This window comes from Desmodus rotundus, chromosome 3, assembly GCF_022682495.2.
Source record: "Desmodus rotundus isolate HL8 chromosome 3, HLdesRot8A.1, whole genome shotgun sequence".
In the NCBI taxonomy this organism is placed as follows: domain Eukaryota; kingdom Metazoa; phylum Chordata; class Mammalia; order Chiroptera; family Phyllostomidae; genus Desmodus; species Desmodus rotundus.
The window spans coordinates 180,603,146-180,878,281 of NC_071389.1; the positions used below are offsets into that span (position 1 = coordinate 180,603,146).

Genomic DNA, 275,136 nt, shown 5'->3' on the forward strand with positions numbered 1-275,136 from the left:
GCAGGAGGGGAAGTCAGGGCCCAGGCAGGCACAGGGTGGGGCCCGGAGAGGGGCCCAGGGCAGGAGGGCGGGAGAGAGCCCGGGAGGCTGAGCGCCGAAGAGGGCGGAGGGAGGGACAGGGAGGCAGACTGGCGGCGCTGACACAGCCTCGATATGTGGAACGGGCTGGGGTTTGGCCCACAGGTCAGGCGTCTGGCAATATTATGGGATGGAGAGGCCTTAGGAGACAGGGAGAGTATTATGGGCTGGAACAGCCTTAGGAGACTGGGGAGTATTATGGGCTGGTGAGGCCCGGCTCCAACTGGAGGCGGGAGGAAGGGGTGCGGGGCGGGAAGGGGGTGGTGGTGGTGGTGGAAGGGAATATTATGGGCTGGAGGCCTCCTGCGACCAGAGGCAAGAGTATTATGGGCTGGCAGGGCCTTCGGTGGCCAGAGGGGGGAGCTGCGGGGGATGGCACCGGCTGCATGTGACTGAGGGGGGGCCAAGTTGGGGGGGGTGGCGAGTGGGGGTGGGGAAGCATATTATGGGATAGCTCTTTGTACCTACTGCGGGGACTGCTTCTCCAGAAGATATTATGGGATGTTGTGTGTGGGAGGGGGAGTGGGCCTGGGGGGATTATTATGGGATGGTGGTGCAGAATGGGGAGGGCCTGAGAAGCTCTTCTCCACCGCCCCCCCCCCAACCCCTTACTCTCTTGCCATCTTCTCTAAGGTCTGCCTTCTCTCTCAAACGACCCAAGAAGAACACCTGAAATCCAACCCCCCCCATACACACACTTTAGGCACCTCAACCCATCCTAGACGTCTCCCCTAACTAGCAACCACCTCCCCGGACCTGAGGGGAAAAGGCAGCCCCTAGGGATGGGGAGAAAGCCCCAAAGCAGGGTTGTGGTGGTCAGTGGACCACACCTTCCACCTCCGCGGGGTCCCTGTGTCTTCCTATTCTCTTGGACCACTCTCCTTCCCCATCTCCCCCCCCTTCCCCAAAATGGGGGCCCTAGGTCCCCCTCCCCCCTCCCCTCTATTTCCTCTTCTGCTCCCTCCACAGCCTTAACCAGTAAAACAGGCGGCCAGCTATTATGGGATGGCTGCTCCCAGCAGCTCTGCAGGGAGGGGGCGGTCACCGCGGAATGTCTTTTGTGGGTGGCTATTATGGGATGGCCACCTCTCTTTTTTGGGGGGGGGCTAGCAAGGAGAAGGATTATTATGGGATGTGTCCTGCACAGCTGGGTGGGGCTGTCCTGGGTAGGTGAAGCTCTGGAGAAGGGGGGAGGGGGAAGGAAAGGAAGGAAGAGGGCAGGAGCTGGGGAGGGTGGATGAGCCTTGGAGCCAGACCTAAGGCCTGGCAAGAGTAACTGGCTGGAGAGGTTCTTTGGTGACAGCTGTTTGAAGGGGCCCCTGGGGCAGACTAGAGCTAACCAACTCTGAACCCTGGACACCTGGGTCCTTGTAGCTCACACAGCTTGTGAGGTGCAAGGTTGCTGAGTCCGTGGCTTGCAAGTGCTGCCCTGACAGTGAGAACGCCTGGGCTCCAGCTGTATGGCACACCAAAGGGAGCAGTGTTCCCGTACCTCTCCCTCTTTGCCTTCCTGGATTTGACCCTTGGGACCATAGCTGAGGTAGGGGGGGTGATGCCACCTTGCAGTCACATCCAAGGAATAGACACTGGGTTGGGTCCTGAAGGACAAATGCCTAGCCCAACACTCCCCCAACTCCCAACTCCTGAACCTGCAGAACCGGCATCCTGTCTAGCCATCAGAATGCACTGTCACTGTGGCTTTTCTTCCCTACGTTGTCTTCCCAAATCCCTTTTTCTGACAGAGGAGGAGAGCAGTGGTCCCTTAGATCTCTTATAAGCAGAGTTTCTAGGGCTCTCCCAGAGCAGAGATGTAGAAGGAGGAACTACATACACAGCATATGCCCAAAACTCCATGGACAACCACTCTTGAGTGTTATTCGAGGTTCTTCTGTACCACGGATGGAAACAGAACTCTAAGGTAACTGGCTAGAGAGGCTGTCCCCCCGGATGCATTAATCAGGAGATTATCCCATCCCTTAGTCCCTGTGGGCCAATCATGCTAGTGGTTTATTTATAATTTATCTGGGAGGGTAGCTTGGAGCCAGGGTAGGGAGGGGGAGCATAGATGCATAAAGACCACAAAAGCAACATAGAACAACACACATCCTAGCCCTCCCTGGAACTTTCACCTAGAGGTGTGGAGTCAGAGGAACTAGAGGGTACATGGGTAGAACCTGCAGAGATGGGAACCTGCACAAAAGGTACCAGTGTTTGTCATCACAAGCAGTAAGCTGTGACCACCCAGTTATAAAACTCTCTTCTTGGTTTATATTAGCAATCACTGTACTAATGTGGTATGTATAGTAGAAGAAAAGGGGCAGATGGAGATTTACAGAAGGGAATTTAAGGCCCAGAGGCAGACTAGATCCCCTGGAGAAATGGGAAGAGAGGAGGACATAACAGGTGTCTGGCAGTTCTATATAGGAAGGAGAAACTTCTTGAAAGGAGGTATGACCACACTATGGTATCTTAAAAAGCTGCCTCCTTTCCCCCAGGTGAGGAGCACAAGGCTCCTTCTTAGTACTCAAAATAAGCATGGGGGAAGGTTTGCACAAATGAATGGGGCCCAATCTTGAAGTTAAGAGGATTTAATGAGGAAGACCATGGCAGCCTTGTGGAATGGGGGAAACAGCCTGCATGTCACAATGGATGTGGCAAAAAGGTGGACCAGGGAGTTAAGTCAGGTAGGAGCTGGAGGAAAGACTTATCAGCGTCACTGATACTCTGCTTAGAAGCAAAGGAATAGTGATTTCCAGAAGCAAGTCTTGCGTCTTCTGAACTCTTCTCCTTGCTAGTTCTCCAGTCCTACGGCTCCCAGAGGAGAGGCGAATCATTGGGCCAGGCCCTTTTTCTAGGGAAGTGAGATCAGAAGGGCAATGCAGAGATGGTAAGAGGTTCATCCCACTCACTTCTGGTTAGGAAGGGCCCCTCCTAGGGGAAAGTTCCGGTTTTTCTTCAACCTGTCCTACTGCCATAGGTCTTGGACTTGTGTGAAAAAGAAACAAGAGAACAGATGAAGACATTACCTCTGGCCTGGGGTCGGAGTTGGGGGGCAGCAAGGTGACAGTGCTGGGACATAGGTCTTCACTCAGGCCCTGGTTCTCTAGGGGTCAGGAAAAGGGAAAAGTGACAGGTTTATGGGCTCAAGTTCTCTGAGGGCCAAAGGATTTTAAGGTTGGGCTCTCCAGCTTTCTCAGCCCGGGTCCCCAAGGTGGCTGCAGGGTAAGGCACAATTAGGGGAAGGTATGGATATGTTGGGAGACTATCTTGTGACGTAATGGAGTGAAGAAGGCATCCCGGAACGTTGACGTGTACGTGTGGAGGGGAAGATGGTGAATATTATACAACAAAGGTTTTTTTGGTTGGTGGAAAATGGGGCCTCAATGAGGTGAGCATGGGGCACTTGGAAGTATTATAAAACTTCAGGATACAAAATGAGAAAGAGGCTGAAAAATAGGAGACACTGAGGATAAGCAGAACTTAGTGTTTAAGAATGAGGATAACAATTCTGGCATGTTGACGAGTCACTCAAAGAGGAAGCGTACGATGATATTATAGAATTTTAGTATTAGAAATGCTGGATGGGTGAACATTGCTTTTCAATCAAAATCCCTTAGTATGTATGGAACAGATAAGATTACCTTAACATCCATCCATTTTGGACTACCTTCTAGATTCTAGGAGGACCACCGAGGACCTCTACGGTGACGTGATCTCGCCTGAGGCCAGTTGGGATTTGTTTTATTCTCTGTAACAGGAAATTGGGAACTAGCACTCAATTGTTCTCCCTTGATATTCGATATTCTATCTAGTTTCATAGTTTATTTGGTGGTTTATGCTTCTTGGAAGGAGGTACCTATGGTCCTTGCATTTCCCATGGTTCCCAGCTCTCTGCCTTGCTAGGTACTCTGTTAACATCTGTTAAATGAACTGGTAGCAATGAGTAGAGGAAGAGTTAGGTCTTGGCTCTTGGTGTATATGTAGCAGGATCCCCGGTTCACCTCATGATGGGATGTTCATCCATGGGAGTGGCCCAGGGGTGTTGATGAATAGAACACCTGGCCTGGGAAGGTGGGGTAGGGTGGGGAGAGTACTGCTGGAATGTTGAGAAATAGTCTTTAGGTGGGAGTTTGTACTTATTGTGGGATGCTGGCTGGGGGCAGGAGGGGGGGATTAGACTTTATGTAAATAGTTTATCTGGCCGGCATGGTATTTGGCTGGTCTTACTCAAAATTTAAGACTTAGAGGTAAGTGTCTAGAGATAATATGGATTTTGGTGGCCTTGGGTGGGGCCCTAGGTTGACTCTCAGTTTCTGAGTGTCTGGAAATGATGGGATGAGGGAAGCTAGGTTCTGTCCTAGACATCAAGAGGCTTTATTTATGCCAGGGTATTGCTTTGGCCCAGAAAGGGATGAAGGTGTGTACAAGTTGGGGTGGGGACAGGGCAATGTGGGTAGCCTACTTTACCCTGGCTGCTGTAAGTGTTAGAATACACTGACAGCATCTGGAGATGGGGGAGGTATGAATATGAATATTATGGGATACTGGATGGAAAAGTATAGGGGTGGTGGAGTGGAGATGAAGCATTGCAGGATGTGACGCATCATGGGTTGTGCTGGGAATATTATGGTATATTCGATTGACCGTGGTCTCCTTGCAGTTATTATGGGTTCGGGTGGGGGAGTAAAAATTATGGCATATATCTCCAGTGTTAAAGGAGATTTGATGTCCATCTGCAGGGTGTCAGTAGGGCTGCCGATTATTATGGGATATCTGTTTGACAGGATAGGGGTGATTATTATGGGCTATGGAGCTGGAGTGAGTGTGTAAGGTTGAGGGTGGTGGTGTGAGGATCTAGACCCTGGCCTGCAGCTCCAGGGGTTCTGTTATTATGGGATGTTGGTATAGAAAGTGGGAGAGTGATTATTACGGGATTTGTGTGGGAGGAGGCCGAAGTGTCCGTTGTTGTAGTGTGTGGGGGGGGTAAGTTTCTGACTATTATGGGATATCAAACTGGGGGTGGATGAAGTGTGGTTATTATGGGATGTCTGTGGGGGCTGGGGATGAGTATTATGGGATGTGAGGCTGAAGTGCTGGGCGGGGTGCTTATTATGGGATGGCCATGGGGAGGGAAAGGTGACGAATTATTATGGGATGTTAGCATTAAGGCCAACAGTGAAGAAGTTGGCAAAGAATGGCTATTATGGGATGTCTGGGGGGGAAGGGTTAGTTGCAAAAGGTCTGCAACATTAGATGTCAAAAGCCCTGGATATGTGTATATGGAGCGTGTGTGTATATGTGCGTGTTGTGGTGGTGGTGGTGGTGGTGGTAGGGGTGTCCGAGTGTATTATGGGATGGCTAGGAGGTGGGTGGTTGCCCGGGTGACAAGCGCGCGCGCTCGAAGGGGGCGTGGCCAATGGTTGCCTGAGCGACGAGGGGGCGGGGGTTGCCCGGGAGACCTAGGGAGGAGGGTGGCGGTAGTGGAGGGGGGTTGGAGTTGGTTGAGGTTATTATGGGCTGTCCGTGGGGGGGCGGGGCCTGTGCGGTGGGATTTCCCGGCCGGTGTTTCGGGCCCTTTAAGAGGCGACGCCGGAGCAGGAGCCATTTTCCCCCCTTCGGCCGCGGCGAGGAGGAGCCGGAGCGGGAGTGACACCGGGCCAGACCCTGCGAGACCTGCGGCGGCTCCGGGGTGAGGAGAGCGTGGGGTTCCCAAAGAGACGCCCCTTTCAGCCAAGCCAGCCCCAAGGGTCATCCCACCACCCGCCGGTTCTTCAGGTTTCCCCCGACCCGCGGACCGCCCCCTACCCTGAGGAGCCGACCCTTCCCGTTCCTCCCGTGCAGGGCGCCACCCTCCTCCCCCCGCCCTAACCCGGCCGGAGTCTTGTTCCCCTGAGACTCCCACCTCGGGCTTGGTCTCCCACAATGCCCAGCGCCTGCCCGGTGGCCCTCTGCTCACTTGCCCCCCGGGACACGTGGCCCGACCCCCTGCCCAGTGAGAGCCCTCTGGCCCCCAAGTTTCTGCGTGCAGCCCCCCAGAGCGCCCGAGCCTCCACGCCCCCTTGTCCCCCGCTGCTCCTCAGGAGAACCTGAGTTGTCCCAGAGGACAGCCTTTGGAGAGCTGCCCTGACTAGGGACTGGCCCCTCCCCAGGCGCAGGGAGGCGCCCCCCCCACCCCCAAGTGACCTTGTGTCCCCGAGCGCTTCGCCGCCAGCCGCCTCCCTCGTCCCCCCCCCCCCCCCCCCCCCCCGCGCCGCGGCCATTCGGACCCTCCTTCCCCCGTCACACCCCACTCGGTGCAGCCCAGCTTCCCCCCTCTCCACGCCTGCATCGGTCCACCCTCGGGGGCGTCGCTGCCTCTCATCTGGGGCGCTCCAGTGGGGGAGCGGGCTTCCGGGCTGCCCCCGAGGAGTGTGGAACTAAGTTCAGCCTGAGTGGTTCGGGTGCCCCGCTAGGGTGGCTGGGGTGGGGGGGGGCCGGTGGTGGTGGTGGTGGGGGAGGGGGACAGTGCACGTCACTGACTGTTCTCTCTCTTTTCCCCCTCCCCCGCACAGTGACTCGGGCCAGTGTAGAGGGCCCCAGGCCGCAGGCAGGAGCAGCTGGGCCAATTCCCTGGCCGGGAGCGGAAGGGGATGGCGTCGGGCCTGGGCTCCCCGTCCCTCTGCTCAGCGGGCAGCGAGGAGGAGGATATGGATGCACTTTTGAACAACAGCCTGCCCCCACCCCACCCAGGTAACATCTTCCCCAAGGGCCCAGGGCAGGAAGGAGACATTTGGGCCCTCCCTAGTGATTCCGGTGAGACGGGGCTTAGTTTCTCTCTCTCTCTGTGCAGAGTCGGAGGTAGAGGGCATCCGAAGGGAGTGGTTCCCTTTTGCGGAGCTCACTCTTGTGGGAGTGGGGTGGAAGCCTTGTGCCTCCTGGGCTCCTGGACGGAGATGGCAAGCTTGCTGCACTGTCTTCAGGAATGCTATGCAGTTCCCAGTTGAGGGAGCTCTCTGGGCTGGCAGGCATTACCTTGTGGGGGTCTTTGGAGGAATGCAGGTAGCTGGGACCCCTGGAGGCCCTGTGGTGGTGGTGGTGGGAGGAGGGGGTTGAGGATTGCCTTTTGATGAGACCAGCTGGGCATCTATGGTAGTTAGGATCCTGTGGTTGCTGCTCTGTGGAAAGGAAAGAGGGAGTGCTGGTTACTCTCTATCTAATTATTTTTTAGCTTTTGATCAGTAACTGGTTTTCTGTGCTGTTGCAAACTGTGTGAAGTTTGAATTGCGCTCCTTACTTAGCTGGAATCTAGAGTGCTTTTAGCCAGGCAGATGGCTGGACCGTTTTGAGCTGGGGAAGAATGGTGGAGGTTAGGGGTAGAATATTATAGCCTGCATGATTTACTAAGAGGTGTGAGAGAAGGGAGATGACGCCCTGGCCACCCCTCCTTCCCAGGCAAATGGACGTAATCCTAGCTTCTCCCCCCCCCCCCCCCGCTCCCCCAAGGTTTCTGCCCCTGTGCAGGTAGCCTTGGGTTTGGGCTGATGGTGTGAAGTATTTGTGTAGGTGTGTTGGGGGTTGCACTGTGTTTTGGGGTGGCTCCTTGAACTGGCCAAACCTGTATGGTTATAATTACCCTGCTTTATTGGAGTAAACCTTGTCTACCCCAAAGTGATTGATGTCATGCTGCTAAGCAGATGTCTCTCCTGCCTGCCTCGCCTTCAGAGCCCCCATCTAAGTCATGTTGTTTCCTTGACCTTTGTTTTACTTATATTTCTTTCTGCATGCCATTTTCTTCATCCTTTTCACTTATATTTTACTTTTCATATTGGAGCCTGCTGGTTCTGTTTCTGTTGCCCACGGAACATCTTTCAGTTCTGCCTTCTTTCTCCTCAGCTCTAGCGGCAAGTTGAGGTGGTATGGGAGAGAGTTGTTTCCACATTTGGCATTTTCTAAGTTGGAAGTCTTCACTTCAACCTGAGGCCAGTTAGGTCAATCTTGTTACTGAGTCTTCAGCTGTTGGGTTAAGAAACTTAGGCTTGAGTCTCTTCGCTGTTGCCCAGGGTGGTAGTGGTGATAATATTATCCCATCCTTTCTCTGAGGGGCATGAGAAGTGGTAGCGCCATCCAGCTAATGTTGGTTGCACATCTTAGCTTCCCTTAAGCCCCTCCCTCAGCGTGAGACTGCCCCCATGTCTGTTGGAAGCTGTGCAGGCTCCCCAGGTGAGCTCTGCCCCAAGCTGTAGCATGACCCAGTTTTCCCACTTGCCATATCCTATTCCTGCCCCGTTCCCAAATCCCTGTTCCTCTATGTCTCAGCCAGTTTGCTGCTTGCCATGTCAGTACCTTATCTGCCTGAGAGGTTTGGGGGGTTCTTAGGTGGATGAGAGGGTGTCTTCTCTGCCTTCGTGGGTTTGTCCTTGTCTCCAGTTCCAGCACTTACGGAGGTGGTGAAGAAGATGACCCCAGAGATTGACATGGGGGAGGTGGAGTATAAGGGGCTGGGGAGCTGGGGACATAGGGACCTAGGGATTGCTGGGAAGAAGCCCTTAAAGAAAATGATTTTTTTCTGGTGAGATCCAGACTGGTGTTCCATTCCCAAGGGAATGGGAGGGGCTTTCTTGTGCCTGGCCTGATCTGGGCTGAGTGGGGGGGAGGCTGATAGTGCTTTGTCCAGCCTAATGTCTCATGTTCCCTAGTATCTGCCTTTCTCAGGAAGGGCGGAACCAGAGGCATTTTAGTGCTAGTTCTGGGGGTCAGGAGCTAAGAGCCTGTGTAGGATTGAAGGAAACATTATTGTCTACCACTATCGAGGCGCTGCTCCTTTTTCTTGGTGTGGACCTGACTCCTAAATGTTGGATAGGTGGCAGGAGGTGGTTTACGATCTGTGGCCTGGACTTTGGGTAGGGGTGATGAGGAAACGGAGTTTCAGAGACATTTTGTGGGCTCCCATTCCTCATGGTAAATTATTTGGGTATCAAATTTGAGAAGGTTGTATTCTCTGACCACAGGTCCACTGAGCCTTTGTTAAATGTTAGGTCTGGTGATTGGAAAAACAATTATGATTGAAGGAGTAAGGCAGTTCCCTCTCATAGTATTGCCTTCATGTTTGTCTTGGGTTTCCTTGCCTTGGATGTCAGGGTGCCCTCTTGAGAACTGTGTCATACCGGAGGAGGTATTAGGAGAGGTGACATTTGGACCTGGGACCAGGTAATAATTTGGGAAGTCTTCTGTGAAGGTAGTCTTTCCCCAGCTACCTCTCTCAACCCCCACCCCCTCCCCTGCCACTTCCTGTCTGTCCTATGTTGGCAGCTGGGTGCCCTGGGCTGGCTTCTGCGGTCAGGAGCCATTTTCCCTCTCCTCAGCGGGTGAGGCACTCCCTCCTCTCCACTCCCTTCTCCACTACCCCCCTCCTTGGGCGGGGGTGGCTTGGGAAGAAGGAGAAAGAGGAGGGAGGAGGGAGCTGGTGTGCTGGTGTGAATGTCTGTTACAAAGGAAGCTGCCTCCTGGCCTTCTCCTCCCCCTCTGTGCCCCTTCCCACCTATCCCTGCCCAGGAGCGCTCAGCATTACCCCAGGCTTTGTGTGTGCTCCCAGCCAGGGGAGGAGGTGGAGCCAGATGGGAGGAGGATGGGGGGGGGGGTGGAGGAGATGTGACAGCTGGGCTGATTTGGGCCCCTGGGGAGAAGAGGCTACTGACCCAGGAGAAGCTGGGGAGGAACAGTAGGCTGGAGATGGGAAAAGGAAATTATGTTTGGGATTGGGCTAGCAACAGAACCTGGGACGTGGATTTTCTGGTGGTTTGGAGCTGGGATGATCCAAGAGGGTGGGTGAAAGGTGTGGGTTCTGGGACCCCTGAACTGATATTCTTTGGGAAATACGGTGAGGTATATACTGTAGTTTTTGCCATCTGGATAGGAGCTTTCATTCTCATTCTCTGATTTATAGTCTACTTGGTGGCCAGTTCTAGGAAGACTAGATTTATTTCTATTACTTTGTTAACTAAAAGCGGCTTGATTTAGCTGCATTGGAGATGAGCATGTAGAAGACTCCTGTTAGGAGTTAGGGAGAGGAGGCAGGGGTCTGGACAGCTGCCCGCAATGGGTCTGGGCTAGCCTGGCAGTCCTAATTCAGGTCTATACAGCTCTCTCGTCTGATTTTGTCCAGAGTCTCAGCTTCCTTCTGTGGAGAGTATAACAGTCTCTTAAGTGGAATCTGGGACAAGAAGTGGGGGAATAACGTCTAAAGCTCTAGATTAGGCTCTAACCTTTTGCTATTGATCTTTTCCCTGCTTTCCTGTCTTTGTCAAATATATGTAGAAAACGAAGATGACCCAGAAGAGGATTTGTCAGAAGCAGAGACTCCAAAGCTCAAGAAAAAGAAAAAACCTAAGAAACCTCGGGACCCTAAAATTCCTAAGAGCAAGCGCCAAAAAAAGGAGGTGAGCCGGTGACTGGATGCTGTGAGGTGTAAGAAGAAGCAGGGAGGAGCTCTAAAAAGGGTGGAAGGGCTGGGGGCATCTGTTTCTTCCTCTGGAGTGGCGGGCCAGGTCCTGGGGACAAGCCTTAGGGCTGTCCTGAGGTCAGCATGTGTGTAGCATGTGTGTGTGTCTCCCTCTCCCCCCCTTCCCTGCTCCAGCGTGTGCTCTTATGCCGGCAGCTGGGGGACAGCTCTGGGGAGGGGCCAGAGTTTGTGGAAGAAGAGGAAGAGGTGGCTCTGCGCTCAGACAGTGAGGGCAGCGACTATACCCCTGGCAAGAAGAAGAAAAAGAAGCTTGGACCTAAGAAAGAAAAGAAGAGCAAATCCAAGCGGAAGGAGGAAGAGGAGGAGGAGGATGAGGATGATGATTCAAAGGTACCTAGATCTCCATTCTCTATTCATTAGTGCTTGTTAACATCTGTTCTTTGTTTCCTGGACACTCTGTTGCTCATTAGAACATTTTCTCCCCACCTATTTCTAATGATTTCCTTTTAGCTCTCTTCCTTGGGTCTTGTAAGCCTTAGTTACAACTCAGTTCCTTTAGCATGTATAGGCATTAGGAGTCAGGTCTTTGACCTTGCTCTCTCTGCAGGAGCCTAAATCATCTGCTCAGCTTCTGGAAGACTGGGGCATGGAAGATATTGACCATGTGTTCTCAGAGGAGGATTATCGCACCCTCACCAACTACAAGGCCTTCAGCCAGTTTGTTCGGTAACTAGGCGGGTCTTGGGGGCAAGGGGAGGAGAGGGCATCTATAATCTCTTCTCACTTATTTTCCCGCTTTTTCCCTCTCTTATTTTTAAACTTCCTCCTTTTTTCTGTTCTCATCCATTTCTCCACCAGACCCCTCATTGCTGCCAAAAACCCCAAGATTGCTGTCTCCAAGATGATGATGGTTTTGGGCGCAAAGTGGCGGGAGTTCAGCACCAACAACCCCTTCAAAGGCAGTTCTGGGGCTTCAGTGGCGGCAGCAGCAGCAGCAGCAGTGGCTGTGGTAGAGAGCATGGTGACAGCCACTGAAGTTGTACCACCTCCTCCCCCTGTGGAGGTTCCTATCCGCAAGGCCAAGACAAAGGAGGGCAAAGGTAAAATGGGCCTTGATGAGAGGGGTGACTAGTGTGGGCTTAGGATGGTGAAGACAGACAAAGTGTGGAAATGCTACTCTGTCAGCCTGAAGATAGAAGGTAGGGAGGAATGAGTATTAGATTTAGGAAGGAAATTTGGGAAGTTGATCATGGGGAAGCCAGCTTTGGTGGAGAAAATTTTCATTATTGAGTTGGCCAAAAAGTTCGTTTGGTTTCCCTGTAAGGTGGCTCTAGTAACACTTAGTTGTCTTTAACTTCATTTGAAACAATTTTGTTAGATTGTATTGTGACAGCTGTCACATCAGCCCACATTTAAAAAAATCTTATCAAAATTGGTGAATTTTTGTGCAGCCATTATAATATTGAAGATGGAAGAAAATAAGCAACATTTTCGGGATATTATGCTTTGTTATTTAAAAAAAGGTAAAAACACAACTGAAACGCAAAATGATTTGTGCAGTGTATGGAGAAGGTGCTGTGACTGATCGAACGTGTCAGAAGTGGTTTGTGAAGTTCCGTGCTGGAGATTTCTCGCTGGACGATGCTCCACGAAATGGTAGACCAGTCGATGTTAATAGTGATCAAATCGAGACATTAATTGAGAACAATCAACCTTATACCACGTGGGAGATAGCCGACATACTCAGAATATCCAAATCAAGCGTCGAAATCATTTGCACCAGCTTGGTTATGTTAAACGCTTTGTTATTTGGGTTACACATAAATTGAGCAAGAAAACCTTCTTGACCATATTTCCACATGTGATTCTCTACTTAAACATAACAAAAATGTTCCATTTTTAGAACAAATTGTGACGGGCAGTGAAAAATGGATACTTTACAATAATGTGGAACAGAAGAGATCGTGGGGCAAGCGAAATGAACCACCACCAACCACACCAAAGACCGGTCTTCACCCAAAGAAGGTGATGTGTATATGGTGGGCTTGGAAGGGAGTCCTCTATTATGAACTCCTTCCGGAAAACCAAATGATTAATTCCAACAAGTACTGCTCCCAAATAGACCAGCTGAAAGCAGCACCCAACAAAAAGTGTCCGGAATTAGTCAACAGAAAACACGTAATTTTCCATCAGGATAACGCAAGACTGCATGTTTCTTTGATGGCCGGACAAGAACTGGTTGCAGCTTGGCTGGGAAGTTCTGATTCCTCCACCATATTCATCAGACATTGCACCTTCGGGTTTCCATTTGTTTTGGTCTTTATAAAATTCTCTTAATGGAAAAAATTTAAATTCCCTGGAAGACTGCGAAAGGCACCTGGAACAGTTATTTGCTCAAAAAGATAAAAAGTTTTGGGAAGATGGAATTATGAAGTTGCCTGAAAGATGGCAGAAGGTAGTGGAACAAAATGGTGAATATGTTGTTCAATAAAATTATCAGTGAAAATGAAAAACGTGTGTTTTATTTATACCTTAAAACCAAATGAACTTTTTGGCCATCTATGTGGTTTAAAGTTTTTCCCCATTTTCTGTCCAGTGATACGTATTTGGGTTATATGATCTAACTTGCTTGCTCTGTCCTGAATTTAGGTCCCAACGCTCGGAGGAAGCCCAAGGGCAGCCCTCGTATACCTGATGCTAAGAAGCCTAAACCCAAGAAAGTGGCTCCCCTGAAAATCAAGCTGGGAGGTTTTGGTTCTAAGCGTAAGAGATCCTCGGTGAGAGCCCAGCCCATCCTTTTGGTGAGAGTGTGATATCTGATAGAGAGGATGTTACATCATTTCAGGATCGATCTATCCTTTGCAGTAGATGCATCGAATGTGGGGGGATTGGCCACAGAACACATGACTAGGCTCCATGTATAACAGCCCTTTCTGGAATACTAGTACCCCCAGTAAGAGAGGGATTCCTTCTCTACCACTTTCTTTTCCCTTGGCTTGAACCTCTAACCTTATTCCTTTTCATTCTTCCAGAGTGAGGATGACGACTTAGATGTAGAATCTGACTTCGATGATGCCAGTATCAATAGCTATTCTGTTTCTGATGGTTCCACCAGCCGTAGCAGTCGCAGCCGCAAGAAGCTTCGAACCACTAAAAAGAAAAAGAAAGGTGTGTTTCTTTTCTGAATCTATGTAATTGGGTGGGATGGGAATGACTGGGGAATAATCTCCCTAAGGAGGTAGGGGCTAGGTTATTTTAGGGGCGGGGTGGGGGGAGGTAGTTTTTTTCTAATAATTGGGCTTTCCCTCTTCCTTGCCCAGGCGAGGAGGAGGTGACTGCTATGGATGGTTATGAGACAGACCACCAGGACTATTGCGAGGTGTGCCAGCAAGGCGGTGAGATCATCCTGTGTGATACCTGTCCCCGAGCTTACCACATGGTCTGCCTGGATCCAGATATGGAGAAGGCTCCCGAGGGCAAGTGGAGCTGCCCACACTGTGTGAGTACCTGGCTACTGTGGCCCTTTGGGACCCTCAAGAGGAAGGGTGGGATGATAAAGCTCTTTTGGGCCTGGGTGAGAGTAATGGTGGTGTTGCTGGTGTGGGCTTTGGGAAGCCTTCAATGGAAAGATGAGTGTGGTTAAGCCTTGGGGTGGGGGGGTGGTAATAATCTGACTGTTTCTTTACTGCAGGAGAAGGAAGGCATTCAGTGGGAGGCCAAAGAAGACAATTCCGAGGGTGAGGAGATCCTGGAAGAGGTTGGGGGAGACCCCGAAGAGGAAGATGACCACCATATGGAATTCTGTCGGGTCTGCAAGGATGGGGGGGAGCTGCTCTGCTGTGACACTTGTCCTTCTTCTTACCATATCCACTGCCTGAACCCCCCACTTCCAGAGATCCCCAATGGCGAGTGGCTCTGTCCCCGTTGTACGGTGAGTGACCCCAGCCAGGGTGAGGGACGTTGGAAGGGTTTGGAGAACTGTACACCTTTTAGCCCTGAGACAGGCATTTTCCTTTTTCATGGGATCTTTGGGATATGTTTGATATGGGTTCTTTGGGATATCCCAAAGAAATCTTGGGATATCTTTGTTCTGAGAAAATGTATGACTGACTTTGAACAGAGGAGTTGATGCTTCACCAGCTCTCTTGAGGGCGATGCAGCAGTATTCTAGTCCACAATATCCATCCCTGTCTTGCCACCCAGACTTGGGGTCTAGCTAGTTTAGAATGGTTTAAAAGGGTCACTTACTGCTTTGTATTGCATAAGAGAGGAATTCTGGACTTTAGATCTGGAAATTTTCTCTAATTTCTTGTTGTGGGTTATTTTTTTTAAATTGGTAAGTTTGGGGAGAGACAGACACACAGACAGACATCGATTTGTTGTTATGCTTACTATTATGCATTCATAGGTTGCTTTTTGTGTATGCCCTGACCTGGGATTGAACTCACAACCTTGGGTATTGAGATGATGCTCTAACCAACTGAAATATGCAGCCAAGGCTGTTATGGGTTATTGTTGAAGTCCAGCTGTTAGCTCTGTTAAGCAGATAGGAGTGATCGTGTCACACAAGTCCTGGATGAAGTCTTAAAATGGAGAGGGAATTCTATTGTTCTCTCCCTGGAAGGGTCATGGGATTAGCTCTTACTTGCAGTGAGATTTTAATAATTCTTGGGTGAGGTTGAGGCTGTGGGGGCTATACTGTTTCCACCTCATGGTAATATTTGGTGTTGGATCATTTCTTTTTCTCTTAGTGTCCAGCTCTTAAGGGCAAGGTCCAGAAGATCCTAATCTGGAAGTGGGGTCAGCCACCATCTCCCACACCGGTGCCCCGACCTCCAGATGCTGATCCCAACACTCCCTCCCCCAAACCCTTGGAGGGGCGTCCAGAGCGGCAGTTCTTTGTGAAATGGCAAGGCATGTCTTATTGGCACTGCTCCTGGGTGTCTGAATTGCAGGTAAACCTGGATTGGCTAGAGATGTGGGGGTTACAACAACGAGGGTAGTGAGAACACAGTCTCATGGGTAGGGGGAGTGACTATAGCTTCTTAATGGCTTATTTCTCTTTCTGTTTGCAGCTGGAACTGCACTGTCAGGTGATGTTCCGAAACTATCAGCGAAAGAATGATATGGATGAGCCGCCTTCTGGGGACTTTGGTGGTGATGAAGAGAAGAGCCGAAAACGGAAAAACAAGGACCCTAAATTTGCAGAGATGGAAGAACGCTTCTATCGTTATGGGATAAAGCCTGAGTGGATGATGATCCACCGAATTCTCAACCACAGGTACCAGTGGAGATGGGCCAGACTGCGGTTATCTTGGGCATATGGAGGGAGACCATTGCCAAAGGTATTATGAAAATGGACGTCACCAGTAACTTACACTTGGAAGAGACTCACACTCTGTTGTTAACTGACCGAATCCTGGTACTTGAGCCATAGGAGACTGTAGATTAGAGATAATTTTTGGTCCAAAGACGGGTATAGTAGAGTTTCTAACTACATGTCTGGCCTACCTAGAGGTCCAGTTTGGAACAAATGTTATCAGCAGTTTTTGAAAGCAAGGCTGACTTGGGAGGACATGAGGTGGCCTTCTGGCTCTGAGGATTTTCTCTTAACCTTGTAGCGTGGACAAGAAGGGCCATGTCCACTACTTGATCAAGTGGCGGGACTTGCCCTATGATCAGGCATCCTGGGAGAGTGAGGATGTGGAGATACAGGACTATGACCTGTTCAAGCAGAGCTATTGGAATCATAGGTGAGTGACTTTGGTGAGGAGTAGAGTTGCTTCTTATTGAAAGGACCATAGGCAGTAATGTGATGTCTGTCTTTTTCAGGGAGTTAATGAGGGGTGAAGAAGGACGACCAGGCAAGAAGCTCAAGAAGGTGAAGTTGAGGAAGTTGGAGAGGCCTCCTGAAACTCCAACAGTTGATGTGAGTTGGGCAGAAGAGGGAGAACACAAGTTACTGGGTAGGACAGTGTCTTGTGTGCTGCAATCTAATGACAGTGCGAGTAATAACTTTATAGCTGAGGCTGCCTCATGACGTCTGCTCTCCACATCTCCGTAAATCAGAGAAAACACTAGGATTACTTTCTCTTTCCATTATCAAAAACAAAAGCACAGGACGTGGTGTTTTATATGACGGAGGAAGTGTTAACTATGGAGGGGGGAATCATACAACCAAACTTTTACGAAATATTGGAACCTGGGTCTTCTGATCCTTAATTCATATAATTTATGGCTCAGTTCCTCTGTGTTTTTTTTTTGTCTGTATGTGTAATGTGAGAATGGTTAATGTTAAAAAGATGAGTCTTGAGGGCCACAGTGGGGATGAAGGACATAGGATTATCTACCTGCTGGATCCTGACTAGAAGAGCTAATGTATTGCTGGTGAGGCTGTGATGTGTCTTTCCTCAGAACTGTGAGACCACAAGACCTCCGTTTGCCTGATAGGCTGTTTGTTGCCCTGCTTCCTGGAGGATCCTAAATCAAACACAAAGTTACAATAACCAGTGAGGACCTTTTCCCCCATAATTTCTTGTGGCTCTCCCAAGGAGGATCTAGTGAAAATGTGTGAGGAAGAGGCCACCGCTCAGTTATGAAAGGAAGGGAATTCCTTGCCAGCTCTCTAATTCTTATTTTATCCTTCAGCCAACAGTGAAGTATGAGCGACAGCCGGAATACCTAGATGCCACTGGTGGAACCCTGCACCCGTATCAAATGGAGGGCCTGAATTGGTTGCGCTTCTCTTGGGCTCAGGGCACAGACACCATCCTGGCTGATGAGATGGGCCTTGGGAAGACTGTCCAGACAGCAGTCTTCCTCTATTCCCTCTACAAGGAGGTAGGGAAGCTGGGGCTGTTAGTTTTTTGTGGGCATATTTTGTGTTCATGGTCTTCTCTTACACTCTGAGGAGAGAGAGAGGGGGAGAAGAAATTGTTCGTTAACCTTGAATGACACTAATTGACACACGTATACAGAGGAAGATTTGGGGGAATGGAGCCAGGGGTAGGATTAGTGGTGGGTGCATAGAGCCTTAGTGCTGTGGGATGGATTTGTGTTGAGATCAGTGAACTCTGGGTGGAATTGGTATGGGAAGACTTAATGGAAGAGGTAAGGTTTTGAGTTCCCTGCAGTGGCGGGTATGGCTTTGTGGAAAGGAGTGGGCAGGGTGGGAACACCAGTGCACGTGCCAGTCCTCAAATAGCTGTTGGCAGCAGGCAGAGGTAGGACCTGGGGTTGTAGCAGATTGGGCCCTTTGTCCTTACTCTGCTGCTTCTTATCTTCCTCAAAGGGTCATTCCAAAGGCCCCTTCCTAGTGAGTGCCCCTCTGTCTACCATCATCAACTGGGAGCGGGAATTTGAAATGTGGGCTCCAGACATGTATGTGGTAACTTATGTGGGTGACAAAGACAGCCGGGCCATCATCCGAGAGAATGAGTTCTCCTTTGAAGACAATGCCATTCGTGGTGGCAAGAAGGCCTCTCGCATGAAGGTATCTCAGTGGAAGGGAAACTGCTCTTGAGGGGAGTTGTTGCTGTGGGCTTAGTTTGCTTCCTTGTGACTGGGTCCCTGGGGTGAGGCAAAACGATGACAGCTGGAAGGAGGGAAAAGCCCCATAAGTCCCTTGGGTTTACTGATGCTGGAGAAGTTGAACATTAGTGACCAGGTTGCTGTCTTGTGCAGAAAGAGGCATCTGTGAAGTTCCATGTGCTGCTGACATCCTATGAGTTGATCACCATTGACATGGCTATCTTGGGCTCTATCGACTGGGCCTGCCTCATCGTGGATGAAGCCCATCGGCTCAAGAACAATCAGTCTAAGGTGAGGGGAAAGAGGGAAATTGTGGCCTCCAGTGTTAGCTCTTAGTATCATCCACTCATTAAGGGGAGACTTAGGAGGAGACAAAAGGGGATGGTCTTTGCTTTTGGTGGCCAGGCTTTAAAAGAGAGATGGAGTTGGGGGTGGGGGACCTAAGTGTTGGGCAATGAAACAGCTTGGAGTTCTGCAGAGGCATACTGGAGCCCTGTTTTCATTGAATTTTACCTCTTCTCCATCTGTTCACCAGTTCTTCCGGGTCTTAAATGGTTACTCACTCCAGCATAAGCTGTTGCTGACTGGGACTCCATTACAAAACAATCTAGAAGAGCTGTTTCATCTGCTCAACTTTCTCACCCCTGAGAGGTTCCAGTAAGTATGTTTATATATAGTCTGATCATAATTCTGCTTCTGATTTTCCTGTTGTTCATTTCTTATATCACTTTCCTTTCTTCCTTTCTCTGTCTCCTACAATGTTTCCCTTTCTCTTTCTGAAGCAATTTAGAAGGCTTCTTGGAGGAGTTTGCTGACATTGCCAAGGAGGACCAGATTAAAAAACTGCATGACATGCTGGGCCCTCACATGTTGCGGCGTCTCAAAGCCGATGTGTTCAAGAACATGCCATCCAAGACAGAATTGATTGTGCGTGTGGAGCTGAGCCCTATGCAGAAGTACGTTGGGAGGGACAGAATATTGACTTCATTTTGCAAATATTGTTAGATATCTCAGTGGAAGGGAGCCAGTCTGCAAACTGTTTCTTAACTCCTCCCCACACTCCGCCTTAAGGCATCTCGTGACAGGACCAAGCAAGGCCTAGAGACATCTGATGCCAGGGAGCTGGAGCACTTGGTTGTTACATAGTTAGTCATACCGTACCTTATTTAAAATAGTGGTGGTGGTAGTTGTTCGCCTTCCGTAGTCCCAAAGAGAGATATGTTGGAAGGAAGATCTCAGATCTTAGGACTGTATTTTGAGTCAACGTGAAGACTGTTGAGTCTGACTTAACCTTCCTCCCTTGCCCATGCAGGAAATACTACAAGTATATCCTCACTCGAAATTTTGAAGCACTTAATGCTCGAGGTGGTGGCAACCAGGTCTCTCTGCTGAATGTGGTGATGGATCTTAAGAAGTGCTGCAACCACCCATATCTCTTTCCCGTGGCTGCAATGGTATGCTGTGCCACCTCTTGTTCTTCCTTGAGTTAGAACTGCTCTATTAGGCTTGCTTTCAATGTTCTTTTGCTTCTTTCCTCAGGAAGCCCCTAAGATGCCTAATGGCATGTATGATGGCAGTGCCCTAATCAGAGCATCTGGGAAATTATTGCTGCTACAGAAGATGCTCAAGAATCTTAAGGAGGGTGGGCACCGTGTACTCATCTTCTCCCAGGTATTATGTGGGCTGGGGGCTTTAGGTGATAGCAGCAGATAACCCTCAGTGACATGAGGGAAGGGAATATCACCTGACTTCCCCATAATTAAACTTGCTCCTTTTTCAGATGACCAAGATGCTGGATCTGCTAGAGGATTTCTTGGAACATGAAGGTTATAAATATGAGCGTATTGATGGTGGAATCACTGGGAACATGCGTCAAGAGGCCATTGACCGCTTCAATGGTATGTGGGAAGGAGTGGCTTACATCCAGCCATCTTTGGATCAGTCGTTTGTTCTTCTTGTGCATCTGCTTTTCTGCACAGTTCTTGTGGGTCTTTGTCAATTGATAATGGAAGAGTAAATCTTCAGAATGTCTCAATTGGAAGAATGTATTGGACTGTTCGTAGGAGATTTTTTTCTTTGAAGTCTTCATTCTTTTGGTAGAAAGAACATTTTCTTTACCACCAACCCCGCCACCCCACTTTGTATCTTGAGGGCCAGGAGGGACCAGGACTTACTCAAATGCATATAACAAGTTAGTGGCAGACTTGTCTCAGTAGCCATTACCTCTTTTTTTTAAGAAAAAAAAAATAATTTTGGCCCTGGCTGGTGTAGCTCAGTGGACTGAGCGCTGGCCTGTGAAGCAAAAGGTCTCATCAGTTCAATTCCCAGTCAGGGCACATGCCTGGATTGCGGGCCAGGTCCCTAGCTGGGGGTGTACAAGAGGCAACCAGTCAGTGTTTCTCTCACATAGATACTACTCTCCCTCTCTTTCTGCCCCCTCTCTAAAAATATATATCTTTAAAAAAATAATTTTGGATTGAAAGAAAAGTTGCAAAAATAGTGTAGGGAGTTCATGTATTGTATTCTTCACCCAGCTTCTCAACAGTTTTTATAACCGTCGTACAATTATCCTAACCAGGAAATCTGCACTGGTATCGTACTGTTAACTAAACTAGGCCTTAATTGAGATGTCACCAGTTTTACCCCTAAAGTCCTTTTACTACTTCACGATCCAAGCCCAGATCCCACATTGATTAGGTTGTTGAGTCTCTTCCTATTGTGACAGTTCTTCATTCTTCCCCTTTTTTCATGACACTGATAATTTTGGTGATTATTGGTCAGCTACTTGTGGACTATCTCTAAGTTTGTCAGTTTTCTCATGATCAGATAGAGAGTAGGCATTTGGGGCAAGAATACTAGAAAGCGATGCTGTGTCCTCAGTGCATTGTATTGCGGTGGCGGGGGAGGACATGGTGTGAATGCCTCATTGTTCTTGATGTTAACCTTGACTACTTGTACAGGTGCTGTCTGTTGAGTTTCTCCACTGAATGGGAAGAAAGTTATTTTTCTGCTGTAATAGATAAGTATCTTAAGAGATATCGGAGACTGTGGTGATACCTTCTTTCTCCTTAAACTTTCACATTAATTTCAGTATCCACAGGTGGACCTTTCTTAACACCGATTATTACTGTGACATTAGCTCATGAGGTTTTATATTTCTGACATTCCTTCTACATTTATTAATTAGAATTCAGAAGACACTTCTAATGGTGTTTTTGGTTCCTTTCCTAGCACCGGGTGCTCAACAGTTCTGCTTCTTGCTTTCCACTCGAGCTGGGGGCCTTGGAATCAATCTGGCCACTGCTGACACAGTTATTATCTATGACTCTGACTGGAACCCCCATAATGACATTCAGGTGAGCAGAGGTAGCAGCCTGTTACTGAACTTAATAGAAGTGAGAGCTCCACCATCTGGAATTAGTTTTTTTCAGGGGAAAACAATCGATTCTTTTTATGTCTTTCACTATATTGTAAACCAGAGAGTTTGGGTTATCTGTGGTTCTATTTTGGGTAACATGATAGAGGGTGGTGTCTGTGGGCAGGGGTGCAAAAGGAAGTTTTGTATAAAGCTAAGCTGCAGCTCCTGCCTAGTGCTGGATATTTGCTTCTAATGTGGAAGTCTAGGCAAGAGTGAAAGCAGGAAAATATGGTTACTTCAGTTTCTGGCTTCGTTTTGTGCCTATCTCCAGGCCTTTAGCAGAGCTCACCGTATTGGGCAAAATAAGAAGGTCATGATCTATCGGTTTGTGACCCGTGCATCAGTGGAGGAGCGTATCACACAGGTGGCAAAAAAGAAGATGATGCTGACGCATCTAGTGGTTCGGCCTGGGCTGGGCTCCAAGACTGGATCCATGTCTAAACAGGAGCTTGATGACATCCTCAAGTTTGGCACTGAGGAACTATTCAAGGATGAAGCCACAGATGGAGGTGAGCTGGTCTAGGGCTTGTTTTGGTGTACAGCTTGGCCTCTCTAAAGGGAATTTTTGGTTCCTAGGGTCCTGTAGAACTTGCTTTTTCTGCTGCAGCTGCCGAAGCTGACTTTGGGGTTTTGGACCCTTGATTATAGGAGGAGACAACAAAGAGGGAGAGGATAGCAGTGTTATCCACTATGATGATAAGGCCATTGAACGACTGCTGGACCGTAACCAGGATGAGACTGAAGACACAGAATTGCAGGGCATGAATGAATATCTGAGCTCATTCAAAGTAGCCCAGTATGTGGTGCGGGAAGAAGAAATGGGGGTGAGTATGAGTCCAAGGCATTGCTTTGCTTGGTGATTGGTTCAAAAATTGGAACTGAGACTAAGATTATTTAAGACAGGAAGAAAATATTTGTAGGCAAGTAAGTACATTGATGAGTTAATGTGCGTTGTCTTGAAAATAAATACTGTAACATACGACTCATCACATTTTCATCTTTGCCATGGCTGCCAGGAAACCCACAGTGAAATTTCACACTCAAAACAGTTATATTAGCTCTTTATCAGAATCTCATTTTCTCTTACGTACTTTATTAACCCTACGAGTAAACTTTGCTAGTTCAGGTCTCGTTTGGAGAAAAGACAGGAAATAAGAATATACCTAGAGAGCCTGTCTCCCTATACTTTTTAAAACAGAATGGTTGTTTTTCCTTTTTTCCTCTTCCCTTCCTTTTCTTGGTCTTTTTTTAGTAAAGAAAGAGAAAAAACACTGAAGCAGTGATAAAATATGTGGCTTCTGTAATGACTTTTTCTCCAAATGATAAAGTTGGGTATCACATGAAAAAAGTTTTGCTTTTTATGTTTGTTTTTTAAAGATTTTATTTATTTACTTTTTAGAGAGGGGAAGGGAGGGAGAAAGAGGGAGAGAAACATCAGTGTGTGGTTGCCTCTCGCACACCACCTATTGGAGACCTGGCTCACAACCCAGGTATGTGCTTTGACTGGGAATCAAACCAGCAACACTTTGGTTTGTAGACCGGCACTCGGTCCACTGAGCCACACAAGCCAGGGCTAAAATTTGTTTTTTCCTTTGGTCTTCTTTAGATTACTCAGCTAAGAGTTCTTTGAATTGACTTAAGTTACTAGTGGTCTTTACCATCTTTTCTCATCCTTCCAACTTAGAACTATCTATCTTGCTGTGTTTTTCTGATATGTATCTATTACCTGTGTTCTTGAAGGTGATCTATTAACCTCAGTGATGTGTAACTGCTTGGAAAGTCTGACATAGGTCTTTAGAGTAGATTCAATCAAAACTGCCCTTTTGAAGGTGCTCCCTATTCCTGTCAAGGCAGTTACTATATGTGGAAGGATTGGCAGCATATGCTTAGAGTTTGGGAAGGGAGGGGTGGTACTCCCCCTTGAGTTGATAACCACTGCTAAGGATTACACAGGTATACAGATGGCCCTCTTACTAGTGGCTGCAGCTGCTGTTTATAATATTTTAAAGTTTTGTTTTTTTTGAGTAGATAATTCATATGGTTCAAGATTCAAAAGATAAAAAGGTAATCTCTTCCGCCTCTGTCTGCCTACCTAGTTCCCTCCCTGTGGATGACCAGTGTGTTCAGTTTCTTGTATATCTTTCTAAAAATATTTTATATACATACAAATTACTATATATCCATATATAGACACATATGAATATACTCACAAATATGTTTTTTTTTCTTTTTAAGCCCAAAAGTAGTTTCTTATACATACTGTTCTCTACCTTGCTTTTGTCTACCTAATAAATCTTGGAGATACAGTCTAAATCAGCACATAAAGAGCTCCCCAATTTTTTTTCTGCATAGTATGTCCTTGTTTGGAAGTACCATAATTTATTTATTTTTAAAAATTGAGGTATAATTGACATATATCATAATGTTAGTTTCAGATGTACAACATCATGATTTGGTAATTGGTGTTTATACTGTGAAATGATCACAGTAAATCTAGTTAACATCTATCACCATATAGTTACAATTTTTTTTTCTTGATCTACTCTCTAAGCAACTTCCCATATATGTAATACAGTATCAGTAACTGTAGTATCAGTAACTGTAGTCACTGTGCTGTACATTACATTCCCATGACTTATTTATTTCATAATTGGGAGCTTGTACCTTTTAAGCCCCTTCATCCATTTTGCCTACCCCTAATCCCCAACATTTATTTAATTAGTTTAATAATGATGGATACTTAGGTTGTTTTTAATATTGGCTGTTAGCAGCAGTTTAATTCTAATATAAGGGAGTTAGAATCAGTTAGTGGTCCTGAAATGTCTGGAAACAATGTAAGAAGACTTTCAGAAGAGCATAAAAATTATAAGAACATAAGATGATATATTTGCACAGTTGATAAACTTAGGAAGTTTAGAAGAACAGGAGGGCTTATGGCCCTTCTATTTCATCTGTTTTGTAGGGTTTCAGAAGTGGCTACATTCTGCCTTGCTAAGGCTCTAACCTCTCTCTTGTACGTTTGCTGTCTTCCAACTGTGTATGCATCAGTACAAGGGTTTAGAAGAAAGCACACTATCTCTTCCTCCGCCTCTTGTGATAATGGCTCTCTCCCATGTTTTTCTTTAGTTATGTTGACTGCTGATCCATATAGAATTATGAAGAGCCATGTTAATGTTGATTCAGTTTTTTTCAAGTTCTTAGGTCCAAGCAGGCACACCAAGTATTTGAGTCCAGTCATGAAAAGGAGCTAGTAGAATGGGAACTGTGAGGACCAGGGGTAGCTGGTGGTGCTGACTTCAGCACCCCTGAGTCCTGGCCCTCCCTCTGTCCCAGGAGGAAGAGGAGGTAGAACGGGAAATCATAAAACAGGAAGAAAGTGTGGATCCTGACTACTGGGAGAAATTGCTGCGGCACCATTATGAGCAGCAGCAAGAAGATTTGGCCCGAAATCTGGGCAAAGGAAAAAGAATCCGTAAACAGGTCAACTACAATGATGGCTCCCAGGAGGACCGAGGTGTGTGTGGCCGGCCCCGCCCCCCACCCATGGGCCGTTCCACTAGAGCAGTGGGCCCCGCTCATCTGCCCTCTCTCCCTCCAGATTGGCAGGACGACCAGTCCGACAACCAGTCCGATTATTCGGTGGCCTCAGAGGAAGGTGATGAAGACTTTGATGAACGTTCAGAAGGTGAGGGCTATGCCTTTCTGCTGATTGTTTAAGTATTTCTTCATCTAGTATCTTTACTGGTGTCACTCATGCATTCTTTTCTTTTTGCAGCTCCCCGCAGGCCCAGTCGCAAGGGCCTGCGGAATGATAAAGATAAGCCATTGCCTCCTCTGTTGGCTCGTGTTGGGGGGAATATTGAAGTAAGTGCCGTATGATTCTTAAGAGACGTGGGTGAGTGCCAGTATTGGGTCTTTGGTAAAGTAAGACCTACTCCTTCTCACCTAGTTCCTTCTCCCCCTAGGTACTTGGTTTTAATGCTCGGCAGCGAAAAGCTTTTCTTAATGCAATCATGCGATATGGGATGCCACCTCAGGATGCTTTTACCACCCAGTGGCTTGTGAGAGATCTGCGAGGCAAATCAGAGAAAGAGTTCAAGTAAGTTGAGAGATGGAATAGGGCTGATGTGTAGAGCAAGGTTTGCTTCTCATCTCTGGGCATTTCATTGCACTAGTCCAAGCTGAGCTGGGAAATGGGTTCTTTTCTCTGATGAAATTGGCAGACGAAGCTCTTAGTAATAGGGTTCTTTGTGTTCCTAGCTCCTCTGGAAGAGAACCTTGGGCATGGGGTGGGGTCTGGAGACCAGCCTTCACTGTATTGGTGGGCTTTAACCTCAGGATGGGGCCAGAGTAGTCTGGGATATACTTGACTGGGAGTAAGAATGAATCTGATCTAGGAGTTGGCATGGCTGCTATTTAACTCATTTCTCTACTTCTTCACTTACAGGGCTTACGTCTCTCTTTTTATGCGGCACTTATGTGAGCCAGGAGCAGATGGGGCTGAGACCTTTGCTGATGGTGTCCCCCGAGAAGGCCTGTCTCGCCAGCATGTTCTTACTAGGATTGGTGTCATGTCCTTAATTCGCAAGAAGGTGAGCCCTGAGCCTCTCTCCGTTGTTCAGGTTCTGGGGAAAACTGGAGAGCCATTGGAAAGGAGCCTAGAGCTGGAATTGGGTCTTCAACATCTTGTCCTGTTGCGACAGGTTCAGGAGTTTGAGCATGTTAATGGACGCTGGAGTATGCCTGAACTTGCTGAAGTAGAGGAAAACAAGAAAATGTCCCAGCCAGGGTCACCTTCCCCAAAGACACCTACTCCCTCTACTCCAGGGGACACACAACCCAATACTCCTGCACCTGCCCCACCTGCTGGTAAGTCTGCCTGGTACTATCATTTCTGCCCCTTTTATTGTCCTGGCCTGTGCTTTCTCTGCGCCCCTTTGCTCAGTTGTAACAGGGGAGTCCGGCAGGACACACAGCAATCTCCCTCTCAGTTTAGGAGGGCCGTCCTGAGTGTAGGGCTGGCTCTTAAAGGCACGAGAGGACAATAAGATGAGACAGACTGAGGAGACATGACCTCTCTGATCTAGGATCTTCTTCCTAATTATTTGTGTTCTCTTGTTTGCAGAGGATGGGATAAAAATAGAGGAAAACAGCCTCAAAGAAGAGGAGAATGCAGAAGCAGAAAAGGAGGTTAAATCTGCAGCCCCTGAGGCCACCGTTGAGGTAAGTGGTGGAGGTGACTGGATGTCATACCAAAGGCAGGTGGATAAACCTGTTCTTCCTTTTTGATGCCAGTCTATCTGCTTCAACTTCTGCCTTTTTTTTTCCCCCCCTTTGAAGTGTCCACAGCCCCCTGCCCCTGCCTCAGAGGATGAAAAGGTGGTTGTTGAACCTCCTGAGGGAGAGGAGAAAGTAGAAAAGGCAGAGGTGAAGGAGAGGACAGAAGAACCTATGGAGACAGAGTCCAAAGGTATCCACATTTCGAGCACTACAGATCCCTGTGTAAACCAGTCACTTTTGGACTATCAGCCAGGCTGTAGAGATGATCAAGAGGAAGTAACACACTAAAGAATCCTATACCCTTGTTTTAAATTGTGGGTGTGCCACCCTTCCGCTCCACTTAAGACATCTTTTAAGACTTGAATCATAAAGATTTCAGTTTAGGATTGTTCCAGTTAGATACAGTGTGGAACAGAGGAGGCCATTCTTTAGATACACTCTCAGTGTGATCTGTTCCCTCCAGGTGTTGCTGATGTGGAGAAGGTAGAGGAGAAGTCAGCAATAGACCTGACTCCCATTGTGGTGGAGGATAAAGGTGGGTGTTTGGAGAAGCTGCTCGTGGTTTAGAAAGACTCTAAAACTAGAAGCAAGGACTTCATCTCTGGGACACCCCCTCTTCCAATCCCCAACCTTCGTATTCACACTCATGTAGCCATTATAGCAAGTTAAGACTTCCATTTGTCCCCACATTTAGTTGTCACTGGGCCAGTGGCACCTTTTCTGGGTTTGAGAAACACCTGTATGGAGAAAGGGTGGAGGTGGATATCTTACAGCACGTAGTGCTGTGGATAAGGGCCACAGTGTCTGGAGCTAACGTTTTTCTTCTGCATATCCTGTAGAAGAGAAGAAAGAAGAAGAAGAAAAAAAAGAGGTGATGCTTCAGAATGGAGAAACCCCCAAGGAGCTGAATGATGAGAAGCAGAAAAAAAATATTAAACAGCGTTTCATGTTCAACATTGCAGATGGTGGTTTTACTGGTATGAAAATGAGGGGCCCGCTGGGGTTAGAAGGACCTGAGGTGAAGTTAGAGGAGTTGTTAGAAACCAGAGTGCAAGGGCTTCCCCTCAGCTAGATGAGGGAATGCCAGGCTGATTGCATACTCCTCTGGGCTCCATGTTAGAAAGCCACAGGTGTACTGTTAAAGTGGTATTGTGGGGGGCAGGAATAAATAGCATGTTAAATTCTCACAGATGTTTGCCCTTTTTTTTCCTCTTCAATCTTCCCAAAATTCTTCTTTAGAGTTGCACTCCCTTTGGCAGAATGAGGAGCGGGCAGCCACAGTCACCAAGAAGACTTACGAGATCTGGCATCGACGACACGACTATTGGCTGCTGGCTGGCATCATAAAGTATCCTTTGCCTCAGTCTGGGTTGTGATTCTTGGTGAAGATTTCTGAAGGTTCCACAGATTGAGGCTCTTACTTTCCTTGTTTTGTTTTTCCTGAACAATTTTCCAATAGCCATGGCTATGCCCGGTGGCAGGACATCCAGAATGACCCACGCTATGCCATCCTCAATGAGCCTTTCAAAGGTGAAATGAACCGTGGAAATTTCTTAGAGATCAAGAATAAGTTTCTAGCACGGAGGTTCAAGGTGAGCAGGGTGGGGAGGGATACCATGTTGAAGTGACAGCTCTTAGAGTACAGAAGGTACTGCAAAGGAGGGAGTCTGTGCATTCAGCCATACTATTTATTGTGTTCTTCTGTGTACTTAACTTTTTGTATTCCATGAAATGCTTTGTTCCCAAGTATCTTCATTATTAAAGGTCAGGACATACAGACTTGGAAATTAACCAGATGTTCAAGGGCTGAAGATGACTGACTGATGAATGACACAGGCTCTAGTTCACTGGGTGTGTTGGGAGAACACTGTAGGTTAGACTTAATAAAGATACAGAGGTGGACTGAATTGGATCTCTGAGATGGTTGGGCTGTCAGTGGGCTAGTGATACTTTTTTTGTGTCTGAGAGTCTGTGTGGATAAGGGGTGGAGTGGATGCAAAAGGACCTGCGAAGGCAGAGTTTCATTTTTAGAATAACGGGCTAAGAAGCCCAGAGCTGAAGGGACTCTTACTCAGAAGTTCAGCAGGTATGTATTGAGGGCACTTTGTGTGCAGACCATCAAAATAGGAAAATGGGATGCCGTGAAGACGAGACATGTGGCTCTAAAGCCAGGTGCAATTGGGGGAGTAAGGAGTGTACACTAATAAACCTTCAAACATTATGTGCCAAGCATTGAGTGGCACAGAGATAACAAAGACAAATAAGGCATAGTGCCTGTTCTCAAGGAGCTTTCAGTTTAAAGGAGAGGCAAATGTGTGATGAAATGAATGCCATTCTAGATGTTGGGGGGGAGACTGCTGAATCCATAAGAAAGTTCTCCAAAGGGAATCTTAGGAGCTGGGAGAGAGTTCACAAATGGCTGCCTGGGGAAGGTGGCATTGGAATTAAGGTTTGGTGAATGTAATGGAGATTGTTGAATAGAAACAGGAGGCTCTTTGAACTAAAAGGCATTAAATTGGGCAAAGGCATAGAGGCAGCAGAGCTTAGGGGATTTGGAAACAGCAAGTTAGCCCAGTTGGGTTATAGAAAACACTTAGGAGAGATAGGTTGGAGAGAGAGTTAAGAGCTAGAGGGCAGTAATTGGTTTCTTGGCACCAGATGAGAGAGTATGGACTTCACCTTACAGTTAATGGGTAGCTATTGAAGGTCTGTGAAGAGTTTTGATATGATCAAGGGAAACAGAAACAACACTTGTGAAATCACAGAACTATCAAGTAGGCAGTCATGAGGTAGTAAGGGTTGGGCTATGACTCTGGTTGGGGGAAAGGGAAAGGATAAAGGAAAGGAAATAAAACACCAAAGAATTTACAGAATTTACTTAATTATTGTAGGGGTCAGCAAACCTTTTAAAGGCCCAGATAGTAACTATTTCAGGCTTTGTGGGACATACAGTCTCTGTTACATACAGTCAACTCTGTCATGTGAAAGCAGCCACAGGTGATAAATGAATAAGCATGAATGTGTTCCAATAAAAATTGATTTATCAACACTAAAATTCGAACTTCATAATTTTTTTTAATCCTCACCTGAGGACATTTTTTTTCATTGCTTTTAGAGAGAGGAGGGGAGGGAGAGAATGTGAGAGAGAAACATAGATGGTTGCCTCCCATATGCACCTGGACCGTGGACCAAATCCACAACATAGGCATTGTGCCCTGACTGGGTATTGAACACATAACCCTTTGGTTATGGGACAAGACTCCAACCAACTGAGCCATACTGGCCAGGGCCATATAACTTTTGTTAAGTGTCACAAACTATTCTTATTTTGACTTCTTTTCAACCATTCTAAAAACCATTCTTAGCTCTTTGGCCATACAAAAACAGCCAGCAGGCCAGATCTGGCCCCCAGGTCATAGTTTGCCGACCCATTGTGGATCGGCAAACCCATCTCTGGATTTGAGATGCAAAGGAGTAAGACTCCATTGAAGCTTTGAGCCTGAATCACTGAGAAAATTTAATTGTCATTGGCAGATCAGGGAAGCGAGGAGAGGGAACAGTTTGTAGATGAGAATAAGTTAAGTCATTTGGTACTTCTCACAAGTAAATAAATTTCCCAGTACCTCTACCACCATAAACAAGTGGGATCAAAGAAATGATCATCCATACATGAGTGGAATCAGAACAATAACCAGAATAATCAGTGCTTGAGCTGCAGGTTTGAGAAGCATCAAATCATTTGTGTATAGGTTCTGGCTGACCTAGAAGAGGAAAGATCTCTTGGGAGAATGCTTTAAAAGAATAGCAGCAGGCCAAGGGCTGGTCCTGGAGAAGGCTCATAGTTTGGGGCAGGAGGGAGTTGGTAAAGGAGATGGGGTATATGGATTGAAAGTAATTTTTGGTCTGTTTGGGAGTAAAGTAGTAGGCCATGATGGAGCCAGATCTTGTGAAAGAAGCAACAGCCCATTGTCCTCATACTGTCCTTTTTCCTGACCCCCTTCATGGATTCTCTTTAAGAACCAGTGGATACTTGAGCAAAGTAAGTCTCATAACTTGTGAATGAGCATTCTCTCTTTTGAAATGTATTTCAAAGAACCTTTTGCATAGTTCTATCAGACAACAGGTACAGGAGTTTGTTGTAATATAATTTTTGGTGTTGGGGCCTAGAGGCAACCAAGACGTTTGGCATTGGAAGTGTAGATAGATAAAATGTGATTCACATCGTGGAGCACTGAGCAACCACTGAAGAAACAAAATACATGTGATATAACAACATAAATGGGCCTTTAAGAAGATAGGTAGTGGGGAAAGGAAGAAAACATTTTATATAAAGACTCAGTAAGTACATTAGAAGGGTCACTTATTGGTGAAGGAAAGGAATGGGAGTGAGATATGGAGACAAAGGAAACAACAAAAATAATTTTAAAGAGTAAAACAATTTAAATGATAATCACATGGTAGGTATATCCATAGGATGGACTACTGTGCAACCATTAAGAATGTGTATGCTCTGGCTGGCGTGGCTCAGTGGTTGAGTGCTAGCCTGTGAACCAAAGGGCTACCCACTGGGTCCATTCCCAGTCAGGGCACATGCCTGGGTTGTGGGCCAGGTCTCCAATAGGGGGCGCGCGAGAGGCAACCATACATTGACGTTTCCCTCTCTCCCTCGCTTCCCCTCTCTAAAAAAATAAGTAAAATTTTAAAAAACTATAAAAAGAATTTGTAATAGCCCTGGCTGAGTGGCTAAATTGGAGCACTGTGCCATACACCAGACTGGGTTCGATTCCTGGTCAGGGCACATACCTAGGTTAAGGGTTCAGTCCCTGGTTGTGGTGTGTAGGGAGGCAGCCAGTGGAAGTCTCTCTCACATTTAGTATTTCTGTCTCTGTCTCCCTTCCGCCCACGTTCGTCCCACCCTCCCTCCCTCCATCCTTTCAAAATCAATAAAGATATCCTCAGGTGAAGGTTACAAAAATTTTTTAAAAGTGCAGTTAATAAGGTGCTTACTACCTAGCTTTGAGTAAAAACATCTGTATATGTAATTTCAATTATATAAAAAGTATCTATGGAAAGAAAAGCCTCAGAACGTTAACAGTATCTTTAGGAGGTAGATTTATTTGTAATTTTAATTCTTTATACATTGTGTATTTTCTGAATTGAGTTTTTATCACTTTTGTATAAAGGAATCAATAAAGGGTAGAGTTTTAAAAACATGGACTTGTGAAAGAGTAAAAAAAAAGGAATTTATTGGTGAACTGCTTGGGTGTGGGGGAGGTTCTGAGAGGCCCATCAGAAATAAGCAAAGTGAGTATTAGTCCAACTCCTGTCTCCTCCTTATCCCTTGTCCAGCTCTTAGAACAAGCCCTGGTGATTGAGGAGCAGCTGCGGCGAGCAGCTTACCTGAACATGTCAGAGGACCCCTCTCACCCTTCCATGGCCCTAAACACCCGCTTTGCTGAGGTGGAGTGTTTGGCAGAGAGTCATCAGCACCTGTCCAAGGAGTCAATGGCAGGAAACAAGCCTGCCAATGCGGTCCTGCACAAAGGTAGCCAGTGGCTCCCCTGCCTCCTGCTGACTCGGAGTCCTTTCTCCTTTGCCTCTCCCCAACACACATTCCTTGTTTCCAAAACCTTTTTCAGAATTGTTTGGGAGCATAGGATATCCTGGGGATCTGTACCTTCCTCCTTAGAGGCAGTCAAGGACAGTAGTTTCCTTGCTTCTTTTAACTCTTAATATATTCAAGTTCTTGGAGGTGGAAAGCAAACCAGAATAATAATAGTGTCATCTGGGATACTTTAGAGGTGATTTAAGATCCAGTCAAATTCTAGACCCCTTTCAGCATTTTGTTTCTAATTAAAGTTGAAACATTGTGAGGGAGGTGGAGGGTGAAATGAGGAAAGGAAGCCTGTTATAAAGGAAGGGAGGTAGGTCCAAAAGGTGGAGAGGAAAGAATGAGAAAGGAAACAAAAGGAATGGGCTTCTTTCAAGAAAGTAGAGACAGAGACAAAAGAACATTGAGAGTAGGTGACTTTAAAAAGCATAGGTAAAACACGGTCATGGGGAGGTAAAGTACAACACAGGGAATAGAGTCAATAATACTATAATATGTATGGTGTTAGTTGGGTACTATACTTAACAAGGGGTTAACTTTGTAAAGTATTGTTTAACTACTATGCTCTATACCTGAAACTAACAGTATCGAATGTCAACTGTAATTGAAAAATTAAATTAAAAATAAGGTATAGAATCATGGGCAGTTGCAACTGGAATGTGAGGAACAGAAATTTCAGGAATAGGAATTTGAGCATGGTAGAGGCCAGGTCAGTTGACTCTGATAAAGGACCATATACTCTAGCACTAAAGTACATCAGTTAGCTTGGTCACTGAGAAGTCATGGTCAGGGCACGTGTCCACTGTGGTAAAGAGGAGCTTGGTCTTGACCACTACACTCACCATGTTTTTGTTTTTCCCTATGCAGTTCTGAAACAGCTAGAAGAACTGCTGAGTGACATGAAAGCTGATGTGACTCGACTTCCGGCTACTATTGCCCGAATTCCCCCAGTTGCTGTGAGGCTACAGATGTCAGAGCGTAACATTCTCAGCCGCCTGGCAAACCGAGCACCTGAACCTACTCCACAGCAGGTGGGATCATTGTCTTCTGGCCCCCTGTTCCAGCAAAGCCATTCTGGAACTTGTAACTCTTTCTTTCTCTAACTGGGCATGGGCAGGTGGGGCTGAGTTAACAGGGAGTTCTCTTGGGATCTGGTGAATACTTGTGGTCTGAAATTCTGACTCTCATGGCTCTCTTTTGCCATAGGTAGCCCAGCAGCAGTGAAGATCCAGATTGAGGATAACCATGTCCAACGCTCCACCGCTGAGCAGTGACCTTCCTCACTTTCCCTTGCCCAGCTTCTCCCCTGGGGGCCTAAGAGACCCTTTTCTTCCTTCTGCCCATCTTCCACGTTGTAAAGGAACAGCCCCCAGTGTACTGGGGGAGGGGGGTAGTGAGGGGCAGTGGTGCCCTTCCTGCTGGAGAGACATGCAGCAGTAGCGCCGGCGCCATCTGCAGGGAGCTGGCGGGCTGGCTGGCCTTCTGGGCCCTGGCTTTCCCCACTGTAACATCTGTTACACAAAAACTGTTGTGGGTTCCTGCCGGGCTTGAAGAAAACGATCTGAATTTCTTTGTTCTTTTGGTTTTATTTTGTTGATTTATTTTGTGTTTTCTTTTCTCCTTTTTTGGGGTATTCAGAGTGGGCTGGGCCCCTGGGTGAGACACAGCTACCTCTGTTGGCATCTTTTTAATACCAGGAACCCAGCGGCTCCAGCCACGGCTAGAATGAAATAAAGTGGAAAGAAAAAAAAAAAAAAAAAAGAACCAAAAGCATAAAAATAAATCCACAGCAAAATTTCTTGATGAAAATTGAAAATAAAAGTTTCCTTGTATTTTAGTACTCTGGTTCAGTGTGGGTATAGGTGCAGGTGAATGAATGTATGACTATAGAGTTCTGGGAAATGTGTAATTGAAAACTAAAGGTTTCCTTATGTTCTGATAATCAACAAAAGAGCCATATCCAGTCTATGCACATGCCCTACATGCTCCCGGCCAAGGAAGACTGCTCATTTAACTCCTATGGAAAATGAGGTTCAAAAATTACTTGGCTTCATACTCTATACTGCCATTTAATGGCTGAAGAAGTGGACTTTTCTGGGCTGTAGATTTCTCATAAAATAAAAATAGCTGCCTTCTAGAGTGAGTCAGAAAGGTAAATCCAGTAAAGGACTTGGAACAAGTTTTTTAACAGCTACTAGGCACTACCTTAGTATTTACTTGAAGGCCGAAATTGTTTTTTCTTGTTCACTTGGGTGAAGTCAGGATGTAAGATTTCCCCCCCCCCACCCCACACCGTCCAAATCTAAACCTAGGCAGAGAAACCTTACTTGACATGTTGAGCAGGGGGGGTTTGGTGTCAAGAAAGGGTTCCCTAATCAAAGAGTTGGGAGTTGTGGGTAAGGGGCCCGGGATGACACGGTCTTGAGACGGGAGGAAGGGGGGAGGGTGCCTGGAGGAGGGCCCTGCCAATACGCCTTGTTTTGAGGTGAGGGGGTGACTTCAAGTACAGCTTCCCTACTGAAATCGGCAGTGAGGCCAAACGTCAAGACCATGAAGAAAGCGGGGAAGCTGAAAACGGTTCCCCCATTGCCTTCGCCCTCTCTGACTACGAGTAGAGCGGTCCGCACCGTAATTTTCCCCGGCCGCACCGCGGGCAGCTCCACTTACGTTCCCAAATCGTCTTACGTTCCAGGGCCGCTGACCGGAAGAGGCGGGGCTACAAGGATAACACTTTCCTTGCGCCTGCGTAAAGTAAAGCGTTTCCTGTAGGAGGGTGGTAGCCGAACACTAGCGTAGGACTGCACGTGGAGTGGTGCCCCAGGTACGGAGGGAGCGTCTTGGTCCTGGGCCTGTTTTTAGGTGAGCCGAGGCTTTGGGGGTTTCTGGAGGAAGTTTGGGAGGGGAGCCCTAACTTGGGTCGGGGCCTGAGGAGGCGGACGTTGTACAAATGGCGTGGGGTCCGGGTCTCTTTGTGGAATGGAGTTTGGTCAGGCCTGAAGGGCATATTGGGGTTGCTGAGTTGAGGTTCTGGTCCAGGTGATACCCTTTTCCACTCTAATAAGCTAAGACTGCGGCCTGCCTTTCCCTTTCCAACACGCGCGGCTCACCTTATTCCTTTTTTCTTTTCCCCAGTACCATGGGGCGCAAGTTGGATCCTACAAAGAAGGAGAAGCGCGGGCCGGGTCGAAAAGCCCGGAAACAGAAGGGTGCGGAGACCGAACTCACCAGATTCTTGCCTGCAGGTAAGGGTCAGGCATGCTCTCTGATTCTCCAGTGTTTATGCCGCTTTTTAAATTTGTATTCATAACCCCCTCAGTTTTTTAGTCTCTGTTCACTTCCTGTTGTGTGGAATTTTCTCTCTATAAGGTATTACTAGTAAGTATGAATGAAACACTGTCATCAGCGTTTAGAACTTAGGGAAGATGCGACAGGGACACAAGTACCCATACAAGAAGAGGTGTGCTTTAGCATTGAGTGAGTTTAAAGAACTGGAAGAATCCCACGCAGCTAGGTTCTCTAGTACTTAGATTAAATTTTAAGAAACTGGGTTTTGAAAAACGGGTGGTACTTTAGCAAGTGGAAGTTGGGAAGGAGACGGTTCAGTCACTGAACTGCATTGTGGAGGAGATGGAGCTGAGAATGCACAAATCTTGTTCCCACATGGCGAGTCGACCGTCTCTTGCATGGAAGACTGGGTGGGAGAGAAGAGTGGACAGGTAGCTTGCAGTGCATATTGGATAAAAGATGCAGTTCATTGAGGTACACATTATGTTCAACCTTTTGGACACATTGTACAACTTTATGCTCTTAATGCTCTCCGAGAAAAGCACTGTTAAGGAAATAGATGCTGAGAGGTTAAGTTGCAGATAGTTACTAAATGATGGGGCTACGATTTAAACGTTTTATTTTTTGGAGAACATATGAAAAATAGCAGTTGTAGAGGTAAAATCTGCACTGGTTGGTAACCAATTAAATTGAGAGTAAAGGAAAGGGCAGATGAAAAGGGAACTTTTGCATATGTATTACCGGAATGGTGATGATGGTGTTTATTGAAATCAGAAGTCTTGCCCTGACCAGGTAGTTCAGTTGGTTAGAGCTTTGTCCTGATATGCCAAGGTTGCAGGTTCCATCCCGGGTCAGGGCACTTATAAGAATCAACCAATGAATGTATAAATAAGTGGAACAACAAATGTTTTTCTATTACCTTATGTTCTTATGTTTCCTCTCCTCTCTCTCTTTCTCTCTAAATCAATTAAAAAAAGAAAGCAAGAAAAAAAAGAAATCAGAACTCTGGAGGGAGGTCTATTTTGGATTTGGTTGCTGAACAACCAGGTGGACATCATCTCCTGTACATTTCTTATCCATCTCCTGGCAAAGCACGGTGCAGTGAACTAGAATCAACTCCCTTTCATTAGTGTACTAACTTCTTCCCACCCTTTTTTTTTTTTTTTTTAAGATTTTATTTATTCATTTATTTTAGAGAGAAGGGAAGGGAGGGAGGGAGGGAAACATCACTGTGAGAAAGAAATATCGGTCCGTTGCCTCTTGTATGCACCCCAACCAGGGATTGAACCCACAACCCAGATATGTGTCCTGAACTGGGAATCGAACTTTCGCTTTGTGGAATGATGCCCAACCAACTGAGCCACACAGGTCAGGGCTCTACTTTGTCTTTTTCAATCCTCACCCGAGGATACATTATTATTGATTTTGGAGAGAGAGGATGGAAGGGATAGAGAGGGAAAGACACATTACATTGATCAGTTTTCTCTTGTAAGCCCCCCAGACCCAGGATCCAAACCTGCATCCTAGGTTATGTGCCCTGACTGGGGATTGAACCCACAGTCTTTTGGTGTATGGGACAACGCTCTAACCAACTGAGCCACCCAGCTAGGTCTCTTTCCCCATTTTTATTTCCTCATCCCTTGCTTTTTTTTTCATTTCCCCTATAACCTCCTGGTTTTGTCTTTTTTTTTTTTTAATAGCTGATAATGAAAATTCCAAAAGGCTGTCTAGTCGTGCTCGAAAGAGGTGAGTGTGACTGTCCAGACTTACGTAGATTAAATTAGTACTGTTCGTCTTCAGCCACATGATGCTGTGTGATCATGCTGATGAAAAGGGCTCTTTGGGGACTGTCAGATTTCCTTGTGATGGGAAGTGGCAGAACCTGGGATTATGTTCCATTTCTTCACTCCTTCTGTCTTTTCAGGGCAGCCAAGAGGAGGTTGAGCTCTGCTGAAGCCCTTGAGATGAATAAGCGTCCCGGGGCCAAACCGTTGGCTGGAGAGCTACCAAAAGGTCAGTGAAAATAGGAGCTGAATGCTACCTGAAGAGTCTTGTGGGTTCTGGGTAGGGAAGGGTTTGTTGAACATGTCTGGAGTGGAAAGAACAACCAAAGGACGTATTAGGGGGTAGAAAGTACTGGCTCCATCAGTGTGTGGCTGCCATCAGTCCAGGATTCTTCAAATCCTTAGGGATCTCTGCAGGAGCTGTCCAGGCACCTGGTAAGAAGGAAGCCCAGTCCTTATTTAACAGTGCTCAAGGCAAGAAGCGCCCAGCACCAGCCCATAACAGTGAGGAGGAAGAGGAGGAGGAAGACTCTGAAGAAGATGGCGTGGGAAACCAGGTGGACTTCTGGGCCTCTGAGGACAGTGATGCTGATATGGTTGATGACTATGGAGCAGGCTCCAACTCAGAGGATGAAGGCGAAGAGGTGAGTTTATCTTTGTGGGTATTCAGGAAGGGATCCTTGCCTTATAGAGTCTTTCCAGATCCCCGAGACAGGGATAACTCTGAGTAGAGAGGAGGGATTTTAGTGTTCCATCACTGTTACTTTGTGTCCTTCCAGGGTACAGGTAAGTTTAAAAGAGCTGTAGGATAAGACACGAGAATACTCAGTGCTGATAAGGACGTGGTAAGGTGGACACCTTTTTGCCCACTGGTGGAAATAGAAATACACACATGCTTTTTATAAAGCATTTGGTATCTGAGAACCTTAGAAACGTTTCCTTAAAAAAAAAAAAAAAAGATTGTATTGATTTATTTTTAGAGAGAGGGGAAGGGAAGGAGAAAGAGAGGGAGAGAAACATCATTGTGTGGTTGCCTCTTGCATACTCCCTACTAGGGACCTAGTCTGGAATCCAGGCCAGTGCCCTGACTGGGAACCAGCAACCCTTTGGTTCACAGGCCTGTGCTCAATCCACTGAGCTACACCAGCCAGTGTGAAGCTTTTTCTTTATCTAGTAATTTCATTTAGAATGATGATCCAAAATGTGGGCAGATTTGTTTATGGAGGTGTAAGAAGTTACTTACATATTCCACAATTTGTATATGGGTACGTTACTAGAAAAGTCTAAGGCTTGCTCCCGGGAGCATGCTCACGGGCCTTTCCCTTCCCCCTCTTCCCTGCCAGGAGCATTATTTTTGCCTTTCTTCTTAGTTCCAAGGGCCGGCCCTTCTTCTGCCTCTGTAATTTGTTTACTGAGCCTATGCAGGCTAGCTGGCTCAATTCTGTTATCTCTGTAACTTTGTAAATGAACTTTCTTTTATAATTTGAAAAAAAAATTTTAAGTAATATAGAGCTGTGTAGAATAGAAAGGAAGTTCCCATTTGCACCCCTCTCCCACAACCCCCCTTCTCTCTTCAGAGCTCCTGTTAGGAGATTTTTCAGCCACTGTGTGGACTTTCGGAATGCTAAAAACTCTGGAAAATTCCAAAACACCCAATAGGCATAAGTAAATTATGATTTATTCATATGTTAACATTTGGCCATTATGTCTGAATATGCTTGTGGTCTGTGAATGAGAAAAGGCAAGAAACAAATTTGGAAATGCATCATGATTTTAACTGTGAAAAATAGAGTTAAGTCTGGAATATGGCAGAAAAGATGTCCGAGGGCAGTTTTTGTCCTCTGTGAATACATATGGGTGTGTATTCATGTTTTAAACATCTTTGTTTATTTTTAGGTTTTACTTATTTTAAAGAGAGGGGAAGGGAGAGAGAAAGAAAAACATTGGTCGGTTGCTTCTCATACTCACCCTGACCTGGGACTGAACCTGCAAGCCAGGCATGTGCCCTGACCGGGAATATGAACTGACGACCCTTGGCTTTGCAGGAGGATTCCCCACCAACTGAGCCACACCAGTCAGGGCTGTTTTAAGCTCTCTGATAGAAAGGGGAATACAAAAATAAATAGAACACTATAATAAACATTTAAACTCATTACGTCGTTTCAACAGTGGTTAATATTGTGCCAGTTTTATATTCACTTCAGGGTCTGTGTCACCTTCTGAGAGCAAGTGGTACATTTTATTTGGGGGAAAAAATACAGATAGAAAGTGCTAGTGGGTTGGTGGGAGGACAAGCTTTGCATCACCAGCTCCTTGTACCTTTTTTCAGTTGCTGCCCATTGAAAGGGCTGCTCGGAAGCAGAAGGTCCAGGAAGCTGTTGCCAGGTGAGTTTTGGATGTTTCAGAATGGGGAATAGTTAGCGGCTAAAGTGGTGAGGGAGGAAGGAGGTGTCTGTTTTGTTCTTTGAATCACTCTGTTTTTGTATCTGTTTCTAGGGGCCAGTGGAGTGAGGAGGAGACTGATGAAGAGGGGGAAGAGGAGAAAATGTCCCCTGAGTCAGGCCGCCAAAAGGACAAGATAGATGAGGACCTGCAGATCAATGTGGATGAAGAGGAGCTTTTTGTGCTGCCGCCTGCTGGAGAGATGGAGCAGGATATCCTTCCAGTGTAGCAGGGTAAGGGGTGGGGGAAGGTGCTTGCTAGTGGAGATTACCAGGCCCTGGGACATCCTGAGGCAGATCCTTGACAGGTTCACATGCCCAGACTCCAGATTTGCAACGAGTTCACAAGCGCATCCAAGATATAGTGGGAGTGCTGCGTGATTTTAAGACTCAGCGGGAGGAAGGTCGGTCTCGAGCTGAATATGTGCACCGGCTTCAGAGGGATCTGGCCACTTATTATTCCTATGGAGACTTTCTGCTTGGCAAGCTCATGGACCTCTTCCCTCTGTCTGAGGTACTGAATTGCTAATTTAACGCCCCTTCTGCTTTCCTTTCATCACCTTCTCTTTTGCATTGTGTAGGGGAGGCAGTCAGCTCCCTTGTGCTTTTCTGGCTGAGCTCCTTGGCCAGCCTGACTTGCTTCCTGCAATTTTGCTTTCCCAGCTGGTGGAGTTCCTAGAAGCTAATGAGGTGCCTCGGCCCATCACCCTCAGGACCAACACCTTGAAAACCCGGCGCCGAGACCTTGCTCAGGTGAGGGGTGGGTTTTGAGGTTTGCTTGTCTCTGGGGGGTACTGACTTCTGTCAACCACAGAGACTCCCCTATCCCACCATGACTGGATGGGGTCTTAGTACCTTGTTGGTATAAGTGTGATCCCAGGAGGCAAACGGATATAGGCCTAGCATCATGCTGAGTGTCAGACTGGCTCAGGCCCGAGGATTTCTGTGAAGTGGGAAACTAGTTGAGACATCTGAACCAGGATAAAAGTGCTATCTCAGAAATCGGAGGGAGTTGTTTGCCTTTTAGATCATTGAGAGGCTGGTGAAAGTGTGATTCCTGCTTCCAGAAAAAGACATAGCAAGGTCCTGACCGGGTAGCTAAGTTGGTTGGAGTGTCCTCCCAATGCAGCGAGGTTACGGGTTTGATCCCCAGTCAGGGCACATACAAGAATCAACCAGTGAAGCCCTAACTGGTGTGGCTCAGTTGGTCAGGAGTTGTCCCACAAAGCAAAAGGTTGCTGGTTTGATTCCTGGTCAGGGCACCTGCCTGAGTTGCAGATTTGGTCCTTGGTTGGAATGCGTACCAGAGGCAAAAGATCGATTTTTCTCTCTCACATCACTGTTCTCTTCCTCTCTTTATCCCTCCCTCCCTCTCTCTATAAAAATAAATTAAATCTTTTTTTTTTAATTTTTATTGTTATTCAATTACAGTTGTATGCCTTTTCTCCCTATCCCTCCACCCCACCCCAGCTGAACCCACCTCCCTCCCCCACCTCCACCCTCCCCCTTGGTTTTGTCCATGTGTCCTTTATAGTAGTTCCTGTAAGCCCCTCTTCCCACTGTCCCTGCCCCCCCCATTAAATCTTTAAAAAAAAAAACTAATGAATACATAAGTGGAACAACAAATTGATGCACCTGTCTCTCTCTCCCCTCCTCCCTGCCCCCTCCTTCTCGATCCTTTCTTTCCCCAAAATCAATAAATAAATTTTTTTCTAAAAAAACAGCATACATGCACAAACTGTTTTAAGCTCACTGTTTCCAAGGGTTCAGGGCCCCTAGGTTAAAGACCCCCGTTTCTAAAGTTCAGTTCATCTGTGTGTTTTGTATCTCCTGGTGCAAAGATAAGCTGATAACTATCTTTATTATTATTATTTTTAATCCTCACCCAAGGATACATTTTTATTGTTTTTTATTGATTTTAGAGAGGGTGGAAGCTGGGGGAGAGAAACATTGATGTGAAAGAGAAACATTGATTGGTTGCCTCCTTCCTGTATGCACCACTAGGGTTCGAACCTGCAACCTCTTTTGGAGTATGGGGCAATGCTCCAATCAGTTGAACCACCTGGCCAGGGCTTGATAATTATCTTTAATGTGTTCTAACCAATAGGATTAAGTTTTGGTATTGTAAGGGGACTAAGCCTCTTGGAATATCAGAATCCACTTCTAGGAAATAACAGAACAGGTGCTGGCAGTCTGCGTCATTGGGATGGACTTCAGACCTTGAGTTAGAGCCTAAGGCTAAAGAAAAGGACTCCAGGGGATGGGGTGGGAGAGGAGAAATTGCGTTCAGTGCGTCTGTGATGACTGTTCTAAGAGCTCTGGAGTTGTTCCATAGACTTCCTGATAGGACGGGTTTTCATATTCCCATCTGTTTTCTGGGTATAGTAACCTACAAGGTTTTTAAAATCTTCATTCTTATCTTAAGGCACTAATCAATCGTGGGGTTAACCTGGATCCCCTGGGCAAGTGGTCAAAGACTGGATTAGTGGTATATGATTCCTCGGTGCCCATTGGTGAGTGTTCCCTGCCCAGTAGTCCTTGTGCCCCTGCCCTTGTCCCAGCTTGTCACAGATGGGCCCTCTTCTACAGGTGCTACTCCCGAGTACCTGGCTGGGCACTATATGCTGCAAGGAGCCTCCAGCATGTTACCTGTCATGGCCTTGGCACCCCAGGAACATGAGCGGATCCTGGACATGTGTTGTGCCCCTGGAGGAAAGACCAGCTATATAGGTACAAGGAGGGCAGTCAGGGGTAGGGTTCATTCGGGTCTCTGCTTTTGAAAGTAGGTGGGGTTGGTGACGGGCTAGCGCTCAGGAGACAGTGCACAGACAGCTAGCAGAGTGGTGAGGAGCACAGGCTCTGGAGTTGGCTGAGGTCCAGCCCTGTGGGTACTACTTAGGACTTTGGGCAAGCCTTTGATTTTCTTTTGTCACCTGTAAAATGGCATAGTGATTGTGGTTGGGTTGCCCTTATATTATGTTAGGGTTGTGGGGGTTGAGATGTGTATATGAAGGTCCTTGGCATAGTAATCAGTCATAAACCATTTTTGATTTGGCTGTTATCACTTAAAAAGAATAGTCTGTAGGACCAGAGAGGTGTTCAGTAACAATGGGAAAACATGTGTTCAGAGCTTGCTCATTAGTGCAGACTGGGGAGACCCATGAAGTAGGCAGTGGGGAGCAGAGCTTATTAGGAGTGAAGTTTTCCTTGAGGTGCTGAGACTTTACCTGTGGATTCCTGGGCAAGTGGGTGGCTAGTGAGTGTAGGGGCAGAGGAGCTGGCTGCTGAGCACTGTACCCTCCCCTCAGCCCAGCTGATGAAGAACACGGGTGTGATCCTTGCCAATGATGCCAGTGCTGAGCGCCTCAAGAGTGTTGTGGGAAACCTGCATCGGTTGGGAGTCACCAACACCATTATCAGCCACTATGATGGGCGTCAGTTCCCCAAGGTGAGACTCCCCTCTGTGCATCTCTCCTGAGGTGTCTTCCAGTTCACCTGCCCTCTACCGGACATCAGCATGTTTAGACTTGATGCAATATAAGTGACCAAAAAAGGTGATTAACCTATCCTTTTCCCCCAGGTGATAGGGGGTTTTGACAGAGTACTGCTGGACGCTCCCTGCAGTGGTACTGGCATCATCTCCAAGGACCCAGCTGTGAAGACAAACAAGGTGAGGAGCTGGGGCTGGGGTGGGGTAGCTGTGAGGTCTTGGCTGGGCCTTGTGGACCTGGAGGGGTGGTGGAGGGGCACTCTGGGCAACCAGTAGCTCACTTGTCTTTCTGAGGCTACTTTCTGAAATTCCGACACCCCTGGGTCTCCTACCTGGAACAGGATGAGAAGGATGTCCTGCGCTGTGCTCACCTTCAGAAGGAGTTGCTCTTGAGTGCTATTGATTCTGTCAATGCCACTTCCAAGACAGGAGGCTACCTCGTCTACTGCACCTGTTCCATCATGGTGAGGCCTCTGCCGTGGCAGAGCAGGAGGGCAGGGCTGGGAGACTGCCCCTTGGAGCTCCCTTCAGCTGCAGCTCTGCTTTTCCTTCTGTCTCTGTTCCCCTACATATCCAGGTGGAAGAGAACGAATGGGTGGTAGACTATGCTCTGAAAAAGAGGAATGTGCGGCTGGTGCCCACAGGTCTAGACTTTGGCCAGGAAGGTTTTACGCGCTTTCGAGAAAGGCGCTTCCACCCCACTCTGCGTTCTACCCGTCGCTTCTACCCTCACACCCACAATATGGATGGTTTCTTTATTGCCAAGTTCAAGAAATTCTCTAATTCTATTCCCCAGTCTCAAGCAGGTAAGTAATCTGCTGTCCACCCATCATCACTGCCTTTGCTCTTTCTGCCTTTCAAGAGGCTTTATAGTGTAACTGCGGGGAAGGGAAAAATGTCTGCCTTCCTCGTTGCTACCTTTGTCTGCTTGGGTAAGAGAAGAGACTCCTCACATCCCAACTAGACTTGTTCTTGAGCTTGGACCCCATTTGAATATGATAGAGCATTCCATGTGGATGGGGGACTTTCCCTTCATTCTCCCAAATGTTTGTGCTTGTTTGGCACTGAATGTGTGCCCAGTGTGGGTTGTGGTTTCTCTTTCTTCTTGGCCCAGGGTTGTCTCACTGTTAATGCATCTCTGCTGTTCCAGCATTGTCAGCACAGGGTTGGCTTAAGACTCCTCAGAACAATCAGCAGTTCTCTGAACCCATCACACTAATTACAGATGGTTTTCTCAGCTATCTTGAGGAGTCTGTCCTTGGGTCTCAAGGGGAAGGGTGCGGTTTTCTGAAACAGGCTTAGAGCTCTGCATGCTGGGAATGTAACCTGGGTTTAGTTGGGAAAGGGAGAGGTGAGTTTGGTTGCAAACTGCATGATTTATTGAGTTTACTTTTTTCTTTATAAGTAATGCTCCTTATAAAAGTCTGAATGTTAACAGGAACCTGAATAGTTAAAATTTGTTGTGACTTTATATTTTTAAAGATTAACTTTTTGATTTTAGAGACAGAGAGGAAGTGGGGGAGAGAGAGACATCGATTTATTGTTCCACTTATGTATGCATCCATTGGTTGCTTCTTGTATGTGCCCTGACCAGGGATCGAACCCACAATCTTTGTATTTCAGGACAGTTTAGACCAACTTAGCTACCCGGCCAGGGCTGTTGTAACTTTAAAAGTACATTTAATATGTCAGTACTCATTAATGTGTTACTGGCTTGTTTCTAGTTATATGTGCTTTCTTATTTTCCTGCATCTCATCAAAATCTACCAGGAAAAAAGTCCTTGACTTAAAAAAAAAAAAAAAAAGTCGAGTGCTTCAGATTTATTCAGGATTTACCTCCTCAGAGTGTCTTGCTACCTGCTGTCCTCAAGGGGGCACAGCTTCCTCTAAAACTTTTTGGTTCAACCATGGGTAGTAAACCCTTCTCTTTACTGCAAGGTTCAAACAGGACTTAAGCGTAGGCCTGGCGATGTTGGGCGATGTGAACCCAGGTAGTCTGCTCTGAGGCACTGTTGCAGTTGTATGGAGCGCTGGCAATGCCTAGTGTTCCAAGGCAGTTTCCTTATTTTAGTGCCTCTGCTTGTCTCTACCACTAATGATCAAAATCCAGTGATGAGTCCCTTTTTATCAAAACAATCTTTAATTTTAGCCCCAGGAAATTCTGCAGCATCCACCCCTACAAACCCAGATTTGTCTGACCTGAAAGGTCAGGTGACTCCTGACCCTGAGAGCAGCAGCCAGCCTGCCAAGAAGGCCAAAGTGACTGTGAAAGCAGAGCGGCACTTGCAGAAACGGCAACACCCCAAGAAGGCCTCTTTCCAGAAGCAGAATGGCATCCCCAAAGGGGCAGACTCTGAATTGTCCACTGTACCTTCTAGCACAAAGGCCCCAACTTCCTCCAAGCTCCAGGGTAGTAGTCAGCCAGCTGAAAAGGCCGAAGTGACAGTAGTGGCCAGGAGACCAAAGGTGACTGGGATAAAAAAGAAAGAGTCACCTAAACTGCAGGCTTCCAAGAAAGTTGCCTCCCTGAAGCAGAATGCTTCTCCCAAGGGCATGAATGCAGAGATACCCGCTGGATTGCCTCTCTCCCAGACTCAAGCCACTCAGAAGGCTGAGAACTGTGTTCACCCCTTTGGGAAGACCCAAGGGGCTAAGGAGGTAAAGCAGCAGTTGCCACAGAAGACTTCCAAGAAAGCTGCCTTCCAAAACCAGAATGGCACCCCCAAGGGACTGAAGACTCCTTCCATGTCCTCCCTTGGTTCCAGCCAGCCCCCACCGGCAAAGAGGAGAAAATCTTAGTCCAGGCGGATGGTTAAAGCTAGACTGGGCTCCTTGCTGTTGTCACTGGGTTGGAAACCCTACCTTTGTGAGGATGGCTTTCCCACTATGAATATGAAATTTAATACACATTTTGCAATCTCTGGTCACTTGTGGTTTTTTGAGGGGACTGGTATTGGCTTTGCTGCTTTAAGGGTAGAGCTGGGACGGTGGGACAGGGATCCTCTTAAGAGACGGAACCGTGTGGTATACTGAGAAATCAGGTTGGTTTTAGATTCCTGGGATCTCTGGGACTCCCCAGGGACCGAGGGAAGGAGAGTCGGTGAGTTGGAGTTAGGGAGTTTGGGGAGCGAAGGGCAATAAGTGTGTGTAGGGAAGATGGGCTACGCACCACCGGAACTCGTGGTGTACTGGAGAACCTGAGCTTTCTGCCACCCTGACTGGATTCTGGGCACAGGCTGGGGTCCGACCTACTCAGAAGAGCTGACTGAGGCTCCACTCAGCTCGGGGTTCTGCCCCAGACCCGGAAAAGTCCAGTTGGCAGCCTCAAATTGAGCCATTCATTGGCTTTCTCTCTGCCCTCCTCCGCCCCCCTGACCTCTGCCCGTTTTGTCGAGCTGTTTGATTGGTTCTCCCGCGTCCCCCGAGCGCTTCATTGGTTCTTCTCGTCCGCCCTGCATCCATGCTCCTGCATCGGTCTCCATCTCCCAGCAGAAGGCGCAGCCATGAATCCGTTATTCGGCCCCAACCTCTTCCTCTTACAGCAGGAGCAGCAGGGCCTTGCTGGGCCGCTGGGGGACCCTCTGGGAGGTGACCACTTCGCTGGGGCAGGGGACGTGGTGTCGTCTCCGCTCACCCCTTCCGGTCCCGCTTGCTCGCCACCTGGGCCGGCCCCGGCGCCCCCGGCCGCCATGGCCCTCCGCAATGACTTGGGCTCCAACATCAACGTGCTCAAGACCCTAAACCTCCGCTTCCGCTGCTTCCTGGCCAAGGTGCACGAGCTGGAGCGCCGTAACAGGCTGCTGGAGAAGCAGCTACAGCAGGCGCTGGAGGAGGGTAAGCAGGGCCGGCGGGGCCTGGCTCGCCGCGACCAGGCTGTGCAGACCGGCTTCATCAGCCCAATCCGGCCCCTGGGGCTGCCGCTGGGCGCCCGGCCGGCCGCCGTCTGCACCCCATCGGCACGCGTGCTGGGCTCGCCCGCGCGCTCGCCGGCCGGCCCCCTCGCGCCCTCCGCTGCTTGCCACTCCTCGCCCTCTACCTCCACATCCGCCGCCTTCTCCTCCACCTCCGCCGCCTTCTCCTCGTCGCCCCGCTTCATGCCCGGCACCATCTGGTCCTTCTCTCACGCCCGCCGGCTCGGGCCGGGACTGGAGCCCATGCTGGTGCAGGGGCCTGGCCTGTCGTGGGTACACCCTGACGGGGTGGGCGTCCAGATCGACACCATCACCCCCGAGATCCGGGCTCTCTACAATGTGCTGGCCAAGGTGAAGCGTGAGCGGGACGAATACAAGAGGAGGTAGGGATAGGGACCGGGCAGGTGGGAACATGGCTCAGTGACCCGCCACACTCAGGGCCATGATGAGGTGTGGAGAGGAGGGCAGCTGGGGCCCAAGAATCAGGGAGAAATAAAGTTCTCGCTGTGTAAGAAGGAGCTCGAAAGTGCAATAATGGAATTGGATCCTGCAAGACGGAATCTACAGAAAATGCAGAAGTCAGACCCGTGACGGGAAGGAGACTGGCAGTGGAATACTGTGGGCAATTCATAGCTTTCCTCTGGCTTGTCTTTCTGTCTCATGTAGGCTCAGTGTTTGGATAAAAGTGTAGCTGGGTTTTGTGAGGTGTGAAAGGGGCAAGGGTCTGAGCAATCTGGACTGCCGCTTATCTCCACCTGTCTCAGCCCTCGGGCAGTTTTTGTATTGTAAGCTCCACCTGCTGATCAGAAGTAAAAGGCAGACGTGCAGCTTTAACTGGGGAATCTTAAGTGAAATTAGAAGGGAGTGGTGAGAGAGGGAGGCACTGTGGGGTGTTGATTCTGCCACTGCTTAGAGCTTTCCAAAGCAATGTGGATGGAAGCTGTGTATCCACTCTAGTTTCCAATGAGGGGCTCTTGGGACCGCAGGGTGTTGCTTGGAGTAGGTCGAAACCATGGGAAAAGAAAGAGTAAAGGGAATTCCCTAGGGAATGGGGAAGGGCCTGGCATTTATTGTAGGGCCAGTGAGAGGGGGAATATATGAAGGTGCAAAGAGCCAAGGGCAGAGGCCTTGTGATGGGAGCCAACAGGGGAGCCCAGTAGGAGAAAGCTGGGAATGTGGACACACCCTGGGAGTAGGAGGCAGCTGGGGGACAGGCTCAGTGCATGCTGAGGATGCAGATTTGGATTTTTGTGGGGCACCTGGCAGGGCAGCACAGAAGGGCCAGTGAAGGGACGCAGTGCTGGTGCGCTGGCTGCAGACCAAGCGGATGTCTTATAGGGTTGGTCAGCAGGCTGTTAGGACACGAGCAGGGCGCAGCCAGCACCCTGTAGGCTCTGTGCGGGATGTCATGGTCCAAAAGGAAGATGGCAGGTCAGCGGAAGGCTTTGGCTTAGGGGCCCTCAGGTTTAACCTCTTAATTAGCTACTCTGACCCCTTGTGGGCAGGCCTGGGAATTACCCTTGCAGCTCAGTGTAGCTGAGATTTGTCTGGTGGGGATTGGCTGAATGTTTTGGGAAGTTACTGCGGCATCTGGGGTGACCTTCAGGTATCTGTAACCTGCCAGAGTCTAACAGATCACGGATCAGCAGGTTTTCTGAGGTTACGTTCTGTCGTCATGTCGGCTTCCTTAGGCGTAGTCCATGTTATGAGTGTCTTTGGGAATCTTGGTTATCCTGAAATCATCATTCAGATGCCACCTAGCCCCACCCCCAGTCAGAGTTAATTTGCACAGTTAGCAGTGGAACATGGACAGTTCTGGAATACATCCATAACCACAGGAACAACTGCTGTTTTGGGGGCCTTTTTTTTTTTAACTGAAAGAGTGTTTGTCCTTGGCTCAGCTGTCCAGGGCAGCAAAGAGTTATTCCTTGGGGACTGATGAGCTCATCCCGCTGCAGCACACTGCCGTGCAGAGGGCCCCGTAGCTAGGGTTGGATAGTACGTGACACTGGCAGTCACTCATCCTTCCACCCCAGATCGCCTGCCCTCATTCTGTTCCCTTTATAGCAGCACTCCAGCTCCTGTCTGCAGCCTGGAAGGCCTAGGCCCAGCCTGAGCACTGAACTGGGAAGGAGCTGAGGCCTCCTGGGTTCTGCTTTCTGTTCCCCTTCCTTGTGTGACCTTGGGTGTTTCTCTTTCCTGGTGGCCTCAGTTTTTCCCACATAGGAAGGGCTTCTGCTTCCTCACTTCACTCAAGGATACAGTTTATTTGGAAGAGAGGTAGGTGTGTGGTAAATGTAGAATACAGAGAAATTGCTAAAACCCTACATGTTCAGAGAAACTCCTAAATGAGACCAGATTTGAACGGAGGTCAAAATGAACCTATTTGTGGAAAAGTCTGACTAGAGTACAAACAGAATTCTAGTGAGCTTCCAGATGATTTCTTTTTGTATTTTTTTTACCCTGTAAGATTTTATTAGTCTTAATCCTGATGTAACTTTCTTCCTTAAGTTTCTACCTGAATTTGTTGGGTGTATTGTCAAACAATGCTTCCTACCCTTCCTGATACATTGTGTCCAGGGTTATTGTCCCCTTTCAGTCTTGCCTTCTTCCTCTAGGGACCCATGGGCTCCAGGGACATGAAGGTACCACATCTCAAGCCTTCACATTGTAGATGAAGAAAACAAGGCCTGGAAAGATAATGATCTTGCATAAGAAAATATATAACTTGATGCCACTAGGGCCTGTCACTGGCCCTGATTGTCTGAATGGGAAGGCCAGAGAAAAGGAGAAGGACATGGGGCAGCAGGGAGGGGTGGGCAGGGAGCCAGGAAGGCTTGCCACTGGGCTGCATGATGAGCCGTCGGGGTGGTGGCTGGGCTGGCTGCCTCCTCGCTGCCCAGCTGGGAGGGGCAGCCTTGGTGATGTAGTAGAGTTATTCTTAGGACTACTGCAGTGCGGATGTGAGTGAGGAACAGGAGAGCCAGGAGAGAGGAGACTGGAGGGATAGCCAGGGAAAGGTGCGGGGGCGAGATGGAAAAAAAGGTGATGGAAAGGGAAGGAAGGATTGAATCCTGAGTCTACAGAATCTGTTCCCTTGGGTTTTCATTTTCTTGCTGTCCTCTTTGCTACTTCCTAACCACCTTTCTGATACTGAAGTTTCTTTCTTGGTGCAGTTCCCCTCCTTTCTCAGACTGGAAGAAGCCTTTCCAGAATGTAGCAAAAAGTGATAGGCTGTATGAGTGGGATTTGAGAAGTTTCGCTGTTCCAGCCAGCCTGGTAGTAGGGTGCGGTATTGCACACCCCTGCCCCACTAGCCTTCCATCTCCATGATGTACCACACCATGCCCTGGCATGCCATGGAGTACCCTGTGAGAAGCTGAGCCCTGGGTCAGAGACCCCGCCTGTGGCCCAGAGTGTTTGTTAGCCTATTTGTGGTCTTGGTCTCTGAATTCTACATCCCAGGAGATGCCACCTGCGGTTCTCATCCCCCAATTCGCGAGATACTTTTTCATACTCTGGTTTCCCTTTCCTCCTGGGTTTGGGTGCTTAGTAGTCCCAGGATCCTGCTTTCCACTGTCACCCTCACCTCTCTCTGGCTCACTTTGTGGGGGCTCTGGGTAGGCAGTTTCTGGAGCTTGTGAGGGTTGACTTTGAGTGTCTCCTCCCAGCTCTTGAGCAACTCTTTTGATGCAGTATGTGTCTTGCAGCTGCTTTTACAGGGTTAAATGGCACCACACGAGGCAGGGTGGCAGGCTAGAGGAGCTCTGCTCTGGTGCAGGCAGCAGGCGGGAGACCGGATCTATGCCACTGAAGGTGGGGGACTGGGCCGGGTGGTCTGGTGTGGGCAGGACATGGGGGACGAGGCCAGCCAGGCAGCTGCTGGGGCCGGGGCCTGAACTGGATGGGCACTGTAAAGGACCGGAGCAGCTGCAGTCCTCTTAAATATAATTGCTGGTTGAGGCCTGGAGGTTCCGGGAAGGCAGCTGGTGAGCTCAGCACTGGCCAGGAAGCATGGAGCCACCCGACAGCTGCAGCTGGCCAGACATTCCTATCCTCAGCTCCTCCCTGTGCAGGGAGCCAGACCCAGGAGCTGAGGCCTGAGCCAGACAGGTGGGGAACAGGGAGCATTAGAGGCAGGGAAGGACTCTGCACCTATGCTCTTTCCATTCTTCCGTGTCTGCCAGGTGGGAAGAGGAGTACACGGTACGGGTGCAGCTGCAAGAGCGAGTGAATGAGCTCCAGGAGGTGAGGGCGCCCCACTGCCTGGGCTTCCCTCAGTTCTCCCTGTCACCTTTCAGCCCTGGAGCCAGCTCCTTGTCCCTCCTTGTCTTGTCTTCCTCTCACACTGGCAGAGCCACTAATATCAGGGTTTTCTGCTTGGCTGTAGGAAGCCCAGGAGGCTGATGCCTGCCAAGAGGAGCTGGCGATGAAGGTGGAGCAGTTGAAAGCTGAGCTAGTGGTCTTCAAAGGGCTAATGAGCAACGTGAGTGCAGCCAATGCACCCCTCACACTCTTCTCCCGCGGGCTTACACGCAGGCACTGCCCAAGACCAGGCAGAGCAGGCCTTGCTAGGTGTGGCCTGTTGATTTCCTGTCTACCACCCCTCCCCCTCTTTGGCTCTGCTTCCGTTTTTTTTTTTTTCCTTTGCCACCCCCTAGTTCAGGAGAAAAAGAAGGAAGACAGGTCCCTTGCATGGGAGAGGCAGCATACCTCCATCCTCACTAGGCCTTGTTCAGCAGTCAGTGAAGAACACAGGTCCCAGCCCTGCCCCTCCCAGCGGTGTGGCCTTGGGTGGATTCCTTAACCACTCTGCCCCCATGTGCTCCTGGGAAATGAAATAGTGAAGCCGTGTACTTTGCAGGATGATTATGAAGATCGTAACGTACTGAGGATGTGCTGGCACATACTTAGTGCTAAATAAGTGTTAGCTATTGTCCTTGCTGCATGACGCTCTCCATTCTTGTAACTCCCAGTAGTCTCTCTCTCTCTCCGGGAACGTAAGTTCCAAGAGGCACCCTGCATGTCAGAAGCACTGGGCCACGCCCTGCAGGGGCTCCCCACCTGGCCAGGGAGCCGGTTGCGTGAGCAGCCCGGAGTATGAGCGGGGTGCTGTGGGGCGGGCACCCGGGAGGGACACATCTGCTTGGAGGAGTTGGCGACAGCTTCATGGGGGAAGCAACGGTGACCAGAAGGGTGAGGAGGACCTTGTCAGGGCCTGTGGACCCTTGTGTGGAGTGCGGGGTGCCTCCTCACTGCTCCCCATGTTCCCTGGACAGAACCTGACAGAGCTAGACACGAAGATCCAGGAGAAAGCCATGAAGGTAGACATGGACATCTGCCGCCGCATCGACATCACCGCCAAACTCTGCGATGTGGCTCAGCAGCGCAACTGCGAGGACATGATCCAGATGTTCCAGGTGAGGGGAGAGGGCGGGCCTTGGCCTGGCCCCCAGCCCACATCTCCCGCTGCCCAAGTGCCTCAGGAGGGTTGGGGCAGGCGCAGAACCTTCTGTCATCACTGGCCTGGAGCCAGACCCCATCCTTCTTCTCGGGGGACTCATTTGGCACCCAGGGGCCCTCAGTGGGACTAGCTGGGGGGCCAGGAGGAGCCTCTGAAGAGAAGTTTTGGAAGCTGTCTCTAACCCATCTCTCCCCTCCCTCTCTCCTCTGTCTGCTTCCTCTCCTCTCTCTTCCTCTCAACTTCTCTGGCTTTCTCCACAGAAGAAACTGGTTAGTTTGCTCTCACGCACGCTTATTAATGTCCCAGTGCCCGTTTCTAAACTACCCAGGCCTTGGCCATCGGTTCTGACCTGCTGGGCTTTTCAGTGCAGATTTCTCCCCCTTTCTAGTTTCCTTGCTGTTTCCCCCTATTTTCCTCTCTTTTCCTTTCTGCTTCACTTCTTCCTGTCCCTTCTCCTTCTGGCTTCCCAGACCTGGGTGTGTGACTCAGGCTCTCCTTTGTGAACACCGTGCCCTCCTTGCAACCTGAAACTTTCTTTTTTGTTCAGTCATTTCACTAGAAAGACCTTCTTTAGAAAAAAAAATCTTCGTTAGCCATTGTGTACATCTTCACGTGGTGGTCGCAGCAGGCCATTGCTCCCCTCCTCTCAAGGCTTTGTTTTCTGTGTTTCTTCCTGTTTTCCCTCTCAGTCTGCAGCCTCTCCCCATCTGAGTCTGTCTGCCTGTTCCTTGGTAACTCCAGTATTCTGTTCCTGTCATTGTAACCGTGTCTTCTCTCTCTGCCCGCTCCACCCTTCTGCTGGTTCCTGCTTCTCCTCCCTCCCGGCCCACTGCCCGCCGCCCTTTCTCCTCATGCACCCGGCCTCGTCTCTGTAGTCTCTGCACTTGTCTCCCATTAAGGTCCCATCCATGGGGGGGCGGAAGCGGGAGCGCAAGGCTGCCATCGAGGAGGACACCTCCCTGTCGGAGAGTGACGGGCCCCGCCAGCCCGATGGGGATGAGGAGGAGAGCACAGCCCTCAGCATCAACGAGGAGATGCAGCGTATGCTCAACCAGCTGTGAGTCCCGCAGGCCCATGCCTAGCAGCCCCCCAGAGGCCGGAGCTCCCACCTCCCACCAGTCCCTCCGTCAGGAGGTAGGCCCCACCCTCCTTGACACCCGGGCTCCCTGTCTCTAGGAGGGAATATGATTTTGAGGACGACTGTGACAGCCTGACTTGGGAGGAGACTGAGGAGACCCTGCTGCTTTGGGAGGATTTCTCAGGCTATGCCATGGCAGCTGCAGAGGCCCAGGGAGAGGTAACTGCCCCTCCCGGCCTCAGGGCCCCAGTTCTACCTCTCCAGCTCACTGCCCTTCCCCTCCTCTTCCTCGCTGCCTCCTTCCCCTCCCTGCTATGTTTTCCCTCTGTGGCCATCATCCTTTACCTGCTTCTCCCCTTCTTCTTTGTCCCTTTTCTTTTCTTTCTTTGATTTCCTTTAATACAACTTTCTGTCTCTCTCTCCCCCTCCTTGGCCCTGTGGAATGTCCCCATCCCATTCCTTCCTTGGCCCCCTCCCCCAATCCTTGTTTCTCTTTCTACTCCAGCAGCAGGAAGACAGTTTGGAGAAGGTGATTAAAGATACCGAGTCCCTGTTCAAAACCCGGGAGAAAGAATATCAGGAAACCATCGACCAGATAGAGGTAAGCATGAGTGGAAACTGAGGAGCATGGTTCCCAGTGGGGGCCGTAGGTGGAGTAGTCCCATCCTGCAGATGGACCCTAGACACCAGAGCCCCCCTTCCCTTGATGGGGAGGAGTGGTCGCCCAGCAGTTGTACCTCTGGTGGGTTCTTAAGATCTCAGGCTCTGGAGGGAGGCAGACAGATGTGGGTCTACTTCTCAGCTCCGTCACTTCATTACTACTCTGACTTGTAACATGCTTCTTATTCTTTCTGAGCCTGGAAATGGGAGTCTTAATACCTCCCTCACAGAGTTGTTTGAAGATGAAATGAAATAGCGCCCATGGAGCTCAGGGCAGTGTCTGTCTCATAGTGAGCATAAGCGTACCATCTGAGAGGAGTAGTTGTTGTTATCCTCACTATTGTCGGTGCTACAGCAAGGCCACTCAGAGGTGGACTTGAACTTTATTGCTTCTTCAGCTCAGCCTTTGAACATTGATGTGCGAGTGAAACACCTGTTGGTTGACTCTTACGTGCCCCCAACTGGGGACCTGGCCCAAAACCCAGGCATGTGCCCTGACTGGAATCGAACCAGTGACCTTTCGGTTTGCAGGACAATGCCCAACCCACTGAGCCACACCACTCAGGGCAGAATTTCTATTCTTAGCCCTTAGTCTTGAGGAACATTCTAGAGATGGCAAGTGGTGCTGGTGCTTCGACTTCAACTGTAGGCTGTTAGGGCCTTCAGGAAGGATTCGTGGCACCCTGGTTGGAGGGAACTGCGGAGGCGGGGAGTGGGAGGGGTTGGAGGTGGTCCCTGTGAGCCCTCCTGCCCTGTGTGTGGGGGGCCCTTTCCTGAGCACCCTGACTTGGGGATGAGAGGCAGAGTTCCGACATTCTCAGCCGCTCTCCAAGTCCTCGTGGCATGTTGATGCTCTTGCTGCTCCCCCATGTCAAACGCTTCTGCTCATCTAAGCAAAACCTGCTTTTGGTTTTTGCCCAGGCAGACAAATGCCAAGTTTTACAGGCACAGGCAGATTTATGCTACTAGCTGAGGAGCTGGGAAGGGAGAACTAGAACTGATCTCTTTCCCATGTACACCTGTCTCACTGCTTTCTCTCTCCTCTCCCTCCTTCCCTCCTGACCTGACTCCCCTCCCTCTTTCGAATGGTGAATTTAAGGTTTGATGTTTTCACTGTACCTTCAACCAAGGAGGGGCCTCGGAGAAGTGATCTGGGGCTGCATCTCTGCCTGGTTCTTCCCTGGGACAAGAGGGGCTTAGTTTAAAACATGATGTGAGCCCTGGCTGGGCAGCTCAGTTGGGTAGAGCATCGTCCCCATAGGCCAAGGTTGTGGGTTTGATCCCCAGTAGAGGCACATAAAAGAAATCACCAGGGAAGGGGGGCTAAATGGTAATGGGTAAAATATAATAAAGATTATATATTAAAAAAAGAAACAACCAATGAATGTGTAAATAAGTAAGACAACAAATTGGTGTTTCTCCCTTTCTCTGTTTCTAAAAATCAATACAAATTTACAAAATGATACAATTATAAAAAAGTAAATAAAACATGATGTGAAAATAAAGTCCTAAATGGAAACATGCTTTTTAAGATGTTTGTAAGTCATCCGATCCCTCGTCTGTCCCAGTAGAATGACACTGAGAGGATGTTAGGAGAGCTGACGCGGTGGCTTTGGTAGCTCTGTTGCTCCTGGTGATCCATCTGGGCCACCCGAGGTCCTTTTATCTTTGTGCCTTTTGGTCTCTCAAGGTCACTGAGATGGAGGCAAGGACCATGTCCTATTACTGGATGGTCAAGCCAAGGCCCAGGGTGGAGGGTGGGAAAGAATTCTTGCTCCCCACCTCTTTTCCTCTCTCTCTACATTCCCAGCCTCAACCCCCACCCCAACCCCGCTCACCCAGTGAGTCTGGGGCTTCAGTGCAGGCGGCTGTGGCCGTGTCCATTATAATGTGTGCTCGTCTCTGCTCGAATTGTGTGGAGTCGGGGGGACATGCACACATGTAGAGACCACTGGTGACCATCCTAGCCCTCCACTGGGATAGAACGTATACTGGCGATGGAATGTATGGGGGTGGACAAAAGTAGGTTTATAGCCGTGAGAACATGGAGCAGGGTTTATTCTTGTATTATTACTTACTAGTTGTTTTATTATAACACACTGTAAACCTACTTTTGCCTACCCCTGTATTTATTTATTTTTTTATTTGAGATATTAGGCAACGGGAAGCAGAGGAGCTTGCTTCCATTTTTTAAAAAGTATATTTTATTGATTATGCTATTACAGTTGTCCCAATATTTTTCTCCCCTTTATCCTCCTTTGCCCTGCACCCCTGCCCCCGACCCAACCCTCCTCCATTCCACCCTCCCCTTAGTTCATGTCCATGGGTCGTACATGTAAATTCTTTGGCTTCTCCATTTCTTACACTATTCTTAACCTCTCCCTGTCTATTTTGTACCTACCATTTATGCTTCTTGTTCCCTGCGCCTTTTTCACCCATTCTCCTCCTCCTCTCCCCTCCATGTGATCTCCATTTCTGTGATTCTCTTCCTGTTACAGTTGTTAGCTTAGTTTTTGTTTTTTAGGTTTAGTTGTTGATAGTTGTGAGTTTGTCATTTTACTGTTCATATTTTTTATCTTCTTCTTTTTCTTAGATAAGTCCCTTTAACGTTTCATATAATAAGGGCTTAGTGATGATGAACTCCTTTAACTTGACCTTATCTGGGAAGCACTTTATCTGCCTTCCATTCTAAATGAAAGCTTTGCTGGATAGAGCAATCTTGGATGTAGGTCCTTGCCTTTCATGACTTCAAATACTTCTTTCCAGCCCCTTCTTGCCTGCAAGGTGTCTTTTGAGAAATCACCTGACAGTCTTGTGGGAACTCCTTTGTAGGTAACTGTCTCCTTTTCTCTTGCTGCTTTTAAGATTCTCTCCTTATCTTTAATCTTGGGTAACTTAATTAGGATGTGTCTTGGTGTGTTTCTTCTTGGATCCAGTTTCTTTGGGACTTTCTGAGCTTCCTGGAAGTCTATTTCCTTCACCAGATTGGGGAAGTTTTCCTTTATCTGTTCAAATAAGTTTTCAATTTCTTGCTCTTCTTCTTCTCCTTCTGGCACCCCTATGATTCAGAGGTTGGAGTGTTTAAAGTTGTCCTGGAGGTTCCTCAGCCTCTCCTCATTTTTTTGAATTCTTGTTTCTTCATTCTTTTCTGGGTGAATGTTTATTTCTTCTTTCTGCTCCAAACTGTTGATTTGAGACCTGGTTTCCTTCCTGTCATTGTTGGTTCCCTGTGTATTTTCCTTCATTTCACTTTGTATAGCCTTCATTTCTTCCTTCATTTTGTAACTGTACTCTATCAGTTCTGTGAGCATCCTGATTACTGGTGTTTTGAACTCTGCATCGGATAGGTTGTCTATCTCCTTGTCACTTAGCTCTTTTTCTGGAGTTTTTTATATTTTTTAAAAATATTATTATTTTATTTTTTAAAGATTTTATTTATTTATTTTTAGAGGGAGGAAGAGAGGGAGAGAAACATCAATGTGTGGTTGCCTCTCGCATGCCCCCTATTGGGGACCTGGCCGCCACCCAGGCATGTGCCCTAGACTGGGAATCGAATCAGTGACCCTTTGGTTCTCAGGCTGGTGCTCAATCCACTGAGCCACACCAGCCAGGGTTTTCTTCTGGAGCGTTGATCTGTTCTTTCCTTTGGGCCATATTTCTTGGTCTCAGTGCCTCACCCCTGTATTTTGTGCTAGGGTATGTTCTTCCTTGTCCTGCAGAGTGATAGGCTCCAGAACCAGCCCCCTCCACCCTGACTCTCCCGAGGTAGAGAAATTGGGGCACAGGGGGCGTCACGTTCCCTTCCTAGACTGAACAGGCAGCACGTCTTGCTCCTCTGGCTCTCTGCCGTGGGACCGCAGCGGGAATCCCAGCTCTGGAACCAAGGCTGCTGCTCCAGCTGCTCTCACCCAGGCTACCCTCTCTCCCACATGTCACTGTCCTGACTATATTTCTTTTGCCTGCCCTGTGACCCACTTCTTTCTCCAAGTTCCCATCTTCTGTCTGTCCAGTTCAGATTAGTTACGGGTGGTTTCCTCTGCCCAGTTCAGAAAGGCCTCGTTTCCTGCCCTTTCTCTTTGCTCTCAGGCATTCAAGCACATCACTTCCAAGCGGGTTTCATTCTGCCTTCACTTCTGGCCCCTGTCCTTTGTACCCAAAACAAAGGGAGGCAGCAGATTGTCTCTGGCCCAGATTTTTACCGCCTCTGCACCACCTCTGAGCTCTGCCTCAAAGCCTTTCCCACAGAAGTGGGCTCTGGGAGGGAGACCCTATTTCCCTGACTCTGAGGCCCGCATTTTTTCACATGTAACAGTGCCAAATTGGGACACATCTTATAACCAGTAGGACATTCAGTATGGCAAGAGGTCTTTCCGTTAGTCTCTGAAATGGCTTCCAAGGGAGAAAGTGAAGTAAAAAGGGTAAAATGGATGGTAAGAGAATTGAGCCCCTTTCAACAGTGCAGACAGGTGTCCTGCTTTATGCCGAGAGTCTTGTAGATACCTCACAAAGTTAACAATCCATTTCCCATCCAGGTGCCTGGCATGCTCACGTGCCTGTGAACAAGGCCTGTGGCCAGCATCTGCAGGAGTTTCTGCTCTTGGGAGGGACGCAGACTGGGTGCCGTGTTGTTGGGGGTGTGGGGAATGAGCCAGCTGAGCAGGAACCCTGGGCGGTACCTGCGCAGACAGTGCCTCTGCTCCGGGACGCTGTCCTCTCCCTCCTGCCCCCCTGAGTATTTCTCTCCTGGATGCTCTCCCAGTCTGTTGAAAGAATGCACGCCTGTGGCAGATACATTTGCATTCCTCTGTGATACCGTTCCAGGCAAAGATTGCCAGGAAAGCCAGAAGGAATGCTAGGATATCAAGTGCCTTCTGCCTTATTCTGATTTATTTTTAAATCTGAGCTGTTAGCCATGCTGCCTGGGCCCCCTGCCCAGTGGTGCTCTAGGGGTGTTTTCCTCCTGGGAGTTGGGAGCAGGGTCCCTGCTGAGTTGACCGCCCAGCCCTGTTCTTGCCACAGTTGGAGCTGGCCACGGCCAAGAACGACATGAACCGGCACCTGCACGAATACATGGAGATGTGCAGCATGAAGCGGGGGCTGGACGTGCAGATGGAGACCTGCCGCCGGCTCATCACCCAGTCTGGGGACCGGTAAGCACCTCCCCGGAGTGTAGGGCACTACACACCTTCCTCCCTGTTTCCTCCAAGAGCGCATGTGGTGGACCAGAGCCCCTTGGCCAGCAAGCCCTGGAGACGCCCTGCAGTGACTTAGTCACATCTGCATGTGGGGCTCTCATTGGACATCACCTGGTATGTGTGGCCTAGCTGGATGTGCATTAGTGGCTGGGCAGCTTGTACCCCCCAATGCCACCAACCCTGGTGGTTCCTCTGGTTAGAGGCAGCTAAAAACTGACAAGAAACAGAAGGGGTGTGGGGGCAGATTTTTATCTAAAGTCAGAGCCACCATTTGTGCATTTGACCAGGAAAGCAACACTGCAACAAAAAGTAAATTTAAAAAAAAGTCACAGAAGTACTTCAAATGTACGTAAAGCTGGGCCCTCCAGTCAGTGCGCTTGGGCTCAGCTGGCGTCTTCAGAGACTTCAGATGTTTCTGAACTTTGAGCTTCCCAAAGGCCTTGAGATAAAGGTGGGGTCGTCTCCCCATTGGTGTGGGGAGGGGGAGGTTTCCTTCTCCCCTCCCCACTCCTTCAGCCAGCACTGCCCTCACCCCATGGTCCTCCTGCCCTTGCCTGAGAAGTCATGCACCTGCCCACCAGAGAGCAAGGCCAAGGAAGAGGAATGCCCGCCTCATCAGGACTCCTGTCTTTCCCAAGGTGACAACTGGTGTTTTTTTCTAGAAAGTCTCCTGCTTTCACTGCGGTCCCGCTTAGCGACCCGCCGCCGCCACCGCCACCGAGCGAGACTGAAGACTCCGATCGCGATCGCGATGTCTCCTCTGATAGCTCCATGAGATAGGGCCCCCGCTCTGGTCCCACCCTGGTGGGAACCGTACCTCTCACCTCGGCAGAGCGGGAGTTTGCAGAAGGGGAGCTTCATTTGTCCTGCTGTACCAAACCTGGCCACTGGGGACAGGGCTGCTCCTCCCTCGGGCTTCCTCCCTTGGCCTCTCCAGAGTTCTAGGGTGTCTGGAGCGAGGCTTGGCCTGCTCTTCCCAGCTGGGGCTCTCCTGCCTTCATGCGTGGGTGTCTGCTACTCCCCGTCTTTAAAGTGCTGCCAGTGAGCTCGTGGCCCCGTAACCTCTCCATTGAATGAGGGATGTGATTGTCACATTATCCTTGCCCCTCTGTGGCCTAGAGCCAGCTCCTGTCTGATTCTGAACTGGTGCTAACTGGCTTGTGCAGCACGGGCAGCCGGAGAGCGGGAGAGGCCCCTCCGTGCTGCAGGTGGAGGAGGCAGGACCGGGCAGGGTGCTGTGTCCTCCCTCCGTTGTCTAAGTGCTTTGGTCACCTGCCTGTGGACAGTAAGGATTGGCTGTGACCCCCTCCCTCGGGGAAATGCCATGCACCAAAGGGGCCTCAATGCCTTGGTCTAGGTGGCTTCTGGCTCTGACTGGGTGCAGCATCATGGAGGGAAATCAGAAGCTTGTCTCCCAGTCACCGCTGAGGAACACAGAAAAAGGCGAAGCTACTTGGGTGTGTGTGCTCAGGGTCTCCGTTTCTTCAAGTGTCAGCTGAAGATGTGCCTCCTCCGTGTCTGTCGTACACTGAGACCAGCAGGCTGAAAAAGATGTCTGAACTTGCGAACCTTGGAGAGACTGGGGAGATCTGATGGAGACCTCAGCTTAACTGCCTGGGCGTGGCTGTGCAGGCAGTGAATGGAATCTTTAGAGAATGAAACTGGAGAGTATTTATTGAATACTTTGTGTCAGTTTGAAGCACTTTGTGGTGGCAGCTACACAATCCTGAGGTGTACACCATTTCCTCTCCATTTCAGTCATCAGGTACAAGGCAAGGCCTAGGAAGTTAGAACCTGCCCTAAGTCTTGAGTGGCAGAACCAGGGTCTCAACCCAGGTGGTGGGCACTGAGCCTGTGCCACCGAGCCTGTGTCACCTGCTCTCCCCCTCAAGTCCCAGATTAAATGGTGTGCACTGGGTGAGGTACGAAGCCCGTGTGCAGCCCACCTAATGGCTGGACTGTGGTGAGAAAGGCCTGGTTCTCTTACTGTGTCCTTGCTGGACACATAGCATCTGGAGACTTCGGCAGGGAATAGCCAAGTGAGAATAGACATTCTTCACACCAGTGGTGTGTGGGTACACATACTTCGGTCTGTTTTTTAAGCTCATGGGAGTTGGAGGTTTTTTAAGATTTTACTTTTTGAGAGAGGGAAGAAAACATTGACTGGCTGCCTCCTGCAACCCCCAGTCAGGGACCTGGGGCTTGGGGGCACACTTTGTAAGGGATGCTTCAGGTTATGCCTGCTCTAAATCAATCACTAAGGTTATGCCTGGCTGGGGCTGGCAAGGCCCTTTGCAGAACTCAACAAGAACAGTTTCACCTTAGGACCAGCCCAGCTTCTTTCCCCTTTGTCCTTGACCCCGAAATAAGATAAAAGCAAAGAGTTGGCTGGGTGCAGTGAACTTTATTGATGGTGCATGACAAGGCAGGGCTCCCGAAGCCCCTCCCCTCTTCAGGGGGTCTAAGATGGAAACTGGAGGTTAGGAGATTCTCAGTGTGTTGGGGGATCGGTTTGGGGTAAGGACTCCCCAGCAGCTGAGGGTCTCTCTTCCTGTCGCTGGGGCTGGTGGTCCATGGGGCTCTTACTCCTTGGAGGCCATGTGGACCACAAGGTCCACCACCCTGTTGCTGTAGCCAAATTCATTGTCATACCTGGAAGGGGATGCATAGTTAAGGTTTATATCTGATCTAGCCACCAGGTGGTGCCAGACTCCCAAATCAGTTTAAACATTGTTCCTCAGGGCAGCCACATACCAGGAAATGAGCTTGACAAAGTGGTCATTGAGGGCAATGCCAGCTCCAGCATCGAAAGTGGAGGAGTGGGTGTCACTGTTAAAGTCGCAGGAGACAACCTGAGGAAAGGAGAAGGGCAAGTGTGGGAATCCAGTCCTGTTCAGTGGGGCTGTGTGGACACCAAGCTCCCTGTCCTATTAGTACCTGGTCCTCAGTATAGCCCAGGATGCCCTTGAGGGGGCCCTCTGATGCCTGCTTCACTACCTTCTTGATGTCATCGTATTTGGCCTAACAAGGTAAAATCCACATGGTTAATGAAGTCCCAGTATTGTCACCATCCTACCCGAGACAAGGCCCCCAGCCACCAAAGCTGTTCCAACCCACACTTACAGCTTTCTCCAGGCGGCAGGTCAGATCCACAACTGACACGTTGGGGGTGGGGACACGGAAGGCCATGCCAGTGAGCTTCCTGCAGATAGAGAAATGGGGTCAGCACCAGCTCCTGGCTCCCCTGGTTGTGTCTGGAAATGCAGCAAAAAGCCTCACCCGTTCAGCTCAGGAATGACCTTGCCCACAGCCTTGGCAGCGCCAGTGGAAGCAGGGATGATGTTCTGGGCAGCCCCTCGGCCATCACGCCACAGCTTGCCAGAGGGCCCATCCACGGTCTTCTGGGTGGCAGTGATGGCGTGGACTGTGGTCTGGGGACATGGAGGATGGAGTGAAGGCCCTGCACAGCGCTCATTGCCTGTCCTTCAACCTCCCTCCCCACCTTCAGAAGAAATAAAGGGGATGCTGTGGCCTGAGCCAATCCTCAGGGACCCCCATTTTCCATAGCCACCCCTGCCACTGCCCAGGGCTGTGTTGTAACGGGGGGTGAGAAATGAATGTGCTCTGGTCACTTTCCCCACCGTACCATGAGTCCCTCTACGATGCCAAAGTTGTCATGGATGACCTTGGCCAGGGGGGCCAAGCAGTTGGTGGTGCAGGAGGCATTGCTGAAAAGGGAGAGGCAGGTCAGGGGCAAACAGACCCTCTACAGGAGGCACCAGCCAACCTCACCTCACTCCCTCTGCCAAGCTCACCTGACAATCTTCATGGAGTTGTCATACTTGTCATGGTTCACACCCATCACAAACATTGGGGCATCCGCAGAAGGGGCAGAGATGATGACCCTCTTGGCTCCACCCTTCAAGTGAGCCTGCAGCAGAGAAAGAGTTAGAGACCCCAGGGTCCATCTTTCCTGCCAGTCTTCTTTCTATACTAATTCCTTTAACCTGCAGCCTCCTTGCCACTCACCCCAGCCTTCTCCATGGTGGTGAAGACACCAGTGGACTCCACAACATATTCAGCACCAGCATCACCCCATTTGATGTTGGCGGGATCTCGCCTACAAGGGAAGATAGGACAAAGTTCAAGGACATGAGTACCATGTACCCTAGGTGGTCACCCCATCCTAGCACCTCCCCCAAAACAAATTTCTTCCTCTCCTTCCACTTACTCCTGGAAGATGGAGATGGACTTCCCATTGATGACAAGCTTCCCGTTCTCAGCCTTGACTGTGCCTTTGAACTTGCCGTGAGTAGAATCATACTGGAACATGTAGACCTGGAGGAACAAGTGAGGGCATCAAAGGACTGCTCATCAGCCAGCCTCTGCCTCCCACACCTGCTGTGAAGGTGACACACACTCACCATGTAGTTGAGGTCAATGAAAGGGTCATTGATGGCGACAACGTCCACTTTGCCGGAGTAAAAGGCAGCCCTGGTCACCAGGCGCCCAATACGGCCAAATCTGAGGGATAGAGAGGCAAGAAGGAGGGCGCTGAGAATTCTCCTGGGTGTGTAAGTAGCCTGCGGTCCACTCACCCTCTTTCGGGTGGAAGATGGCACGTCCCTGCCACCAGAAAGTCCCATAAGGTCTACTTTATCTTCCTCCAGCAGTCCTTTCAGGCCACCCTGAGTTTACAGGATGGCCACAAAACAAAGGCTTCTATTCTGTCCGAATAATGATTAGGCCCAAAGACTTGCCTGGCCCCCTAGTCCTCTGAAATCTTTCAAGTGACAGTGCAGGGCACTGCTACTGCCACCCACAGTCTAGGCACATGGCATTCATCACCCCCACTCCCTGTGTCCCAGGAACACTTGCTCCTATTTTGCCCAGCTTTAGGCCACACCCCTATGGAGCAAAGGCTTGTACACTCAGCAACACCGAGCTCAAAGGGCAAGAGTAAAGGTCAGAAGGTAACTGGATGGGGAAAGCCCACCCCTTCTCTAAGTCCCTCCTACAAAAGGGAAGGTGATGGGGGAAAACGAGCTGTTTTCAGCCTCCAATCTCCAGGGTGGGTGGGGGAGGGGTTCTAATTAGAAGCCATCTGTCCTTCCTAGTTTTCTTCCAGAAATCAGGTGTAGGAGCAACACTTGTGTGTGTACAGGAAAGGAAGTGGGAGCATAGAAGCCAGGCCCCCAGCTGCAGAAAGGTCAGGTGCTATATTTAACCCCAGATTAGGGTAGAGTCAGGATCTGGTTTCTGGAAGATGGAATGGGGAGAAGGGCAGGGATCCCAAGGCTCCCCGGGGCATCTAATCCTCCCAGTGACCTTTACAACCTGGTCTTTAGGGTTGGGTGGGCTCTAGGCATCGATGGAAGGCGTTTCAAGGTGTCGGTGTGGAAGGGCTGCTGCTACAGGAGCCATTTTATGGTGAAAATTTCTAACCACCATGACTCAGCTCCCCTAGCATGGCACTAAGTCACAGCTACCACACCACCCCAGGAAAAAAATAACCCCCACAAAGCCACGTTTTTGATTCATTAGAGAACCACCCACAAAAAACTTCCACTCCGAGGGAGAATCTGGACGGCCTGTGAAGGATGGTCTAGTCTGGAGTGAATGCGGCCCCGTTCTGAGGTCCAGCTCTTGGGAGAGCAGCACCGAGAAAGCCTTGCCTCACCAGGTTTACCGGATAAAGGCGACTCCACCCCACTGAGGCAGCAGGAGCAGGAGGAGGAGGAGGAGGATTAGTCATAGCTAAGGAGAGGGGAAGGCTGGAGAGCGAAGTAAGAGAGGTTTCCTAACGGTGGTTCATTCATTTCCTTCCCGGTTGCAACATGGCGGCTAGGTTACCGCAAAGGAGCCCTCCCGGCAGCGTGTGCCTGTGTGCGCGCAGCTGTGCCTCCTTGCCTCCCCCCCACGCTTTGCGGCCAGGTGGGGGCAAAAGGGGCTGGGGGAGGGGCTCCTCCCCAGCACGTGACCCCGCGGGGCGCGAAAGGAAAGAAAGAGGCCCCAGCTAGGGGATTAAAGGGATGGATCCAAAGCCAGAATTGAGGACTCTTCTGCGTATCTGGGGCGGGTGGAGAAGGCCTCGGGTGACTTGTCCCCGCAGGGGCGGAGTTACAGGAGGCGCAACAGCTAGGGGTGGGGGACAAGAGGCCCTCTGAGAGCCTCCGCCGGTCAGAACCCTGACCTTGAATTCTCCTTGGGTGAAGGGTACGACCATCCCCCCACGTCCCTCCAGCGCTGAGGCCCTGTCAGGGCGAGACCTGCAGACCCGTAACTCACCCGTTCACTCCGATCTTCACCATCGTGTCTCAGGATTGAGGCTGCTGGGAAAGGAGGGTGAGCATCAGGGCGCCGGGCTCGAATGCGGTCCTCTCCTCCCCTCTCCCCACCTTCCCCCGCGCTTCTCCTCACCCCCCTCACATGCTGGCCACCATCCCTTCCCGCGGTCTCTGCACGTCTCCCTCCGCCGTTGCAATGCGGCGCCCACCCAGCGCACCGTACCCCACGGCTGCGCCCCCCGGCCCGCACGCGCCCGCAGCTCCTTTGTAATGTCCCTGAGGCCCTCGTGACGCCTGCCTGTTTTTACTTTTACCTGGCACTGCGCAGGAAGACGCGGCTATCTGTTGAACTGGAGGAGCAGAGAGCGCTAGGGGGAGGCTGCAGGCGCAATTTATGGAAACCGGGCGTGGCCGGGGCGTGGTGTGGCCCGGGCACCTCCTTCCCGCTTGCCCAGTCCCAGCCCAAGGGCGCGGAGGCCTGAGCTACGTGCGCCCGTAAAATCTCGAGTAGCCGTGTCTCTCTCTTTTTTTTTTTTTTTTGGACCCGCCTGGTTCTTCGACTGGGCACGCCCCACGCGTGCGGACTAGGGACGGAGCGGGAGGGGACTGAGTGACCAGGTTGGTGCGGGGGACGTGCCTGTAGGCTTGCCGCAGACGGTGGGCTCAGGGACGGGGAGCCCTTGTGAGAATCGAGGACATGCGAGAGCTAGGAGCATTAGCTTCGCAGCACGGTTGACTCGGGAGGACTGGGAGCAGGTGGGATGCAGAATTGGAGCTGGAGCCCGGGGCGGCGGACGGCTACTCGCGGCCACCCGCAGCCACCCCTTCCCTTTTTCTTTCACAAGCTGAGAGGCAGGAAGGCTGAGGAACTTCTCGAGGCTCTTTGGTAATGACACAGGAAGAGCGGTGGAAAAGGCCCGGGGAGGGGCCAGTGCGCCTCCGGCGGGGCCCTTCTCAGCCCCCCTTCCTCCGCCGCCTCTCCTGGCTCCTGGCCTCTCTGGGCAGGGGGCCTGTGCTGGGCACTGAGAAGTGGGGCCTGGAAAGAAAGGAGGTTAAGGCGGAGGTGTCTGCTCTGAAGGTCAGTGACGCTGTTCTGCAGCTTGGGACACGGGGAGACCCGATCACTGGGGCAGACAGGCCGGGCCCTGTATACCCCGACAGCTCTCCCCCAGGCCTGGCCCGGGGCCCAGAGGGAGGGTGGGATCACTGCTGGGAGCCTCCCACGAAGTCTCTCCTGGGAAACCTGAGGGCAGCGCCACCCTGGCTGGGAGACAATGCCCCTTACATCCCCTCCAGCCCAGGGCAGAGAGCGGGACGTGAGGGCGGAAGTCCCTCCCCATCCGGGGTCGTGCTGGCCCCCTGGGAGCCAGGGACTCGCCTTTACTGACTGTGCTCAGGAGATGTTGGGGGCAGGGTAGGAGTCCAGAAGAGGGAAAAGATTGGGAGGTCTTGGGCACCTGGGGGGAACAGGCCCTCAGCCCCTTCCCACATGTGAGGTAGAGAGAGGGAGCCCTGGCTGTGCCAGGTCTGGGAGCTGAGGATGGAGGGAGGGCCGGTTCTGGGCACTTAGAAGAAAGAGGGGTTTAGAGCGGGGTGGAGTGAAATGGACATTGCCTATCAGCAGGTGCGCTGGGACGGGGATCTGGGGCCTCTTTGCTGGCCCAGCATAACCTGACACCAGCCCCCTTTTCTAGCTGAAAAGCCTGTGGCTAAGTTTAGCTGGTGGTAACCTTTGCTTAAAAGGCAGAGAGCACGCTGTTCTGCACCCCGACTCCAGCCTCAGTCCCTTCCCTTTCTGGGATTGCCCTCCCTTGTTGGTGCCGACTTTTCATGAACAGCAAGAGCAGGGTCAGAAGGAGGTGGGAGGCCCCCACCCTGCAGAGTGGGCTGGGGAAGTGGAGGGGAGATGCAGCTGCTGCTGGCCCATTAACCCTTTCCCTGACCAGGGCAGTAGCCCCTCCAAGCTCCTGCACTACCCAGAGCATGTGTCCGAGGTACGGGCTGCCTCTTTCCTCATGCTTACTGTTTTTCATTGCTGTCCTCTCAGTCAAAACAGAACCCCCCCAAAAAACCTTAGCTCCCACTGACGCAGTCTGCTGTTGTCAGGACAGCAGGCTCTTGCCTCCTGTTCCAGGTGACTCAGCAGAGAAGACTGGGAGAGGTGGAAGGGGTGATGGGCTTCAGGTGGCTGCACACTAGCAGTCCCTGCACCTGAGGGGCTGGACTTCCTACAACCCCCATAGCATGGTGAAGAGACCCTGGTAGACAGACACTGTTTCCAGAGACACTGTCTAGAGCCAGTGGGGATCAGAAGCACAAGTAGGGTGGAGCTAGGACAGAGTGGAAACCAGCCTTTGGTCTAGAGTGGGGGTTTTTCAAGCTCATACTACTTGGAGTTTGGCATCGCATAATAAAGTTGTGAGGTCGGTCCTGTACATTGTAGATTATTTAGCAACCTCCCTGCCTCTGCCCACTAGGTGCTGGCAGCATCCCTCCCCATCTAGGTTGTGACAACAAAAAAGGTCTCCACACGTTGCCAGGTGCCCACTAGAGGGCAAAATTGCCCGCAGGTTGAGAAACACAGATCTGGAGACTGGACACTGCATAATTCTCCATAGTGGAGCAATCCTGTCACGTGCGGGATGGGGCAGGGGGAGGCTGAGGAGCACGTAGCACTGAGGAGCACACAGTTATCAGATCCTGAGGCGGGCCCAGTACTCCTGCGCTCATCCCCTGGATGAATAACACTAGCTGCCACCTGCATCTGGGCTAACGTGGAAGATGGAACAAAGACAAGCTTAGGTAAAATGTCTAAAAGTAGATAAAACATTTACTCATTAGAAAACAAGGAGAAAATGGGGACATCTGGGATAGTGTCAACAATAAAAAAAGAGGAGTGGCAAGCATTCTAGTAAAAGCTCAATTCAGTTCAGTTGGGTGGTTTAAAAGAAATGTCTTCCATTATACAGATGATTTGTGTATTAAAAATCCAAGGAGACTGGCAAACAAGTATTTTACAAGGGGAGTGGAATTCAAGGTCACCCCACAAGATGCCCTGCACAGCAGGGATGGGAACAGGCAAACTGAGCTCCTAGGACCTGTGCCTGCGAGTAGATGCTCGGCGGATGGGAGTGATTTTCTTCGGTGTCTCATCTTCCGTCATCTCTGCTGAAAGCTCTGTAAAGAATTGGAGGAGTGAGAAAAAGCTGAGTCACAAAGGTGGTGAACAATAGATCTCAGAGAACAAATAGGACAGGTCCAGACCACACTGCAGAAATAAAGCCCAAACTGTATAGGGAGGAAGATGACTGCGGTGGGGGGAGTCGGTGGAGAGAATCTACACAGCAGGGTCCCATCAAAACCAGCCCCCCCAGCCTCCCCCCCCCCGCCTCCCCCCACCCCCCCCCCCGCCCCCGGCTGCATTCCTTCTGGGCCGGCCATACCTTCCTCACTGGACTCATCACTAGAGAAGACAATTTGGGGTTTCTTTTTCTTAACCAGCTGCTGGGTGTTTGGATGCCGACGGGCAGTGCGGCGGGGCTCCGGTGTGACAAAGTCACTGTCTGAAGCTACAGAACCCACATGCTGGTGCCTAGAGACTAGAAAAGGCAGAGGACGTGAGTCCCAAAGAAAAAAAAAAAAAACCCTGTATCCGAGAGGAGGGTGGTCTGGTCTGTCCACCCATGGGGCTGCCTCACATACCAGAGGACTGTTTCCTGGCTGATGGCGTTTTCAGGCTATCCCCTTGGCCAAGCTCAAGTTCCTCTATTGCATCCAACCCTCTTGTGCGACAGGCCCGAAGCTTCTGCTCAAATTCATCTATTAGAGCCTGGGGGAAAAAGAGAGATGAAGACGAGCCTGGGAAATACGGTTATTTCTACGATTAAAAAGAAAACAGGCTGTGAAGAGACATGGAGAAAGTTAAACGCACATCGCTGAGTACAAGAAGCTGATCTGAGCGGGTACATCCCTGCGACTCCAACTACATGACACTCAGGGAAAGGCACAACTGTGGAAACAGTAAAATGATCAGTGGCCGCTGCCAGGGTTTGGGGGAAAAGGGGTGAACGGGGAGCACAGATAATTCTGGGCAGTGAAACTACTCCCTATGGTACTATAATGGTGGACACAGGTCATCACACATTTGTCCAAAATCATAGAATGTACAGCAGCGAGTGAACCCTCATGTAAACTATGGACTTGGGTGACAGTGATGTGCCCATGGAGGTTCATCAATGGTAACAATGTGTCACCTCGGTGGGGATGCTGATAATGGGGGAGGCTGTGCTGCGGGAGGGGGCAGAGGGGGCCAACTCTATACTTTCCACTTAGTTTTGCTTTGAACCTGAAACTGCCCTAAAAAATAAAGTCTATTAAAAAAAACAAGACAGAAGGAAACAGGAACAGCAGACAGAAGTAAGGCAGGAATGCGGGTGCGGAGCCTCAGAACACTGCAGACTGTGCGAAGCGGTGTAGAACCCAGCGGGAGCTGCTCACCTTGCCCTCGGGCTTGGCTCCCCGCCGCAGCTTGCCCACAACTAACAAAAAAGCATCGAAGATGGACTCATCTGACAATTTATCTCCAAAGCATTCAAAATTGTCCAGCATCTTGCGGAGGCCTCGCTCTGTCAGGGGCAGCTGTGACATACAGTAGGCCAGGTCCCGGTACTGCCGCTCGGTTCTGTGGACCGGGAAGACTTTGTGAGGAGCAGCAAGAGACAGAAGTCGAGGCCTGCCTTCCCTTAGTCTCCCCCAGTCACAGGATGCTCTTTCCCCTGCAGGCTCCTCTCAGCACAAAAAACCCTCAAGGAAGGCAGCATACCGGGCTGTGCGGAACCGCTGACACAGCTTTTCCACCAGGCTCTCAGTCTGCTTGTCCTTGGTGATGTAGGAGAGCAGCTGCCTGCAGGAAGGTGGGATGCTGACATGCCATGGCCCAGGGCAGCTCCAAACCCACTACCACCAGCCCCTGACCCTCCGCTGGCACTGGCCTTCTGTCAACCTCTTGACTTAGTAGAAGAATCTTCTCTGCCATGGCCCATGCCTGCCTAACTATTCCTCTATGTCTCCCATACCCCAGAGAAGAGCCCACCCACTCTCCTGAGGAATTTTCACTGTGAATGGGAATTTGTAACAAAAACAGCTGCCATCTAGTGAATACTACTATGTGTCTACCACCATGTCAGGAACTTTTACCACATTGAATCTTCTCAAGAACTAAGGGGTACACATTATTGGCCTCATTTTATTCTATTTTTATTTTTAAATTTTCAAAAAGATTTTATTTTTAGAGAGAAGAGAAGGCATGGAGAAAGGGAGAGAAACACCGATGTGTGAGATACATTGATCAGTTGCCTCTCATAACCCCCCAGTTGGGGACCCAGCCTGCAACCCAGGCATGTGCCCTGACTGGGAATCAAACCGGTGACCTTTTGGTTTGCAGGCTGGCACTCAATCCACTGAGCCACACCAGCCAGGGCTTGCTTCATTTCATAGAGGAGAAAAAGGCAGAGAGAGGTTTAGTTATTGCCGAAGGCCATACAGGTAAAAAGTAGCAGAGCCAAAAGGCGGCTATTTCTATTCCCAGTCAGGGCACCTGTCTGGGTTGCGGGCCAGGTCTCCAGTAGGGGGCACGCGAGAGGCAACAGATCAATGTATCTCTCACATATCAGCGTTTCTCTCCCTCTCTTTCTCCCTCCTTCCCTTCTCTCTAAAAATAAATTTAAAAAAATCTTTAAAAAGCAGCAGTTAGAATTTCAGTACAGTTGAGACATTTTGGTGGACTGCATGTATGGTGGGGGTCCCAAATGATTATAATGGAGCTGAAAACTTCCTGCCACCCAGTGAAGTCACAGCTGTTCCTAACGTCTAAACGCAACACATTACTTGTGTGTGTGTGTGTGTGTGTGTGTGTGTGTGTGTGTGTGTGTGTGTGTGTGTGGTGGTGGTGGTGGTGGTGGTGGTGGTGGTGGTGGTATAAGCCAACGCGCTGTGCTGCCACTCGTATACAGTACAGCCCATTAATTGTGTTCAGTGCATATTACTTGATAATGATAATAAACTTACTGGTTTATGTATCGAGTGTATTATATTTTTACCATTATTTTAAAGTGTACTCTTTGCATTTACTAAAAAAAAGTTTGCTGTACAACAGTGTGCAGTGTTGCCCTGGCAGCAGCCTCACCCTCTCGCGTGTACATGTCTCGACTGCACCCTTTTCTCTCGTGCCTGATGTACACTCCTGTGGTTCCGCTCGGCAACGTGCTGTACAGGCCGGTGGCCGGGCAGCGATGGGCTGCCCCGCACAGCCTAGGCGTGCAGCAGGCCGAGCCACCTAGGTCTGTGTAAGTGCGCTCTGTGGTGTTCGCACGGTGATGAAATCTCCTGACAACGCACCTCTCAGACAGTGTCCTTGGTAAGCAGTGCATGACTATACAGGTTTGTTTGACTGCTAAGCCTGTGCCAGGTGAAAAATATGCCCCAAGGCCCAGGGAACCATACTTCATGATGACGTGAAAAGGCTGTTCCTCCACCCCTCCCTCAGGGTCTGACAGGCGGCTGATGATGTCTGGAAGGAGGTTATAGATGGCATTGCCCTGTAAGACAGAATTATGTTAAAGACACATGGTGACCCACATGCTCCCTTGGCAGCAAACCCTAAGCTGCCTGTCTGGCTCTCACCTTGTGGGAAAGCTCATTGAAGAAGGTCTTGGCCAGGGCAGCGATCTGAGGCACAGGGTCAATGAGCAGCACAGCCATCTCGCTAACCTGACCCTTCACCTTCACCATGTCCTTTAGGATCAGGTGGGTCATCACTAGCCCTGCTGTTTTTCGCACTTGCTGAGCTGGGTCCCGAAGGCTAGGAATAAAATCTCAAGTCAATGGGATCAAGGCCATGGGCTGTACCCTGACACTAGCAGGAAAGGCCCTGGGCAAAAACTAGCACCCCTTCTTATATGCCGTTCCAGAAGTGGTTAGAAAGCTGCCTAGAGTTGGAAGCTGGGATTGAGTACTGAGGCCATGCTTTATCCAAAGTTTTAGACAGTTTGGCAATAGCTTTGGGGTCACACCTAGCCAGGGCCTGTACAGATCAAATACTAAGCAGATGTTGAAGGGTAATCCTAAAGACTGGGAAAATGCAGGTTCAGTAATTCTCATAGTGACTTAACGAGACCCTCCCTGAGCTGGCAGGAACTGCTAAAGCTTTGTGAAAGATCTCTTACCGAGCATAGAGATGAGGCGTCCAGGGGTCCACCAGGTTGGGGAAGCGGATGGCCAGATCCCCGATAACGATCATGATGTTAGACCGGAGGATGGGGAGTGAGGACTTCTCTAGCATGGTGAACAGAAGACGAAGCTGGGAGTCACAGAAAGTGGCACTAGGGGGCAAGGAGAGGATCGTTAGGGAAATCACATCATCTCCATCCTCCTTGAGAAGGCGGTACCGACCCCAGGGCCTACCTGATCATGCAGAACTTGCCAAGGGTAAGCGACGCAGCAGCACACAGCTCCGGGTTGCTATAGAGGCCAGGGTTGTTGCAGACTTTAAGCAGCAGGGGAACAAAGGCAGCTAGTATCTGTTCACCTGTTGGAAGAACAGTTCTAGGTTTGGGACAGGTTACCCAGTTGGGGAGCAGGTCACTGAGCAATTCTTCTTACCACCTAACAGTTCCATCTCACAGATGCCGCGGATCAGTTCTGCCTCTGTGTCATCAGCGGTGGCCCCGACCAGCCCCATCTCCTCCTCCATGGTGGCCTCAGTGCTGGTGTTCTAATGGGAAGGAAGTCAGAGATCATGAGTGATCAGAGACAACAGTTCTGATTCCAGCCTATCCTTCTTCATTTTAAATGAATGGATCTGAGGAAAGGCGAATTCTGCAAAACCATTCATAGAATTGTCAAATGTGTCTGCAGAAAGGAAGGACGGCTAAATTAGAGAGGAAAAGAACTAGGTCACATATATTTGTACGTTACAAAGCATAGTCCTACATCTCTTAACTCATCCTCATAGAAGTAAATAATTTCCTCTATATGGTAGATCGATCATGCCAAACAATGGCTCAAGGTCATAGAGAAGGTCGAACCTTATCCCACAGCGGTTAATCTCCGTGTCTTATGTAATATCTGCAAGACATCACCGCCTCTGGTGGAGCGAGCACCAGGTACCGTCAGGTGGCAGGCCCAGTCACGAAAGCTGATGGGTGTGTAAGTGTTCTAACAAACACTGCCTCAGGCAGAGCCTCTATTTTATGCTGAGGTCTTTAACTAAAAGCTCTGTATTTACCTAAAACTTTCCTTCTTGGGTGATTACGGACAGATCTTTGTTCTTGCTAATCTTTCCCAGAGCAGGAGCAGCAAGGAGGCAGTGTTGTTTTCACGTCATTTAACAGTAGGGAAGAAGCACACATCCCCCGAAAGGAAATGTGAATGACCGGAAACAACTATGGGACATGCTTGGGACATGAACCCAAGTGCCCAGCACCCCATTCACCTTCTCCTTGGGCTCCTTAGTTTTATTCTCCTGTTCTTCCCGAAGAACGCGGCGCCGACAAAGCTCTCCACTCACGGCCTGTTCCAAATGCACTAGCTGCTGCAGAGCCACGTCCCCAGCCAGGGACAGCAGGTTCATCAACAGGAAAGTGGAGAGCACCGGGGTTTCCTCTGGAGGGGAGAGGAAAGGCAGGGAGGAAAAGACACAAGCGAGTCTCACAGGACCTGTGTCCTGTTTCCACTAATCTCCTTGCTCATGTACTACACAAACTAGTGAAGAAGCCAGAGACAGGGCTGGGGGAATGGCGGTGGTAACTGGCCCAACCTCAGTGACAAAAATGTGAGTGTGGGCTGAGGGGGGTGGGGATGTTGCAGGAAGTGGTGGAGGCAGTAGCTTCTGGCTTGGTTGCTGCCCACTGGGCCCCTCGACCCTCTCACCCACGTACTTGGGTCACCCTGGGGGCTGCTCTTCTCCATTATCTTGTCCAGGGCCTGCTTCGCACATCCCTGCAACATCTGGGCACAGATCACCTCGGGGCTCTCTGCCAGTTGGTAAATGAGGGTCACGGCCACCTCTTTGAAGGGGATCCAGAGTGGGTCTGGGTGCACAAAGCCTGCATAGGAGAAGAGAGAAGTTGCCCACCACAGACAAAGGACTCAGTTCTGCCCAAGGCCCTTCGCTATAGCTCACCTTTTGTGACCATCTCCTGCAGTCGCTCAAACAACCTATGTTCCTGAGGCAGCCGGAAGGGAGGCTGACGTTTGCCCAGAGAAGGCTGTCGAGAACAGGAAAGGCAGCATGTGGGTGTGTGGAGGGTGGATAAAAGGACCCCTACTCTCCTTAGTTTCAATGTAACCATCCCACATACCTTTCTCCGGTCAGAGAGGTTGGCAATGGCGTGGCACACCTGTTGGGCCAGCCTGTAGTCCTGTGGAAACGTTTCATCCAGCCCTATGCTCACCAGTGTGTCTAAGTTGCTTCCCACAATTTCTGGTTTTCCTCTAGGGGAAGGAAGCCATGGAGTTAAAGCTCGTCCCGGGCAGGACTCTGTGTGGGGGACAACGCCATGGGGGTCGGTAGGTACCTACACCCAACACAGGGCTTCCAAAGCCTTGGAATACTACAGACAGGCTCTGACACAGGTGCCCCTTGGAATCCCTCTTTTTCTTTTGCTTCCACTATGTCTTTTTTTTTTTTCCCCAAAATGGTTACATTATTTATTTTTACCCTTACCCGAGGACATGCTTATTGATTTTTTTCTGGAGGGAGAGAAACAGAAACATCAATGTGACAGAGAAACATTGATTCACTGCCTCTCACACATGCCCCCACAGGGACCAAACCCGCAAACTTTTGGTCTGTGGGATGATGCTCCAACAAACTGAGCCACCCTGGCTGGAGCTTGATTCCACTCTTTCTCTAGGCGGGGGGCCTGGTACTTCCATGCTGAATTTCCCATGTAGGCAGCCCGCTCAAACGCAGGGCTCTCACTGCTATTACTGAAGGACAAGGACCCTGCTCAGAACCTTCCTTTCCTCTCTCATCCTACTGCCCGCCTAGGTTTGGGCCTCACCCTGCCATCATTCCCAGAAGCATGATGGAGGAACAGCGCTCCAGAGGGGAGCAGGGGACCTTCTCAGTTGCCCGCTCCCAAAGCAGCTGGGTGACTGCTGGTTTCAATTCATCCTTCTGCACAAACTCGGAGAGCTGAAGAAAAACAAAAAGCAGGCTGAGGCTAAGAGTTAACAACTGCTCTGATCCTTGGCCCACTTCTCTCAACAGACTATTGAGAATCTGAAGTGGGTAACAGTGACACTCAGGAATGGAAAAGGAAGGAAGCTTAAAATGTAAAGTAGGGTTTGGGGAGCTACTTCCATCTCTGCTGATGTTCTACTCTCATGCCTTCATAAGTACGTTCATTAAGGTGACATACCGAAACTGACCTTGCTGAGCTCCATGTGGCTCTATAGTTCTGACAACATTCTGGAGCTTTCTAGTATGTTTTCTTGCTGTCACCACAAACCTAACAGTTCTCAAATGGAAGGCATCGGCCTCCCTTGCCACTTTGCCAATGGTAGGTACCAACAGTCTCTTAGTCACATGTGCTTAGTATTTCACTGTTACCTATCTTTTTATGAATCAGTCACTTAGTCCTACGTCTTCTTCCTTTAACACTTGTCTTCCATTAAGTGAAATTATATAGCTTTCACTCCCACCCCCAGAGTCCAGCCCCACCTTGTCACAGCACACCTAGAGCAGTCTCCAGGGTCCTTCCTGTCCCTAGTCTCTGCTCCCACAAACTTGTACGCTACTGCTGAATTGGTTTCCCAGACACCTACTTTCTCATGCCACATGGTGGCTCATCAATTAGAAACCTCTCTCCTTTTTCTGCTATAGGGGCTTGGACCAAAAGGTAGAATATGGGATCTCATGGTCAGTCCCCACCACCAGGCTCTTCTCTTCCTCAGCCCGGAGAAGAATGTGGCTGGCAGTAGTGTTCCTGCCAGTGGAAGCTCGTGGTCAGTACCACCTCCACCTTTGTCTCCATAATCCAAATGCTTCAGGGTAGATTTGCCTAAAATGCTGGCATCCCTGGATAACAAAGTTAAAGTCCTAGACTTCTGAAAGTCATCCAGGGACCATCACAATTTAGTTCCAACTAGATCTGGGAGAACACTGCCAGGTTTACTATCTTTTCCAGGTAACAGTTTTGAGCCAGACACGAATCTTCCTCATTCTGTAACCTAGGCTGTGCTCTTTCTTGGTGTTCTGTCTGAAATGCTTTCCCTACTTTCTTGAATTCTCTAAAACCTACTCATCAAGACCTAATTTAAGTCCTCCCACCTTCAGGAAGCTTTCCTTGCCCATTCCACCTCACACTGCTCTCTTTCCCACCCTGTGCTTGCCAGTATAACGTACAAGTTAAGAGTGTGTTTTCTGGAGCTCTTCTGCATGAGTTCGAATCTCAAACTTTGCCACTATCTGTAACTAGCTGACTTCTTTAACTTCTCTGTGCCTCAGATTTCTCATTATAAAATGTATATAATAGAATTACCTACTGCATAGGGTTGTTGTGAAGATTAAACACATTAATATGAAGAAAGTGCTAAGAAGAGTGCCTGGCATATACAGTGTTACTATATTACTATTGCTACTATAACCATTCCCTGGGCCCCTTATTCTGGCACTTAATCATCTATTTGTTGCATTGTTCCATGTGTGTTTTGGGTTTTTTGGCTACCAATTAGACTGCTGGTTTCTTTTAAGATGGAAACTTGGAAACAAATAACTTTATTCTTTGCAAGGCTGAGTAAATTGCTGACCACAGAGTAATCATGAATACTTGTTGAATGAATAAAGAAAAGAGAAAGTGAAGACACTTACGATTTCCTGAAGGCACTGAATGGTCCCAACTGAGGCATCCACTAGCAGCAAGGAGAGATTCTGAATCAAAGCATGGGCCTTGGTTCTGTGGGGAGAGCAGAGGCCAGGGGTCATCGAAGGACTGGTACGGTTAGGCTGGCAAACGGGTGATCAGGGCTATCCCCCACAGCGTCAGATACTGCTTAGGGTGGGTTTTACTGAAAGTTCAGCTCCATGCGAGCTCCCTATAGACCTACTGCCTACAGGTTCAGAACTCCTATAGAAGGATGCCCCCCCAACTCCTTCAGGAGACTGGAAACGTCCTATGAGAAGCTGACCTCAGACAAGTTAGCAAAGGCAAAAGTACCCCACATACCTGGCAGAGTCCCCTTTGGGGTTGAGGTAAAGTTGGCGGTAGGCATTAAGCACAGCTTCCCTGACACCATGTTCCTTAGACCAGATGAGAGGCAGCATGCGGCGTACACCGAGCAGGGCCTGAGGTACCCCAAATTGGAATGCCATCACAAAGAATTCAATCACCTCCTGTACCACTGAGAGGACAGACACCAATGTCACCCATCTGCTTGGCAAAGATGCCCCCTCCCAACTCAAAGACAGAACCTTTCTTTATGTAGCAACATGTCAGAGGGGGCCTTTCTCATTTTCCCTGAGTCTGTTGCCTCCTATAATGCCCTGCCAGGAAATACTATACACATTGAAATAGGTGAGCTCCACAGGGCTATACAAAGCAAGCAGAAAAAAGGATTCCTTCCTTTTAAAGGAGCAGCTAGACATCAGTAAAATATGGACAAGACTGGTTTTCCAACCCTAAGACCCAGTCCTTACAGGAAGGGACTGTGGCACACCACACCTGTGGTTGTGTTTTCATACATCATCTTGCTGATGATGCCGATGGCCTCTGTGATCTTCAGCGAAAAGCTATAGGCATCCTGTAGATACTGCACCAGCATCTCTTGCTTCACCAGTGCATCCTTTCCCCCGGACTGCTCAGGCTGTGACACACTGGGCTTGTCTCTGCAGTCCGTCTGTCCTGGGCCCACGTTCTCTGCGGACCCCTGGGGATCCTTCTCCTGTGTGGAAGCTCCTGGACCTAGGGGTTAGAGAGTGTTCAGGATGGGGAAATCCAACACTCATAACATCCCTGGATATTTCTTTCCACAAAAAAAGGTATAAATTTAGAACCTATTCTAAAATATCCTGGTTCATTTCTCAAAAAAGATTCCTAAAGTTCTCGGCGGTTTGGAAATACCCTTTCACACCCTGTGACTATCAGTCTTAGGCCCGTGGGCTGCTTCCACTCCAGCACAGAAGCACTGCCTCCTCCCCTCTGGCCTCTTTTAGTACCAGGCTCTGTTAGCCAGGCCAGGATCTGGCATAAAGTCAATGGTCCATAAAGACTAGGTGGAATGTTTTGTTTGTTGACTGAAGAAGGACAAGGAATTACCTTTGAAGATAGTTCCTAAGAGATTCAGGAACCTGGTCTCCTCCACCTCCTCTGGGTCCATCTGACTGAAGGGTTCTGACTGCTGGAAGTGGCCCAGGGCTTCTCGAGTGAGAATGATGGCTTGCCTGAAAGAACATCAGCCTGTCACCAATTCAACACCCAGAGAAGTGTCACCACAGCCTTTAAAAAAAATTATAACGGACATACCAGGGTGTCACTGTAGACTTAGGGGAGGATGCCCAATAATCCCATTAAGTACCTAGACCTCCAGTCCCAAGGAAAAGGTGCACTTCTCATGCTGAAGCACCTGCCAAGGGGTGGAGCTCAGACATTTTCCCTACTTCTGAAGTGACAAGGCTTAACTATAGTTTTCAGAATACTCAAGGCTTTTTAAAAATATATATTTTTTAAATTTATTTTTAGAGAGAAGGGAAGGGAGGGAGAAACAGAGGGAGAGAAACATCAATGTGTAGTTGCCTCCCATGCATCCCCTCACTGGGAACCTGGCCTGCAACCCAGGCATGTGCCCTGACTGGGAATCGAACTGCCAACCCCTTGGTTTGTAGGCCTGCGCTCAATCCACTGAGCTGTATCAGCCAGGGCTTAAATAAGGCTTTTAAATTAAAAAAAAAATCACAACCCTATTCTAAACATTTGTTTAAAAACTTTGCCAAGTGAAAGTTTGGAAAAAATAAACTTTGAATAACTGATTAGTTCATGGTACAGCCATACAATGGTACCCTATGTAGCCATAAAAAATACTAAGGCAGCTACTTATATACAAATATCAAAAAACCCTAAGATATATAGTTGAGTGAAAATAGCAAGATGGTAGATCAGTGGGTAGAAAATTCTACCACTTGTGTAAAAAGAGGGGAAAAGAAGAACACATGTTTGGCTATATGTCTACATGATATCTCTAGGAGGACACTTAATAAACTATGAACATTGCTTCCCTGTGTGACTAAGTGGCTGGGAACAGGTTCGGAAGGCACTTTTCACAGCATGTCCTTTTTGAAATTTAAAATTCTGTACCATGTGAGTCTAATTTTTTAAAAAGTAAATTTCTGCTTAACCCCCCCGCCCCCGCCCCCAACTTTAATTAAAGCCTGGCTGGGTAACTCAGTTGGTTAGAACATCATTCCAATATACCGAGTTTGAGAGTTCAATCCTTGGTCAGGGCACATACAGGAAGCACCCAATGAATGCATAAATAAGTGGAACAACAAATCGGTGTTTCTCTCTCTCTCAAAATCAATTAAAAATACTAGTTAAAGTTATTTTTACAAGTTTTGGTAAACATGTCAGTTACTAAGACCTTAACTCAGCATCGACTGCTGAGGATTTCTAAAGGATGAGGTGACATCTTTAATGTGAGATGAAACCCTTTCCTAACTGATAGGAGAAAATACTGGCATGCTTGTTGGCAGGAGAAGCAATTAGATAGAAAACTTAGTCTCTCTTTGTGCTTTAGCAAAGCAAAGAGAGACAATGCAAAGACACAGGGGAGAGCAAACCAGCCACATTCTGTTCATATTTAGACTTTTCTAAACAGTCTAATTAGGTAAGAAGTAAATAAATAATTGTGCCCGAGTTTTAAGAGTACCTGATGGCAGCTCTAAGGGGTTTTCCTGCAGAGCTTCTCCAAAGTTTTTGAGTCACAAAAACACTGGGAGAAACCCCTTCTCTAAGATCAGAATTCATACTAGGTTGATTTAAAGATTGAGGTAGCACTGATACTATTTATTAGCTCACAGAATTTAGAATTAAAAGCCATTATGAATCATATGATCTAATCAACTTAAAATTTTTGTTGTTGTTGTTTATTGAGAGAGGAAAGGAGGGAGGGAAGGAGGGAGAGAGACAGGCAGACAGACAGACAGACATTGATCTTGTTGCTCCACTTATTCATGCATTCATTGGTTGATTCTGTATGTGTGCTGACTGAGGATCAAACCCACAACCCTGGCGTATCAGGACAATGCTCAAAACAACCAAGCTACCTGGCCAGGGCCTAATCAACCTTTTATTTTACAAATAATGAAACTGAGGCCCAGAATAATTAAGCAATTTACTTAAGATTATACAACTAGAATTATACTAATGGGCTTTCTTCTTCAAAGGAGGACTTTTGTCATCTTTAACATAATACTATTTATATTTAGTTGTTTTAGTAATTTCTTTAAACATTTGTAACCCTGACTGGTGTGGCTCAGTGGGTTGGGCATCATCCCACAAACTGAAAGGTTTCTGGTTCTATTCCCAGCCAGGGCACATGCCTGGGTTGCAGGCCAGGTCCCCAGTTGGGGGTGTGCAAACCACACATTGATGTTTGTCTCCCTCTCTTCCTCTCTCTCTAAAAATAAATAAAAGGAGTCATGGACATGGGCAATAGTGTGGTGATTGCTGGCGGGAGGGGGAGTGTAAGGGGACTAAAAAGTAATGTAAAAAAGTACAATAAAGATTAAATAAAATACAAAAATAAAAATAAATAAAATCTTAAAAAATTTTGTAAAAGTAGGAAAGCATGCTTAATTGTGGACTGTGTCTTCGGCATAAATCTGGTGTTCAGACTGTTACTACAGTGAAAACACCTTGCGTCACCTGGTGGCAGCATACTCTGTCATTTCTCACAGGTTAAACTCTAAACCTAAGTCATCATATAATACCTCATTCTTTCACATACTTGTAATTAGCTTTGGCAAGCAACTGACGGATGCGTCCTTTCACCACTTCGGTGGTCTCTGTAGTAGCAATTTCCTCAGGAATCTCTTCTTCTGGGGGAAGTGTTAGTAGCTGTTGCACTGTAGACTTCAACTCTGGCAGCATGGCTTCCCACTCCTCCTCTGGGTCCAGCATTGTGGCTGCACGAGAAAATTCGCTTAGACTCTTTCCCTGGAGTTTCTGCTGCAGGGAGATGACTGTCTGGGGTGCGGATTCCTACACAGTCACTACTCACAAGCAGCTGCAGTTTGCCTCTCAGCCCTCATCTCTTGTAATTTCTGGGTTTCCTTCTGCAGCAGTTCAGCAAAGTCAGCATCACTAAGCTGTCGAGGTAAAATGAATATCAGGGTCACTAAGTCACATTATTCCATCCCTGTTTCCATTTAATCCTTTTTTTTTTTTTTTTGGATGGCCCAAGTGTACTTACCTTGCAGGAAAAGGGATTGTTAGCAAGAAAACTGGCCAGCAGCTGGATAGCATTTTTACACACCAGCACCGACTTGTCCGCCAGACGGCCCACTGCTAAGGCCACCACTGCCTGGAAACGTGTCAGGGGGAGAGCCTGTGTAGGACAGAAGAGAAGAATCAGCTCACATCCCACATCATCCTTTCTGCTCAATATGATCTTGAAGTAAACTCTAAATGATCTACCCATTCATTCCAAAGAAACCTTTCTATGGGACATAAAATAGTTAAGGAGTACTCTGCAGTGGTTAGGACACGGCATTGTCCTTTGGCAGATGAAGACAGTTATTACTGGTAGTAACAACCTGAATTCCAGGTCGTCTCTTCTTTGGGACTGATATTTTTGATAATGGATATCTCTTTTCTTCGGCCCGTGCTTAGAATGGTACCAACGTCTATCATGTAGAACGCTGTTCACCTTCTGCTGGACGATTCGGGTGAAGAGTTGCAAAACACGGCTTCGCACAAAGGAGTTGACATCGTGGCCATGGGCCTGCAGGGTGTCCAAGAACTGGTCTCTGGTGTCTCGGGCTGCTTCCTCCAGCTGATCACCATTCAGAACCTGCAGTACCATCTCTGCCATGGCTGCGAGCACAGCATTGCGCATCATGTAATTCTGAGAGAGAGATGAAGTTGGTATAAGCCTCTGCTCTTCAACGCTAGCTGTCCCTTTCCTAACTTCTTACACAGGTCCAGGCACAAAGGGGCAAGGCCTTTAGTTAAGGTTTTTGTCTTAGCTATACTTTTCCTGGTCAACTGCCTAGGTGTTCACTACTGAGGTCATTGAAAAAAGCTGAATCCCAGAGAGGCCTTGTTTACTCAGAGGGGAATGCAGAGTCAAAATAAGCAAGAGCCCAAAACAGTTTTGCTCCTAAGGCTCACGCAGGTAATCATGGTGGTAGCTGAATGTGAAATCATACCTATCGACCAATATACATTTGAAGAACATTAATTACTACCTTTTACCTGAGGTCTCAACACCTTTGATCCGTACTAATAAACACCTTCTTCCCTCCCACTCCCCTATTTTACTGACAGAAAATGAAACACAGAGGAACAGATACCAGTTCTACAGTGCCAGCAAGTCCATTACAGAATCCAGTGAAGAGGGTTTGGGGTTTTTCCTAGACCAAGAGCTAGAGAATGGGGTCTTGCACAAGAGGTTAAAGTGAATTATATGAATGAATGGATTGTCTTTGTCCTCAATATTTACCTAGGAGTGCCCCACGTCAGTTTGGGATATGGCATTCAGGGATAAAAGAGAACTGAGAGATGACACAGGTTGATTTCAGAAAGCTTATTGTATGGAGGAAGCAAGGTGAGTCAGACGGTAGAAAGAGGCTTCATCCTAAGGAACAGGTGGGACTCAGAATCACAGTGGAGTCACTCTCACTGGACTTAAGCTGTGGAACTGTCATCTCCCTTACTAGACCTGGATAAAACCAATGTGACATTGAAATAGGCTTTTCTGGCTCAGTGGATTGAGCACCAGTCTGCTAATCAAAAAGTTGCTGGTTTGATCCCTGGTCGGGGCACATACCTGGGTTGCAGGCTGGGTCCCCAGTTGGGGGCGCGAGAAAGGTGACTGATTGATGTTTCTCTCCCTCTCTTTCTCCCTCCCTTCCCCTCTCTCTTTAAAAAAAATAAAATAAAATAAAATATCTTTAAAAAAAGAGAAATAGGTTCTTTATTCAATAAACTTCATCTACTTCTCTACAGGAAGGAACTGCCACAGTGATAAGCCCAGACAACTTGACTTCATGTGAAAGCTTCCTTCTTGTTAAAAAAGAGCCTCTCAACAATGGATTTATAACCCCCAGAAAACCCTGAGATCCCCACCTACCTCTCCATCAAGATGATCTAACAAAATGCACATGCTGGACATCAGGATGGCTGGGATACGCTCTGCTAGTTCTGTCAAGAAGGCTGCAAAGCCCTTTGCCCCTGAAGTGTCCCGACTCAGCTCCAAGGGACACTTCTGTCCAATCTCTCTATGCAGGGAAAAAACACAGCCAAGCAAGATAATTCAGTTCCCAGTGAGAGAAGGTAAGACTAGTATCTAATAGCTGAAGGAATCTAGTGCTGCACAGAGAATAGACTGTATTTCCAATCTTTCTTTAACCTCTCCCTGAGAGAAATGAGAATTAGAAACTCAGAGGCGGAAGAATTACCTTACAATCTCTCCCACTATGCTCTTCATTCCGTAATCAGTTGCCCATTGACTCACAGCCGCCACCAGCACAGGCGCCAGGTGTTCAAAGTGCTGCAGCATCTGGATGATCTTCACAGTGGCACCTGTGGAAGTTCTGAACATGAGACATTATGGGCAAAATGAAAAAGGGGGAAAGTGAAGGACTGACTTACTGAGCATATGGTTATAATGTGTCAAGGCTACACCAAGCAGGTGTGTTATGGCTTCCCGGGTGGGACGGTTCTTCTGGTGACTAATGGTGGAGTTCTCCAGAAGGCGGTAACAGCAACCAGTAACCAAACTGAGAAAGGAAGAAAGTGAGATGCTGAAATCAGTTGTCCAGATTCAGTTACACTGGGACTCTGCCTCATTCATTCTATTTCTACTGCCCTCAAGGTGACAGTCTTCTAGTTTTCTTCGTTTTATCTACCACCTTCTGCACCAAGTTGCTTTGCTGACCCCAGACAGGTACTTGGGCCTTTAAGATTACCAACTTCCAACCACTTATGATCCCGATATAGAACCTGAATACAGGGGTGGGGAAAAGAAGGTTTACAGTTATAAGTATGCAGAACAGAGTTTATTCTTGTGTTACTTATTAATTACTGTATTGCTTACCTTATGAACAACTGTAAACCTACTTTTGTCCCACCCCTGTAATATGATAAAAGATAGGACAAAGTCACCAATGACTTCTCATTGTTTTTTTTTTAAAGATTTTATTTATTTATTTTCAGAGAAAGGGAGGGAGAAAGAGGGAGAAAAACATCAATGTATGGTTGCCTCTCATGCACTCTCCACTGGGGACCTGGCCCGCAACCCAGGTATGTGCTCTGACTGGGCATCGAATCAGTGACCCTTTGGTTCACAGGCTGGTGTGCAATTAACTGAGCCACACCAGCCAGGGCTCATTGTTAAATATACTGGTCAATTCAGTCCTCATCTTAATTGACTTCTGAGCTCCATTTGACACAATGGATCACTCCTTTCTCTTTGAAACATGCTTTGTTTGGCTTCCAGAATGCCAGACTCTCCTCTCAGTTTCTTTGTCTGGTCCCTCCTCATCACCCCACCTTCTTAATGCTGGAGTGCCCCAGAGATTTCTTTGTCTTTGGATTTCTACTCATTTTGTTTGAGTGCAGGCCTGCAAACTGAAAGGTCGCCAGTTCGATTTGATTTTACATGCCTGGGCTGTAGGCCAGGTCCCTAGTAGGGGGAATGGGAGAGGCAACAGATGGATGTATCTCTTGCACATTGCTGTTTCTCTCCCTCTCTCCCTCCTTCCCTTCTTGTCTCTAGAATAAATACAATCTTTTAAAAAAATAACAGTAAAAGGCAAATCTAGCAAGAGAGTCCTCATTCCTCAAAGCTAAGTATTACCTGTAGTCATTTCAACTGCCTACCTGACAAATTCCTCTTCAATTATTGAGTGGTTCCACAGGTGACGAATGTCCAGCTGGAGCAGCTGTGTTAAAAGCTGAAGAACTGGTTGCCTCTTCTCTTCCCACTCAAAGCCATGGGCTGACTTGGCCCGAGCTTTCTTGCTCTAAAAAAAGATCACATATATATTTAGGAAAAAAAAGAAAAAAAACGAGTCAAGAGCTGCTAGTCTGAGTGCCTAAATTATTCAATATGGAGACAAGGCTGAAGGTAATACAGAAGAAGTATTATAAGTTCCAAAACATAAAAGAACTGCTTGTTATAGAAGGGTATGTTGTGATACTTATAAGCACTTCCTCATAAACCCTAAACAAGAACAGAAAGGAGTCTCAGAATCATTGGATTCCCTTCTTTCCTATCAATTCCCCCACCCTTCCAGGCCCCATATTAAGTGAGCCAGGCACTCCCACTTACCTTCCCCCCAAGGTCCAGGTCCATGAGACCTGTCTGGTTGGTCATGGTCTCAAAGGATTCCAAGAGGCGTATCAGAGCATAGCAGTTCATTTTAAGGGCATTTAGGTGGGCGCATCTATCTGGTACACTCAGAGTTGCATCATCCAGGATAGCTGGAAGCTCCTGAGCATGGCGTGACACCACTGCAAGGGGCAGAATCTGGAGTCAGTTTCATTCACTTTCCTCAAAATACCCCGACTTCAAAAAACCCTGCACTCACAGCCATCAGATTACCAAAGATCTGTGTTTCATCTCTCAGTGGCCACAGTACAAGCTAAGTCCTTTGGGACCTCTGACCCTGATTCCATGAACATGTCCTGTCCCTATCCTCTCACTCCAGTTACCACAATTTCTTCCTGGCAACTGGACAGAATCACCTCTATGAAAGAGGTAGTTCAAAAGGAGGAAGAATTTCTTGTTGGTCTGCCCTTACAGCGAACACACACAACTCTGCATTGCCCACCAAGATTACAGACCTTAATAGGTCAAAGGTCCCTGGGCTTAGCCAAACCAACTGAATCACCACAGCCTTGATATCATCATGTGGCCAACAAAATGTAGTAAAAAAACAACAAACACCCTCCAACCCCTACCCCCCAACCCATAAACACCTTTTATCAAGAATTCCAGGGCATCTTCCTTGAGGCCAGGATCTATACTTCGAAAGTGACTATGAGGGAAAGAAAGTGCAGGGGTGAGACAGGAACCTGCAGAGCCTATTCTAAGATCAGATCCAACTTGAAGAATCTAATGGCTAAAAATGCACGTGAAATTGCTCAACTGAATGAATGTGGTAGCAAACTGGCATAAATGCTCATCAGCAGAGATATCAGCACCCAGAACCATTTATTGTTGAACTATAATTTGAAACTTCAGGGCTAACATGCAAAGTTAGGCCAAATAGCCACCAGTTCGTTTTGAAGTGCCAGTGGCACTTTACTTACTGTAGAATGCTGTAGATAGTATCAAAGTGCTCCAGCATAGCCAAGGGCCCCTTAGCTCGGAAGGCAGCCTGAAATGCTAGAGATGAAAGAAAGAAACTGATCAATACAGAGCGGAGAGGCCTTTTCAGTAAATTCAATTCATGGCAGAAAATTGAGTTATTTGCTTTTATGGGTAGAATCACAAAAGAAATAGCTGGTTTCAGTGTAACCTACATAGCATCTTACATTTTGTCCTATTTTACAATGAAAGCCTTACTTGAGTTTTATCATATCTCTGAGTTAGGCAAGGATATCATGCCTATTTTATGCGAAAAGAAATTAAGTCTCGGAGTAGGTATGTGACTTGTCCAACTTAGAGCAGTAGTGAACACAAACTCAGATCTTTTATTTTTTAATTTTGAAACTACAGAAGTGTCAAACCCAGTACAGAGTTCCTGTACTTTCCTCCCAGATGATGTTAACATCACACATAACATGGTACAAAGGCCTATTCTAAGTAAAAAAAAAAAATTCACATTAATTAATTCAATGCTATTAACTAATCTACAGACCTTACTTGAATTCTGCCAGCTGTTCCACCTGTGCCCCTTTCTGGTTCAGGATCCAGTCTAGCAGACCACAAAGTATTCTTCCTGATCTTAACATTTCTGAAGCAGACTACTAGTCAGTTACTGTATAGAATGTCCCTCAATTTGGGATTGTCTGATAATTTCTCATGACTAGACTGAGGTTATTCATTTTTGGCAAATTACCATGGGAGGGAGGTGGAGTCCATCAGGTGCGTCACATGAAGAAGTATGTGATGTCAATGTCTTCTTAGTGGTGATGTTCACTTTGATTACTTGGCAGTGTTTGCCAGGTGTTCCTACTGTACAGTCACTATTTTACACTTCACAATTAATAAGTACCTTGCGGGGAAATACTTTGAAACTGTGCAAATATTCTGTTTGTCCTCACCTTTGCCCACTAACCTAAGCATCTATTAGTGATTCTTACCTGCCACAATTATTACTGTGGTATTTACTAAATGGTGACTTTCCTGTCTCCATCTTTCCTTGTACACTCACTAGTGGGAATGCCACTATGAGGATGAGCTCTCCTGTTCCCCTCATTTATTTATTCAATTATTTTTTATATCAGAATGGATTCATGGATATTTCTTTTATTCTATGTCTTAATCCACTCCTATTACTATTTATTTTGTTGCTGAAATCATCCCAAGAACTTGATCACTGGGAGCTCCTTCAACTTGGCCTGTCTTAATACACCCCCTTCACTTGTATTATCTTACTTTCTTGGACCACAAGATGTTCCCGCTCATCTTTACTTTCCCTGACTCTGTCCTGGCACCAACATTCTCAGCAGAGTCCTGAATCCTTTTATGGGAGAATGGTGTGTAGAAACCAAGTTCTAAGCACTAGTTAGGCTTACTGCTATTGGAGTATCATTGCTTTCAGGCCCTCTCAGTAGAGAAAAGGAAGATATAAATGTATGAACACACACACACCCCCCCCAAATCTATTTTTATCTCTCTATATTAAACACACGAGTTCATATTTCATTTATGTATTTGCTTCATCCTAGTATACCCATGAAACAGTTTCAGAATTGCTAACCCACACCCCCATAAAAATAAATTCGCTACCTAACTTGCAATAATTGCATAAAGTTCTTCTGTATATAGTATATAGTCAAAATATGCTTTTCAAAGTTACTTAGGTTAGTTCTTTCTTTCTCTACTCCTTTAGTGTGATTATGTCAAACATTAGCAATATACTTAGGTTTATTTGTTACTACTTATATTACATTTTGAGCATCTTTTGATTCTCATACTCAGTGCTCTTTTCATCCTGATTGTATAGATAAAAACTTCAGCATAGAGGAGAGTAGAGTCTAACTGTGTCTTACAACATGCAAGAGCAGCAAGGAAGTATGGGAGTTAGGATCAATTTTTGAACCAAGTTGTATACCTAACTCTTTCTGTAAGGGAAAGAATTCCACCAAACTCTCCTGCAAAACCAGGTTGGTTTGCCTGGAAAATAAAGCTTGAACCTTGTACTCCATTATCACTGTTGGTGTTGACCCGATACAATACAGTGTTGTGTTGTACACCTGGTTTTCTGCGATTTTAACAAGATATTTTAAAATTTCCTCCAACTCTAGCCCCAGCCAGTGTGGCTCAGTTGGTGGAAGTGTCATTCTATAGACTGCATTTCCCAGTCAGGGCACATACCTAAGTTGCAGGTTTGGTCCCCAGTTGGGGTGCATGTAAGAGGCAACCAATGGAAGTTTCTCTTCCTTTCTCTCTTTCCCTTTCCCTCCCTCCCCCCCCCACGCCCCCGCCAAAATCAGTAACATGTCCTTGGGTGAGTGTTAAAAAAAACAAAAATCCCTCCAATTCCAAAATAAATTAAAAAAATAAAATAAAATTTCCTCCAATTTCTACTACTCCCTAGTGCTATACTCAGAGCATGTTCTTTCTTTATGCTTTTTCTTTTTTCTTCTTTTTTTTTTGAAATCTTTTTTTATTCAAATACCATTCTGATCATTCATGATCCAAGAACATTCAAATAATAAACCAAAAAGAAATAGATGTTAAAGATTGATCTCCCAACATTGTAGCCAATGATGCCACGCTTGCTTACAATCTTGCTGATGTAAGACCACATCCACGCCTCAGTGGCCACCAAACCATTCAGCACAGCTTCCTTAGCTGTGAGCTGTTTGAAGCTACCAATTTGAGCACTATTGACTATTTTTTTTCAAGCTCTGAACAGCTGTTGGGATCTCAGCAGGGGTTGGAGGAATCAGCTCAACCTTGGCATAGTGCCAAAATTTGGCCAGTCAAGGTTTTGAGTAAGTCACGGCAGCATTTATCAGTACTGGGGGCTTCTCTGCGAGGTTATGGACAAATTGGGCCATGATTGCCGGATGGAAATTCTCTTTATGCTTTTTCTTACCCTTTGCCTCTCTTCCTCTAGTAGATTGATTGGTTTTCTACTTTACCAAAAAGAATGAGACCTAAAGCATGGGATCCTTCATGTTACCTACAATTCACTCTCCCAACATCTTCCCATTCTTCACCTTAGACTCCAGTGAAAAGATTTTCTTTTCTAAGGCTAACCCGTCTCTCTAACCCAAAGATTCATCTCCTCTCTTTCACCTTTGGTTTTATCCTCTGGGGGGCGTGCTGCTCTTGTCCTGCCAACATGCTCAGGTCTCCCTTCTTTAAAACAAAGAAAAAAGCTAATGCCTTTCATTTGACCTTATTATTATATCCTTATTAAATTTTGCCTAATATTTCTACAATCTAGTTTTTAAGATTTACCAATCCAATAATGATTTCTCAAAGATTACCAATTATCAAATTTTTAAAAATTTCATTACAACCAATGATTCCCTTGGACCATACCCCTCTTTACTTCTCTGAAGCGTGGCCCACTGATCTACTCTAGGGTCATGCTCCTTTAGGCTTACATTTGGCCTGAACATTTACTAGGCCAAGCTACTCAGCTTACTAAGTCTCAGTTTCCTCTTCTGTAAATAAATTGGTAGTAGTAACAGATCACACCTCATAGGGCTTTTCAAAATTTTTGGTAAAGATTTAGTGAGATAACCCATGTGAAGCAATAAGAACAATACTTAGCATATAATGTAAATCAGTATATGTATGCTCTTTACCACTCTTACAAACCATCATCTGTAATCTGGAAAATACAGAAAAATGGAAAAGAAACAAGTACTGCTAACATTTGGCTATTTTTTTTTCACTCTGTCTTTTATGCACAGTATTTCCATTGTTGAGGTCATCACACATTCACTCCTGTTATGCTTTTTAAGACTTAATATTACAGTAAGATTATAAAATGTTTGTAAACAATTTTTAATGACCACATAACATTCCACTGAATGTATGTATCTATCAACAAACTATTCTGCTATTGTTAGATACGATATTTCTAATTTTTTCCCACTAACACACTTACACCCCTGGCAAATCTGGATTAAGTCCAACTGACTCTTACTCCATTCATGTAACCACACAATTAAAAATGGCTTGGAAAAACACACAACCATGCTGACTATTCTCACTTTAAATTTATGATTTAGTATTTCCTGGTAAGCCTATTACAAATTCCTAGGCCTATTCACTTTCTTGTAGGCAATTTTCCACACCTTTCCTCTGCACCTTACATCAAGACCTTCTTCCCCAAGTCACCCGCAGTTAAAGATATCACTTCCTATCTCACTGAGAAAATAGAACTGGACAGAAAAAGAAATTCCTGCTGCCCCAACTTCTTTATTTACCGACACTACCTGCATCTGTGCTCATACACTGCCTTCTCTTTTGCTACTGCAGATAACTTGTCCACGCTCTAAGAAAACCAGTTCCTCCCCCTGTGCATGACATCACACATTCTCTTACCTACTTACTGAAGGATACTGCTTCAACAACGGTTTCCTCTCCCTTCTGCATCACCAGCTTTTCCCTCTCTGATCATTCCCATTCAGCATATACATATGCTTACCTTACAAAACAGAAGAAAAAAAATCCCCCCTTGAATCTACCTACTACCCCATTTCTGATACTCCTTAAAGCAAAACTGAGACCACCATCTCTAATCTCTCCTCCCATTTCCTCACAAGCCTATTCCACCACTTCCCTCAAACAGCTTATACCATGGTTGCCAGCAACTGTCACATTGCTAAATCCAGTACTCTTAGTTTGCAATTGAGCTCTCCTTTCCTTTTTGAAATACTCTCTTACTTTAGCTTCCTTTTAGCTTCTTCATTTACTTTCTGTCTCAATGACTGACTGGCCCTTAGTTTCTTCTACTGGATCTTTCTCACCTCTCCAGCCTTTAAATGTTGGACTTGTCTCAGGTCTTACTTCAAATTGCTTTTCTTCTCTATCTACATTCACTCCAATCTCATGTCTTTAAATGCCCTATACGTGCTGAATATTACACCTCAAACATCTTTAGCCAGGACCTCTCCCCAGAACTCCAGACTAAACCTGCTCCTCTCATATCCCGGACTCAGTAATGACAATCCCATTCTTCTAGTTGCTCAAGTCAAAAAGTCCTGTAATCCCAGATTATTCTTTTTCTAGCCCTATAAATCCAATCTGATCCAACAACAATCCTGTTGGCTCAACTTCCAAAATACATTCAGAATTTAACCTTTTATGATCCTCTCCAGTGCTATCGCCCCCAGCAAGCTACCTGTATTAGCCTCTTATAGTCTCTCTGCTTCTTCCCTTGCCCTTTACAGTGTCTCCTCAACAGAGTAGACACTGATCCTTTTAAAAGATTAAACCACATCACTCCCATGCTCAACACCCAAAGGCTTTCAGACTCACCCACTCTGAAACTAAAGTCTTTACCACGACTTAAAAGACTCTAGATCAGCGCTTCTCCAACTTGATGTGCATCTGAGTTACCTGGGGATCTTAAAAAATGAACTTTCTGATTCCGTAGTTCTGGGACTTGTCTTCATCCAGCATTTCTAATTTGCTCCTAAATTTTGATACTAATGCTGCAGGTCCTGAAGACCACACTTTGAGGAAAAAGACTCTGGAATAATCTGCACTACTTCCCACCTGACTGCTTTCTTCCTAGCTTACTCCACACTCCAACCATATTGGCATTTTTCCACCTCACGGCCTTGGCACTGGCTTTTCTGTCTGCTTGGAATGTCCTTTCTTGAGATCTACATAGGTCACTCCCTCATTTTTAAGGTTTCTGCTCAAATATCACCTATTAGCAAGCTTTCTCTGATCATCCAACATAAAATGCCAGACCCTACCTTGGTACACGGTACCTTTTTTATCTTGTTTTATTTTACTTGTTGATACTTACAACCCGATATTTATTTATTACTTGTTGAGAGCCTTGAGAGCACTTTGTCATCTTGTCTGTTTGGTTTGCTGTTATGTTGCCAGGGCCTAGAACAGTGCCTGGCACATAGCATATCATCAGCACATACTTGTTGAACAAATTAAATGATTTGATCTTATATATTTATAGAACTCGTAAGAACTTTAAACACCAAAAGCAATGCAACTGTTATAAAAAAGACTCTTAAACACAGTGATCATCCATTTAAAAAAAAGTAACGCATTACAATAACTGAAGCAAAGTTTGCTCCAGGGTGCGGCATGTGCCATTGGTGGCGAGTACACCTGTACAATAAGGAGAGAATAGTCCATCTGTGACTCTGTGGGTTGGCCACCCTACAGCTGACCTCCACACTCCAACTTATTCCTTGTTTACCACATGGTTATGTGTCCAGGTTTAGGGAGGCTCCTAGATAATAATTTTGATCAATTTAGCCAATCTGGGTAATTCCTTTCCCTTACTAGTAACTAGTTAGGGAAATAGCACATGATCCAATTCTGGCTAAATCTGTTGAGCAGCTTCTGGTAAAATTTTTAAAGATAAAGAAGAAAAAGTACAAGATAGAAAATCCCCCTTCTACCTCTGGACATGAGAGCAAGGTGTTGCCATCTGGCAACCATGATGGGAAGGCTAAGAAGAGATAAATTGGAGTTAGATTATCAAGCTGCTGTGTTAACTGACCCTTTTTGTTGTAGAAGACTGGTTGTTATTCTTATCTTTACATATGAGGAAACTGAAGCACAGAGAGACTAAGTAACTAGTTCAAGGTCAGAGTGGTAGAACCAGGATTCAAATCCAGGGAGCTTGGCTTCAGAGTCTTTGTGTTCCTCTCCAAAGCAACGTAACTGATACAAGACCACTTCCAATAATTACAGTGACATTATGGGGTTTTGCTTAATATTAATAATGCATAAAATGTCCTTGCCTATCTATAGATTTTAGCAGGTAACTGCATTGTACATATTTTACAGTGTCGCAGCTGTACATATATATATATATATATATATATATTTTTTTTTTCCATTATTGCATAATCTTGGAACCAAGAATTCTAGACTAAAAAAAGTGTTATTTGAAACAAGTCAGGAAGTCCCAGGCACTCTGAGAAAGCTGTCTTCTGTAACTCTTGAATCCATCAGGACTTTATTTTGGCTATGGTAAGAGGTAATAAATAATTTTTCTCCATGTACACTAAAACTGTTCATTGAATAATAGAGATACGGTGGTCAGTGAGTGCACTCCTCCCGTAATGCATCCTACTATGCAATGTAGGGAGACAACATTAGGGAACACAAAAGACATGTCCCTTGCCCTCATGGAACTTAGTGGGGTAGTGGGGTAGCGGGGCAGAATTACGTGTGGGATGGTTGTTTTGAAGGGCTCGGCACAGTGGCAGCTATGGAGTCTTACCTTTAAGCTGCGATGGAAGATTTCTGGTGGACAGTACCTCTTGCACAACATACTGATTCACCACTCCACTTTTCAACAATTCTTCTGGGGCTAAGGGCAGATGGAACTCATACAGTTGGGAAGACATCCTTCTCCCACTGGCTCTCAGGGCTGGAAATCAAACAGAAAATAGGTCAGCACCTGTATCTAAGGTCTGTCTTTTTTTCTGGTTCTATTATTTCCCCCCTCCAATATATAATGCTTTTTAGTCTTACATCAAGCTGATAACATTATCTTAGAAGACGTGAGATCAACCCTGGAGTAGAATCTAATTTTACTCATGACTCTGCCACTTGGTCATGCCATAGGCCTCATCTGTAAAAGGGGGTTACTAGTTTCTGATTATTTATAGAACTGTAAAGCAGCATATTAATGCCTTATGTTTGCATTATTTTTTGTTTTTATGGGTAAAGCTTCTTGTCTCACCTAAGGCCAGAACAGTGGCCTGGCAAGGGCAAGTGGGTTTCCTGGCTCCAGAATGAAAGAACACGAACATTTATTGCTTGCTTACTGTGTGCCAGGTTCTGTTAGGCCCTTTGAATATATCATATCTGATCTAGTTCTCCAAATCCCACTTTCAAGGACTGCATAATACAAACCAATTTACATACGAGGAAAACGAAGCTAAGAAAGCTTAAAGGATTTACCCAAATTCTGCTGATCTATCAGACTTATTGTTTCTTCCACATCGTACCCCAGGGATATACCCACTAGACAACCCTGCCTCTCCTATGCTGCCTAACACCACGCCATATTACCCCTTACCCTCTTTCCCCAGTCTTTCATTATCTGCTCTCCTTAACACCACATCTTCCTTACCCGAGAACCTCACCCGGCCGTCCCTGGGACTCGGGCTGTAGATCTGAAATGAGGAAAAAACAGGGCGTGCGCAATACTCACCAATCAGCGGGGCAGAATTCAAGCGGGTAGATAAAACTGGCCAATCCTCGGCAAAAGGAGGTAAAAACTTGCCTGTGCAACGCGCGGGCAAAGCAACAAAAGTGAAGTTTAAATCTCAACGGCTGAAAAGGGGCCAATCCCGACTTCCGCTGAAGAAACCGGCCAATCACAGCGGATGACCCGGAAAGCCCGGCCGCACCGCCTAGAGAGGGGCGGAGCCTAGAGAGGGGCGGAGCCTAGATTTAGGATCCCGCCCCCAGCCCCCAAGTCCTGCGGCAGGCGCATTCCCTATGGGGTCCTTTTCCCCTAGGTGGTGGGAGAAGTCCTAGGCATTGTCGTCCAGAGATACCGCGTTTCTACCTGGGCAGTGGTAGAGCCCTTGGGCTAGTGACCCACTCAGTCAACCCCAGGACAGGCAGCAAGTCCGGGCCGAGATTTAGGTTTAGACTCCAGTCCAAGTTCCGCCATTTCTTAGCTTTGTGACGTCCAGCAGGTCACTTCACTCTCTGATCCCGATTTCCTCCCCTGTACAATAGGGGTAATTTTAAAAAGAAAAAAAAAACACAAACCAGGCGGCAGCGTAGAATTAGCGTGAGGAATAGAGAAAGGAAGCTCTGGGTTCCGGGGTCTGGCCCTTCATCTCCCTCACAGTTGAGGGACAACTAAGGAAATGAAAGAGTGCCTTTTCTTGAAACTCAGTTTTGGGACGCCCTAGACGACGCAGTGAGTACCTCAGCTGTTCTCGCGCTCCGAGGCTTCCCGTCCGCACAGCGGAAGCGCCTAGGAGGGGCGGGGTGTGAGTGACACACGGTGGCCTTAGTGCGCCAGACGCGGAAGGCGGAGCTTGTGGCTGGGGGAGGAGGAGCCTAGGAGGTCTCTGAGCGCAAAGCTACCTGGGTAAGGCCGAGAATGGCTTTGACCAACTAGTGCGCCTGTGAGGCCAACGTGAGCGGTTCTTGTCATCTCGTTGAAGGTCACGTCTGGTCAGCACTCCGTGCTAGGGCGGTGTGCTATTGTAAGGGGAGACGAGAACAATGGCAGGGAGCCTCGCTCTGGGTGCGGGAAGGCGCCTGTGGAGCTGGGTGCCCCTGGCCTGCAGAAGCTTCTCTCTGGGTAAGTGGCGAATGTGGAGACACGCTGTGGAAACTGCTTCTCAATAAGCAGCCCCGATTCAGCCTTCTTCTTCCTCATCCCTAGGTGTTCCTGGAATGTATTTTGTAAGGGTCACGGTTCCGCCCCGCAAAGTGGTTGATCGTTGGAACGAGAAGAGGGCCATGTTCGGGGTGTATGATAACATCGGGATCCTGGGTAAGACTCGACTCCATTGTACAACATTTAAGAATGGCAGTTATGCCGCAACAGCTTCTTTTTCTCACCTGTGGAGAATAGTACCCTGCTCAATAGCAGAGCAAACACTTATGTGGCTGTTTACGCTACGTTGGGCACTGTTCTGAGCGCCCCACATGTATTAACTTATGTAACCCGCCTTATAACCTTTTCACTTTACAAGTGAGGAAACTGAGGCACAAAGAGGTTAAGTAATTTTTCCGAAGCTGGTAAATGGCAGTGCCAGAATTTAAGCTCCAGCGTCTGTGCTCTTGATTCGGTAGTCTGACGTGTCTTGTCTGTAGGCGCTGCTCAGGAAGACTGTATGCTGATGGCTTAGCTGGTCAAGACTGTGTTGCCTTGGAACTAACACGTTCTCTCACATTACACAGGAAATTTTGAAACACACCCCAGACAACTAATCAGGGGGCCCAAGTGGCTTCGAGGCTGGAAGGGGAATGAATTGCAGCGTTGTATCCGAAAGAAGAAAATGGTTGGAAATCGGATGTTCTTTGATGACCTGCACAACCTTAACAAACGCATCAGCTATCTCTACAAACACTTTAACCGGCATGGAAAGTTCCGATAGAGGAGAAAGCTGGGGACTGTGGAAGAGGCATATCTCTTAGAGAAGGGAAACAGCACTTTTCATTGTGAGGAAAGAAATTTGTGTGCTCTCCATAATAAAATAGGGCTTCTTTAAAATCTGTTATCCACACACTTTATTTTCCTCTAGATGCTACTTTTACTCATTCCTGTAGACTTATCCCTAAGTCTTATAGTCTTAGATTTGGACTTTACTACTTGCCCTTTGCAGTGTAGCCTTACGTATGCCTTTAAAAAATAAAAATTATTGTTGGCACTTTTTGACATACAGGTTTCATGTATTGAAAGTGGTGATTTTTAATTGCCCCATAATACTAGATGTTAAATGTATTTTTGAAAACCCTTTCACACTGGAATGAAATGTAACAAAAATGGAATTATATTTCTGTACTAGTCTCAACAAAAATATTTATTGGGTAGTTTTTCTGAGCTGAGAATTGTAGAAGAAACAAAAAATTATATCCTTCACCCACTCCCTGCATATGCTTTTCTAGTTAGGATATAAAGTTAATAGTCTCTAATGTACACTTTAATATGAGGCATTAAGTACCATATGAATGCTTTGCCTGACTGATCATCAGAATCATCTCGATAATTTAACAATTTCCAAAGCCTGGTCCCTGTCCCCAAAGATCTGTGATCTGTGGAGCTGAGCTGAGTCTTAGGCATCTGTGTGTGTGTTCAATACACACACACAAAAGTATCCAAACAGTGCAAATTTAAAAATTACAGAAGGGTAATCAGATGAGAAATTTTCTCAACTGATTTTTTGTTCCTTCACAGGGGCAACCACTCTTTACAAGATTCTTATTCTTTCACATATACTGTGCATGTACAAGTTTGTATTAAAAACTGTATATCTCCTTCAAAAAAATTGGATTTCATACACAGTTCTGTGCCTTGATTTCACTTAATATAACTTGGATGTTATTATAAAATAACATTATATACATTCATATACCATATTACATTATATTATATTATTATATTATATCTTAACATTATAATCCACAATGATTTAGTCAGTCCCATTTTGATAAACCTTTACGGTATATTGTTTCTGGGCTTTTGATTTTTCAAAGTATGACTCCTCTAATTTTAGGTAATTATAATCTTAAAAGTCCTTAGGTGATTTTAATTACACATATTTGGAAAACACTGATGTGGATGCTAAGTGACCTAGATAAAAATGTATTAGGTCTAATCAGGAGAGGTTTCGTAGAAGAGGTTGGGTTTTAGTAAGGAGAGAAAAAAGTGGTAGAACATTTCAAAGGGAGAAAGAACAATAAGGTGCACCATGAGAGAACAGTATGTTGAAAGATGGCAAGATAGGTCTAATTATAATGAAGTATAGTATGACACTAGGGAAAGCATTTGCAGTGTTGCTTTTAAAGAAATCTTTTATGTGAGTTAAAAGCACTGTTGTGTTTCCTGGGAGGAGTTTTTGGTTGATTAGCATAAGGTCTCTGGTATAGACTATTGATTAAGGACATAGTGTTTGGAGTCAGACAGGTCTGGATTTAAACTCAAGCTCTACCACTATTCTTGTGGCCCTAGATAAAGTAGTCAACTTCTATTAGGCTAGTTTTGTTTTGTTTTTTTAGCCTGTCAAGTAGGAATAATATAATACTTTCTTGATAGGGTTGTGTGAGGAATGAAAGTATGCATGTAAAATACTTAGTACAGAGTTTGGCAAGTTTAAATGGTAATGACACTCCTCTGAAGTGTGTGTAGTTGTCAAGAATTAGAAAAACTTGAAGAAATGAATGGAAATACGTTTTTAAAATATTACATATCAGAGTTTGTATTTGAAGGTAGAATAATTAAGATATTAGATCTCTTATTTGATCCAAATCATTTCAAGTAAGTACTTGCTTCAATTATCATTAAATAACAATCCACCCCAAAACTTAGTGACTGAAAACAACAGTTTATTAATTCATCTCTCTAGGTTGTTTGGGATTAGAAGTGTGATTCTACTCCCATTTGGTATGGGCTGGGGTCAGTCATGTTGTATTCAGCTGGGAGCTTGGCCAGAGCCAGAATGTCCAAGATGTCTTCACTGATAAGTCTGGTGACTCAGCTGGGGTGGCTGAGATTCTTTTTCCACATGATCTTACTCTGTAGTCTAGCCCAAACTTCTTTACATGGAGGCTTGATCCCAAAGTTAAAGATCAAAACTGCGAGACTTGATAGGCATAGGCCAAGAGGTTTCATGATCACTTGTGTTGTATTCTAACAGTCAAAATAAGCCACAGGCCAGCCCAGATTCAACGCTCTAAGTGAATGCACTCCATGTATAGATTGGGAGCATGCACTTATACAGGGGTGTGAAGAATTGTCAACAGCCATATTTGCAGTCTACCTCAGTAACCTTTCATGCCTTTCTTCGCACTTTTTTTGGTAGGCTCAACAGAAGTGAAACTAGATTAAGTGAAAAGTGGGTTTCAGAGAAATGGATTAATGGGTATGTGTGAACATATATTATGATCCTGGGTCTTACAGAAATATTAAAGAGTGTCCGGCTCATCGTATGGAAGAGTTTTCAAAGGGATGGCTGGAGAGAAGCTAGATATAAGAATGGAGAGGTTGGTGTGAAATATAAGTGGCTCTGGAATACTTTACATGATTTAGTGGGATTAGAGAGGAGAAAATCAAATATTTTATACTGTTAAGGGCAAGGTGCTCTGAAGAATTACATGTACATGTTTTGCTAGAATATGTGATTATTAATGAAGAGAAAATTGATAGTTCAGTTCAATGGGCATTTATAGAATGCTTCCTGCTGTGAAACTACAAAAGGTCTTGTTTTTAAGGACAGAACAGTCTCATTTTAGGTGTGAAACTATGTTCATTGAATGAAACATTTTCATTCAATGAATACTGAACCATTATGTGCAAGGTTATTTAGAGGACATAAATCACTAAATCAGGATTGATTCCCAGCTCTCAGTAGCTTTCATTCTATTTGAGATATGTATGTAAACAATATGAATTTGAATATGGTAATTACATAAGAAAATTAGAGACTTCTATGAGAGTTCTTTCTTGGCTGGGAGTGGGGAGTAGTCAGAAAAGGTATTTGTTGAAAAGATGACATTTGAACTGAGTCTTGGAAAAGTTCAGCTGATGGACATGGGAAATCAACGTTAAGTATGAACAATAAAATCTATGGGTAGGAGATTTGATGGACAAAAATAAGTCATGTGGGTGAGGAAATGGGGGGCAGCATTGTCATGGGAACATAGATGTATGAACAAAGGTGGGAACTACTGACAGATTCATAGAACTAAGTTAATGATCATTAACACATAACTAATCTTTTTCTAATAACAGGAAATAAGTTTGGGTAGAAAAATAGTGCCAAAGTACTAGAAGTCCAGCCAGGATGAAGAACATATATATATATATGAGGGTTTTTTTTTAAACCCTGTAGGCCAGAGCTGTTTGATCCTGGCCACATGTAGAAACTTCTCACAGCCTGTAAACTTTTTTTAAAGAATACTTTATTTATTTATTTTTAGAGAGAGGGGAAGGTAAGGAGAAAGAGAAACATCAATGTGTGGTTACCTCTTGCGCACCACAAACTGGGGACCCAGCTCACAACCCAGGCATGTGCCCTGACTGGGAATGGAACCGGCCACCCCTTGGTTCACACACCAGCCCTCAATACACTGAGCCACACCAGCCAGGGCTCAAAGCCTTAAAAAAAATTAAAAATAAAATAAAGTAAGACTAGGACCCATCCTAGACCCATGAAATCAATCAGAGCTAGGGTCCTAAGCATTCATATTTTTAGAAGCTCCCCAGAGGTTTTATATTGCGGTTGAGTATCACTGCTTTGGAAAATGGAAGGAGGCAAGGGACAGCTTTTTAAGGTCCTTTTACTTTGATTTGGCTAAGTCTCAGAACTCATAATATTTTTACTTTTTGCTTTTGCTTGGTTTAATGTGTATCCGTGTCTGTCTTCCCACTGAGCTAAGCCTCATCCCCACCGAGGGCAGGGCCTGTCTTGCACATATTCAATTACTGCAGTGGTCTAATATCTGGCATATAAGGTATCGTTTTGTATGGGCTGTTCTGCCTTGATGGATTCGGCCTCCTCAGAGGAGGCCAGGCGGGCAGGTCTGGACGACAGGGATGTGCGTAGACTGACCAACCACTACCTTCCCTAGGACTCCAGAGTCCCCGCCACTGTGAGCGGGGACCCACTCACAGCTGTCGGCGGAAGCGACACGATTGCCGGCAGCTGCGGGCGCTGGGGCCTTGGGCAAGCCCGGACTTCAGAAACAGTTAAGCGATTGGCTGGGAGACACCAAAAAAGGCCTAACTCAAACTGTTGGAGTTGCCCTTCCAGAGGGCAGGCGCGTATTTCCACAACGCCAGGTCCTCTGTTAGACAGATAAGCCAGCTATAGTGTTGGTCAGTGAATGAGCCTCCCAACCGCTCCTTTCCGGAGTCGGGGTGAGAGGGAAGCTTTGATTGGCCGGTTTGCTCGAGCGTCGCTTCCCGACTGGCGCTTGTCCCGGGCGTGGATTGGGCTACGGGGTTGTCAACCCTTTCGGGAAGGCGTGGCCGGCACTAATAAAGACAGGACCCGCACGGCAGCTGCAGTAAGTTCCACTGCAGCTAGACCTCCAGGTGGTCATCTGGGTACAGAGCTCTGCAGTTCCGTCCACTTCAGCCTCATCGTTCCCTTCGCTGGGTTTCTTGCCGCATCTTCCGGAGAGGAGACTGACCCTCCCCCTGTCAGAGAAATGTGAGTTGACTGTCGTGTGGGGGGCTCGACATTCCTTGCCAACTCTCACTGCCAGCGCCAGACTCTGCGCGACGGAAAATGGCGCATTGCAGCAGCTGTAGCGACGCGGGGAAACACCACTGCGCGTTACCCCCAGACCTGACCACCCGCAGGGAGGGCGGCAGTACCTCTCTCCTGCACCAGCCACAGCCAGCATCCCACGGGCGGGGCAGGGGCGCGGGGGTCTCACATTCATTGCATCCTCTCTTTTCGCCTGAGGGGCGCCTCATTAAAGTCTCGGTATAGTGGAGCCCGGGAGAGGGCGACGGTGGGGCACGGAGTCAATGGCTAGGGGGCTCAAGGCTCGTCCTCGTCGGATGAATCTGTACGTAGGGCCTCTGAAAAGACAGTCATGGGTGCACCTGCCAGTTAGTAACTTGGGTTGTCCTGAAATCTCTGGATTTGTGTATGTCCCTCACTCCAACTGTGATGCGTTACCCTCTTCCCACCTTGGCAGTGAGAAAAGCTCCAGAAACTTATCTGCCAGTTCTCTGGCGCCAGGTGAGCAGCTCAGAAAAGCTGGAGGGGCAGTGCCATGTGATTCCAAGCATCCATTCATCCCAAGGCCACACTGAAGTGTTTTCCTGTCACTGAGTCTTAGCCAAGTATTTGGAAGAGAAATAGAGCTGAGGACTCCAACACATTACGTTTAGTCTCTAACCATCTTCAACATCACCCCATCCTAAGATCCTGAAGGAGAACCATGGCTAGACGAAGTCCGTCCCTGTCAAGACCACAATATATTTGATAGAGATTTTTTCTTATTGCGTGGAGTCCTGGTCTAGTCCTAGATATATTGGTGTTGCTTCTCCTAGTAACACACACACACACACACGGAAAAGATTTAATTATAATACATAAGGGTTATAACCGTTCTGGGCATTTTACCCAGAAGTCGAGCATTCCCAACTTCTAACAAATAGTAAATGGAATGGTCCCTTCAAATGTTTTATAACCATTTTACTTTTTCTCTATTTGATTTCTGCAGTTTTAACTATGACATTCTATGCATTTTGGTCAAGTCCTAGGATTCCGTTTGTTTTCATTTTGCTAAGGAGAATCCTTCTCAGCTGACTGGTTTCCAGTAGCACCCATGTGGGATGAACGGAAGATGGAGAAAGTGTGGTGACTAGCAGGGCATCACGAGGTCTCTGACCTTAATCTTGTCATTGGTGCCAACATTCTGGACTGTTTCCAAGACCAAACAGTGGCTTCTATGTACTCATTGATTTTTTTTCCCTCTTCTGTCAGAGAACTAGATTGCTTAGTTCAGTAGTAGCACAAGAGTCTTGTGGCTTCCATGGCTTTTTATATTTCCTTTGCTGCCTTTGTGCCTTGGAAATCAGAAAGTGAATCCTTAAATGGGGATAAATTGGGTGTAATCTGATAGTATAGCCTTGCTGAGGCATTTTTCTCTAACCTTTTAGACTGAAAGAAATTCACTTAGGGAGCAAGAACTTACGGGTATTAGTTCTGTTATGAGTAGTCAAGGCATTTCCTTTGTGGTGCCTTTGTGATGGTTTAATTCCTAGATCATTTATTCTTAGACTATCCTATGAGGTGTTTTTGTGAGATTAGGCTTCCGTTTGAGGAGTTCTTATCATAATTTCTATTCTCCATCAAATTTGAGAGATCTCCCTCCTGCAGGTAGATTTTCCCTTGGGAGAGAAAATCTCATGCCTTAGGTTAGACTTCTGGGCATACTTTAGGATGTGAATTTAGCCTGCATATGTTGGGATGTAAAAAGGAGTTTATCTTTAAACCTCATACTAGGTAAATCCCTTCCAAGGCTAAGGGAAAGAGTACAATCGCTGTTTGTAGTAGTATAAGCCAAGATTTCTCTTTGGGACATAAGAAACTATAGTAGGCTCCTGAGACATGTTGCCAAATCTAGAAAAGAAAGGGACAGAATGTCTACAATGCATGTACATTGAGGTCCATCTCCCTTATTTTTGCCTCGTGTCTATGCTCTTGGAACAGTTTGATAATTAACATAATTGCTGTTGGCCTCAATGCTATCTAACCCCCATCTTCTCTGCCAAAGCAAGCAGACTGTCCTGACTCACTCCACCTACAGAGGCCATGCCTCTGGTGATTCTCCAAGTTGTCCTTACAGCAGTCCCGAGGTACTAACTATTGTGTGGAATGTAACCAGTAAGTGGATCCCCTTAAGCAGAATCTGTCAGTTTGCTCTTTCTTTTTAGATTTAGGTTTTGCAAAAAAAGCTGTTCTGTCCATAGCCTTGTCCTGAGGGTTTAGTCTTTTGTACAAACTTATTCTAACCTGGATTAGAGGTTTCCAGTTTGACTTCATGTAAAAGGCTTCTGACAGTCAGGGACATGCCATTTAGGCCAAAGCTGGCACATTAGTCCCTGTAACTATTGTGTCAGAGGATATGCTTGAGATTGAGCAGAGGGTGGCCCAAATAAGATCTTTTGATGCCACCCCGGATGTCCCTGAGCCCCATCTAAATCTTGTTACAGAATCTTTCATCTTTTGCTTCTTGACCCTGTGCTGCATCTCCCTACTTGGTATTGCCAAGGAGCTAGAACCCCTTCTAATTGCAATAGTAACCTGATTGCTATGAATTTGATGGTGTGGGGTGAGAATGCATGTGATTCCTTTCTTGTGTTGGATACTTTGTGCATTCTTTCCACTTCTTTCCATAGGTCTGCTCCAGCTCAGCCGCCTGCTGAAGGGGCAGAAGGGACTACCCCAGGTGGGGGTCCCCCTGGCCCTCCCCCTAATACAACCAGTAACAGACGACTACAGCAAACCCAGGCGCAAGTAGATGAGGTAGGTGGAGAGTTTTTTCTCTGAGAGTTTCTAAATCATAGAAGTTTAGAAACTTTTATTTTTTGCTAGAGAGATAGCTAAAGGCTTTGGGAGGCAAGGCATCCATTAGAGCTTCACAGGGCAAACCTGTGATCCCATTGGTTGTTCATTCCCCTGTTTCTAGTGGGGAGCTTAGCAGTTTTGCTTCTGCGCCCCCCTCAGGTGGTGGACCTCATGCGTGAGAATATGGACAAGGTCCTGAAGAGGGACGAGATACTGTCACAGCTGGATGACCGAGCTGATGCCTTGCAGATGGGAGCATCACAATTTGAGAGCAGTGCTGCCAAGCTAAAGAGGAAGTATTGGTGGAAAAACTGCAAGGTGAATTTTCTTGTCCTTTCCCCTTTGTTTTTCTTGGGCTGCAACTCATAGAAGACAAGAAACCCCTCAGGTTCTACATTCCTTCCCTTTAGTGGTACAGGGTTTTTGTCCTGCAGAACTCTTCTTGGGACAGTCTTCAAACCCTCCTTGAGCTGCATTACCCTGAATTGGCCACCAGGGTAGGCCAGAGTATTCAGACCCTCTATTCCGGAGCCAGTAATACCCTGAGGCCTTTGGAAATGGTTTGTCAGGCTGCTTCCCCCACACAGCTGCTGCCCATAAAGGACCTCTGGAAAAATTCTCACCTGGCCCTTCCTCAGACACTCCCAACATGTACACAGTGACTTGGGTAGATAGATAAATACTTGCAGCTTTTAGGAATGAGCTGAACACTTCACAATGAAAAATGAACCAGCTGACTAAAGATCCAAAGTCTGCACCTCCATTGCAGTTCCTTTCAAAGCAACAGGAACTAAGGAAAAAGGAGCAGGCTGCAAAGGCTCTGCTGGCTCTGAGGAGCTTCAGCTGTGGTACAGGGGTTATTGTCTGAGGGGGAGCATGAATGTTGGGCCCTCCCTGAGAGACCTGCAGATATCCTGGGTGATGTGTAGTTTCTTGCGCTGTCTCAAGGATAGAGGAAGCTTCGTTCCCGTATCTCTAGTCCTACCTCCTTCTTCCCCAAGTCCAAGGACCCATTTTTTGTCAATGTTTCCTCAGATGATGATCATGCTGGGAGCTATCTGTGCCATCATCGTGGTAGTTATTGTAAGTAAGTATCGCTGAGGTTACTGGTGGGGTGAAGAGGTGGGAAGGTCCTGGAGTCTTCTCCCAGCCCTGCCTGCCTGCCTGCCTGCCTGGGGAGTGGGGCTGCTCTGACTGAGGTATGGAGATCACTGCTGTGGGGTCATCACCTGGTTCGGGAGGGAGGGGTGTCAGAGACAAAAGACGTTACTGATGGACAAGGCTTCCCTCTGCAAGATATTGTGGGAAGATGGTCCTTCCTGTTCTGAGGAAGTGGGGCTGTGCTGTTTGTCACTGTCTTGAGTCAGAGGGAGACATGGGGATGGGACACATACAACGGAAAGACCTGGATGTCTAGTAACTTGATGTAACTTGTCCTCTTGTTTTCTCCTGTCTCTCTCTTTTCCATCTGGAACTTCCTGATTCCTGTGTCCAGTCTACTTTTTTACTTGAGAATGTGCCACCCCTTCCCTACTCTTCATTGCCATCCAAACTCATGTTCCTCTCCTTGTTTGCTCTCTCAACAAACTTCCCCCTCTACCTTCCTCCATCCCAGCCCAGGCTTCTCCATCGGCCATTCCTCCTTTTCTGTTGCTTCATTTGCACTCTGTCCCTCAACACTAGAAATGCTGCTCGTGGCGCAGTCTTGAGAGCAACCGCTGGCACCTCCTCCCTATCCGCTTCTTCTATGCTCGCAAATTCCTCCAAAGCCAAAAAGAATTGGAGGCTAAGGGAAGGGGATGGGGCGTAGCTGTAGTAACATGCCCAAGAAAGTGCCAAGATTGGGAGAGGAGAAGGGTATCGGTGCCCATGGTGTCTCCAGGGAAAGCCAGTGCACTGGCAGGAGAAAGCCACAAACACCTGCAGAAATGGTGGCTCACTCAGGCCTGCTCTGGTTTCTTGGAGCTCTTCTGTGCCAGGCCTGAAGAGGATCCTGGGTGGGCCCAAAGTCCAACTTGGTCCTGGTGCAATACCCTCTTAGATAGCAGAACTTGTTTTTTGGAGTTATTTCTAATCTGTTAGTCCAAGATTTTCTACGTCTTCAGGGATCTTAGAGCCTTTCACATGGTTCTCCAGAGACCTGGAGAACACATGTTAATTGTGAAAATACCAGAACTCTCATTGCCATCCTAGAAGCAGTCTCACAAGCTCTTGACTGAAAAGGTCTGTCTCTTGTCCACATTTTCTGCAGCATTCTGTACTGTTCATGAGAGCACCAAATAATTTCATATAGCCCAGGTCTGGGACTCTCAGTTAGTTTTAATTGGTGGCATAGATAAAGAGAAAATGCCTATTAGAGAGAAGCCGTGAGTGGAGGACCTAATTTGAAAACAAGCTCAGAGGAAGCCACTTGCCCTCTCGTTAAGGAGGGTCCTGCTCCTCTCTTCCTGTTGACTAAGGAGTGTGAGGGTCCTTGGACTTTCAGGGACTTCCCTCCTCACACCACATCTATGTACTTGCCAAAGACAGGGATGAGGCAAGACGTCCTGAGGCCTGGCCGATTCTGAGTATTTAGAGAGAGGTCCAGTACACCCACCAACTCAGTCTCGGGGCGGGACATTCTGTAGACAGTCTGTGCTATCATGGGCCCTCTCATCTAGAGCCACCTCTCTGTTCTTCCTGCAGTATACGCCCCTTCTAAAAATCCCATCTGAATTCCACTTTGCCTCCTTTCCTTTTCTCCTCTTTGCATGGTTTGTGGGTACAGAGAGTGGAATCTGAGGATGGGAGCTACTCAGCCTGTCTTGGGCACTACTGCTGGGCTGCAGGATAGTGTACTGAGTGGGATAGACTCAGGTGTGAGGGGAGGCAGGCAGGCTGGGAACAGAAGGGGACACACCTATATGCTCCTGTATTTCTTCTGTCCTCTGGTCCACAAGCAGGGAGAGGCTGAGGCCGGGCTGGGCTGGGTCTGGATGCTCACTTTCCATGCAGCAGCATTTCATTGCGCAAAACCATCTTTCCTCTCCCTTTGCCCCTGTTGCCCATGTTCCCTTCGTCCCACCCCAGGGTGGGACTGAAGAGCTGGAAGAAAGCAGTCATTGTACCCTCCCAACGATTCCCCTGGAAGGTCTCCACTCTCCTCTGGGCTCCTCCTTGCCTAATGCAGGGGGTCACCGCTGGAGAAGAACCACCACTGTCCTCGATGTGTCCCAAGCCTGGAGCAAATTCACCCTCTTAGCCCACTCATCCGTGTCACAGGAATTATTTCCTGGGTTTATTTGAGGCTCACCAGATATAGTTGGCTTTGTCTGTTTGGAGATGTTAGCCCTTCTACTTTCTTTCTCATCCCACCCTGTACACCCTTTTGTGTCTTTGCTGTCCCCCTTCCTTCCTACCACCCATGTGCATGAGCAGTTATGCAACTAAACCCTGGGACTTTGCAGTCAAATGAAGCCAAGCTTCCCACATCCCCTTCAGTTTGCCATGAGATGATGTGGGGTTCCCACTGCGTGTCTGTTGTCACCTCTTTGTCTTTTTTCCTAACCCCAGTCTCATACTTGTATACAATAATAACAGTTGTACTTCACCAAAGGCATGTGGCGTATTTACCAATTTCATGTATTCTGAACAAAGGCAAAAAATACAAATTTCTACCACTACACTGACTTGGTTGTTGTTTGGGTTGGAGGACCTGAGGAGAGAGGGGGAGGAGAGGAGTGCTGTTTATTTCTAGGAGTCTGATGTTGCTTGAGGCTGGAAGGGGGGGCTTATGTGTGTTGGATGGTCTTCTTGAGATTAAAGATCTGTGTGTTGGCAAAGGAAGTGGTCTCCGCTCTCAGCATTCATTTCTGAAGCAGCCCAGTTCTTCCAGGTGCTAGTGAGAGGAAGTGACAACAGGAAATTGAGTGGGGATCTCACACTGACAAACAACTTCAGGTTTCTCAGAGATCTGTCTGCCTCCTGCCTTGTGCTGAGTTCCACTGGGTTGATTAGGTAGAGTTTAGAAATGAATAAAAAGAGAAATCTCTCCCTTGCAGCTGAGGAGTGATGAGTGTGTAGGTATCCTGAAACACCCAGCAACTGTCTAAAGGAGCAGAACCTTAATTACAGGTCCTTAAGAGCAGCTGAGATGGATCCCTAGGGCTGCCTTTGAGGGCCTTTGGTTCATACCTTGAACACCTAGGCTTGGGGACACAGCTCTGTTGGGTCCAGCATGGGTAAAGACAAGAAAGGGGAAAAGCATTGCCTCCAAGGACACAAGGGACTTTTATTTGGACAGAGTTCAATGTCTGTGTGTGGTGGCCCAACCCTGACCCCTTTGCCCCACTGTCCCGCACTTGCTTCTTTCTCAGTGTCTTCCCATTTTCTTTTCTTACCACTGCACCTCAAATCTGGCTCCAGTGTGAACCTCTACCCAGACTTCTCACTGCCCTCCTGCCGCCCTCTCACCTCTTCGAGTTTACTCTGTGTAGCCAAGGGACATGATGAAGGACGGCACAGTCCTGCACATATTCAGAGCCAGTGGCCCCGTGATCTGTGCTTTCTTCATGCTTTCCTTGGGGTCTTTTTGGGCTCTGGGCCTTCTGGGAGAACGCGACTACTCTTTCTTTTTACTCTCACTGGTTACCAAGAGGGCCTCGCAGTCTTGGGTGACTTTGGGTGAGGTAGCTAGGAGAGAACAAGAGGGAGTGAGGTTGGTTTCAGCCGGGGTAACCTCAAAAGCTGGGGGCTATGGTGGGGGGCTGGCTGGAACTTGGATGCTTGGGCTTCATCCCTGGTCTGGGTGGGGAGGTGGTTAGTGGAGGCTGGTCTGTGAGTGAGGTGGGTCAGGGGCAGAGCTGAGGGCAGCTGGGCTCCTACCTTTCCATCTCTGAAGCCCCAGGTACAGCAGTGCAAGAAGGAAGAGGCTGCTGGCAAAAAGGATTCCAAAGGCCATCGTTCTCTGCTCTGTAGGTGAGAAGGGTGTAGGCAGGAATCAGTGCTGAGCCGGCACCCGCAGGTGGGACAAAGGAGTGTGTGTGTGTAAGTTCCTGGTTCCTGGTGAGGAACTCACATCAAGTGTTGCGCTCTCACCCAGAACTGGGCACACAGCAGCATTCTACCTGCTTAAGGTTGTTGGATGCTTGTATGACAAACTAGAATTTTATAAACACCTGGGGAGTGATGTGAGCTGAAAGAAAACCCCAGTTTTGGGGAAGCTTACTGCTTAGTGAGCCACCAAATAATAATACCCAGTGCTCCTGAATGTTTGCATCCTAGATACTGATTCTTTCCTGTTTAAAAACTTTTAATAATACTCTCTGACTTCAGGGTGAAATTCCAGCTTGAATGCCCATTGGTATCGGCCCACTAATAGCAGTGGAGAGTTTGAAGCTCTAGGGTAACCGGGCTGCCTATTTTTCACATTTTACCGTTTCCCATTTATTAGGTAGGTGACTTTGGGCAAATTACTTAACATCTGTCAGTGCCAGTTCACTCATCAATACAATGGGAGTCATGATAATATATGAGACCATACATCTAAGTTCAAATTATAGTGCTCGATTCATGTAAATGCTCAGTAAATGTAGTTACCTCTCAAGCTTTAGGCCACTTCCCCCTTTTCCCATACACCCTTGGCTCTAACTGTGCAGTCCCCCCAAATTCTCTTTAGGCTACTTTCTATTTGGCCTTCACACATCCCATTCTTTCCATCTTGGTGTTTCCTTCTCCCTTGAGCTAGCTAACTTGGTTTGCATCCCCCTCCCCCTGTTCCCAGGTCATCTTGCCTGCCTGACTAATCCGTCCCTCCGACTGGACTGAACTCAAGGGCAAGATCAGGAATTGCTCAGCCTTGATCTCCAGCACATTGCCTGGTGCCCCGGCACCTGGGTGTACTGAAGTTTAGGGTGTGTGGTGGCAGCTGTGGAGGCTGCTACCTTGGGGAAGAAGCTGGGACTGTGAACAAAGCCTGGTGGGAAGCAGCACAAGACCAAAGATGAGCCGGGGGTAGAAGAGCCATGAGCCCAGGATAGAGGTGGGAAGAGAAGGGTACCCCAGTACCTGGCGGGGCAACCCAGGCCCTGGCCTCAATGGGCTTGTCCAGGGAGACGTGGATGACCTGACAGGTATAAGAGGCACCTGCAGAGCCAGGTTCTGCTCTCAGGGAGGAGGAGATGCTGTAGGTGCCCCCTGGGCTTTGCCGGAGGCTGGAGAAGGAGGCATCAGAGACTGGGACTGGGGCTCCTCCCAGCTCCTCTCGGGTCCACATCACAGTCACATCCAGAGGATAATAGCCCACTATGTTGCAGATGAGGGTGGGTGGCAGAGCTTCGTTTGCCAAACGCAGTTGTACTTTGGGGGCAGCTGGAAGAAAGAATGAGTAAGATTCCAGAGGGATCGATGGGACAGCACAGGAGCCTGAAGCCTTCTGTTCCTGCTGAGAGTGAGACAGGTTGTGGAAGCTGAAGTTTCACCAGTGGAGGATCAAGAGATGAGTAAGGGGTCCGTCCTAGATGCAGGCCATAAAGGGGTACATCTTCCACAAGTAATTGAACAACAATGGTAAAACCAACTAAAGGTTGGCTTGCTTTTTATCACTGCGAGCCAGTGATTTCAAAGGGTCTCAGTGAGGGAATCCTCATCTGGATCAGGACCACTCCTGCTGTCCCTCCTTGGTTTGCTGCTTCTTTAGCATGTGTGATTGAGGCAGCCAGCCAGAGCAGGGCCACGGGAGCCTGGGCTGGGGAGGCTCTCGGTGGACTTCTGGAATGTGACAGGAGACAGTCTGATGCTGTCCGCACTTACAGGATGGAGGTGGCATTTAGGTTGTGGGGATGTGGCTGCCTCTCAGGAAATGCCGTTATATTTGGGTTCCACTCTGGACAATATCCCCAGTAAGCATATCCCTTCCCCTTCCCCCAGCTCAGTGTGTTCTGGTCTCACCTTGGATATGGAGATGGATGATTTGTTGAGCTTGGTATAGAGAGGTGGTGACCTGGCAAATGTAGGCCCCCTCGTCCTTCACAGTGAGGCTGGGTAGGTTGAGGGAGGCATCCCCGGCCATGAGGAGCTGCTCAGGCTCCAGGGTAGCGCCCTCTCGCTTGGCCTGCCCCTGCCCTGTGGTCCAGCTGTACACCAGCTGGCCGTTGCCCTTATACTGCAGCCGCCACTCCACTCTGGTGAGGACCAAGCCTGGTGCCATGGAGAAGCTGCAGTGCAGGGAGGCTGAGGACCCCAGCAGGAAATTCAGGGATGGGGTATGACTTGACACTTGCAGTTCCACTGTGGTGAGAGAAAGAGGGATGATGGTGGAGAGCTTCCACTTGAGGCCACCCGGTCTCTGAACGGTGAGCATACATCCACCCCTGCCAACTTTCCTGGACAGGTGAGCTCATTTCCCATCAGACGGAGCCCCAGTGACCTGGGGCTCTAGAAAGGCAGCGTGGCACATGTGGTAACGTTAACTATTTTGGAGTCGCCCCTGGATAATCTGGTGAAAGCTATGGAGCACTCACCAGGAACATACGCATGCAAAATTATGGGTTACTATTGCTGTCGGGTAAGAACCACAGGCGTAGCAGAAAAAATTTTGGACCCCTGGTTCTTTCATGGTACAGCTCTGTGACCTTGTACAAGTCACTTACTGTTGCCAGGCTCACCTGCCAAAGGCAAGGCTGCTGTGAAGACTAAGAAGGAGTAAGAGTGTAAAAAGCACACAGTCTTAGTATTTGTGCCATCCATGCTGAACCTAAATCTAATGAGGAAAACAGTCAGAAAAATCCTAATGGTGGGATTTGCTGTAAGACAGTGGGGCCTGGGCTCTTCAAAAATGTCAGGGCTCTGAAAGACTGCCCTGGGGTAAAGGAGCTAAAGACACAAGCCAACTAAATGTAGTGCATGACCCTTGTTTGAATCCTGGACTTAAAAAAAACAAAAAACAAAAACCAAACAGGTTATAAAGAACATTGTTGGGGCAATTGGAGAAGTTTGAATTTGGACTTTATATTTGACAATATTATTGTATTAATTTGAAAATATTGATACTTGAGTATGATGCCCAGTAGTGTAGCAAGCAGTAGGTCGGGGGAGATGGGAAGAGGCTGCCCTGGCAAATATGTTCTTAAAATCTCCACACACTGCACCCCTTTATTGTCACAGGAAACCACTCCCCACCTTGGTCTTCTGAGGTGATGGTTCTGTGATTATGAAGGAGAATGTGCTTGCCTTTAGTTGTAAACCAAATGCTATAAACCACATGCTGTACATGACAGTGTTTTGGGGTGCAGTGTTGGTATTTTTGCAACTTTCAATGAGTTCAGGGGATATCTGTCTACAGAAAATGTGGCAGAATGTTAACAATTGGTGGACATGGGTGAATGCTCCATGGGGGTTAATTTTATTACTCTTTCACCTTTTGTAGGTTTAACATATCCAAAATAAAAAGTGAATATTGGGCTATACCAGGACTCCGGCTTACACTGGACAGACATGAGGCCCTCTCTTCTTTGATGTAGCAGGGTAAATTTAGGTTGGACCACAGAAAGGTCAAGTGTTCTGGGGCTTTCTGATGATAGGTGGGTAGCTCCCTAATCTTTGGACTTGGTTGTCTCTTTTTGGAGGTAAAACACTGGATTCAGTGAACCCTGGAGAAACCTGTCACCATGTTCTCAATTTCCTGTTCCCTCTGGGATGTACTATGTTGAAGAGGGCGAGAATGGGGTTTTACTGGTAATGGGTTATGAACAAATTCTGTATCCCTGTGCTTTGCTCTAGTCAAACACCAGCCCAGGCTGCCACTGCACTGGAGGAGACCTGGTGTCTGGCCCACTAAGACTGCTGTGAACGGCGCGCACGAGTAGAGCACCACAGGTCTCATTCCTCAGGCAGCGCAGTGAGGAGGAAATTATCCCCATTTTGGGTCTTTCAGAAGAAAGGACCAAGGCCAAGGGGACACCCTGAGAGGACTGATTGGGATGGAAGTGGGCTTGTTCCCTTCCTCCTTCTATCCTTTCATCTCCAAATACTCAACAAAACAAAACTTTCTGCTACTTTTCATTTTCTCACCTGCAGTCAGCACAGTCCCCTGGGGGCTCTGGGGTAGGTGCACTGTGGGGTGCAAGACAGCCGCATTCTCAGCATCCCCGAGAGTCCTCATCACTATGGAGACACTGGGTCCCCCTCCGGACACCTGCATGTTGGTGATGAACCAAGCTGCTGTCTCCACAGCAGCCTCTTGTCTGGCCTGGAGAAAATAGCGGGAGATCTCACAGGTCACCTCTGTCTCGCTGCAGTCAGCGTGGAGCAAGGCCTCTGCATGGGGGATCTGTACCAGGTTCACTGGGCGAGAAGGGTGGCACAGAGGTTGGATTCGATTGAGCCCCTGGGAAGCAGATGTAGGTGGCTGTGCTGAGAACTGGGCTGTTCTAATGGAGGGAGCCCAGAGGACTAGGACACAGGGTGGAAGCTCTTACCTGAGGCCTCAAAGGTAACAGGTGGGTTGTCTTTGGCCAGTGTGCTCAGTTGGAAATTGGTGAAGCCTTCCAGGGAGCCATCATCCAGCACTGGCACCTGTCTCAGCACGAGCAAGGCCCTCACCATGTCCTTTCTGCTGGGAAACCCTCCATGGTGCTTGCCCTCCTCCACCAAGAAACAGTCCAAGACCACATCCACGGCCCGCCATTGCTTTTCTGCTGCAGGGCAAAGACTGGGCTGAAGCCACACCTTCCTGCTCAGAAAGTTGTTTTCTGTGCTCACTCCCTGCCCTCACCTATGGAGCCATCAAGGGTAAAAACTGTCCTCCAGGGTCCCAGTTGTCTGTTCTCTTGGCATCCCCCAAACCAGCTTTCTGGGAAGCACCTGCCATTCCAGGTACACGCTTCCCGGTGTGAATTATTTAAAGTCCTGGATTTGCCTTGCTCAGACAAGTTTATGTTTTTACTTTTATCTTTAATCATCGAGTGAGAAACTATCTTTAAGCAAAAGAATTCTCAGCAAAAGCATATAAGTGATCAAAATTGCCACTGGGAGAGAAGACAGGACATTTGTGCCGTCCAGGGGTGCTGACAGCCATCTTCTCAATTTCCAAGCAGGCCCACAGATACTCTGCTTTCTGCTATAACACGTGGCCTTCCCCTCTCCAACCTCCGGGTCACCTTCCTAGTGATTTCCTAGCTGGAGAACCCCTTCTTCTTCTGAAGCTATCCCCTCTCCTGAAGCTATCCCCTCTCCTGGTCAGCGGCCCCCACCACATTTGCTCTGTAGGCCCCTCTTTTCTTCATTTGGCCTTGTCCCCACGGTTCTCAGTCTCTCTCCCCAACACAAGTGGTTCCTTTGTCAGCCACAGAGCCTTTCTCCTCTTGGGCTGGGAAGCCATTGGCACCTTTCCCCTTCTGGTGCTTCCCCAGCCTACCACTTCGCTCCTGCTTGCTCCCCACTCACCAGTGTCTGCCGCTTGGAACAGAGCCACGCAGAGCAGCAGACACCACCCCTCGGTGCCCATGGGGGCTGGTCTCAGGCCCCTCCTGCTGCTCTTCTCCACAGCCGCTCCCCGCTGGAGAAGAGGGGTCTTTCCAAACACCCCTTGGTGGCCGACAGCCTGTGGGTTTCTCTTCTGTCCTCTGCCGACTTTCACTTTCTCTTTGAGGAAGCGGCACTGCTGCCGCCCTTGCCTCTGGGTGAAGCCATTTCTTGCTGGTGCCAGAATCCTGTTCACTGTTCTCCTTTCCACCCCATCCCCCACCCCCAGAAATCCCCGGGTGATTTCAAGACCTGACTTCACTGCATACACCCTTTTGCTTCCCACCAGCCCCTGGAAAGTGGAGATGCAGGGAACAGGAGGTGGGGAGAGGAAGGGAGAGACTGAAGCTAGAAGCAGGAACCCCCATAGTCTGGAAACCTTTTTTGATAATCTGTTAGGACCACACCTCCTCTCCCTCCGCCCCTGGTGAGCACGCCCCAGCACAAGTCTGAAGGGGAGAAAGCTCCTCCCTCAGATCCCTGGTCCAGCGGGAGGCTGGAAGTGGCCCATGTAGTGAGCTTGGAATTTCAGAGGCAGTGTGTGTGCATCAGGCTGTCACTTTATTTTGCAGAGGTTCTAAATACAGCACGTGGGGCTTTCGTAGGCTTAAGTGTGTTTTACAGCTGGAACCCCAAGCCCCCTTCAGCACCGAGGTAAAGCTGGCTAGGCCAGGACATATCCTGCTTCCCATCCTGGTCCTCCCATGGGTCCTCGTCACTGCCAGTCTCAAAGGTGCTTTCTCAAGTCTGCACACAGGAAAGGGTCCCAGTGAGAGCATGCTACTGAAATCTGGAGTGCCAGGTCTCACTGCTTCTGGATGGTCAGTGGGCTGTGCTGGAAGCTAGGCCTTTATTGCAGTGCTGACCCCTCTCTGGGGACTGCTGGCTCAGAGGTAGGAAGCAGGCTCGGGTTTTCGGTAATCCTCCTGGATGGGGATGGCTTCACCTTCCTCCTCCCTGGGACAGCTGTAAGGACAGGGCTCAGCAGGCGCCACCGGATTTTCTCCTTTGTCTGCAGAAACGGAAGCAGATGAATCTTGGCCAATGATCAGGACGGGGTGAAGGGACAAGAGACAAGCAAAGGAGGTAAGCTTGGGGGAGGGCTGTGAGGAGGGCCTCAGCCAAGAGGAAGACTAGGCAGGAAGGAACCAGGGTTGGTAAAGATGGAGCTAGGGAGGCTTCCATGAGGTCCCAGGCATGAGTGGCAGGGCTGAGAAGGTGGGGTGGGGTCAGGGACAGGACTGGAGACCTGTATTTTGTCTCTTACTTAGTCCATATTTTCTTTGTTGATGGAAGAACAGGGCTCCGACCATGGTGAAAACAAGAAACATTCCAGACAGGATCACAAAGACGCGGATGCATTCTGAGCTGCACTGGGACCTCTGGGCTATGATTGGCAGGGGCCACACAAGAGTTTTTGGGGAGGACCTGCCCCTTGACTCCCCTCGGCCCAGCCCTCCCATCATCCCTGCCTCTCCTTCCCCCCTTTTTCTCTCCTCTCCCCCACCATGGCACCAAGTCCTTTCCTCATCCCTAGACTCTGCTCTTCCTCTTATCTGCACTCTTAAGTTACTTTCTGGCTGGCTTCTCTCTTGGACTCTCCTGTATGCATTCTCTCCTGGGGTGGGGAATGTGGAGAAAACTCACATGGCCAATGAGTGGAGAGAGCTGGGGCAGGTGGGCTGAAGTCAGCCAGAGTCTGCGCATGCCTGGCTGTCCTGGCCTCCAGCACTTCTGGGAAAAGAGAGACTGGGTGAGGCAGGAAAAGACTGGGCTGAAGGCCGAAGAGGCCTGAGAAGCGCTGGGTGTGATGTAAAGGCAGAGATAGGCCTACCAGGCAACTCTGGGTGAGCACAGAAATGGGGCTGCTGCTCGAGGGTGACCCTTACCCCAAGTGACTGGACTTACTTTTCCTGGAACTTACTTTTGGCGTAAGGTAGGTGGGTGGGTTGTGGGTGTGGGTCTGGGGCCTGCGATACATGAGGGGTCAGCAAGGGGCCCGGAGCGGGGTCACAGTTGGTGCACTCATTGTCCCTGCACTCCTGGCCCTTGGGGCAGGCACACACGGTGTTGGCGGTGAGGGTGCAGTTTCGAATGACATGACCTGGGGACAGAGGAGGCCAGAGGAACACAAGACACTCAGGCCTCAGATACCTACAGGGTCCACCTGCTTAATCCTCTCTCCCAGCCTCCACCCAGGCCCACCCCACCCCTGTAAAGGCAGGTCCTCCCTCACCATCACCTAGCACCTTTGCCATTAGTATTATTGTTATTGAGGAAAAAACTTGCACCTTTTAGAAAATTCATGGTTCAGAAATAGACACTATGAAAAGTAGAAACAACTTACATGATTTTTCTTTTACTTGCTGAGACTTTTACAGTTGAAAATAGTATAGAAATGTAGACACATCACAAGTGTAAAGTTTGAGAAATCAGTACCAATTGGACTCAGGTGTAACCAGTGCCAGGTCAAACGGAAGGTAACCAGTAGTGGTATCCCTTTCCAAGAATAGCCACTAGCCTGATTTCCTAGCACCGAAAGTTTGCTTTGCCCGTTTGGTTTTGTTTTTGTAATAGATACGTGGAATCATGCACGTGTACCCCTCTACGTCTGGCTGCTTTCACTCACCTCTTCTGAGACTAACCCATTTTAGTGAGTGCAATTGCAGATCACTCATTCTCAGGACTGTGTAGTGTGAATATTCCACATTTATTCCTATGTTCTACTGTTTTTTTTTTTAAATATTTATTTTAAAGAGAGGGGAAGGGAGGGAGAAAGAGAGGGAGAGAAACATCAGTGTGATAGAGAAATGTTGATTGGTTGCCTGTCCTCCACGCCTCAACTGGGGACTTAACCCACAACCCAGGCATGTGTCCTGACTGGGAACTGAACTGTTGACATTTTCTTTACAGGATGACACCCAACCAACTGAGTCACAGCGGTCAGGGCTCTCCTGTTTTACTGTTATGTGTATTTGGGTAGTTTCCAGTTCTTAGCAATTAGAAATAGTGTTTCTATGGTCCCTGATAGGTTTTTTCAACTTTACTAGAGAGTAACTTGATTACTGACATCCATTGCCTTTAAATATACATTTTATTCAAGTGTAGAGGTCAGGTGCTGGGGAGCTGCCGATCAGTTATACCGAGGGTGGGGGGTATTGGGGTGCTGGACTGGGTTGGGTTCACAGATGGTCGGGGTTGAGAAGAGGAGGGCGATTCCAGGGGAGACAATGACACTTGGATGTGGGCCAGGCTTGAGCGGGAGGGAGCCTGGTGGGGCCTTAGAGCAGCGCACTCATGGGGACCCAGGGAAAGGAGCCCTGACGGGTAGAAGAGGGGTGCCGAAAGGGAGGTTGGAGGATGCCAGAGACTTCTACCAACTCTAACAATCCACCTTAGCATTTGCCTTTTTTTAGGAAAGAGAGAGGGACACAAATTCCTTCTCGTCATCCTTATGCCCCCCTGGCCTCTTCTTTCTGAATTCTGACTGATCACTACTAGAATTTGGTTTCCTGTGGCTTGCCAGGTGTGGTGAGCCCACCTGGACAAGGATCTTCAAGGGAAGAACAGGGACAGGGCAGGGGGGTTGTGGAGGAGAGGGGAAGAGGCAGGCAAAAGAGTAGAGGACTGAGGAGGGGGTGATCACAAGGGTGTCTGCCAAAGGGAGAGGAAGGGCTAAAGAAGGGGCAGGGATTGGGTAAAGATGGGTAAAGTGCCATTGTTTTCAGTGATGAGTATCCAGAGACCTGAGAGTTCTTTTCACCATGTATAACCTGTGCACAAAATTCCAGGCTGCTATCTGGTACGTCTCCATCTTACAGATGGGAATCCGGAGGTGGAAGAGGATCAGACTCATTCAGCCTCCTCCCAGTCCACCCCCTGAGCCCTCAGTCCTCAGTCCTGCAGCCAGGTGCTGCCTGACTGCTCTGGGGAACCTATGGGCTGTGTCTCTCAGAGAAGGGTCATGGATCTGGCTGCCTGGAACATACTGAAGGGAGTGTAGACTGGCTCAGTACTGGGAAAAGTCTTTCTGGTGGAGCCTGCAGAGTGAGTGGGGCAGGCTTCAAAAAGAAATTTTTTTCCAACCCTGCTGGGGTTGCTGTCAAGAAGAGAAAAACATCCGTTAACAATCATTTTTAAGTTAAGTGGACTGAAAACTACTTCTTGTATATTTAAGATGTTGTGGTTTGATCTGCAATGGCAAAACCTCTTTTGCTTAGTTAGTTTTTTAAAGCATACAGTATTAAAAGCCTAGTGAGACCAAACATTTTACAGACAAGTTGTGAAGTAGTTCAGTTGAACAGTCCTTATACGCGTCCTGCTGCAGGGCGTTTGTTCAGAGGGTGCACTTTAAAATCTATTCTGTACACTGGCACACCGTTTCCGAAAGTCTAGCTAGAATGGGGAAATAATAAAAGGATTCGTGACACAGCCCAGATTTTACACTTCTATAAAAAAATGAAATTACAAAATAAGAAAAATGCAAGCCACATGCACATACATTTTCCTCAACTGACTTTTGTGCAAGTAAAGGCTGTTACCCACTGGCTAGTATATCCCTAGAAAGATGTATTCCCAGTTCCAAACAAATGCCCACTGCAAACCCAGCCAGTTCCAATGTGTGTGTGTGTGGGGGGGGGGGATGGGTTGTTGCTTGGCTGAAATCTGGGGTCCTAAAGCTGCTCCCCCCTTTTTATGGCCTTCATGCCAGCCCTGGACTCATTCTCAGCAGTCCTTCAAATTTTGCTCACCCCTTCCATAAACACTAGAGTTCTCCCCATCTCGTCAACATACCCACTCCCAGGGTATCCCATTTCCCAGCATTGGCTCCACCTGTAGCCCTGAAGCAACTGATGCTCTGACTCTTCCCCCCTTTTTGCTCCTCTGCACCCAGCTCTGCCACCCTGCTCCCCAAATGCCCTCCCATCTCACCAGAGTTACAGTGCCGGCAGTTTTCACAGTGGGGCCGGGAGTTGTGGTCTGGTGAGTAGGAGATCCCTGGCACACACGGATGACACTGAGCAGCCTTTCTCTCCCCGTCACAGTGCTTCTTGAGGAACGTCCCTGTGAGCAGAGGTCCAAGGTCAAGGCCCAAGGGAGGCTGCTGCTTGTCCTCTGCAAAAGTGGTGCCTCTGGCGCTGCAGGATTCCTCTCCTTGCTGGAACTAAGACTTACTTTCTGCTCCCCTTTCCCCCAAACCCAGTCCTCTCCCACACTCAGCTGGCCCCTGGCAAGGCCTCCTCTCTTACCTGGCTCACACATCTGACAGCACCATTTTCCCTGAGCCCAGTAGTGCTCCTTCGGGCAGCCCTTCAAGGCTAGGGTAGCAGGGAGCCCCGCCAGAGTCACCAGAATCCACAGCCAGCAGGAAGGCAGCCAGGCCATGGCTCCTGCCTAGGGAGCTCTTTCCGTTGCTAACTGCTGGCCTCAGTGCTGGGAGCTGTTTCCTCCTCTTACACCTCCTGGGCAGCAGCTACAGGTCGTTGCCGTTGCTGTTCCTGTTGCTGTTGCTGTGCTTTAGGTGGCAAGCTAACCTTTGATGGCAGTCAAAGCTCTACTGTGGCTCTTTTTTTTTTTTTTTTTTTTTTTTTTTTTTAATAGCAGCAACCTCTTATTCCTTCACCCTTTCTGCATGCTGGGTGCTGGGTGCTGGGGAGAGTTGTTAGAGGCCAACTCTGTCAGAAGACCTGCTGCTCTTTGAAGTCCGCCCCTCCAACACGCAGCTTCTCTGTCTGTCTCTGGTGCTCATGAAGAATTTAACTCTGTAAGCCTGCCTCTTTTATAAAGTGTTGAGTGTGCAGTCACCTACCTCTCCTGTTCATGCACTTGTACGCAAGATGCCCACACTACCATCCTGTTCACAGCGTCCAAGCCCATTGGCGTGTCCCCTCTTTCAGTCACCTCAGAGGGTAAGCTGCTTATTTCACAGGGACAAGCAGCTTAGAAAAGGAAGGGAAACCAGAACTGAGTACCTGAAACAGGGGCAGATTTTATTCTTTTTTTTCATCCTCACCAGAGAACTTTTTTTTTTCATTGCTTTTAGAGAGAGAGGAAGGGAGAGAGAAACATTGATGCAAGAGAGAAGCATCAATTGGTTGCCTCCTGTGCTCACCCAGACCAGGGATCATAGGCGCCCAGTCCTGGCATCATATGTGCCCAAACCAGGGATTGAACCCGTAACCTAGGTATGTGCTCTGACTGGGAATTGAGCCCACAACCCTTTGGTTATGGGACAATGCTCCCACCAACTGAATCATACCAGCCAGGGCCAGGGTCAGGTTTTAGAATTTTTCAGATTTTGGGAAGAAACTAGCACCACAAGACACCTTCATGGGGCTGGGGTAGCACTCACAGTCAAGCACAACATTTCTGCAGCAAAACTATTGAATATTTCAACTAAGTGGAGTGAATAATGACTATAACTAGCCTTGCTTTGCATCAGCTGAGGTCTGGTTTTACAGCCAAAAGAGCTTGCTGTGAAAGTGTTAGAATGTTAGACAAGGGACTTAAACATGTGTCACACTCTGTGCTAGGAGATCACATATGGTCTTATTTAGTCTTTCTGCCAGTCTGTGGTACAGGTATTACCCTCTGCCCATCTGTCCTTCCCTCCTCACCCCACTGTCACCTTCATTTTCCCCTTCCCGACTCTGGCCGTCAGTCACTAATGTTCTGGATCCCCCAGGACAAATCCTCTACAAGCCTTGGGCACTGGGATTAAATGTCAATGCCAGTGGGTCATCTCTTCCCTGTTTCTATTTTATTTATTTTATTTTATTTTTTATGCTTACCCAAGGCCATGCTTATTGATTTTAGAGAGAGAGGAAGGGAGGGCGAGAGAGAGGGAGAGAAACATCAATGTGAGAGAGAAACATTGATCGGTTGCCTCTCATATGTGCCCCAACCAGGGACCAAACCCACAACCCAGGCATGTGCCCTGATCAAGAATTAAACCGGTGACCTGTCAGTCCATGGGATGACGCTCCATCCAACTGAGCCACACTGACCAGAGCTCATTTCTTCCCTATTTCTATGGTTTTGAGAATAGTGGAAATAGCTGGACTTTCCCCTCTTTGAGTCCTGGAACAAACACATGGGTCAGATGGCCGCCCCCTCTTTCCCTGAGGATTGAGGTGTGGGGTGGCTTATTTGTCTGGGCTATTTTTCATTCAGGGGTTTTGCAGTTGTTTCCACAGGGCTCATAAAATGTCACACCCTGTGATCTCACATGTCAGATCTGTTCTCTATCTCACTCTTCAGTTTCCTTTCTCTTCATTTTTTCCATCCTCCTGCCTTTCCCTGACCCCCTCTAGTCTTCAGGTGGGTCCTCTCGAGTGGGAAGCCACACATGGGTGTGATTTGAATAGTTACTTAAGCAAAACCATCCTTTTCACTGTTGGTCAGGCTGTCCGAGTCCCCATCTCAGAGTGTTAACTTTGGGTTCTGAGCGTTTTGCTGTCACTAACAGTCTGCCCCATTCCCAGGTCATGGTCAGTATCTCCATTGTTAACCTTAAACATCAAGGAGGACATGGAGAGATGGGATCCCCTGGCGATGGATGTGACCCTAGAGGAATGGTGGGGAGTTAGGGACTTAAAGGAGAAACTTGCTGAAGGGGAAATTGGAGGACACAGAGAACTAAACCTTGACTAGACCCTGAGCTGCTCACCCACGTGAGGCCTATATCCTCTGTGCTAAGGCCCATGTCCCCTCTTCTACTCATCACTTGTCCATGGGGGAGAGGGCAGGAGCAGGGTCAGCCTGGCTCTCCCTCTGATTGAGGGGAGGAAAGCCAGGTTCCTTACCATTCTCCCTCCTTGTGTGCTGTTTGCATCAACTTGTGGTGAGTGTTGGCCTATTCTAGGCTGGCTTACTGGACAGTCCCTTCCTCTTGTCCGTAGGCCCCATGAGAACAACCTGTTGACCTCTCCCTCAAAATCTTCCATCACCTCTTTCTCTTGGAGGTTCAGCTTCTCCCCATACTTGTCTGGCACAGATATGTGGTGTTTTCTCAACAGCTCCCTCCTTTTCTTGCATCTCCAGAGACAGGCCCACAGAAGCTTCTCTTTTGACGACTTTCATTACTTTTGACAGGTCCTGACCAACCCCTGAGTCTGGGGCAGTGACTATAGCCTGAAGGTCAGCTGGGATCACCCTGCTCCTTAATACCTACATAAGATACTCCTCATTTTCCAATGAGGACAGGGCCTGGGCAGTTTGAGGGAGATGGGGATGTTGACTGGCACAAATCCCAATGGGTCCAGTGTTATGGTAGCCTCTGGTTCTGCTTCCTCTTTCAGCTGAAGTCTTATTTTTCTTTCTCTGCTCCTGGCTGTTCCCTTACCTTTGCCCTGCTACAGGCCCCAAATTTGGGACACAGGGCTGGGTTTTCTTGAATTTTCCTCCAAACCAACTGGAAACAGAAGGCTGTTAAGTATGACAAAATTTTTACTGAAGCTTTATATATCATAAGAATACAACTTAAAATTGCATTTTGCATATTCTTGTTCTTTTAAAAATTTTTTATTGTTCAATTACAATTGCCCCCATTTCCCCCCCATTACTCTTCCCTGCCCTACCCACCCCAACCTCCCACATTCAATCCTGCCCCCCGCTCCGCACTGTCTTTGTCCATGGGTCCTTTATACATGTTCCTTGACTTGACCCTTCCCCTTCTTTTCCCCATTATTCCCCTTCCCCTTCCCCTCTGGCCACTGTCAGTTTTTTCTTTTTTCAGTTTTTTCTGTATTTCCATGTCTTTGGTTCTATTTTGCTAGCTTGTTTTGTTGATTAGGCTCCACTTATAGGTAAGATCATATGGTATTTTTCTTTCACTGCCTTGTTTATTTCACTTAGCATAATGCTCTCCAGTTCCATCCATGCTGTTGTGAAGGGTAGGAGTTCCTTCTTTCTATCTGCTGTGTAGTATTCCATTGTGTAAATGTACCACAGTTTTTTGATCTGCTCACTTACTGATTGGCACTTAGGCTATTTCTAGCACTTGGCTATTGTAATTAATGCTGCTATGAACATTGGGGTACATAGGTTCTTTTGAATTGGTGTTTCAGGATTCTTAGGGTATAATCCCAGCCGTGGAATTGCCAGGCCAAAAGGCAGTTCCATTTTTAGTTTTTTGAGGAAATTCCATACTGTTTTCCACAGTGGCTGCACCAGTCTGCATTCTCACCAACAGTGTACTAGGGTTCCCTTTTCTCTGCAACCTCTCCAGCACTTGTTTGTTGATTTATTTATGATGGCCATTCTGACCAGTGAGAAGTGGTAGCTCATCGTGGTTTTAGTGTGCATCTCTCTGATGGCTAGTGATGCTGAGCATCCTTTCATGTGTCCCTGAGCTCTCAGTATGTCATTGGAGAAGTGTCTGCTCAGGTCCTTTGCCCATTTTTTAATTGGATTGTTTGTCTTCTTGGAGTGGAGTTGTGTGAGTTCTTTTTATATTTTGGAGATCAAACCCTTGTCCGAGGTATCATTGGCAAATGTATTTTCCCATATGGTTGGTTCCCTTTTCATTTTGCTGATGTTTTCTTTAGCCATGCAGAAGCTTTTTAATTTGATGTAGTCCCATTTGTTTATTCTTTCCTTCATATCCCTTGCTCTAGGGGACATACTGGTGAAAATATTGCTGTGTGGAGTGTCTGAGATTTTCCTGCCTCTGTTCTCCTTTAGGACTTTTATGGTATCACAACTTGTATTTAAGTCTTTTATCCATCTGAAGTTTATTTTTGTGTATGGTGTGAGTTGGTGGCAGAGTTTCATTTTTTTTTGTCTGTAGCTGTTCAGATCTCCTAACACCATTTGTTGAAGAGGCTATTTTTACTCCATTTTATGCTCCTGCCCCCTCTTGAATATTAATTGACCGTAGAGACATGGGTTTGTTTCTGGGCTCTCTATTCTGTCCCATTGATCTATGAGTCTGTTGTTATGCCAGTACCGGACCGTTTTGATTATAGTGGCCTTGTAATAGTTTGATGTCAGGTATTGTGATCCCTCCCATTTTGTTCTTTCTCAAAACTGCTGAGGCTATTTGGGGTCATTTATGGTTCCATATAAATTTTAGAAATGTTCATTCTGTATCTGTGAAATATGTCACTGATATTTTAATAAGGATTTTGTTGAATCTATAAATTGCTTTGGGTAGTATGGACATTCTGACGATGTTAATTCTTCCAATCCATGAACATGGTGTATGCTTCCATACTTCCATTTAGTTATCTTCCTTAATTTCTTTCTTTAGTATTGTATAGTTTTCTGAGTACAGGTCTTTTACCTCCTTGGTTAGGTTTATTCCTAGGGACTTTATTTTTCTTGTTGCTATAGCAAATGTTTTTTTCCCCCTAATTTCTGTTTCTGAAATTTCTTTGTTGGTGTACAAAAATGCCTTCTATTTCTGAATATTGACCTTGAACCCTGCTGTTTTGCCAAATTCACTTATTAGGTCTGGTAGTTTTTTGGTGGAGTCTATAGGGTTTTCTATGTATACTATCATGTTGTCTGCAAACAGTGACAGCTTTACTTCCTCCTTTCCAATTTGGATGCCTTTTATTTCCTTTTCTTGTCTGGTCACTGTGGCTAGTACTTCCAATACTATGTTGAATAGATGTGGTGAAAGCAGACACCCTTGTCTTATTCCTGATCTTAGTGGGTTTAGTTTTTGCTGGTTGAGTGTGATGTTGGCTGTAGGTTTCTTGTATATGTCCTCTATATGTTGAGATATGCTCCCTCTACTCCCATTTTGCTGAGTGTTTTTATCATAAATGGGTGCTGTACCTTATCAAATGCTTTTTCTGCATCTATTGATATGGTCATGTGACTTTTGTCTTTCCTTTTGTTCATGTGATGTATTATGTTTATTGATTTGTGAATATTGTACCATCCTTGCATCTCTGGGATGAATCCCATTTGATCATGGTATGATCTTTTTAATGTATTGCTGGATGCAGTTGCATATTCTTGTTCTTAATGGTCCTTCCCACCCCTGGGATTAATCAGTGGTCTAGCTACCCGACAAAGCAGTGAAGGCATTGACCATCTTGCTGACACCTCTCTCCCCTTTACCCCCATTTTTCTGTCACAGATTGACTTTCAGAAATCTGGCAGGTATCATATCTTATCTCTTTTCAACCCCTAACCTCAAAAGTAATCTTGGCTCTTTATAAATCTATAACCAGAGTCAAAATACTCCATGGAAGTAAACTCTCTCCAAGATTTTTCCTTAGAAGGAAGTTCTGTTATATTACCTAGATGTCAGAAATCAGTGTTTGTGATCCTTATCAACTAAACCCCTTATTTTTCTAGCCATTTTCTCTCCCACTCCATTTCTTATTTCTCTACTCCTACTTTGATGACACCACCCACTTCCAGTCCCCCACTGCTTTAGATTCTCCTTCCCAGAGAGCCTTTAGAGAGCAGCTGAGCAGGTCAGTGGGGTGGGTTGATTGACAAGGGGCTGGGTACTCACATCCTCATTCTGTAATTTGCATTCCTGGGTCTCAGGGGGCTCACAAGCTGTGGGTCCCACCTCTGATCACTTTTTAGTATTTCAGCCCCAGCTCCTAGTGTCTCCTACCATGTAAGTTACTCACTAAATATTAGATGGTCCAGCTTCAGCCTTGTTCCTTGACAGCTCTATCCACAATTATAAAATTGAAATTTCAGGGAGTCCAAGGCCACATTGACCTCCTAAATTCTAGTTCTCATTCATTTGACAAGTATTATGTTGCATGTCCATTCTGTTCCAGATACCAATTAAGTAATAGGACACAAAGGTGAAAAAAATAAACATGTGTTCTGGCCAGCGTGCCTCAGTTGGTTTGATCGTTGTCCCTGCACCAAAAAGTCGTGGATTCAATTCCCAGTCAGAGCACATACCTAGGTTTCTGGCTTAGTCCCTGATTGGGGCATGCATGGGAGGCAACTGATCGATGTTTCTCTCTCACCTCGATGTTTTTTTTTCTTCTCCTCTCTCTCTCTAAAATCAATAAACATATCCTTGGGTGAAGATTAAAAAAAAAAAGAAAACTAAAAAATAAACATGTGGTTTCTCCCCTCATGGAGTTGACACACCAGTGAGAGTCAGACATTGATCAAATAACCTCAAAGACGAATGTGAAATTATTAGTAATGGTCATTATTACAGCACCATGAAGGGGAGAGTCAGGGTGCGATACAAGTGCCAGTCCACTAGTAGGGGGATGTGAGGGGGTGGCAGTGCTTCCAGCAGGAAGCACAGTTTAGCTGAAATCTATGGGGTCCGACAGAATTTAGGTCTTTGGCAATTTGTTACAGCAGCCATAGAAAACGAATACATATAGATCCTCTGGCATTTGTTTGAGATTTACTATGTGGCCTACATAGTATGTGGCTATAAATGTTTTATGTGTGCTTGAAAAAAATGTATAATTCTGATTCAGTGGTCCACCTTTGATTTTGTATTGTACTTAATCGACAAAATGATTTTGAACATGTATCCCCAAATACATACATTTTAAAATAAATTATATTTATAGATTATATATTCAAATATAAATTCTGTATATGTATATATAGACATTGAAAAGGACAAGGTACAATTACATAGTCACATAAAAATATAGAAAGGATGAGAAAAAGTTGGAGAAATAGTATTTAAGATAATATTATTTTTACTTATTTACAACATAAAAGATCACTTTGCTCTCACTAAAATAATGTATAACAACATTTTATACAATATAACAATATACTAGTAATAATACATTTAATAACAGCAATGAGCAATGTGATTTAATGTTTCATTATTTTTAAAAAACCTTGCTTCAATAGTTTATTTGTAGTGACTAGTAGATTTAGGTCTGAGTTCAAATATTTGGTTTTAATGGCTGACTTAGATGAAAAAGGTGCTCTGGGTCAAACCGTTTCTGGGATGTTTTCTAATTTGGAATTGCAAGCCCATCTTCAACAAGGCTTGCATTTCTGGCTTCTAGATAGAACTAGTCATTGTGAGCCTCTGTCTTACTAACTCTAGCCAGCACAGGATCCAAAACTAGCAGAGCTGGAAAGAAGGTTTCTGATCCTGTGGGTCTCTCCCCTCATTTTACAAATGCCATAACCCCTGGCGAGGAGGTAAAATGACTTGCTCTTTGTGGCAGAGTTGGGAGAGAAGCCAGGTCTCCTGAATCCCAGCCCACTACTGACTAGAGCTCTTTCAGAGCCACACATATGGGGCGCTCAGTACATGTGTCAAACTGAGTTTACACATGACAGTACCTCCTGAGCTCAGCCTGCAGTCTTGTCTTGGCTGCTCTTCCTGTATCTTTTTGCTGCCTGTCTCACAGAGACTATTCCCTGCCCTTTGCTCTATGAAACCATGTCAATGTTTTTCTTTGCTTTTTTTTTTCTAAATTGAAATTTAATTATTCAACTAATATATTCATATCATCTCTTTATGGAAAATTAAACCAGCAAAATCCATCGCTTCCACCACCAGTTATACACAGTAAGAATTCTTGTACATGTGCCTGAGGAGCCTTGTCCTAATCTGCCTAGGTTGTGGGTTTGGTCTCTGGTCAGGGCACATAAAAGAATCAACCAATGAATGCATAAATAAGGGGAACAACAAATTGATGTTTCTTTCTCTTTCTCTCCCTCCCCACCTCTCTAAAAATCAATTTAACAAATTTAGAAAAAAATGAAGTCCTTTTTTTTCTTTTGACCTAGCACCTCAGTCTGGCAGGTAGAATTCTCCAAGGGCCCCAGCACACGTGTGTTTGGGGTTTTGTTTTGTTTTATTTCCTTTCATAAGTGATATCTGTCCAGAAAAAGTCCAACCATTGTTAATATAACAAACACAATTTGTGTGATATTAATGTAACCTGGTAGCCAAGGAGAATGGACTGGAATGTGCATGCATTCCACATTCATCATGAACAATGACGATTTCACTGTACTAGTTAGTGGGGGTGGTAGATGCCATTGAATGAGCATGTGTACTGTGTGGCTGTTGCTTTCAAAACGACTGAGCAAATAGAGCAACGAATCTGCATCAGATTTTGCATTAAGCTTGAACATTCCTCTGCGGAAACTATTTGGATGATTCAGAAGGCTTTTGGTGATGATGCAATGAACCCAGCACAAATAAAACTGTGGCACAAACACTTCAAAGATGGTCGAGAATCTGTTGAAAGTTATCCATGTTCTGGAAGGTCTGCAACAAGCAGAATACCTGAGAATGTTGAACGTGTACAGGCTGCAATCAACAAAGATTGGTGACTGACAGTGTGATAACTGGAAGCTGATCTGGGGATTCTAGAAATTACTGTGTCCGAGATTTTGACACAGGATCTTGGCATGAAACATGTCATGGCAAAATTTCTTCCATGGCCTCTGCCACTAGAGCAGAAGGAACATCGTACTTCAGTTGCTAATGACTTGATTCAAACCACTGCCAATGACCAGATTTCCTCAAGGAGGACATAACTGGAGATGAATCATGGGTCTGTGGCTGTGATCCCAAAATGAAGGCCCAGTCATCCCAATGGAAATCACCTGGTCTCCACGTCTAAAGAAGGTGCGGCAAAGTCACAGCAAGATCAAGACCATGTTCACTGTGTTTTTTGATTGGGAAGGTGTTGTCCATCATGAGTACTCCTCTCCAGGCCAAACAATTAATAAAGAGTTCTGCCTCAATGTTCTCCATCAGTTGAGAGATGCAATATAATGAAAACAGCCCCAGATATGGGCAACTGGTGATTGGCAGCTTCATCACAATAGCCCACACACTCACACATCACGTCCTGTGCTGAATTTTTTTGTGAAACTTCAAATAACCCAGATGACTCAGCCCCACTACTGCCCAGATTTGGTGCCCTTCTACTTCTAACTTTTCCCAAAACTAAAATCAACTTTGAAAAGGAAGTGATTTCAGGCCCTTAATGAGATTCAGGAAAATATGACAGGGCAGCTGATAGCAATTGGGAGAACTGTGTGAAGTCCCAAGGTGCCTACTTTGAAGGGGACTGAGGCATCATTGTCCTGTGTACAAAGTTTCTTGTATCTTCTTCAATAAATGTCTCTATTTTTCATATTATGTGGCTAGATACTTTCTGGACAGACCTCATATATACTTCTGGAATTTGCTTTTTGCTTTTTAAATCCAATAATATGTCTTGGACATTATTTTATGTCATGCAGCTAAAACTACTCATTTTGTTAATGGAGAATGGATTAACATAGTTTTTTTAGCCATTCTCCTATTCATGAATTCATGAATAATTAGGTTTTTTCTAACATTTCATTATTACACATGGTGTCACATAAATATATTTCCCTGTGCATGTGGGAGTGTCACTTTAGAATAAATACTGGGCATTGGAATTGCTGAGTCATAGGATATGCATATTTTTCACTTTATTAGATGCTGGCAAGTTGCTCTCCAAAGTGGCTCTACCAGTTCACACATGTACCAGCAGTGGAAAGAGAGCACCTATTTTCTCACACCCTGCCAACCTCTGACGTTAGCTAACCATTTTTGACAATCCATTTGAGGGAAACTGCTGCTTCATTGTTGTTCAGCTTCATTTCTCTGGTGACCAGTGAGGTCGAGCATCTTTCCATGATCACCGGCTGTTTGTATTTGCTCCTTCGTGACAAATGTCTTTCTATCCTTGTGTCACCACCAGTGTTCTAAAATCCACTCTTAGCTCTTCTCTACAAAAACCCTCTGTCTTGTGACCCAGCCTGCAGGGCCTTGTGCGAAGCCTGGGGATCCCTACAGGTGTTTGCCATCTGCTCTAGGGACTGAGAAAACCCTCCTTGTGGCAGGGGAGGTATTCCTGTCACCCTTTTACAGACCGCAGGGGACTTCAGGCCTGTGTGGGCATGTCCCTTACCTCATTTGTAAAATGGCATTTGGGACTTGAGAGACCCCTAAACCCCTCTGTCAGACCTGGATGCCTCCTTAAGATTACACCAACCTCCAGCCCAGACTGAAGGGATCTTTGGTACCTGTTGACTTTTTAAATTGAGATAAATTTCAACATTTTAGCCATTTTATAATGTACAATTTAGTGGTTTTTAGTATTTTCACAATGTTGAGCAAATATCAACCACCATCTAATTCTAGAACATTATGATCTGCCCTTAAAAAACCCTCATACGTAAGGACTTCTGGTCAAGATGGAGGCATAGGTAAATACGCTTCACCTCCATGCACAACTACAGCAAAAATTACGACTAGACTATAACACAAATATCACCCAGATTCATCAGAAAATCGAGCTGTATGGAAGTCCGACAACCAAGAATTTAAAGAAGTCACATTCATCCAGACAGGTAGGAGGGGCAGAGATGCAGAGAGGTGCAGAAAGGTGGCAGAATGGGTGGTCCCGCAATCATGTGTAGTGGATAAAAATTGGGAGGGATACCTCAGGAGTGAGCGATCCCAGCCCCAGATCTGCATGTGATTGCCTCTCATGCAATCCCCACCAGGGACCTGGCCCGCAACCCAGGCACGCGCCCTGGACTGGGAATCAAACTGGTGATCCTTTAGCTCACAGATTGGCACTCAATCCACTGATCCACACCAGCCAGGGCAATAAAATCTATTTTTTTAAAAAGAGACCTCATACCTAAAAGTTAGCAGTCAATTACTTCCCCATTCTCCATTCCCCCTTTCCCAATCCCACTAATGTATTTTCTGTCTCTATGGATTTGCCTCTTCTCCACATTTCATGTAAATGGAGTCATATAATATGTGGTCATTTATGTCTGGCTTCTTTCACTTTAGCATAATATTTTCACAGTTTATCTATGTTGCACTATTTCAGTCCTTTTAATGGCTGAATAATATTCTGTTGTATGGGTATACATTTTGTTACCCCTTTATCAATGGATGGATGTTTGGGTTGTTTCCACTTTTTGGCTATTATGAATAATGCTGCTATTAACATCATAAGTTTTATGTGAACATATGTTTTGAATTCTCTTGGGTACACTCGTATAATAACCAGTGGAATTGTTGGCTCTATGTTTCACTTCTTGAGGAACTGAAAACTCTTCTACAATTGAACCGTTTTGCCGCCAGTGGTACATGAAGGTTCCAGTTTCTCTATGTGCTTACCAATACTTGTTAATTTCCATTAAAAGATTATAGCCACCCGAGCTGGTATGAAGTGGTATTTCACTGTGGTTTTGATTTGCACTCTCTTAGAGTAATGATGCTGCACATTTATCTTTCCATGTGCATAGTGGCCATTTATATATCTTCTTCGAGAAAGGTCTGTTCAAAGGGGTTCCCAACAACTGGGAATCGCACCTGCAATCTTTTGGTTCATAGGACAATGCTCCAATCAACTGTGACACACCAGACAGGGCAAAAGTTTTAAATTTTGATAAAATCTAATTTTTCTTTCTTTCTTTTTTTTCTTTTTCTTTTTCTCTTTTTTGCTGCTTGTGATTTCATTGTTATATTTAAGAAATTGTTGCCAAATCCAAGGTCTGACAGATTTACACCTGTTTGTTTCTAAGAGTTTTATAGTTTTAGCTCTTAGATTTATTTCTTTGATCTACTTTGAGTTAATTTTTGTATATGGTTTGAGGTAGGGGTCCAATATCATTATGCCAGTACCACACTATTTTGAGTACTGTAGCTTTGTAGTAAGTTTTGAAATCAGGAAGTATGAGTACTCCAACTTTCTTATTTTTCAAGATAATTTTGGCTATGCTGTGTCCCTGGCATTTCCATATAAATTTTAGGATTAGCTTGTCTGTTTCTGCAAAACAAGGCAATTGGAATTTTGATAGAGATTGCATTAGATATGTAGATGAAATTGGGGAGTATATTATTTTTATAATAGTAAGTCTTCCAATCCATTAATACAGGGTGTCTTTCCATTTATTTAGGTATCCTTTGATGTCTTTTATCATTGTTTTGTAGTTTTCAGTGTAAAAGTTTTGTATTTTCTTCATTAAATTTAATCCAGGGGTGTCCAACCTTTTGGCATCTCTGCAACACACTGGAAGAAGAAGAGTTGTCTTGGGCCATACAGTAAATGCATTGCAACACGTAATCTCAAAAAAATCTTATAATGTTTTAAGTAAATTTACGACTTTGTGTTGGGCTGCATTCACAGCCATCCTGGGCTGCATGCGGCCCACTGGCCGCAGGTTGGACATCCCTAATAAGCATTTTATTCTCTTTGATACTATTGTAAATGGAATTGTTTTCTTAGTTTCATTTTTAAATCGTTCATTGTTAATGTAACATGTTGACTTTTGAAGAAGGCAATTGTTTTCTCCACAGAGTTAGAAAGTGATGTCTTGGGGTGTAGGTATGTTGCTATATTACATCCTGTGGGCCATTGCTCGGGCTTACCTGTGACTTATTTGAAGTCACAGATGCAGAATTTAATTCTGTGATGCAAAGGGAAACATATCTGACTCATCTTTCCCACACTTCCTTTGTTCTGACATCTCCCTCACCGGGGGAGGAAAAGAGTGGGTTGGTGGCAGGGGTCTCCCTTCCTTTCATAGCTGCTTCACTTGATCCCTCTCTTCTTCAGGGTTTTTTTTGGCAACTTTGAAAGCATTCCTGAAGGGCAGGGGCTATGGCAATCTTCTCTCTGACCTGCAAGTTGGGCCAGAATCCTCCCTCCTTTGATGGGCATCATGCCCAGAGAGGAATGTTGAGAGTGACTGGCACTGCTGGGGTCCTGGAGGCCGGTGGAGTCAGAGGAGTATGGAGAGGTAGTATAAGGATCCACCATATGGTAAAAATCAGAAAAGTGGAGGACCATTCAAGGTAAATCTGTACTGTCTGGACCGTGTCCAAGGCCATCTCTCTGCTTGATCACATGTTAGCAGGGCCAGTTGCTCAAGCTGTGAGTATTTCCACTGTAACATAGGGATGGTGGAACTTACCTCACAGGGTGGATGTGAGCAGTTAAGTGTGGCAATATGGGGGAACACCCTACACAGGGCTTGAGGCAGAAGGTGCCAGTAAATGTTCTTGGGGGTATGAGTTGATCATCAAGCTCCTTTCCTTCTTGTGGTTTGGGCAGTGTAAGAGCTCAGGATTCCTGAAGTGGCACAGAGTTCATAATGGAGTGGAAAGAGTGGAAAAATCCAGCAGGAGGAGGTATAGGGGAGACACATATGACAAATCTCACCTGTACTGGAGCTCAGAGTTAGCAATGGGAGCTCTGGATGGGCAGTGTGGAGGCTCTGGGGCTGAGGAGACCCCATCATGTTCATGCCAAAGTAATGGGGCAGGCTGGCTAGGGTCAGCTACAAGAAGCAGGAGATTGCCAGTTAGTGTGTTTTGATATTTGAGGGCACAGAAATAAAAGTCTATGCATAGTTACTGACATTTTAAATATTAGTTGTTTGAAATAATCAATGTAAAAATCTAGTGTCCTTTATGTTTTTAAGTTCAAATTAGAAATTGTTATTCTATTTAGAATCTAATAAAGTTTTTAAAATATTAGTTATTGTTTCTCTTTAATTTCAACCTATAGATTTTGTTTGACTACTTATAATATGGTAAAACAGAGAAAATAATTTTCAAGTTTTGGGGGGCATTTTTTATTGTGGTAGGGCACACATAAACTTTATCCCCTTAACCATTCAGCTCAGTGGTAACAAATAGTCATATTGCTGTGAAACCATCACCACCACTCATATCCATAACTCTTTTCACCTTGTAAAACTGAAACCCCACCCCCACGAAACAGAAGATCCCCATTTTCTATTCTCCCCAGCTTCTTGCAACCACCATTCTGTTTTCTATCTTTATGATTTTGACTACTCTAAGTACTTCATGTAAATAGGGTCACACAGTTTTTGTCTTGTGATCAGTTACTTCACTTAGCTTAATGTTCTCAAGGTTCATCCATGTTGTAGCATATTGTAGAATTTCTTTCTTTTTAAGGGTGAAGAATATTCTATTATATGTATATACCACATTTTGCTTATCTATTCTCTGTGAGAGGACACTTGAGTTGCTTCCACATTTTAGCTATTGTGAATAATGCTGCTATGATCATTGGTGTAAAACTATCTCTTTGAGACCCCACTTTCAATTCTTTTGGGTAAATATCCAGAAGTGGGATTGCTGGGTTGTATGGTAATTCTATTTTTAATTTTTTGAGGAGCCGCCATACTGTTTCCTTAGTAGTGGTACCATTTTACATTCCTATCAACAGTGTGCAAGGTTCTAATTTCTCCATGTTCTCACCAACACTTGTTTTCTGTTTGTTTTTTTAATAGTAATTGAAGATTTCTTATTTGATCCACCGGTAGTTTAAAAGTATGTTGTTTAATTTCACAATTGCATGAATTTTCCAGTGTTTTTTTTGTTACTGATCTGTAACTTCATTCTGTTGTGGTCAGAGAAGATACTTGTGTGCGATATTGATCTTATAAAATCTACTGAGACTTCATTTGTGGCCTAACATATGGTCTATCCTGAAGAATGTTTTCATGTGCACTTGAGAAGAATGTATATTCTGGTTTTGTTGGGTAGAGTGTTCTGTATATAACTGTTAGTTGGCTTATTGTGTTAAGTCCTCTATTTCTTTACTTATCTTTCATCTGGTTGTTCTACCCATTATTTTCAGTGGGATATTGAAGTCTCCAACTACTATTGTAGAACTGCATATTTCTCCCTTCGATTTCATCTGTTTTTGCTTCATATATTTTTTTAAAAGATTTTATTTATTTATTTTTAGATAGAGGGGGAAGGGAGGGAGAAAGAGTGGGAGAGAAACATCAATGTGTGGTTGCCTCTTGTGCACCCCCTACTGGGGGCCTGGCCTGCAACCCAGGCATGCGCCCTGACTGGGAATTAAACCGGCAACCCTATGGTTCACAGGCCTGTGCTCAATCCACTGAACTACATCAGCCAGGACTTGGAGTTACAATTTAAAATTACAGCAACACTCACTTTTCACTAATAATTGTTTTTTTTTCTTTGAATGTATTAGTCTCTTAAATCATGCAGAAAACAAAAAGTACAGTTACAAACCCCTCTTATGATAATACTACTTTTATGATTGCCCATGTATATACCTATATTGAGATCTTTTTTCTCTGTACAGCTTTGAGTTACTGTATAGTGTTTTTTTCATTTCCTTGCAGGACTCCCTTGAGCATTTCTTGTAGGGCAGGTCTAATGGTCAAAAACTCTCTCAGCTTTTATTTACCTGGAATGTCTTAATTTCTACCTCACTACTGAAGAACAGTTTTGCTAGATATTGTGTTCTTTGTTAATATATTTTTTTCTTTTAGCACTTTGGATATACTAACCTACTGTCTTCTGGTCTCCAAAGTTTATGATGAGAAATCTGCTTATTTTCTTATTAAATATCCCTTGTATGTGATGATTGGTTTTTCTCCTGCTGCTTTCAAGATTCTCTCTTTGTTTTTGCCTTTTGAAAGTTTGATTATAATGTGTTTTGGTATGGGTCTCTTTTTTATTTTTCTTGGAGTTCTGTGAGTCTCTTGGGTATTTATATTCATGTATTTCATCAAATGTGGGAAGTTTTCAGCTATTATTTCTTCAAAATTCTCTCTGTCTCCTTTTATCTCTGTTGGCCTTTTGGGACTTTCATCCCATGTATGTTAGGTTTCATCCTAACAGGTTCTTTAGGCTCTGTTTGCTTATCTTCAATCTTTTGTGTGTGTGTAGTTCTCAGACTTGATCATTTCCATTGTCATGTCTTCAAGTTTGCTGATTCTTCTGGCTGTTCAAAACTGCCTCCGAATTTTTCTAGTGAACTTTTCATTTCAGTTATTGTAATTTTCAGCTCCAGATTTTTTTGTTTGTTTCTTTTTAGGTCTTCTGTCTCTTTATTTATCTTTCCATTTTGTTCACACATTGTGTTCTCTTTTTAAAAATCTTTTTAATTTTATTTATTTATTTTTAGAGAGAGGGAAAGAGAGGGAGAGAAAGAGGGAGAGAAACATCCATGCTCCAAAGAAACATCGATTGGCTGTTTCTCACATGCCCTCAACTGGAGACCTGGCCCACAACCCAGGCATGTACCCTGATTGGGAATCGAACCAATGACCTTTTGGTTTGTAGGCCAGTGCTCAGTCCACTGAGTCACACCAGCCAGGGCACACATTGTGTTCTTGACTTTCTCCACATCTTCCTTTTGTCATAGAGATGCACACAGGACTTGCCTTTGCTTCAATTCTGGTTTTCAACCTTTCAAATCTCATACACATTTCTCTTGTGGTCAACCCTAACCTGGAACCATAAAGAGAGGGAATTCCAAGATGTAGTTTCATCTCAGCTCAGCTGACAAAGTAAAAAGCCACCATGATAATTCCAAACCTTCCTGGAGTTAAAAGGATACCTGTCCACTAAGGAAACAGTTTTACTATCTCAAGTGGACAATGTATGACCATGACCAGTGATTATCATCTCAAGAAGGCTGAAGTTCTCTATTTGCCAGAGATTTGATACTAAGATGCCAGGCCTGGGGTCCACATATATGTAGGCGAGTCTTCTTGATTGAATACTCTAAATTCCTATAAATGTTTTGAACTCTATACATTTGATGTTTTTGATCTTGTCTAAGTCCATACCCTTCTGATGGGTTTAGACTTGCATCCTGACTTCCGGATCTAAGTTGCACCCTCACTAGAGTACAAGGCAGTCTGGGATCCCCAATCAAGATGTAGTTACTCTTAGTAAGTCGGTCTAAGTGAATACCGGATCCTCTCTTTATTCTTCTTATCTGAGTGGATCACAACTCTAGAGATATTTCTGTGACATCCTCTGATACCTCTGCAGGGCCCTGCTCACAATCCCGAAATCAAGCTAATGACTCTGAACACTGGGTGAGGAAACTACAGGGCCCCAGAGGAGCTCCAGGAGTGGAGACTAGTTGTGTGTGTGCTACATGTGCGTGCAAGGGTCAGAATCTTTGCAATTTAAATTACATCCAGGGCAGACTCTAGGGAGGAATGTGGGGTTCCGGTGTCCTCCAGCAAGAGATTGTATCCAGCAAAAACCATATACAAACTTTGCACAAAAAAGAGCATTGAGGCCCCTTACAGGGCACTGGGTATGGGTAGAAGGGCTTTGGGGCCAAGTAATACTAGGTGCTTCAAGTTTTGGCTCAGTGGGGGTGGTGGTGGTGGGGTGGCTGGCAGTTCTCTGCTCTCCAGTCACAAGCTTAATTTGAATGGAGGCAGGAAGCTCAGCGTACTATCTGTCTGGGCTTTGGGTGCCCTCTTGTGGCAGAATAGAGATTCTGGTTTTGAGAAGATCTGCCCTCTCCGGAACCCAATTTTCAGTCTCCAAAGCCGTTACAACTTTTGAAACCTAAGGGTAGAGATTCCAGACGTCCAACATCCCCTCAAAGCTTTCCTGTATCTGCATAACAGGTTAGATTTCAGTCAGTCCAAGGGATTTGGGGGAGCCCCCACGGGAGAGCCCGGGCAGAGGGACTCAGTCCTAAGGACTCCAGTCTGTCTTTGAGCAATCTGTCTTCAGTATAACCCAAAAGAATGCGCCAGAGCATTATCTGATCTTTGCTCCTGTCCTTTCCAGGTTATTTTCGCCCAGACTCTAGACCAGTGGTTCTTACTTCGCTTTTTGGGGGTCAAGTGGCTCTTCTGAGAATCTGAAGAAAGTTCATTTTCCTTTAGAAAAGGTACACGTATACAACGTTGTAAATAGAATTTCAGGGAAATAGTGGACTCTTCAGGGATCCAGGACCCATATAGTTTATAAAAAGCGCCCACTCTAGACCTCTGCTTCGATTAGTGTCTCAGAAACTTGCGCTTCAGTAGATTCACTGCCATTCTAAGGAGACTGACAATGTCCACTCAAGGACAAGATTTCTGAAGCGGGTGGAAGCACACAGGGTAAAATTTCTTTTCATGAGAGGAGTAACTTTAGCCTCTTTGAGGCTAAAAAGCTTCCTCGCATTGAAAACAGTCATTCCTTTTGGGAAAATATCTAAGAAAGACAAGTAACCGAAATAGGTAATCCACATAATGAAGTGAAAGGCGAGCCATTCTCTGGAAGGCTTTCCTAAAGCAATTCTTATACTCTGTTTCCGGTGGTCCGAAATGTCTCTGAGAAGTTTCCAGAGGCAAGGCAAAATATCAATATAAGAGATTCAAAAAACTCCTACTGGTCTGCTTCCAGAAGGAAACAAACAAATGTATTTATTTCCCTTAAAATACATCTTTAAAGGGATTTTCTTTTGGTTGGGTGCATATTGTTTGTTCACCGAATATTTACTTAATGTGTGTTGGAAAATAGAATTTTAGAGTTGGCAGGAACTTCAGGAATCTCTTAATCTGATTCCTTTATTCTCAGACAAGCAGCATGAGGACCAGAGAGGTAAAATGTCACTCATTCATTCATTCATTCATTCATTCAAGCTTCTCAGTCACTTCCCATGTGTCAGTTACTGGGCTTTGTTTGAGGAATAAAAGAAGAAAAACACTGAAAATAATCTAATGTGGTAGAGGGGTATGTAGGCAAACAACCGTAATTCAATAAAGATAATTGCTTTAACAGAGGCTATTCAAAAAATAGGGGAAGCTTAGCAGGAAAGCCAAATACATCTGCTAGAGTAAGGTGACTTAACAGAGGAGGTAGCATCTGAGCTGCGACATGATGGATGAGAAGGGGTTTGGTAGGTGGGCTAGCTGTGTGTGTTCCAGGTTTTGGAAATGGTGTGCAGGCTAGTCAATGCAGTATGGTGCTAGGCCAAGGGACGAGTGAGGCCAGAAATTTAGCTGCACTCCACTGGGAGGAAAGGCATCTTTCCTAATTTGCATGAAGGCACACAATAGGCTACCAGTCCTGAATGTGGGCAAATGCAGAGAAATGTACAAGGAGCAAGATGTGTTTTGAAAACTATTAGGTCTGAAAACCATTAGCTCAGAATTGCTAGTGTAAAAGCCCAGAATGAGAGGTGATAAGTATGGCCAGGTGAGGCCAGGTCATGACGGGCTTTGTCTATGACCATAATGCCAGTAGTGATAACATTGGGGATGGAACCTTGGTGTCTTTCTTCCATACCGTTACTCTTTCTGCATCACCAAATTGCCTCTAACTAGATACTGAGCTCTGTGCGGGGTGCTGATGAGGATGCAGTGAGGAATGTGCACAGTCCTTGCCCTGGGGTTTGCAATCAGGAAAGAGTACGCCGCCATGGACAAAGAGTAGTAATAGTACAATAAAATGTGACAAGTAGCAACTAGAGGGAGAAGGAGCACAGGGCACGAACTGAACACCCAAAATGGTATGGCCGCTTTGGAAGACAGTTTTGGAAGTTGCAGATGTGATTTGCCTCAGGCCCCAAGCCCTAAGCCAGGATTCAAGGTCAGGGCTGTCTGACTTCAAAGCCTTAAAAATGCCCACACTTTTTAATTCAACAATTCCACTTCTAGGAATCTATCCTAGAGAAATAAAATGAAGGTATGTGCAAAGATTTAGCTATAAAGAAGATCTGTGAAAAATTTTTTATAACCAATTTTTTTAAAAGAAAGGGAAACAATCTAAAAGTCCAACAAAAGAGATTGGATAGGTGTTGTATTATAAATGATGGAATAGAAAATAGATATTAAAATAATATTTTAAAAGTATACTTATTAATAGGGGAAAAAGATATGTTATTGGATGAGATAAGCAGATTAAACCACATGCTGCATAGTACCATTTTTTTAAATCCTCACCAAAGGATATGTTTATTGATTTTTTAAACAAATATTTAAAAAAGTATGTATATATGTGTGTATGTATGTATGTATGTATGTATTAGAGAGAGGGGAGAGGAGGGAGAATGAGAGGGAGAGAAGCAATGACGTGAGAGAGAAACACTGATTGGATATACCCTGACCGGAAATGGAACTTGTAACCTTTCACTTTGCGGGACCTGCCCAACCGACTGAACAACACTGGTCATGGCTATTTATTGATATTTTAGAGAGAGAGGGAGACAAACATTGATCAGTTGTCTCCCTTATGTGCCCAGGAAGCATACAGCTATGTTTGCTGAGATAGCGCATGCTTTTGTAATCTGATACGGTCCAATGGCAGCCTGAGTGGGTGTTGCTCTGGGAGACATTCTGCTCATATGATATGACAGTGAACTACACCAACTGTTAGTGACTAAACAGAGCCCTAGTAATGTGCCAGTATCTTTTAACTCATAATTTTCAGGCTAAATCTGTTACACAGGATATCATTTGGGAAGCAATTTCTGAGAACTGATTTCTCCTGGGACTTCAAACCATGTGGGGTCCAGCCCCCAAAAGACTGATGACTGTGTAACCACCTCGTTGATCAAATGCTTAGAGAAGTCCCTGGTCATAATTGACAAAATATAATGGCAGCATGCCCAACATACCACAGTGTGCTATGCACAAATACATACCACCCTTGTTTTTGTGGATGGAAAGCTATTAACAAAATAGGGAAAAACAATGTGTCCCTGACATGGTAGATGCAAGTTCCCCTGGAACATGGCCCCAGCCTGAGACAAGGAAGGCTGTGTGAGGCCTGTGGCATACTGTACTCAGACTAAATTACACGTAGGTGTGACTACCACTCATCTGGACCCACTATGAGGGACCCAAGATCTTTGGGTACAAAACGTGTCCTAACTGCACTTGGGCCATTGGTACGCAATGGCAGTGTCACACACGGTGCGTTAGACAACTGGCCCATTAGAAAAGGTGCTTAGAGGGGGGATAGGCACCAGTCTAGGTATCCTGGGACAAGTGGAGTTTACCTTTAAGGAAAAGCAGTGTTCAGAGGAAAATATTTATTACTGGACTAGGCAGATTAGAGGCGGTTCTCTTCAGGAGGAAGGCAAATGATGAGAGTTAGGCTGGAAAGACAATGGGTCAAGCCGAGTCAACAAATAATGCTGAACAATGCTAGGACCCAGCGTTGGGAAGGGGCATGCACTCTAACCCAATAGAGTCGCTCAACTTCAATACAGATGGAGGTTAAGGTGGCCCTCGATCCTAACTGTTAAGGCTCAAGAGGCACGCCTATGGGGATGCTATGGACCTGCAAACTTATGGAAGTTTTCTGGAGTACTTGTCTCACTCTGAGTAGGTCTAAACAAAACATATCCTGTAGTGTAGTTAGTAGGGATAGAGACTATTCTAAATGCCACTCGTGGAATGGAAACCAGTCTTAAATAAGCCTGGGAGATGAGGTGGGATGGTTGAGTCACGGCCAGTTTTAATGATGCCTGTTCTTAGTAATACCTGGTAAATGGGCAAAGGCAGATTCTGATGGGAAGACAAAGCAAATACCTGTAATTCTTACTGAATTGTACCATGATCATACTGCAATAAGGTGTCATATTGGTGTTGTTAGTAAGATTTGACTACCTTATGTAAATAAGTCTTAGGATAATACACATATTGATGATCAAATGTTTTAGGAATTGCATTAAACCCTCCTCAAGATGTGATACCTATGGAAAATTACTGACCTGAGCAAGAACTGGATCTACCTAAACATCAGCTGATTTCTGTACCGAATATTTTTGTACAAGCTTATTATAAGGTACAAATAGCAGTAGATCAAGGTGGGAAAACAATAATCAAATTAGTACAAGAATATAAAAATATATGTAATGACTACCAATTATGCTTTATTCCCTGTACCTCCCACCCCCCATTATTCTCCTCCCCTTTCCCACTGAAAACCTTCCATGTGATGTCCATTTCTCTGATTCTGTTCCTGTTCTAGCTGTTTGCTTAGTTTTTGTTTTCATTTTTTTAGGTTCAGTTGTTGATAGTTGTGAGTTTGTTGTCATTTTACTGTTCATAGTTTTGATCTCCTTCTATTTCTTAGATAAGTCCACTTAACATTTCATATAATATGGGCTTGGTAATGATGAACTCCTTTAACTTGACCTTCTCTGGGAAGCACTTTATCTACCCTTCCATTCTAAATGAAGCTTTGCTGGATAGAGTTATCTTGGATGTAGGTCCTTGCCTTTCATCACTTCGAATACTTCTTTCCAGTCCCTTCTTGCCTGCAAGGTCTCTTTTGAGAAATCACCTGACAGGTCTTATGGGAACTCCTTTGTAGGTAGCTGTTTCCTTTTCTCTTGCTGCTTTTAAGATTCTTTCCTTATCTTTTAATCTTGGGTAATGTAATTATGATGTGCCTTGGTGTGTGCTTCCTTGGGTCCAACTCCTTTGGGATTCTCTGAGCTTCCTGGACTTCCTGGAAGTCTATTTCCTTTGCCAGTTTGGGGAAGTTCTTCATTATTTTTTCATATAAGTTTTCAGTTTCTTGCTCTTCCTTTTCTCATTCTGGCACCCGTATAATTTGGATCTTGGAGCGTTTAAAATTGTCCCGGAGGTTCCTAAGCCTCTCCTCACTTTTTTAAATTCTTTTTTCTTCATTCTATTCTGGTTGGATGTTTATTTCTTCCTTCTGTTCCAAATCATTGGTTTGAGTCCTGGTTCCCTTCCCTTCACTGTTGGTTCCCTGTACATTTTCCTTTACTTCACTTTGTATAACCTTCACTTCTTCCTCTATTTTGTGACCATACTCAACCATTTCTGTGAGCATCCCGATTACTAGTGTTTTGAACTGTGCATCTGATAGGTTGGCTGTCTATTCATCACTTAGTTCTGTTTCTTCTGGAATTTTGATTTGTTCTTTCATTTGGGTCATATTTTTTGTCTTGGTGTGCCTGTTACATAGTAAGAGACGGAGCCTTAGGTATTCCCTGGTTGGGGCAACCCAGGTCACTGCATTGTGGCGCTGTATGTGGGGAAGGGGTCTGAGAGGGAACAATGCTGCTTGCAATCAGCTGGCTTTCAGAAACTTCCCCCACTACCCACAAGCAAATTGGGCCCTCCTGGTGCTGATTCCCTGGTGGGTGGGTTTGTGTACGTTCTAGGACCCTGTGGGTCTCTCCAACAAACTATCCTGTGAAGCTGGGAGTTTCTCCCACCACTGCAACCCCCACAGGTTTTTTCAGTCAGAGGTTTTGAGACTTTATTTCCCTGCACTGGAACCCTGGTTAGTGTGGTCTGTCTCTCTCCCCAGTTGTTACTCCTGATTTATCTGCATGCAAATGTGGGATCGCCTGGTCCACCAGCTGCTGTCTTGCTCCGAGTGCATTCCACCCTGGCTTCCCATCTCCACCCCTCCTACTGGTCTGGATGAATGTTTCTTCTTTAATTCCTTGATTGTTGGACTTCCATACAATTTGATTTTCTGGCAGTTCTGGTTATTTTTTTGTTGTCCTTCTTTTGGCTGTGTGAGGTGGCAAAGTGTATCTACCTCTGCCACCATCTTGGCCATTTATTTATTTTTAGAGAGAGGGGAAGGGAGGGAGAAAGAGAGGGAGAGAAATATCAATGTGTAGTTGCCTCTCACATGCCCCCTACTGGGTGCTGGCCTGAAATCCAGGCATGTGCCCTGACTGGGAATTGAACTGGTGACCCTTTGGTTCTCAGGCTGGCACTCAGCCCACTTAGCCACACTAGCCAGGGCTAAGGCTACAAACTTTCAATGAGTACTAAATAAGTCCTAGAGATCTAAAGCACAGTACAGTGAATATAGACAACAATGTTGTATTATCATCATCAAACTTGCCAAGAGACTAGAACTCAGTTCCTCCAACCACTTAAAAGAAAGGACATGTATGTAACATGATAAAAGTGCAAATTATCACTGCAATGGCAATCATATGTATTGATTAACATGCTGTACACCTTATATTTACACATGATGTATGTCAAATATATTTCAACTAAAAAATGTGTTAGCAGTATTTCCTAAAACTTTATATATTTCTTCCTTATGATTTAGCAATTCCACTTCTAGGTATATACTCAAGAGAAATGAGTACAAATGTCTATAAAAAGACATATACAAGAATGTTTGTAATAACTTTATTCATAACTGCTGAAAATTTGAAACAACCCTTAAATTGGGAAGAACTGGAAGAACAGATAAATGAATTTAGGTATATTCATACAGTGGAACATAGAAAAATTTTTAAAGAAGAGCAAACTACTGATACATCTAACCAGGTAACAACAAGGATACATCTAAAAAAAAATGACATCGGTCCTGGCTCAGTGGAGGCCAGTGGCTCAGTGGATTGAGTGCTGGCCTGTGAGCAGGAGGGTTCATTGGGTCGATTCCTGGTAGGGGCACATGCCTGGGCTGCGGACCAGGTCCCTGGATGGAGGCGTGTGAGAGGCAACCAGTTGATGTATCTCTTCCACATCAATGTTTCGTTCCCTCACTTTCTCCCTCTCTTCCCCTCTCTCTAAAAAGAAGTAAATAAATTCTTTAAAAAATAATAAAAATAAATAAAATAAATAAAATAAAAAAGAAATTTCATGCAATCTCAATACAAATACCAATAGGAGTTCTCTGGTGGGAGCTGATCTTAAAATTCATGTGGAATAAGAAATAAGAAAATATACTTAGGAAAATTTTGAAAAAGGAGATTAAAAGGAGCCCTAATAGATATTAAAATATAAAACTAAAATAGTTGACTGCTTTGCTAGCAAATTAAAAAGACAGAAGGAAAATAATTGAAAATCCAGAAGTAAATTCAAATTCATACACAAATTTGATTTATAATGGTTGCATTTCAAATTAGTGAAGAAAAGTTTATTATTCAATAAATGATTTGGGATAACAAGATACCATTAGGAAATTGTCCTGTAGAAAAATAGTAAGAGATATGAATAATTAGTGGAAAATAAATTACAAATGACTCTTTAACATAGGGAAGTGTTCACTTACAGTGAAATAAAAAACTTCCCTCATAATAAGAAGTACAAAGAAAGATTACATCAAGGTAACATTTTTCACCCTTCAGATTGGCAAAGATCAAAATGTTTAATAGCACAGCAATGCTGGTGTTTGTGATAGTGGACACAGAACATTGCTGACATTCAATCTATTCGGAGGGCAATTTGGTAACATTTACCAAAATAACATACATCTATCTTTGACCCACAAAAAGGGGTCAAAGGTTTGCCTTAAAAAAAGGTTTGCCTTTTATTTCTAGCAAAATTTTTGATAGCAACACTCTCACATGTGCAAAACCACATGGGTTATTTATTATAGAATGTTTATAATAGATTGGAAATCTATTCAAAGGGATCTAGTTAAATGATGCAGCCATATAATGTGATATATGCAGATAAGGAGGAAGTTTTGTGATACTGACATGGAATTATGGCCAAGCTACTTTGACAAATGAAAAAGGCAAGGGGAAGAATAGGCAGAGAACATGCTACCATTGGCAGGAAAAAAAGAGGAATGAAATATATGTGTACATATATTTTTGAATATGCATAAGTTACCTCTGGGAAAGCATCGGAAACAGTCACATTGGTTGCTTCTTGGTGGCTGAGGGACAGGAGTGAAAAGAGACATTTCACCATTTACTCTTTGATGCTTTTTGAATTTTGAACCACATTAATAAATCACTTGCCCCAAAAGAGGAAACAGATAAAATTAAAACTAAAAAAAGGGAGGAAAAGTTGACTTACTGTGATTTATACAAGGTGGGGTTTGTTTTTCTCTTATAAAATGAAGCCCAAACTGATGGTAGATTCAGCTGTTCAAGGATGCCTCATGAACCAGGTTCTTGCTTTTTTTCCGGGACCTCCACCCTCAGAGAACTGGCTTTTTATCAGTAAGATGGCTGCCACAGCTTAGGCTCGTGTTCTCAAACAAACATCCCCCAAACAAGAAAGGAAGAACAAGGAAAACCACAAACTTTTTCCTAATGATGCTTTTTGCCCTGGGAACGAGACTTCCCAGTACATGTCTTTGGCCTGAAAAGGATCCTGGGATCTGTCCTAAACCAATTCCTGGCAAAGGGCAATGGGTTTTACTGACTCCTGGGACCGGAGGAAGGGCCTCCTGATATCCTGCAGTGCCTGCCTTAGTACAGAAATGGGGTTCTGTTCCCAGGAAAGGGGTGGAAGTTTGTTGGGTAGGTCACAGAAAGAGCCCATCACAGCTGTCAATGTGAACCGCTGCATCTTTTAAAAAAAAAGAAATCCTTCGTTACCCCAGGCCTACCTACCTGCCATGTCCCACCGCTGCCGCTCTATACACAGTTACGACCATCTCTCTTCTGGATCGCTGCCTTAGCCTCCTCACTGGCCTCCCCACACCCATGTTGACATTGGGTGGATGCAGTATTGGCTTTTTCCTCCGTGTGGTATGGGAGTGAGATTCTCAGAAATGATAGGTGAGAAACCACCTAGATTCAGGCTTAATTATCCTATTGTGAATTACTATTGCATCCGATTCTATCTTTTGAAGACAACTGTCAAGAGTCTGTCTTCATTGGCTTTTCTATCAGCTTTCATTCTAGACAGGAGCTCCCCTCAATATAAAGTGTGCTCCTGGGGCCTGTGTCAACTCAACACTGGCAAGATAAGCACGGGCAGCGTTATGGGCTGCACTGTGTCTCCCACAACTCATGTGTTAAAGGTCTAACCCTCAGTGCCTCAGAACAGGACCTGTTTGTGGAGGTAGGGTCTTTAAAGAGATAATTAAATTACAGTGAGGTCCTTAGGGTGGGCCCTAATCCGATATGACTGGTGTCCTTACAAGAAGAGAAGATTAGGACACAGATAGGCACAGACACACACAGAGGGAAAACCTTATGAATATCTGGGGAGAAGACAGCCATCAGCCAGCCAAGGAGAGAGGCCTCCTCAGGAGAAGCCAGCTCTGCCGACACCTTGATCTTGGGCTTCCAGCCTCCGGACCTGTGAGAAAATACTTTTTCGTTGTGTAAGCCCCCCATTTGCGGTACTTTGTTATGTCGGCCCTAGCAAGTTAATACAGGCAGATGTAACCCTAAACTGGAGTGGTGTCGCACAGAACTGTGCCTTAGCACCACTTCTTTAAAATGCTTTTCCTTTTACTTTGCTGCAAATTGTATGAAATTTGTTTTTTTATCTGAACACATAGGAACGATTATTAAGGATTCTCATTGTCTGGCTCTAGCATACTGCAAATCAGGAGCATTTAACTGTCTAAACTAGATACAGCTCACCATTATTTACTTCTCAGCCCAGGAAGTTGGACTGAACCCTTTCGTGGTCAACCTTAAATAACCCTCCCTTCACTTGGATCGGACGACTCCTGGAGTGTGTGTTTTATGGCACACCATCGTGACAGGCCCCAGCAACGGAGCTCTTAACATCGGACCCAGATGGTGACCTTTTATGGAAGGAGCAGTCAGCTGGCAGCTGTCCTCCTCACAGTCCTTCAAGCTAAGATCGTCTCCACCGGGCAGCATGGTAAATAAATTCTGGGGGCCCCGACATTTACAAATAAGAGACCTTAAGAAGATTTAAAGTTCTTTTGGGTAAAAAATTAAAATAAGACAAAAACAAGTAAACAAAGTTAAAACCATGAGTGCTCCTTCCGAGCGAAAGGAGTCCAGCCCAGGTCTCTGCACCGGCAGGATGGGGACTTGGCCTCTCGCATTTTATGTCTCAAGTTGTGTTTTCCCTTCCATCAACCCCACAGAGCACTTTTTCACTCTCTGCACTGTGGCTGTGACTCCGCGCCTGCGGAACATGCAGGAGGTCTGGTTCTTTAAGAAAACCAGCCCATTTTACTCGTGTAAAGAAGTTCTGGAAGGGTGTGGTATGTGGCGTTTTTACCCAAAGCCTCCAGAGCCAGACTAACGGGGCGCAAATACCAACTTTGCCATTTGCAGTTGACCCTTTCTGCAACTGCAGAAAGGGGGCGTGCTTACCCTTTCTGTGCCTCGGTTTCCTCAGCTGGTAAATGGGAACACTAATAGTATCTAGCTCAGGGGGGTGTTGTGAGGACATAATGCTTGACATAAACTGTTATTGTCAAGCATTTAAACGCTGCCGGGCACATTATCAGTGATCACTGGCTAATATTGTTACTAACTGAATTACATGCACCAGTCCCACATAGAAATACCTTTGTGGGATTACCTTTTAATGTTTTGACCTTTGCCTTGACATTGCCCAATGGAATAGAATTTTTGTGTGAATCCCCAGAAAAGAAATGATCTAGGTCTCAATCTCCACTTTATTTGCATGTGGTTACAATTTATAAATACACTTGCCATTTTCTTCCCCCTCTGAAACTCTCCCTTCACCTAGAAACCCTACCCCAAACCGCAGTTTTTAACGACTCCCTTTCTTTTCTAGGAGGGGAGGGGTGATCCTCCATGTAACTCCATCCTCATACAGGGTCTACCTCAGTCCATGTGAAGTGTGGGTCCTCAAAGCGCCCCTGAAGCTTGGGGATGAGTGCCACGGATCTGTTAGAGGTCCCAGTGATGTCCTTGCAAGTGACCGCGTGGCTGGCCCCCTTCTGTGCCATGCTCTGGGTGCAGAGTGCCAGGATGGGCAGCAGCAGGCACCATGTGCTCTGTCTGTGCCTGAAGCTGAGCTGGCGCAGCCCTGGTGGGCAGGAGGGTCTGCAATGAAGTCCGGGCCTGCTCAGGCAGTGGTGAGAGTCCTGTGGTGGGCACCGTACCCAGCCAGTGCCTGGCCCCGCTCTCGAAGACGTGTCTGAGGTCCAGCCCCTTGGGGTTTGCCTCTCAGGAGCTCCACCCAGGCCCTCTGTCAATCCTGTGTGGGTAGGGCAGCCACCGTGAGAAGGTGCTCTTATGCCTCCCTTCTTCTGGCTTCTTACCGACACCATGAGGCATGGGTTTCAAATTGGATCCTTGGCCCTGTTAGAGGGCATGGCACCCCAGTGTCTCTGTCTCGGCCAGGTGCCAAGCTTTGCCATCTTCCTGGTAGGGTGTAGAGAGCCCGGGAGGACCAGGGGCACCCTCTTCAGGGATGGGGTATGGAGGCTCTTGGGGGGCAGGGGGGTCTCCAGGGCCCCGTGCTCCTCCCAGTACTGGCCCATTGTAGATGTAGATGTTGCCAGTGACAGTCACAGACCCACCGGTGACATGAATGCCATTGGTACCTGTGGGAAGGGAGGCAGAGTGAGAGGGGCTGAGGGCACACTGAGGGAAGAAGGCCTGTGTGCCCCCTGCATCGGTTCCCCTGCTTCTTGAAGGCCCTTCTTCTGCCTTCTCCCTTTCCTCTCTGTTCCCACTCTCATTTGCTATTGGTTTCTTGAGCTCTACATTCATGTCTGTTTCTGGGTTTTGCAGTCTCTTCCTTTCCAGTTGGTACACTGGCTGGCTGTCAGAGTCTTTGTTTTGCCTCTGTTTTAATCTTCTCATTTCTGCCTGCCTCACACTTTCTCTCCCTGCCCACCATCATTCCCACCCCATCTCCCCCACCATCTCCTGTCCCTGCAGGCTGCTCACCGTGGGCCTTCTGACCATGCTCTGGGAGTTCAGCCTCCAGCTTCCTGGCCTGGCTCAGGGGACTCTGTTGCTGTACAACATCTTCCTCCAAAGCTGGGGTCATTGGGGGCCAGGCTGGGGCTGGAGGTAAGTCTCCAGGGATGGGCAGAAGTGGTTTTACGAGGTCAGGAAAATGTGGGTTGACGCTTGGAGGCTCCCAGTTTCCATCAGTAATATTGGATTCCTCTCCCTGCAGAAGAGAAGCAGAAAATCAACAAATGATGTGAGTCTCAGATCCCATCTTTCTTCAATTCGCACACCCTACCCCAGCTCAGGCAGCCTGGGGTTCCCTTCTGCTCCTTCTCCTGCTTCCTGCCACAAGCCTTTGCACTCGATGTTCTTGCTTTCTGGAGCACTTTCCCAGATACCCCGATGCCTTCATTTCTTCAGCTGTCTGCTCAAATACCGGCTCATCAAAGAGGCCCTCTCTGTCCACTGAGATAATATACCCCCATCCTCTACCACTGGCAGCCACTGCCCCCACCCTGCTTTATTTACCAGTTATCGCCACCTGATACGTATTTATTTCACTTTATCCTGCTTCACTGGCATATAGCTCCAGGAGAGCAGTTACTTTGTTTTACTCACTGCTGTATCCACGTGCCTAGAGCAGTGCCTGGCATATGGTATGCTAAAAAGTATTCATTGAGTGAATGAATGAATGGTGAAGCCTGCACACTCTTTTCCTGCCTATCCCCACATTGTTCACTCTCCCTTTCTGCCCCTCCTGCTGCCTCCTCAGCCTTCCTCATTACCTCTGGGCGCCTCTTGAGCAGGAATCCTGCAATGAAAATGAGATGGGTGTTGGGCCTCTGGCAGACCTCAGACCCCAAGCCTTTTACCCTCCACAACCCACCACAATGTGTCGCTGCCCAGCCTGGGGTCCCACAATAGGCTATTGTTACTGTTATCTCCGGCCTCAGAGTGGGGCGCTGGGTGGAGATGATGTCTGTGCTGGGGACAGGCACTGGGAGTCTTGAGGGTGTGGAAGGGCAGGTAGGTTGTCCTGGGGAAGCTCAAGATACCCTCCTACCACCTCCCCATCCAGGCAGGGCTGGGGCTGACGACTGCCCTGCATCCCTGCCTGCATCCAGCCCCTTCCTACCAAGCTTTCTGCAGAGAGGGGGGTGGTTCTTCCAGGTGCAGGCGAGGATGGTGGTGATGAGCATCAAGAAGACCAGCGGCAGCACAATGGCCAGCACCAGCATAGTTCCTGCCAGGGCAGCAAACAGGAGGCAGCATGACAGGGCAAGAAGGGCAGAGGAAAAGGGAGCAGCTTTCCCCTTTTAGTCCTGTTGGAGTTCCTAAAGGCAGAGTTAGAAATGCTTCCCTGGGTTGCAGAGAAGGGGAACTCAGTTGGACCTGGGGGGACCTCTTGAGAGCCAGGAGAAACTGTCATGGATGGAGGTGTGTGGAGCGGTGCAGGTCCCAGCTGTGGGAGGACAGGAGCCTGGGTGGTCGATTTTAAGGGCTGGAAGTGGGGTGGGAGGCAGGTCAGGGAGAGTGGGGCTTGGCCACTGGCTAGAACCACGTTGCTGTGGCCTTGCCCTTCTTACAGAGAGGCCACTGTAGGAACTGAGAAGGCCCCTCTGTACCTGCGGGGTGTTCACAGAGGTGGGAGAGTGGGGGAGCCTCCATTCTGAATTCTGCCTGGGGTTGCCTGGGAGACTAGGAATTGCAAGGTCTCCTCCACGCCTTTGCAGGTTCCAGGAGGGAGTGGGAACAGGAGGCTGGGAGTTCGGTTCCTCAGGACCCGATGTGGGACAGGGGATAATTTCTGTCTTTCTATGGGCCTCAGTGCTGCCATCCATAGCACGGAGTCTGGTGCCCATGGTCCATGCCTGAGGAAGGTCAGGAAGACTTGGGCATTTGCATCCTTGGCGTTGGCCCTCGCTAGTCCACCCAAAGCTGTGGCTGAAGGGAGTACAGAATGGGAAGCATGGGAAGAAATTGGGCCTGGAGTCCTGGACACCTGGGTTCCTGCCCAGCTGTGTGACTTTTTAAGTCATTTCACCTCTTCGAGCATCAATTTTTTTCATATATAAAATGAGGAGGTTAGACTCTCTGAAATGCCAATCGTATCTGACACATAGTTAAACATTAATAAGAGGACATGGGAATATTTATGATATAAATGAATGAAAAACGAGGTTATAATATATTCAAATAACACCGCTTTTAGAAAAAATGTGTATGGATAGATATACAAAGAAAAGTGTTCATGAAGATGTATTTAAAAACTTTTAAAGAGTGGATACTCCAGGTGATGGTTCTGTGGGTGATGTTTAGTTTATGCACCTGACTTTTCTAAGACCCTACAGTGCGTGTGCATTAAAAAGTAAAAAGACCCGAGGACAGGTCTTCACAACACCGGCTACCACATGGGTGACCTTGGGCAAGTCACGTAACATCTGACCCTCATTTTCCGTATCCTGCCAGTGAGGACGACAGTAGAACTACTTCGGAGGATCAAAAAGAGGATTAAATGAATCGGTGAATGTCAAGTATTCACAGAGTGCCTGACGTACTTGCTCTGAGTAAATGAAAGCTAGGATTACACATTTTCACTAATTAAAAAAGTTAATAAAATAAACTCTCCTCCCATTAATAATGATTATAATCATTAGAAACATCCTGTAATTGTCTATTAGGCTAGGAAACCAGTACTCCACATAAAAACAAAACCAAAAAAAAAAGTCAAATGTGGAATTATCTCTCTAATGAGAAAGTGTGTAACCTAATAAGGAGGAATGCAGCCTAATAAATGGATTATATGATGGTGCTGTGTCCCAAATGGTGGCAGTGATGTCAGTTATAGTTACATATCAGCGTGGGAGTGCTTCTTGGCATAATATTATACTATATGTGTAATACGTGACTTAAAATGTGTAGTGTACGTGTGTGTGTGTAAGTAAGCTGGCCTGGAACACTCCAATTTCTCTTGAAGGAACTTTCCTTCTTGTCCCCATTCTGAGAGGGAAGGATTCATCTTTTCCCCATTTTTTCAGATGGGAGGAATGAAGGCATTTTCCCAGATACCACCCTGCCATGTCCCTCAGCCCTGGCCCCTCACCTGGCATCTCGGGGGTCTCTGATGGATTTCTGCATCTGGTGTCAGACTGGTTGGTGCCTGGTGCTGCCTCTACCAGGCCCTGGTCTTCACACCTGTGGAGGAAAGAAAAGCCCAACTCAGGAGGGCACACAGCTGGAAGGGGCAAGTGGCAAGGAGGGCCCTATAGAGTTGAGCACTGGGGTGGGGTTGTCAGCAGCTGGGGCTTCTGGGTGGGTGGGAGGAACACAGCCACACTCACCTGGTGTGGGGCCGGCAGCGGGCGCTGGGGGAGGAGGTGTTCTGGAAGTGCCCTTTTTTACAGGGCACACAGGTGTTACCAGCCTCTCCAACTTCACCTGGCAAGAAAGGCAAGGCCAGCCAGGATGAGTGGGCAAAAGGAGCCTCTTGCCCAGCTGTGCGCTTCCTTTACGCCCACTGGATGGCCCCTCTTTGTGCACCCAGCTCATTCTGCATCCAGCACCTTTCCTCATCTCCCCCTTGCTCAGTTTCCCCAGGGCTGAGGGGACCCTCCACACTGTCCCTGCCCCTGTCCCAGTACCATTTCTTTGCATATACATCCCTTCTGTGAGCCTTTCATGGGGAGGGAGAAGAGGCTTTTTATGCCAAAGAGAACTACTTGGAGGCTCCCTGTGCACACAGTATCCTGTGTGGGCTCCCTGCCCCCATTCAAGATCACCTGGCACCCAGCTTCCTCCCTACCTTCTGCCCTTAGTGACCTCTGACCTTTGAGCTCAGCTTCAGTGCCTGGTGGACAGTCTGAGAGTGGCTCGCAGTGGATACACTCCCAGTCCCAAAGGCGGCAGAACATTCCTGGCTGGCAGTGGCACTGGGTTTTCTGTTTGCTAGTGCAAGGTGCAGTCTCCTCGAAGCCCAGTACTTGTGGAGAGACAAGAAAGCTCAGTGGAGGGGCTGCCCTCCAGGGTATCCCAGCCCTCCCCAGGGACACCCCACTCACCCTGGTCACAGGGTCGGCACAGCTGGCAGGAGAGGAGATGGTTCCAGTGCTCATTGTAGGAATTTTCAGGGCACGTGGCACAAACTGTATCCTGGCCGCGGCCACATTCAGCTGAGACATGAGTGCCTAGAATGTGAGTGGGGCAGTTGGAGTGTCAGGGGACCAGGGTTCCACCTTACTTTTGCTGCCGGCTGTGTGACCCTGGGTCTGTCCTCTCGGTGCCTGCATAGGAGGGATGGCCAGTGTCTCTCACTCAGTCTCTGCCAGCTGTGTTTCCCAGGAGATGGTGTCTGCCTTCTTCCTGAGGCAGCGAGGTGGGCTGGAGTCCCCTGTAACACGCCACCCGGTCCCAGGCTTCCTCTCGCCATTGCCTCTCACCTGGGGGGCAGCGGGAGCAGCAGGCCTGGTGCTTGGGTTCGTAGTACTCCTTTTCCTGGTCCCGGCAGGTTTGGTTCTCCGTGTAGTATGGGGGCACCTCCAGGGGGAGATGGAAGAGGGGAAGAATTATTCAGGGGCTAGTTGGGGAGGGCAGAGACACCAGAGAGGGAGCTGCCCAGACACCTCTTCCCTATCCAAGACTGCCCCCACCCACCTGCACAGCCCCTCCCTCACCAGTTGGGGCTGGGATGCTGCCAGGAGACCGAAGAGGCCTAGTATGAGTGGCCCCCAGGCCAGGCCCCGGGGGGAGGCGGCCCAAGGCCGGCGCATGGCGGCCAGTCGACCAAATGGGTGGAGGGCCTAGGAGTAAGATGGGAGGCCTGGACCTTCTGGGCAGTGGTGGCAGCAGCCTCCGGAGCTCAGAGGCTGGGACAGGACTCAGGCTGATGTACCCCCCGGGGGGCCAGAGCGGCCGGGCCTGGCCTGGCCTCCAGGGCTCCAGCGGCCAGGCTCAGGAAGTGGGAGTGGAACTCGCCAGCCACGGGGCGGGGACAGGGAGCGCTGGGAGCTGAGGCCGCGCCTGTTGCAATCGGGAAGAGGAACAGGCTTGGCTGCCCTGATGCAGAGTGGGAGGGGGCCGCCGGGAAAGCACGTGAGGGCAGCGGGGCCGGAACCGGGCCTCCTCCCTTCTTCGGAAGCCTGAATGGGAGAGGAGGACTGCAGGGACGTGCCAAGCTGGTGGGACAGGGGCAGCAGAGCCAGTGGACAATCCTCAGATAAGCCTCACGAGGCCAGCTGGGGCAGAACTTAGAAGAAGAGATGGAGTTCAAGGCAGAGCCACGTCCAGACCGGTGCCACATCTGAAAAATGGGGGCCTGGGACTGCCGAACACGGAGAGGGCAGAGACCTAGTGACAGCCAGCTAGGCGCAGCACCTGGAAACCGGAAGTTCTGGATGGCAGACTATCTGGACTTCTGGTTTCTGCCCTGTTGTGTGACTTTTAAAGATAAATTGCAAAGGAATAACAAACCAGCCAGTCCTCCCCCTTCCCTGATCCAGCCAGTCCACACATTGATGGGCACAGGTCACCTACAAGACACTCCAGAGGGGGCAGCCCTGCTCCCCTGTCCTTAGAGAAGGGGGAGTATGGGTAGACTGAGTTTCCAATGAGTAGGACAGCCGCAGCCCTCCAGCCCTCCGTCCCAGCTTCCTCACACAGGAGCCTGTGAATCCTTTTGAACTGGAGGGAGCCGGGAGTTCAAAGGGATTCAACCAATCTAGCCCCCTCACCTAAAGGATGAAGAGGCAGAGGCTCAGGTAGAAGAAACCAGGCCCTGACTGGTGTAGCTCAGTGGATTGAGTGCCAGTCTGCAAATCAAAGGGTCACTGGTTTGATTCCCAGTTAGGGCACATGCCTGGGCTGTGGTCCAGGTCCCCAGTACGGGGTGCACAAGAGGCAACCACATATTGGTGTTTCTCTCCCTCTTTCTCCTTCCCTTCCTCTCTCTCTAAAAATAAATAAAATCTTAAAAAGAAGAAGGAGAAGAAAAGACCAGGATTCCAGAGGGGCTTAGTCTAGTGACTGTCCCTTTTTTCCCTCATGATTTCCCTGGAGCCCATTCACGGTGCCCCTGGAATGACTTGCAGTTGCCTATCCCCTCCCCTTTCATCCCTCCCCTCTTATGTCAGGCTCTGTGGTCTCTAAGATTCTGTGCTCCTGGCTAAGTCCCACCTGTTCTCGAAGTTTAACGGGGCATACTCACCCCAAGCTGCATGGCTCCCATGCAGACTGCTCTCTGGCACCTGCTGCTTACTAGCTCATGGTCTTACTGTGAGCTCTGCAACGGTCTGGGCTGAATCTTTAAGTCTGGGTTCCCAGCGTTTAGCACAGAGTCAGATGCATACCCGGGTCCAGCACATATTTCTGGAACAAAGGAATGGTGCCTTGGTGTCACGTGGCCAGTACAGGGCTACCGATTTCTGGGTCCCAGCTCACTCTAGCAACCACACTGACTCCTTGTGGTTCAGGGGTGCCTCCCTTAGTGTGAGGGGCTGACTTACTCTCTTGAGATATGTTACCTGGCACTATCCCCGCCCCCCACCCTGGAGAGCCCAGTTCAGTGCTCATCCTTACCCTGGTTGGTCTGACTGGCTGGGCAGGCTCAAGGTGATGGACCTGGGAAGTCCTGGTGCAGGAGTGTGCCTGGGAAGGAGGGCTCGCGCAGGGTGAAGCGGCCTGCCTGTACTTTAGACATTTCCCTGTCCCCCCTGGGCAGGCGTAGGACCTGCACTCTGCTGCATTTATACAACAGCCCAAGGCTTCCTGGAAAAAGAAGAAATATCAGCACAGCATGCACTCTTCAGGGTTGCAGCTCTCTCCAGGCCAAGGGAATTGGGGGCTGGGACTAGACTGTCACTGAGCTCTTAAGTGTGTAAATGTGCGTGTGTGTGTAGTGGGCTTAGATCCTTTTTCCTCTTTTTTCCATTTTACTTTTTTATTGTGGAAATTCACACATAAATATACATACACAAGAGGAGAGAAAATAGTATTGCGAATTACCAGCTTCAACTCAGGGCCACTCTTATTCTTCCATACCATCCTCCCCCATTCATCTAATCTCCCCTAATTATTTTGAAGCAAATCCCAGACATATGTCATTTCATCTGAAAATATGTCAGGACTTTACTGTAAGTGGCAGCAACTCGTTTTCTTTTGAGGTACAGCATATAAATGACGGAGTGCAGAAAGCACACTCATCTTATGTACACAGATCAATGACTTTCACTTTTCTATATCCCGTGCACCTCCCCCAAACATTTCCCACACCCCAGAATGTTCCTGCACGCCCTTTCTAGTCCAGGCTCCCTGGGTGCTTTGCAGTATGCATCACCTCACGCCCTTTTCAAGCCCAGCCGGCTGGACTATCACATACCCTTCCTTCTGCTGCCCGTCTAGTGCTCCCACTTCAGCCTGCAGTGACTCTCTGGGTCCTAAGGAAAGAGCCCTAAGCTAGGAACTCTAATCTAGCCCCTTCACTTCACTTATGTGGGGCTCTTTTATTTGTGCCATTCAATGGCTTGTTTCCTTGCAGATCTGTGCTCCACCCTTCCCTTGTTCGGAGCTGTATCACTACTGGAAACTACATTTCCCAGACCCCTTTTCACTCTAGCTGCTGGGTAGGTCCAGCCAATAGGAAGACAGGTAGGTGGAGGATAGGTGAGTAGAAAGAAGGAAGAAGTCAGGCTGTTTCACCAACCTCCCCCCCCATCCTCCCCCCCCTCTCCCCGTTTGCTTTCTAATATCACCTGCAGTTGGTTGTGTTTCTTCCTTTCTCCTCCCATAATCCCATATCCTACCAGGCAGCCCCCACTGTTCAGTTCCTAGCAAATAGCTCTGGAGGCTCTGGGTCTATAATGTGACATTACCCTGCTGCCTTTCCAGCCCTAGAGATGGTAGCTGCTTCCTGCTTTGCTGTTTTCTGGGTTGCCTCACTGTCTCCTGCAGGCTTTTCCATCAGCTGTGTACCAATTCTCTGTGTTAAATTTCCTCTGTTTGAAAGACTTAGTGTTTCCTGTTTCCGGGCTGGACCATGATTGACAAATCTTATCGATAAGTGGTTATTATGCCTACTCAGCCTTCTCCAAGAGGATGAAGGGAGACTCACAGGAGCGAGGAATCCATGAGTTCTTTGTGACCAGGGCGTTGTCTCTGCTTCTTTCCTTTCGTGCTCTTCACCCGCTTCATTACAGTGTCACTGGTTTCCACTGGGCAACACCGGACCTGGACTAAGTGCCCCATGGGCCCTCAGAATGTGTGTGGTGGGGGGGGGGGGGTCTTCTCCCAAGCCTCCTTTAGAGGGGATTCTTCCCACAGGTCTATGAAGAATCCAAAAGGGGGTTGGTGAGAATGAATTCTTCTAAATACTCTTTTTCCCCCTCTCCTCCATGCTGCTTGTAGGCAACGGTGCCCTTGGAAGGGGTCTGGTAAACACTGAGGAATGTGTAACTAATGAGGGTCGTCCTTCTCCAGAGTGTTTCCATTATTACTGGTGACAATTCTTAGCCCAGTGGTCTCAAGTAAGGTGACTTTTTCCCTCAGAAGATATTTGGCAACATCTGGAGGGGCTTTTGATAGTCACAACTCAGGAGGTACTATTGGCATCTAGTAGGTGGAGGCCAGGGGTGCTGCTAAGCAGCCTCGAGTGCACAGGACAGCACTCCCCACAGCAATGACCTGTCTGTCACCAGTGCCAAGGTTGGTAATTCCTGCCTTCACCCAAAGGAATAAACTTCTAATGGTGACCTTCTAAGCCTCCTGGTGGGTGGCTAGACAAGGAGTGGCTGGGAGCGATGTTCTGCGACATCATTTTAAAGAGAAATTCATACAGGTGAAAGCACCACTGTTCTCCACAATGGCTGGCCGCTGTGGAGAGGCCAATGGTCTCCAAGCAGTAGAAGGAAAAAGCTGCACTTAAACAAGAGACTCATTTTTACACTATAAAGGCTAGAGACTGAAATGGAAAAGGTGACTAAAATTTAGGTAAATTAATAGACCAAAAATTAATGGGTGACTGGAGAAAATTAGGAGGTTTGTTGTACTGGGGATGCTTTCTCACATACGTCACTCTCTGTCAAAGACGAGCCTCGGGTCTTACCTCAAATGCTTTCTTCTGTTTTTTTGCACAGTGGGTCAGCAAGTAGTGATAGCTGCACAGTGGGGCCACCGAGATGAATACGCCTGGTGCCTATCTTCGGAGATCCCTAAATGACCCAGGCACACGTAGATGCACAGATACGCAATGCACACACGTGCACACCAGGATAATGATAGTATACAGATGTCAGTGCTGCCATAGCATCCTAAACTAGGCTCTGTCGGGAAGTGTGGTGGAGAACATGATTACTTCTGCTGTCTTTTATTCCCCAGACAGCGAGAAGCAGGAAGACCCTTTGAACTCACAACCCTCATCCCACTGCGGACCCTCTCGTTTCACTTCTCTCCCTGCAGCCACTGCACATTTTATGGCCACACCACAGGGCTGGGGGGTGGCTGGTGTTGGGAGGGGGAAGGCAGCCAGGCAAAGAAGGAAGGGCTGGAGCTCTGGGAGGGGCTGAGGGAGCTTCCAAGACAAAGGCTGCAAAGTCCTGAGTCCCTGGGTCCCCCACAGAATGAGAGTCTAACCTCTAACTTCTCTAGAGGTTAGGAGAGTGACACTGAGCTTGGAAGGGGGAAGCTCAGCCCTCAACCTGGCTGCACCTGTAACTCCTGGGTGACTGTGGGCAAGTCACTTTGCATCTCTGGGCTTTTCAGTTCCCTCTCATGGGTTAAGCAAGGGGCTAGACGCAGAGTCAGCTGGAAAGGGCCTTTGCCACCATATGAGCTGCCTTTTCTACCCCCTTTTGCAATTGTCTTTCAGAAAAGTAAAGTGCCATTTGCAAAGTCACAGAGTTTACAGGCAAAAAGGGAACTCATAGAACAAACCTGTAACATCTCATCTACGAAAAAAACTATATTTAAAAAAAATACATGTAAGTCTGTACAAGCAAGTACACAAAAAGATATAGATGGATACGCAAATTACGATGGCTCCCCTTGGGCTGAGGGGTGGGAAAGGAATGGGACAGAGAAAAGCTTTTGTTGCTCTGTATACTTCTGTATTGTTGGAAAGTTGTACTGGCACAAAAATGTGTTTGGGTATTATTTCCGCACTTCAAAAGATAATATTTTAAATGGAGCTATGACAAAAGTGAAGGTTTCAGATTTCTGTTTTTCTCACAACAACAAGCTTGCTCTGGCCGATCCCAGATCCAACTGGGTCTCTGAGCACACGCTGCCAGCCTGTTCCCTGGCAGGCGGCTACAGGGACACCACACTCCCAGACCAGGCCCTTGCGATTCTTCTCCCAGAGCCCTTGAAAGGAACTCACTGATTTGCTTGTGCTGCCTTAAGCCAGCAGTGGAGCTGCAGGCACCGGGTAGCAAATGAAAAAGGCAGGGGGGGAGTCTCTCAGAACCTTTGTGATCAAATAGGCAGGGCACTGCTATCCCATTTGTAGGTAGGATCGTCCTAGTTTAAGGACCTCCATTAAGGAAGAATGGACCTTCTAGGGGTGTCTAGGTCTCATGGGAAGGTGGGGACAGTACAGAGAGCTTTTTACAGAGCCAGGGAGATAATCCAGGATCAGACTGCTGGTGAATTCATGGACTCTGTGTGAGTGTGTAAACCTTCCTGGCTTTCAAATCCAGGCCCAGGGGAAGCCCTGATTTCCCTGGGGTCTGTGGCCGGTCTATCTCAGGAAGTAAATGGCAAAAGCCCTACGTAGACAACCCCAGAGAAGAATTCTGATTCCGTTTTCACTTGTCTGCTATTTTGTTTTGTGTCCTCATAAAACTGGCTTATCTCCGTGCAGGGTCAGTTTATTCTTCTGGAAAGTGAAGAAAAAGACAGCCTTTCCCTTCCCAGGTGGGTGTCCCCAGCAGGCATCAGAGGAAGCAATGGGACTTGGTTTGGCCTGGTTGACAGTATCTCTCACTTTAAGAGGCCACAAGAGACTGTCCAGACAGAAAGCAACCAAGTTGTACTGTCAGCCTGGAGTTTCCTGCTTCCCTCTTCTTTGCCTGCTAAAGTCTTTGTTGTTCCTTCCTCACAAGACCTAGCTGAGATGCCTCCTCCACCAGGAAGTCTTCCTGAGTGTCTCCAGGTTAGTGTCTCTCCCTCCCTCCCCAGTCTCACTGAGCACTGGGCTTTTATATCTGCTGCTGGAATCCCTGTCTTACTCTATTGCTGGCCTGTCTTCTTCCATCAGTCTATATCAGTCAGTGCCTATGCTGGACTCATCGTAGGGACACCTGTGCCTGCTCCTCTGAGGAGGCCACTCTGGGCTGCCTGCTGAGGGTCCGCAAGTGTCCAACCTCTGGCTGTCACAAGGGGCCTGAGCTGTGTGGACCCTCTTCTGGGGCCTCATTCTCAGACCCTTCCCTCTCTGCCTGCTCACTGCTTGGTACTTCACTCTTTATGCTGGATTAAGTTTGGGGAAGAGACTTTGGAGGCAAAGTCCCTACCAATGAGCTTTTCCTTCCTTCCAGGACTGGTGCAGACTTGGCCCTGCCTACCCTCTTCCTCCTGGACACCCAGTGTTGCCCACATCCATCCCTGCCCCCTCGGTGCCTGCTGTCCCTGGGCTCCCGGTCTGTGCCTAAGTGCCCCTGCCCGTCCCCTGCCTGCCTCTTAGTGCCCACATTCCTGTAACCCCGTGACCACAACAGGGGACATTACACCACATTCCTGGCCTGGCAGCCAATGGTATAAAAAAGAACAGAATGTCCTAGGGCCCCGCCTAGCCCCCAGCTTCACCTGGGCCCCTCCCTGGCCTGGACAAGGTAGGGGGTGATGGTGCCGTGTCAGGAAGGAAGAGGATGAAACCAGGAGGGAGAGACAGAAGGGTGCTTCATGCTGAGTGTCAGGAGGTACTCCCACTAAAACCCTCTCCACGACCTGTGGGGTGAGGCTGACCTGTGGGTACCCTTGCCCTGCCCTTCCAGGGAGGGGACCTAGGTCCTCCTGGAAGCCCACTTGGGGCTCCCTCTGCTTGCTGTCCTGTAGGGGAGGGGAAAGTCCCTTTGGGGCTGGCCGCCTCCTCTTCACCTTCCCTTCATTCTCTCCTCCGTTCACCCTCCCAGGCCTTCATTCTGTCCTCCTCCATCTATCTCCCTTTTTCTGCCTTTCCTGTTCTCCTGGTCTCCCCACCTAAGTCTCACTCATCCTGGCTTGTCCTTTTTCCTTTTCTTGCCCTCCTGGCTTTGTGTTCAGGATCCTTCTCCCTGGTCAAGATCTCTGGCTCTCAACTGCCATTCTGTTTCCCAGGTTCCTTGCCTGTCGGCTTCCTGTCCCTCCCCAGGCCCTGACTCTTCTTTGAGCCCTCCTGCCGTTGCCTCCAGTCCCAGAACTGCCGTGTCACCTGTCCTCAGGGGCCCTCCTCCTTTCGGGGAACTCTCAGCTCAGACTCCTCCTCAGACCCTCCCCCTACCTTGCTCACCTTTAATTGAGATGCTAATGAGGCTTCTGTTGCTTCCACCCATGGCCAGCGGGCGGGCTCCCTGGCCAGCCTCTGCACCTGTCAGGTGAGGGGGAGGAGAGGTTCAGCTGCCAGATTCAACTGGAAAGGAACCAGTCCCAGTCCAGCCACAACTTGGGAGTGGGGAGCAAGTGGCAGCCAGGACTTCTGGAGCCCTGTAGTCCCTGGGACTGAGGGAGTCAAGACATAGCCCAGGACCAGGGCCTGAGACTGGAGGAGACAGCACAGACTGAGAAGAAAAAAGTGGGGAGGAAGAAGAAGAGAGGCAGGGTCAGAGAGCCTGGCCACAGAAGAGCCAGGCAAGGAGGAAGAGTGTCCAGAAAGAGATCCAAGAGAAGCAGAAGGCAGAGAGGGAGGGAGGAAGGGTGGAGAGCGAGCGAGAGCGAGCTAAGACACAGGGATACCAAGAACGAGACTGACTACTAAGCAGAGGCTGATGGCTGTGGAGACGAAAAGGGAGGTGCTGGGACTGAAACCAAAAGGTGACCTTATCAGAGAAGCAGAGGAGAGGCCACTCCAGGGAAGCCCAGCCCCAACTCTGGTCCTGGCTCCAGCAGGTCAGCTGGCTCCTGGGCAGGTGGAGGGAGGGAAGACTGGGAGAAAATGAGCTCAGGGTGGGATGTGGGCATGGCCTGGAGCAGCCTCTCTCTGGGGTCAGACTGATGGGCGAGGGTACTTGCAGTCCAGAGCTCTGCCCTGGCCCTGACCCTCACCCTCTGCAACCCACCCAAGGGCTCATGAAGGGAGACAAGTGTGAAGAGCCAGGGCCGTATCCCGAACCTGAGGGCCCCCAGCAGCCCACGGAGGAGGAGGAGGCCCTGATCGAGTTCCATCGCTCCTATCGAGACCTCTTCCAGTTCTTCTGCAACAACACCACCATCCACGGTGCCATCCGCCTGGTGTGCTCCCAGCACAACCGCATGAAGACAGCCTTCTGGGCCGTGCTCTGGCTCTGCACCTTCGGCATGATGTACTGGCAGTTCGCCCTGCTGTTCGAAGAGTATTTTAGCTACCCCGTCAGCCTCAACATCAACATCAACTCGGACAAGCTTGTCTTCCCTGCTGTGACTGTCTGCACCCTCAATCCCTACAGGTCAGTTGGGCCCTCCGCCACTTCCTGGTGCCTGGAAGGGTGGCGCAGAGGGTATGGAGGTGCCCACTGGACAGGCAGAGCCTCACACCTAGGGGTAGAAGGCAATGTTGTCCCAAGGCAGACCTCCCTTTGGGCCACATTGGGAGTTCCCCACTCTATGGGCTGGCAGCTCAGTCCAGTGGAGTCTTCCTAGTGCCCACGGCTTACCCAGAGCGTGGTTGGTGGACCAACAGTGGCTTCTTCCTCCCTTCCTCCCACAAGTGGGAGCAGGTGCTGATGAGGTCAACTGGTCACTTCCTAAAGGACAGGGTGGAGTTCATCCCTGCCTTTCCCCAGAGTGAGAGGGGAGCAAAGAACAGAGCCTTCTTCTCCAGAGAAGAGCCTTTCTCAGGTGCTGTGGTGGTGGGTGGTGGCAGCTGGCAGGAGTTAGACCCTGCTATGTCAGCCTTGGATTAGCAGGAGATTTTTTTGGAGAAAGCAAAATGAGGGATGATGGCAAAGCCATGGGGAGCCTTGAGGCTGGGGGTGGAGGGTTACAGAACCAGGAGAACCGGAGAGGGTAGCTGTTCCCCTGTTCCCTTGTCCAGCTGGCCCCCCAAAGACCCAGGTGAAAATGGGGAGGTAACCCTTGCTGGGCTGCACAGTTCACCTTCCCAGGAGCCTGACTTTCAGGTGCTTCGAGTGTATCCTGAAGTTTTGGGTTTCACCAGTGCTTTGCCAACTTTTGGTCCAGAACCCAGAGGGGGAGGTAAACTATGGAGAAGAAAGGAGGGTGGAGCTGCGTGTTTGTCTATTCCTTGTACTTGTGGTCATTCAGTCATGCAGCATCGTGAGAACCCCTGCTGCAAGCAAGACACAGTGCTAGGCACCTGGCAGAGGGGCTTATTAATAATTCATACAGTCGTCACTGGAGGCCAGGTGATTTGCCAGGTACTGGGGGAGAAGAAATAAGATGGAAGAGCTAGGCATATAAACAAGTGCCTGCAGCACACTGCGCTAACGATAATAAAATATTGTGTGATGTACAGTCTCTGTTTTCAAGAAGTGTAGATTTATGAGTGTATGCATTTGTGATTGTGTGAGTATGTGTGTGGGCAAGCAAACACATTGGGTATGCATGCAGTGGAGGATTGGGACTGGTCACACATTAGGGGTGTAGGTCCCCCTTATATTCTGTTGTGTCCAAAGATGTGTTTTGGGCTATTAAGTGTCGGGACATCCTGTCTTGTAGCGAAAAAACTGCCAGGCTGTTGCACTGATTAGCCCCCACATAATGTCCAGGGTAAGGGGCCATTTATACACCTACAGGCCTCTTTTTTAATTCTTCCAACAGTCCTCCCAGGTAGGTCTATTAATACCCCATTTTACATTTGAGGAAACTGAGGCAAAAAGAGACAAGTCACAAGGTCACAGGTATAGAGACTGAGCTGTGACTTACCCCCTGTTTGCCTGATCACAAACCTCTGCCTCCTCTTAATACCGGAAGTGTGGGATGTGGAAAAAATGAAGTTTCCAACAAGATGTTTACATCTCATTTCCTGGTTCTCTTTTATTCCTCCCTTAGGCCTCCCATCTCTTCCCTGGGTGGCCCCTGGCTTTGCTCCTCTTCTTCCCGAACCCCTGTAGCTCTCCTGCCCTAATCTCTCCCCCTTTTTCCCCATCTCTCCTCCTCTCTGACCTTAGTGGGGAGGAGGGACACTGAGCCATCCTGAGCCAGCAGGGAGGGAAGGGCTGGCAGGCAGGAGGGACAACAGGCAGGGTAGTAGATGCTCCAAAGATATTGTGGTTGAAAGATGTGGGTGAGAAATGGAGAGGGCAGGCAGGAATCTGTTGAGGCCTGTGCCTTTTCTAAGGTTCCGCTGGGTGCAGGCCCTGGATAGTCCAGGAATAAGCCGCAGAGGATGGAAACGAGAGCGTCTGCCTCCAGGTGCCTGAAGGCGAGGAGATAGGCGTCCACACTGGAAGAACTGCTGGGGCATGGCACCCAGGAAGGCAGGGGAGTCAGGGAAAGCGCCTTAGTGTAGGGGAAGGTTATCGAACACTTACTATGAGATCGACCCTGCTCTGGGTGCTTTATAAGCACTATCTCATTTAATCCTGACAAGTCCCTGGAGGCGGGCTTTTTTATTTCCAATTTTTAGGCGAGGAAATGGAGGTGAAATAATTGAGCAAGGTCACACAGCAAATAAAACAACAACAGCAACAACAATAGCTAAAACTTAGATAGTCTTGGTATGTGCCAGACAAATTCTACATTAATGAGATTACCTAATCCTCACAATAGACCTCTGAAGTAGGTACCAGTTTACCCCCATTTTATAGATGAGGAAACTGAGGCTCAGAGAGGTTAAGTTACTTGCCCAAGTTCACAGAGGTAGCAGGCGGTTACCTTGGGATTAAAAAACCACCCCCCCCCCCCCACCCCCAGAAGCCAGTGCCTCCCAGGTCAGCCGCTGAGTAATCAAGTGTGTTTGATTTCAAAGCCCTTTCTCCCATTGTGCTTTAAGGTGGGGGCAGGAAGAGGCATCCAGTGTTGGCGGGAGGCTGGTGAGAGCCCCTGGGGAAGAACAGTGGTAACAGGAGGGGATACTGGTCAGGAGTACAGGAGGGAGGGGTCCAGGGCTGTTGGTCTCTGTTCAAGGAGAGAGGCAGGGGTAGGTGGTAGGTTAATGCAGCCTGGTGGGTAGTGACCCAGGTGTGAATCATCTCGCGGCGGGTGCAGGAGGCAGAAGTGAGATGGATGACTCCAACGGGGGAAGCAGAGAGGAGGTGGACATCAGTGGTCGAAATAACTGGAATGGGCAAAGTCAGACCAGGGATGCCCACTTACTGGCAGCTGGGCAGGGCCAGCTGAGGGGGAGGAAGGGGAAGGTGCGGGGTTCTGGGCTGGCTGCTCTGTAACTTCAGGGATAAAAGCTAAAGACCCACCACACTAAGCAAGGAAGTTCTAAGAATCCAGTATGAAGGGTCAGCCACTGTCCCTTTCTTTCTGGCCAACAGAGGGCTTTGTTCACCCAAGAGAGAGGGCCAGTCATATTCACATCTACAGAAAACAGAGCCCAAGGACATAATTTTCATCTAATTCTGGGAAGGATTAGGCTTGACGTATGGAAGGACTTGAGGTTCTTAACAATGACGGAGGCCATGGAATCTTCCTTCCCAGAGATGGCAGAGAAGGAGGCATGGCAGCAGGATGGGAAGAGGGGCAGTTTCCCCATGCGAGAAGCTGCAGGGAGGGAGGGAAGGGACCTGAGCTAAGTCTTTCGGTCAGTAACCCTGCTGGGGCGACCCTGTGCTTTCTGCAGGATCTGGAAACCAGGCTTTGAGGTGGCAGGCCGAACAGGGACAGGAAACCCAGACCCTTAGAGCTGACTCCTCCCACGGTCCCCACAGCGATGAACCCCTTGTTGTGTTAGGGACCTCACTACCTCTGGGGAAACCGCTGTTAGAAAGTTCTTCCTTAGTTAAAGCTCCTATTGACCTCATAATAGTGTCCACCCTCTGGTCCTGGTTCTGTCTCTTTGAAGCCACCCTAGAGACCTCTCCTCCTCCTCCAGCCCGTAGCCGTCTGTGTGGTGTGCCCAGGAGGGCGGTAACTGTGTTGCACCTTGCCAAGTGCCCTATCGCATTCTGGTCTCATAACCAGCCTATTAGATAAGGAGGGAAGTATCACCCCAGAGTCAGATGAGAAAATGGAGGCTCCAAGAGCCCAAAGGCTTTGCAAAGATCACCCCGCTGGTAAGTGGAGGGGTCAGAACTGGAATCCGGTCTTGGGCTCCACTTTTGTTAAGACCAAAGTCTCACCACAGACAAGGGGCAGGCAGGGCTCCTGTGTTTCCTTAGCCTTTTCTCCTCCAATCACAGTAATAATAACAGTAATGATAATAAAAACAACAGCAGCAGCTATGGAGCACCTACCCAGCCAGGCAGGTGTTTTTCACAGTCCTTTTCACACATAAACTCATTGCACCCTCATGCCAACCCGATGCAGCAGGTACTATTAATACTCCCATTTTACAGATGGCAAAACAGAGGCACAGAGGATAAGGAACTTCTCCAAGGTTAACTGTCTAACAAGAGGCAAGACTATGAGCCTGAGATGATGATTAGAACTTAGTTTCTGTGTCTTTCCCTGGATAAAATGGTTTCTATAGCTCTCGCCACCCTGACCGTCCATCCTTTGAATAATCATTGTTCTTAAAATGTCACAGCCAGGGCTGACTTCCACATGTGATCTGAGAGATCACAACCAACTCTAGAGGGGCCATTGTGGAGGGAGTGTGTCTCCCAACCTGGGAGACTGGTTAGAAGTGCTGAGATGTGGAGGAGAATGGAGCTGGGGAAGGGGCCAAGAAAGGGAAGTCAAGACTTCTGGTGATCCCTGGAGGAAGGAGGGAGTGGGCTAAGTCCCCAGATACACACTGGCAGGGGAGGAAGCTGGTGAGTTGCCAGTGTCCAGCTCTGTTATGTACTTCCAGAATGCTGGCTGAGGATGCTCACCTAGGGACCTCCTGGTGGGTGGGAGTGTGGGATGAGGGTTTGGGCAAATCCCAAGGCTGCCTAGTAAGCATGGGCTCTCCTGTGCGAGGAGGCCATCCAGGGGAAAGAGGAAGAAGGAGGAGACACAGATGGAGAACAGGCTATCAGTCCCCAAGTTTCCCAGTGTTCCTGACCCTGCCAGTCTGTCCTTAGCAGAGAAGATGGGCTGGAGGGGAGGTGGCCAGAGGCAGAAGAAGATTTTGCTGCCCAGTCTCATGTGTTTCTGAGCCCAGAGGCAGAGTGGTGAAAAAAGCTGGGGCTGTGGAGGTGAAAAAGCCTGGGTTCACATCTTGTTTCTGGTACTTCCTAGCTGAGTGACCATGGAGGAAGTTGCCAAGTTGATGGGTCTGTTCCGTCAACAATAAAATGGAGATAGTAATGCCTGCCTGATCAAATTGTGCAAGGGTTCACTCCCCCACCCCCAATATAGGGCTTCCTGCCAGGGCAGATGAGAGTGAAGGTAGTGACCATGACCTGGGTAGGAGGTCAAGGTTAGAAGGGCTGGACTGTCTTGCTGAAGCGCCCTTGTCAGCATTCTACCCTCTCAGCCCTGACCTCCTCTTTGCCAGGGTCCTCCTGCTTGCAGAACATGATCTGACATAATCAGTGGGTTTTACTCATGGGCAGTGTTTCAGCTCTAGGTGTCAACTGAAAGGGCAGGAGGTTTCTTCATTGAAGGGGTGATATGGAAATACTTCTTTCTGCCTCAAGCCAAAAAGGGGAGAGAAGTAGACATTGGGGAGCAATGGCGTTCTGCATGGAACCTGGCCTCTTCTAGGGGCCTTGTCACAGGTGGGAGTCGAGGGGGTGATCACCAAAGGCCTCTCTGGAAGAAGCAGGAGGGAGCTGAATATGAGGAGGGCCACTGAAGGGAGAGCCTGGCATAGGGAGAGCCTGGGGCTCAATGGAGAAGAGAGATGTGGCTAGAGAAGCAATGGACAGCTTGGTGATGAGAATGAGGGAGGTGTAGGAGGCAGAAGAAGGGCACAGAGGGACTTGAGACAGCTTGGGATGGGGCGGGGGCAGGTGAAAAGGGAGGCCCAGCCAGAGATGCGGTAGCTCGTGTTGTGGAGATAACTGCAGCCAAGTTGGGGCACCCAAATTCTTACAAGTGGTTGTGAGAAAGACACTTCAGTTTCTTGGGCTTCAGGGTCCTGTCTGTGTCTTCCTGATATTTGTGGGCCTCTTCACTTTGTGTCACTGACTGTTTTCTCATTTAACCCTCTGACAGCTTCATGTGTAAGCAGATCTACTGTTGGGCCCATTTTACAGATGAGGAAATAGGTTGGATTCAGAAAGTTTACTTATCAACATCACACAGCTAGAAAGTGTGTGACCGGACCACTAGGATCCAGATCCAGCCAACTTAACTCTGGTGTTCTTTCTGGGGCACCTTACCAACTTCCTAAAGTAGCCAGAGCTAGCAGGGACACAGTGGGAGGTATTGTGGTGGTTTAAAGTGCTTTCTGACCCACTTCCTGATTGCATGGTCTTGAACAAGTCACCTGCCTGAGGTTTTTTACCTGTAAGACGGAATGGCAATAGTATTAGCTAACAATGGCTAGTGTACGCTGAATTACACTGAAGGTTAAATTAAATAATGTACATTCTAATATCACAATGTCTGGCTATAGTAAATGCTCAGTAAATACTAGCTATTACAGCCATATACTAGCTATTCTTTTAATTACCAATAGCAAACAAATCTCTCAGAATATCAAGCACACACCTCCCACCTGAGCTACATTTTCTCCTATGAGAGGACGAGGAGCAGCTGGAGGTGCTGCCTGAGGCCCAGCCAACTAGACTTGTGAGGGAGGGAGAAATGGAGCTGCCGGGAGGAGGACTGTGAGGGTGTGGACTAGAAAGTGTTAATAGTGGCACATTAGGCCCCCCTGGGGCTCTTGTAAAAAAACAAACAAAAAACTTGTTTGGGTTCCACCCCTTCCCATTAAACCTGAAAACTGAACCTTTGCCCAGTGGAGCCCTGCCCTGGTATTTGACTTCTTCTTTGAGGTATAACTTACATATGATACAATGCACAGCTCTTAAGTGCTTGTTGAGGTTTGACAATCAAGATATTGAACATTTCCATCACCTGGTGTCCCTTTGCAGTCAATTCTTTTCCCTCACCATGTTCCTTTTCTGACTCTTATCACCGTCAGCTAATTTGATCTGTTCTTAGACTTCATATAAATGGAATAACAATGTGAATTTTTTTTGTTTGTGTGTCCAGCTTATTTTGCTCAACTTAATGTGTCCAAAGTCTCCCATCTCCCATGTTTTTTTTACTTGTATCAGCTTCTCTCTCTCTCTCTTTTTTTTTCTGAGTGGTATTGATGGACATTAGCGGTGTTACAAACATTCATGTACAAGTCTTTCCGTTTTCATTGCTCTTGGGTAAATAGCTAGGAGTGAAATTGGGTAAAATATCCAAAAGTGAAATTGCTGGGTCATAAGGTAGATTCATGTGTAACTTTAGAAGTAACCACCCAGTGGTCCTCCAATCAGTTGTTCCATTTTAGGCTCCCACCAGCAGCAATTCCATTGCTCCACGTTCTCACCGACATTGGATGTTGGCAATCTTTTAGTTTTAGCCTTTCTAATGCCTGTTAAATTGTATCTCATGGTTTTAATTTGCATTTCCCTGAGTACTAATTATGTTGAGCACGTTTTCATGTGGTGTGACCATTTATTTATTTTGGGGGGTTCATTTTAAAGATGATTTGTCTATTTATTTGTAAGAGGTCTTTATATATGCAGGAGGAGTTCTTCCTTAGGTATTTATTCCAAAAAAGTTTCGCCTACCTGAAGGTCATGCAGCTATACTCTAGGTTTTCTTTTTGAGTCTTTATGGTTCTGAATTTTATGTTTAGGTCTATATTCCATCTTGACTTAATTTTTGTATGTGGACTGAGGCAGAGGTTGAGGTTCATTTTTTTTTTCCAGTACAGTATACAAATTGTTCCAGCACCATCTGTTAAAAAAAATTTTTTTTCCCATTGAATTGAATTGGTGCTTTGGTAAAAAATCAGTTGATCATATATGTGTGAGTTTATTTCTAGCCTTAATTCTGTTCTATTGATCTATTGTCTATTCTTACATAAGTATGACACTGTTTTGATTACTGTGGTTTTAGAGTTAAGTCAGGTAGAGTAAGTACTCCAATTTTGCTCTTCTTTTCTAAAATTGTTTTGGCCATTCTAAATTCTTTCCATTTCCATATAAATCTTAGAACCAGCCTGTCAATTTCTTCAAAAAAATGTTTGTTGAAGTTTTGATAGAAATTATGTTGACTCTAAAGATCAATTTGGGAGACACCTTGACGCCACTTGAGTTTTTGATCCATAACCATATAGAGCTCTCCATTTATTTTGGTCTTTGATTTCACTCAGCAGGATTTTCAGTGTAGTGGTCTTCCTCATCTTTCATAAGTTTACTCCTAGTTTTTGATGTTGTTTATGCTATTTAATGATGTTTCTGTGATTTCATTTCCCAATTTTTTGTTGCTAGTGTGTATAAATAGAATTTCTGTATATTGTGATTGTATCCTGCAACCTTATTTACTAATTAGTTCTAGGTTGTGTGCCCGTGTGTGTGCATGTGTGCGTGTGTGTGTTTTGTTTTGGTGGGTTCTATCCCCAAGGCCCTGCTACTCTGGACTTTTACGATGGAGATGGTAAGTGGACCAGTATTGAGAAGTCGGAATGTGATGATACTAGACAGTGTTTAACTTAGGGAGTTAGGGCCCCAACCAAAACTCATTAAGGGGGGAGGGTGGTGTGCTGTTTTGGTAATTTTTTTTGAAGTGCAGATGAGAACCCCTGATTTAGAAGGTGATGGTGGCAGACGAGCCCAAAGGCCACGCTCCCGAGATCAGGGTGGGATGACCTGCGCACCGCGCATCCACCGCAGTCCGTGGGTGTGTATGGGCCCAGGTCAAGGCCACCCCCTCTCCCGTCTTGGGAAAGGGCACACAAGTTCCGGGTTCCGTCTAGGCCAGGGCGAGTGGGAGGAGAGCGCCTCACTGACAGGCGCCTCCTGCCTCTCCCTTTCGATAAACAGGCCACAGCACGCAATAAATGCCGTCACCGCCGGGGCTCACTGTCGCCTCCACTAACCCCCGAGGACACACCTGTCTCCCACTACACACAGCCCCTCCTGCCTCACCAGTTTCAAACGAGAAAACTGAGGCCCACAGGGGCCAGGCATTCGCGAGAGGCTGCCCCCTAGTCCGACCCTTTTCCCACCCACCCTTCCAGGTACACACAAATTAAAGGGGAACTGGAGGAACTGGACCGCATCACCGAACAGACGCTCTACGACTTGTACAAATACAACTCCTTCAACACCCTTGTGTCCCACCCCCGCGGCCGTCGTGACCTCCGGGGCCCCCGGTTGCATCCCTTGCAGCGCCTGCGCGACCCGGCCTCGCCCCCGGAGGCCCGCAGAGCCCGCAGCGCATCCTCCAGCATGCGCGACAACAACCCCCAAGTGAACTGGAAAGACTGGAAGATCGGCTTCAAGCTGGTAAGGCCCCGCCCACCGGCCCGAGGGGCGCAGCCCCGGCCTTTCCGGTTCCGCCCACGCCCTGGACCCCGCTCTTTTTCCTGAACCTGCTCCCCGCCCCTTCCCCGCTCCGCAGCCTACTTCTGAGGCGGGACCTCATCCGCTTGCCGGCATAATTAATTAATACATTTTTAAAAATAAAATGAAATAACAGCTCTCTGGACATCAGCTTGCGGGGGCTCCTCTCTGGAGGCCCCTGTGGGAGTGGTTAAGTGGCCGGAAGGCAAATCTGTGGAAAAGGCACCTGAGTCCAGTTCCTACTGGTGGGGCACATTTGGGAATCTCCAGTGTGGTGGGGAACCGGGGTTCTGCAAGCCTAAGAGAATGAAGAGACAGTGAAGAGGGAGACTTTAACATTGTTTTACTAAAAAAAGAGAGTAAGCGGAAGTGGGAGAGCAGCAGAGGGAAGAAGAGAAGCCCTGTTTGGTGAGAGTGGGCCATACTCCCGGGAGACCAAGAGTTCTCCCTCCAGCTCTGTTGCTGGGACAAACCTCTTAATCCCCCCCTCAGTCTTCCCATCCGTGAAATGAGGAGAAGAATCCTTGCTCCACCCACTGGCAGAGACTGTAGAAATGAGAGCTGCTGGTCTCCTCGGCCTCCCACTTCCTTAATCCCATGCCCTCCTGGTCCACTCTGCATCCAGCTCCTGCTTCTCTCTGTCTTCTGTTCTTGTCAACTCCTGGCTCTCCACCCCTGCCTATCAGACCTTACGACCCCAGACCACTCATTCCTTGATCTTGACCCTGCCCTGCTGCCTGCCCCCTGCAGTTGGCCCTCTGACGCTCTGGTCCCTGTGTGCAGTGTAACCAGAACAAATCCGACTGCTTCTATCAGACCTACTCCTCCGGGGTGGATGCCGTGAGGGAGTGGTACCGCTTCCACTACATCAACATTCTGTCGCGACTGCCAAACACCTTCACATCCCCGGAGGACAACAAGCTGGGCAACTTCATCTTCAGCTGCCGCTTCAACCAGGTCTCCTGCAGCCAGGCGTGAGTGTGTTCTGCCTGGCTTTGGGCTCCCCACGGGGTCTCCTTCTCAGAGCCAGCCTGAGGCCCAGCAGGAGTGGCACCCAGGAAATGGTCGTTGACTAAATAAATGCCTGCACAGAGAAGGGGACGCATGGAGCTCAGGTCCCGACCTCTGCCCCACGGGTCATTCTGCAGGGCTTTGCTGCTCTCTGCAGGGCTGGGTCTGACTGCAGTAACCTCATATGGCTGCCCTGGGAAGGTTGGGGTTGAGGTCCAGCTTTGAGAAACCAAGGGCTGGAAACATGGTGCCCTGTCTGTCTAAGGCCTCTTTCTAACTAGGATCAAACTCAAAAGTGCCTGGGAGGTCATCTGGTTCCATCCTCCACTTTCTCAGATGGGATGGGCAGTAGTGGGGTGGAAATAGCATAGATTGAATGACGAATTAAACCTGAGTTCCTGCTCTGGCTCTGGTACCTCCTGGCCGGGTAATTCTGGGCATTTCAAATCACTCCAGAGACTTTTTCTTTCTTTGTAAAATGGGCTGAAAATGGGATTTATTCAAGTTCATTCAACAAATGTTTTTGACTGTCTAGGCTATGTGCCAGTCACTGGTCTAGGCATTTGGGATACATTAAAGAAAATATGCCCTGCCCTTGCTGGTGTGGCTCAGTAGACCGAGTGCCTGGCTGTGAACTAAAGGGTCGCCAGTTCGATTCCCAGTCAGGGCTTATACCTGGGTTGCAGGCCTGGACCCCAGTAGGGGGAGCTCAAGAGGCAACCATACATTGATGTTTCTTTCCCTTTCTCCCTCCCTTCCCCACTCTAAAAATAAATAAATAAAATCTTTAAAAAATATATGCCCTTTTGGCACTTTTACGCCAGTGATGAAGATGGTGATAACATTCATCTCCAAGTGCATGAGATGACAAATTTGAGGGCACTTTGGAAACTGCAAAGGCTGAAGAGTTTTATTACTCTGTATTCAAACAGGAGAAGTGACATGTCCTAGACCACCATGTCAGTCCTAGCTTAAGGATTCTTCCTGTCAGGTATTCTTCCTGTTACTATTCCTGTTACAATGTCCTTGCAAAGAGGTCATGGTAGCTGCCAGCTCTCTGAGGGCTGGGAGAGGCTAAGAGTAAGGGAGGTTTCCTTCTGTAGCCTCTGGCCCTTCCTTCCCCTCCCTGATTCTGCTTCTTGATTTTCAGGTGCCATCTCCCTGCCTCTGCCTGGCTGAGGAAGGGAGTTGAGACAGCCTATCCACTCTACAGGGATCCCTTCCCTCCCATGTTGTTGCTAAATGGCAGCAGGGCCAAGTGTCACCTGCTTCTGCCTCCACCCTTCACCTGGCACACACATACTCTGCCCAGCACACGATTTTGTTTTCTATTCTTTGTGTTTGTTTAAGGGCAGGATCTGCCAGCTGGGAAGTGAGATAGTAACAACACCTGAACTTGGGTCAGCTTCACTTGCCACCAAGTCTCTGTCACCTTCCCACTGATCCTTTCACTCTGCCTGCTCCATGCTCCTACCTCCCTGTCAATGGACAGTCCATAGTTCATTTCAGTCTTGATGCTTAGGTCATTTCCTAGTCTCAGAGCCTCATTATTTCTCACCGGGGTTATTACTTCAACCCCCACCCCCATCCCCAAAGTTGTCTTTCTGCCTCAAAATCCTCTCTTCATTCTGTAATCACAGGAAGCTTCATACTTCACTGTTCTTAGTTCATTTCACTGTACTTAACTGTTCCAATTAGTCCTGGTTAATACCCTTCAACATCTCTCATGTCCTTCAGAATCAAGCTGAAGCTCTTTATCATGTCTTTTTTACCCAACTCTCTCCTCCCTAATGTCCAACACCATTTCCTCTTCTCTCTATAATCTTTCCTTTAAAAACAAATGTATTGAGACATAATTTATATACTGTAAAACTCATCCTTTTAATATATAGCATTCAATGGTTTTTATTTTTTATTTTTTTGTATATTCACAGAATTGTACATTCATTACCACTAGCTGAAGGACATTTTCCTCACTCCAGAAAGAAACCCTGTATCCATCAGCAGTCACTTCCTATTCCCTCCCCTCCTCCAAGTCCTGGGAATCACTAGTCTACTTTCTGTCTCTATAGGTTTTCCTACTGTGGACATTTCATATATATGTAGCATATAATATGTGTGCTTTCGCATCTGGCTTCTTTCACTTAGCACAGTGTCTTCAAGGTGCATCCATGTTGCAGCTTGTATCAGTACTTCATTCCTTTTTGTGGCTGAATAATATTCCGTTATATGGATATACCATATTTTGTTTATCTGTGCCTCAGTTGATGGACTTTTAGGTCCTTTTTATTTTTTGGCTAATGTAAATAATGCTGCTATGAATATTCCTGTACAAGTTTTTGTACAGATGTGGTTTTATTTCTCTTAGGTATATACCTAGAAGTGGAATTACTGGGTCACGTGGTAATTCTACATTTAACATTTTGAGGAACTGCCAGGCTGTTTCCAAGTGGTTGTGCCATTTTTCATTCCCACCTGCAGTGTATGAGGGTTCTAAATTCTTTACATTGTCCGTTTGTTATCATCTGTCTTTTTTTACTTAAGCCATCTTAATGAATCCCTGTAATCTTGATAGTAAACTTACAGAGCTCTTACTAAGTGCTAAGCACTGTTCTAAGTCTCATTTAATCCTCACAACACCTCTGTGAGGTAAGTAGTATTAGTATCCCCATTTTACAGATAAGGAAATTGCAGTACAGAGAGATATAGTGACTTCTTTGGTTCCACAGCTAACACTTGTTAGAGGCAGGAATCAAACGCAAGTATTTTACTTCTGGAGTCTGTGCTCTTCACCATCACATCATATTGCTTCTCCTATATTCTTATAATGTGCTTAGTGTGTATCTCTTTGTATCTGTTTTTGCAAACTGTGTATGTAATATAGTGTTCGGTTATATATCTCATTTCACCTCTTGTGGTTTTTGTTTGTTTGTTTGTTTACTAAGCTCTCTTTTTAAGATCCATCCATGTTGCTCCACCTGCTCTAGAGCTGCTTGCTGCATAGAGTCCCTGGTCTGCATCCATCACACAGTACCTGTCACAGTGAGAGAGAGTACCCCTCTCCCACTGAGCAGGACTCACAGGACCTTCGGGATGTCCTCTCCTTACTTTCATAGCCTCCTCTTTGGTCCCTCCCTGAATCCAGCCTTTGCTCTGGCAATGTTGTCTTTCTAGCACTTCCCAGAATGCGCACCAATATTTCCCACCTCTGCATCTTTGTTCTTCAAAGACTATGGAATTTTCCAGATCATCTAGTTCCAATCTCCTTATTTTACAGGTAAGGAGAATAAGCTTAGAAAAAATGACTTTCTCAGAGCCATGCAACCAGAACCCTACTCATTTCTGTCCTGGGATCTAATCTTCCTCCTCTCAGCGCCATGCTCACCACACATCTTACTCTCGCCTCTAACCCTGTTCCCTTCCATTTCTTTCATTCAGTCATTAACAATGATTTACTGTCTCCTATGTGCCAAGAACTATGCAGTTAACCCAGAGATGGTACAGAGATGAATGGGATGTGACTCCACCCCTCAAGGAGATCATAATCAAAATAGGGAAATGTGAGAAGCAAGGGGCACTGCACAAGTCTTCATAATGCAACACGGTGACCTAAGGGAGGTCACAAGGCCAGTTAGGTCAGGTGGCCTGCTGGGAGGAACCTGGGCTAGAAGGTGGATGACTTGAGATTGAGCCCCAAGTTTGTCATTGCTGTTTGTGCTCTAGCTTCCTCTTTTGTAATAGGATGATGCCTTTACAGGCTGTTGGTTAGCACATAGTAGGTGATCAAGGAACAAAGAGTGCTGAAAGTCCCTCTCTTCCTGACCCCTTACACTTTCCTCTGTGGCCCTATTCTCTCTCTTGCTCCTGAATAGGAATTACTCTCACTTTCACCACCCGATATATGGAAACTGCTACACTTTCAACAGTGAGAACAACTCTAACCTCTGGATGTCTTCTATGCCCGGCATCAACAATGGTGAGCAACTCCCCATACCATCAGTCCCTGACCTCTGCCTCAGCCCTTCCTATTGCCCGACTGACCCACATGTACCCACCTTGAGCTTGTATCCTAGAGATGCTGTGTGCCTCTGAGCTTCAGCATAGCATGCCTATCTCAATCCTGGAAGGAGTTGTCACTGTTCTTTCTCCACTATGGGAACCACATTGTCTACTCCAGATGTGATAGGAATACTGTCCCAGTCCTTCCAGTCTGCCCCCATAATCCAGCTCAGGGGTTGCCACATCCATTTGTAGGTTTTCCTGCTTTGCTCTACTTGGAACATTAGGAACTGGGCAGGGTGGGAGGGTGGGTTTCCATCTCCTAATGCTTTTCCAAGACATTCCTCCCACTCTGCCCCTCTACATGTTCCAGGTCTATCCCTGACTCTGCGCACAGAGCAGAATGACTTCATCCCGCTGCTGTCCACAGTGACTGGGGCCAGGGTAACGGTGCATGGGCAGGGTGAACCTGCCTTTATGGATGACAGTGGCTTTAACTTGCGGCCTGGGATAGAGACCTCCATCAGCATGAGGAAGGCAAGAATGCTGCTTGGGAAGCCTGGGAGGAGAGCCCTAGATTGGCGAGGGGCAAGAGGGAGGGCATGGGAGATGGACCAGACAGCCAGAAGGCTCAGGATGGGGATCGTGTAGGCTGGACCTTGAGCATGTGGAGGTCTACAGGAGCAGAAATTGGCAGGAGGGGGGTAGGGGGCTGGCAGAGTGGACATCAAGAGGTAGGGACCAGAGGAGTAGACCTTGGATGAGTGCAGAGAAGGGGTTTAGGACATGCTTAGGATTCCAGGGGATGCTGTGGGCCCAGTGTCCTTGAAGGTAGCACTGAGATGGACACTGGGGGACACTGTGAGCATGTTTGGAAATGGGGAGGCAGACAGGAGAGGCTGGCAGGGTAAGAGATGCAAACTGAGACTGAGGGAAGACAGAGAATTTAGGAAGAGGCCTGGGCCACTTTCTCTGGCTTCTGACCTCTGGCTTCTTGGTGTGTGTGTGTTCACAGGAAGCCCTGGACAGACTTGGGGACAACTATGGCGACTGCACCAAAAATGGCAGTGACGTCCATGTCAAGAACCTTTATAATTCTAAGTACACACAGCAGGTGAGGCCAGTCGGTTTCTATGGCAACCATCTCCCAAGTCTGCACTGTTGGTCAGTCAAAATTGGAGTGTGAGTGTGAGTGTGAGTGTGAGTGTGTGTGTGTGTGTGTGAGTGAGGGGACCAGTGGAAAGAGGGATGGAGATACACCACAGAGAATTGTTTGTCCTTCCTTCCCTGCCTCTTCTGGGCTATCACAGGGGAGATCAAGCCTGAACCTCCTTCCCCTTCCCTCTCCTTTCCTCCAGGTGTGCATTCACTCTTGCTTCCAGGAGAGCATGGTCAAGGAGTGTGGCTGTGCCTACATCTTCTACCCGCGGCCCGATAATGTGGAGTACTGTGACTACAGGAAGCATGATTCCTGGGGTGAGAGTCCAGGAGGGAGGCCCTGCCCTGCCCCAGGGACCCAGGACTCCCCCAGGAGCCCTCTCCTCTCAACACCCTCTGTCTGTGGGGCTGCTTCTAGCTCCCACTGGCCCTGATTATTCTCTCTGTCTCTTGTTTTCCACTCCTTAGACTCGCCTCTGCAATTTCCCCTCACTATCTCTGTTCCTCCCTCACGGTTTCTCTCTTTCTGTTCTGGCTTCTGTATGTTTGTAAAGGAATGGCCCCATTTAAAAATAACTCACAGTAAGGAAGGAAGAGCACGTGAGGAAAATCTCCCTGTTCTGTACCAGCCTGCTGAGGTTTCAGTGCACGCACTGCCTACAGCCTCCTGGTCTCACTCCTCAAGGCCCTGGGCGAGGTGCGGGATAACCCACTGCCTGCAAGGAGAAAATACTAGAAGTTAAATGTATCTCTATCTATTCCTTACATCTTCCATCCATGTATGTTTTATAATGTACACAATCTATCGATTCAATAGTAGCTAGTATATACCTTATAAACCAAATACATATATTAGCATTGCTTACTTAAGAAGTTTTTACCTTCAGGAGGACACAATCAAAAAACTCTGGAGAGCCCTGGAGTATCCTCCTTATCCTGGTCTAGGAGTAGACAAATTCCTTTTACTTTTCACTACAGCTGGGTTATTCAGCAGGGAAGCTGTGTGCTAGGAAGCTGGGAGAGAGAAAATTCTAAATAAGTAACTATGGAAAACAGAAGGTTGGCCTTCCTGGCTCACATGCTCTTAAGTGTCCCAGCTGACTAGTCCTCAGGAGTCTCTTTCTCCTGGTTCCCTGGGACCAGCTCTCCCCCGTCCCCCTGTAGGTGGGAGGCTGGCCATTGCCGGAGCACACAAGTCTTCAGACCTCTCAGGGGCACTGCAGACCCCAGAGTTCGGTGTCTGCCTCTGTCTCAGCCCTGCCTGTGTTAATCTTTCCGCCTTCTTCCTTCCCTGGGTCTGCTCCACACAGCTCTCTCCCCTGCCTGTGCTTTTGCAGTCTGTGGCCTCCTTCCTGTTTCTCTGAACTTAGAAGATCATAGTGCATCAGAGCTGCAGGGAAACGGAGAGGCCTTCTGGCCTCACCTTCTCCTTTCTCCTGTCAGATAAACAAGCTGACACCCAAAGGCGAGGTGTGACGTCCCAGGAAGCCCAGGCGTGACTCCCTGACCACTGCTCCCTCTGCCCCCAAATGATGATTTCTAAGTGGTTGTGAGTTTGAGGAAGAACCCTGAGAGAAAAAAACAGTACTGATTGTTGAGAAGCTGTGGGGATGAGAGAGAGGAACTAGGCTAAAAACTCAGTCTGTTGAGTTTCCCAAGGACTGCTTGCCCCTCAGAGAAAAGGGCCCCACTGCTTCCCAGTCTTCCTAATGAAAGACCCCCAGCCCTGGCTGACTGAGGAATCTGGGTCAGGAATGAAGGAGGACTCCCAGAGTGGGTGACAAAGGGTAGCAGGAGTGACAAAATGCCCTTACTTAGACCTTGGCAAATGGGGGAGAAAGTGAATCTATAGGCCCTTTGTTCTTTAAAAAAAAAAACAAAAAAAAACCCAAACAGCTTTATTGAGATAATTCAACCCATTTAAAGTATACAGTTCAATCTCAGTATAGTTTAGGTTTTAGTATAGTCCTAGAGTTATACCACAATGGCCTCGATGGATTTTAGAACATTACATTTGGAACATTTTATCACTCTAAACAGGAACTTTGTACCCATTAGCACTTTTCAAGTTCCCCATTCCCTGGACCTGCTGTCCCCTTCTCCCCCTCCCACCCTCTCACCCTACCCCACCCCACTTCACCCCACCCCCACCTTGGCCAAGCACTAGTCTTCTTTCTGTCTCTATATTTGCCTATTCCCCATATTTCATACAAATGGAATCATATGACATATGGCCTTTTGTGGTTTTCAGGGTTCATCCACCTTGTAGTGTGTGTAAGAACTTCATTCCTCTTTATGGCTGAAAAACGTTCCACTGTATGGAAATATCACCTTTGTTCATCCCTTCATCAGTTGAGGGGCGTTTGGGTTTTCCACCACTTTTGACTGTTGGGGCTATGAATATCTGTGTACAAGTTTTTGTGTGAACGTACATTTTGAAGTCTCTTGGGTATATTCCTAGGAGTGGATTTTCTGGGGCAGACCATAGTTCTGCGTTTAAAATTTTGAGGAACTGCCAGACTGTTCTCCCAAGTGGCCACACCATTTTACATTCTCAGCAGCGATGAAGGAGGTTCCAATTTCTCTACGGCAACACTTGCTTTTGTCTTTTTTTCAATTATTGCCATCCTAAGGGTATGAAGTGTTATCTCACTGTGGTTTAATCTCAATATTTTATAATTATTCCCATTTTTCTTTTTGACTTTTTAATTTTTGTCCAAATTCGACACATCTTTACATAGGTGTATCCTTTCCCCTCCCTGCCCCCAGGTTGGCTTAATTTCTCAAACATTTTTGGTGCAAACACGTGGGAGACACCACTGTGATCTATTTAATACTTTTGTGAAGGGGGTGTCCAGGGAGCTTCAGAGACCTCTTGGCTGTGGGGTGGGGAAGGTTGAGGTGCTCCAGGAAAATGACACCTCTCTGTACCCACAGGCTACTGCTACTATAAGCTCCAGGACGCCTTCTCTTCGGATCGCCTGGGCTGTTTCAGCAAGTGCCGGAAGCCATGCAGGTGAGTGTCCCCTTCCCCAGGTCGGGCAGCTGGCTGCTTGCCTGGGTAGAATACTCAGCTAAGCCTTTGTATGGGAGAGCCCCGTCCCCATCACTGAGTGCCTTTCTCCATTCCCAGTGTGACCAGCTACCAGCTCTCTGCAGGTTACTCACGATGGCCCTCGGTGACATCCCAGGTAAAGTGGGGAAAGGGAACAAAAGGGGACGTGTGTGTGATACTGTGGTCTTCTCTGGGTATATGTGTGTGGGTGTGTTTGACCCCACTCCAGCCCTGCAGCATGGAGAGTATGGGGTGATGCCCTTGACACCCCAATTCTTTCCCAGGACTGGGTCTTCCGGATGCTATCCTTGCAGAACAACTACACCATCAAAAACAAAAGGTCAGTTCTGTGCTGGCCGAGGCCCCAGGGAAGGAATCCTTGGGCGGGAAAACTGATCTGGAAAGAAAATTGATACAGTTGATTGGAGGAGGGCGTTTGTGAGGGTCCGAGAAGTTAATCCTCTGCCATTTCTTCCCACCCTCTCACCCACGCCAAAGAAATGGAGTTGCTAAACTCAACATCTTCTTCAAGGAGCTGAACTACAAAACCAACTCTGAGTCTCCCTCTGTCACTGTACGTGCTGCCTCAGTGAGCCTGTGATTTTCTGGGGGGCGGGGCTTAAGCGGGCAGCCATCAGGGCAAACAAGGGGGTGCCTCTAGTGGGCCAGAGTGTCTGGGCCTTGAGCGTAGGGACCAGGGAAAGGGGCAAGGAGTGAGGGCGAGCGTGAGAGGGTTGGAAGAAGGGGAGCTTGGCTGGGGGACGAAGTCTTTTTGGGTAGGGGGAAGGAAGGGTGTGTCAGCTTGGGTAGGACTTGGACAGAAGGAGTCCAGGGAGCCACTGAGAGGCTGAGAGGAGTGGCCGAAGGCCTCAGGTGAGGAGGGATGGAGCTCCTCTGCCCTGGTGGTCAGTGTGCCTTTCTCCTTCCCAGATGGTCACCCTCCTGTCCAACCTGGGCAGCCAGTGGAGCCTGTGGTTCGGCTCCTCAGTGCTGTCTGTGGTGGAGATGGCTGAGCTCATCTTTGACCTCATGGGCATTACATTCCTCATGCTGCTCCGGAGGTTCAGAAGCCGATACTGGTCTCCAGGCCGAGGGGGCAGAGCTGCCCAGGAGGTGGCCTCTACTCCAGCTTCCTCCCTCTCTTCCCATTTCTGCCCCCGTCCCTGCTCCCCCAGCTCGTCCCTGCCAAGCTCTGACGCTCCCGGAACCCTGACTGCCCCTCCACCTGCCTATGCCTCCCTGGGCCCCTGCCCAGCTCCATCCAGCTTGGCAGGGGCCAGCAACTCTGCCTTCACTCTGGAGGATCCCTGAGAGGGAAGGCTAGTGGCAGCCCCCAGGGCAGCTTCTCTTGGTGGGCAGGGACTAGCCTTGGCAGGATTAAAGAATGTTTGGGGCTTGCTCTCAGAGCTGCCCCAACTGCCTTTGGTGTGGGGGAGGGAAGCAGGATGGATTAGGGGCTACAGAAATGGCTGGGGACAGGGGCTAAGGAAGCTGGCCAGAATTGCCTTGGCTCCTGCCCAGTACCCCCAGTCCTGCCTCTGGAACACTCTGGTTTCCTCACCCAAGTGCAGATAAATCTCCTTTTTTCTTGGATCAGCCAAGTCCGACTTGGAGCTTTGACAAAGAACTTTCCTAGGAAACAACTAACGACCAGAAAAAACATAAACAGGTTTCCTACCCAAAGATGGCTGAAGCCAGCCCCCGACTGGCCGGGCCACACTGCTGTCCAGTGACACAGACGTTTGCTTCGCTTCTTGAACTTGGGTGGGGAAGCCCACCCAAAAGCCCCCTTAGTTAGTTCTTGGGCAATTCCCCTTCCCTGACTCCCCAGAGCAGGGGCTGGAGCAGACCGGTGTAGAAAAGGCTGACCATTCCCAGTTGGCCCCGGGACTCTTCTAGCCTCGTCGACGCTGTGCCCCACAGAGCCCTGTGTCCTTCATACCTCTGCTTTGTAACTGTGGCTCAAACTGTTTCATAAACCTGGAAGCTTTCCCCACCATTGACTGGAGAACTCCTATGTATCCCTTAGAACCCTACTCAGACACCACTACTACGAAGGCCTCTGCCCCATCTTGTCTTCCCCAGAATTGATCACCCCCCTCTCGCCTGGACTCCCATGGCACACCACCACATCTGTTGGAGTGCTGATTTGCATTTTACTTTCTTGTTCATTTGTGTCTGCCTCCCCAACTAGACTGTGAGCTCCTTGTGGTCAGGGACTGTTGTTCATTTATGTAACCTCAGGGTCTAGCCCAGTGTCCCACTTGGAGCAAGTAGGCAGGCACTCAATAAATATCTGTTGCATAAAGAATGCCTGGAGAGCTGGATGGGGTGTCCTGAAGAGGGCGGGAAGTGGACATGAGAACCTGGGTCTCTGTTCAAGCTCCCAGGAAGGCTTGGGGTGGGGGTGGGGGAGACAGACTCCTATACCCCTTGGCTTCACCATGGAAATGACCATTCTTCAGGGACCTCAGGAGAGACAAACTGTCCTGCTAGTTTCTCCATGGACGTAGTGCTGTGCATCTGCTCTGCGTCCATGACCATGTTAGGGTGGCAAGGTGCAGACGTGGGCACTCCCCTCAGGACTCCTACTAGGTAGTGCTTGGGATAACTTGCCCTCTACCCCTGTGCATTGTCCAAACTTCCTTTTCCTTCCCAGCTTTAGTTATTATCAGTAATCCTCCACTCCATTCGCTGAGCACCCACGACTCACCACCCAGCTGCTACAGAACATCCCCATCTGCCCACCTCCCCGTCAGCTGCCTGGTGGTGGTGGAGGATGAAACTCAGGCCAGATTTTTCTGGTGCCTCAGAGCCTTGTATCTGGCATCACCATGGAGAGAGCAGCAGTGGGAATCCTCCCAGCTTTTATTCCTTTTTAAAAAAATATTTATTTTTAGAGAGAGGGGAAGGGAGGGAGAAAGAGAGGGAGAGAAACATTGATGTGTGAGAGGTACATTCATCAGTTGCCTCTTACGCCCCTAACTGCGGACCTGGCCCACAACCCAGGTATGTGGCCTGACGAGGAATCGAGCCTGCGACCTTTTGGTTTGCAGGCTGTCACTCAATCCACTGAGCCACACCAGTCAGGGCTTCTGCCAGCTTTTAATAGAAGAGAAATTGAGGGGTGTCTGAGTGGAACCCTGGTTTCTGGACCCCTGGTTCCTCTGCCACTCCAGACCTGGAACCTAGAAGTTACCCTTTCTTGTCATCTTTGGGGACATTTCCCTTGCTGCCGTGATATAACTCCCTTCAATTACAGTCTCCCTGTCCTGAGGAGCCAAGGGAATGGGGGAAATAGGAAGAGATGGCGGACAGAGGAGAGAGAGAGACAAGGGAGTGACTGGGAACTGATGTGGTATTTTTTGACTTCCCTTTCCTAGACTCTAGCTGATGAGGGGAAAATGGTGGTGTTACATCAGTCTCTCCCATCAGAGCCCTCAGGTTCAGTCTGCCCTGTGTGCTGTCTGCCATAGCCTCAGCCTTGCCCTACCTGCCCCTAGCTCCCTGTCCTCTGGCTGGGGTGGGCAGGACCGGCTGGACAGTGCTGGATCTGTCACAGAGGATAGCGATCAGCTCCCACCTTGTTCTCCTCCTGGAGTTCTCTTGGCCTGCTGCATTTCCGCCCTGTGGGGTTTCGTTCTCTCCATCCCCGATCTCTCTATGTGCTACCTCTGGACCTTCAGGTTAGGAGTTAGAATCAGAGTGTCAGAGAAGAAACAGTTAAGTTGCCTTCTTTTACTTATTGACATTAGCAGGTGAAGCGACTTATCCAAGTTCATAATTCTTGCAGAACCAAGCTGGAACCTGGGTCTCCTTCTGTGACTCATGGAGTCAGGATGGCAGGGCTGGGATTGCAACCCACATTACCCTCACTTGCAGTCCAATGCCTTTTGCTCATCACTCTGTACTGCTGTGGGGGGTGTGTGTGTGTGTGAGAGAGAGGGGGGCTGTATATTGGAGGAGAGGGGTACTCTGCTAGCTGAAGCTCCTTTCTCTCTACCGTTTGCTCCTCAGACCCTGACGGCCAATTCTTTTACCCCCTAGTTCACCCCTCTTCTATTTCCCGATCTGTCCCAGTCTCTCCCTCACCATTCTTTCTTCTCCCCCTGGAAGAAATTTCTCCATAAAACTAGTTAGCTTTTCACATTCCTAGATCTGCCTACCTCTCACCATCTTTTAGAAAAACAGTTTCATCAAACAATACCACATTTTGCAAAACTTTAAACTTATTGATTAATTAAGCATTTAACCTGAACAATAAGATTCTCTTTGTGGACGAGGCTATGTGTAATTGCTTAAACAGTTGGTACAGACTATTAAAAATTTCTTGTAACATTAAAAATAGGACATTGATATTGTTATTAATTATTAATACAAACTATTACTATTGCTACCATATACTGAATGCTTAATACATGACAGACCCTTGCTAAACACTTTCCATGCATTTAATCTTCAGGGCGTATGATGCGAGGGTGCGGGCATGTTTCCCAGTTTGTAGAAGAGGAGCCAGTAGCCCTCCTTGCAGCTTCACACTGGGAACTGCGCACCCTGACTCTTGCACTTTATTCCGGTGACCCTGATTCTTCAAGAGCCCTGCTTTGGGTCCACTGGGCCATACTCGGAGGCTCCTTGTGTGCTGGTAGAGGTGAGCTCCTCTGTGAGTCCAGCTTCAATGTCCAGTTCTTCAGAACCTGGAGGATGGGGTGGAGTGGTCAGCCCAAGGTGGGAACAGCCAAGCTCCATTCTCATCTATAGTTGCTTTGCCCTTAGGATTGGAGAGGGGAGGTGAGCAAGAGTCAGGCAGGTGGACTCTGGGGTGGGGGTGGGGGGGCAGTCAGCATCTGGAGGACCTCAGGCCAGGGCTGGGTATAGGGAAGGTCGTCATGCCCAGAGGACATTTGAATGAACACTTGACCCTTGCTGTGTCATTCAGTTGGGGGTGGCATAGAATACCCAGAGTCAGGGAGTGGGGTCTGAATCAAAGGGACAGGTAGAAAGGTGGCAGCATGCCTTTTGTAGCAAAACAGGCCCCTGGATTGAAGTCGGGAATCAGGCTTCTGCCGGGTCTGCAGGGAACATGCTCTGCGTGTCTCCAGCCCTCAGTTTTCTCAGCTGTAAAACAAGAGGGGTGCAGTAGATTATTTCTAAGGTCAGTTTGGGTTGAAATACAGAATAATATTGGGGGAAAGGGTGCTGGGGACGCACTAGTAATATCCAATGCGATGTCTGTAATTCCCAAAGCATTTCCACAGATAGGATCTCATTAACCCGCATGACCTCCTTTTCCCAGGTTGGTGGGATTGTTCCTCTGGTTTAATAATGAGGAGCCGTGGAGATTCTGGCTGAGGTCCCACCATTGTTGGTGGCAGGGCCTCCAGGATTAGCAGCTGTGGGACCCAGCCAAGCACAGACTGGATAAGAACCAGATTGGGGGAGGGTGTGAGGGCCCCAAGCCTGGGCAGAAAACTAGGGTTTGGATTTATTCTGAGGCTTGGGTTGGAGGGGTAAGTTCCTGAGAAAGTGGGGCATTAGGGTATCAGTGGAGGACTCTGGGGGGAAGGGGAAGAGTTACTAAGGAACACTGAGTACTTGTCTGGCACCACTTATCTGTCCTGTTTCGATAACAGAAACCACATGAGATAAGTTCCGACCATTTTGCAAGCAGGAAAGCAGGCTCTGAGAGTTTAGGTTGTTTGCCTGGGAAGACCCAGCTAAAAAGTAGAGGCTTCTGAACTGGAACCTAGCGAATTTTGTGCCGAAGTCCTGGGTTTTTCTTTTTTCAGTTATTGATTTTAGAGATAGAAAGGAAGTGAGAGGGAGACACCGATTTGTTGTTCCACTGATTTATGTATTCGTTGGTTGATATCTCAACACTTGTATGTGCCCTAATCCAACCGCAACATTGGCACATGGTGTTGGGTGACGCTCTAATCAACTGAGATGCCTAGCCAGGGCCCCTGGGTCCTTCTGTTGCTGTTTAGGTGGGAAAAGCCCGTTGATGGGGGTGAGGAGGGATTGGCCTCACTGCACATCGGTGTTTGGTTGGAAGTGGTCCTGTCGTTGGATCCAGGACTCCAGCACCGCTGACTGCACTACAAAGAGTTAAAGAAATTTTGCCCTCTCCTCCCGCCTCTTCCCGCCTCCTCCTGCCTCCTCCCCCAAGCTCTTCCTGTCTTGCCGTTGCAACACCCAACTGCCTTTCTCCCTTCCCCTCCCACCTCCTCTTTAATTTTCTCCGTGGGGCTCAGGCCCTGGTTTTGGCCTTCAGGGTTTAAGACCCCATGGGACCAGGGTGTGGTCTTTATCTGAGTCTCAACCCCTAAGTACCTGCCCAAGGCCTGCGCTCCCCTTGGGACCTCCCGACCTACTCATCCCGGACTCTGTCGCTGCCATTCCACTTGCCGCCTCTGCCTGAGCCCTGATGGGGGAGTGAGAGGCCTCAGCTGGCCGGACATGGGCCACCCCACCGTGCCTGGCCTGCTGCTGCCACTGGTGAGACCAGGGACGACGGGTGGACTGGAAAGTGGGTGAAGGGTGATGCTGGCAGGCTGGACTGGGCCCTTGCTGGGAGAGGGCTGTGGTCTGACCTCAAACTGTGCCAGAAGCCCAGGTTTCCCTATTCATCCTCTTGCCCTGACCCAGGGGCAAGGGAGAAGTTTGAAAGGTCGGGGGGTAAAAGCAGCTCTGGCCCCAACAGCCAGGGAAGTTTGTTGGGGCTAGGGGCTGTCTGAAACGTGAGGGCAGCTGATAGCAGCTGCGGCAGGGCGGTGGGGGTGGAGGGGGCGCTAATTTGGTAGGGAAAGGAAAGGAGTGGGAGAAGGAAGTCAGTCCTCTCAGATTCCAGATGATTCAGAACATTGTCCCTCTGGTCAGCTGGCTGGCCTCAGAGTGTGTTGGGCTATGGAGAGGTGGGGCTGCCAGTGGGCCCTGGCTGAGCAAACCCTGCTAGGGGCGGGAGCTGGACGGTAACGAAGTGGAGAAATGGAGTCTGGGAGGAGAGATAGGTTGGCGGAGTAAGTTTGGGAGGCCATTGGTGGGAGCTATTTGGGAATGGAGTGGGGAACGGGATAGGGGCAGGGCAGCCCAGGAGAGGGCATCTGCAGTGCTCTCCCCAGGCCCAGGCCTCCCCCTTGGGGCTTGCTTTCTTTCTTTTTGAGATGCCATATTTATATTTGTACGATACGTCTAGTATTAATGGGGGCATTCTTCAACTTCTGCCTCAGTTTCTAGGCAGGTCGCCTCTGTTGGGCTGACCCTCTCTGGGTAGTTAGCACCTCCTCCACCTGGACACTGTCCCTCGGCCTACCCTCCAGCCCCTCCTCACGGCCCTAGAAAACAATTCCTTGGTTTCTTCTTCTATAGTGAGTTTGAGGAAGTTGGAAGAAAATTGCTTTCGTCACTGGAAAATGTCCCTTTCTTTTGCTTCAGCCTTATGTCAAGGCATCCATGATCATCCTCCATGTCCTAGAGTCATCCTGTCTGAGGTCTTGAGCGCCAGCCCCCCACCTCGCTCTCCCCGCTTGCCAATTTCTTCTGAGTCCATGGCCCACCCGTGGCTCCGCATCTCTCCGTCCTCGGGGTGTTATACTTTCTCTCCCAATCATTCCTTGCTTTCCTGTCAGTCTCCCAGAAAGTCTGCTCAGACTTCTCAAAGGGTTTTGAAACCCTTTCTCTCTCGTCCCCTCCCTCTCCCTCTCTTCTCCACATTTCTAGACCTTAGTTCCCTGTGCTACCTCTCTCTATCCTGGTCTCAATAATCTTCTGGTTGTCCCACCTCCTATCTCCCCAGCCTCATCTCTTCCCTTCTTTCAAGGCTGTCCTCCCAGGCCTCCCCCTGCCCCCTGGCTCCCCTCCCTCACCCCCCAATCCACCTGCCCTGCTATCTTCTCTCTTTGAGAGTAGATACCTGGATTCGGTTCTGGCTCCCTCACATCCTGGATGCCTGAACTTGAGCAGGTTATATAACCTTTCCATGCCATAGTTTCTTTATCTCTAATATGAACATAACAGTCGTTACCTCATAATGTTGTTTTGAAGATTAAATAGATTGATATGTAGTAAGTATTCAATTTGTTAAGTACTTGCATTATGCTAGACACTGTTTTAGGTGCTGGGATTACAGTAGCATACAAAATCACTGTCCTCGTGGAGTCTACATTCTGGTAGAGGAACAGGGTATAGCAAATAGAAAGCCCTCAATAAATGTTAGCTTGCATATTGTTAGTATTAGTAGTATTAGTAGTATTAGTAGTAATTACCTGGTGGCTACTGTGTTTGGAAAACAGGGTACAGGAGCCCAAACAGATAATTGCCTTGAAGGCTGGGGCTGACCCAGCCCAGGTGAGGGTACGACTGTAAAGAGACACAGCTCAGCCTGGTGCTAGAAGGAAAGCAGGAGGTATGCAAGGTCTAGATAAGGCTGCCCATGAACTTACCAATTGCTCACCATTCAATGGGCAATTCAGAGCACACTATGTATGTGTGTAGAGGATAGTGGGGAGGAATACAGGAGACAGTGTGACAAAGCAAACAAGACTTTGCTACTCTCAAAGAGCTTCCAATCTAGAAGCTAAGACAGCTTTCAGCAAAAATGATTTCAGAACAGTCTGGAGGAAAATCTTCACAAAAGTATTGTGATATGGTGCCCTGAACACCGAAGGGAGCCAGAGCTGGGAGGGGAAGGAGGTTCATTCAGCTGCCTTTTCTTGCTTAGGAGATGTCAATTCTAGTGTCCGTGCTCCCAGAGCACACCCCGCACGAACTGCAGAGCCTCTGGTGGACTGCGACCCATGGAGAACTCGTGAGAGCATGAGCAGTACCTTCCACCTCTGCCTCCCTGGCAGTCTGGCGAGACCTGGCGCATAGATTGGTTGCTCCTTAACTATTTCTTGAATGAATAAAGGAACTAAAGATTGGTCTGATGGGATGAGGGAGGGAAAGCCTCACTAAAAAGTGGATTTGGAGCTGATATTTGAAGTCACTGACCGGCAGTGTGGCTAGAAAAAAGGGAGACTGGTTGAGGAAAATTAGAGGAAGGGAGAGAGGGGGCTTTTGTGTTGTAGGTGGTGGTGGCAGGAAGCTGAATGAACACCTTGGCTGGAGTGGAAAGACCATGCTGAGGAACAAGAAATGAGAATGAGAAAGGTGGAAGGAGTATGGGAGGGGATGAAGAGAGAATCTTGAACTGTGGTTCCAGGTAGAGGAATTCATTCATTCATTCATTCATTCTGAAACGGTTCTCTAAGGGCCCACTGTGTCCAGGAATGTGTTCAGAACAGCAGTGAGGTACCTCTGTGAGGACTCATTCAGGATAACAGTGACCTGTGGAAACGATGTCCTGGAGAGTAAGATTTTCACATACGAGGGTGCAAGTTGAAGCATGAATGCGGATGAGAAAGCCTGCAGGACAGGTTGGAGCAGGAAAGGGTCCCGGAAGTTGGCTGGAAGATATTTTAATAATCCAGGTGTGAGGCAACCATGGACATGGAAAGGACTGGGAGATCGGTCACAGAGGAGAGACTGGCAAGAGGATGACCGCAGGGATGGGGAGGGCCCTGAGCAGAGAAAAGTGGCAGACGTCTTGGCATTGGTGCCGAGATGCTGGTGGTGCGACGTTTCTGTAGGCCAGGAGATCGATGAGTTTAACTTAGGGCTTGTTAAGGGTCTGGGGCATAGGCAGGTGAGGTACATGTCCTAACAGGGCAGAGCAGAGGTTCTCAAACTCTTATCGGCCTTTGCATCATTTGTAGGTGCTGCTTTTACTCATCTGTGACTCTCAAAGGGAGAGGAAAGGAACACTTATCACAATCTCCAGTGAGGGTGTGCATGTGTGTGGGACGGAGTGGTGCACTTTGAGAATCTCCCCTGGAGATAAACACAGGGTCCGGCACAAATAACGCCCCTTTGGATTACAAAATCATAAGCATGTAATTGGGTATCATAATGATATCGCACTCAAGCACACCATATGCCGTTTTGGGTGAAATGTTCAAATTAAAACTATAAATTATTACACCCATATTATTACCCTACCAACCACACTCAAGCAGGCCTTACTTCTGCCGGACCCTGTATATTCCTAAGGGGGTGGGGGGAACACTGACTCCCTACTTCCCTCTTTGGAAATCACTGGCTTCACCTGGAGTGGAAGCCAGATCAGCCATTGGATCAACCAAGTTTATTTTGCTCCCCCAGTTCTGGGTGCTGAGAAGATACCGAGGAAGATAGGACACTATCTCTGACCAAGATACTCTTTCTGATCTCTTAGAGAGTTTACGGTCTATTGGGGAGATCCTATCTACTCACCCAAGATAATTATGATAGGAGCCAAGAATACATATAGTTAATTCATGTTATTAAAGTTCCCAGGGGGCTGAGCATCTAAGGAGCTTGGGTAGGGGAAGCTCATCAATGGAGGGCTTCAGGGCAGGGAGGTGGGATTGCAACTGGACCTTTGGAGAAGCTATCATGACCTCTCCAGAGATTTTTGACATTAAATGGACATTTTAATTTAGTGGACAACTTCTTACGGGGTTAAGGGAACAGCTGCTGTATGAGGTGGCTGGGTCAGAGTAGACCACAGGGTCGCTTTCCACCCCACACTGCAGCCCTGGCGCAGGAAGTCACACTTTAAAGCCTCCTCAGGCGGAAGTTGTGGGGGAGTTGGAGGGGTGCCGGGCCACCCACTCAACTGTCTCTCCACAGGCACCCCCAGTTTCCTGCTCTTTTCCTGCTCCAGGTTACAGGCATTTAGGCTAGGGTCTGGCTGCTCCAAGCTCACCTGTTTCTGCTGTTTTGCTGCAAAGATGAGCTGCTAAGGACGGTGCTCAAGGGAGCCAACCAGCAATTACAAATGGTGCTGCTGTGGGGGCAGGGAGCACCAACCTGGGCAATAGTGCTGATTATCTGGCATCCCTTCTTGTTTGCTCCCTCACTCCTAGAAGTGTGTGTTCAGGGCTCTGGAGCTTTTCCTGTGCTGCCCCCGGGGTTTAGGGGGAGGGGCTGAGGGGAAAGACTGGCCTTATTTCCTAAGGATTGTCTGGGATCCCAGAGAGGTCCCCAAACTCAATCTCACTGGCCAGAACCAGCCAGGCTGTGGGAATGCAGTGAACCCGGGTGGGAGAAGGGCAGCCTTGGTTGGCTTCCTTCTGGAACTGGGGAGTGTCAGGGGGCTGGGGGAGAAGCCAGGATGCCAGTTCTGTGTAGGGGACTGGTTGGACTGGGGGGAGGAGCCAGGATGGGGCCTAGTCTAAAGGAAGGATGCTGAGGGGCGGGAAGGAATTAAGTGGCCCTCAGGGAGGGATGAGTAGTGACTCCATGGGAGGAAGCCAAGGGTTGAGGGAGACTTCCCTTTGGGATGGAATGGGAGAGGGAGCCATTTCCTGAAATGTAGGGGCCCAGTGGGACAAGGGTCCATTGCCTAGCTCTTTTGTGAAGGAGGGGAGGAACAGGGGCTCTAAGGGGGGGATTGGAGAGAGAGTGGCCCACAGGAGGAAGGAATCAGATGGGACCAACTGCTGGCTGGTCTCTTAGTCTTTATGCTGACTCATGACCCCTGAGGAGCTGGAGAAGCTGCTGGTTCCCTCTCCCCTCCCCCAGATCCTCTCCCTCCCTCTGGCCTGAGTCACTGGGCGGAGCTTCTGGGAAAAGATTTCCCTTTCCCGGATCTGACTTAACCCCCAAAGTGCTGTAGAGGGGGGGACACGTGGCCTGAGAAAGCTTCCCTCCCTCCTACTTTCCTGGGAAGTTTATTCTTCATAGGCCAGAGGTCCCTAAAAAGCTAGCCCCCAAGGCTGTCCAGGAACTGGAGCCCCTCAGTTCTTCCTGACTCTGTCTGCCCCTTGGCTTTGCTCCCAGCCTCCCTGGATGGAATGCCAAATGCCCATGACCTTAGGTTCTATGAGCTCTTCTTCGGGGAAAGCTCTTCTTTCAGGATCGGGAAGTTCTTCCCATTAACCACTCCACACTCTTCCTGTTGCCCTGGAAGCCCTGGTCCTGTTCTCAGGGGAGGTGGCACAGTGCCGGAGTGGGCCAGGGAAGGCTGCTTGCTGCCCTCTGAGTAGGGGAGTGTGCCCCTTTGGTGGCTGCTGTGATTTTGAGTGTGGCTTCCTCTGTGCGTGAGGCCTGGGCTTCTGGGTTGCTGTAACATCTCCCAGTGGGTGACTCAGGGTGTGAGCTGCTTAACTGCCTGTTGAGATACAGAGCCATTGAGGCTGAGGGCTGCTAGGCCCTCCTGTCCTGGGCTGAGTTTTCTGTGATCTGGTTACTGTGTTGCTGTGCATTGTTTAACATACTTTGAGGACATCCTCTTATCTTTATATAAAGCCACTCTTACAGCAAAGAAGAAAAAAAAAAAACCCATAAGGCCCAGGGAAAGCTAGCAAGAGACTGAACAAAGCAAAGTCTGGGTTGGAGCTCAACAATGGTGCCTGGCTTTGCTGTCCAGGCACCTAAGCCAGAAACAGGCAGGTGGTTCAGCTGCTGTGGGCTTGGCCTGAGGCTGTAAAGCATGCCTTTCAGAACGACTGGGGAGCAAAGAGCTTCTAGATTCCCTGGCACACCCTTAGCTCTTGGCTGACTTGATGGTCACTTGAGCTGGATCACCAGCCTCTGGCCAGCTCTAGTTGCATGTAACCTACATGCCTTTGCCCACTCTTGCCCCCACTGAAACATCATCGCCCACCTACCTATCCTTGACCGTGAACTTTCCCTTTCACTCTCCTCTCCATTTGCCCTGGCCAACCTGGAGTATTTGTGCAGATTTGGTGGTGGAAGGGGATGCAGCATGGAGTCTGAGGGTGGGATCCTAAGTGAGGTTTTAATACAGACTTATAAAGAAACTCTTCCTTTTACTTCTGCGCACTGCCCAGGCACGGTGCCCACAGGGGCATCACTTACCTCCACTGCCGTCTGATTTTAAAAAGCACCTTCTTACTGGTAATAGCCTAATACAGGAAAGTGCATAATGCCAACTGTTCACCTCGGTGCATGTTCACTTGGTGGGAACGCAGCACTCAGAGAAACACCACCTCCGTATTTGGGACTGCTTCTTGGGAAGGAAGGGCCAGGATTGAAGTAACCTACCAGTCCCTGATGAAAAAAACAAACAGTTCTTCAACATCTGCCCCGAGTCCAACACCATTAGGTGCTATGGGGAAATAAGGATAAAATAGCGCTGGGCTGGGGTCTCCCAGCCTTGAGTTGGGGAGACACAGGACATTAGTACATAGGACGACTAGAGAACAATTAAACATTAGCTTGCATGGTGCCAACTGTCTAAGCTTAGATGCTGATGGGATCTCCTCTGTTGGTTTTTCCCCTAGGTGTTCCTGATTCTGTTAACCCCCTCAGGGGTTAGTGCACTGGTCCCTCACTCCAGGGACCGGGAGAAGAGAGAAAGCCAGTGTCCCCAGGGAAAATACCCCCACTCTCATAATAATACCATTTGCTGTACAAAGTGCCATAAAGGTAGGAGTGAGTGGTAACAGCGAACGTCCTCAGTTATGGGGCCCTGCTTTCTTTGCTTTTTCCAGATGTTCTAGGATCTGGGGTCTCTGTCCCCTAGTCTCCTAACTTAGCCGCTTCTCTTGGGCTGGGCTTTTCTTCCTCCTTTCTTCTCCTAAAGACCTTGGAGAGGTGGCCCAGGCTGTTCTCCACTAGCATGGGGCTCCTTTTTTGAGCTGTCTGCTGCAGCCTAATCCAGACATCCCAATCACAGGGACCTACCTGTACAATGACTGTCCAGGCCCAGGGCTGGACACAGACTGCAGGGAGTGTGACAACGGCACCTATACTGCTTCAGAGAACCACCTCAGGCAATGCCTCAGCTGCTCCAAATGCCGAAAAGGTGAGTCTCAGGAGAGGGCAAGGGCTGTATATAGGATGGGCCTATTGGGTGTCGAGAGGGGTGTGTGTGCCTCTCCACCTGTGAGGGCATGCAAATCTGTGCGCCTGGCTGTGGAAAGGGATTCGTGATGGAGTGCGTGGGTGTGAGCGTGTGCTATGGAGAGAGGCTCCTACCCCGTCTCTTCCCCTTACCAGAAATGGACCAGGTGGAGATTGCTCCTTGCACAGTGGACCAGGACACCGTGTGTGGCTGCAGAGAGGGACAGTACCGGAGATATTGGAGTGACACTCTTTTCCAGTGCATGAACTGTAGCCCCTGCCTCAACGGCACCGTGCAAGTCTCCTGTGAGCGCGCCTCGCTGACCCCACCCCTGTCCTCACTGCAGGGGTGGGCCCTGCCTCAGGGGGAGGGTCTTCATTTTCTGCACCCCTGCCCCAAGAGGCAGCACTTTCTATCCTTCCCACTCCCGAGGTCTGTGGGAATATCTCTACTCTGGCCATCAACCCCAGCCCCTCCTGGCTCTCCCTCTGGTCCTCAGGATGCAGGGCAGTCCTCCTTTAGCTGTACTGCCCCTCTCCCCACAGGTAGTGAAAAACAGAACACCATATGCTCCTGCCACAAAGGATTCTTTGCAAGAGACAACAAATGCATATCCTGTGCTTAGTGAGTATCTCTGCCAGCTGCTGGGCACTGGGTCAGGGGACATTGGGTGGGATGGAATGGCTGTGGTGAGAGCCACCAGCAGGACAAGAGAGACACCCCAGGGTGCTCTGGCTTACTAGCTGTTTGAGTGAGAGACACTTTATGTCAAGACACCAGATAGTCCTCCTCCTTTCCCCCAACTTTGGGGACAGAGGCTCACACACCAGGGACTTGCAGTTCTAACTTAGACATTCTTTTTTTTTTTGACATTGAAATTCATAGGCAACAGGGTCTACCATTGAGTCACATCTCTGCAATTACACTGTGTCTTACAACTGATGGTGTATCACGGTTTAATTGGCAACTGTGTGTGAGTTATGCAAATAACGGTGCCTCTTACTATTGATCGCATCTTAGGTTTGACGCAGTGTGATATTTCCTCCCAGGGCTTTTGACTAGACCTTCTTACTCCTGGCTTCCCAGAAGCTGTTCTTGCATACTTGCTTGCAAAGTAGGAACTCTGAGAGCTCTGAAGTTGAACGGACCTGGGTTTAAGTCTCAGCCTAGCCACTTACTGGCTGTGCAACTTTGGTCACGGGACTTAAAATCTCTGAGCCTTAGTTTTCTTACCTTTAAAGGAAGGGTAATGACATCCACTTGGCGAAGTTGTAAGAACCACCAAAACTAGCCCTGGCTGGTGTGGCTCAGTGGATTGAGCACCAACCTACGAACCAAGGGGTCGCTGGTTCAATTCCCAGTGAAGGCACATGCCTGGGTTGCCAGCCAGGTCCCCAGTGGGGGGCATATGAGAGGCAAGCACACACTGATGTTTCTTTCCCTCTCTTTCTCCCTCTCTTCCCCTCTCTCTAAAAATAAATAAAATCTTAAAAAAAGAACCACCAAAAATAGCTACGAAGTGTCTGATAAGAAACTGTTATCTTTTCCCACTAAGTTCTGTCTCTTCTCCTTGAAAGAGCTTTTCTACCCATCCTGTGTTGTTCTCATCATGAGCTTGTAAGGTGGGCAGAAGTGCCTCTTTCTGGTTTCCGACTGCAGCTGAGAACTCACCTTCTCAAGGCCCTTTGAGACCTCCCATGTACGGCTCTTCACTCTGCACTGCCTAGCGACAGCTTCCAATGTGGGAAGATATGCTTGTAATATTGCTGCAAGCAATATGTATTTTAAAATTTGACATGCACATGTGACCCTTCTCTCAAAGTCAGGTATTGTCAATAGCAGTGCCATCTCAAAAAAAAGCTCTTTAACCTCTCTTTGTCCCAGAATTCTCTTCAGCAGAACCATGATAAAATAACAATTCCGTGACAGCTACCATTTGTTGAGCACTTACTATATACCAGGCAGAATTCTCTCACTCAGTCCTCGATCCTGACAGGTAGGTAGGATCCCTGCTTTCCTGATAAGGAAACTGGAGCATACAGGTGAAATGACTTGCTTAGAGTCACACGACTAGCCAATGACTGGGCTGGAAATTAAACCCTGAGCCTGCCTGCTTTTAATTTTTCTATACAGCCTCTTCAAGATCTAAATTAAGTGATTTTGTGATTAAGTTGTTTCATTTCTTTGCATCAATTCCCAAGATCGTTTTAATTCCCACTATGTATTGAGATAGCTAAAATATTGTAAAACAGAGAATTTTTAACAATGTTTTTTCCCCCTTAAGCCTGTATTCCTCCTACGGTACAGCCTCTATTCACCTGTGCTCCTCCTTCTTTCAGCTGTGAGGAAAACATGGAGTGCATGAACTTGTGCTCCATAACTGCGCCTGTTCAGAGGCCTCTTCCGGACCCAGGTGAAGAGAGAACTAACCCGGTGCCCACGCTCACCTGCCCTGCCCTAAGCTCACCCCTGCACCCAGCCCCCCAGCCCTGCTCCCCCCGCAGCCCTCTCCTCTGATCACAGTGTACTTTGCCTCCAGGTGCCACAGTGCTGCTGTCCCTGGTGATCGTCTTTGGTGTCTGCCTTTTGTCCGTCCTCTTCATGGCTTTGATATGCCGCTTCCCACGTTGGAAGCCCAAGCTCCACTCCATTCGTGAGTGGGGCCTTTGGGGGGCAAAAGGGTGCTGTGGGCTGTGGGAGGAGGGAAATGAGCATCCCCTTAGTTCGCCTTGGAGGGCTCCCTTGGAGGGAGACGGGCCTGGATGGCTGGTAAGGGGTCATACTGCACCAGTGGTTCTCTCGTCCCTGGGAGCATGTAGGCTCTGAAGCCTGTCACCCTAAGTCCCCAGGACCAACCCCAGTATGGGCTCCAGGGTTGAGAGAGGAAGTGAAATTAATGACATTTTGTTTTCTTTTTTTCTCAGTTTGTGGGGAATGGACATCTGTAAAACAGGTAAGATGAAACCAGGGATCTGCCCCCAATCTTCCCTGACTGTCCATTGTAATCTCTTAAGAACCAAATCAGGATCCCCTAACTCTTTAGTTCCATCCCCACCCAGAATAGTCTGGAGGCTGGGCTGTTTTTCCTCTCCCCCACTAATACTTTGCCTTCTCTCTTTCAGAGAGAAAGAGAGCCAGAATACCGGGCCTCGGCCCCAGGCTTCAGCTCCACTACAAACTTCAGTCCCACCCCCATCTCCCCACTGTGTCCCCCCTCCACCTGTTCAGACTGGACCAAATTGAGAACTTCATCATTGCCCGAAAAGATGGCCCCATCCTACCCGGGAACTGGCCCTCTCCTCACAGCGGCTCTAGCCAGTTCCATCCCCACCGATCAGAAGTGGGAGGGCAGCACCTACACACAGCGCCCAGATGGTGAGCACCCAGCCAGGAATCCTGGCTGGGGGTGCAAGCGGGCGGGGCTCCAAGAGGGCGCTGCTTGAGGAGGGAACCCGGCCAGGGTGGGCCTGGGAGCCGCAGTTCCAGGCTCACCACAGGCTTCCCTGCAGCAGACCCAGCGATGCTGTATGCCGTGGTGAACAGCGTGCCCCCTTCGCGCTGGAAGGAGTTCGTGCGGCGGCTGGGGCTGAGTGAGCATGAGATCGAGAGGCTGGAGCTGCAGAATGGACGCTGCCTGCGCGAGGCGCACTACAGCATGCTGGCGGCCTGGCGCCAGCGCACGCCCAGACGGGAGGCCACGCTGGACCTGCTGGGCCGAGTGCTCCGCGACATGGAACTGCTCAGCTGCCTGGAGGAAATAGAGGAGGTTCTGCGTGGCCCCACCTCCCTCTCACCGGATCCCCACTTTCTCAGATGAGGCCACGCCCCCCGGGAGGGGCCTGCCTTGACGACAGCTGTTTCCTGCTCCAGGGTCCCTGAAGGACCTTGCAAGATGCCCCCGTGACCTCTTTCTTTTTCTTTCTTTCTTTTTTTTTTTTCTGGAGAGGAAGGGTCTCGGAGGGGCTGGCATGAGCTGGCAGCCACTTACTTGGTGCTACTCCCTCAGTGTGCATAGCTTTCTCAGCTGTCTGAGCCCTGCCGGAGGGTCAGCTTTGCGCGTGCGCGTGTGAGAGAGACTAGAGAGAGAGATGGGGGGAGAAGGGATGTAGATATAGACAGATGTGTGTGTGTGGTAGTGAGAGAGGCTGAGTGTGCCAGGAGCCCAAGCTGGCAGTTGTAGGGATAAGGGGTGCCATGGTTCATTGCCTGATTTGGGCCTGGAGGACCCAGCAAGGAGCTTTAGGGGCCCCTGAGCCTTTTTAGCAGTAGATAAACAATCTTTGTATCACTTATGTTGTACTAATAGAACTTGGCACTCCTTTCTTCCCTGCCTGGGCAAGCACAGTAAGCTGAACAGTCCCAAGCACAGAAGCCAAGGGATAAGCACAGAACAATGGGGCCTCCAGCTGGAGCTGTGGACTTTTGTAAATACACTAAAACTGGAGGATTAAAGCTGTGCTCTTGGAAGGAGTGGTCTCACTGCGTGGTGGGTGGGAGCCTGGGGCAGAGACCTGGGTCTATCAAGATGGGTGGGATGGTGAAAAGTCCTGAGCTTGGGCCAGATTCCCCACCACCATCCCGGCACCTGTCAGAGGAGCAGCCTGTGCTCACTCTGCTGCTCATGCCCCAGGTTCTTCCCACCCTCACCTGGCGCTGACGGGGCAGTCATTTTTATGCACAACTTTATGTGGGGCTTGGGTGTCTCTGGGACACAAGTGAACAGCTTTGATCCCCAGAGTTTTTAGAGCAGGAAGCACAGGGAACCCCGAGCCAGGCTTCATGGGGAGTGTGGTCCTTGAGGTGGAGTCCCAGGGTAGGGGTGGTGACCAGCACTCTTGGGGGATTTCCTTCAGGGAGCAAGCCCAAAGTCCTGAGTGTTCCTCACACATCTCTGAAAAGAAAGGAGGTAGGTGTTAGGAAAAGGCTGACGTGGGGTGAAGAGTGAGGCTGAGGGCCCTTCCCTGCCACGGCCCCTGCTCTAGTACTGCCCTCCTTCTATACTGACCCCTCCCCACCAACCTCCTACTCTGACACCCCCTCCCACTCCATACTGGCCTCCCCCTCTGCTCCTTCCCACGCCACCTTCCTTTCAGCACTTACGATGTGGACAGCGGGGTGTCCAGCTGTAAGATGTGGGGCCCACGCATCCTCTGCAGTTGGACCCGAGTCAGCTTCCGTGGCCTGCTGTCCCTAGGTTCTGAGACGCCCTCAACCCTTTGGCTGGCCAGCTCCTCCCGGATCTCTCTGAGCATGTCCTCCGCCCTGAGGGGGCGAGGGGAGGGGGCACGGTAGTGTCCTAGGAAGAGGGGCCCCTCTTCCTCATCCTCTGAGGATGCCCAGGGGCTTTCCCCAGCAGAGTCAGCGTGGGTGGGGGAGTGTGGGAGCTGCCCCCGAAGTCGGGCCCTGTGCAAGGTCTCCACTACCACGTTCTCTCCCACCGAGGTCCCATCTTCTTCCTCAGACCAGGCTGGTGGTTCTCCCCGGGGAAGACTGCTTCCTCTTCGGATAGTTTCCCCTGCCAGTGCAGGTGTGCTTCGGTGTTGGGGAGCTTGGGGGTCAGAAGGCTGGGGGCGCAAAGTAACATCCCGGAGGTCCAGGGCAGAGAAGGTGTGGCAAGGGTGCCGCCGAAGGGCCCATGGGCGTAGACGGCTCAGTGGGGAGTGAGACCCCTTGGAAGAGACAGGAATCAGAGTGCTGTAGCCAGAGTCTGAGGTGTCATTTGGTACCGAGGGACTGTCTTCATCCGAGTCTTCTGTCACCACCAGATGGGGGATGACAGTAGAGAACTCAAGAGTCCTACAAATTAATGAATGGTCAGAGTCAGGTGCTAAGGGCTCAAGTTCAAGCCCAGGAAGTATCCCTTGATCGCCCCATTCAGAAACGACCCCTCCAAACTTAAGTTGATATCACCTTTAACTGCACTGGCTGTTTTTATCGTCTGTCTGGTTGGACTGTAAGCTCCTCTAAGACATTTTAGCCACCTGGTCCAGGCCCTTGTGTGAAGTAAAAGGTATTTTCTGTGGGGGTTCCTGAGATCTTCTGAGGTTCCTTCCACTGATGGATCTTTTTCTTTCCCCTACTTAACCATACTATTGGACATCTCCCCCTGTTCAGGATGAACCTCTCACCCTCTGGGGATTTGGACTAAGCTGGTCCCTGTAGCTCTGACATTCTGCAAATCTGGACCGGCCTTCATTCTCCATTCTTAGCCTGGAGAGCCTGCCCCTCTCAGGGAGTTTGGGCCTTTCTTTTGGCCAGTGCCGATCCTGGGTAGGCTGACCTTGGCTGTCTCAGGAGGCTCTTCACACAGCTGGCGCCACTCTGCTCTCCACCTGTGGCATGGGTTCCTCAACCTATTCCTAATTCCCCCAAGCGCTATCATACCATTTTTCAGCCTTTTGAGTTCCTCTTCCCTCCCTCCCTGCCTGCAGTCTGCTTACTGTGGGAGAGATTACGGTGCTGGTGGGTCTTACCTCCCCTCCACGCTGCTCTGAGAGCCCTCTGGGGAAGGTGTGGAGGGCCTGGTGCCCAGAGACTCCTGGTCCCTGTCCCTGTAGAGGGCAAGGAGCTCCCTCTTCTGTTGGACATACTCTTCTGCCTTCAGCTTTTGCAGGGTGACCTGGGGTGGGAAGGTAAGATCCTCAATTGTTGCACACTTGCTGTATGCCAGGTACCAGGCCAAGTGCTTCACATACATTATCTCATTTAACCCGATGAGGCCAATACTTATTCTTTCTCCCACTGTGCTCCTGAGGAATGGAGACCGAGGTTATTAACTGCCAAGATCATGCAGTAAGAAAGTGGGATAGAGCTAGGATTTGAACTCTTGAGCTGGTCCTGGGGGTGGGTGGGCTGAGCAGAAGGCCCCCTTTCCTCCATGCACAGTTCTTCCTGTTTCTTGTGCCTGCCTTGGCAAGCCCTCTATCTAGCTGCTCTGCCCCCTCCTTTAGGAAGTCCTCCATGATTGGTGATGATGGTAATTACTCTTCCTCCTGTGACAAGGATGGTGGGTTGGGGCAGGCTTTGTCTTGTGCTGAATACACTGCTGTCCTTCAGAGATGAAAGCAAGACTGTGTCTCAAAAGGTTTGGAGAGAGGATACATTTTATTTTCTGTCTTCCTCAACATTTCCATAGAGATGGCATCAGAATAAAATAGTGACATCTGAGAAGTGGTTTTCAGAGCACCCCCACATGCCAGTCATCTGAGACACACCATCACTGCAGGGTGGAGGGATGGATAGTAGCCCATTTTACAGATGAGAAAACCAGACTTCGAAAGCTGAAGGCACTTGCTCAAGGTCACACAGGTAGAGAGAAACAGAACTGGGCCTGGGCCTTTCCCTGTGAGTCCTAGAGCAGTAGCTGCACTGTTTTCAGGGCAGCCTGAAAGGACGCATAGGTAGTTATGAAAGGGCAGCGCTCGCTGAGGGAAGGGTGGGGAGGGGCGAGGAGGGAAGGCAGCAGGACCTCGGAGAGGCTGAAGGCAGAGACTTGGCAAAGCAGGGAGTGGTGGCCGCTGCAGGCAGCGCTGATGTCAGTACTCACTAGATGGACCTGTCGTGAAAATACTGAAGTACTTCCATGCTGGTAAGCAAAGAGCTGCTGTCTGGGTCTCCCACCTCCCTTCCTTGGGACTATCCTGTCCTCAAGACCCAACTGCTGGAGGGATAACATCAGGCACAGCAGGAGACTTCAAAGCCCCCCCTTTCCAACACCGCACTCTGTTTGGCCGATGCCCATGCTACACTGGTTGCTAAGCATTTTGAATATCTTCCAGCTTCCCGTATCTGAACCAGCAACACTTGGGCACCTGGACCTTCCTCAAGCTTCTCCAGGAACACAGTGGGTAGCTGGGTCAGTAAAAGAGACATCTTGGAGAAATGGTGAACAGGGAGAGGAAAAGGACATCAATGACCTGGGCTTCTCTTTCCAATTCTCCTTGCCCCGGCTCGCTAGTCACTCAGTCTCATGAGTGAGAAAACATTGCAAGGATTCTTAGCAGTCTCATAAGATTTGGTCTGTTGGCCAGAGCAAGGGACTACGGTGCCTGGGGGCAGGAAACCAACACCAGGCCAAGGCCTGGGACCTCTCCCTGTCCCCAGACCGCATTTCCCAGCTGTGTGGAGCGTGGGAGGAGCCATTCTTGGGGCTTGGAAGAGACCAGAGCAGCCTGCTCGTCCTGCCGAGATGCCAGGCCCTTTGACCCCATAAAACCCAAGTTCAATTTTGTGTTTGGGATGTTCAGAATAGGGATAGTATGTGGAAGAAAAGAGCTGGAAGGGGTGAGGGGTGTCTGTAAGGAACATCCAATACCGGCATCTCCACTAAACTTGCCTCTGGCCCTGCCCTAGGAAGAAGCAGGGAGGCAGGGATCTCAGGTGCAGGGGGGCTGGGGCTGTTTGACGGGCCCCCAGCCACCCCAAAGCCTCTCCAGCAACCCAGGGAGGGTTTGCTCAGCTTGGATGAGAGGAGAGACATGTTGCGGGCAGGGTGGGAAAGGAAGAGGAGATTGGTGCCAGAGCCAGAAGGTGACACCCCCACAAAGCCGGGGCGGGGGCAGGGGCGGGGTGGGGTGGGGGTGAGAAGGAGGGAGGGCTCCCTAGACTCGACTCTTCTTCCTTTCCTTTGCCTAGGTGGAAAACTGAAGCCTTGAGAGGCTTCAAGACTTCTTCCTCTCCTGCTGCCCCTGGGGTGGCTCCTGGGTTCACCAGCTTTCCTTTCAAAGTCCTCTAGATGCTGAGGCCCTTGCCCAGTCAGCATCCAGGCCCCGGGCACTGCTGACCACCCGCTGACAATAACAAGCATTTATGGAGCGCCCATTCAGTGCTGGGCCTGGGCCAAACAGTTTACAAACATAATTCTCTAAACTATCTTGCGTGGCAGTTCTCTTTATCAGTGCAATTCCCCAGATGGGGACTGGGCTTAGAGACGTGAAGTAGTCCTCCAAGAACAAACAGATAACCAGAGCTGGGCTCCTCCCCTCCTTTCCTTTCTTGGCCTTCATCTCTGACAGCTCTTTCTGTTCTTGTCCCTGGTGTCTTTTCTTCTTCTCATTCCCTAAATATGGGCATTTCCCAAGATTCAGTCTCTCTTCCCTTGAGAAGCTCCTTTTCTTTAAAAGCTTAAGCCACCATGGGTAGACCCACTAGGGATAAATCATCTCCGTTTCTGTGAGGGGATGAAAAAATCACCTGGCCCCTGGGGGTTGCTGTCCCAGGGGCCCAACAGATACCCCACTGCCATCTGCAGTTTACACAGACTGATGGTGATGGAGAGAGGGATTCTGTAAGAATCTGGTGTGAGATAGCAGGGCAAACTAATTTCAAAGCTTCAGTTCTTTGTTTGCAAAGGGAGGTCTGGTGCTTTAGGCATCAAAAGTGGCCTCCTTTTCTCTATTAGCTAGGAGTGAGACTTCTGGGGGCTAAATTATTTTGCATAATAAAGTACCACCAATTTTTAGTGGTCCCCTGGGGGATCTAAAAGAAGAAGGGGGGGTGGGTTTTGCCCTGGGACCCAGAACCAAAGGGAAAGGAGAGAGTTATGATGGTGGGAGTGGTAAGGGAAGAGGCTGCCTGCTGGTAACGGCCCCCCACCTGCTGTCCTGGAGAGGCTGGGGCTGGTTTCCAGTTTGTCCTCTGCCCCACCCCTACCCAGCCTTCAGTACACCTCAACTAACCACCGGCGTGGTGTCAGTTGTCAGCCGGTGTGGCCGTGTAGACACAGTGTTTGTGCTGGGGAAGGTGGTGTAGAGGGAAGACCCCTGCCACACAGAGACAGGGGACTGTGAGCGGGCCTGAGCAGGACAGATGGAGACCACGCTCACCATGGAAACCACCCCTACCTCCGCGCCTGTCCCCCGCCTCTGTCTTCCTGGGAATAGTCACCTTCCTGTTTAGGTATTTAAGGAAGTGGCAGAGGACACACTATCTTGAGGTTCTGCCTTTCATCCCTAATTCATTCTTTTTTTTTCTTTTAACAGCAAAAACCTCATATTTCTTTTTTTACTTTCCTAATTCAAAATTTTTAATACAGTATTTAAACAGAGACTAAGCTCTGGTTTTCCTTTTCTCAAATAAGCTCTCCACATTATGATACGATATCATAGAGAGGATAGTGAACCAATGCTTAAAATTATTTAAAGAACAGACTCCTCGCATATTCTCAAAGGTTTCAGAAGCCCTAATTGACTAATGTGCTAGGGACAAATCATTGTTATCTACTCATTAAAGCAAGCCCTAGGAGGAACACTAATTTGATTTAAACACTTTAAAAATAACGTTGTATCTTTTAGAAATAGTCGACAATAAGATTTCTTTCCTTGTTCGAAATGCCTCTTCTGTTTTTAAAATTGATGTATAATGACATATAACATTATGTTAGTTTCAGGTGTACAAGGTAAGGATTCAATATATATCTACATATTATGCAATGATCACCACAATAAGTCTAATTAACGTTCCTCCCCATTCATCGTTACAAAATTTTTTTCCTTGTAATAAGAACTTTTAAGATTTATTTTCTTAGTAACTTTTATAGTTTATCCTCATTTCTCACCTGAACTCCAGCTCTGTGTTTCCATATTTCCACAAGCCTCCAAGATATCTCCACTTGGCTGTCTCCCACTGATGCATTTCCAAAGTACTTCTGTTTAAAACTGAGTATTGCTACCCTAGGAGACACCACCTCCCAGGAAACAACAGCTAAACAAACAAGTAACCCATTCTAAAGATTTCATTTCGGTCGTGGGCCCCATTGCCAAAGCAGTCTTTCAAACAGGAGCCCTGGGAAGCAAACCATCCATCCTTTGTCTCTGTGGAAGTGTCATAGAGCTTTTACCTAGAGCTGGCACCGTGCTACGTGCTTAATCTGAATGATCTTTGAATCGTCCCTATGAAGCAAGGGCTGTTATTATTTATATCCACTTGCAGGTGAAGAAATGGAAGCCCAGGGAGGCACATAACTCACCCAAGATCACCCAGCTAGTGAGAGGGTGGAACTGGTACTTGAGCCTAGATTTTCATGCATTCGGTATAGCTTTTAACTGGTCTCCCTAATTTAAAGATTTTTATATATTTACTTCTTTTTTTTCTAGAGAGAGGGGAAGGGCAAACTAATTTCAAAGCTTCAGTTCTTTGTTTGCAAAGGGAAGCCCAGTGCTTTAGGCATCAGAAGTGGCCTCCTTTTTTCTATTAGCTAGGAGTGAGACTTCCGGGGGCTAAACTATTTTGCATAATAAAGTACCATCAATTTTTAGTGGTCCCCTCCAGGATCTAAAAGAAGAAGGGGAGTGGGTATTGCCCTGGGACCCAGAACCAAAGGGAGAAAGAGAGGGAGAGAAACATCACTGTGTGAGACATACATAGATCGGTTGCCTCTCGAATACCCTCAACTGGGGACCTGGCCTGCAACCAAGGCATTTGCCCTGACTGGGAATTGAACCAGTGACCTTTAGGTTTGCAGGCTAGTGCTCAATCCACTGAGCCACACCAGCCAGGGCTGTCTCTCCTTTAGCTTCTATCTTCCTCTCTTCCCTCCCTTCCTCCCTCCCTTCCTTTCTTCCTTCCTCCCTCCCTTAAGGTGTCCCTAAGGCTGTGGCACTAACTCTTAATGTTTCACACCCAGTAGTGGAGTTAATCTCCTGCCACCAATCTCCCCCTCTCCCGCCCAGCTATCACTGCCACCTTCCAATTCAAGACATCACACACTGATTTCACCTTGGCGTTCCCTTGCTCAAGAATCTGTGGCAGCTTTCTCTCATCAACCCAGTTCAGTCCAGTGTTGTCCAGTCCACACTGTAGTGCCTGGGGTTTTGTAGAGCCTGGCCTCTCCACCACCGGCTCACACAAACCCTTTGCTCCAGACTCAGACCGCCAAGGTCACTGTCCCCAAAAAACCCAGCCCAACTACTCCTTGATTCTTCTGCTCATGGTCTTCCCATCCTTAAAAGCCCAACTCAAATCCCTACCCTCCTCTGGTCATTCTGCTCCTGCAGTGAGTTGAACAGTGGCCCCAGAAAGATAAGTCTAGGTCCTAATTCCCAGGACCTGTGACTGTGACCTTACTTGGAAAGAGAGTGCAAAGATCTCAAGATGAGATCATCCTGGATTTAGGGTGGGCTCTAATGACCAGTGTCTTCATAAAACACAGGAGAGGGAAATTTGGATACAGTGATGGTGAAAAGACAGAGGCAGAGGTGGAGAAGCCAAGGAACACCTGGAAGCTGGAAGAGGCAAGGAAGGACTCCCCCTTAGAGACTTGGAGAGGAAGCTCGGCTGGCTGACACCTTGACCTCCAACTTCTGGCCTCCAGAACTGGGAAAGAATGACTTTCTGTTACTTTAAGTCACCCAGTTTGTGGTGTCAATACAGCTCCAACTGGCTGTCTCTTCTGAATTCCTCTAGCATTAATCACATAAATCTGCCCACGTCACTCCCCTGCTTAACACCTTCACTGGTTCCCTGTGTCTGAAAGACAAAGTTCAAGTTCCTCACGTGGTATCCAGCGATGGACATGCTGGCAGTGCCTGCCTCCCAGCCTCTCTGCCTCTGTGTCTGCCCTGTGCTTTATGTCCTAGTGATACCTGTGCGTTTCTCCACACACACACACATATCTTTGACCTTTGCACATTCTGCTTCTCCATTTGAAATACTTTTCCTTCCCTCCCTGCATCCCTCAGATACTCTTAGATGTGCCCCAAACAGTACTCAAAGAGCTCCTCCGTGAAGGCTTCTCAGCACACTGTCCCTCTGGACTGTCTCGTTCCTAACCAACCCACCAGGTAGAGTGAATTATTCCCTTCTGGTCCAAGTTCTTACGTACGCAGGTTCCTGCATTCCTACACTACTTTGTCTAGCTAGGCTGCAGTGCACATTCTTTGAGGACAGGAATGTTTTACTCCTTTCTGATTCCCTAGCACCTAGCTAGTGCCTACAGCCAGCAGGAACCCCATTTACGTCTGCTGAAAGGAAGATGAAGTTCAGAGATGAATTGTTTCAGGGGGTAGAAGCCTTTAGGGGGATGCTGTCTTGGGCTCTCTTGGGGCTGGCCCAGACGCTGGCTCAAGGCGCTCTTCCACACTCTTAAGGATGGATGGTCCAGGCTGTGTCTCCCTCCTGAGGACAGCCTGAATCTGCATCCACTCCAGTCTCTCTCACATCCTCTTCCCTCGGTGCTCCAGTTTCTGAGCTCCAGGGCCCCAGCCACCCCTTCCCACTCCTGGCTCTCACATACCTGGGCCTGCTGGGTCTTCTCTAGCCACCGGGCACGGTCTGAAGCACTGGGACAGTGCACAATGAGGGCACTGGAGACGCACTGGAAGTCAGTAAGGTGGATCACCAGGAAGCTGTCTGGTGGAGGAGAAGGTCTGCTTCAAACGCTGGACTGTTTTGGAACCCCATCCCAACTCCTCTTTCCCTTTGCCAAGAGGAAAGGAGAAGAACAAGGTCCCGGCAGGAGAGACATACTAGGGTCTCGGAGTGGTCGGCACACAAGCTTCTCCAGCATGAAGGGGGGGCGGATAACCTTGGCTTTGTCTGCCTTGCGTTGGGGCTTGGTCACCAGGAGCACATCAGAGAAGAGGAACAGGTACACGTCCAGCTGGGGGCGTGTGCAGGAGAAAGAGGCAGGGTCAACTGGATCAGGGGGAAGGGTGGGACAGGGACCGGGGCTCAGGCAGAAGTGCGCACATGTGGATACACACGTGCACAGGGACAAGTGCACAACTGGAATGCTGGAGCTGGAGGGGGTGTCTGCTTGGCCCCTTCTCTCACTTTACAGGCAGGGAAAGTGTCTCACTTGGTCATACAAACAGAGCTTTAGCCAGAACCATGTCCTCTTCCCAGTACACACAGAAGTGACATAGACACACACACACACTATACAAATATGGACACACACAAACACACACACCTTTCTCCTATTCCCAGCTTATCTGACTCTTATCCTACCTCCCATCATCCCCCCCCTTCTCTTCAATCCATCTCTCACCTTCTCTGCTCATGCCCACTGCTCCCTCACCTTCCCTTCTCGCCCCTCCTTCACTCTCACGGGTCCCTCCAGCAGCAGCTGCCTGGTGTGCTCAGGAGCAACGCCCAGCATGGGGGACAGCAGGTCCAGGTTGGAGAATGGACGCAGGTTCTGAGGGACACAGAGAGGAGAGGGTCAGGGGCCTGGGTAGGGCTCGTGACTACCTCCCAGCCAAGGTGGTTCTTTGTTCTATCCCCAGCACCGTCTCTTTCCATCAGTCCTCCACTTGGAGGAAGAAGAAGTGTTCCAGCCCCTCCTTTCTATTCTTTTGAACTCTGTTCCCCGGACCCTCACCACTGGGAAGGAACGATGGGCACATCCCTCTGTGGCACCTCTGTCCCTTCCCTCCAGGCTTCCGATTCATCCATTTTCCTGGGGACCTTGCTTTCTCTGAGCCCCTTCCCTCTCTCACCTTCTCCATCTCCTCACTGGACGGCTCCAGCACCTCATAGGGCCCAATGCGCTGGGCTGCAGCTGCCAAGCTCTCCTGCTCCTCACCCTGGCGGACCTGCTTATTGATGTGTCTCAAGAATGACTCCACAGCTGCAATCTAGGTGAGGGTGGGGTGCGGAAGGAGGAGTAGCTCAGCTCCTTGCCCTGCATGTCCCACCCAATCAATGACAACCACAGCATCCGAACTCAGGCTGGCCAGTCAGTGCCACACTGTCACGTACATGCAAGAAGAGAGACCCTCAAGAGTTCCTGGAGAGCAGTTCCCACACACCAGCCCCCAACTCCAAAGGACACCAGCCCTGCCAGGCCCCCTACCATGGCGTTCAGGGCCTCCCGGGTTCGTGCCTCAGGGCTCCTCTTGAGCACAGCCTGCAGCAGCAGGGGGTACTTGGTGATGCGCTGGTGGGGCTTGATGAGTAAGTCACCCAGCATCTGCCTCCCCGAGCGCTTGTGCTTCTCACACCACTGCCAGGGAAGGTGGGCAGGGGTCAGCAGGCTGCAAGCCCCCACCTGCTCCACCCTAGTGACAGACTCAGGCTTGGGCCCACCTGGAGATTGGGAAGGGAGGGGGCCTAGTTGTCTAGGTCCACCCATCTGCCTTCCTGGAAACCCCTCTCCCACCTGCGTGAAGGTACGGAAGAGAGGGTTATTGTCTTGCTGTTCCCGGGCATAAGCCATGGTCTGCTTCACTCTCAGGCAGTACTGGACATAGGGCTGGAACCGCTGGCTGAACTGGAGGGACAGATGGGTGGGGCGGGGACCAGGTAGGGGAAGAAGGTCATGAGATATAGGCTTTGGCTGCAGAACATGGGGAGCAGGGGTAGGGAGTGGGGTGGGTGATGGGGACAGCCTCTCATGGACCCCTTAGCTCCTGCCAATCCCTACCTCCCAGGACTGCCAGCCCTCCTCTCTGGATTCCAAGGAGGAGTTGAGGACTTGAGAGGTCGACCTACTGCTGCTCTCTGAGCTCCTGCCCACAGCCCCTGCTGTGCCCTGCTCTCTGCATGTACTCCTGCCATCAATAATTCAGCCGGAACATTTCAGCACACTGCAGATCCCATTTCACCGGGTGAAGGGGTGGTGAGCTGAGGCTTGCTCAGAAGCCCTGTCCTGCGGAAGGGGGCCACCTAAGGCTCCCAGGAGACTGTCTCCCCACTTTTTGACCCCATTCTAACTCTGCAAGGCCCACGTATTCCTGGCTAGAGAAAACTGAGAAAGTCGGTCCTGGATCTCCTGCTTTTTCTTGTCACACTTCTCCATGCTCCCGGGACCTCTGTGGCCTTTTACATCCCCTCCCCAGTGCCCTAGGGGACACCTCCCCTAGGCCCTGTTCTCATTCCCCGCTGTTTGTCAATGGATGTCTGGCTAAGAAGTAAGGATTTATAGTTGATAAGACCTCAGTGTAACTCTTCCCTGAGAGAGTTGCATTTTCACATCATAAGGGTCTCCAGAAGCCCAAAGAGCCTCTGGAACAGAGATCATACTTGTCGAGTGAATGGCAGGAGGTGAGGTGATATTTTGGGGTAGAGGCTGTGCCGTTGGGCCCCCTTAAGCCATGGAAGTATCCCAGTTGCACAGACTTGCCCTGAAGACAGGAGCTCCTGGGGTCTCCCAGACCTGCCTCCTCACCCAGCCCTTCGCCATGCCTCACCGCTAGGAAGCCATCTTGCATGCTGACAGGGTCCAGAGGCAGGCCCGAGGCCCGAGTCTTCTCCAGGGTAGGCTTCAGCACCTCTTCCCAAAAGCTCTGGTGGGCTCGAATCAGGCTGGGGACATTTCCAAACAGGGTCTCAACTGACACCTGGAGGAGGGAGCAGAATCAGGCAACATGCCTTGGCAGGTCACTGATAGGCAGCATTGGCCTTGGACAAGCAAGAACTGCTAAGCTTGGATGGTGGAGTGGAAGCGGTGGCCTGCTTGGGGTCTGGAGTGAGAAGGTGAGCAGGGAGGGCAGGTGGTGTCCTAGAATATGGAGCAGTAGAAAGTCAGACTGGGCAGCCTGGAGGGCTCTCTGAGACCCCACCCCCAACCTCCCTCCCCTCCCCCACTCCTGGGGCTCAGAGCTTGGGATGTACCAGACACCCCTCCTGAGCTCCTACTCACTTCTGTCAGCAGTCCTACTCGCTGCAAGTTCAGCAAACCGGCTGCTAGTAGCTAGATGCAGGGAGAGATGAGGGTCTCAGCGCCTGACTTCTTCCTCTTGGCCTAGCCCTTTAATGTATCACCACCCCAACTTCAGTACTGCTAACCTCCCTCCCAAGATCCTGGGAAGGTCTCAGATCAGGGGGATCTCTTGGGATCTTGCCCCTCCCTCCCTCCCCCAGCGACCCTGTCCCTCTGGTCTGGGAGGACTGGGGAAGAATGGTATATGGCTGAGGATGGGGCCAGGGCTGGGACTGAGGGAGACTCACATTAGTCATGATCTTGAGCTTTTGTACATAAATCAGCTCTGTGGTCAGTAACTCCCAGAGTGCTTCCTGTTGGTGGCAAAGCTCCCGGCTCATCTCCTGGGGTGGGGATGGGACTGATTCAGTTGGGGAACAATAACAAGAACAGCAGCTACCATTTGTTAAATGCTACTGAACCTACTTCATAGATGACTTTTTAATCCTCAAATCAACCCTCCAGTGTATAGGTGTTGTCCCCGTTTTACAGATAAGGCCACTGAGGCTCAGTGAGGTTTGCTGCCACAACCAAGGTCTCACTAGAAGTGACAGAGCTTGGATTTGAACCTAGAGCAAAATGTTTTCAAATGCTTACCTCTTGTGACCTGAGGCCTTTCCCTTGGGAAGAGGCAGAGGCAAGATGTGTGTATTTGTGTCTGTGACCCCACGGGGACAGACACTGTGTTACAGGCCCACCTTGTGCCCAGGCACCAGCTCCTTCCAGGACTTCTCGACAGTCAGGCTACTGTCGCTGCCCTTTCCTATCTCCCAGTGCTGCCGGTCCTCAGGGGGCAGGCGGGGCATCCCAAACATGCTGAATGTATACAGCCTCATCTCCAGCTCATGGGCCTTCGGGACTTCCTGGTGGAGTTGAGAAGGGGATCAATTGTGGCCACACCCTGGAAGCCCAACCCAACGGGCCCAGAGAGGACTGCATGTGTGTGTGTGTGTGTGTGTGTGTGTGTGAGCACTGATTGTGCATGAGGACATGGAAGCCTGGGGAACAGGGATGGACCTCCAGGTCCATCCTGGGATTATAGGGACAAGGGCGTTACTGGAACATGGATGGAGGCACTGCAGTCTGCAGAAAGGTCCTTGGACAGAGGGGTCTGACCTGGGCTCCCTGACTGGGAAGGTGCCTTCCAAGGGGTCTTTTGAGACAGAACCCTTCAGAGGGACCTTCAGGTGGAGACCAGAACAGGACTTACGAAATCAGTGGTCTCAGGCAGCATTTTGACATTTGTCCATAATGTGGACATTTTTATGAGGCAGCACGGCGTAGGGATGTTTTCCTGAGAAGGTCTCCAGACAGAGCCAGGTGGCTTATTGGAGGGGCTGCTCGAGCTCTCAGCTCTGATGTCTGCGGAGGACATCACAGCTCAGGTTGTGAGCCCACTCGTGGGAGCAGAGGGACCCCTTACCTTGAGTTTGGGGGAGTGAGGTGGGCCAGCCCCAAACTGGCCTCCATGCCTCTTCTCAGGCTCTGATTCTCGCAACCTCCCGGGAGACAGGGCTCGGGCCTGGCCAGAACCCTTGACAAAGGGGACATAGTCATGGAGGCGTAGGCGACTGGGATCCTGAGGGAAGAACAGAGTAAGTTCTGGGGGTGTTGTCTCCCTTCCCCCAGAAGTCTCAGGGAGGCAGTGGGGGCCAATCTTTGCTCCAGATGGCACCCCCCACCCGTGTAAGTTGAGCTGACTCACTTCTCCCCTCAAACCAGTTTGGTGTGAGCTGCTCCTGCCCTGAGTCACAGTGGCTGCTGCCAGAGAAGCCAAATGGGTTGGGCAGGGACATGCCAAGCTGGCTCCTTGAGTGGGCCCAGGGGCAGAAGGAGGGACCTCCTGCAGAGCAGCGCACAGGTACGCACACGCCTGGGTTCTGGAGTGTGTCCCCCCATATCCGCCCACTCACGTGTGCGCTCCCTGTACCATAGGCTTGCACACACAGGGCCCGCTGCACACTATATCTGGGTCTCTCACAGCTTGCCTGGTTTTCGACCAACCTCCCTTATCTGTGGGGATGAGGGCACACACTTGTGTGGCTCCCCCCTAGGGGCAGGCAGCCTGTGTCCCATCCTGTGGGGAGCAGCTGCCCTTCCGTGTGAGAGGTTGAGGCCGTGGCCACAAGTCTCCTCCTGGACAGGCCTGGTCACATTCCTTGATCAGCCTGTGGCCTGATTTACCCCACAGACTTCCTATTCTCCCTTTCTGCCCTCAGCCTGGGAGAGTCCTCAGCTGTCCTCCCTGTCTCCTAGGACCAAATTTTCCTCCAGTAAGGCTGAGGACACCTCCAACTGGAAGCAGAATGGTTCTCAAGGTGGAGGGAAGCCTGGAGGCTGAGGGAAAGACCACTGGCCTCCACACCCCTTTCATTGGTCAGCACTGGAGGCAGGCCAGGAGGGTGGGGCCCAGGGAGCCCGACACCCCTCCCCACTTTCAGAGTAGGGACACTGTGAACCTTTGCTCTTCCTCTAGCCCTGACTCAGAGCCCACAGACTCCTCCCATATGGAGGTGGGAGCCTGCAAGGGGCCATCCCAGGGCTTGGCGGAGTTCTGCAGCTCCCTGCCTCAGACCTGTCTAACAGCACCTCCTCTGAGGGCCTGGCTTCTCCTGGCTCTCTGCCACCAGTGCCCCATCTGCCTGGGATGGGTGTGGAGTCCTGGGAGCATGGCCCAGCACGGCCTCCCTCTCTCTCCCAACCCAGGAAAGAAGGTAGGGTGAGGGATAGGAATAGAGCAGCCCACGAATCTATAAAAGGCAGAGACTTGAAAGCTTGGGTGTCCTTCCTCCTGCCCCACCCAGGTCACCTTCGGGGCACAGCCTGGACTCACCAGCATGGGGCCTCCTCGGGGATAGAGACTGCCAGCTGTACTCTGGGCAGAGACCCGATGCTGGCCCCCATAAGTCTCAATGTGGGAGTCCACAAGTGTTCGGAGGGGGCCCTCATATGGAGGACCAAAAGCCTGCATCCCTTCTCTCCTAGGTCACCTCGAAATGTTCATAGCTCCAAGGTCCAGGAGAAAGGGGTCCCCTGAGGCTGCAAAGAGAAAAATGAAGGAATGGAAGGGCCAGCCTTGATAGGTGGGTGGAACTAGGCCGGAGACTAAGGTGGTAGAGGAAGGGTGAGGAGGAGGGGGAGGGTCAAGGGCTTGGTCACTTGTCGGGAGAGCATGGCTGCCTCATCCATCTGTGACTTGGTAGGGGTGGGAAAAGCACATACGAGCACATGTGTGAACAGTTGGCGGATAAGCCCCTGCACTGGCCTCATATGATGCTGTAGTCCTAAGAGTAGCTGGGAGCAAGGGCAATAGACAGGTCCCCAGGTTCCTGGATGCCCCCAGGTGGGGGATTCCCTTGGCGCCTAGTTCCAGCCTCCTTTTCCCCATACACAGCCCAGGGAAAAGCTTCAGGGGGTCCTGGGGACAGGGCAGGAGACTGCCTGGACCTGCCACCTGTTTTTGTACAGCCCGCAGGCTGGCAATGCTTTTTACATGTTTAAATAGCTGAAAAAAATCAAAAGAAGAATACTATTTCATTACACAGAAAAATGGTATAGAACTCACATTTCAGCGTCCATAAAGAAAGTTTACGGGCACACAGCCACATTTACTGGATCTACTACCGCTTTTCAGGTATTCCGACAGAGATTGCGTGCGTACACTTCAACATCTAAAATATTTCCTATCTGGCCCGTACTGAAAAGTTTGCCCACCCCTTACCTGTGGATCCTCCTGGCTACAGACAAGGACATGGGCAAGGGACAGCTATCAAGCCAATGGCCTTAGAGTTGAGCCAAGCAGAAGGGGGGTCTCTGTGGTCTTGGACTACATTTGGTCTTCTCCAGCCTCTGGGGCCAGCTCTGTGGAGCTGGGGGCCAGGTGTGGGCCTCCATCCTTTCCCCCTCCACCTGGGTAGAGGACCCACCCTCTGAGTGGGCAGGGCCTGAATAGAAGAGACCTCTTAAGCAGCTGCTGGTTGGTTCCCCTCAGGTGGGCCTGCGACCCCTGATCCGCCCTTCCCTTACTTTTTCTCTGATTTTTGAGCAGGGAAGAAAAGCAGTCACCGTCTCCCAGGCCCTCTCGCAGTACTTCTCCCTCCAGGGGCTCTGTCTTCCTTCGCTCTCTTCCTACCCACGGTCCTTTTTGATCTTTGACCCGGCTTCTCAGCGTCTGGCGCCCCCGCCCGCCCCGCCCCCGTACGCTTACCTGTGCTTACAGGTGTCCCGGCCCCAGCGGCCACGCTGCCGCCTCCGACCACCGGTCTTACCGACGGCTTGCCCAGCGATGCCAGCCCCGCTGCCTGGCCTGGGTCTGGGACCGAGCGGCCCGCAGGACCCGGGCAGCGCAGCGCAGCGCAGGGCCGGGAGGGAGGGAAGGTGGCGAGAGAGGGGCGGGGACGCAGGGAGGCACCTCCCTCTCACCCTGGGCACCCGACCGGCCGTGCAGTGAAGACGCCCGTGGAGCCTTAGGGCCTGCGGAGTCCCTGCCCGAGACGCAGCCACCACCTTCCCGGGGAAGGAGAGCTCGCTTCGCAGGGATTCCGTTCCCCACTTTCCTTTGCACCTGAGCTCACCACCCACCCAGCAAGAGCGGAAGGGCTGGAGCCGCGCCTGCACCTTCAGATGCACCCCTGTCGGCCAGACCCCCGGGAGGCGCCAGAGTAATGAGGCAAAAATCCCGGGCTAGGTGCGCGGGAGAGGTGCGGCGAGGGGAACCACCTAGTGATGTTCCTCCTCCTCTTCCTCCTCCTCCCGCTGCTACGTCTTCTTCATTTAACCAGGTAGGGGAGCGGGACAGCCTACAGAAGGGGCTGGTGGCCCCCAGTGAGGCTCTCTGGCTTGTAGTCCAAAGTGTGACCCTTATCACTCACTGCTCTAGTCATCTGTGGAAGGCCGAACCTGGCCTTTGGTCTAGGGACTGCACCGGGTGGCAGTCTCCTGACCCAACACTTCTCCCCTTCCCTGGGACAGGGGTGGGAGGACAGGAGCACGTCAGATGGGGGCACCTCACACTGCATGGCAAGCAGGCACAGCCCAGGCTTCACAAGGGCTGTCCCAGGACCCACAGCAGCTGCTGAAACAGACCTGTTCAAGGAAGGGCACTTGTTGGGCACGACATGAAAGGACCACATTTTCACATCCCTAAACCATGACCGAAGCGGTGGATACGGGGAATCAGAAGTGTCCAGGAATGTGTGATCATGATAATCTCAGGATGATGAAGCGAAAGGCCCTGTGATGGAGGCAGGTAGGTCTGAGTGCCCCCAGCCCTCTACCCCATCCTGTGATCTTCCTCCTGGGAACTGGCTATGCAGGGACTGATACAACTTCTTACATTTGTAGAGCATTCTGAAATTTATAAAACACTTTCAAAAGCATGATCTCATATCACTAGGAGAAAGATCTCCACTCTCCTCTCCTGTCTGGTATTTGGGGGGGGCCCACGAGGAGGGACCCCCCAAAATGGGAATTATCTCCTGGAGAGTGAGCCCCTTGTAGTACAGGCTTCCCCCACTAGGTGAGTGCTTCAGGAACCCATCTGTATCAGTGTACCGAATGGTGTTGTTGTGAGAGGCTGCGTTCAGTTTCACTGAATTTTTTTGGAGACTCAAAGCATTTGCCCATTTCATCATGGGTGAGCCCACCTGCCCACAGCGCCCTGTGGCTGTTTGGCAGTTTTTGACCAAAAAACAGCATGACCCCTGTGCCCCATCCTCCCTATTCACCTGATTTCTCCATGAGTGACTTTTTTTGTTTCCCCCTGAATGAAAAAAAATCCTCAAAGGGAAACATTTTGCCAACATGGAATAGGTGAAACAAAAAATGGCAGAAACACTAAAAGGCATCAAGATCGACGAGTTCAAAAACTGTTTTGAGCAGTGGGAAAAACATCTTGATAGGTGTATTGCATCAAATGCAGAGCACTTTGAAGGTGACTGAAGTTCGAACATGTAAGAATAAATACACAATTTTTTAAATAAATAAATTCTGGTTATTTTTGGTCCCCTCCTTGTGTTAAACGTCTAAATAAACTGAAGTGTTTTAGTCCTCACTCTGACTGATAACTCTATTTTGTTTGGGAGAGGAATCTTTAACATTCATTGATTTCTAATTTTGCTTGCCTTCCTCATTGCCCTTCAATATTCTCTTTTTCTGAGCTTGCTGATATGTGATTGCTCTGTTGGTTCAGAAGAGTTCTCTGTACCTCTTACCCCTGAGTCCTACTCCTGCTTCCTTTCTCCCAGTGGCTCAGAGGGTTTGGGGGCAGGAGCTACAGTGGAGAGAAGCCTTTTTCTCTTCCCATTCATAGCATGTGGGTCTTTTATTGCTACCCTGTTTTCTGTTGTTGTTGGGGGGTGTGGGGGGCGGAGAGAGAGAGAGAGATTGAGAGAGAGAGAGCGCATACCTGCAATTGATCCCAGGATGACAAGGGCAGCAATGAGGGAAAAAGAGCTAATAATAAACCAGGAGGTGGTGATTACTGGCAGTATTAAATGACGCCCCGGAGAGAGCTGGTGCCAAGGATCCCTAGATTCTCCTCCCAATGTCTCCCTGAAGGAGATGGAAGGAGGAGTAAGAGGGAAATTGAAATTGAGAGAACACCAAAGACAATCCTGGACTCATAGCACCCTGGGGTGAGCTGGCTAGACTGACAGGGTGGACTCGGGAAGAGTTAACCTTTTCACTTCCCTCAACGCTGGGATCCAATCTCCACCTACTGCCCCAGGGCTTGTCTTCAGCCTCTGTGGGAGGAGAGGTTCCCAGGAAAGCTGGAGTCTTAAAGCTGGAGGTGTGGCTGGTATGTGTGTGGGCTGGGATAAGGGACTCCCATTCTGTTTGTTCTGTTCTGGCCTCCTTGTCAGACTGTCACAGCCTCCATGTCCCCCAGCCCCTCCTGTGCCATGGAGAGAAGGCACACGTGATGGGCTGAGGGGAACACAGCTGAGGGAGTTGAATGGAGACTGAAGAATTGGGAGGTTGGTGGGTTGGCCCCTACTGAGTGGCTCTGGCCCTTGCCCTAGACAGGGGACCTGGATAATTGTCTTTCTTTCTGTCTGGTCCCAGACTTTCCTCACATCTTGTTTTTTTTAAATTATTATTAGTTAATTTATTTTTAGACAGAGGAAAAGGGAGAAAGAGAGGGAGAGAAACATCGATGTGTGGCTGCCTATTGTGCACCCCCTACTGGATGGAAAAATCCCTTGGGCATGAAGCAATGAGATACTGAAAGTGATGGTACCTTATACTATGCAGGTGACAAACTCATGGTAGAGCTCCATGTCTTATCTGTTTATCTTCAACACATTCGTGATTCTTAAAAAGCGTCTAGGCAATGACTGTCAGCTACTCTTGCTCGGTTCTCAGTGGTTAGAAAGAGCTTGGCCAGCACTCTCAGGCATCCCGCCTGGGTCTGTTCTTCTTTGCATATGTATCTGCACGTCTTCTAAAAAGAGGAAGTGAAAGTTTCACATTTACTTTCAGCAGATGATCGTGACATTTTTAAATAAAAGGAACATATATCAGAGGCACTTTAGTATTTCATATTTTTGTAAACATTTACTGACTTGTAGGGAAAAAGCTGTATTAATTTTTACCCCCAAATTATTGGATAACGGACAGTCACTTTATTTTATTGTTTATTTTTAGTTTGGGTACAAGTCTCCTTCTTGCTGTCAATTAGTTCTCAACTCATTTGCTTATTCCTACCATTCCAAAAATATTCCTACCGTGTTCTTATAGATTAACTTAACAACACTTGCATGCGATCCCCCTGAGAAGAATGTGTTTAACAACAATCATTAATACATTTTTGTAAGCCACTAACTTAGGAGTACTATGACCGCTTCGTGTTGTTCATTTGCTCTGAGCCCTGACTATTGTAACAATAAATCACACTTTTTTTTTTGCCATACCAACAGTTGGTTTTTATTTTATGAAAATATTAATTTAAAAAGAGTTCTAAGAAATTCAATAGGATTCCCAGAAATGATATTTCTGAGATCTATGAGATTTGAAACATAATTGTAAAAGGCTAAAAACCAAAGGATTCATTCCTACTTTTTCCTTTTTAAAAGAATCCAGATGATTTGTGACATTAGGAAGCCCATCATGCTACCCAGCACAGCCTCGGTCTTCCTCCTATAGTCACTGCCCCTCCTCAGGGGGGCGGAGCACCGCACCGCGCGGAGGACAGCAAGGCCTCTTCCGTGGGTTTCTTAGGGTTTTCCTCCAGGTCTGTGTTGATTGCTCCAGACTCCGACAATTTCCACTCCAAGTCATCTCTCGTCAGGTTCATGCCACTAAACACTAGAGGTCCAATAAGCTGAGCCTTGATATCACCTTCAAGATAAACAAATATTGTGGGCAGATTCCTATCAGGGTAGTTGGGTATGCAGGTTGCTGAAACGGCTTTGGTAAACTTGACGTCAGGAAACTTCCTGGCAAGTCCACTCATGTGCTGATTCATCAGGGCACAGAGGGAATCCCTTGTTTGTAAAGGTGCAAGATCACCCACAAGCCCTCTCCAGCTTTCGTAACTTCCTGAACATAATCCTTTCCTGAGATCTACAAACCTTCTCCAAATTCATTCTTCAGTTTAGTTGCTTTCCACTCAGCCAGTCTCTGCTGCCTGTACATGCCAATAGCTCATTCACCTTCCTCATTAAATTCGTCTTCATTATCCTCCAATTCTTCCAAAGTCATATCTTCACAACTTTTCACAACTGACTGCCGAAGGACTCACTGTTCTTCCCCTTCGGCCTCCTTTTCCAGTTCATCTAAGCTTTTCTTCGAGGGTAAGATGCCCTTTTTGTGTAAGATGTCATTCCACTCAGTGTCTGTGCTGGGGTCCTGTGTCTTGTTTCAATTGCTCAATCCAGGCCGGTCCTAATTATTTGTTCATTGATGCATTCTATTTATATCATAACATAAATTATACTTACGATATGCCAGGTAATATTCCAAGCACTTTATAATTCTAACTTATTTGGTCCTCACCTGACCATATGAGATAGATACTTGTATTAGAAAGAATTTGAGGCCCAGAGAGATTAAATAACTTATCCAAGGCCACACTGCTAATAAGTGGCAGAACCAGGACTCCATACCTGAGCTCAACAACGGCACTACGCTCCTTTTCTGAAAAAATGTGGAGATGTCAAGGGGATGTTCTGTCCATCTTATTGGGGAAGTACAATCCCATTAAATTTTCAAGTTTAATAGGAATTTAAAATATGTTTCTGTTTTGATCAATTTTATACTAATAACAGTTCTAGGGCTACGAAGAGATAGTGTGAGAGAGAGCAAGTGGAGCAAAATGTTAATAATGGGTGAATCTGGGAAAGGGGTATACAAAACATCACTCTATTATTTTTCAAAATTTTAATAAATTTAATAAATTTTTAATAAATTTAAAATTTTAATTTACAGCAGGTACATGGTTGTACCAGTTATCTATTGCCATGCAAATGTGGCATAACAAACATCCAGTAAACCTTTAATAACAGGCTAATAACAATTATTTACATTGGTGTGTGAGTCTATAGGCTAGCTAGGAGGTTCTGCTAATTTGGACCAGGCTAGGCTGACTTCAGCTGGGCTCACTCATGCATTTGTGGCCCTGGGTCAGTTTTTTCCTGCCCGGCCTAGAATGGCCTCAGCTGGGATGACTTGGCTGTCCTCCACATGGCCTCTCGTCCTCCAGGAAGCTATCCTGGGCTTGTTCTCATGATGCTGGGGAGATTCGGAGAGAGAATGAAGGGACCCAGAGCCTTTGGGACCTAAGATTGGAACCAGTACCTCATCACTCCTTCCACTCTATTGGCCGAAGCAACACCAGGCCATGCCCAAAGAGATTGTGGGAAGATGCGGCCAGCTGGCATAGATCCACAGAGGCATGGAAACCTGGGGGCAATCTACCACAGAGATGGACCCAGCATGCAGACTCTTAAGAGCCAGGCTCTTAACCATCATTCCACAACGACTTCCTTATCAAATATTTTATTAATACCTATTTCAAGTTCCATGAATTCATGTGCCCAGCCCCTTGATGGACACTGTGAAGGGACAAGGTCCTCCTTGTAAGGAGCTTACGGCATAGCTAAGGAGAGGAGACACCCATCATGGAAAGTCTGGTAACAATAAAGTCAAGACAAACGGTAACAACAACGGTAGGAGATGATGCTGTGGACTGAAGGGTGGTTGGGAGGGTCAGGCAGGGATTGTTCTGGGTCTTGTAAAATGTAAAATGGGCAGAATTGAGTCAGATGGTAAAGAGGGACAAATAAATTCACTTCTTCCTCCCTCCCCTGGATATGGGTGGAGGGGGAAGATAGGGAGGTGGAAGGGGGGGCCCAGGAGGAAAGTAGTTTTCTAAAGCTCTTCTCAGCTGTCTACTCAGCCCCTTAGGATTTCCTTCTACCTGCCTTGAATATGTATTGAGGGCCCAACAGAAAATCACATTCAATTCTTATTTGGGCTTACTACCCACCTTTGGAGCATGGTGGGTTTCCAGAAGAATCTTTGCTTTTACTGAGAAGGGTGGGCAGCACTGTCAAAGGGAAGACAAGGTAGATGACTCTATAAGGAAAGAGAATGCAGCTACGGGAGGGGAGAGATCAGGAAGAGGGGTTGGGAGGAGATAGAAGAGAGTGGGAGAAGTCTGAACAGATGCTGTGATGTTTTGGGGACAGGGAGTGACATGCGAAGACGATTTTTTTTTTAAAGAAAATGTTGCTGTGTGGTGAGCCACAGGACCATGTGTTACAGGTCAACAGCCTTTAGCAAAGACCAAGGCCATTTCTCAAGGCTTTGTGAGTTAGATTTCTGTTTCTTTGAATGCCGAGATGACCTTTAGGATCAAAACAAGGTAGTCAGTTTTCTTTGGGTTTCTTGCCTTATGGCAGGCTTTAACCAGAGCAAGCGATTTTTTTTTTCCCTATAAGACAGTGTTTTTGGAATGAGACAATTTGAGTTCAAATCCTGGCTTTTCTTCTTGCTAACTTCGTCATCTTGAAGGTGGAATGTAACCTCTCTGAGACTGTTTCTTCATCTGTTAACAGGAGGATAATGTGTAGCTCGTAGTGTTTTGTGAGGATTAAATGGAATGAGATGTGTCAATTGCTTGATTATGCCTGCATGTAGTAATTGCTTTATTAAAAAGGTAGCTGGTCTTATTATCATGATCCTAAAATTGAGTACAATTATCCTCATTTTACATATGAGGATGGAGACTTAGAGAAGCCAAGTTGACCTGACCCCAGAACACTTGTGAAGGGCTTGCCTTTGAACAAGGACACTGACAGGGAACAAAGCACGCTAGGGAGGCAGAAGGCCACGACTAAAGGGCCAGAAGGATTAATGTACATGTAGGGTGGAGATCAACACAAAATGGGAGCGAGGACACAGGGAGACAGCAGGCCTAAGTGCTCACAGAGGCCTCCTGATTGGAGGCCAGCGGTTAGAACAAATGCCCACGCTAAAGCCTTATTAGATGTGGGGATTTGATCCTAGCTGCTCTGTATGCTGGCTTTGTGGCCTTAGCCAAGTCACCTTACCTCGGAGACTCAGTCTTAACCTCTATCAAATGGGATAATAGCAGGAGTGCCTGTTTCATTGGGCTGCAGAAGGGAGGAGGTTGATTAGTGCACATGCAGCACACTGCCTGGCACACAGGGTGGGCACTGAGATCTAGCTGCCCGTCCATATGAACCAGACTGTGAACCTGGGTCTCCATAGGATGGGGTTCTGGAGCCTGCTAAAGTGGCCCAAACTGCGGTTTAATTATCCAAAGAGGGGTTCATGATATTTCCCAGAGCATGAGGAAATTACTTTAAGCTCGAGATGGAGGTATTTGGGTCAGACGTGAGAAAGAACTTCCTGAAAATCAGGCTTGTTAAATTAAATTAGAAATAATGATTTAGGGCTGTTGTGTTAGCCTTTGCTCTAAGAGTAAAATATCCGCCCTTCTTCCTGGGCTGGGCACCATGTGTCATACTGAGATGAGAGGAGACTGTCAGCCAAAAAATACGTGTGCCGCGAGCAAGGGCTGGCTGTGACCCTGGACTAAGTGCTAAGGCTCACAGAGCTAGTAGTGGTTGACCGTGGAAGGGAGTGGGCCTGTTCTAACTTTGAAAACTTATCCAGAGCCTTAAACTTCTTAAATGCATGCACTTTTGCTCACCCTAAAGCTGAGGAGGCGGTAACCCAATGTCAGTATAGACCTGACGGGAAATCAGGTGATTGCTTGGAGCGAATGGGGCTTGAAGGAAGTGACCACACTGTCACTGATCAGAGCCACTTGAAGAAAGGCACAGACTCTCAGAGCAGCATTGATGGAGGTTATCAGGCAGAAGCGGGGGTCATCTGCCAAGGACATCAATCAGCAGGACTTGGGGGCCTGTCTACTCCTGGCTCCAGAAACCAAGTCAAATTTCATTGCATTTCCAGGGGCTGCCACTAGGGGAGACTGTGGCTCCTGGGTGCAATGGGGCACAGGTGGACAGCCATGAAATAAAACACCTCAGGAGAGCATTCACTTTTGTTGCTTTCTTGTCATTCTTGAAGGCCTGAGCTGCACGGGAAGAGAGAGGAGTCGGGGACAATCACTGATGGGGGACTCAGCGTCATCGCCTTAGCTGCGCCTGCTGAGGAACCTACCAGGGATTCCTGAGCCACAAAGGCCCTGTTTTGGCCTCACGAAGATTCCACAGCCCCCCTGGGGACTGAAGGTAGGAAGAGCAGGAGGGGTCTCAGACCTGGACGTTAAGACACCTGACTCCAAGCTCTGCCCCAAGAAATTCCAAGAAGATAAAATCTACCTTTGGATCACTCACCTCCTCTTCTATTCAACTTCTCCTTCAGCTTCTGCCGGGCCCAGCAAAGGCCCTGTGGCCTCACAGTGCCCCAATCTTGGCTTAAGGTAAGAAAAGTATCTGATAAACTAATCTCTTCACACTAAGACAGAGGGAGTCCCCCTCACCCAGAAAAAATGGGACACAGAGGGAAAGGTAACAGTCTTTGCTAGATTTCTCCATTTGCCAATTTCAGTTTATATTATAATCCTTTAACCAGGATTTTCTATCTGAATTATTTTAGTCAGGGAAGGGGGAGGGTCAAAAATTCTTTCTGAATCTTTTGTTTCTTCTTCTTCTTCTCCTCCTCCTCTTCCCCTTCCTCCTCCTCCTCCTTCTTCTTCTTTCTTCTTCGATTTTTTGAGGATGTTTATTAAAGTTGGGACATTGGAACAAGGAAGAGCCTAGGAGAAAAAGCAACAGGAGAGAGACTAGGCGGGGAAATTAGCTTATGCTGGGCTGCTTTGGCTCACTGAGAAGTCAGAGAAAAGGGGGCCTTGGGGTCAGGTTCAGGGATTTAGTCCAGGACAAGCTGCTGCTGCCTGTAGCTGTCTCCTAGTGGCAAGTCTCTTGGGGTCCCTTAGAGTTTAGGAGATGGTGCCTGTGGGGGTGGGGGAAGAATAGGGGGCGGGGGAAGGGAAAGGTGTGGGCGCGCTCCTGGGAGGGAGGGCAGCTTCTTCTTTTTCTTAGTAACCAGCTTAAGATCAATGTCCTAAAAGGCATATTTTGGGGTGGCAAAATTATTTATTTACTTATTTTTATCCTCATCTAGGACATGCTTATTAATTTGAGAGAGGGGAAGGGAGGCAGAGAGAGAGAAATATCTGAACCCACAACCCAGGTGTGTGCCCTGACCAAGAATCAAACCTGAGACCCTTCATTTTACAGGACAATGCTCCAACCAACTGAGTCACACTGGCCAGGGCAGGGGTGGCAAAAATTTTGGTCCCCCCGAAAAGCCAATGGTACTACAGCATTTGCGTAGATTTAGAACTTAGACCAACACAATACTTTTTCTGGGAGGAGTGTTTGATCACCGATGTTTAGAATTGCTGGTCAAGGTGATAATAAAGGGCAGCCGGCTTTTGGTTGATCACTGTTTTAAAATTCTGTATAGACAATGCACCCTATTGCTGGCCCTCAGTATGGGGTGAGAGGGGACTGTCCCCACCACCCTGCTCTTGCACCCGGCTGATAAGAGTTCTGCCTTTCTCTCATCAAGCGGCAGAACAGTGGCGCATGTCAACAGGCAGGTGGGACAAGAGAACAGGAAGATGCCTTGACTGCAAGCAGGAATATTTCAGGAAGGAGGCAATGCTGGAAATCGATTGCCTCCCAGCTGCACCGAGTACTCCTGGCGAATTTAGCGACCTGTTGTACAGCACAACCCTTGGCTCCTCTTCTACTGGCTCCTGCCTCCATCCTGCTGTCAGAATGCAGATTCTGCCATCCTGGACCATGAGGCGGACAGGGCCACTGTTGGGCTGGCAGAGTGGGAGGGGCCTGGGACACCGAGGACTCCAGAGAGAGTGCCCTGCATCTCCAACCTTTACTCAAGCAAGAGAGAAGTAAGATTCCATTTTTTATGGGGTTCCTGACATTGAAGGGGCCTGAAATCTGAAGGACAAATAGGTGTTTTCTAAGTAAATAAAAGAAGGAAGAGAGTTTCAGGGAACTGGAAGCTCAAGTAGGGAAGTTAAGAGCCAAGAGACAGCATGGTGAGTTTGTGGAATGCAAAGAAGCTCGGGATAGGGAACTTGGTTCAGGTGGGGCTTGAGGTCTTAAGAAAGGACTACAGAAAAATGGCAAATAATTTCCCTGTGCTCGTTGGCATTATCTAATATCACAATCTGAGAGCTCTACTGTTCTAGGAGGTTCTCAGAGGCCAAACCAAGAAACCCAAGGCCCTGCCTTCCAGCGTTGTGTCAGGAGACTTTATTAGTAAAGAATCCTGTTTATTACCGTCTGACTCAGCCACCTGCTGTTACTATGGTTGCCGCCAACAATGAAGCATAAACCCATTCCTAGAGGGTGGGGTTTGCAGGGCGGGGCGGTCTTCTCCCATTTTCTGGATCAGAACCCTGCAGAGCTTCCTGGCCTGTAGCAGAGGTGACGGGGGAGAGAGTTTATCTGTGGAATGTCAAGTGTGGGTGTCCTTGGGAGGGGATGAGACAGAGGCTGTGCAAGAAGCTGAATGGGGTTAAGGGACAGATGTCTGCAGAAGGGCCTGGGGGTGTGTACAGTGTGTGTGAGTGAGACAGAGCTGTGCAGCTCCAAGCTGATCAGAAACACGCTCCATCCAAATAAGTATGAAAGAATCCCAGGAGACGGAGAGAGATCGACAGAGAACCGTGGGGCACAGAAGAGGTAGAGCGAGGGAGAGATTGATAACTGGCCACTTTCTTCACCAGGGACGAGCAGGGTTTGTTCCCCCAGATGGTGGTGGGGGTCAGAGACATAGCCAACGAGGGTGGTGGAAAGAGAACAGTCTGACAGGGACATACACAAAGGAGTAGAAAGAAAGGGAAGCCAAAGGGACAGATGGCTTTTTAAAAGATTATCTGACCTCATACATTTGTGCAAAGACTTACAAAGGTTACAAAGCACTTGGGCATCCATTTCCTCATTTGCTTTCTGAGAAGCCGTGTGAGGAAGCCAGGAGAGGAAATGTCAGTCTATTCTAAAATAGGGAGCCGAAGACTTACAGAATTTGATAAACATGGCCAGGGTGAAAACAGAACTAGAATCTAGGCCTCTCGGCTCACAGTCCAGTGCGCTTTCTAAATCTCCTTTCTGCTAGCCTTTGGCATCCACAGACCCTTTTAATGGGTGTCTGCTCCCTACGAATTGCCAAATTTTTTGATAAATTTTAAAAATTGGCCCTGGCTGGTGTGGTTCAGTGGATTGAGTGCCAGCCTGCAAACCAAGGGGTTGCCAGTTTGATTCCCAGTCGGGGGACACGCCTGGGCTGCGGGCCAGGTCCCCGGTTGGGAGAGTGTGAGAGGCAAGGGATTGATGTTGCTCTCGCACATGGATGTTTCTCTCCCTCACTTTCTCCCTCCTTCCACTTCTCTCTAAAAATAAATTTAAAAAATCTTTTTAAAAATTGTCACAAATTGTAAAAGAATGAAATAAAACATATAAAAAGTAATAACGGTTTTGTTTTAAATCAATGAGAAAGATATCATTTGTAACCTTTGCAAAGGCATTCATATTTGGTTTGCTGTCTGATAGTTTGAGCCTCAGCTCAAGTCCTGTATTCAGTCAGTTAAGAAGCACTTTTTTATTGATCGATTGAGAGAGAGAGAGATTTGTTGTTCTATTCAGGTATGCATTCATCCGTTGGTTCTTGTATGAGCCGTGACTGCTCTATTAAATTAGGAACCTTAAGGGATGGCATCAAGTCCTTCATCAGATAGTCCTGGAGAAGCAGATGGAACTTGGACACAGAACCAGGGAGAACGTTCTCGTGGACATGGTTCGCAGAACTGCCAGGGCCTAAGTCTGCAAGCATATTATGTTCAAAAGTTGGAAGATGGACTGTTTTAACTTGGGATGGCGGCAAATGGATTCTTGTGTAATCCTTGGCTTTGTTCAGCTTTGGAAAGTACTTTTTGTTCTGATATATAATTTCAAGTTTTTTAAAAAAATTGTGGTAAAATATGCATAACAAAGTTTATAATTTTATTACAGTGGTTTAAAAATACACTCAATAATGTGTTTTTTATTTCTTTCTCAAAAAAACCCACAAATCAAGTGTTGGGAAATAGTAAAACTTTGATGATGCAGTAGTGCCAGAATTCTAGCTGTAAGAAATCCTGGTACTGTATCCCCAACATTAAAACTGTGAAATTTTGATCCTGACATGGGTTCTAATGTGTCACGCAGGTGTACGCCATTAGCAGTTGGAGAAATGCTCTTTATTAACATTGTCAGTGTCACAAAGTGTCACTCTGCATTTCCAAATCTAGTGTAATGGAAGAAAAGAAGCAACATTTTCTGTATGTGCAGATGACATGATGTTATATAGAGAAAATCCTAAAGAATTTACAAAAACACTGATTAGAGCAAGGTTGTAGGATACAAAATCAATATTAAAAAATCAGTTGTATTTCTACACACTAGTATAGAATTTGAAAGTGAAATAGGAAAACAGTTCCATTTATAATAACATCAAAAAGAATAAAATACTTAGGGAAAAATTTAACCAAAGGTGTACAAGACTTGTACACTTTAAAACATTGTTTAAAAAAATGTAAGAAAATTTAAATAAATCTAAGGACATCTGCGTTCATCGTCTGGAAAACTTAATATTGTTAAGATGACAATATTCACTAAATTGGTCTACATATTCAATGCAATCCCGATCAAAACTGCTTTTTTATTTTAGAAATAGACTTACTGGTCCTAAATTTCATATAGAATTGCAAGGAACCAAGAATAACCAAAACAAAGTTGGAGGACTCATACTTCCCAATTTCAAAACTCGCAACAAACTGTGGTAATCAAGACTGTGTTACTGGCAGCAATACAGGCAGATCAGTGGAATAGAATTCAGAGTCCACAAATAAACCCATATGTAAAGGCAATTAATTTTTGACAAGGGTGCCAAACCATTCAATATGGAAGGAATAACTTTTTCAACAAATCATTCTGGGAAGGCTGGACTCCTACCTAATACCATATACGAAGCTTTGCTCAAAATAGATCAAAGACGTACATGTACGAATTAAAAGTAAAACTTTCAGGAAAAAACATAGGTGAAAATCTGCATGATCTTGGATTAGGCAATGGTTTCTTAGATATGACACCAAAAGCACAAACAATCAAAGAAAAAATAAGTATGATTCTATGCTAGACTTAATCAAAATAAAAAATGTTTGTGCGTTAAAGGACACTAATAAAAAAGTGAAAAGACAACTCACAGAATGGGAGAAAATATTTGCAAGTCATATATCTGATAAGAGTCTGGTATCTAGAATATATAAAGAACTGTCCATAATAACAATAAAAAGACAACAATTTAAAAATGGGCAAAGGGTTTGAATAGACATTTCTTCAAAGACAATAAATAAATGGCCAGTAAACACATGAAAAGATGCTCAGCAGCATTAGTTATTAGGGACATGCAAATCAAAACCGTAATGGAATATCACTTCATACTCACTAAGATAGCTATAATAATAATAAAAGGAAAATAAGTGTTGGTGAGAATGTAGAGAAATTGAAACTCTTACATGTTGTTGGTGGGAATGTAAAATGGTTCAGCTGCTGTGGAAAATAGTTTGACAGTTCCTCAAAAAGTTTAGAGAGCCTGAGGCTGGTGTAGCTCAGTGGATTGAGCATGGGCCTATGAACCAAAGGATCGTGGTTCGATTCCCAGTCAGGGCACATGCCTAGGTTGTGGGTTGGGTCCCCAGCAGGGGGTGAGCGAGAGGCAACCACACATTGATGTTTCTCTTTCTCTCCTTCCTCCCTTCCTCTGTCTGTAAAAGTGAGGCAACTAATTGATGCTTCTTTCTCACATCGATGTTTCTCTCTCTCTCACTCCCTTTCATCCCTTCTGTTTAAAAAATCAAATAGCATATCCTTGGGTGAGGATTAAAAGTAATAATAATAACAAAATACCTTCTTTAAAAAGTTAAGAGAAAACATTTTAGAAGACTGAAAACATGTTCACACAATAATTTGCACATGCATGTCCATAGCAGCCTTATTCACAATAGCTAAAGAGCAGAAACAACCCAGTCCATCGGGTGGTGAGTAGATGAACAAAAAATGGTGTATCCATATGATGGGATACTATTCAGCCATCAGGAGGAATGAAGAACTGGTACAAGCTACAACATGGATAAGCCTTGAAAATGGTGTGCTAAGTGAAAGACGCCAGGGGGTGGGGCAGAGAGAGAATTTGGACTAACTGCTAACAAGTACGGGGTTTCTTCCTGGGATGATAGAAATGTTCTGGAATTAGATAATGGTGATGGTTACACGACACAGTGAAACCTAAAACCACGGAGGAGCACCCTTTAAAAGGATGAATTTTATGAATGTGAATTACATCTCAATAAAGATGCTACAACAAACCAAATTCATGTGAGCACCTTTGCCCTCTAGAGTCAGCAGACTTCCTAGGCGTGGGGAGGAGGAAGCAGTTCTTGTACTTGCTGCCTATTTCTGCGTGAACATGTTGAAAAGAATGCATCCTTAGTGACTGCAGCTTGAATCATGGTGAAAATGTTTTCTACTTCCTTCAACACTGAACTGGGCGCGGGAGGGTTCAGGAGGCATGTTGAGGACTGTCAGTGGTTCTCTGTGAATTAAACAGCATTCAAACTGGCATCGATGGGGTGATAATAATAACAGATAACGTTTAAAATTATTTTTTATTTTTGTATGTTTGAATATTTTATTATCGTTCTACTTCAGTTGTCCTAATTTGTCCTCTGTTGCTCTCCACTGCCCTGCACACCCCCCTCTGGTTACTGTCGGTCTGTTCCTTGTTTCCATGGCTCCAGTTCTATTTTGTTTGTTTGTTTGTTTTGTTGATTAGGTTCCTCTTATAGGTGAAATCTTATGGTATTTGTCCCTCACCTCCTGGCTTACTTCACTTACCATAATACTCTCCAGTTCCATTCATGCTGTCCCGAAGGGTGGGAGCTCCTTCTTTCTTTCTGCTGTGTAGTATTCCATTGTGTAGATGTACTACAGCTTTTTGATCCACTCATTTACTGATGGGCACTTAAGCTGTTTCCAGCACTTAGCTGTTATAAATTGTGCTGCTATGAACATTGGGGTGCATAGGTTCATTTGAATTGGTGTTTTGGGATTCTTAAGGTATAATCCCAGCAGCATCACTGGATCAAAAGGCAGTTCCATTTTTAGTTTTTTGAGGAAATTCCAACAGATAACTTTTATTGAGTATGTTACCTCTGCCAGACATTGCCCTAAACACTTGACATGAATTTCTTCACTAATCTTCACCACAAAGTATGAAATAGTCACTATTATTACTATTATTATCATCATCATTCCCAACTTTCAGAACAAAAACCAAAACAAAGAGAGGCACAGCCTCTTTTATTAGAATATCAACTCCCTGCCTTCTTGCTCCTAAAGCCAGTGCTCCACCTGTACTGACTCCACTGTGTCTTTTTCATTCACAAAATAATCTCTAGTAACACAAATGTTTTGTCTGGTCGTAGGGAATTTTAGAGATAGGGGAGCAAAAATCCAATGACTTCTTCACCATCACATACACTCCCCCTTTCTAAAAGCTGTTCACAGTCTGTACATCAGGATTTTAGCTAACCATAATGAGAACTGAAAGCTAGCAGCCATACGTGTTGGTGGTTGCTCTTGCACATTGTTGGCTGTCTTTGTGTGACACCCAGCAGTGGCGTTTGATAAAACCGCTTTCTCCCTCAGCATTTCTGTCATGGACTTCACAGCTGGTTTGTTCACAGCCGGCTTCTGTGTTGCTGTGCGTCTTGTACCTGTATTTGTTCTAAGGAATGAGTCTGACTTTGAGCGCTGTGCTATGTTCTTGGTGCCTCTCTCTGTCTTATTTTATTTTATTCTCACCCGAGGACATTTTTTCATTGATTTTAGAGAGAAAGAGAGAGAGCAAGGGAGATAGAGAAACATTGATGTAAGAGAGAAACAGTAATTGGTTGCAGCCCATGTGTCCCCAGACTAGAGATTGAACCTGAAGCCTTTTGGTTACTGGATGATGCTCCAACCAGCTGAGCCACACAGACCCGGGCAACTTGCTCTGTCTTTAACCCAAAATTAAATTTTTATTCTGGGAAATGTTATTTAGTGTTTATTCTGGAGAAAATCAGTAGGCTCTGACTGTAACCAATACAGACACTTTGATGACTTCCAGCTGTGTTTTGACATATCACAGCTGATATACATTGAGAACGAGAGGCGAATTCAATAAAACTCAGGTTCCAGATCATCCTGATGGCAGTTCCTGTCTGCAGCTTCTTTTTGCTTATTGTGCAGATGATGAGTTTTCCTTCGTCCCAGCACATACAGACATACATTTCCACTGGAACTCTGGGCACTGCTTATGGATGATGTTGTTCTGATTTGCTAGATCTATATTATCATCTTCCTTGCTACTTAAGTCAATAAAGCACTTTTTAGCCAGTAATAACTTTTTGTAATTTGGAGACACATGAAGCGCATTTTAAAACATAAACAAAGATATGCATATGCCAGGAAAATATGATTAGCCAAGGTAAATGCCCCTCTTATTTAAAGCAGTTCTGAAACCTTTAAGATTGTAGTATTAGAAATGCAATGATTATTATTTTTAAAGGGTTTTACTTATTTATTTTTAGAGAGAGGGGAAGGGAGGGAGAAAGAGAGGGAGAGAAACATCTATGCACCAAAGATACATCGATTGGTTGCCTCTCACAGGACCCCAACTGGGGACCCGCCTAGATCCCAAGGCCCAGATTCCAAGAATTGAACTGGTGACCTTTCACATGCGGGCGCTCAATCCACTGAGTCACACCAGCCAGGGCAGAAATGCAATAATTATTAACATAATGAGATATTTCTGACAGCCATAATCAATGACATATTTCAAATTTGTGAAAGGCAGTGAAAAACATTGATAGCTTTTTCCCCTGAAACTGCTAGTCTTCCTGAGGACCCATTGATAAAACCGTCCTTGGAAACATTTCACTTCTCCAGGAGACTTTAAATGCCTAAGAGATGTGCTGTGGGGAAGATGGTTGTGGACAGAACCCACTTGATTTGTTTAGGGGGAGACACAGAGAGCGGGGGACTCAGGAGCACTTTCCCACAGAATCCTGTTTCCTAGCCTGGCACGGGAGTCCTATGCTATAGTTACAGCTCACCACCAGAGGGCACTGTAGAACTGAGGATACCTGCCTTGGACCTGTGGGCCTGGTTAGAGTTCTTATTTCCCTCCAGGCGTTCTTGAACATTACCCAGTCCTCAGTTCTTTTGTCATATTAATTTTGTTTTTCTCCCCTGTATTCAGGGTTCTTAACCTGGTAACTAGTGGTCAGTCTTCTGGTGGTCAATGAACATCTAGAATTTATATATAAAACTATGTGTGCCTGTGGTTAGCTGTATTAGCTGATTTTTCTATCTAGAGAAAGGTTATATATATATATATATATTTATATTTATATTTAATTATTTCCATTTTCACTTCATTTTATTTTTTAATTTTACTTATATTTATTGATTATGCTATTACAGTTGTCCTGATTTACCCCATCTTCCCGCCTCCACCCAGTGCCTATACTCTCAGGCAATCCCCTCACCATTGTTCTTGTCCATAGGTCATGTGTATAAGTTCTTTGGCTGCTCCATTTTCTATACTGTACTTTACATCCCCATGGCTATTCTGTAACTACCTATTTGTACTTCTTAATCCCCTCACCTCTTCACCCATTCTCCCCCTTCCCCCTCCCATCTGGCAACTTTCCAGTAACAAACTTCTTTTCTCTTGCTGCTTTTAAGATTCTGTTTATCTTTAACCTTTGGCCTTTTAATAATGATGTGTCTTGGAGTGGACCTCTTTGCATCCATCATAATTGGGACTCTCTGTGCTTCCTGGACTTGCATGTCTATTTCCTTCACCAAATTAGGGAAGTTTTCTTTCACTATTTTTTTTCAGATAGATTTCCAATTTCTTGCTTTCTTTCTTCTTCTGAAACCCCTATGAGGGAAATGTTGGACCTCTTAAAGTTGTCCCAGAAGCTGTTTATTCTATCCTCAATTTTTTTGATTCTTTTTTCTTCTTGTTATTCTGCATGGTTGTTTTGTTGTTCCTTGTGTTCCAAATCATTGATTTGACTCTTAGCTTCATCCATTCTATTGTTGTTTCCCTGTAAGTTGTTTTGATTTCAATTTAGTGTATCCTTCGTTTTTGGGTCTTTTTCATGCTGTTGAGGTCCCCACTAAGTTCCTTTAGCATCTGTATCACCAGTGTTTTGAACTCTGCATATGACAGATTGCTTATCTCCAATTCATTTAGCTCTTTTTCTTGAGTTTTGATCTTTTTTTTTCATTTGGACAATGTTTCTTTGTCTCCTCATTTTGGCAGCCTCCCTGTATTTGTTTCTATATATTAGGTAGAGCTGCTTTGACTCCATGTCTTGGTAGAGTGGCCTAATGTAGTAGGTATCTTGTAGGGTCCAGTGGCACAGCCTCCCCTATCACTCAAGCTGGTTGCTCAAGGTGTGCCCTTTGTGTGGGCTGAGTATACCCTCCTCTTGTAGTTGAGCCTTGGTTGCTGTTGGCTGATCAATGGGAGGGATTTACCCAGGGCAGTCAGCTGCAAGGTTTGGCTGTGACCACTTACCACTAACTTCCACTGTCTGTGGAGGATCCGCTGTGCAGGGGCAGGGTGGTGGTGCTCTGATGTGGTCTGTAGCTGTCCACTAGGTGGTGCTCTGATGTGGTCTGTAGCTGTCCACTAGGTGGTGCTCTGATGTGGTCTGTAGCTGTCCTAGGTTTCCTGGCGGTGCAGGCCAAGTCAGCCCCCACCTGTGTTTTGCCTGGGGCACCCTGCCTGAGCTGTAAAGCTATCTGAGATGGCTGCTACTTGTGCTGGGCTTGGAGATTCCCAGGTGAAGCCAAACTGTGACTGTAATCTGGCTGCTGCTAGGGCTCACTGAAGCCAGCTGTTGCTTGTTTGATAGGATTTAGGAGAGAAAACTAGCCATTCTTACAGAAAAGCAGCTTGGGTGGGCCTGTATGTTAGTTGGGGTAGAGCCTCTGTGGATCTCCAAGGTGGGTCACACCTTGGCTAACACAGTGTTAGCCAGGTTGATGGAATCCCAGATCTGGTACCAACCTACAGGCTTGGTGTGGGGAGGGCTCAGCAAAGGGACAATGGACTCTGCTTGTCCTGATGCCGGATACTTCAGTCTCTCCCTGTTTACCACTGGTGCCCTTCAAGCTGCCACCCTGGTGCTGGAGCCCAGAAGGAGAGAGTCTGAGTAGGTGAGTCTGTGTGTGGGTTCTGCAAGAGAAACTGCTTAAGGCTTCAGCAGCGTCATCCTCCATCAACTCAATCCCCACTGGTTTTCTCAACCAGAATTTGTGGAGACTTATCTTTCTGGCACTGGAATCCTGGGCTGGGGGGCCTGGTGTGTGTCTGGGATTCCTTGCCCCTGAGATATCCATCCCAAATTTTTATCCATGTGGTCGTGGGGCCAACCTGTTCCTTGTCCGCGCCCCTCCTACCAGTCTGAATGGATGTGGTTTCTCCAATTCCATAGTTGTCAGACTTCCATTCAACTTGATTTCTGACTTTTCTGAGCGATGGTTCTATATTTTAGTTGTAATTTTGATGTGGTTGTGCGAAGTGGTGAGCCATGTCTGCCTACGTCGCCATCTTGACTGGAAGCTCTATATATTTAATTTTACTTACTGATTTTAGAGAGAAAAGAAGAGAGAGAGAGAGGAGAGGCAAAGGGAAAGAGAGGGAGAGAGAGAGATTGATTTGTTGTTTCATTTACTTGTGCATTCATTGGTTGATTCCTGTATGTGCCCTGACTGGGGTTTGGATCCACAGTGTTGGTGTATAGGGGCAACCTTTAACCAACTGAGCTACCTGGCTGGGGATGAAAGGTTTTATGTTTCTAATCAAACTTTCAAAGTGATGTGTGACCTCTCTGCACTGCCCCCACCCCCGCCCCCGAAGCAATAGTATTCCCCTGGAGTGTATCTCCCTGAAGGTATAGAGCATAGTGATGTTAGGCGCTAAATTGTTGATATATACCAGTGACAAGAACTTCATATGTATTTAACATAATAATTTCCCAAACTACCTTACAAGATATTCCTTTTGAACCTGAAGTTCAAGTTCTTTGCCCCAGATCCCACAGCTACTAAAAGGCTAGGATTTAGTTCCAGGAATGGCAGACTCATTGCTGTGTTACTACATGGAAAAAAAAGTGAGGGACTCATTCACTTACCAGCAAAGACGAATGGGATGCTGAGTGTGTGTCCAGCCATGTGAGGAGAACAAACAACGTTGTTTCCTGCCTTCCTGGAGCTCAGCATCTGGGGGGGTGGGGGACGGGGCTGTGGTGGTCATGTTAATGGGACACAGACAGGAAACAGGTAAGTATGCAACTGCACATTGAGAAAAGTGGCCTGAAGGAAATAAACAGAGGACAGACACATAGAAAGATGAGCAAATCTACAAACAGGTTGGCAAGGGAAGGCCTGTCTGCGGGAATAGCAATGTCAGGTCAGGGTGAAGGAGCCTGCTGTGGGAAGATGTGGAGACAGAGCCTGGGCACCCATCTCAGGCAGCCAGAGTGGCTGATCAGGGGACCCTGAACAGGGGTGGGGGTGACAGGGAAGCAGAAGTCATCAGGGTTTCCCAGAGCAGGTAAGGAACTCAGATTTTATTCTCAGAGAAATGAGAAACTATTATAGGGTTTAAAGCAAGGGAGAAACATGAGCTAAATTTATGTTTTTCTATTTTATTTTAAATTGCAAAAACCCCACAAAACATCAAATTTAGTATCTTAACTTTTTAAGTTTATAGTGCAGTAACGTTAAGTACATTTACATTGTTGTGCAATCAATTTCCAGAATTTTTTCATTTTGCAGAACTAAAATTCTGTACCATTCAACAATTTCCCACCCTCTCCCAGCCAGCCCCTGGCAACCACCATCCTATTTTCTGTCTCTATGAATTTGACTACTCTAGATACCCTATGTAAGTGCAATCACACGGGCTTTGTGTGAGTGTGTGTGTGTGACGGACTTTATTTCATTTAGCAAACATCCCTAAGGTTCACCCCTGTTGTGGCATGTGTCAGAATTTCCTTGCTTTTTAAGGCTAAATGATACTCCATGGTGTATACACACCACGGTTTGCTACTGTGCAGGCATCTGTCGATGGACACTTGGGTTGCTTCTACTTTTTACCTATTGTGACTAACGATGTCTTGAAATATCTCTTTAAGACCCTGCTTTCAATTGTTTGTCTGTTTTTATTAATTAATATATTGGAAATGAGAATACAAGAGTTTCGTGCAAATTTTCAAGATAGAAAATCACTCTGGCTTGGGTAGAGAAGAGACTGAGGACAGTCACACATGCAGAAATGTCACATGGTCCGGGTGAGAGATGGAGTGGCCTATCCTGAGCTGGTGGGTCTGTTAATGGAGAATGGTGAACAGTGTTCTGTTTTTAAAGTCCTGGGAAGCATTCCAGTGGTGATGTCAAGTAGGTAGTTGGATATGAGTCTTGTGGACAGGAGAGAGACTTTAGAAGTTGCCATAGTAGAGATGGTGTCTAAGGTTATGGAATGGCTAAGATAACGGAGGCAGAGTATAAGGGAGAAGATGGGGGCCTAGAACCAGACTCTGATGTTGAGAGGTGGATAGAGGAGGTGGAAGCTGAGGAGGAGACAGAGGCATGAGAGGAGAAGCAGGAAGCATGGCACCCAGGGGCCGCTGTACCATCGTGGTCCGTTATGAAGTGGTCCACTGTGATGAATGATGGGACAAGGACCAGTGCCCACTGTGCTGGGGAGCCTGGGGCTGTTGGTGATGTGGACAAGAGCATTCTAGCCAAGAGGTAGGGCAGAGGCCGACAGAGAGAGGAAGGAGGCGGTGGAGTGCAGGCAGTATAAGCAGGTCCTTCTAAGCTGGGCTCTGAAGGACCACAGAGAAGTGAGGCAGTTCTGAGTGAGGAGGGTGTAGGGGAAGATGAAGTTTTTGATGGTTGTTTTGGCTTTCTAAAATGCATTTGTACAAGACCATGGTGTTTTCTTAAAGTATATTTTATTGATTGGGCTGTTACAGTTGTCCCAATTTTTCCCCCTTTGCTCCCTTCTGCTCCCTCCAGCAATCCCCACCCCTTAGTTCATTTTGATGGGTTGTGTGTGTAAGTTCTTTGGCTTCCCCCTTTCCTATACTATTCTTAACATCCCCCTGTCTATTTTGTACCTACCAATTATGCTTCTTAATCCTTGCAGCATTTCCCCTTTCTCCCCCTTCCCCATCCCAGCTGATAACCCTCCAAATGATCTCCATACCTATGATTCTGTTCCTGTTCTGGTTGTTTGCTTAGTTTGTTTTTGTTTTTTAGATTTAGTTGTTGATAGTTGTGAGTTTGTTGTCATTTTAATGTTCATAGTTTTGATCTTCTTTTTCTTAAATAAGTTCCTTTAACATTGCATGTAATAATGGCTTGGTGATGATGAACTCCTTTAGCTTTACCTTGTCTGGGAAGCACCTTATCTGCCCTTCCATTCTAAATGATAGCTTTGCTGGGTAGAGTAATCTAGGTTGTAGGTCCTTGTTTTTCATCACTTTGAATACTTTTTGCCATTCCCTTCTTGCCTGAAAAGTTTCTTTTGAGAAATCAGCTGATAGTCTTACAGGAACTCCTTAGTGGGTAACTCTCTGCTTTTCTCCTGCTGCTTTTAAGATTCTCTCTTTATCTTTAACCTTTGGCATCTTGGTGCCAAAGGTTATGATGCATCTTGGTATGCTCCTCTTTGGCTCCCACTTGTTTGGGACTCTTTCTGCTTCCTGGACTTGTATATCTATTTCCTTTGCCAAATTAGGGAAGTTGTCTTTCTTTCATTACTTTTCAAATAAGTTTTCAATTTCTTGCTCTTCCTCTTCTCCTTCTGGCACCCCTATGAGTCAGATGTTGGAATGTTTAAAGTTGTCCCAGAGGTTCCTAAGCCTCTCCTCATTTTTTAAAATTCTTGTTTCTTCTTTCTTGTTTGAATGTTTATTTTTCCTTTTTGTTCCAAATCATTGATTTGAATCTGGCTTACTTCCCTTCATTGTTGGTGGACTTTTCTTTATTTCATTTTGTGTAACTTTCATTTCTTCCTTTATTTTTTTGCCTTACTCAGTGTGTTCTCTGAGCATCCTGATCACCACCAGTGTTTTGAACTCTGCATCTGATAGGTTGGCTATCTCCATTTCATTTAGTTCTTTTTTTCTGGGGTTTTGTTCTGTTCTTTCATTTGGGCCATATTTCTTTGCCTCCTCAATTTGGCAGCCTCCCTGTATTTGTTTCTATGTAGTAGGTAGAGCTGCTCTTACTCCCTGTTTTAGTAGCATGACCTATGTAGCAAAGGCACCTGTAAATTATGTGAGGCAGAGTCTTAGGGAATTGCCAGGGTGGGGCAACCTGCTTCACTGTTGCCCCTCCAGCTGCTGCCCTGGGGTTTGCATACATTCTAAGTCCATGCAGGCCCTTTTAGCGGCAAAAATCCAGCAGTTTCTTCTACTGTCCCAACCCCCACTGGTTTTTACAGCCAGAGATAATGGGGATTTATCTTTTCGGTGCTGGAACCCTGGGCTGTGTGGTTTGGCCTGGGGCTGGTATTGCTCATTCCTGGGTATCCCTGCCAATTTTTATCCACCACATATGAATGTGGGACCTTCTGTTCCGCTGCCTCTGCTCTGCCACCACTTGTCTGTGCCATACTGCCTCTCTGTCCCATCTCCATAGCTCTGCCCTTCCTACCCATCTGGATGAATGTGGCTTCTTTAAATCCTTGGTTGTCAGATTTCCATACAGCTCAATATTCTGACGGTTCTGGGTGTTATTGATTTTTGAGATCTGGTTGTAATTCTTTCTATGGTTGCATGAGGGGGCGAAGTATGTTTAATTACGCCTCCATCTTGACTGGAAGTTATTTTATTTTATTTTTTTAGATTGAATCCTCACCCAAGATTTTTTTTTCTGATTGGGGAATCAAACCTGCAACCTTTTGGTGTTTGGGATGATGCTCTAACCAACTGAGCCACGTGGCCAGGCCACAAGACCATGTTTTGATGCTAAAGGGAATGCTCTGGTGGGGATAGAGAGTGAAGATGCAGTTAGCAGAGTGGGCATCATAACTGAGGGGGGAATGAGAGGACGGGATCCAGGGCTCCTGTGGACAGCTGGCCTTTGGGAGGAGGGACCCATCCTCTGTGGTGTCAGGAGAGAAAAAGGACACAGGGTCTGGGGTCTAGTGTAGGTGGATAAATTTGGTCATAAGAAGTTGAGAAAGCTCTTGTATGATGGCTCAATGTCCCCAGTGACATGAGAAGAAAGCTGCCAGGTGAAACTGGGAAGGAGGCAGGGGGCCAGGTGCAGTTTGGAGGAGCAAGGGGAGTGAGAGAGGGAGCATAATTCACAAATATCTCAGGATTGTTGGATGCCCTTGGGGCTCACTGGAGGGTGGTGGGCAAGAAATCATAATGCCCTCATCCGCTTGGCTGTTGTTTTCTTCAGCAATGCTTGGCTCTAATGAGGTTCTACCAGGGCCAAGATTTTGTTAGGACAGTATGATAGGAGGGAGAGGGAAGGGGACTGGGGACTTTTGCAAGGGAGTGAGTCTGATGAGGATGCATGGACTCTCTGCTGAGTGGAGAATGAAGAGAAGCCAGAGGAGGGTTGATGGGCTGGAGTCTCTGTGTCACCAAAGAATTGGTTCAAAGGCAGTCCTTGATCAGGTGGCCAAAGACTAAGGTCCATGGAAAGGGTGCCTGGGAGGTGGGGCACTTTCAGGTAAGTGATAAGATCCAGGGTGTGATCTGGGACTGGAAGGCTGAAGTGGGAGAAGTGGTCCTCAGGGCGGAAGAGGACCAGGAACAGAGAGGCCAGCGAGATGGTGGGTCATGTATGTGGAGGCTGAGACTGCCTGGAAGAATGAGGGGAGTGGGTGCAGAGCAGGTCATGAGCCAGGAGTGTAGCTTCAGGGAAGGAGGAGGAGAGGCCAGAAGATGACTACAGGTAGGACCGGGTGCTAAAGATGGGGGCTGGATTCTTCAAGGACATTCATAAAGGAGTGGTGGGGGATGTAACTTCTGGAAGGAGCCATGAGGAACCAGGAGGATGCCGGCCTCACTTCCTGCCCCTAAAGTACATGGGGAATGTGAGAATAAAAGTGAGGCTAGATCTGAGGAAGAATTTTCTGACCCCTGACAAGGTCTGAGGCTTGAAGACTGTCAGTTAAAGCAGTCGGTAGAGGTGTCTTTCCTTCCTGGAGAGGTTTAGGAGCAGAATTGACTTCTTCCCCAAGTCCTTCATTTCCCCATCTTCCAATTTTTTGAGCTCTGGCCTCTTTTGGTGTGGGGGTTTCATTCATTCAACACCAATTTATTGGCCTTAATATATGTAGAGACTCAGTCTTCTAGGCACTGGAGAGACAGCAGCGAACAAAACAGAGAAAAAGAAATCCCTGCCCTGCCCTGGTCAGGTAGCTAAGTTGGTTAGAGCATTCTCCTGATACACCAAGGTTGTGAGTTCAATCCCCAGTCAGGGCACATCCAAGAAGCAATCAATGAGTGCATATATAAGCAGAACAACAAATTGATGTTTCTTTCCAAAATCAATCAAATAATAATAATAATAATAATAATATGTGGAGCTGGTTGCCTAGCAGGGGGATTTGTTTGGGTTTGTTCTTGATGTGAAATGTACCAGCAGGTTAAGTTACTCATGGCTGCTGGAATCTGGATGTGAAGCGAGTTAAGAGAGTGAGTCACTTTTGTTGCTTGGGGCAGGGAGAGGTGGGAGTGACCGCAGAGGGAAATGGAAAGAACCTGGGTACTTGGGGTGTGAGACTTGGAGCTGTGTGACCTTGAACAAATCATTTACTTTTCTTTTTAGCTGATCTTTAAAGGGGTGGGAGCAGTCCCTCATTCCTCGAATTGTTGTGTTGGTATTAAATGTAAGTGTTGCCTAAACAATTAAGTGCTCTACATATGTCATTATGTTGTTACTTAAGTTTTTATTTTCTTCTCTAAGTATGGACACATAATAGCACTTACCTCCCCCAGGGTGGCTGTGAGTATGAAAATAATATGCATAAGAGGCACGTGTGACTGGCACATGGTACTGGGTGGCCATCGGCCAGGATCACTATTCCCCTGTCCTCTCCAGGGAATTCTTTGCTTTCTGAGGACCAGGCTCCACCAGGCAGGGGAAATGGGTGGTTGTGCCAGACTGTCACTGCCACCACTTCCTGCCCCAAGCAATCAAAGTGACTCACTCTCTTAACTCACTTCTCATCTCGATTCTGGGGTGCTCGGGGCCAGGCATGGAATCTGCCTGGGCCTGGCATGGTGAGCAAGCAGTGCTCACTCTTAGTGCCTCAGCTCCTTGGGGGGTAAAGGAGACAGAAGCAGCCCACTGATGAGTAAGTCTTGTGAGATTTCTAGGCATAAGTGTAGGTGGAGGAGGAGAGGATGGGGACCCCCCATTCTTTAGGCCTGCCTCCTGCCCCCCTGCACTGCAAAGTCCTTCATCCATCGTTTCATTTAGTGCATTTTTGTTGAGGGCCTACTGTGTGAAAATACTGTGCTTAACGTTGGGAAGGAGTTGGAGAACCCATATCCCAGGTGGGGACAGAGGTAGTAGGTTAGGGTTCCCTGGGAGCTAAGAGGTATTATTTCTGGTTTTTCCTCTTGGGAGCTGGAGGGTGGTGGGTGGGTAGGCCGTCCCAGCTCCAATTTGGCCTTGTGTTGGGGTCCCCAGGAGAGGGCCTGGAAACGTATCTTTTAAGGGGGGGGCAGAGAGGGAGGGAGAGAGAGAGGGAGAGAGAGAAAGGGAGGAAGAGAGTGGGAGGGAGGGAGAGGGAGGGAGGGAGAGGGAGGGAGGGAGGAGGAGGGAGAGAGAGACACACACAAACACAGAGACAGACACAGAGAGGGAGAGTGCGACTTTTTACTTTGGAAATGCGCATATCTACACAATTGGAAAAATACTACAGTGAACCCCATGTAGTTTTCACTTAGATTCTCTCACTGTCAGCATCTTGCGGGGTTCAGAGCCCGGTAAAGAGCGGAGAGAAAGTCTGAGCAAGGGCACAGGGAGGTTTGAAGTCCAGAGGGTGCGGAGCGCGTGGCAATGGCGAGATGGTCGGGACAGCAGCACAGAGACCCCTGGCTGCGCTTCCAGGTGGCCGCGAGGGGGCGTCGAGGGGTGGCCCGGGTGGGACAGTGACCTCTTTGTGGGGCCGAGATGCTCGCGGGTGACTCAGTGCTGTGGCAGGAGGATGAGTCAGCCCTCCGCCCGCCTCCTGCGCGCTCAAGTAGTCCCTCGCTGATACCCTCGGCTGCGCCTCTGCGGTGCCCGGCCCGTGCTCTCAGAGCTGGGCCTTGGGAGAGTCTGGCCCGGGGTCCCCGCCCCCTCAGTGTGTTGCTTCACCTCGGCCCGGCGCCCTCGGGGCCTCATTTTCGGCTGTTCAGGTGCTGTGGGCTTTCCCAGATGCCTGCACCCGGCCTCCTGTCGGCTGTGCTTAGAGCGGCCTGTGGCTCCTGTGGGGTTCATGCTGAGCCTGGCGGCTTGCATTTTCTTTTCTGAAGCCAGAGCCAGTTCTCTCCCCAGGATTACAGGGTAGTTGCTACCCCGGGGTCCCTTTTCTTGGAGGAGACAAACGTCCTTTCTGGGCGAGATCAGAGGGCTGTGTGTGCGGGCTGCCTGGAGCCAAGGTGCTGCCCCGCCAGGAGGCTCTGGGGCTGGGCCAGGGTGGCACTTCCTGCGGGACAGGGGGTCCCTCATCCTCCCTTCGGGAATTGCATCTCTCCAGAACTGGTTCAGGGCCCCACCTTGGCCTGGGCTGGGATCTGCGGGACTTCTCTGTGCCATGGCTAGACTGTGGGTGGTGCGCGGAGGGAAGCATGCCCCCAGCCAAAACCACTGGGTGAGAGCCTTCTCTGTTTCTTGGGTGTGCCAGGTGTTTTTGCCTCTTCTCAGAGTAAATCAGAAGGAATAGGAACCCCTGCACCCTAAATGCAGGTTGAAGACCTTGTGTTAAAGCGCGGAGAGACCTTGCTTTGGAGATCTGGCCAGGGAAGGGAAGTGACTTGTCCAAAGACTTCAGGGAGGCGGCCCAGAGCTCTTGGTTCTGGGCCTCCCACTCACAAGGTGCAAGGAAAGTGCCTAAAATAGTGCCTGGCACACAGTCAGGGATGTAATGTGTGTGTGTGGTATATGAGCTAATCTTTATAGGGCACTGACTGCGTTCCAAGTATTGTTCCAAGTGTTCTTCATGTATCAGTTACCTCATTCGATTCTCAGCTACACTAAGACAAATACAATTATCATCCCCATATGGCAGCTGAGGAAACAGAAGCTCACTGAAATTAGGTAACTTGCATAAGAGCTAGGAAGTATAGCGTGGGGCTGAAACCCAGACCCCCAACTTTACAGGTTGTATGCACGGGACTGACTCCAAATGCTGGTGGGGTCTAGTGTTAAAGAACAAAATTCGACCAAGTCAATTTGAATGTCTACTTGGCTTTATTAAGTGACCCAAGAATCTAGCAGCAACTAGAAGGGCACTCCGAAGAGTTGTACAAAACAGAAGGTCTTTATGGACAGAGGGTGGGACAAGAAAACTAAGAGTGAATTATTTCAGGCAAGGCCAACTTCCCTTAAGGGAGGGCAGGGGGTTTTATCAGGCAGGTTATCTCACTAGTGCTGATCAGAAAATTCCAGACTGACGGGTTTAAAATTTCACTCCTGGGAGAGGCTGAAACTGCAATCAGGTTAGGTATTAAGTCTTGGTGGACACCTCCGGCCAAGATGGAGGCGTAGGTAGATACACTTTGCCTCCTCACACAACCAAAAGAAGGACAACAACAAATTTAAAAACAAAAAACAACCAGAACTGCCAAAAATCAAAGGAGAGTCCAAAAGAAGTTGGACCCAAGGAAGCACACACCAAGGCACATCATAATTACGTTACCCGAGATTAAAGATAAGGAGAGACTCTTAGAAGCAGCAAGAGGAAAGGACACAGTTACCTACAAAGGAGTTCCCATAAGACTGTCAGGTGATTTCTTAAAAGAAACCTTGCAGGCAAGAAGGGGCTGGAAAGAAGTATTTGAAGTAATGAAGGCAAGGACCTACATCCAAGATTACTGTATCCAGCAAAGCTATCATTTAGAATGAAAGGGCAGATAAAGTGCTTCCCAGATAAGGTGAAGTTAAAGGAGTTCATCATCATCAAGTCCTTATTATGTGAAATGTTAAAGGGATTTATCTAAGAAATAGAAGGTGATTAAAAATAGGAGTGGTAAAATGATAACAAACTCACAAGTATCAACAACTGAATCTAAGAAGAACAAAAACAAAAACTAAGCAAACAACCAGAACAAGAACAGAATCACAGGAATGGAGATCACATGGAGGGTTGTCAGTGGGAGGAGGGAGTGGGGAGAATGGGGGAAAAGGTACAGGGAATAAGAAGCATAAATGGTAGGTACAAAATAGACAGGGGAGGTTAAGAATAGTATGAGAAATGGAGAAGCCAAAGAACTTATATGTATGACCCATGGACATGAACTAAGGGGCAGGGGGAATGCTGGTGGGAGGGAGGGTGCAGAGCAGAGGGGAATGAATGGGAGAAAAAAAAGGGACAACTGTAATAGCATAATCAATAAAATAGACACAGAAAAATTCTTGGTGGAGCTTAGCAAAAGTCATGCCATTTTGGGTCTGTTGTTTCTTGTTAACATTAGTAATATACCGTAAGATTCAGGGGTGTCCAACCTTTTGGCGTCTCCGGGCTAACCATTCAGTACACAAACGCTAACAAAAACTGATGAGCAACAAAAAGGTTTTAAGTAAATTTACAATTTTGTGTCTGGCCCATGCGGCCAGGGGTGGGAGCCCCTGCAGGTGGTTTGCAGCTGCGGGGTGTCTGAAGAGCAATGCTCTTCTCTGCAGCTTGGGGAGGAGGGAGGAGGCCTTGTTGGCTCGGTTACTCCTGCCAGTGGTCTCAGCTCTGTAGCTTTTCCTGCGGGGCCACAGAGCCACAAGAGAAGCAGTGAGTGTGACTTTTGGTGCCATGTTAGTTATCCCTATTGCCCCAGGACCTGCCCTCCCCTTCACCCCCTGCCGGTTTGGGAGACCACACTTGTTGCTTTAGAGAAAGATGCTTTTAGCAAAGTTTCCCAAATACCTTTCAACAGAGTGAGGCTGACTTGGGCTTTGTTAGAATCACATGGGGAGCGTTTTAAACACACAGATTCCCAGCCCACTGGAGAGCAGTGATTCTCAACCTTGATTGTACATTGAAACTGTGGGGGGCACAAACAATAACTTTTCTCCTACCTTTTAAGTTCTTCCAGCAGGGCTAATAATCAAATTAACATGAGATTGCCCTGGCTGGCATGGCTCAATGGATTGAACGTCGGCCTGTGAACCGAAAGGTCACCAGTTTGATTCCTGGTCAGGGCACATGCCTGGGTTGCGGGCCAGGTCCCCGGGTGGGGGCTTGCGAGAGGCAACCGATCTGTGTTTCGCTCCCTCTCTTTCTCCCTCCCTTCCCCTCAGTCTAAAAATAAATGAATAAAATCTTTAAGAAAATGAACATGAGACAGATTAACCGGAGAAGATATCCAGAATTTATTATGGATATACATTTGGGCTGTCATAAGATATGAGGCATAAAGACACATCAGGCAGTTGAGGTTTATATGCCACTTTATGGTCAGAGGGGGGCAGGAGTCTTGGATTTCACAGGGAAAGCAGGCAATTCACAGGCAGATGAGAAAGAGCAAACACGTGGGGAACGGATTCTTGCTGGGCCACCCAGAAACAACGGGACACAGAGGGGAACCTAGCAAACAGATTTTTGTTCCCATCCTTCTTGTCTGGTCACACTTAATTCAAATATGCTGAGTGAATATGCTCAGATTCCCTTTCCGAAGCAGGTTCTCCTGCCTGCATTCCTTTTGTTGAGGGGGAGGGTCCAAGGTTCTTTCTGAGTCTTTTGTTTCTTAACAACCAGCTTACAATCAATATCCCAAAGGCATATTTTGGGGTGACAAAACTTTGGTCCCCTCTAATTCTCAGTGGATTTGAAGAAAATGCTGATGCCTAGGCCCAACCCCTGAGAGTAGAACTGGGGCTGAGCCCGGGCGTCGGGATTCTCCTCAGTGAGCAGCTGAGGTTGAGCAATCACTGCTCTGAGTGGTGAGTCAGTGGGCTTGTAAGGAGCTGCTCATGCAGTTTTCGTGTGTTTTTAAACCTCTGGTGTAGAACTCACTTTCTTCTAATGGGCTTTGAAGGGTTCCTAGATTCTTCCAACAGGAGTACCCGTGTCACACGTGGGAGCTGCGTCTGAAGGATCATGTCCCTTCTCAGCCTCCCTGGGCCTCTACCTCAGGTTATGGGATTTCTCTCCTTACCACGCATCACTATTCTCACCCACCCAGTGAGGTTCCTTTCTTGCAGGCCCTGGGGAAGGTGGTCACTCCTCTGAGCTCATCACCTGGGGCTCAGACCAGCCAAGCTGGCAGCCCAAGGAACTTTGTGAACCCTCACGTCTGTCTTCATTCCACAAGTTCCGCCGGACTGTGTTACTATGACATGTGAACTGGGTGGAGTGCTTGCTTCCTTCTCCTCCTTCAGTCGTGTATTCCACTCTGGAATAAAGCTATATCTGTCATCTCCCAGCTTGATAGCTTTTCTGTTTGTCTTTCAGTACTAAGTGTTATCCTGGATACTAGGTACACACACTAGGTGTTAGGTTAGGAGTCTAGGGACTTGCCTTCTGGACTATTTAATTGTGTTCCCTAGGTCATAGCACTTAACTGCACTGGCTCACTGTTTCCTCATCTATTAAATGGGCTGACGTATCTGGCCACCTCACAAGATTGCTGGCTCAAATAGAATAGCCTGCCAACATGTGCTTTGGTGACTGCAAATTGTGACACCCATGTTACCTATATTCATCAAATTGGAATCTCCTTCCTAGTTGGCAGAGTGAGGGGTATTCTGCCCTCTCCTAGGGAACACTCAAGCTGGTACTGAAGTACCTGATAATGTTATAGCATAGAATCCTGTCTCCCTTTATCAGTGAAACAGAATGTACTCATTGAGAGCCTACTGTATGTACCCAGCATGGTGTTAGGTATGATGGGATCCCAGGCTGTTTGTTGGGAAATAGTAAGACAATTCACATAGAAAAAGAAGTGGGTAGTGCTAGGTGAACATATGCTACAAAGAGTGAGTGCTTTAGAATTTCCGAGGGACAGTGTAACATAAATGATCAGAGAATAAATACTTTATGCAGAGGAGGATCCTCAACCAGTCAAGCCCAGAAGAATAGGTTGGAATTGGGTGGAGGGAGAGAAGGATGTGGGCAAAGGTACCCTGAGACAGATGCAGAGCTGGGCTGATGGGGAGGCCTGAGGGAGAAAATGTTGGATTGGCAGGCTACTCTTCACCCCAGTTTCTTTAGTAACCCAGCTCAGCAGGGCTGACTGGGCGTGGAGGCCTCTTAGGTACCAGCATCAAAAAATGGTGTCATAAAGCGGTCACTGAAGAGGGCTATGGCCCATTTCCTTTCTTTCCTTTGCTTTTCTAAGCAAAAAGACTGTCTTCTTCCAGTAGTCTCCTCTGAAGGGAGACCTGGTACCCTACACCTCTGGAATCCACCACTTATTGGCAACCATTTAAAAAAGACAAATCCTCATCTGAGGATATGTTTATTGATTTTAGAGAGAGAGGAAGGCAGGGGGAGAGAGAGAAAGAAACATCAATTGGTTGCCTTCTGTTTGCACCATGACCGGGGATTGAACCCACAACCTAGGTATGTGCCCTGACTGGGGACCGAACACTCAACCTCTTGGTGCATGGGACAACACTCCAGTTGACTTAGCTATCCAGCCAGGGCTCAATAGTAACCTTTAAAAAAAAAAAAAATCTTTAACAATGGGCAGGGGGGAGTGGGAGGGGGACAGTGAGGAGAGGGGATTACAGGAACTACTATAAAGGACACGTGGACAAAATCAAGGGGGAGGGTGGAGGTGGGGGAGGGAGGGGGGTTCAGCTGGGGTGGGGTGGAGGGATGGGGAGAAAAGGCACACAACTGTAATTGAATAACAATACAAAATTAAAATTAAAAAAAAAAAGAAAAAAATCTTTGTTATGTGTTTTGCATTACTGTTTAGTCCCCTTATACCCCTCCCCCCAGCAATTACCATACTCTTGTCCACATCCATGAGTCCTTTTTCCTTTTTTCCCAATCCCTCCACCCCCTAACTTCCCTGTCCCCACACTAGCTGTCATCTGTGTGCCATCTATGAGTCTGCTTGAGTAACCATTTTTTGATGCATTTACAAGGAAGAATGAATAAAATCCCCTTTCTCCCATTCCGCCACCATGGGGCAGGGGCAGGGCGGCCACATTTGATATGTTGCCAACACAGGAAAAGTTGCTTGTTGATGACAGTCTAAATGTGTGATGTTGCCAGGTTACCCCTCATCAATGGCTCCCCCATAATGCTCTGTCCTTCACTCTGGGTTCTCTGGCACTCCCTGTGCCACCACATGCTGTTACTTCCTCCCTCTTCCTTCCCTCCCCAGCATAACACTGTCTGTCCCTGCCCAAGTGCCCTCCACCCTGCCCGCAGAGCCACCATCCATTGTTCTCCTAAAACTGTCCTTGGGCATGGAGGCAACAAAGGAAATCACTTTGTTTGGGGTCAAGGAGGAAGGAAAGCGGGGCAGGAATGGAAAGGGTGGGTGATGGAAAAAGTGACTTCCCGCCATTCCCTGGACTTGGGCCTGGACAGCAGCTCAGAGTAGTTGCCATGGTGACAGCAACGGCTGGTTCCCCTTTCAGAACTGAAGAATGTTTGCTGTGCTTTTCCTCCCTACTCTGATGCCACAGGCCCACATGTGGTATGGAGTACTGATTCCCCAGGCTTAGCTGAGTGTGCCTTGGTTCCCAGCCTGACCAAAGGAAGATAAAGAGAACGTGATGGATATTCCGTTGGCTCCTCTAGACTTGCTCTGAACCCTTCTCTACCTGCTTTTCCCCCTTGCCGGCCAATCTTTAAGGATGACTTCTACTGGGTACTCTTGTAGAAAGCTCTGGCCTTCTAGCTCTGATTTCTGGTCAGCCAGATGGTGGCACCAGCAGGGCCTGGAGGGTGAGAGGAGAGTGGAGCAGGTGGCACTCATCTCCCTGGCTCACTTGCCCAGTGGTGCCACTGACGGGCAGAGGCTTTGTTCTTCTCCTTAGGGCTGCAGCTTTAGGCCTCGGGGCCCCTGCCCCCTTCCCCTTGCATCCACCTGTATCAGAGTGGCAGTGGCTTCCAGCTCCTGCCCCATTCCCAGGGTGCTTCACTGTCACCGGTTGGTTTCCCTCAACACTGCCTGTCCCTCTATGATTAGCCTTCCCAACAAACTTTCCTCCGTCACCCCTTATGGATAAGTTTTCTCTGTTTGCTGCTGAGACCTGACTGATACAGAGAATGTCTTAACCAGGAGAAAGGAAGGCGGTTGTCTCAATGTTCCTTTCTTGGTGATCTGGGCTCTGGCAGGCTGTGTGGGTGGTGTCCTTTCAGGTGTAATTTGAGATGAACCAGAAGCCTGTCTTGCCCAGAAATAACAAGGCTGAAATTCTGAAGCTAGAGGGCCACTTCTTTGGATTAAAATGTATCTCTGTATAGATTCCACATTCCCTAGACAGATGAGTACTTTATCTGGTCATTCATTTCTCAACACGTCTTAGTTTCCTCAGGGAAGACATTTGACTGTAAGCTTTCTAGGACTGTGTCTGCAAGGACTGGGTCTGTCTACATTATGCAGACATGGGGAGCGTGAGGCCTGGTGAACAGTTGGCTTAAATATCTGTTGGATAAATTTAGTCGCCATTCAACAAATGTTTCTTGAGTGTCTACAGAGTTCTAGGCACTGTTCTAGGTGCCTGGGATATATTAGTGAATAAAACAGACAAAGGCCATCCTCAAGCAAAGAGACAGACAATAGATCTCCTTCAAACTATATATACATATATATACACACATACACATATATACACACACATGTATACACATATAATGTTGGAAAATTATGAGTGCCACAGAAAAATAAAAAGAGGAGATTTGAAAAAAAATCGGGAGTACTGAGGGAGGTGTTATTAAAATTTTATGTAAGGTGGTCAGGGTAGGCCTTTGTAAGAAGGTGACGTTTGAGCATACTTGAATGAGTGGTAAGGGAGCTTATGGCTGTTGAGAGTGGAGTCTGCCTGGCACCAATAAGGAACAATAAAAAGCCCCGTGTGTTTGGAGTAGAGTGGGAAAGTGATTTGCCCTGACATCTTCTTGCTTCTTTTCTGGGCGTAACCTACCTTTCAGGGTCCCTAGCACTAGCCCTTAGGCCTCCAAGGCCTGCACCCCTGCTGGAGGACACTACTTAACCCCACAACCCCATCCAGACTTCTTCTGTCCCCCATGATCTAAGCAGCCCAGTCTCCTCCTGTTTCCTTAGTGTATCTGATCTCAGAGACCATTCGATAAGGAAAGCAAAGTCTCCTAATAAATGAGATAAATGTGGCTCCTAGGGGTTTTTTAAGTGGATATTTTAAAATCCACCCACATTGGTGAAATTTAATGCAGTGTAACACCCTGTATTGAAAATAATCAGGTACAGTCTGGTTCAAGATGGTGATATAGGAGGCTTCTGAACTCGTCTTCCACAGACACACTGAATCTACAGCAACAAATAGAATAATTCTTTCTGAAAGAAGTCCAAAAATCAGCCAAGTTGTAATGGGGTACAGCCAGGGCCCCCTACCAAGGGAATGGGAGGCATGAAGCAGGGTTCCCCTCCCTACAAGTCTGGCGGTGGGGGATGGGAGACAAAGAGCAGGGCCCTGAGTTACTTTGCAAATCAATAACAGCAGGATAGCTTCATACCTACATGCAAAATGATTATTTTGCATATCAATAACAGCAGGATAGCTTCCAGCCTGAGTGGAGCCAGAAAGGTATGCATGACTTTGACCCATGATGGGAGGCTGCTCCCTGGGTTACTGTGCTTGTGTGAGAGCTTGGAGATTGTTCACTCCACCCCCGGGGTCATACCTGCCTGGACTAACTACGGCAGCCAAGAAAGGCAGAAACTGGGGGAGTGTTGGCAGGTGTAGCTCATTGTGGGAGGAGTTGGAAATGGGGTTATGGAGGAGTTTCCGGGCTGGGAAAACTAAAGGCAGGCCACCGAATGGGATGAGAGACAATACAGAGGGGACAATGTGAGACCATGCAGGAAGAAAAGGGGTGGAAGGATTCTCCCTGGTGGGCCATAAGGAGGTGCCATGTGGTTGGGGTTAAGAACTGGAGATCGTGGCGACACAACTGATGATGTTGGGGAATGTGGGAGACCTGCCCAGCTGAGCACGGATCACTTGGAGGAACTAGGAGTTTAGCCGAGCTATGGACTTCTATTTCTTTCCCTGAGATACGGTACCCCTGACTGGCCTGGTTTAGCAAAGGGAGGCAGAATTGTGTGTGTGTGTGTGTGTGTGTGTGTGTGCTTGTGGGTATGTTAAAGGGACTTTGGGATTTTAATGGCAACATTCCTCCATTACTCTAAACCTGTATAACTTTTAATAAATAGTTCCTTTCCTTTTTATCAAACTCTGGCATTGAAAGCCACAGTTCCTACCTGGCAGTGGGCAAGACCAACCTAGAACAGAAAGACCCTGGGGGAAGGGGTTTGTTTTGGTAACAGTATCTGGGCCCTCCATGGGTTGTTTCTGTAACAAAGTGACTTCTACACGTTGGATTAACGAGAAAATACCCACATAAAAATGGATAAAAAAGGCTGAGACACACTTTCTCCAAAAATTCTAATCCCAGCACCATGCAATCCAAAGGGAATGCACAATTCCCAGCTTCTCCCTGAGGAGCAAAGTGTTTGGATCCAATATCTTGCACTTGAACTTTTAAGACTTCCACCTGAGGTATAGACTCCCAAAGCACTTTGCTTTTTTTTTTTTTTAGCACCTTGCTTTGAAAGCCAATGGGGCTTGCATCCATGGGACCAACACAGTTCTTAATAGGTTATCCTCCCAGGGCTCAGTGCAGAGGGAACAGACAGAAACACACATCTCCCAGTCTTTCCCTGAAAGAGGCCTATTTGCAAACTTTAAAAGATGCTGCCTGAGGGTTTGGCTTCCAATTAGCCTACATTTAGGTGCTTCTTAGGGAAACTGACAACTCTTGATACATCTTCAAGTACTGGGAGCCACTAAGAATAAGAAGGCAGCTTAGACACTGAGAAAGATTTGAGAGACAACCAAGAACTCAGGCTGGGCTGAATGATAATGTTTGTCTTCTACATGGGGCTACTCCCTCAAGGCTGGGAGAGGTGGCTGTTTTATCTAATGCTCAGAAACCAACATGGAAAGTCAAGGAAAATGAAGAACTATAAAGAAGATGTTCCAAACAAAAGAATGAGATAAAACTTCAGAAACAGACCTTAATGAGAAGGAGGTAAATGATTTATATGATAAAGAGTTCAAAATAATGGTCATAAAGATGCTCACTGAAGTCAGGAGAACAATGCATGAATGAGGTGAGACTTTCAACAAGGAGACAGAAAATATAAGGCAGTACCAAGCAGAAATCAAAGAGTTGAATAATACAACTACCAAACTGAAAAGTTCAATAGAAGGGTTCAACAAAAGACTAGTGGAAGGAAGCATCGGTGAACTTGAAGACATGACAGTGGAATTCATCCAATCAGAGGAGCAAAAAGAAAAAAGAATTAAAAAGAGTAAAGATAACTTAAGGGACTTATGGGATACCTCAAGAGGAACAACATTTGCATTACAGGAGTCCCAGGAGAAGAGGGAGAAAGAGCTTTCTCAAAGAAATAATGGCTGAAAGCATTCCTAACCTGGGGAAAGAAACAGACATCCAGATGTAGGAAGCCTAGAAAATTCCAAGCAAGATGACTCTAAAGATACCCCCACTAAGACACATTATAATTAAATTGCAAAAGTTAAAGAGAAGAAAATCTTAAAGGCATCAGAAGAAAACACAACTTGTTAAGTACAAGGGGAACCACTATAAGACTATAAGCACATTTTTCAGCAGAAACTTTGCAGACCAGAAGGGAGTGCATGATATAGTCAAAGTGCTGAAAGAAAAAATAATCTCAACTAAAAATACTCCATCTAGCAGAGTTGTCCTTCAGAATTGAAGGAGTTTTCCAGACGAGCAAAAGCTGAAGTTGGTCATCACCACTAGACGCTCCTTATAAAAAATGTTGAAGGGCCATTTTCAAGCTGAAATGAAAGGATGCTAGTTACAGAAACACATGAGTGTATAAATCTCATTGGTATAGGTAAATATATAATTAAATTCAGAATACTCTAATATAACGGTGGTGAGTAAATCACTTATCAATGTAGTATGAAGGTTAAAAGACAAAGTATTAAAAATAACCACAGAATAGTACACAAGGTAAAAGATGTAAATTACGACATCAAAAACATAAAATATATGTGTGGGGAGGGTAAAGATGTATAGCTTCAGTATGCATCCAAAGTTAATTTGTTATTAGCATAAAATATAGTTTTATAAATATAAAATATTTTATGTATGTCTCAAAGCAATGTTTTATGATAATCACAAAGCAAAAACCTATAGAAACAGATGAAGAGAAGGATGAAGAGAAAGGACTTTCAGCATACTATTACAGAAACATCAAATCATGAAGGAAGAGCAACAGAAGAGGAAAGGAACGAAGGAATCACAAAACAGAAAACAATAAAATGGCAATGGTAAGTCCATACTTATCAATATTTACTTTAAATGTAAGTGGTCTAAATCCTCCAATCAGAAGACATGGGATGGCTGAATGGAATAAAAAACAACACCCAGTGATATGCTGCCTACAAGAGACTCACTTCAGCTTTAAGGATACATATGGACTGAAAGTGAAGTTGCAAAATATAGAACTTGTAAATACCTGACTACAAAGGGCCCACACCCTCGGTGCCAATGCGTCTCACCCTGCCGACACTAGTCCCCGACACTGGAACCTCCTCTCCAGCAGGCCCCGAATCCAAAGCCTCTGTCTGCTCCATCATCAGGTTGCATCCTACGTGGTCACATTCTTTCTTCACTCAAAATTTGAAACCTCCTTTAGTTCCTTCTGGTTGATGGAGCCTGGGTCACATACCTGCTACCTAGTTTTCTGGCTTCTACCTTAGAAGAGTAGAAGGCAAGACAGGAAATTCCCCAAACATAGGAAGGGCATTCAGGAGTGTTGGGCAATAAGAAAACATGAGAAATGTCTGCTATGTGGGGGCTGTGAGGTGGAGGTGAAGAGAGGGTCACAGGCTCTATCAGTCTGTGTTCCTGGTTGCAGCCAACAGAAACTGATTCTGGATACCTTAAACAGAGGGAGTTTGTTGCAGGGAGGATGGGAGAGGAAAGTGCAGGGAGTGAGGAGGGGGAGGGGTGGAAATGGTCAGATTAAAGAAATAATGCATTATTTCTTTTAATTCTCACGCCAACCTTGTGAATTAGATACCGTTACTCCCACTTCACAGATGAAGAAACTGAGACTCAGTGAGGTTAAGTGACTCACCTGAGATCACATAGCTAGTCAGTGGCAGATGGAGAAATAGAATCTAGATCTTTCTGATTTAAAATCCCATTTGTTTCTGTGGTTTACTGTTCTCTATCTTAGCGCGCAGGGATTGTCCACCCTCTCCAAATATTTCCACCGCTGTTGGAGTCCTGGCAAAGGCAGCCAGAAGGGCGGCTGCCAGAGGCTGTGGCGGAGGAGGAGAGGGAGGGGCATGCCTGTGTGGGCCCTTTGTAGTCAGGTATTTATAAATCTGGAGTTTCTTCCTTGTAACAAATATCAGAGATATTTTTCCTGGCTCTTAGACTTGGGGAAGGTATCCTTGCCTCTCTGTTCATAGAAACACATCCAGGAGAGTACGTGCCCAGGGGTTAGGTGAGGCCAGGCCAACCTGGAGGGGTAAACTAAGGCTCCTGGATGGAAGGGGTCCAGGGTAATTTTGGGATTCCATATGACCATCCTGTTCAAGGCCCCTTCTGAGAGGAGCTGTCCTGTACCATGTGGCCTTGCTTTCTTGGGCCACAGATGATTGGTCCAGCATTGGCACCCACCCAAAGGCAGCCCTAGGGGCCTGTGATGGGGCTGTGCCCATATTGGAGCCATGGTGGTGGGCTGGGCCTTCTGGTAGAGGGGCAGAAGCAGGAAGATGTCCAGAAACAGCAGAGAAAGAGGCAGCCCACTGGAGAGGCGATCCGGGCTCTGGAGTGCCCCAGGTCCCAGGCACTGCCCCATTCCTGAATTGTGAGGTCCACTGTGTGGCTGCCTCTGGGCTCCCTGGAATACTTCAGACCCTTCTTGCTGTCAATTCCTTACAAGAATCCCCTCATTTTTGGACCTAATCGAGTGGGAGTGATTGTAGCAACCACAAGAGACAAGTGAGGCCAGCGCCAGACTGCAGAGCCTGCGGTGGTCTGCTCTGTCACATTCACAGGCCCCGGCCTGGGCCTGGTGGCTGCCCACACTTGTGGCAGAGAAGGAATTTATTTTAGCATATTTGATTCCCAGGGAACCTCCTGGTTCCTGAGGTTTATAGGGATGCCTGAGGCTCTTTCAGGGTAAGATTTGAAGCAAGGCGGGGAGGGGGACAAAAGGAAGGGCCAAGGGTCCGCGGGTAAGAGGGTTTTCAGTCATAACATCACAACGTAGACCAGGTGTGGAGTGTGTTTTGCGTGTTACTCATAATAGGCAAACCAGCAGTTCACATTTTAAAGCATATATTTACTTTTTTGACTACTTCACAATTCAAAAGGCACAGAAAGGAATCCACTGAAAATTCTCTTTCCTCTCCATCGGCAGCTCCTCCCCCCCTGGGGTCGCCATAGTCGAGTTTTTGGCATCCTTCCAGAATGTTTTATGTACCTGGAAGCAAACACACTCATATACACGTTCTTCCCTACCTCATTTATTACAAAAGTGTTAGCATATTTTTCCCACTGTCCTGAACCTTGTTTTTTGTTTTCGTTTTTTTTTCACTTGTGAATCATTTACTAACTTTTCTCCTCCGTGAGGGCAGATTCGAGACCATTCCTGTAACAGTGTGGCCCTCACTCGCATTCGGAAAAGGCTTTCTGCCAGGACGACAGGGGATGGCGGCCCTCAGGGAGGGTGCATGCGGCATGTGTATTTGTGCGTGTAGATGCACGTGCGTGCGAGTGTTTATGTGCGTGTTCGCGCATGCGTGTGGCCTGCACTCTCTTCAAGTTCAGTTTCCCCCCCACTAAGGTATGACAAGAGTATTCCCTGGGGGTGCTGACAGGGTGGAATGAAGGCGTGTTGAGAAACTATCTTGTGAATGGTTAAGTCCTGTGAGTGAGAGGTCAGTCTCAGACTGCTGGACTCGGAAGTCTGGTCCATTTTCCCTTGAGGACACTTCTGACCTCTGCTTCTCTCTCATCCACCTCCACATTCTCAGCTGATGGGTCATCTCTACCACAGGGAGTAAAGAGTAGGTGGTTCCTCCAGCTCCCCACCCACACTCATCTACCCGTTTACTGGCACCTGCCCCACCTCACCTCCCTCCACGCTCTCTTGAGCACCTGAAGCCTCCTCGGAAACTGGCCCTACTGTTTGTTTAGCCTTCCTCCCCCACTTCCAGAGTCTTCAACCTCTCTCTTTTCTGGGTCCTTCCGATCAAACTTGGAACATGCTCAGACTTTTCCTGTCTTAATAGGTAAACCCTGTCTGCTGGGTGAGGGGGTGAGCTCCCACTCCTGAGTGAGGGGTTGACAAAATAACACAGGGGTCTCCCTCTCCAGTGAAGAGGGCTAGGAACCTCTTTATGGTGCATGGGGTTCCCAAAGTATTGCAGGGGCCTTTCTCCCCAATGCTGGGGACCCCTCCCGGATGGTGGGGCTTTCCCCTTAGTGTAGGGATCCCTTCCCAGTGCAGGGAAATTAGGGCCACCCATCTGAGGCTCAGGGTTTCCAAAGGAGCTGGGTGGCCTCCTCCTTACCATGGAGAGGTGAGAGCCACCCTTCAAATCCTGAAGTTCCCTCCGTAGTGTGGGGAGCTCCCTTCTCATTGCAGTGATGCCTGGGTGCACCCTACCTACCGAGTATGGGGGTTCTCAAGGTAGTGTGGTGGGGTTTCTTCCCCAGCATGGTGGAGCAGTACCCCCTCAGGTGTGGAGAGTTTCCAGTGTAGCTCCAGGGGCTCCCTCCACCATGTGGTTAGAGGGGAGGAGTGTCTGAAACTACCGCTTTGGTGCATAGGGTTTCCAAAGCAATGGGGGCAGGGGGGGGTGTCACCCTTTTAAGTAAAGATGGGTGGGTAACTCCTTCTAAGCGCAGAATTCCCAAAGTAGTACACGGTGCAAAAAGAAGAAAATGGGAAAAAAGAAAAGAAAAGAAGAGTAACCCCATTCATGACCCCACATCACCTTCGGCTGGTTTTCTCTTTCCAGTTCCATTCAGTCCCCGGCCCATCGTATTGTTTTTTAATCCAACATTTATTCAGCTCTATGTGTCAGGTGCTGTCCTAAGTACTTGCACGTCTTGACCCACTTAACCCTCACAACCACCACCCAAGGAAGCAGGCACTGTTACTAGCCCACTTGACAGATGAGGAACTGAGGCTGGAAAGGTTAAGAGTGATCGCACTGACTACAATCCACTCACAAGAAGTCAGTCCTAATGCTGGTCTCAAAACCAGGCTTGGGACATGCCGGTCCCTCAAATCTTGGCATTCCTGTTTCTCTTCCCATATTGCCTCCTTTCCTTAGGTGAGCTCATCCATTTCAATGAGCATTATGTGCTAACTGACTTTCCTCTTATTGTCTGCCCAGATCTTCCTTCTGACCCAAGACTCTTGGCTCTCATTGCTACTCACCATCCTCAATTGGACATCTCATAGATATTCAAAACTGCTCGTAGCTGAATGTAGGACAGGTTTAGCAGCTGGAATGTTTTCACTTGGGTACTGGAGGCCTTGTAGGACTCTTAATGGGGGGGAGGGGGGGAGGGTAGAATGGGGCGTGTCTGATCAGGTGGAGGCTTTAGAGAGCCTCCAGCCCCGCCCATGCTATTCACTGGGTCAGGTACCCTTCCTGGATTAACTCCTTTCTCTTGCCTTGGTTTCTGCTTACAGTCACTTACTTGGGGAAGTATTTCCTAAGGTCCCTCCTACAGCTTCAGTGCCCTCGTTGTGGCTCCCCATGTCCTCTTCTGCTTCTGTCAGATTACTTCTTATTCTGGATGGTAATCGCCGGTTTTCTTGTCTGTGCCCCATTCCCCGGTGTAGCAGTTTGGCCAGTCTGTTTCCCTCTAGATCCGGTGTGCACTATGCCTTGCACACAGACAGTGCTCCGTCAATGTGTGCTGCTCCATTCACGGTGACGTGTTAATGACGCGGGTCTGTCTGGAACTGTGTGGGAGGAAAAAGAATTGCCAGGTGGCGTGGCTGGTTCAGGAGAAGTCAAAGGGAGAAGCATGGAAATGGAAACTCGGGAATGCAGATAGCTGTGTGGGCGTGTGTCTGTGTCCGGTCTGGGGTGTCTCTTAACTTTAACATCAAGGGGTGGTGAAAAGAGCATGGCTTTCAAAGGCGTTAAACCTGGGTTCGAAGCCCGACTCCACCACTTACTGTAATGTGATCTAGAGAATGTTCCTGAACCTGCTTGCTTCTCATTGACATAGCACCTGAAACTGCTTGGCATGACATCAGTGAGGCCAAGGCTCTGCTCCGGGTTTTGTCCCTAATGGTGCAAATGGCCTCCCCTCTTCATGCCTCTGTTCCCCATCTGCAAAATGAGTGCTGTGGCCAGAGCGTTTCCGAGGGGACTGCTATACTTAAGGCCCTTTAGCTGGACGTGCATTTCTCAGATTGCAGCTCTGGACGTTTGACTCAGGAAGAACATCTATCCTGGAAAGATGAGGTGATGTTTAACCCAGCAATCCTACCCTCACAAGTAATCACGGCCCTGCCCACCCAGCAGAGCAATTAGAGAAGCTGTTATGTGGGTCAAACAGCTCCCACCACAGAGTCTGCCATCGCCTCTCACAAGCATTCTCTTGGGGATTATGTTGACTCTGGTCACCTCTCACTAGCAGGGAGGCTGGAATTGCTGACGAGACTCGGAGCTCGTGAGACCCCACAGGTTTAGAGAAAGCTTACCTCCTTTTAGCCTCACAGCTGCCCTGGGGAAGTGATCTGACTGAGCACCTAGCACGTGGCAGGTGTGGGTAGGGGCAGTGTTAGTTAGGTTTCTAACTAATGCAATAGAATGTATGTACACATATCCAGAAAGAGATTTATTTAAAGGATTTGGCTGACATGATTATGGAGACTGGCAAGTCCAAAATCTTCAGGGTGGGCTGTCAGGCTGAGGACCCGGGGAAAAGCCAATGTTGTAGCTTTTCAAGTCTGAAGACTGCTGCAGAATTTCTTCTTGTTCAGGGGAGGCCAGTTTTTTTGTTCTATCCAGACCTTCAACTGATTGGATGTGGCCCACCCCCATTATGTTGAGAACCTGCTTTACTCAAAGTGCACAGATTTAAATGTAAATGTCATCCAAAAACATCCAGAATGATGTTTGACCAAATACCTTGGCCCCATGGTCCAGCCAAGTTGACACATAGAATTAACTAACACAGGGGCTGTTTAATCCCTACAGGGGTTGAGGTGCCCATTTACTTGAGGAAACCAAGGCTCAGAAAACTGGAGAGGTTTACTCAGAGCCCCAGAGCCACAGCAGCATGCAGTTATCAAGGAGGCACCGCCTCCAGATGGCACGTGATCATACTAGAAAAACAGCATTCAAGTGACCAGAGCTGAGACACGAGACGTGATTAGAACCAGGTGGGAGGTTGGGTTACTGCACCTCTCAATATTTAGTTAAGATTGGCTCATCCTTCCCCCCTGCATTGTGAAAAGACCAGTGTCTTCCCAAGATTTCTAAGATTGCCTGGGGCGAAGGTTGGGATGCATCTCTTGGTCAATCCTGCTGGAGTTCCTGCTTCTGTCCAGGACTTATCACCACTGCCCGCATGCTTCCTGTTTGTCAGCTAGCAACCTTTGTCCTTCATTTCAAAATCCACCTCCTCCCACCCCACTGTGGGACATCTGTGTTTGTGTCAGGATTCACTGATGGCCTGGGAAGATGAAGGGAATTCACAGAATGGTGATGACACCTGCAAACTGGATATTAGACCAGGTGTTCTTAGAATACAGGCTTCTCGTGGCAATTTCTACAGCCCTGGCTCCAGCTCCCTATTGCTTGGCACTTTTCCCCCTTCCCTCATTTTTCTTCCTCTTTCTTTCTTTGCCTTCTCTTATCACTATCCTCTTCCTCTCAGAAATGTAAATCAAATCTCTTCCATTTCCTTTTGCAGGGGAATTCCTCCATCTCTTAATCATCTTGGCTCCAGGTCTCCCTCTAGGTCCCAGGAGTGAGTATATGATTTCTGAGAATTCTCCCCACTCCTTTTACTTAATTATATTTTTTCTATTACCATTTATCACCATTATACCCTGCTGTCCCAGCTCCATCCTCCTGGCCCCCCTGCTGTCCCATCCCACCCCTGCTTTCTGAGAATTCTTAATGAGAGCATGCAGGCTTCTGTCTCCCCAGGCGCTCTTAAAAAGGTGGGGTTTGGTTCCTTCTCCCTGGAGCTGGGATGAGGCAGTATCTGAGGCCAACTCAGGCACTGCCCTTCCCAGCACCAGCCAGGTGAGAAGGCCATCTCCACCTGTCTCATCTTTGGCAGGTGAATCCCTGTTTTAAGGACAGATTCTCAGTCTGACCTCAGCTGGAGGCTCCAGGCTCTGATCCCACACAGTGTGGATTTGGCCTCCCCTGTGCCCTATGAGTAGGCACAGTGGCCAGAAGGCAGGAGGGTCTCTTTGTGAAATTGCACTTGACATTCTGGTATCTGTCAGATTCTGTGCTCAGTGAATACCCACTGTGAAGTCCACAGTATCCCCCTGCATTGGGAATACTTTGGTCTCTTGTATTCAAAGCCCTTCCTATATGCCTCTTAGGTATCTACATACCCTGGTCCCTGTTGTGGGTATTGAAGGCTGGACATCAGGCATCCTGAAATTCATATCCCCAGGTTCCGGAAGCCTTTGGGTTCCTGAGATGAGTGTGTTAGAGGAAGCTGGTGCTGTGGGCTTTGTAGGCAAAGTAGTTAGTTATGGCTTGAATCCTGACTCCATCATTTTCTGTGTGGATTTGGGTAAATTACTTAACCTCTCTCAGCATTAGTTTCTTCATTTGTAAAAATGGGGATCATAACATGTCTGTCACAAGAGCTGCTCAGAGGACAAAAAAAGATAAGATATGGCAAGCACTTAGCACAAGACCTACCTGTTTAAGTCAAGGCCCAAGGAGCAGAGACCCTGGGCCCTGCCCTCTATAGCTTCTGGCCTCTAAGAGGAGTGGGGCCTCACCTGATGTCCCTACGGATCCCCCACCCTGGCTTTCACCAGGACTTAGAAAAGCCCCTCTGGATGCCATTGGGAGATCTGACCTGGCTTTAAGCAATGGCATTAAGGAGGTCAGTGGGGACCGCATCACTCGTGTAAGCAGAGGTAGGTTGACAACCCGAGGCCTGGGGGTCCAGGAAGCTCATTTACGCAAGTTGAGATGCTCTAGTTCACTGAATGATACCCCCAAATGACCTAGCCTGGGCCAAGGGCAGGGGCCCCCTCTGCTGCCTTTTGTGCCTTCCCCTGTCGGTGAGCTGGCAAACTGCACTTAGGGGTGGGCGGCCTTTGTCTAGCTGAATGCTTGTTGTCTCTTAGCCAGAGAGTTTGGACAGCAGAGCAGAGAAGAGGCTCAGTATATTCATTCAATAATTTTTAGTGCCCTAACCGTGTGGCTCAGTTGGTTGGGCATTGTCTTGCAAAGTGAAAGGTCGCCAGTTTGATTCCTGGTCAGAGTTGCGGGTTTGGTCCCTGGTTGGGGCATGTATGAGAGGCAACTGATCGGTTTCCCTCTCAAATCGCAGTTTCTCTCCTTTTCTCCATCCCTTCCCCTCACTCTAAAAATAAATAAAAAAATAAAACCTAAAAAATTTTTTTAGTGATAACCTTTAGTGTGTTAGGTAGTGTCAACTTTTAGACCTAGCCCTGGTCACCATTTCTCCACTTCCCTATTCAGCATGCTCTTCTTCATTCGTAAAAATGGGGATCATAACATGTCTGTCAAGGACTTGGCATGGACTTGACCTGAGGAGATCTGGGACTTGTGCCCAGGGGTCATCCCTGGGCCTCAGTTCCAGGAGAGGAATCTGGAGTCAGCTGGCTCCTGCTGGCTACTGTGGAATCATGGAGATTGAGTTGCCAGAGTGGTACTGATGAACTGATTTTGTGTGACTGAATTTGTTTCTCTAGACAGAAGCCCAGAAAAGGATTATTTGCCCAGGGCCTTGAACATCTTGGAGGTGGCCTTAGTTCTGGGCACCTTGCCAGGCACTGGGACAAAATAGACAATGTCCTTTCCTCCAGGAACTTATATTCTCATTGGGGGAGACAAATTGGGGTCATAGGAACTATAACGAGGAAGATAGCATGTTAAGGAGGATAGATTGCAATGAAGAGGGCTAGGCGGGAAGTCCTCATTGATAAGATGGCACTTGAAAAGCAGTAAGTGAGAAATGTGCCTGTGTATATGTGGGGACAAGCTCTCCAGGCGGAAGAAACAGGAAGTGGAACTGGGTGCTTGCTTGGCTTGAGCCAGAGGGAAAACCACAAGGACAGAGAGGTAGTGGGACCAGTTTCTGCTGTTCAGGACAACAACCTTGGTGTCATCCTTGATGCTCTCCTATCAGCAAATCCTATTATCTTTACCTTCAAAATTATCCACTTCTCTCTACCTCCTTCCCACTACTCTGGTCCAAGCCACCATTGTTTCTCACCTGGATTAATCTGATAGTATCTTAACCTGCATCCTCCTCCCTGGTTTTCTGACCATCTATTCTCTAAACAGAGGTGGCTTTTAAAGATATAAACCAGATCAGGATGCTCCCTCTCCTCAAATCCTGCAATGATAGCCCATCTCATTCAGAGTCAAACCCAAAGTCCCTGGAATAGCCTAGGAGACCATCTGGCTTCTTGCTTTCTTTCTGACCTCCTCTCCCTCTTGCTCCCTCTGCTCCAGGCTTGCTAGCCTCAGTGCTGTTCCTGGGACCTGTTGGTCCCTGGGACCTGTCTTAGGCCTTTGCACTGGCTGTTGTACCAAAATAGCTTCATTGTTCTTGTTTACTTCCTAATTGTATGTTTTCCCTCCGTTAAACAGCTCTTCACAGGCAGGGTCTTTTGTTTTGTTCACTGCTGTATCTCCAGCACCTAGAACAGTGCTTGGCGCAGAATGGGAAAACTAGGCAACTACAAGGTCTGTCTGGAAAAAGCCCAGCCATTGTCAATATAAACAGAATGTTTTGTGTGACATTGGTGTAACCAGGCAGCCAAGGAGAGTGGACTGGAATGCACCTATGTGAACAATGACGACTTCACTGTACTAGTCAGTGGGGGTGGTAGATGCTGTTGAGTGAGCATGTGTGCTGTCGTGGCTGTTGCTTTCAAAATGACTGAGCAAGTAGAGCAACAAATGTGCATCAAATTTTGCATTAAGCTGGAATATTTGTCCATGGAAACTATTCGGACGATTTAGAAAGCCACAGCTGTGGGCAACTGGTGATTGGTAGCTTCATTATGACAACGTGCCTGCTTATGCATCATGTCTCATAAAGAGATTTTTTGTGAAACATCAAATCACCCAGGTGACTCAGACCCCTTATAGCCCAGGTTTGCCACCCTGTGACTTCTGGCTTTTCCCAAAACTAAAGTCACCTTTGAAAGGGGAGAGATTTCAGACTGTTGATGAGATTCAGGAAAATACAGTGAGGCAGCTGATGGCGATTGGGAGGACTGCATGAAGTCCTTAGATGCCTACTTTGAAGGGGACTGAGGCATCATTGTCCTATGTACAGTGTTCCTTGTATCTTCAATAAATATCTCTTTTTCATATTACATGGCTGGATACCTTCTGGACAGACCTCATATATATTAAATGAATCAATTAACAGATTATCATTATGAACAATGTAAATCAGATAAAGTGACATCATGAGGAGTGAAAGGTAGGGAAAAGGTGGTAAGAGTGGAGGCACTGGGTAGGGCTGGAAAATAGTTGAACTTGGAGTAGTAAAGGCTATGAGTTTAAGTGACAGGAAAAGATTAGAGAGTGTGACACAGTCTTGCGTTGTGATTTTGTCATTTGGTCATCATTAAAGGGCATTATACAACTTAGTTTGTATGGTCTAGTACACAGGCTGTATGGTACAGCCTGTTGCTCCTAGGCTACAACCCTGTACAGCATGTTACTGTACTGAACACTGAACTGTAGGCAATTGTAATGCAACGGGTAGTATTTGGATATGTAAACATATCTAAATATAGAAAAGGTAGAGAAAAAAATACTGTATAAAAGATTTTAAAAATGATACACCTGTACGTATAGGGCATGCGCTGTGACTGAGGCTCGCAGGATTAGAAGTAGCTCTGGGTGGGCCAGTGAGTGAGCGGTGGGTGAATGAAGGCTCAGGCCTTTACTGTACACTACTGTGGACTTTATAAACACTGCATACTTAGGCTACACGAAATTTATTTTTAAAATTTTCTTTCTTCAGTGATAACTTAAACTTAGTTTACTTTAAAATTATATACACTTTTGAATTTTATAAGGTAAAAAGTTACAGTAACCAACGTGTTGCACTACGACATTATGACAGCTATGATGTCACTAGGTGATAAAAATTTTTCAGTTTTGTTTAATCGCATGGGACCATCAACCTGTACGTGGCCCTCTGTTGACAAGAATGTCATTATGCAGGGCTTAACATAGCTTCCTGATCTCTAAAACTGGAGTGATGTCGTGGAAAACGTCTAGGGTAGTGTTTTTCAAATTGAGAGACCTAGCTTCTTAGTGAATCACAAAATTCAGCTAGTGCATCTATAAAAATGAAGTCGAACAAACTAGGAAATAGCAGAACACAATGCGTGTAGCAAGGATAAGTATCATGTTATAAAACTTTATTTCATTCATGTATGTGTAGACCTGGGTATTTATGTATAATGTGTGTGTACACTGAGTCACACATATGGTTGGGTCATGGACAAACAAGGTTGAAAGCCACTAGCCATGAGAGTGTGTGAGGAGGTCAAAAAGTGAGGGGCAAGGTCATTGGAAAGATTTTATTGTGAATCCTGAAATGACCAAGGCTTTACAGGGGTAGTGCTGGAGAGAAAGATACCAATACAGGGTCAAAACTCTAAAAAAAATATCCCAGGCATCTGTAGATGAGTACAGCAAGGTGACCCTTAGTCCTTGCTGAACCCTTTCCTGCCCTTCCCCAGCCCAGAATCTGCTTTTCTCCCCCCACCAGCACTTTCCAAACTGCCTCCCTCAGCAGCCCCAGCAACCTGCCTCTGATGGACCGTCACAGGGGCCGGTTTCCTCACTCTTACTCTCCAAGTGTGCTCATCAGTGAGAATAGCAACACAATATTAAGGTCAGCCACCGTTTACTGAGCCCTTCTACCTGCTCTATAGCTACCCTGCAAGGTACAAATTACCCCTCCCTTTAAGGAAGAGAGCCAGGAGTTCAGAGGTTGCCCCAGGTTGGTCCGTGGCAGAGCCAGGATTTAAACTCAGGGCTGTTTCACTCCCCAGTGAAGCCTTTGCAATGCGACCCCACAGCCTCCCTCCCCAGCTCATTGATTCACACTTACACACCATCCTCACAGCATGAAATTCAGATTTCTTGCTTCAGTACAACTACAAATCACTACATTTCATGGATGTTGGGTCTGACAGTTCTGCCTTTCAGTGAGTGGTGGTGGGCACAGTGTGTATTAAGGTAAGGAACTGATTCAAAGGAGGCCGGGTAGGGGTAGTGCCTGCATTTGGAGTGGAGAGATACATAAATTCGGGTAGAAAGAATGAGACCAGAATATGTCAGTCCACTTTGTTCTGTGTTTCCCAGAATTGATTTGGGACTGCTGTGCAGATGGTCTCTATCTGGGTCCCCACTTGCTAATCACTGGGATTCAGGATGAATTCCACAGCATCCCATGGCAGGGATAAAGGAATGAACTTCATTTATCTGCTGCGGGGTGGGGGTTGGGGAGGGAAAATTTACAAGCCCTGGGTCAGCAAGACCCTGGCCTGTTTTACCAGGCAAAGAGAGAAGCAACAACCTTGTTCACGAAACGACCCAGAGGCTGCTTAGAGCTAGTCATTCCGGATTTGGATTAATCACTGTTGACAGTCCTTGGGAACAGCCCAGTGCTGGAGGCCTTGAGCCCAGGTCATGTTACAATCTCGTGAGGTTGTGGTGAGCTGAACTGTGGAACTCTTTCAGACAGCCCTGCTCCTGGCACAACGGGGACCTGAGGATTTTAGCATCTTTTTTGAGGTGGAGTTCTGACACTCTATGTAATAGTCAGTGTAGCATTGTGGGAGGGTTGAGAGTGCTGGGGTTCCATAACCAGGCCATTTATTGTGTATCTGCTATGTGCTAAGCACTTTATATTTGCACCTAGTAGGCCAAGCAAGTAGGGCCCATGGGTTGCAATGTGACCATCACTCTCTTGCCTCCCCTGTTCCTCAGTTGTGTTCTGTGGAGCAGTTCTTCTTTGCCCAGGATAGATGTGTGGCAGTCCACAACTTTCCTGATAACTTTTAGGGTAAAGATTGTCAAATTTCAAAATAAAATAGCCAGTCATTTACTAGCAAAAATGAGTTTATTTGGGAATAGCAGAGGAATTGCTATCTGGGACATGCGAACTATGACAAGCAGGCAAGTCTGGAGAATGAAGGAGGGGAGAGTTATAGAGGAAAAGGAGAAAGTTGGGAGGGGTGATTATGAGCAAAAGTCCACTGGAGCTCTGACCAGTGTGGCTCAATTGGTTGGGCATCACCATACAAAGCAAAAGGTTGCCAGTTCAATTCCCAGTCAAGACACATGCCTAGGTTTGGGGTTCGATTCCCAGTTGGGGTGTGTGTGAGAGGCAACCAACTGATGTTTCTCTCACACATCAATGTTTCTCTTTCTTTCGTTCTCCTTCCCTTCCCTTCTCTTGAAAAGTAAACATGTATGTAAAATTTATTTAAAAAAATTAGTCTACTGGGGGAGAATAAGAGTTCAGGGTGGCAGTGGCTTCTCATCAGCTGAGTGGGGTGGTTTCTCATTTGCTGGGCTGTTGCTGGGCAAGGAGAAAATCTTCCCCTCCTTCTCGGGTAGTAAGTTTCTTTTTGCCCAAATTTGTAAAGTAAGCACAACAGGTCACATGTTCATGAGAGCTACACTTTCAGGGCTTCCTAACTCGATTTGAATAAGAATTTCCTTTATTTATTTTTGTAAGTATTACAGTGACTTTGAGTTGTTAAACACAGCCTTCTTTCCAGAATTACAAGGTGCAGTGACAGGGAATAGTCAAAGCTTCCAATTATAGTCCAAGTTATCATCACTTTCCTTATGCCAGGAGAGGCCTGATGCTGCAAAATAGATGTGGCCAGCTTTTCCTTGTCTGCTCACTTCTGCTCACCTAACTGCATTTTCTGGCCTAACATTTGTAGAAGGTTTTAGGAATCTCAGGCAATGATAAGAGGCAGAGAATGCAGTAGTCTCAGCATCAGCCTCTCCACAGCCCCCAGGGGAACCCACTGCGGTAGAGATATGGCCCCTCCTTGAGGTCTGAGTCTTATCTCTGCAGGCCCCATTCTCTGAGCTCCTAGGTCCCATAGCCCCACCTCTTCCCTCTGTTGCCCCAGTGCTAGGCTGCTAGCTTTCTCCTGTGGGTGTTATTTATGCATTCCCTCATTGTTCTCTTTTTGGTTTTATAGTCTTCTGAACTTGTTTAACCAATTCCCTATATTAAACTCACTCTGATGCGTTACCTATTGTGGATCCTGTCTTCTTGACTAGACTCTTAATTATCCATTGGTAATTTAACAATTTCCAACTGACCACAATTGAAAGGAGATATAAATTCATTCTAAACATAACAGCCAATTATTTACAGAGAAAATGATTAAACATTTGCTTATGTCAGCCAAGGTTTGATAAAATACTACTCTCCCTGGGAGAGAGATATCCATACTTAACTGAAGTGCTGTGACCTTCCTTCTCTGCCTTTGCTTTAAACCCAGAGGGTGCTCAATATGTCACTCATGAGTCAAACTATAAATACACCTTCCATCACATCAGCATCACCAGGAGAACCTGGGAACAAGGAAGGAGGTGATGGGGGACTCCATGCTGGCCCAGGAGGAGATGATAGGGTAGCCTGATAAAAAGGGCATTGGCCACTGAATTTGAGTCTGTTTTCTTAGGTCTAGTGGGGGCAGGAGGCATGGAGGAAGAGATAAGAGGTCCCAACCCTCTTGACATCATGGGGTTGGGTTTGTTTCGAAGAGATTCAGAGGATTCCTAACTTTCATTTGCTGCATTACTATCTTTGTATCTTTATTCTTCTGTTTGTTTTTTTCCCATTGCAATCACTTCTTCAAAGATTAAGAAAAGTGGACCAGACAGAGTTGGCACCTCTTTATAAACCGAAGCAGTGGTGGCCAGGTAAATGCTGGTGCCTTTTGTCCAATCACTAGAACAACTGACCCCTGTTGCTGCCACTCACCACTGTTTCAGTGAAGTTGTGTGGTCCTCCACCCCTTCTCCTGCCCCCTCCTCCCCCGTCTCCCTTTCCTCTCCTTTCCCTCCCTTTCCTCTCCCCTCCTTCCTTCCCTGTTCCCCTCTCCTCCTCCTCCCCCTCTTCCTTATCCTCCTGCTCCCCTCTTCTCCCCCTTCTTTTTCTCCTCCTTAGCTACCGTATTTTTCAGACTATAAGATGCACCAGACCACAAGACACACCTAGGTTTTAGAGGAGGAAAATAGGAAAAAAAAATCCACTCCACTGCCAGCCACCCCTCCTCCCTGCCCAGCGAGCCAGGTAAGCTACATTTGGGCTATAAGACGCACCCCCATTTTCCTCCCAAATTTTGGGGGGCGAAGTGTGTCTTACAGTCTGAAAAATACGGTACCTTCTTCTTTTTTCTCCAGTGCCATTTAAGGGATTTTGGAGTTTTATTCTTCACCTGACACAGTGCTTCTGTCCCTTATTCCTCCTAGTTAAAAAAAGGGGCACAGTGGGACTGGGGAGCAGAGCAGCAAGCTGCCTCTGAGAAAACAAAAGTACCAGTGCAGCAGATTAAAGCTCTGGGCGTCTCCAGATGCTGCCATTTGAGTTAGCTGTGTCTGTGACTCCGGAAGGTATGGGTGGGGCACTGTGGCTGAGAAAATGGAAGGAGAGCATGCCCCTAGGATTTTGGTCCCAGCTCTGGAAGGGGACAGAAACCCCAACAGCTCCTAGCAGTGTACCCAGGGATCCTCCAGGTGGATCCTCCAGGTAGAGCCTCTCAGCCAGCAGCCAGTGGGCTGAACTCAGAATTTGGTGGGACAACAGGAAGATGAAGGGTGGGTGATCATGGGTGAGCCCTTGTGGGGTCAGGATGTATGGAGGGAAGTTTGGCTTCACCTGCAAAAGCCTGAGGTGGTGGTCCTCACTGTTTTCCACTGGTACATTCATTTGGCTGCTGTCTTTGTCCCCTCCATTGCCTGGGGGACATAATGACACAGAAAAGCCCTTACTAAATACACCCAGCAAGCCTTAAATGACAGTCAGACAAGCCCGTCTCTACTGAATACTGAAGTGTCTCTAATGAGAAGAACTGTCCTCCAAGATGGGATGGCTTTGGACATTCTTACTGTATCACAAGAAGGCACCCGTGTCATAATTCAAACAACGTTGTGTGTTCATAGCTGATGGATCTGCTAATGTATCGTCTTCATTAAATCCCAGAAGGACCCAAGTAAAAGCCCTTAGTGATCTGGCCCCTAGCCTAGGGGACTCAGTAAATCAGTGTTTGGGATCATGGTTCTTGGTAGAGAAAATTGTTACTTATTTTGGGAATGATCTTAATTTGTGTTTTCTCTTGCATGTGCCTATATTGTTGCTGTGGTCTCTGTCACCTATGCAGCCAGGTAGCTGCCAAGTGAGCCACCTCCATGCTAGTGAAACCCCTTGCTGACCGTTCAGAACACGTTGTGGAAGGGGAATGCCATGTAACATTGTAAGATCTGGTCATGAACTGTGGGGTGTTGAGGGGGTTATCGAGAGGATGTGACTGTTGGTGGACCCTTGAGCTGGATTTCACCTGGGAATCTCCACGGAGGTTTTGAACCAATACCATTCTTGCAGGGTGTGTTAGAACAGCCCTACTAGTCCCTCGCTGCCTTGCTTGGCAAGGTCAGCTCTGGCTCCTCGGAGCCTTTCAGAAGCACAGAGGTTCTACACTGGGATAAGATCTGATCCTGCTGCATTGACAAAGGGGAAGCAGATGGTTCTGGGAAATCCAATTTAAAAAGAAAGAAACTGAATTAGTTCTCCAGGGGTTTGCAAGGCAAAGCTTAAGTGAAAACTATTACATTAGCTTCTCAGGCCTCCCCAAGCCAGCATTGTAACTGAGGGCAGGTCAGGGGTGTCTGGGGTAGGGGGTGGTGCAATAAAGTCCTTAGACTCTGATGATCCCTGGCTTGGGACCCATGACCTGCAGCGGACTCTCCACTGACTTTCCATTGTTCACACACACAATTCTACTTCTTTTGGAGTGTGGTCACGCTTATTTAAGGAGAACAGCCCCGTCCGCAGGCTTATTTTCTACAAGAATTCCACTGCAGACCCCCTTAGGGTGCAAAGACTATGGGGTGGGTCTCATCTAGGGTGGCTGTCCCAGGTGGTTTTCGAGTCAGTCAGCTCTAACCTGGGAAGGTGTCCCAGGAAGTTCTTTCTACCTAATTTCCTGTGTTTGGAAGACCATGCGGGATCAATACTGATACTGCTCCCTTAGCCACAAGCACTGGGGCCAGGGATCCATGTCCTGACAAAAGATAACAGGGATGCTTTTTTTTTTTTTTTAACCTCATCAATACCTCTATTTTATAAGTAGGAAAGCTAAGACATTTCCTGAAAACTGAAGTCCATTGTGCAATGCATAATTAGTCAAAGATCTGAAATACAATTGGTGTCTTAACCATATCCCAACTTTAATCAATACACATTGTTCCTCTTAAGAAAAAGTGAAAAATTGCCCATATTAAAATAATAAAAGTAAAGGTGGGTTCTCTCTTTGCCCATGCCTTATCTTGGGTATGAACTTTTAATTTTCTTCAGATTATAAGACTGACGCACTGCCTACTGTGCTAAGGAGGTGCCTACTTCTCACTTTCTCCTCAACTCCAAAGGGCCCAATGGGACTTGCAACCAGGGGAGCAATGGGCAGTGGCAGCTCATCCCAGGCAAGCCCCCTGAACCTGTCCCCAAGGCCCCCTTTCTCTCTGACTTTCCAGTGAGCTGACAGCAGCCCCACCTTGGCTCACTTCTTTTTCTAGGGAGCCAAAGCAGAGCACCGCCTGGGCTCTCTCCTGTTGCTCCTTCTTTCCTAGGCCCTTCCTTGTTTCACTGCCCTTAGCTTTAATAAATGTACTCTCAAAATTAAAAAACAAAACAAAACTGAAAAACACTCTCTCTAACCTCCACATCTCTCTAAACTTTTTGTTTCATTAACTAGCACTCCAGAGTAAAAATAGTAATGGCTTCATATTTATTTAAAATATTAACTAAAATAGGTTTCCAATTTGGTAAACCCACAACTAATGCCATTTGGTTTTAAATGCTCATATCTTACGACTTTAGCTTGATTGTATCTTAATCATCAAGCTAAAGTCTTAAGA

General features: G+C 47.8%; 13 protein-coding genes, 3 long non-coding RNA genes, 2 other non-coding genes and 2 pseudogenes across 48 annotated transcripts; 10 read left to right on the forward strand and 10 right to left on the reverse strand.

The window, feature by feature from the left end:
- The first annotated feature begins 5,607 nt into the window (after nucleotides 1-5,607).
- Nucleotides 5,608-34,192, forward strand: CHD4 (chromodomain helicase DNA binding protein 4). Of its 8 annotated transcripts, none has more exons than XM_045186879.3 (40): nucleotides 5,608-5,767; nucleotides 6,630-6,807; nucleotides 10,372-10,493; nucleotides 10,691-10,906; nucleotides 11,124-11,242; nucleotides 11,375-11,616; nucleotides 13,166-13,293; nucleotides 13,549-13,684; nucleotides 13,837-14,015; nucleotides 14,208-14,447; nucleotides 15,268-15,471; nucleotides 15,592-15,797; nucleotides 16,138-16,269; nucleotides 16,349-16,445; nucleotides 17,165-17,356; nucleotides 17,808-18,008; nucleotides 18,200-18,337; nucleotides 18,582-18,703; nucleotides 18,829-19,002; nucleotides 19,359-19,500; nucleotides 19,586-19,717; nucleotides 19,827-19,944; nucleotides 21,278-21,402; nucleotides 21,736-21,973; nucleotides 22,113-22,288; nucleotides 24,798-24,978; nucleotides 25,063-25,149; nucleotides 25,240-25,328; nucleotides 25,430-25,563; nucleotides 25,912-26,056; nucleotides 26,168-26,333; nucleotides 26,590-26,687; nucleotides 26,805-26,934; nucleotides 27,208-27,279; nucleotides 27,584-27,721; nucleotides 27,984-28,092; nucleotides 28,204-28,336; nucleotides 32,094-32,292; nucleotides 33,223-33,386; nucleotides 33,562-34,192. In XM_045186879.3, the coding sequence occupies exons 2-40, from the start codon at nucleotides 6,708-6,710 to the stop codon at nucleotides 33,577-33,579; spliced, it is 5,742 nt and encodes a 1,913-aa protein (XP_045042814.2). In that variant the 5' UTR covers nucleotides 5,608-5,767; nucleotides 6,630-6,707; the 3' UTR covers nucleotides 33,580-34,192. The 8 variants fall into 8 exon arrangements, with proteins under 8 accessions (XP_045042814.2, XP_024434878.2, XP_045042815.2 ...); XM_024579110.4 differs by having other exon boundaries at nucleotides 32,094-32,289; XM_045186880.3 differs by having other exon boundaries at nucleotides 24,801-24,978.
- On the forward strand, nucleotides 26,371-26,510 carry LOC112322112 (small Cajal body-specific RNA 11). The gene has a single exon (XR_002976603.1). It is a non-coding gene; the product is annotated as a small Cajal body-specific RNA 11 (non-coding RNA).
- An 896-nt stretch (nucleotides 34,193-35,088) lies between the features above and the next one.
- NOP2 (NOP2 nucleolar protein) lies at nucleotides 35,089-46,276 on the forward strand. The gene is made up of 16 exons (XM_024579592.3): nucleotides 35,089-35,214; nucleotides 35,488-35,597; nucleotides 37,341-37,386; nucleotides 37,565-37,653; nucleotides 37,830-38,068; nucleotides 39,754-39,809; nucleotides 39,921-40,078; nucleotides 40,180-40,379; nucleotides 40,529-40,618; nucleotides 42,291-42,378; nucleotides 42,455-42,595; nucleotides 43,174-43,313; nucleotides 43,446-43,535; nucleotides 43,697-43,819; nucleotides 43,933-44,161; nucleotides 45,505-46,276. Exons 2-16 carry the CDS (start codon nucleotides 35,492-35,494, stop codon nucleotides 46,152-46,154), a joined length of 2,445 nt encoding a protein of 814 aa, XP_024435360.3. The 5' UTR covers nucleotides 35,089-35,214; nucleotides 35,488-35,491; the 3' UTR covers nucleotides 46,155-46,276.
- A 541-nt stretch (nucleotides 46,277-46,817) lies between these two features.
- On the forward strand, nucleotides 46,818-61,793 carry IFFO1 (intermediate filament family orphan 1). Of its 3 annotated transcripts, none has more exons than XM_053921885.2 (9): nucleotides 46,818-47,649; nucleotides 51,454-51,514; nucleotides 51,657-51,752; nucleotides 52,546-52,686; nucleotides 53,630-53,787; nucleotides 53,907-54,027; nucleotides 54,314-54,409; nucleotides 59,488-59,618; nucleotides 60,330-61,793. In XM_053921885.2, exons 1-9 carry the CDS (start codon nucleotides 46,859-46,861, stop codon nucleotides 60,436-60,438), a joined length of 1,704 nt encoding a protein of 567 aa, XP_053777860.1. In that variant the 5' UTR covers nucleotides 46,818-46,858; the 3' UTR covers nucleotides 60,439-61,793. The 3 variants fall into 3 exon arrangements, with proteins under 3 accessions (XP_053777860.1, XP_053777859.1, XP_053777858.1); XM_053921884.2 differs by having other exon boundaries at nucleotides 54,317-54,409; nucleotides 60,326-61,792; XM_053921883.2 differs by having other exon boundaries at nucleotides 60,326-61,790.
- A 254-nt stretch (nucleotides 61,794-62,047) lies between these two features.
- GAPDH (glyceraldehyde-3-phosphate dehydrogenase) lies at nucleotides 62,048-66,405 on the reverse strand. 2 transcript variants are annotated; one of them, XM_024579517.4, is made up of 12 exons: nucleotides 66,265-66,405; nucleotides 65,952-65,995; nucleotides 64,088-64,187; nucleotides 63,895-64,001; nucleotides 63,693-63,783; nucleotides 63,479-63,594; nucleotides 63,310-63,391; nucleotides 62,943-63,094; nucleotides 62,787-62,865; nucleotides 62,601-62,684; nucleotides 62,418-62,515; nucleotides 62,048-62,315 (listed from the first exon to the last, which is right to left on the reverse strand). In XM_024579517.4, exons 2-12 carry the CDS (start codon nucleotides 65,972-65,974, stop codon nucleotides 62,246-62,248), a joined length of 1,002 nt encoding a protein of 333 aa, XP_024435285.1. In that variant the 5' UTR covers nucleotides 65,975-65,995; nucleotides 66,265-66,405; the 3' UTR covers nucleotides 62,048-62,245. The 2 variants fall into 2 exon arrangements, with proteins under 2 accessions (XP_024435285.1, XP_024435284.1); XM_024579516.4 differs by having other exon boundaries at nucleotides 65,952-65,992; nucleotides 66,265-66,399.
- A 156-nt stretch (nucleotides 66,406-66,561) lies between these two features.
- LOC112321703 (uncharacterized) lies at nucleotides 66,562-82,976 on the forward strand. The gene is made up of 3 exons (XR_002976562.4): nucleotides 66,562-67,028; nucleotides 75,447-75,517; nucleotides 82,840-82,976. It is a non-coding gene; the product is annotated as an uncharacterized lncRNA (long non-coding RNA).
- NCAPD2 (non-SMC condensin I complex subunit D2) lies at nucleotides 68,754-96,510 on the reverse strand. 8 transcript variants are annotated; one of them, XM_053921888.1, is made up of 34 exons: nucleotides 96,096-96,510; nucleotides 95,808-95,937; nucleotides 95,655-95,697; nucleotides 94,797-94,946; nucleotides 87,487-87,562; nucleotides 87,154-87,212; nucleotides 86,504-86,685; nucleotides 86,053-86,195; nucleotides 84,823-84,950; nucleotides 84,630-84,753; nucleotides 84,302-84,449; nucleotides 82,877-83,074; nucleotides 82,421-82,555; nucleotides 82,229-82,316; nucleotides 81,956-82,133; nucleotides 79,270-79,394; nucleotides 78,676-78,915; nucleotides 78,181-78,355; nucleotides 77,826-77,910; nucleotides 76,015-76,148; nucleotides 75,310-75,442; nucleotides 75,132-75,216; nucleotides 74,887-75,054; nucleotides 74,442-74,611; nucleotides 73,610-73,721; nucleotides 73,412-73,535; nucleotides 73,174-73,329; nucleotides 72,632-72,809; nucleotides 72,452-72,546; nucleotides 70,773-70,853; nucleotides 70,448-70,631; nucleotides 69,653-69,779; nucleotides 69,394-69,549; nucleotides 68,754-69,127 (listed from the first exon to the last, which is right to left on the reverse strand). In XM_053921888.1, the coding sequence occupies exons 4-34, from the start codon at nucleotides 94,921-94,923 to the stop codon at nucleotides 69,042-69,044; spliced, it is 4,200 nt and encodes a 1,399-aa protein (XP_053777863.1). In that variant the 5' UTR covers nucleotides 94,924-94,946; nucleotides 95,655-95,697; nucleotides 95,808-95,937; nucleotides 96,096-96,510; the 3' UTR covers nucleotides 68,754-69,041. The 8 variants fall into 8 exon arrangements, with proteins under 8 accessions (XP_053777863.1, XP_045042779.2, XP_071077181.1 ...); XM_045186844.3 differs by having other exon boundaries at nucleotides 95,601-95,697; XM_071221080.1 differs by lacking the exon at nucleotides 87,154-87,212.
- On the reverse strand, nucleotides 86,763-87,090 carry LOC112322120 (small nucleolar RNA U85). Its single transcript, XR_002976610.1, has one exon. It is a non-coding gene; the product is annotated as a small nucleolar RNA U85 (small nucleolar RNA).
- On the reverse strand, nucleotides 89,893-90,562 carry LOC128780612 (ATP synthase subunit g, mitochondrial pseudogene; annotated as a pseudogene).
- Nucleotides 96,511-96,609: 99 nt separating the features above from the next.
- MRPL51 (mitochondrial ribosomal protein L51) lies at nucleotides 96,610-97,935 on the forward strand. The gene is made up of 3 exons (XM_024579330.4): nucleotides 96,610-96,848; nucleotides 96,933-97,043; nucleotides 97,454-97,935. Exons 1-3 carry the CDS (start codon nucleotides 96,770-96,772, stop codon nucleotides 97,648-97,650), a joined length of 387 nt encoding a protein of 128 aa, XP_024435098.2. The 5' UTR covers nucleotides 96,610-96,769; the 3' UTR covers nucleotides 97,651-97,935.
- Nucleotides 97,936-102,276: 4,341 nt separating this feature from the next.
- Nucleotides 102,277-150,608, forward strand: VAMP1 (vesicle associated membrane protein 1). Of its 6 annotated transcripts, XM_045186831.3 has the most exons (6): nucleotides 102,277-102,426; nucleotides 105,135-105,261; nucleotides 105,463-105,621; nucleotides 106,339-106,390; nucleotides 116,822-116,889; nucleotides 148,871-150,608. In XM_045186831.3, coding segments are annotated over exons 1-5 (384 nt in total). In that variant the 5' UTR covers nucleotides 102,277-102,424; the 3' UTR covers nucleotides 116,866-116,889; nucleotides 148,871-150,608. The 6 variants fall into 6 exon arrangements, with proteins under 6 accessions (XP_045042766.1, XP_024434952.1, XP_045042765.1 ...); XM_024579184.4 differs by lacking the exon at nucleotides 116,822-116,889; XM_045186830.3 differs by lacking the exons at nucleotides 116,822-116,889; nucleotides 148,871-150,608 and adding an exon at nucleotides 114,061-114,349.
- TAPBPL (TAP binding protein like) lies at nucleotides 109,032-116,223 on the reverse strand. Of its 3 annotated transcripts, XR_008426545.2 has the most exons (8): nucleotides 115,726-116,019; nucleotides 114,759-114,977; nucleotides 114,352-114,624; nucleotides 112,231-112,569; nucleotides 111,349-111,651; nucleotides 110,167-110,253; nucleotides 109,756-109,974; nucleotides 109,032-109,180 (listed from the first exon to the last, which is right to left on the reverse strand). XR_008426545.2 is itself a non-coding variant. In XM_045186828.3 (7 exons), exons 1-7 carry the CDS (start codon nucleotides 115,784-115,786, stop codon nucleotides 109,904-109,906), a joined length of 1,350 nt encoding a protein of 449 aa, XP_045042763.2. In that variant the 5' UTR covers nucleotides 115,787-116,223; the 3' UTR covers nucleotides 109,234-109,903. The 3 variants fall into 3 exon arrangements, 2 of the variants coding, with proteins under 2 accessions (XP_045042763.2, XP_024434950.2); XM_045186828.3 differs by lacking the exon at nucleotides 109,032-109,180 and having other exon boundaries at nucleotides 109,234-109,974; nucleotides 114,759-114,974; nucleotides 115,726-116,223; XM_024579182.4 differs by lacking the exon at nucleotides 109,032-109,180 and having other exon boundaries at nucleotides 109,236-109,974; nucleotides 115,726-116,212.
- Nucleotides 116,344-121,331, reverse strand: CD27 (CD27 molecule). 4 transcript variants are annotated; one of them, XM_071221081.1, is made up of 6 exons: nucleotides 121,053-121,331; nucleotides 120,736-120,867; nucleotides 117,728-117,907; nucleotides 117,451-117,534; nucleotides 117,071-117,190; nucleotides 116,344-116,815 (listed from the first exon to the last, which is right to left on the reverse strand). In XM_071221081.1, exons 1-6 carry the CDS (start codon nucleotides 121,186-121,188, stop codon nucleotides 116,691-116,693), a joined length of 777 nt encoding a protein of 258 aa, XP_071077182.1. In that variant the 5' UTR covers nucleotides 121,189-121,331; the 3' UTR covers nucleotides 116,344-116,690. The 4 variants fall into 4 exon arrangements, with proteins under 4 accessions (XP_071077182.1, XP_024434955.1, XP_071077184.1 ...); XM_024579187.4 differs by having other exon boundaries at nucleotides 117,451-117,537; XM_071221083.1 differs by lacking the exon at nucleotides 117,071-117,190.
- LTBR (lymphotoxin beta receptor) lies at nucleotides 149,855-156,115 on the reverse strand. Its single transcript, XM_024579568.4, has 10 exons — nucleotides 155,798-156,115; nucleotides 155,564-155,660; nucleotides 155,186-155,311; nucleotides 154,954-155,106; nucleotides 154,469-154,565; nucleotides 154,231-154,322; nucleotides 152,263-152,370; nucleotides 151,913-151,938; nucleotides 151,119-151,347; nucleotides 149,855-150,769 (listed from the first exon to the last, which is right to left on the reverse strand). The coding sequence occupies exons 1-10, from the start codon at nucleotides 155,891-155,893 to the stop codon at nucleotides 150,528-150,530; spliced, it is 1,266 nt and encodes a 421-aa protein (XP_024435336.1). The 5' UTR covers nucleotides 155,894-156,115; the 3' UTR covers nucleotides 149,855-150,527.
- Nucleotides 156,116-156,562: 447 nt separating this feature from the next.
- LOC112321958 (uncharacterized) lies at nucleotides 156,563-163,693 on the reverse strand. The gene is made up of 5 exons (XR_002976576.3): nucleotides 163,600-163,693; nucleotides 160,219-160,324; nucleotides 159,229-159,439; nucleotides 157,698-157,886; nucleotides 156,563-157,487 (listed from the first exon to the last, which is right to left on the reverse strand). It is a non-coding gene; the product is annotated as an uncharacterized lncRNA (long non-coding RNA).
- A 46-nt stretch (nucleotides 163,694-163,739) lies between these two features.
- SCNN1A (sodium channel epithelial 1 subunit alpha) lies at nucleotides 163,740-185,391 on the forward strand. The gene is made up of 13 exons (XM_024579566.4): nucleotides 163,740-164,195; nucleotides 164,371-164,731; nucleotides 173,533-173,800; nucleotides 174,641-174,831; nucleotides 178,741-178,844; nucleotides 179,241-179,404; nucleotides 179,883-179,981; nucleotides 180,226-180,343; nucleotides 182,963-183,041; nucleotides 183,159-183,216; nucleotides 183,365-183,420; nucleotides 183,579-183,654; nucleotides 184,011-185,391. The coding sequence occupies exons 1-13, from the start codon at nucleotides 164,075-164,077 to the stop codon at nucleotides 184,389-184,391; spliced, it is 2,076 nt and encodes a 691-aa protein (XP_024435334.2). The 5' UTR covers nucleotides 163,740-164,074; the 3' UTR covers nucleotides 184,392-185,391.
- Nucleotides 185,392-189,237: 3,846 nt separating this feature from the next.
- Nucleotides 189,238-201,438, forward strand: TNFRSF1A (TNF receptor superfamily member 1A). The gene is made up of 10 exons (XM_024579567.3): nucleotides 189,238-189,578; nucleotides 196,409-196,553; nucleotides 196,804-196,932; nucleotides 197,127-197,276; nucleotides 197,517-197,595; nucleotides 199,311-199,384; nucleotides 199,511-199,624; nucleotides 199,896-199,924; nucleotides 200,094-200,346; nucleotides 200,481-201,438. The coding sequence occupies exons 1-10, from the start codon at nucleotides 189,540-189,542 to the stop codon at nucleotides 200,786-200,788; spliced, it is 1,320 nt and encodes a 439-aa protein (XP_024435335.1). The 5' UTR covers nucleotides 189,238-189,539; the 3' UTR covers nucleotides 200,789-201,438.
- A 185-nt stretch (nucleotides 201,439-201,623) lies between these two features.
- PLEKHG6 (pleckstrin homology and RhoGEF domain containing G6) lies at nucleotides 201,624-217,975 on the reverse strand. Of its 3 annotated transcripts, none has more exons than XM_024579564.4 (16): nucleotides 217,821-217,975; nucleotides 216,447-216,652; nucleotides 215,037-215,192; nucleotides 214,312-214,476; nucleotides 213,862-213,957; nucleotides 213,554-213,604; nucleotides 213,102-213,251; nucleotides 212,072-212,182; nucleotides 211,766-211,915; nucleotides 211,410-211,547; nucleotides 210,989-211,108; nucleotides 210,436-210,568; nucleotides 210,203-210,318; nucleotides 203,445-203,590; nucleotides 202,072-202,767; nucleotides 201,624-201,862 (listed from the first exon to the last, which is right to left on the reverse strand). In XM_024579564.4, exons 2-16 carry the CDS (start codon nucleotides 216,582-216,584, stop codon nucleotides 201,853-201,855), a joined length of 2,376 nt encoding a protein of 791 aa, XP_024435332.2. In that variant the 5' UTR covers nucleotides 216,585-216,652; nucleotides 217,821-217,975; the 3' UTR covers nucleotides 201,624-201,852. The 3 variants fall into 3 exon arrangements, with proteins under 3 accessions (XP_024435332.2, XP_045042759.2, XP_045042761.1); XM_045186824.2 differs by lacking the exon at nucleotides 217,821-217,975 and adding an exon at nucleotides 217,640-217,758; XM_045186826.3 differs by lacking the exons at nucleotides 201,624-201,862; nucleotides 202,072-202,767; nucleotides 203,445-203,590 and adding an exon at nucleotides 203,597-204,021.
- Nucleotides 217,976-218,156: 181 nt separating this feature from the next.
- Nucleotides 218,157-229,618, forward strand: LOC123478571 (uncharacterized). Of its 2 annotated transcripts, none has more exons than XR_011651042.1 (3): nucleotides 218,157-218,861; nucleotides 226,178-226,532; nucleotides 227,687-229,618. It is a non-coding gene; the product is annotated as an uncharacterized lncRNA (long non-coding RNA). The 2 variants fall into 2 exon arrangements; XR_011651041.1 differs by having other exon boundaries at nucleotides 218,157-218,394.
- Nucleotides 221,772-223,582, reverse strand: LOC112321985 (phosducin-like protein 3; annotated as a pseudogene).
- Nucleotides 229,619-275,136: the final 45,518 nt, after the last annotated feature.

What these genes read in the sequence shown, in the direction of transcription:
- CHD4 (XM_024579109.4), top strand. Translation starts at nt 6,708, where the DNA reads ATGGCGTCGGGCCTGGGCTCCCCGTCCCTCTGCTCAGCGGGCAGCGAG. An exon ending in CCTGGGTGTCTGAATTGCAG is followed by an intron (nt 15,472 to 15,591) that starts GTAAACCTGGAT and finishes TTCTGTTTGCAG; the next exon opens with CTGGAACTGCACTGTCAGGT. An exon ending in AGAAGGCCTCTCGCATGAAG is followed by an intron (nt 18,009 to 18,199) that starts GTATCTCAGTGG and finishes TGTCTTGTGCAG; the next exon opens with AAAGAGGCATCTGTGAAGTT.
- NOP2 (XM_024579592.3), top strand. Translation starts at nt 35,492, where the DNA reads ATGGGGCGCAAGTTGGATCCTACAAAGAAGGAGAAGCGCGGGCCGGGT. An exon ending in GGCTGGAGAGCTACCAAAAG is followed by an intron (nt 37,654 to 37,829) that starts GTCAGTGAAAAT and finishes TCAAATCCTTAG; the next exon opens with GGATCTCTGCAGGAGCTGTC. An exon ending in TGCTGGAGAGATGGAGCAGG is followed by an intron (nt 40,079 to 40,179) that starts ATATCCTTCCAG and finishes TGACAGGTTCAC; the next exon opens with ATGCCCAGACTCCAGATTTG.
- IFFO1 (XM_053921883.2), top strand. Translation starts at nt 46,859, where the DNA reads ATGAATCCGTTATTCGGCCCCAACCTCTTCCTCTTACAGCAGGAGCAG. An exon ending in CGGGACGAATACAAGAGGAG is followed by an intron (nt 47,650 to 51,453) that starts GTAGGGATAGGG and finishes CGTGTCTGCCAG; the next exon opens with GTGGGAAGAGGAGTACACGG. An exon ending in ATCACCCAGTCTGGGGACCG is followed by an intron (nt 59,619 to 60,325) that starts GTAAGCACCTCC and finishes GTTTTTTTCTAG; the next exon opens with AAAGTCTCCTGCTTTCACTG.
- GAPDH (XM_024579517.4), bottom strand. Translation starts at nt 65,974, where the DNA reads ATGGTGAAGATCGGAGTGAACGG. An exon ending in TGGGCTATACTGAGGACCAG is followed by an intron (nt 62,516 to 62,600) that starts GTACTAATAGGA and finishes TCCTTTCCTCAG; the next exon opens with GTTGTCTCCTGCGACTTTAA. An exon ending in TTTGTCAAGCTCATTTCCTG is followed by an intron (nt 62,316 to 62,417) that starts GTATGTGGCTGC and finishes ATCCCCTTCCAG; the next exon opens with GTATGACAATGAATTTGGCT.
- NCAPD2 (XM_053921888.1), bottom strand. Translation starts at nt 94,923, where the DNA reads ATGTCTTCCCAACTGTATGAGTTCCATCTGCCCTTAGCCCCAGAAGAA. An exon ending in ACATTATAACCATATGCTCA is followed by an intron (nt 84,754 to 84,822) that starts GTAAGTCAGTCC and finishes GAACTTCCACAG; the next exon opens with GTGCCACTGTGAAGATCATC. An exon ending in GCAGGAGATGGTCACAAAAG is followed by an intron (nt 75,055 to 75,131) that starts GTGAGCTATAGC and finishes TCTCCTATGCAG; the next exon opens with GCTTTGTGCACCCAGACCCA.
- MRPL51 (XM_024579330.4), top strand. Translation starts at nt 96,770, where the DNA reads ATGGCAGGGAGCCTCGCTCTGGGTGCGGGAAGGCGCCTGTGGAGCTGG. An exon ending in CTGCAGAAGCTTCTCTCTGG is followed by an intron (nt 96,849 to 96,932) that starts GTAAGTGGCGAA and finishes CCTCATCCCTAG; the next exon opens with GTGTTCCTGGAATGTATTTT. An exon ending in TGATAACATCGGGATCCTGG is followed by an intron (nt 97,044 to 97,453) that starts GTAAGACTCGAC and finishes CACATTACACAG; the next exon opens with GAAATTTTGAAACACACCCC.
- VAMP1 (XM_045186829.2), top strand. An exon ending in CCCAGGCGCAAGTAGATGAG is followed by an intron (nt 105,262 to 105,462) that starts GTAGGTGGAGAG and finishes CGCCCCCCTCAG; the next exon opens with GTGGTGGACCTCATGCGTGA. An exon ending in CCATCATCGTGGTAGTTATT is followed by an intron (nt 106,387 to 108,372) that starts GTAAGTAAGTAT and finishes GTCCCACCCCAG; the next exon opens with GGTGGGACTGAAGAGCTGGA.
- TAPBPL (XM_024579182.4), bottom strand. Translation starts at nt 115,786, where the DNA reads ATGGGCACCGAGGGGTGGTGTCTGCTGCTCTGCGTGGCTCTGTTCCAA. An exon ending in CATCCATCTCCATATCCAAG is followed by an intron (nt 111,652 to 112,230) that starts GTGAGACCAGAA and finishes TCTTTCTTCCAG; the next exon opens with CTGCCCCCAAAGTACAACTG. An exon ending in GGGGCTTCAGAGATGGAAAG is followed by an intron (nt 109,975 to 110,166) that starts GTAGGAGCCCAG and finishes GTTCTCTCCTAG; the next exon opens with CTACCTCACCCAAAGTCACC.
- CD27 (XM_024579187.4), bottom strand. Translation starts at nt 121,188, where the DNA reads ATGGCCTGGCTGCCTTCCTGCTGGCTGTGGATTCTGGTGACTCTGGCG. An exon ending in CTGTCAGATGTGTGAGCCAG is followed by an intron (nt 120,868 to 121,052) that starts GTAAGAGAGGAG and finishes CTCTGCTCACAG; the next exon opens with GGACGTTCCTCAAGAAGCAC. An exon ending in CTGCCGGCACTGTAACTCTG is followed by an intron (nt 117,908 to 120,735) that starts GTGAGATGGGAG and finishes CTCTGTCCCCAG; the next exon opens with GTCATGTCATTCGAAACTGC.
- LTBR (XM_024579568.4), bottom strand. Translation starts at nt 155,893, where the DNA reads ATGCGCCGGCCTTGGGCCGCCTCCCCCCGGGGCCTGGCCTGGGGGCCA. An exon ending in GTGCCGACCCTGTGACCAGG is followed by an intron (nt 155,107 to 155,185) that starts GTGAGTGGGGTG and finishes TCTCTCCACAAG; the next exon opens with TACTGGGCTTCGAGGAGACT. An exon ending in CACTGAAGCTGAGCTCAAAG is followed by an intron (nt 154,566 to 154,953) that starts GTCAGAGGTCAC and finishes CTTTCTTGCCAG; the next exon opens with GTGAAGTTGGAGAGGCTGGT.
- SCNN1A (XM_024579566.4), top strand. Translation starts at nt 164,075, where the DNA reads ATGGCTGTGGAGACGAAAAGGGAGGTGCTGGGACTGAAACCAAAAGGT. An exon ending in TCTGGTCCTGGCTCCAGCAG is followed by an intron (nt 164,196 to 164,370) that starts GTCAGCTGGCTC and finishes AACCCACCCAAG; the next exon opens with GGCTCATGAAGGGAGACAAG. An exon ending in CAGGAAGCATGATTCCTGGG is followed by an intron (nt 180,344 to 182,962) that starts GTGAGAGTCCAG and finishes CTGTACCCACAG; the next exon opens with GCTACTGCTACTATAAGCTC.
- TNFRSF1A (XM_024579567.3), top strand. Translation starts at nt 189,540, where the DNA reads ATGGGCCACCCCACCGTGCCTGGCCTGCTGCTGCCACTG. An exon ending in CTGGCCTGCTGCTGCCACTG is followed by an intron (nt 189,579 to 196,408) that starts GTGAGACCAGGG and finishes TTTTTCCCCTAG; the next exon opens with GTGTTCCTGATTCTGTTAAC. An exon ending in AAATGCATATCCTGTGCTTA is followed by an intron (nt 197,596 to 199,310) that starts GTGAGTATCTCT and finishes TCCTTCTTTCAG; the next exon opens with CTGTGAGGAAAACATGGAGT.
- PLEKHG6 (XM_024579564.4), bottom strand. Translation starts at nt 216,584, where the DNA reads ATGCAGGCTTTTGGTCCTCCATATGAGGGCCCCCTCCGAACACTTGTG. An exon ending in AGCTCAAGATCATGACTAAT is followed by an intron (nt 213,605 to 213,861) that starts GTGAGTCTCCCT and finishes CCCTGCATCTAG; the next exon opens with CTACTAGCAGCCGGTTTGCT. An exon ending in AGGAGGGGCGAGAAGGGAAG is followed by an intron (nt 210,569 to 210,988) that starts GTGAGGGAGCAG and finishes ACACGCCCCCAG; the next exon opens with CTGGACGTGTACCTGTTCCT.